We start from the raw sequence: 243,793 nt of genomic DNA on the forward strand, positions 1-243,793 counted from the left end.
TCTGAGACAGCCCCTCTTACTTGTGGTGTTCCTCAGGGGTCTGTTTTGGGCCCTATCCTGTTCTCATTGTATATGCTGCCCCTGGGATCTATTTTCCAGAAATATGGCATCTCATTTCATTGTTATGCTGATGATGTGCAAATTTATATGCCGTTCAGCTTAAAGAGGAATGGATCCCTGCAGTCCTTCTTCAACTGTTTGAGAGATGTAAAGTTATGGCTGAGCCTAAATTTTCTGCACCTTAATGAGGAAAAGACTGAGGTCATTGTATTTGGACAGCCCCAACAGTTCGATGGGAGCACTCTCAGCCCTCTCGCAGTAAATGTTCACTCCTCTGTAAAGAGCCTTGGAGTTCATTTTGACAGAGCCTTCAAATTTGGGAAACAAATCTCTTCTGTGGTTCAGTCCAGCTTCTTCGAGCTGAGACTCATAGCGAAGGTGAAGGCATATCTCCCTCCTAAGGACCTAGAGAGAGTTGTACATGCCTTTATTATGGCTAGGCTTGATTATTGTAATTCTTTGTATGTGGGCTTAAGGCTGATTTATACTTCTGCGTCGAATCGACGGCGTAGCCTACGCCGTAGGTCCGCATAGCTCCCGTACCTACGCAGAGGCCTACGCACGTAGCTGACGTGCACCTCCTCCAAAATGTAACTACGCGTAGAGCCGACGCGGACCGCAAGCTCTGTGATTGGTCCGCTCGACGGCTTTGTCTTTCCCGCATTCACACTTCCGGGATCCCGGACATCGGCCACACATCGGCCGTGTATTTCATCTCCTCCTCTCTATTCTTCATGTAATCATGTCTGTATGATAAACAGCAACATGTATCAGCTGTAGATTAACAGAACACGCTCTGAATCGATGAGGAAAAGTAAACAGAGATCGTAGCAGGACCGGAAGCAGGCGACCGGCTATCAGAGAGACCACACTGCCCTCAGGCGTTTCGGAGGAGAATTGCTGCGCGACACGGACACATCGACACACAAGTATGTGGGGCTCATGTCCGCGTCAGCCCCTGCTGCGTAGGGGCGACGCAGAAGTATAAATCAGCCTTTAGACATGGTGTCTATTCAGCGCCTGCAGCTTGTACAAAATGCGGCAGCTCTCCCCCTGACTGGCAGGAAAAAGAGGGAGCACATCACACCTGTGCTGCGTGCTCTCCACTGGCTCCCAGTCCGTCACAGGATTGATTTTAAAGTTGCACTTTTAACGTACAAGGCCCTAAATGGATTGGCTCCATCCTACTTGGCTGATCTTCTCCATGCTCACAACCCAACCCGAGCGCTGAGGTCAACAAACCAGCTGCTCCTGGATGTGCCTAAAAGTCGCCTTAAAACCCGGGGAGACCGAGCCTTTGCAGCAGCAGCCCCCAAGCTCTGGAATGGCTTGCCACTCCAATTAAGATCGGCCCCAACTGTTGAATGTTTTAAATCTTTGTTGAAGACACATCTCTTCTCTTTGGCCTTCTCCTCGTGAAGAGGACATTAATATCCTGTTATGTTGTTGTTTATTGTTGTCTTCATGTACTTTTTACTTCTTACCTTGCAAAGTACTTTGGCCAACACTGGTTGTTTTTAAATGTGCTGTATAAATAAAGTTGACTTGACTTGACTTGACTTGACTTGGTATAACCCTGATACCGATATCTGATCGACTACATTAATTATTTAAAGAGTGAAGATGTTTTGGCAAAAATCAAAGACTAAAATGTTTTGAGTTTTCGTCAACTAAAACTAGACTGAAACTATAAAGGGCTGAAAAGATTAAAATGTGTCTAAAACTAACAGGCATTTTCGTCTAAAGACTAAGACTAACTGTAAAATAGCGCTAAAAATAACACTGCTTCATGTTGGGTCTTAGTTAATAATAGAACATAGAGTACGGTCTAGACCTGCTCTGTTTGGAAAGAGTCTGAGGATAATATTTGTTGGGATTTGGTGCTATATGCATCTAAAAATGCACAAGGAAATTTGAAAGGAGGTCAGAAAGTCTGAGAAAGAAAACAAGAAGAGGAAAACTTGTTCTCCATAATGATGGACAGACCGGTCTCTTCTGTTTGAAGTCAGAGCAGCTTCCTGTCTGGCCCTCTGTGAAGGGTTAAACACAGCTCAGTGTTCAGGTCTGTGTTGCTGCCATGTCTCTATAGGAGGTCCAAGACGAGACCTGCTGCACAGAGACAGAGGGCATGTTCTCCGTCACTCACTCTCTCACTCTGAAAAACACAACCTGAGTTTGTAATTACAAGCCGGGAGAACAAACGGCTTCTCACGCACACACACACACACACATAAAGACCTTTTAAAGGACTTTGTCTCAGCGGCTTCTTTCAGACCGGCAGACAAGTTCAAGATGTCTAACACAGCTCCCTCCCCCGCTCGGCTCAGTGGAGGAAACAACAAACAATGCGGTTGCTATGGGTGCATCAGGGTACCCCGAGACGGCATGACAGCAGCAGTTTAGCAGGCCAAGTTACAGACAGCTCACTGAGGAGGTTTACAGGCAGGGTTACTCCTCCTTTTCCAAACAAACACACGGATACTGCAATCCTTTCAGAGCCGTCATCCAGGAAACAACACAGACCGAAGCTCTGCATCTCAGCTCCTCCAGTGATCATCAAACTAATGAAACTCTCTCAGAAGGGTGAGACGGAGCTCCAGGCGAAGTCCTGACATGCCTTAAGATCCTCGCTGAAATCCTGCCTCACCACACTTCGGAGATTTTCTTTGTCAGACGAAATATTAAAACATACGAAGGCTTCATTTTTAAAAAGGAAATCTCATTTCAAGAGGATGAAACTTCTCAAACCAGCCGGAAAGTCTAATCCAAAGCTCATCAGCAGCAGTGTGCTCAGTAATGCAGAGATAGTGCTAATTTAATAAGCTCTTAAAAGTCCTCTCATCCCTGTCAGGAGCTCAGGGAAGGAGTCTCGTCTTTATAAACAGCAGTATACCCCGAATACATCCACAGAAAACCTACAGCAGAAGAACGATGCAGCTTAGGCATGCCAAAGTTGATGACTTTTGAGGACATTTATTGTCTTAAGTCCCAGAACACACAGCTACAGTAGATCTAGTATCTACACCTGGACCTGAAACACCTTAAATACAGCAGTTATCAGCAAGTACCAAAGTTCATGCTCTGTCCAACATCAGGGTTTAAAGGTCGCCTCACTTTGATGTCTGGACTCTCAGCAGGCATGAGTTGTAATTAAAGTTCAACTTGCAAGCAGCACTGGATCTATTAGCTGGTGAGCAATCTCTGATCCTGTCTGACAAGGATGCAACCTCTGTGGGCGATTTATTTATTTATTTGCACAAATATAGGATTGCATAAAGTCTGATTATAGAAAGAAATGAGAAGGTTGTGTCAGGAGACGTCAAGAACCAAACCAAATCAACAATAGACACACAAATATCTGCACTAATCAATCAATCAGATAACTTATGATGTATTGAAATTGCAGGGTCAACTTTTTCCAGACTTCCACCTTGCAGCACTTTATTGTGGAAGGTCAGACAAGTGACATGAGGAGATATCCAAGAGCTGTGTTTTCATGCAGATGTCTGTTTAAAGACATTAATTAAAGCTAAACTGTCTTTAAATAGCTAACAGCACATCTAATGATTGCATTTAGCCAACATGTTCTGCCTCTTTTGCTCTCTTTACAAACCGTCCTTCAAACAAGCAAAGACAAACAAAATGCTGGTGGATGATAATACTCGTACCACAAACATAATCTAGACCGGGGCACCGTTGTCCTAGTGGTCCAAGCATGCGCCCATAATACAGAAGCTATAGTCCTCGTTGCAGGGGTCGCAGGCTCGATTTCCAGCCTCGACCATTTACTGCATGTCTTCCCCCACTGTCTACTCCCCACATTACCTGTCTCTCTTCAGCTGTCCTGCCCATTAAAGGCAAAAATGCCCAAAAATATAACTTTAAAAAAACAAAAACGACAACATGAATGAAAAAATATACATAAATAAACAAAATGCAGCAGAAACAGTGATAATATTAACACACAAGTGATCAGTTAATGGACAGAATATAACTGGATATCACTATCGGAGCTGGTTTGCTAATTGAAGTCATTTCTTAAGGTAAAATCTGCTGATAAAATGGAAGAATTTGCAGATTTTCTTTGATTTTGTGGGTTTGGATAGATCTTTTGACTCTCTGACTGATGGTGGAACCAAAACAAGTGATTGTAAGATCCTGCCTCTGCCTCTAAAAGCTTGTTATGGCTTATTCTAAAACATTTTCTACATTTTAACGTCTTAAAAACCATGAAACTTAGAGATAAATGGATAGTTCAGTTGCCACTTTTGCTGTTAATGTGTTTGCTATGTTCCACCAGGTTGCAATGTGCCGTTTGTTTTGATTTGCACTACTGCCTTTGGGAAATGTTGCCTTAGGGACGATGAAGTATGACAAGTCTAATCTAAGTTATGATTGGTTTGTAAACTGGGTGATGGATGAACTTTTGTGAAACAGTAAGATCAGAAATATCTGCAAAAACTGTTAAAACTCTGACGTGATTTTGATTAAATGAGTAAAAAAATTCTCAGTCAGTCTAATCAGAAGATGAAATCTCTCATCTTGGTTTGTCAGGTTCATGAAAGAGTGACGTGTGTTTGTGACTCACCAGTCTCTCCATCTCCTGCTCTCTGAGCCGCTCCTCTCTCTGCCGTCGGTGATACTCCAGCAGCTCGTCCTCGTTGTCACTGATCTCGCTGATGCTGTTCTTCCTCTCCCTCATCCCTGGGTGAGGTCTCCCTGAAGACATCTTCCTGTGGCTCCTGGGGCTGGACACGGGGGACGAACCGGGCAAGGACCCCAGACTGTAAGCAGGCGACAAGGAATTCCCAAAGCTTGCCTTTCGGCCTCCTGAACCCCCGCCATCCATCATCATGGAGGTCGGCGACGGGCTGCGGGCTCTGATCCCCCTGCTGCACGTCGGCTCCTCAGATGTAGATCCAGACTTGCGGCGAAGCCTTGGACTCTCTGGGACAAACCTACCCAAACTTGAGGGGCTATCAGGAGTCCTCAAGGTGGGTATGGTCCCTGGGAGAGCCCCTGGAAGTACCGGGACCCCCCTCCGAGCCAGAGAGGGGCTAAGAGGGGGCAGCTCTCTCATACTGCTGCACCCTCCACCGCTGCCATTCAGCTCCAGGTTCCTCCTCGCCATGCGGGGACTCTCGGGGGGCTGCAGCGAACGTGCATGCTGCTGGAGGGGTGATCCTTGGATGATGTGGACGATGGGGTCCAGGGGGGGCTGGAAGGCTCTGGTGGGTTGGGACAGCTGCCTGGAGGGGCTGGAGGAGAGCGAGCAGTCAGCTAGACTGGCCTGCTCTCTGAAGGGACTGGCAGGTCTCTCTTGGAGCACAGTGGTGGTTTTGGTCCTGGGACTGGAGGGGGACGGGGACGGACAGGAAGGGAATTTGGGAGTGAGTCTGGGGCTACTTGGCACGACATGTCTACTACTGAGAGATTCACAGGAGGACATGAAAGAGGTCTGTCGGGGGCTCTCAAACCCGTCTTGGCTCAGACCTCGGCGGCTCGGCTTGGGGCTCTGAGGAGCCTCTGCTAGGACCTTCCTCTGCAGTCGGGGGCTTTCCTGAACCTTCTGGCTCAGCCCACCGCCACTGAAGTTGGGCAGTATGGTCCGTGGCTGTGGGACGGGTGGAGGCTGGGCGGTGAAGTTGTAGCTAGAGGAGCGTACAGGCACTGGCGGCAGAGACGAACTCTGGTCCTGGGGTCCTCCACTGGGAGAGGGGCTGGTGAAGCTCCCGCTGCTGGCCGCTGAGGGGGAGGACAGGGGGGAGAAGGGAGGGGAGTTATTCTCATAGCTGGACCCCACAGACATGGCCCCTGGGCTGGTGGGAGGGGAGAGAAGAAACCGGCCCCCTCCGTTGACCATCGGGGACAGGGGGGAGCCGGTGATGGGTCCTCCGGGAGGCTTCTTGCCCTCTGAGGAGGACGGCTGAGGGTCGTCCATGACTAGAGAGTCCATGATGTCCTGCAGGTCCTTCTCGATGGAGCTGACGATCGCACTGTGCTCAGACTGGACTCTGTCTCCAGGAGCTGGGGGAGACTGGGCTGGACCGGCCTGGTGATTCCCATTGACCAAGCTCTCTGTGTCTGAGGACAGAAACACAACCGTCATCAGGCTTTGAATCATAAAACATTTCAGCTTAACGATAATTATCAGCTAATACGTGAACATAACACACTCTTCTACTAAACGTGTGACATGTTGAAAGGCCTGCTGTGTGGTTTCTGCAGGATTTGACTCAAGGCAGAGATGTTTTCACAAGTCTGTAGAGTACGATGTGTGGGCCAGGACCTCTCAGCCGCACAGCAGCGTTAATTTGACAGCTGAGTTTGACACATTCTGCTCTTCACAATAATTAAGCTCCCTGTGTTGGGAAGCTGCAGTAAAGTGTGTAGCACCTTCGAAGAAATCTTTCAGCCCTTACTCATCTATAAATGCAATGTAGTCATAATTTTGAGTGTTTATGTCTTTAATTACCAAGAGGTTTCACCACATTTCAGCAGCTCAAGTTAATAGCTGTCATAATGCTGTAAAGCTCTACTACCTGGATGTAAACGAGCACAGGTGATAAATGTCATCTCGTAGTGTGGCGTGGTTTGTCAGTATGTTGATCTAGTAAATGGAGATAATGTTGTATGCAGGCTTTGTCTGGTTAAAGCTGGGGTTGGTATTCAGATTTAGATCCACTTTTTGTTATACTGGTTAAAATGATCTTTATGTCCTGATGGTAATCAATACATAATGTGTTCTTAAAAAAGCTGCTATCTACAGCCGGAGTAAACCTGAGAAAACACCAACCAATCCCTGCCATCAGGAGCCAAATGATGAAACCAATCAAATCCCGACCTGCCGTTCCGTTCCATTCATGCGAGCGGGGGCGTCGTTTTGGAGGAGGGGGGGAGGGGGTTAGACGGAGTCCTGAGGAATTCATGCTAGTTTTCCGTGAATACCAACCCTAGCTATAACCTGACATGTAACAACTCCACCAGAGCAATGAGGAACCAGCACAGGCATGAGGACGCTAACCCACAAGGAGGTGCTAGCTCTGCTAACCTTAGTCACACTCTGCAAAATACGTTGACACTATTTACCTGCAGACTCTGATCCTGTGTTTATTATGTTGAATAACTGATGCTAAGTTTTGACTATTTTCTGGTGTTTTCTTACCTTTAGACTCGTCGTTAAATGTAAATTTGAAGTTATCTTTAACCATCCATGAGTTGTTTTGCAACAGCCCTCGTAAAATATTATGCACTTTCAAATTTGTGTTTGTTTTCCTAAGACTGTGTCATTACTTAGCTGTGTGTCTTTGTTTCCCTTCCTCTTTAGAGGTAAATTGAGAAAATTATAGTGTCTACACAAACAGCCTTGCAGTTACAGTGAGTGTTAAGCTTCTGCAGAAAGTAAACAGTGTGTTACTCAACTGTTTGCTTCTTGTTTCCTCTTTTATAAACAATAAACTTCTTATGAAAATATCTTAAAAGAGAGGAGTAATGCAACAAACGTGTAACCTTAGATGTAGGAAATGTTGTTTTCATGACAGCAGATATTATTCTCATCACAGGAAACATCTGAGGAAGTCCGCCGGAACAAAATGTTGAGCCTCCAGGGAATTTCACACATTCCCTTTATCTTCAACCGTCCATTCATGCTGTTTTATGCAATCATCAACTCCTCATTCTCCATCCCAGCAAAGAAGCGTTTTAAGAAAGGGAAGCACGAGAGCAAGGCGAGGAAAGGAAAGGAGGAAGGACGCAGGCGAGGAGATGAACAGAGAGGCAGACAGGCCTGTGCTTTGGATAGGGATCAGGAGAAAATGTGCCTACATAACCCAATTACTGCGTGGCCCGAAAGCAACGGAGGACACAGGCCTGGTAATCTAATCCTGACCGTCTCTCTCTCTAATGTCAGCAGCATAGTAGATTATTACAACCGAAAACACCGGGCCACGTGGGAGAGTCACCGGCATGGCCTGGAGGCAGGGATCAGAGCACAGATCAGGTGTTATTAATACCAAATTAAATCTGTTTAGAACATCGGTGAGTTAAGTGTTTGACTGGTCTGAGAGGCAGTTTGATAGCTCTCGTGCATATGATGCAGCCCTGATCACAGACTCAATGCAGAGACTATAATCTGGTTATTTTGACATCCTTTTTATTCAGGATGAGCAACCTGAAGGGAGACTGAAAACAGTTCGGTTAACGGCAGCGTTTAAGGACTGATGCATGGAAAAGAAAATGTCACAGACTCTGACACTGATGAGGCAGAAAAACTCAATCAGGTGCTGCAAAGATCCGGCCCTCTTCGCCTTGATTATGGCAAAAAGGAGATAAGGTTCACATGAGAAATGTGAGCTAAGCTAGCTCATTTTAAGGGCTATTCAGAGGCTCCAGTTGGCTTTTACTCCGTTGCTTCAATTGATTTTGTTTCAGTTTGAATGGAAACAAGGAGCAGCCATCACTGCAAACACAGAGAGGTAATTTAAGACCACACAGGAATGGCACTGTCATGTCCAACAGTGATGTAACAACATTAGGGGTCATAAAAAATGACTGTGGGATGATGTCAGAGATGTCCCAATAGCAAAACTGCACTGAAATACAGAAGCTGCACAAATAATGCATTAGCTTGTTTAACAGAGATGGGAGCAGCTTCCTGCCTGCTCCCCCTGGAAAGACTCTGCCTTCATGACAGCCTGACCACAATTCAATCTTGGAGCATGCATGCAAGTCTGCAGGCTGTCACAATAATGCATGCAATCCATGCAGCAGCACCTGGAAGTCAATGTCACATCGTGTCTCTCTCTCTCTCTCTCTCACACACACACACACACACACACACACACACACACACACACCGGCTTCATTCTTATGTGCAGTGTCCAAATCGAGGGGGGTGGGGTGACAGAAATAAAAGCTACCGTTTGCTAGGAGAAAGCCCAATGCAATGATGTCATGGGATACAGACCATCCCCTAGCCTCGGGTGCACGGTGCCAAACTTCATAAAGAAATCTGGCAATTTAGTGTTGGCTGAGCTGTGGATTAATATGCGTGACTTCTTCAAAAATGCTTCAAACACATTAAAACATGTTCGGACCTCTATAATACGGCATCACTTCAAGCATCAATAAGCCCTTGTTTCTTGAGCATATGCTTCATCCATCTGTCATTGCTTCAGTATCTCCTCCTCTCAGAGCCTCTCAGAGCAGGCAGTGACATGGAGCCCTCGGCTGAAAAATGTATGATTCCAAATTATCCATTAATTATTTATTGATCACACCACAGCCGATTAATAAAGTGGGTTCCAATTAAAAGCATTAGGTGTTTAATAATTCCCAGCAGTGACTACATCTGCATAAAAAAAGGAAGTACTGTTTAAACCCACAGTTCTTTAATGGAGTTTGGCGCCTGACCGGTTCGATCAGCGTCTCCTGCCCAAAGCAGCACGGTTACTCACATGAAGGAATAAAACTGCGACCTCGTCAGTTTCACCTGCTATGTGACCCACACTGGGACCCTCATCCTCCGGACACCGGCTACAGACCGGGTGTGACGGAGCCCTGCCGTGCCAGCCTCCACAACACACCGAGGGATGTAAGAAGATTCAGCCGGGGGTTGGGGTGCGAGGAGGCACCGCTGCTGCTTAAAGCACCACTGCTGTCAAGTCACTCCAATGTTACACTTCATTTCCGGTTACGACTTTCAAAATAAAACACATATAGTTCAAGTCATCACTTTAGAGCACCAGTAAGTCAATATGTATCAGTCATACATTTTACCCAAGCAGCAACCTCCGGTCTCAAAATATGAAGCCCATGTGGAAGTGTTATAGACTGCAATTCATCGAGAATCCACTAGAGGCTGGTGGCAGAAACACCGGAAACCACATACACACCCATTCAAAGCAGACGATCTTTACAGGACTTAATAAACATGTTTACAGCCTGGTTCAAAAAAGGGCTTGGGTCTTCGTAGCTAATTTCTCTATCAGCACACACTGTACAGGGTGAATTTCTTTTCTGACGCGATGGTTCAGAAGATATCAAGATTACAAGTTTTTTCCCAAATAAGGACATGACTGACTTGACTTCCTCACGGGGACACGTAGCTGTTGGCTAAGAGGCTCAAACCCCGCCTCTTTACGTCACACTATGCCTGGTTGAGTTCCGCATTTCCAATATAGCTGCCACCGTCGTTTGGCTTCAAAACAGCACTCAGGAACAGGTGGGTGACATCATGGATACTACGTACATATCTTATACAGTCTATGATTTTACCCTGAGAAATACGGTGGCCCTGAAGTGCAAATCACAACAGCAAATCAGAAAACACAACGGCAAATCAGAAAATAGTCCCACATTAACCAAACCGGAAGACGTAGTTACCCTCGGAGGATTTGCCGTTGTGATTTGCACTTCAGGGCCACCGTAGACAAATAACAAAAAGGCAAATGATATATCTTAACTTCTATATTTTGCTGTGTCAGCTTTCAATTATTCAAAATCCACACACACAAAACATGCTTTTATTTTGAAGGTTACCCCAAGCAATCTCCTGCTTCCTGGCCAACTTGACACAGTTCCGGGGTGATGAGAACTACTCTGAGATTTACAGCATTGTTTAAGGGAGTCACACCAGTGGATTTTATGGCCTGTCATTGTTATTGACTCGTTGATGCAGAATCTGTGACTTTTAGAAGAGACTGGGGAGAGAAAGAGTAATAAATCTGCCTTCTAGCATGTCGTTTTAATCTGACATCTTTGTTTTGGGGTTGATTTGATCATCAGGCCATTATTAAAATATATGCAGAGTACTGTAATGTAGATTTTTATAATTATGATCAAGATATAAACAAATTCATTTTAATAGGCTGGGATTTTGATGCTGACAGTAGCCTTTGCAGACAAACCATGCCGACTGAAACTGGATCTAAATGTTGCAAGAGGCCTAATCAAGCCTTGCATTTCTAAACTCATTATTGCACACTTAGAAAACAATTCCAGATCCTTTGGTAGCAATATTGCAATGCAAATGTATTTTGCAAATCACTTGTGATTATTGTGGGATGGTGGTATTAAAGTTTGTCTGGAGCTCCGCTGGTTGGAGATCTCATTACTCTGATATTGAAGGGGAAGAGTTCTTCCTCAGGGATGGAAAAGTGGTTTGTTTCCTTGTTAAGACATGGAAATAAGTGGAAAGAAAGAGACTCTTTAAAATGACTCAAAGATTCTCTGTTTGTTCTAAACTGTCCAGTCTGATTTCACTGATGGAGACTTGTTTTTGTGGCATCATAATAAAAACATTTGAACATCAGAGACTCAACATGTGGTGGTGCCACGCTGCAACCACAATAACTCACAACTGCACCCCAAACATTCAGCCCTGCATTCAGCTCTGCTTTTTACAGACTGTCAAGCAGCCAGAGACAGATAGAGCAGCCAAATCACAGGCAGATAAAGGCCTTTCACCGAGCACAGAGGAGGACGGTGGGTCGGTGGGTGCAGGACGGGACCCGGGAGGGGAAACCCGTGGAGGGAGGGAGGGTGCAGAGGTGGCAGACAGCAGAATGGAACTGGAGCTTTTATAAATAGTCTCTGAAAAAGATACTGTAACTCCAGCCAGCGGCCGCTTTCAGTTAGCAGCTCGGAGCCACAAAGCCGTCTGCTGGCCAAGCAGAGACGGAAAGGAAGCGTCCAATCAGCAAAGAGGAGGGAGCTGACAGACGGCCGGTGAAGACAGCTGGTCAGTGGACCGTCACTGACCCGGTGAAGAACGTCAGAACTGAACAACAGACAGGTGAACATGACCGGCATCTCAAAGATACAGCAGTTTTCTGAATAATCTATGGACTATTTTCACAACTATTAAACTCATCACAGCTCATCACCATGTCCCAGAGCTTCTTTTTTTATAACCAACATTTAAAACCCCAAAACTTTTAGTTTACAGAACAACAAAAGCAGCAAAATTGTCACATTTATGAAGCTGAAACTGATAATTTTAGACATTTTTGTCTGAAAAATCATAAAAACATAAAAATATTTGCAGATTAAATTTGATTATCTCTGTAGTTTGCATAGTAAACTTTCACAGAATTCAGAATCAGAACATAAATTATCTCTTTAACCCAGGGGGAAATTCAGTTATTACAGAATGCTCTTATACTTTCCTTCCTTCCTATAATTCCTTGCACAACTCTCCTTTTAACACTCCCAAAGCCTTACTGTACATATTTAACACATTAATCCTTTATAGTGTCAATGTTTATTCTATGAATTTAGGTTTCCCTGCATTAAAAGAAATGCTGATCCCTCCTGTTGCCTCTTTTTAATTCAGTTTTTATGTTGCAGTTGTGTCCAAAACACCAGGACAAACCCCATCTATCTGCAATCCTGATTCACGCCAAAATTTTAAACAGGTCGAGGTCAGATCAGCTGGGTTTGCTCTTCATGATAGCTTTGCACCTAGAGTACATAAATACATAACAAGTGTTATTTAAAGTGTTCTGACTGATATGCCAGATATGCAGCGATTATCCTGGGAGTGGTATAATGAGGTTTCATTTGAATTCAACCCAGGAATGCATAATTGAGGAAAATAGTACGTTTCTAAACAACGGAAAGCTTTCATTACTGCATCAGGAAGTGCACAGCAGCCAGCGAGCCTGTGTGCTGCTAAACTTATCCCACAGCAGCCGGCAGGCAGGCAGCATCCACAGAGAGAGGAGGGAAATAACAAGATGCTATGACACATTCATGGTCGCACAGCCAGCCAAGAAGAGGTACACTTACAGTAGTGTGGTTACCAGGAGCAGAACACACACATTTGTATACAACACACACGTACGCAAGCAGTTGAAAACTTTGCCTGGAGACGCGGAGGAATGAGATGCTCATAAAACATGCATGGTGTGAACTGCAGCACCGGGTCCCAGCTGGGCTCCATTCAGGCTGCAGGGTTCAACGGGTGCTGCATTTTAAAGGCTGCTGCTGCTGACAACAAGGGGCTGTTATTGAGCTGTAAACAGGAGCACAGGGACTGTATGCTCCTACTTTATGAGGCTACCAGGAAATATAACCATGTTGGCAGGGGCGTGTCCAGAGGGGTGGTCTGAGGTGGTATACCCCCCTCCCTGAAATCTTATTGGGGTGGTGATTGGCTGCACCCAAAAATATGTATTTGTCATAATTATTACAGGTGGGATTCAAGTAGACTGTATAAGAGGAACAACATGACAGATCCCCAAAGAGGAGCCAGACTGCTTGGAGCTCCCCCTACTGTCTGGTTACAGTATGGGACATAAAGCCTGCCTCCTCCATGTTAACAGATGGGACATGGGTCAAACTATCAAATCAAAACATGCATCAAATAAGCTTTTCTCACACATAATACTTTGTTTTTATGTTGATTTATGTCTGAATGTCTATTTCACAAGAAGTTTAGTGTTCATTAGCTATGTGTTGCGAATGGGATAAATAGGAGTATAATGATTGACAGCTCTGTTGACCAATGAGGCTCCTGCAGCACTGTGTGCTCCGGATTAGCGGAGGAACGGTGAGAGGAAAGGAACAAACACTAACACAAGAGTCATTGAACTTTCCATTACTGTGAGAGTCTGCTTCAAACCCACACAAGTACAGACTCTGACTCCAGCTCAAGATTTCAGCGCCCAATATTTTGCTTTCACTTTCATACAGTGGGATAGATGCGTTGGCCATCTTTATAAACAGGTTGCAACAGGCTGCTAGTTGCTGTTTTGGTGATTCATTGGAGCATTTTGTCTGTTGTGGGTTCTCTAAAATGTGAGTTTGCAAAAATATCTTCTTAAATCCTTCAAGAATAAAGCACAAGCCTATTTGTTATCACTTTGTTGTGTTATTATTTAGTTAAAAACAACTCTGTGATGCAGAGATGTAAGCCAAATGCTATGTGGGCATGTGCATATAGATTCATGACCACCCAGGATAAGTCAGTGATGCAGGAGGGTCATTCCTGCAGAAAAGTCTGGACACTTCCCTGCATTCTGGTGCCTTATAGTTCTTTTCTCATGAAAAATAACTTTAGTCAAAGCAGGAAAGTCATGAAAACTAACAGAGAGCATTCTTTTAGAGGGTTTCCAGCATTTACAGCTATCACAGGAATATATTGACTTAGAAGCAAGAATAAAACATCCAAAAAGAAGTCCATATTTAACTAAATCTGACTAGAAAATAATTTGATTAAAGCTATACATTGGCGCAGTATTGTTTATCACCACTTTAATATACTGGTTTAGTCACTGGGTCTCTGCTACAGCCCTCCACCCTTGCTCAGCAATAAAAAAGCAAGAATGCTGAAGATTTACTGCTGTGCAAACATCCACCTGTAAAACACACGGCCCTGCTGCTCCACCTCACCACCCGTCTGCTCCGCTTCGCAACAATCCAGCTCATTCATCCACACAGGCCCAGCTGTAACTGGAACTACAGGAGGGAAATACTGTTTGGAGTTTTATTATTCATGGGACAAAAGGTCAGTGTGCTTTTATTCACACGGCAGCCAGGTGTGTGGAAAAAACCCTGACATGATGTTTGAGGTTTCACTGCAGAGGCTGGAAACACAGTCACGACACTGAATGCATCACCGTACAGTACCTGCACATAATTTGTAGTCCCCGGTGGAGACTCGTCCTCCTTGGGGCATCATGCTCTTCATCCTGAGTGCTTCTTCAGGGTGGTTGAAGCGGAAGAAGGCTGACTGGCCAAAACACAGCATGCAGCCTGGAAGGAAAACACAAACAATGGGAATGTTAATTTAGTTTGAGAGAATGCAGAGGAACTTTGAATGGGGGACAGCATGCAGGAAGAAAGCAAGTTTGTGGAAGTCACTGAAAGTCAGTCGTTAAGATGATCTTTAAACTAAAAGATATTTGGCCCTACTATCAATAACAATACAGTAAAACACAAAAGTAGCTTGATCCCGATGGTGATCTTCTAAGATCGTACCATACATCCAGTTTCAACAATAGACTATAAATAATGGACGTAGTATCCATGACATCAGCCATCTGTTTCTGAAGCGATGTTTTGAGGCCAATCGTCAGTGTGAGCCATATCGCTGCTGTCGAGTAATTGTGACGTAAAGAGGCGGGCTTTGAGCCTCCTCACCAACAGCAACAGTGTTCCCGCCTGTCAATCAAGTCAGCTGTGCCTCTCATTGGAAGTCTTGTAATCTCAATATCTTTGAAATTGCCGCGTTATGAAAAAATTCACCCCCCGTACAGCGTGTGCCGATCAAGAAATGAGCTATCCAGACTACACTGGTCTTCTGAACCAGACTGTAAACATGTTTATTTCTGCTGTAAAGATTGGCTCCTTTGAATTGGTGTGTATGTGGGTCCCAGTAATTCCGGATCTTTGATGAACTGCAGTTTTTAGCCCTTCTGCAATGGCCTCATATTTTTAGACCGGAGGTTGCTGCTTGGTTTCAACTGGGACCGTCATGTTTTTGAGCTCCATGTCCCAAAAAATATTTACAAAAAAATAAAACTTGCCTGGTTTTGAACAATCCTCATCCAGATTGTAACCAATTCCATTAACAAAACAGTGCACAATGCATGCATATGTCAATTAATGTAATTGACAAGGTTGCTTCCATTTGTTGCTTTAAGCTAAATAAAAACATCCGTATTTGGAGATTTGAAAATATGGTCATCCCAGTTTGGAAACAACTACAACCAATTGTAATTTTACACATCTAAAGATATTACTACAGTGCAATCATGCTAATAAAACAACATCTTCTTTACATACTCCAGTTTATGTGTCCTTTAAAATAACAAAGTGTGAATCAGGGAGTTGTTTAGCGTCTGTTTCAAAGAGCTAGCTGGCTTCTTGGTTTTCGTATTATTATTACTGGAGTGGCATCAAATTATTCAGCTTAAAGAAAGAGGGTTCAATTTTGACATAAATTCCCCAAAATTTCAAATGATTCCCTCATAATGACAGATGAAACCATTGTCTGAAATAATATTAGTCTGTATAACATCCACGGAGGCAGAGGAGCATCATAACAACTAACAGAGATAATTAAGATGAAGAGCAGTGTCACAATGAGTCTGACAGCGTGTCAGCGTCAGGGCTGAGAGCAGTGCAAAGTCATAAACACACACATCGAGGCTGTGCTGAGTCAGACTACTCTGTGTTCACTTTATCATCACAACAGTCACAGAAACACAAAGCATGAGGGCACCGAGGCTCAGATCAACGAGGAAACGTGATGAAAGACGACACGAAGAGTGCAGCTAATAACACAGACAGCGTGGATTAAAGATGTTTTAGTTTCACAAAATAAGATATTCATGATTTTCACAGAAGCTCACATTTGCATTTCAAGATCAAGATGAAGAGATTTCTTACTGGAAAGCAGGAAGCTTCATCTGATGTGTGATGATTAAAGTTTAATCAGTGAAATGCCCCAACATCAAAAAAGTCTGTGTTCTCTTGCTACATGAAATCCCACAGGTTTACACAGACGAACTATCAGATCAGCCTCACCCTGACATCCTGCGTCTACAGGAAACACATCCAATTAAGGAGATAAGATGCTCCAAAATGATGTTTTGGTAAGTATTTAATCTGCACAGTAAACAAAGTGATGACAGACTTAATCTTCAGTTCGTCTGATGTTAGTTGAGAGGGGTAAACGTAGCTCCAACGGAGGCAGTGACTCAGGGAAGATATTCAGCTGCATGCTAACCTCAGTTAAATCATTCTGTACTCAAAGACAGAACGATGATCACTTTCTCATTTGTTGTCTACAAGATTGTGTTTTCATTTCTGCTGTTATAGTAAAGTTAAATAATAAAAGAGTGAAATAAAGGAAGAGACAAATTTAGGTGCTAAAAGCTAGAAAATATAAAACGTGATGAAAAAAAAGACAGGATGTTTTTGTTTGTTTTAAAAAGGGATGTGTGCAATTTAACATTTTCACTAATCGCAGAAATACTAGTCCTTTAAGTATAAAATATTTTCATTATTATAGGCCTGACATATTGGTGATATATTGAGTCCTAGCTGTAGCCCAGTCACCTGCCACTTTAAAGCTCTACTACCTGGATGTAAACAATCATAGGTGACTGATGTTGTCTTGCAGCATGGCGTGGTTTGTCAGTATGTTGATCTAGTAAATGGAGCTAAAGTTGTATGCAGGCTAGTTAAACTGACATATAACCACTCCACCAGAGCAACGAGGAACCAGCACAGGCATGAGGACGCTAACCTGCAAGGAGGCCTGAAGGCGGGTGGTGCTAGCTCTGCTAACCTTAGCCACACGCACTAAGAAATGAGTCGCTTTGGAACATCTCTGATTTTAAAACTGGACAGGATAAGGAGCACTGAGTATGATAATCAGGAACTGCAAAAAGAAGGTTAATCTATTACAATTTATAAAGAATGAAAATACTGATGTCAAAAGAAGCACTTAATAGAATCCAGTTCAAAATTCTCACACTTACTTACAGATCCCTACAAGGTTCCCACCTCGTCCAATCAGGTCGAACATGTTACACCTTTTAACTGTTCTACAAACACACCTCAGCACTCACGGTGACAGAGCTTTCCAGGCTGCAGCCCCTAGGCTCTGGAACGCTTTGCAGATATCCCTGCGCTCTGCAGAATCTGAAGATGTTTTTTAAGTCTTTATTAAAAAAACACTTTTAGTTGATTTTCACAGAACTTTTAATGCTTTTAAGGATCATGTAACCACTGTAATTTTGATGCTGCCTATTGGTTTTATCTTTCTTAACTGTATGTCTTGTCTTGTAAAGGGCTGTGTGATTTTTGTCTGTGAAAAGCACTATATAAAAAAAAGTGTATTTACTGACTTACTGCAGTAACGTCACACTTCACTCATAACAAAAACTAGATGATAGAAACAAAACCCACATGGAGTTATCACCACACTCTGCTCAGCTAAGATTGGATGATGTCAATGCTTCTAAAAACTCAAATCTTACCAAGTGATTAAGTCTCATTTGTAGTCAAACCATCTTTTAAACATCATATAAGCTGCCTTGACCTGACAGGTTCAAATATAGATCATGTTTCTGGACAAAATCTTCTTGATAAGTTCCTTAAACTATCTTCTTTCAACAAACTTTTGGCAGAAAGTTTTACTCGATAAAATTAACCAAATCTTTATGTTTCATCTGTAATAACAATCCTCTCTGCACAGCCAGCCATGCAATACTGACAAAGGATGCTGCAAAATTTTCACCCTGGATATGTGCAGAGTGAAATCACTTCACACATTAAAGCCGTTGGTTTAGTACAGTTTGGGAAATATGCATATTCAAAATTTAGGGAGGCATGTCTTACTCCCCGTACTCCCACCACTGGGGCTGAAAGTAAGTTCTCAGTCCTTTAAAACATTTCAAATAAAGTACTCTATACTTCATCCTGTCCACTTTATTAAATGACATTATGATAGACTAAAGTGGCCTATATGTGCTAGTTAGTAGTTGAACAGAGAAGGCATGGTGCTTCAGAGGCACACTTTCTGACATACTTTACAACTAACAACAGTAAAAACAACATAGTCAACATGTTTGAAGGTTTCATCTACCTGTTGTCTTAACTGAAAACCAGGAATAAGGAATAGAAATAGTCCGCCTCAGAGCTCCAGTAATTAGTCCTGAGGTGGCCGTGTTGATCCTCACTGATCCCGCCTGTATTCTCTTACATGATACCCCTCAGACCCAACAAACACACTCCGTCTCCATGGTGCTATCAGTCAAATCCACTCATCATCCTGGTTTGAAATGTCAAAGCACGTAATGCTCATTACTGATTCAGCCTCTTTACGAGCCACGAGCCTGATAACGGATAACGGATCTCCTGTTTATTACTTTCTCAATATGGAACCATTGTTCTGCTGCGGTTACGAGGAGCAGGTCTTCCGGCCTGAGCGGAGATAAGATCGTCAGTCCGTCATCAGCTGAGAGCACTATGACTGAGGTATATATGGAAACTTCTCGGTTACACAACAGGCCGTGATTGTGAGCATCACAGCCAGCCATGCTTTTATTTTTGAGATACAGTGACAGCTCGGGAGGAAACCTTCTGATTTGATCTGGAGCTGCAGGCAAGGACACAACGGAGGGGGGGAAATAGAAATAAGAGTGTGACAAGATGGTTAAAGGCCGACAATAAACCAGCATACACTCCTTTCAAGGTCTTCTATTAAACTCTAACAAAACCTTTATGAAGTGCATCCAGCTAATCTTCAAACCTGTAGCCTAGGTGATATTTATTCAAGACATTTTTGACTGGTGAACACTGGTTTGTCAGAGTTTGGCCCAAAATATACTTACTGCAGCATCTGCCAAAGAGGAGCAGCACGTCCTTTAATTGCTGAGTCATAAAATGTTTACTCCTCGTAGAGTTTTCTTTTTTTAAAGTTATATTTTTGGGCTTTTACACCTTTATTTTATAGAGGAGAGGACAGTGGATCATGTAGGAAACTGAAAGGGAGTAATGCAATGACATGCGGGAAGGAGGCCGCAGGCTAGATTCGAACCCCGGCCACCCGCTACATGGGCTCGCAACTTAAACATTAGGTGCACACCTGACCCTCGTGGAGGGTTCTTAATTGGAAAATGAGCTACAGACATCAAGATCAACTTTTGTATCTTGCTTTATGGTTATTTCTGCGGAACAGTTGGGTATTTTGAATATGAGACTCTATTGATACCGCCTCACTTTTGGGGCCGGCCTCTAGTGGCCATTTGGGTAACTGCAGTTTTCTCACAATTTTGCATTGGTTTCATTATTCATCTTTAAGAACCCAAGGCCTTTGTACAAGCTCAATGATGACAAGGTGTATTTGACTGACTCAAGGTTCTCAACTCTTGGGGTGCTTATCTCCTAGTGGTCTAAGCGTGCACCACATAAAGAGGCTATAGTCCTCGTTGCAGAGGTCGCTGGTTCGACTCCCAGACTCAACCATATCCTGCACGTCTTCCCCCATCCTCTACACGCCACATTTCCTGTCTCTCTTCAGCTGTCCTGTCAATAAAGGCAAAAATTCTAAAAAAATATATAACTTTGAAGTTCTTGACTGTTTTCCACCAAATAAGGACATCTTTACTTTTTTGTTCAGTGTAATTCTGAACATATCTGTATTGATTTAACAGTAATAGTAGTAGTATCAGTCACTCGTTGCTGCACTAGGGAGGAGAAATAAAGAGTAAGCAAACATAGTGACCACATGAGCATATAAGCAAAAAACAAAGAGCTTTTAAGATCAATTGATGTGCCACTCAGACATGAATACAGGTCTCAGTATGTCCAAACATACAAGCATATACCTTTATGAAAACTGATATAGAAGATGTAGTCCCTCCACAAGTTTACAAATGTCCCTTCCCTGTTGGTCTGTAGTTTCAGGAAGTATGAGCGTGCTTTATGGCTTGATGCAAACTTATATGTCTTACGTGTTTTTAAATAGTCTGTTTATGTTTGTTTTAACCTCCTGATAAACGCACAGAGTTCACATTAATGTGAAAAGTGCTGCACACATAAAACTGAATTTGAAAGTGTGCACACATTAGAGGTTTTGCACTTCATCAGCCTGTAAGTTTTGCTGACTGGAGGAGCGGTGGTGCTAAATAACACTTTAATTGATACTTTAAATGTGTACAATAAATGCCACATGCCTACATAAGTGGTCCAATAGTGGCACTGAGCTTATTTGCGTTAGTATTTCTGTTTCAGCGTCAGTATCTCCGTGTGGATTTAGGAGGCCAGTTTTTCAAATTTCCGTCAGCGTTCCCCTCTGTGGTCACGACACCATCATCCTCAACATAACTTTGGTTGTTTTTTTCCACAGTTGAAATAGTTCCTGTAGATATCTGGAACCATCTGTCTGGTCATGAAAGGGGAAAACAAAAAGATGCTGAATTGGATATTTGAAAGCATTCATTAGGATGTTAATACGGCGGTCTGCAGAGCCACGTCAGCTCGGCCTCTATGTCTTCAGCAGTCATCCGACTCCCTCACCTAGCTCCTGTTTCCTCTGGTTCCTGCCAGCAGCGCTCCCTCCCTCCCTCCGATTCCCTGACTCATAACGCGCAGACTTGCACCAACATGATCTCCCCGACGGAGATCAATTCAGTCACTTCCAATGAGAACGCCGCTTTAAAGAACATAGCTGGAAGCGTCGTGTATCTGTCATGACGAGCTCCTCTCTCACTCGGAGATCTGGGGGGATTTTTGGCGGCTCTGTGGCACACGGTGTCATTTTTACTCAGCAGTTCTGTCACACAGAAACGTCTCTCTTTGGAGGGAACGCGGTGATGACTCAGGATTTTAACTTAGACTGAGAAAACTGTGGAATAATGAGTCATTACACAGAGATTAGGCTGTTATTTGTGACAAAATGAGATTATTTACGCTGATGTGGAGTTGTCTGACACTAACAAGCTTGGGTTAGATTATAGACATGCTGCACATTATGATTTCTAACAACTCTGACTTCATTTAAGTGTCAGTGTGTGAAGGAGTGTTTCCCACAGGCGGAGAGCGTCTCTGTAGTGTGTTGCTCTTCTCTGAACACCTTCCACGCACTGAGTATAATGTGAGTAAATCACAGCCAGCACACACAGTATTGTTCTACATAGTGTTGCCGTGTGTGTGTGTGTGTGTGTGTGTGTGTGTGTGTGTTTGGACATGTAGGCCTTAGCGGTGCAGAGGCTGCTGCAGGCTGATGGATGAGGGAAGACATTCCTCCTCCTCCTCCTCTTCCTCCTCCTCACTCTGCTCTCTCAGCACAAACTGCTGCTGGCAGCTGACGCTCACTCTGCCTGAGACCCCCGCGGCCCCTCGAGAGAGCCCGACCCTTACACCTCAGCAGCCTGAGGGCCCCGAGTGTGTGCGGTTAATGTCGGGAGGAGCACATGATGAGTCGGCAAACAGGGAACACACACATACTGTACACACACACACACACACACACACACACACACACACGCGAACACATGATCATTCAGAGACAGTGAGAAATGTGAGCTGGTGTACTCTGTGGTTCTGTTTACTTTGTTGGAAAGTTGTGGAAGAAAATATTTAGCTGTATAGAGTTGTAAAAAATGTTCTTACTTTTGAAACATATTTTTTTTAAAGTTTAAAATGTTTATGCAAAGTTTTTTATTTGGGACTTTTCTGATGGAGTTAAAGTTTCAGTGGGTAACTTTATTTAGTTCTGATTTTGGCGCCCCCTCTGGATAAAGCAGTAAGTGCGGTTACATGAAAACTTAAGTTGAGCTTCAGTCAAAGTTTGATTAGGCAATCTAATCAGACTGCTCTCCTCGTCCCGGTGAGAATCGATTTATAAGCAAAGTAAGTCCGCCTCTGCTATGGCAGGTGGCGATATTCTACTTTTCAGCTAGCTACTAGTGGAACTTCTCCTCGGTTGACCAAATACGTCACATGCCAAAACAAGTTAGCAAGAGGCTAACTGGTTGTATCTCGAACGCTGAAAACATGGATGACTTTACAGCTCTGAAACTTTCGGTAGCTTCGTCTTGTTTACTTTCCTTCTTCTTCATCTGCTGTTGAAGTTTTGTTTACTACCCAGCTTCCTTCTACAAATGTATACTGTTTGACTTCCAGGCGTGCAAACTGTGGAGCATGCACAGAAAGCCTTGACCTGTTTGAGGTAAATACATGCTAGAGAAAGTCCATCCCTAACAGCATCATGGAAGTATGTTAGTCCCACTTCAAGAAATTTGATTTAGTGCGATTTCAGTCGAACTAACATGTTTACATAAATCTTAAAGTCCCGTTTTAGTGGGCCTAATGTAATAATTCTATTTCTTTAACATCATGTAAACACCATGAGTCTTGTCTCTTTGCTGGTCTTGTCCTGTGCAGTACTATCCCTCTTTCCAGACCCAACTTGGTCTCAGCAGATGTGTGACTAACATGAGTCTGGTTCTGCTCGAGGTTTCTGCCTGTTAAAGGAAGTTTTTCCACCCCGCTGTAACTTGCTATATACTGCAAGGTGCAATGCTCATGGTGGATTGGTGTTGGGTCTCTGTTCATAATTTGACATAGCGTGGTCTAGACCTGCTCTGTTTGTAAAAGCGTCTTGAGATGTTTGTTGTGATTTGGGGCTATATAAATTAAGATTGATTGATGATTGATACACGTACAAGCAGTGTTTTATAATAAGTCATTCTAGAAAGTCTGTTTCTGCAGAATGCTATCATACACCTTCTCTGACACCGACCCCAAACTCAGTACCATCTACTCACTGTGACAGTATTTCCATTTATATTCCATAATAGGTTATTTTCGCAATTCATTTGAGCTCTATGATTCATGTTTGTTCTTATTCTAAAGCTCAATAAGTTCTTGCTTAAAGTTGTTTCTGACTTTATCCAGATCCCACTGCCATGCTCAAACTCTCCTTCTATTTAACCTAGAAAATTAAACGCTTGACATTTGTGAGTGCTTACCCTTTAACTGAAACTACACAATAACTCATATGTGACATTTTCCAGAAAACAAGCAGTAAATACAGAGAACGTGACCTTTGAAAGAAGGTTTTTTTTACAGTATAAATCTAATCTACAGTTGGATCACTGAGCAAAGCTGAAGCCATTATCATCAATAACCGCGCTGTAGCTGAACACATCCGTCTGATTTAATCTCTCAGTGAGGCGCTGTCGTTAAAGTCCATTACTGGTAGTCTCTTGATGCCAATTAGTGCTCATCAATTCAGCTACTACAACCACACGCAGCTACTTATCATGATGGATCCTCCGGCAGCGCGGAGACACACTTCAGGGAGCGTCTGACGATACATCTCCACAAAATAAGTGTAGATTTATGGTTCAGGGGGACGTGGAGGATTTATCCAAGTGTGATATGGAGATGCTCTAAACAAGCCATGCATCATGTTCAGTGAGGAGGAGGAGAGGAGGGTTATAAATCTGTTTCTTTTTCCTTATAGAGCACACTGAAGTGATGCAAGGGAATAACTGCAGCGCTGCATCGTGCACTTACAGGAATGAAATGTAATTTAATGCACACACTTGGTGGAGAGTCAATAAGGTGGATGTTGAGAAGAGGTCTGAAGATGAAGCACCCAGGATACACACAAGATAAGTTAGAGTCTCCTTTAAGCACTGAAGAACAGAGTGAAAATAAATCTTTGCAACTACAAGAAAACCTAGATCAACAAACAGCTCTCTTTGTTTTTTGGGGGTGTATTACAAAAGACTGTAAATGCTTGGCTGATGTAGTTTTGATTGACATCCTGGCTCCACCCACAGATCTAACACATTATTATAAATCAGTATAATGCAGGCCTAAACAGTGCGTTTATGTCATATGAGTTTGAATCAGAGGAGAAACTCGAAGCCCTGCATCTGAACGCTTGCCTTTCCATTATATATTTAGCGGCAACACCTGCTAACATGTTGTTCTACTGATTCACTTTGCAGGGTACCTAGCAAAACTAGACTGGGACTATAGATTTGCCACCTGTACTGGAAAATGAATCATTAATGGCCTTCTGTTGAAAATGCACAACCATGTTTGACAATCAACACGCCTGAGTGTCGATAACAAATGTTGAACAATTAGGCAATGTAGACGCACAAGAAGCTGCCTGTCCTTGAGTGTCAACTTGAAGCTGGTGCCAAATGCTCATTTTTACAGCAGAATTAGGGCCTGTGTCGACCAGGTGTGTTTTTATCACTGGCAGCATCCAGATACAAAAATCCAAAGTGCTTCTTACCGACACATACTCATGCTAAGTCGTGAAAGTAGAAATTGTGTTAAGTTATGAGCAATAGCTAAACCTATAAAGTGGTCCCTACAAAGAAACGTGTGAGATTAGTTTCTCCTATGATAAGACCTCCACCACTGTTGTCGTTGGTAAAGTTGATACCAGAAGTCCCGCCCCTTCCTTATTTTGATTGGTCATTGATGCAGAAGTGACATGGATAAGTGGATGCCAAGGGGGAAGACAGTGCTGAAAAAGCTGGACTGCATTGGTTTGTGCAGAAAATAAACACTGCTGGTGCAAAATGAATGCCATTAGTGGACACAGGCCCTTAAATAACTGCCTTCAGTCCGTTTTGATTACATGAAGGTGTAGAGTTATGCATAATTAGCCATACTTTACAGCGTGGTTGACTTGACTGACAGGCGGGAGTTGTAGCTACTGGGTGGAAATACTCTGGCGCAACTCCACCACTTCTCCTGTCTCTAAATTATTCAGATGGTAGTTGGAGTCTGCATTTCCAATATGGCGACTCCAATCTTTGCATATACTTGTACCTTATGGTCAAAAATCCCCAACCAGCTTTGCTAATGGTGTGTAAACGGCTAAAAGGCTGCAAGGTAACCATCCTAATGACTCTTCTTTGTACTAGATAATCAAATTGAACCATGTTTATCCAAATCCAATGACAGCAAACTTCACAGAGACTTAGTTGCAGAGTCGATTGTGGGTGAGTTTCCAGTTGCCCTGAGACCGTTAAATAAAGCGCTCTACAGGGAACGGGAAGGACAGGAGCTCGTCAAAGCTTATCTGAACTGTCGGTTTATGGAAACAGCGTCTGCTTTTTATTCTCAAACACCCGTCTCCTCCCTAACAACGGGGGGTTTTCCCACCTTATCTCCAGCCCTGAGCAGATCTGCTGCAGACACAGTGTCTTCATCAGACCGCTGGGCGTGGGCGGTTAATGAGCCAAACTTACCGCGCAGAGAAATTAACCACACCTCGAACCACTGAGTCCTTTATTTAGACTGGAGGGGCTGTGAGCGGAAGATGTTTGGGATGAGTCTCTCTTTCAGGCATGTCTGAGTTCAATGTTGCTCAACAGATTTATGACTGTATCTTCATGACAACAACTAGAGCATGGAAATACTTTACCAATACACAGGCACCAAGCTGAAATCTTTTCAAACTGAAACTTTAAGCTCATAATGCTCTGAAAAATTAAACTTTTTGATTCCAAAATTAGAAAATGATTGCATTTTTTGTTCCTCTAGTTTCTGCTGGAGTTTCTCTTTGTAGGGAAGTAAGAGTAAATAAGAGAAGGCTGGTTAAAACACAGATATAAGAGTAATTTGATTTCAGTTTAACAGTTATTTACTTTCTGCTTGATGAAGGAGCTTAGGAACTTTTCTCGTAAAAGCTGAAGGTTCATCTGCTCGAAAAACTCATTTTGGAGCAATTAAAGAATCATAAAAAGACTGATTATCTTTATCTGTTTGAAGACAGAACACTTTTTGAGAAATGTAGGTGTTAAGAGATACCATGCATTTGAAATAATGATGATAAATCTCAATTTATGTCAGCACCATACTTTGCAAGAAGATGGAGGTGTTTGCTTCTGTGCATGTCTTTGCTCGACAGTACACCACAAGCGCAACCAGTCAGCACCTGTAACAGTAGTATTTTGGTTTCACTTATTAGGTGAAGGTGGAGGCGTGTCGTCCATCTTTATACACACTAAATATGATGAATGAATGCAGTGCCACCAACATACAGTCTAAACAATCCCTAATAACACACCATGTCTCACTCGGTGGTCGATGTGACCTCTTGGTTTCACGTGTGAGACCTTGTCAACAAAGGGTCACGCTCACGACACCACAGGAGCTAATCAGCTGAGGCGTCAGGGAAGGAGAACCGCGGGGTGCTGGAGGTTCAGCTCTCTGGGGATCACTTTCCCCACAGCAGGGAGGGTGGTCTCTTTGACATTTGGAAATAAGGTTTCAAAACTTTCAGCTTCATAGGGGTATTTTGGGGGAGGGAAATGCAGGGAGCAGAGAGTGAGGGAGGACATGCAGGAAAGGGTCGTGAGTAGGAGTCGAACTAGCCACTGTAGCCTCAAAATGTGGGGTGCAAGCTTAAACCACTCCCTCCAGCTTCATGGTTTTAATAAGAGAAAAACATCGACTTTTGGGGAAATGAGGAGCAAATGTTGAAGATATTTTTGAATTTGACTGAAGAGGTTTCTTCAGATTAAGATCTGCATTTGTAAGCTGTTTCTATTCAACGTCTCAGAGCTGGAATTAAGGATTTCGGTCTCTGCGGTTCAGACTGCGTGATGAGAAATAAAGACACGGATCTCCGTCAAAGCTGCATCAAAGGGAAGTTCTTGTGTTTTGAACCGAGGCCATGTTTTTACATATTTTGGAGACAAAAAAAAAGAGGTCCTCATATCTTTAAACGGCTCCAGCATGTAGCCTACAAACAGGCCGTGACCTTTCCTCTAAAGCACCTACACTCAAAGTTCTTCTTCTGTCTCCGTCAGGCCCAGACTGTACTCAAAGTGTCTGACAACATCTCAGAGAGGATCCTGCAGAGACAGACCTTGATGTTAGAGACTAAGCTCACACTTCATAACCAGAAACAGCTTTGCATTGTTGTTCTTAACAAAAGAGTCATTCTTCCTCGCCTAACAGAAGACATGCTGGTCCGTCAGAGCCACAGTTCATCAGTCTGCTCGTGTTATGGCGTGACTTAGGTCTTTTAAATGGTTAGTTCGGATCCAGCTCGAGTTTGTGTTACAAAATAACAGCAAAAACAAACTGATTGTTGACTTCTTGGTTTCTTTGGATAAACAAAACAAGCTGTAAACATTGATTCAACCACTCATTTCACACTGCTAACATTTTGGTATCCAGCTGCTCATTACTCTGAGTGCTCTGATTTGGTTTGCCAAACATTTGGAGGATCATTTGCTTGATAGCTGCTTAATTTGTCACTGGCTTCACAAGTTAGCCACCAACTCTGTCACACCCAAAATTGCAGCCTGAAGTTTAGCCAGTTTCTCCCAAAGGATGATAGAAGAACAATATCGGTTAACGCTTAATTCTTATCTTGAAATGTTGTTCGAGGCGGCAAAACAAGGACATTATGACGTCTGTTTGCAGGAGGATGGATTGCAGGAGACATTCTTATAGTTGGGCACGCTCTAACTTCAATGTAAAACACAAGAGCAGCTGAGGGATCACAACAACAGAGACCATGCAGCTACCTGGGACAAGAATGAACGGTCACTATAATTAAAGAACAGCTTTGGGACCCATAATAGTTCATCTACAGGAATGAAAACCCCACACTCAAACATTTCCACCAGAAGTCCTGATGCTGCAGTTTGTTTGCTTCTCGCTGTTGAAACTTCACGTCTTACACAACATCTCACATCTTGTCTTCATTATTCCACACATCCATCAAAATGGCTTGAAGCTGCAATAAAGATGAAACATTCATTTCTGTCACTTTATGAGAAACTGAGCTATTTCACAATAAAAGAAGTCTGCAACTTTTAATTCAAAGTCTTGTTTCTGTTCCTGTTTAAAAGCAGAAATGTGTTTTTAATCTGAGTCAGCACACGCAGCGCTGAGAGGCAGAAATACTCAAGTCTTTAGAAGTATGAGACTTTTTAATTATTCTACCCCTCTAATAAGTCAAAGCTGCATCACTCTAACCAAAATAGTCCCTCCATGTAAGATCATTTGAATCATTGTATACAGCACTTAAGCTCAGTTTATTCTTCTACATCGACTCCATGCTGTAGGTCAACGTGGCCCTGTGTCAACACAGAAGCCTCCGCATGTAGCCTGACAACGTAGACCACAAGCCCTGTGATTGGTCACTGGGTAGCACCAACGTCTCCTCTCTTTTCTACTTTGCAATAACTGCAGTTTGATCAAATAATGCTCAACATTTATCAGCTCCAACTTCAACATAGTATGCCCAGATAATAAGCTCGGTGTCACCATGCACAAGCAAACAGAGAATGTAACAGGACTAGAAACTGGTGAAAAGACCAGCATAGAAATCCCACTGCCAACGAGTGTTTGGGTGAAGTATTACAGAGTGATGTTGACACTCCAACGCAGAAGTATGTAGCGCTCACGACGGTGTAGACTCAACTCAGACTTATTAAAGGGACCTGATAGGTTTCTAATCTAGTCAATGTGTTAACTCCCACTGGATCCGCTCCGTTGCGTTCCGGCTGCGTCTCTGATCCAGCGGGTCGGAGCCCTCCGGATCTGGCGAAGTCCCGCATCAGTCCGTCAGTGCAGTATCATGAAGTTAGGTTAATAAGAAAGAGATAATGTATAGTGGGCAAATTATCAGAGCGGATTGGGGTCCCAACAAGATGAGTAAAACCCCAACACAATCATGCAACTTTATCATGTTTGTTCGACCCATAAATCACTACAAAGTAGATTATCCTGCACGTCGTCTACAAAGTCACTCGATGTGCAAAAATACAACAAGCTAGCTGTGACAATATCATGCTCATCAATCAAATCAATCAAATCAAGGAGCTGGAACCAGTAAACATTAGACTGATATAGATTACTGACATAATTTTCCTTTGGTCCACTGACCAGCTGATAACTTCACAGCTGGAGTAGATTAAAAATCAACATTAGAGCACTGATACAAACTCATTGGATCAATCATTAACAGATCATTAGTCTTGCTCTGGGTAATATTAGCTCCTCAGCAGACTCACTCTGGCTTAAGATTTCTAAAACACACTCTTTTTCCTCTTTTCCTCCTCCCTCATAAGAACCCTCTGACCCGGGATAAAAACGCCAGGATCCTTCCAAGAAGCAGCGGTTACTCAGGATTACTTTCCTCCGAGGCTGAGCTCAGCGAAAAGCAGCCGCGATGTGTTCAATCAACGGCTCTGCTTCTCCTTCCAACAGGAAAGTATGACACGCTGCCATTTTCAAAATTACAATGAAGTCATCCAGGAGAGGACGGGCAGTGTTAGGACGAAGGATTGGCTCCATGCGGACGATGAGTGGAGGTGTGAGTGTGAGTGTGAGTGTGTGTGTGTGTGGGCTGTGAAACCCCCCTAGTTAATCAGTTAGATTGATCCTCTGTCCGCTGCCAGAGAGAACAATTTCCCCTGAACGCAGCAGGAACGAGCCGTCTAATCACACAGAGTGCACTCTGCAAGAACAGCAGCTTCCATCCTGCAGAGCGGCTCTACTTTAACCTGAAAGAACCAAATCTTAACCAGAACATCCTCCCAAAGAGCTGATTCAAACAACTCATGATCTATCACTCATCAGGTCGAGTTTTAACACTTTAAACAGTGAAGAGGTTTTCATAAGGCATCGTTTAAAGACCGAGGAATCACTAAGGTCGTCATAGTCCTCCCACAAGGACAGAGTAACCCCATCCTCTGATTCAAACTACAGTAAGTGGATTAAAGAGCACACAGTGTGATGCAACAAAGGGATGAGCCAAGGTTAAAATCTATAGATGCTGTTTCTGAGAGTAAGCAAAAATAAAGATGATGAAGAAAACCTTCAAACCTGAAGGTACACCACGAAATACCACACGATTCCTATTTGAAAACTATAAAGAAAGGTATATGTTATTATAACACAGATGTGTTGAATACTTGATTCTGATTGGTTGACACCTCATAGCAGCAGTCTGTTATTTCTTAATAGAACATTTCTGTGAATAACAGACCACTGCTAAGAAATGTGACTCTAATCTTAGACTCTGGTGACCACAATAAGATGAAAAATTTAATTAAAAATAAAAAACAAACAAACAAAAGCACACCATGTTCACCTTTTCATCACTTATTTTTGTTACAGTAAAACATTTATAAATAAACGTAATTTATTTTATTTTGTCGGAATATTTGATCATTTTTTACTTACATTTTTTGATGAAACTTTATTGAACTACTGATGAAACAGCATTTGTGTATTTCAGTTCACACAGAGAGAATAAAACTAACAGAGCTGCACTGAAGGAATACTTTCATTATCAGTCTGTCAATCATTCTTTCTTATAATCAATTACTTTTCAGTCCATGAGGCGCTACAGATTTCTGAGAGTAACCTTCCAAAATCCTAGTGATGTTAAATATTCAAACAGAGTGACATGAACTGGTTATTAATTTATAGAAAACAATAAAATCACATTTTCACCATAAACTAAAAACTTTATGATTCCAGAGACTAAATAAGATTTGCCCTTTTTTCTCATTTTTAATTATATTAAAAACTTTACATTTTACTTTTTAGCTGCTTATATCTTGTAGTTTTAATATACTGCTTTGACTTTGCAAGAAATAAGAATTAATATATATATTTTTTTTTTTAAATCAGACACTCGGTTAAAAGGCAACAACAGTAGATGAAATAAATCATTATTTTCACCCTAAATTGACGTGATACCAAAAAGGTTCAGATGTTTATGGAGCTGCGTTTCGCCACATCATCAATGATCTTAACCTTTAAAGTTAATTGATTATCAATTTGTTGGTAGTTAATTAGCTGTCAATCAACCAATCAATTGATGGATGGTTTCAGCACTACAGATTAACTCTACATCAAACACAGCTCGTACGAAACCTTGTTACTTTTTCCTCTTTTTTTCAGATATAAGAAAACGCTTGACTTATTTTTTTAAATTTATTTACATTACAATATTTGTAATTGAGCAATAACAGGATTCTCTTATTGAAAAATGTAATTTTTTCTTTATCAATGTCAGGAAGAGTCTGTCCTTGTAAAGAAACAGATGATTTAAAGAAAAATGTAACATGTAACGTAATTTTTTAAGTATCTTTAAGGTATCAGTGCTGAAATCTGGAGCCCATCTGGACGTGACTTCCCTTTTTAAATCCATCCAAATAATTCAGCTCAGAGCGTTTAAACTGCAAAGCCTCCTTAAGGCTACTTTTTGAATGAGATTTAATGCATCAAGTTATTTTAACAGATAAGGATTTAGACATTTTTCTAACTCTTAAGAGATTTTTTAACCTTAGCCGTGGAGGTCTGTGACAAACATATGCGACAAAGACGGGAGCTTAAATCAGAAAATAAACATCCATTAAACTCTTTATTTAATACCAAAGGAGAGAAGAATAATCTTAGAGAACAGTGTGAGATCCTCCGGGAGCACTCAGGACAAACAGCGTTAAGGCCAAACGTTCCCTCAGGCCCGTTGTGGCATTAAAAGGAGACGTGGTGAGCAGTTCGCTCAACCTCGTTGAAATCTTCCATCATTTCTCTAATAACATCTCTGTGTTTTTCCCCCAGACCACGTTAAATCTTTCCAGTGTGTCGGCTTAGCCTCGAGTACATTTCCCAGAAGATTAGATCAGACGGAGCAGAGGTGGTCAGAGCGAGAGAGCTTCACATACTTACAGAGTGAGTTCATGCACACGCTCAGAGTTTGGTACGTTTATGATGATGTGATGAAGAAATGCTGTTACAGTCATACAAAGAGACGCACCGATACAGCAGCTGAGTGTCGATATCAGACGATAATCATACTGTTGATGGATATCAGCTTATCTGGAAATACGTACTGTATTATCTCCAACATAAAACAACCCAAATATAAGACAACATCTCTTTTCCATGACTGTAAAGCCTGAAGTCCATCAGATGGATGACTGAAGATGATAACAAATTTCAGAAAGATAACAGATGATGAAGTACTGTATGCTTAAAGTAAAAAAATATTATTATTTGAATGCAATATGTTACATTTGGTGGTATAGCTATGTTCCAGGAGCCCCCTGCCCTTCCATGTGCCTACGTGGAATGTAAAAGCTTGAGGCAGGGAGAGCACACTTCCCTTTTATTTCATTTGCATACATAAAAAGGCAGGGAGAGCATCAGCAAAGCCCCCCCGGGTACAGAACAGAGAGAGCATCAGTGATAATACATATGACACTGATAAAATCAGACACAGCAGAAAGGTGAAGCTGGGGTTGCTTATAGTGGTGCAACGGATCATCGTTGATCCGTGATCCGTACGGATGCCTCTCCACGGTTCGGCACGGACGTGGTCCGCGGATCGGTTGATGAAAAAAGTTGCGCGTGTTCACGTGCTGACTGCATGTTTAATCCACACTCACTCGTCAAGCACAGCAGTAGTCATGGTAAGTGAAGGAGCAGAGGAACTTGAAAACCCTCCTGCAACTTTTAAGTCCCATGTATGGGAGCATTTTAGTTTCCCTGTGAATTACAGTGAATGCTGAAGGTGCTTGAGCCACGTTATGAAATTCCGTCGCACACCCAGTAGACCAGAGGCCGTCAATACGCGGCCCGCGGACCGCATGCAGCCGCCTATTTGTGGTCCCCGAACTGTTATTCCTTCACTCTGTGTTCTGGTCGTGTTTACAGGGACTTGTCTCCATGCCAACGATACGCAGACAGGCTGTTACTGGGTCACTTACTCGGGGAGTCCACAGGATGCGTGTGCGCCGCGTTACGGCTGCGACACGGCTCTGCTCCGTCCCAGGGCTTTCGCCCTGGTCCATAGGATGCGTGTTTGGAGCGGCGCGCACTCCGGAGCAGGAAACTCAAGATCCCTCGAGAACTCCAAAACGCGCGAGAACAACACAGTATAAACTTTTCCTCGTCCATGGTGTCGGATATCTTTTGAGACTGACGTCTGGCCCGATGCCACAGGTTATGACGTAATGTTGAAGAAGTGGTGAAATTTACGATCTTGTGTTTGCACATGGTGTTTATTTTGAAAGTGAGCGGATGTTGCATACGATCCTCGTGCCTGACTTCCGGGATAGTTCGATCAATTCTGTGTCGATTGACGCGTGCTGGGCGCGGGGAGCGGCGAAAATAGACTCCCCGCGTATCTCTGGCAGAGCGGCGCGGCGGAACGCTCCAGAGACGGAGCTGAGACGCGCCGCAGCGCGCCCTGTGGACTCTAGAGCATTGACTTGAATGGGAACCTATTTGCTGCGACGTGCACGGCGCAGCTGTAACGTAACGCGACGCATCCTGTGGATCTTGGGCTTTAGAGTCCACTGCTGCGAGTGCAATTTTTAACTTTCACTTTCGTTTATGGAGCAGTTTGCATGTTGGCACTTTGCCAGCTGTAGGACCCTAGAATGCACGAAAACGGTGTGTTCAGTTTGCATCTCAAAGAAAAGTGGACGGTGAAAATCAGCAAATGAAAGAAGAATGGAGTGAAACTTTTGAAGTTCCTCTGCTCCTTCACCTGCCATGCCATGAAATGCAGTGAATGAGCCAGGACTGGGCCCACAGTAAATTTTGAGTTGATGGTTGTTTTTATTTAATGGACAAAAGTTTAAAAGTGTTTTACAAAATAAATGGAGGACAAAATTATATTTGTCTTTTTATTTTTTATTTTTTGTGCTGATCCGAAAAATGATCCGATCCGTGACTCTTAGCTCATTTTAACTCCCTTTAAATTAAAAATGTAATGTAATTTTTAATATATTTCTAATTTTCCTTTTCTTTTCTGTTTTATCATTTTAATTATGTTCTTTTATGCTTGTCTGAATGTCTCCAATGCTTTTAATGTTTTAATGTAAAGCACATTGAGTTGCCCTCGTGTATGAAATGCACTATACAAATAAAGCTGCCTTGCCTTGCCTCAAAACCGTGATCCGATCCAAACCGTGAGTTTTTTTATCCGTTGCTCCCCTAGTTGCTTATTGACATTCACCAGTTGGAAGCATAGAAGGTAATCGGCCAAGCTCTTAAATAATGTTCTGTAGGCCGAGCTTGACTTCATGGTCTGCCTGAACTAATGCTATGCTAAGTTTCTGGCTTAAAAGAAAACCCAGAGACAACAGACATAAAACCAAAATGGGAAACAACGTCCAGTGGCCACATCCGATTCTTAAATACAGTCTGTGGTTTGAACACAGCCATATAGGATCACAAATGCAAACAACGAAGACTGTGTTTACTTTGTCAGTGAGTGATTAAACCATCATCACATTTACGGTAAGATAGAAACAAATCTGTCAGTGAGTATCTGAGTGAGGGTTCTTTTTCTTCCTCCATACTTTTCATTGAAATTGGAAGAAGTTCTTTTGAACATATTCAAGCTTTGAAGAGGTTTTAAATCTCACATCAAGCTGAGCCGCAACACAAGAGCTTATAATGTTTGCCTGAAGTTATTTACAGCAGCAGAAACAGCATGCTCCAAGTCTGCATGTGGTTTGCTGATCGCCATGAGAGCGCCGAACATACGAGCAGCAGCCGAGGATCACTGCCGCCAAATCCTTAATGTGAGACTTACTGTAACACCCTGAAGCTACGTGTTCATTAAGCTGTGATACACTTCAGTCATCCTGCATGAACACACATCCTCCACCACAACTCATGGAAGCTTTAACTCACCGTGAGTTCACTGAGAGGGAGAAACTTTCTACTCTTCTGCCCGGGAGACAAAAGCATCGCCACTAAACCACCCGCGTGAGTCGTCTCTAAAAGTGCAGACAAAGGGATGCCCAAAACTATGGCAGCAGATCGCTATGGAAACCTGATGGTTTACAGCCCCAGTAGAGGCCAGAAAGTCAAAACCCCTCCAGTTAATCAATGACTGCCTCTCTGCGAGCCGAGCCATCACACGCAGACGCACATACCAGAGGAGGAGGAGGAGGAGGAGGAGGAGGAGGAGGAGGAGGAGGAGGAGGAGGAGGAGGAGGAGGAGGAGGTCAGACCCTGAGATCACATCATGTGAGGAAACCATCTAAACAAATGAAAGGTTGGGGGACATTCTTTGGAAGAAGTGATCATAAGTTCAGACCGACGTGACGTCAGAGAGACGCAGCGATGGAGGATGTGACGGAGGCTGAGGTTTCTCTGAGGCAGCTCGTCCTCTCAGGTGTCGGCTAGCTTTACAAACTTTACAAACTGTCTTCAAGAGATTCTGAGTGAAAAGGAACCGATCTGAACATTTTTTTATTGTTTGTTTTTTGTTTGCAAAGTTTTCTAAAAACGATACAGCTGCGCAATAAAACCAATTTCATTATCTCAAGCACGTTGCAAAAGTCTGAATTTATCATGAAAGATAAGAAAAATACAGTTTGTTTTCTTTTAAGCATCATTAAATGAGCTCAAAGCTTCATCCGACTGCATCAAAATGTCGTGACAGCATGCCGTTACATCCAGGCCTCCATCCAACAGGTAAATGTTCAGATGGTGAGTGAGAGAGCATGGCTTGTAAACACAAAGTCATTCAATGTGCACCTTTATTTTGAAAAATTCAGACTTTCGCAAGGTGTTCAAAATGAAACAACGTTTGTTTAAGTATTTTACAAACTGATATGATTCTGTGTTGATTTTCTGTCCTTAAATTCACAAATACAGCAACACCCGTCACCACAAACTGTGCTGTGAGGTGTGATTTAACAAATCCAACTAAAGAAAGTGCCACGTTACTTTCAACCTGAGTGCTCCTTTAGGAAGGATCACTCTACAACACACTAGAACTGATATTGCAAACATAATCTGCATGGAAAAAATGGGACACATGTTTGAAAGCATGCGACTAAAGACGACAGATACAGATATTTAACTCATCCAGGTCAACTCTTTAGATTTCAGATATCAAACATCATGACAGTAAAGGAGACAGCCTAAAGAAAGATGATTAAAAAGGATGATTAAAGTGAGAGCAGCAGAGGCTAAGAGGTAAGGATGTTTATTTGATGTTGTGAATGCCCCCAGTATGACTCAAGCTTACAAACCCCCTGAGTCCTTCACTCCCTTAGAGGAACTTTTATTTCTGATAAGCTCACACGAGTCATTCCACAGCAGCTTTACTCTGAGTAATGCTTCCTCTGGAAAGGACTCTGAACTTCACAGGTAATAAAAAAAATCTGCAGACTGTCCCTTTAAAGTGCTCACAGCATCTCCTTCCCTCAGACGCAGCGTGCAGCAGGCAGCAGGCCGTCAGCTGCTGACTCCAGTGGACGTTCATCACAGTAACGTGTCAGAGCGCGGTCACTGCTTGTCCGAACAGATGTTCCCTCCCCTCCTCCTCCCTCTTCTCCCCCTCCTCCCTCCCTCTCCTCCTTTTGTCAGAACAACTGAAGCCTCTCTCCTGCTGTTAAACACGCTCTCAGAGGCAGATGGCTGCAGGCCTGAGGAGCGATCAATATTAAAGCAACCTGTAGGATCAGCATGCGGGTTAGACTGATGCTCATTTTTACATGTGACATCAAACAGAGTATTTCCACGCCTGTGCATTAAGGTGTGTTACTTTCCTCCTGCTCTCCTCTTCAGGGGATCAGATGTGTTTCCTACCTGCAGGACATTTAGTCAATCTCTAAGCGGTGTCCAGCAGAGTGAACACAACCCGGGTACATCTGCATTATTTAACCACCGCCTCATTTAGACGTCCTGCCGTGACCTCGGTGCAGTACGAGGATGTTCGGTCAGAGATTGAGTCAACAGCAACACACAGAGCCGGCTGTATGCGCACGCACACACACACACACACACACACACACACACACACACACACACCAGCTGCTGCCAGCCTCCTTCCTCTCTCCCAGAGCAGAGGTTTCCCCCGTCACCCCTCACACGTCTGACCTGTCCCGCTGGGACGCCCCTCACATCCACAGCAGCCCTGAGGAGTGTTTGCAGAGGGCTGCTCACATCCTTTTTTTAACAAAGGGGTCAACTCAATGTGTCAGAGATGACAGGAGAAGAGGAGATGGAGTGGAGGAGAGGAGAACAAAATGACGTGTCAAATAATGTGGTCTGACACAGTAACTGACGTTAAGTGAGTTTTCTATTCCTGTCAACTTCCACTTTTACATTTCCTGAATAAAACGTGAACTTCTACCCTGATTCATTTCCCCTCCAAGTGGAGTTACTCAATACTGATTTGGGAGAAAGTTGGAGGTCTCATGTTTTGGGATTCTTGGGCACTCAATGGTTAAAAACTTCACAGATGCCAAATGGCTTAAAAACCTCAAGAAGAAGAAGAAAGGTAAATCAAGTGTAAGCGTGCAAGTCCAGGCGTGCGTGCAAATAGTGGGTTGGCATCTTGTAATGTTTTTGCAGTTTGTAAGCTTGTAACAGGCTCTTTCTCTCTCTCTATGTTCGAGGTAAAATCACCACCTGTGGCAAGTATAGGAGCTTCTTTAGAGTGATGCACTGTCTGAATCTGTATTTTTGAGACTGTTATTGGTGCACAGCCTCTCCAAGGTGGAATATTTCACTTGTCTTCTTTATATCCAAGTAAAATCTGAGTATCTGGCTCTCATTTCTGACTTGCAGGTGCTTCATCCACCTCTGGTCTCAGAATAAAGAGCTCCTGGCTCTGTGGTGTACTCCTGATGGACTCAGAGGCTTCCGAATATGCATGAGCTCTATTCTATTCCAGTTACCAGCCCTGGTTAGGTCACATTGGCATCCAGGAATAGCAGTGTAACAGTAGACAGACACAGCGGGGGTCTGGTCATGCCGGTCTGCATGGGGGGTATCTGCAGATCTGGCAGACTTGTGTATGTTTGTAGTCTATAAACAGAACTCACATGGAGGCAGGGGAAAAGTAAGGATTGAGTGGCTACCGGAGACAGCAACGTTAGAGCAGGTGTTCATGTTGCGACAGCGGCGCGACGCACCAAACTGCTCGCAAAATTCAAGCAATTAAAGCTTCTTTGAATAAAAACAACAAACCAAGAGATAAACTTTCACTTAAACATCTAAATCGCATCTAGGAGGTGTTGTGATAAATTCGGCGTCAAATATAATCGAATCCAACTTGATTTGTGAACTAAATCTGGACTTTGGTGAAGTGCTAACGAGGCTATCAGCGCGCACAGGGGAGGCTGCAATGCACGTCAAATTCTGCGTAATGGGACAACAAAAGTAGTGTTTATTCAAAACTTGCTGAAGCAATGTTTGGTAAATGTTTGCCGAATTATATATATGCTAACTCTAATTCACACAAAGTCGCAAATAAATATGTTTTACACGTAGATCACGTAAAAGAACGTGCAGTGTTTTGTTTGGAGAACTTTTTAAACTAGGTTTTGTGCAGAAACAGGAAGTGCAAAAAGGAAAGCAACTCAATAATATTGATTATGTAAATAATATCAGCAATAAATAGCAATAATATGATGGCTTAAGTTACTCAATCCGAGAAGATTCCCTTGGGTCCAGTTACTCGGTCCGGAGGAACTTTTGACAGCCTCTACCCTTCAGACTTCATATAATCCACAACCAGCGACTTAAAGTTTGATAATAAGAAATATAAAACAACTTACTTTAACTCCAATGAATGAAACTCCTCTCTCCCTCCTCCGTTGTTTTCATCGCCTCTGCTCCTTTAAATAAAACCACGTGTTTTTCTCCCTTTCTGCGTCTTTTTGAGGCACAACAGGAGCGTTTATGGGTTTTTTGTCCTGACGCGCTTTTGTTATGATAATCCTTAAAAGCCCGTAGACTCTAATATATGCTGCAGATATGTGAGTGTTCACAAAGGGCAGCTTGTCCACTTGTTAGTACACACGGCTTCATCCACCACACTGACGCGTCGCTTGGTATATCCCGGTTCATTCAAACCAGTGCGCGATGAGTTTACAGTCATTGTTGTCCATTGTTGTCTCAGTCCGTGCCACCACCACCACCGACACCAGCACCCCGCTGTGCGCACAGGAAAGACGCTATCTCATACTGCTGGAGGAATACAGCTGGCTCACACAGTCAGAGAGAGAGAGAGAGAGGGAGAGGGAGAGACAGAGAGGGAGAGAGAGTAGGGCTGTCAGAGAGAGAGAGGAGGAGGAGCAGGAGGAAGAAAAAAGGTGGAGAACCTGAGTCAGAGTAGAAGAGAGAGAGAGAGAGAGAAAGGGGACGGGGGGGGGGGGGGGGGGTCTCCATGGAGAAGGGGCACAACCCGGAACTTGTCTGATCAATAATAATTGAGTTACTGATTATGTTTGTATCTGAAATAGACCAAACAGGGTGAGTTGTTAAAGATGAGTGAGCACATCTAAAGGTGTGTCGCTGTCGTTTCCTTTTTTATCACTTCATAAAAGAATAAAGGTGGAGGCGTGAGAATAACTTGAGATATGCACTATAAGCCATATACATGTGAATAATATGGGATAGGCGAGATAAAATAAATCAGTATTAGACTCTGTGTGAGGCATCAGATAAGTTGTTTTCTAATGCTGGATTAAAAATGACCATTTCTTAATTCTTAGTATCGTTTTTATTGACTTGAGCTCTTTAATTTGATGGACTGCTCTTCCCCTGAGCTCCTGTCGGCTGGTTTTATTTGAGTCCATGCAGAATGAAAAGACACACAATTAAGCATCCAATAAGTGTATGTTTCAAGGTACCCTTTGCTCAGTTATTTTGCTGTACAATTGACTGTCTCATTCTTCTCCCCTATAGGTTGTGTTGTTGTGTTATCCCCATACTGGCCGTTTTAAAATAACCTTTAGTTTCTGTATTAAAGCACCCGAACAGTGTATTACTTAGGTTAACCTTTTGCCCGTTTTAAGGGACCCTTCAGTAACTAACTTAAAGAAAACTTTAGAGTGTATTTCAAGGTACCATTTAACATCCATTTAAAGCTGTTTTTTATAAAAGTCCTATGTACCATTGAGTGTCTGTTACATGGTACCTCAAAGCAGCTCATTTAAGAATTCTTTGCAATTAGTTGTAAGGTATCCTTTAATAACTGCTATAGAGGTATTTATTGTCTGTTTCATGTTACCAATGAACATCTGTTTTAAAGGACAACTTAGTAATGGTCCTATAGTACAATTTAGTGTCTGTTTCAAGGTACCTCAAAGCAGCTAATTTGAGTATTTTGTGTTGCTAGTTGTAAGGTACCCTTCGGCAACTATTTCAGAGACAGGTATTGTCTATTTCATGGTGCCCATTAGCGTCTGTTTTAAAGTAGTATTTAATACCAGTCCTTTGCACCATTAAGTGTCTGTTTCGAGGTACCTTTCAGCAACTATTTTGATTATTCTTTGCTTATGTTCTAGAGACATGTATTGTTTGTTTTATTGGACCTCTTAGTGACTGTTTCAAGATACCCATGAGCCTGTAGAACATTTTTATGTACCTTGCAGCTGCTAATTTGGGTGTTTTTTGGGGGTTGTTGTAAGGTACTGTTTGGCATCAGTTATACAGTCTTTTTTCTGTTGTATCATACCTCTAAGTGTCTGTCTTAAGACACCCACAAGCATCTGTTTTTAAGTACCCTTTTGCAAGGTAACCTTTGGCTGCCGTATAGGAGAACCCTATAATAGCTGTTTTAATTTAGCAGTTGAAGTCTGCTTCAAGGTACCCCTCTGTGTCCATTTTAAGGTACCTTTTATTGTTTGCATTTAAGTATCGAATTGTGTTTTACTGCAGCCTCTGTGTCTTTTTAAAGTACCATTCAGTTACATATAGTAATACAGCATCTTTCAGTGACTGTTTTAAGGTACCCTGTAGCAACTCCTTCCACTTATCTCTTAAAACAATAGACAGGTATCTGATAATAGCAGCCTAATTGAGCATATAACAAATGTTTTCTCTTTAAAGTAACCCTTTGGTATCTCAAGATAACCTTTAATCTACGTATCAAGGTACCCTTCATTTTAAGGTAATATTCTGCATTCTGCATTTATTTTTTAGGAGTTTATTGTTTTTCTTTCTCCATGAATAGTCTGTGTGGTTTGGTGTAAGCACAAAGCTCTCTTGGTTAACTTTAGGAAACATCCTGGTGTTGGTGGAAAACTATTAAAGTGGTGTTCCTCACACCAACACTGTCTGCATGCATGAAATCCAAACACTAAATGTTTCTTACAGATCCTTTCAGCAGGCATTACTCCACCCACAGTGTAAATTACTTCAGAAGTTTGGCCAGAAACGGCTCCTCTTAGTGTCTTCCTCAGTTAACTTTGGGATTACCGTCCGTGCCCCCTTTTCCCCTCGTGTTCCCTGTGATAGGCTGAATCAAGCGGACAAACCTTTATCCCTCTGAAACACCGGCTCATCTAGCTTTGAACAGACTGGCTTAGTTCCTACACGCCCTTTTATTGTCCGGATTCCCGTCCACTGGCTCTTCTGATTCTAAATCCATGTGGATTACTTCCAAACGCTTGTTGAGCACTTCTGCACTTTGTGACAATGCTGACTTGTTGCTGCTTGATTTTCCATGAGCTGTAACGCTGACTAGACTCAGTGAAAAGTACAAGCCTCTGGTCTAAGCTTCCCCACTGTGACATGCTTCCTCTGGACCCTACAAAGGTCCACTTCATGCAGAGAGTAATACATTACTCATTCCAGGTACACAACTGCAGGGAGTGGTGAGTGACTGAGCGACTGTAATCGACGGCGTCTGATCCATTTCCTGCCGTAAAATTAGATCTGTATCAGCCAACTAAAGGAAACCACTGCAGCACCTCTCACTGCTCATGACAGTGAACTCTGATTTACCCTCACACTCATTCTCCAACATGAGAGCCTCTGGGGGGGCTAAAGTCAGATCTGTCTGGGGTAGAGGGGGCAGTATAAATAGCTCTGTGTCCCCGCTCAGGTTACCCAGGTTGAAATACCAACAGACAGAAAGACACTGACATGTTCTCCTAAACATGCATGCATCAGGAAGTCACGTAGGATCCTCGCTGCAGAGAGTTTTAAGGACAATCAGCGTAAATAGTCCTTATATTGTGTGTGTGTGTGTGTGTGTGTGTGTGTGTGTGTGTGTGTGTGTGTGTGTGTGTGTGTGTGTGTGTGTGTGTGTGTGTGTGTGTGTGTGTGAGTAATGATGAGTAGCATCTCTGTGTTCCCTCTGAACCTCTGATGTAAGCTCTCGTGAATTTCTGTGACTGAACTGAAACTGCTTCAGGGTTAATTATTTTAATTCCTCCCTGAAAGCAGAGCAGTACAGGGCCAAGATGCAGAAAACTCAATCTCACCCATATGATCATTACATCTTTAAACAACAACATGTAAAAAGTAAACGCGCCAGGAAAGCAAATATGAAGAAAGCCATAAATTTGTGTCACAATTTTGTAGGTTTAGACAAAAGTACTAGGTTCGATTTGAAATAATGAATACATGGTACATTAAGGAGAAATGGAAAAAGGAAGGGAATTTTAATACTGAGGAAGGCTGGACAAGAATATATCAGACACAATGGAAATCAACATGCTCAAACTACAAACTACATTGTGCAACAACATGACATCTGTCACCTGTGGTTGTTTACATCCAGGTAGTAGAGCGTTATAGCATTATGGCAGCCCCAGCTAGTGGAGGGCGGCTGTGTTACAGCTTAGACACAACATATGACCGACCAAAGACTGTATACAGTAAATACTGGACGTAGTATCCGTGACGTCACCTGTCTGTTTCTGAAGCACTGTTTTGAGGCCAATCTTCGGCAGCAGCCATATTGGAAATGTTGAACTCAACATAACTGCTGTGGAGCGATTGTGAGGTAAAGAGGCGGGCTTTGAGCCTCCTAGCCAACAGCTACAATGTTCCCGCCTGTCAATCAATTCAGCTGTGCCTCTCATTGGAAGACTCATAAGCTTAATATCTTCGAAATTGCCACATTATGAATAAATTCACCCCCCGTACAATGTGTGCCGATCAAGAAATGAGCTATCCAGACTACACTCGTCTTTTGAACCAGGCTGTAAACATGTTTATTTCTGCTGTAAAGATCGGCTTCTTTGAATTGGTGTGTATGGTCCGCATTGGCTTCAATTCTCGCAACCGACATATCAGTTCTACCATAACGATGCTACACTGAACTATAAGATGTATGCGACTTAGGCACCAAACAACTGCTTAGTTATGGTTTGAAAGCAGACCATAGATTGGCTAAATAAAAACTAGTGGAGCTCTGCTTTAGCTTAGCTGTGAGAGTCAATGCAGCCACCACTTTCTGCATGTCATCCCCACTTTCTGCCCCAAATATTTCCAACCAGTGAAGGCCAACATGGCTCAAAATCCATCTTTGAAAACGTAGTGAAGTAAGGTTTATGAGTTATATCATCATGCATGACATGCTTGTTATGTGACCTCATGAAAAACCATTAAGTTATGTGGATGTGCTGAAACGTCTCGGTTAGGTTTGGAGAAGTGATCGTGGTTTGGATGTTAAAAGTACTTGTAAGGTTTGCAGATTATGTGACCTCACAAGCAAACAGTAAATCAATAGTAAAATTTGCACAAGTCATCCGTACTTCTGAGGTTTAATGAAATTCAATGACCTCTTTGTGCAGGAACCAGGACCCTTTCAGGAACCTGATCTTATGACTTTCTTCTTTGTGTCCCTGCTGCACAGAGGGGTCTGTGGAGAGCTCTAGTTAACCTTTGCCTATCTGCCCTCAAACCCAGAGGATCATTTTAGTAAAACCCTCCAGTGTTCAATCTGAGGTCCACCCAGGCTGCAGCAGATGGAAAATCAATCCCTCCTTGCCTCCCTCTGGTTCCTTCGATACCTGCATGCTTGAGCTTGGCCAAGCTCACTCTGTTAACTCATTAACACAGAAACCTCGGGCTGCTCCTCAATCGATGGCTATTTAAAAGCACAGGCTGTGCATTTCATCGAACAGACCTGCTGGCTCCTGTGCTGCCTTTTCATTGACCAGAGGGTTGATGCACCGATTTCACAGTGATGGAGGTAACAAGAATGAGCGGAGAGGTAGAATTACAGCTGAGTTAAACAGAAACTACACATCCGTTCATTGGTTTCCTGTAATGTTTGCTGCACAGCAGAGAAAGATCCATACAAAGGAAAGCCAACGTTGCAGGGACAGAACCCAGTGCAGATTTGTAATCTGGTTCCTACCTTGTGACAGGCGGACTGGCTTTGTGACCTGGAGCCCGTCGACTGAGCAGAGGTTCCCACAGGGGTGCAGCGTGATGAGCCCCGATCTGTTCTCTATGAAACAGTGCTGGGGGGCGACCCCGGGACCCTGGATGTTGATGTCCGTGGAACCTTGACCCATTGTGGTGCGGCCTGGAGGGGCAGGAAGAGGGAGATACATCTTTGAAAAGGAGATTAAGTTGATGTTTTGCCTCTCTGTTCAAAGCAGAAATGTGAAGCTGAAACAAACACACTAAACAAATGTTATTCAGGAGAAACTTCATGCTCAGTCAAAGAGGTCTGGACATGCCCCAGGATGACTCAGATGAATGTGTCAACATTTATATCAGCTTTCATTGAGCAACAGCAGCCAGACAGAGAGGGGACATGTTGACGGAGACTTCAGTGAGAAAATAAACCTGTGCCGAGGAACTTATGCCGCTCAGCAGCGATAACAACAGGGGTGGTAATCCTGATCACGGCCTTGAAACATCTAACAGGCACTGGTAACAAACAAACCTGCTTTTAGACACACTGAGTCACACACTGGGCTTAATAGACACAATCTCTGATAGAGGAATCCCCCTGCATACCAGTGTGAGGAGGCAGGAAGGCCAGCAGACAGACAGATAGACAGACAGACAGACAGACAGACAGACAGACAGACAGACAGACAGACAGACAGACAGGCAGAACAAAGGTCACCAGACAGAAACACACCATGAACTGCCTCCAGCTCGGGCACAGACTCAGACAAGGACGACACAGAGATACAGAGGAGATTAAACAGGGTCAGGTCTGCAGGGATGTAATGTGTTCCTCTTGTTAAAGATCATACATTTAATAAAATACATTTCAATAAACTTTAAACTAAGAATTAAAAAGCAGTCAATCAATTAAAACATCTTCACCCGGGGTGTAACGTGTGTGTTTGTGTGTCAGCAGGCGTCTCACCTTCAGAAAGTGGCAGCAAGGTGATGGCTGTACTCAGTCGTCCACTTCCCAGGCTGACCAGGTGGGGCCGCTCTGCCTGGAACTTCAGCCCCTTTCCAGTCTCATATAAATCCAATGGTGTGCTCTGAAAAGAGGTCAAAGGTCAGAAAGAAATTGTAAATTTTGTGGTTCACAGATAAATCCTGTTTATGGTTTGGACGAGAAAAAAATGTGTTTGGATAATTTCCTTGAGTTGTTCTTGTTTGTGTTGGTCGTTGTAATTCCAAATATGACCACAAGGGGCGAAAGTGGCACAACCTACATTCTAAATAACAATAAAAGTCATGTTTTTTTGTTTTTTTTTTAATATTATTTGGCCTTTTTGCCTTTATTTGATAGGACAGTGAAGAGAGACAGGATATGTGGGGAATAGAGAGCGGGGGAAGACAGGAATCGAACCGGCGACCCCTGCGACGAGGACTATAGCCTCTGTATTTGGGGCGCTTAGACCGCTAGGCCACCAGTGCCCCCAGCAGCCATGTTTTTTTAATGTTCAGATTTATTTCTACCAAGCAGCAGCCTCAAGAGTTGATACATGAAGCAAGTGTGGAAGTTACCAAAAACTGCAGTTCCCAAAGTGTCCACTAGAGGCTGGCACCAAAAGCACCAGAAGCCAAATACACACTCATTCAAAAAAGGTGATCTTAACAGTAAATTTAAACATGTTTACAGCCTTGTTCAAAAAATTATTTTGTTCTGAGTAGCTCATTACTTTATCGACACACACGTTACCGGGGTTAATGTTTTTATAACTTGCTAGTCTTGAAGATATAAAGGTTCCAAGTTTGCATAATTAGAGACACGGCTGACTTGACTATGAGTTTCTATATACAGATATTACTGAACTATTTTCCTACATACTTGTTCATGCAAATAACAAAATGCATGGTTCTATTTCTGAGTGCATGAGAGAAAAAACGGTACTCATCTCACATCTCTGCTGAAACCCTCCATAAAGTCAGACTGAATGTGATCTCAGCTCTGAGTGTAAAGAGGTCACATGCTCCGTCTCCATTCACACCACTATGTCTGGACTCTAACGACACACTGTGACACGACCCATACAGCAACCATTTTGTGTTCATTAGCTGCACTAAGTAGTCGTGCATGACACCGCTAATGCTTATATGTAGCTTCACAGGAGGAGTCTGAAGGGAGATGACACACATGTTTATTGATTCACAGCTTCACTAATGCATCAGAGTTCAGAGAGAAGTTTACCCTGCGATTTAAAGCAGAGTCTGAATTACAGAGTTTATAAACAGGATGGATGGTGTGACGGTTCCTGAAAAGTGAAGTCCAAATATTTGGACTTTGCCCTCATCAAACCTGAAGGATCTTTGCCTTTTAAGAGGTCGATCAGCTGATTTTATAAGATGTCAGCACTCGTCTTGGAGGTATTTTAGCTTCCCCTTCACACAGCAGGAGGTAGAGATGTGATGTCCATCTTTATAAGCATTCAGAGGTGAAAACTATGGTTAAAATACTCCTCCACACTCCTAGAGAATCTGTGTTCCTGTGTACTCCACTCCCCCTCTCCCCCTCTCCCCCTCTCCCCCTCTCCCCCTCTCCCCCTCTCCCCCTCTCCCTCTCCCCCTCGTAGCTCTGCCTGAAGCACCACCATGTGCTCTCCTCCGCTCGGCACAAAGGATGGGGAGGTCTCTGCAGCGCTCCACAATTAGGACACACTGAGCTTCTGCAGGGCGTTCTGCAAGATAACACGCTGTAAGCACTTTTCAGCACAGCAATGCCTCAGTACAAAGACAACGCTCCTCTTTAAGTCGTCTTTTGTTCCTGGTGTGCAGGTACGAGGTGCTGAGATGCAGATAAATGTGTTCTGCTTCTTCGTTTTGTTTCACCTCGCAGGGTGTGACACAGGGAACATCATGACTTCTACTGTCGGGTGACATTAAGAGAAGACAAGGCTGCTCTTTTTTTTTTCAGATTTTTATTTTTATTTTATTTTAGCTTTATTTAACCAGGTGAACCAATTCTCATTTGCAATAACGACCTGGGCGAGGAGGCAACACAGGTGGCATGACAATAAATAAAAGACAAAACAAGAAACAGAGAGGACATACATAGAAACCTAGAGACAGAACAATACAATACCAAAAATATGACAGCAGTGAACAACTTAAAAGCAATTTAAAAGCAAGTGCAGTGATGTTGAGTTATGGGGTGTATTAGTTTTTTGAAAGTGGCGAGTGGAATGAGAGAGGTCAGCTTTAGGGATTGTTGAAGGTGATTCCAGTCATTTGCAGTGGAAAACTGGAAGGAGGTGCGACCAAAGGAGGTCCGGGTGACATGATGAGAACATAAATCCATCACATGCATTTTGTTTTTAGTTGAAATATTTGATTTAATTCAAACTGCAGAAAATTACATCTGAAATAAGTCAAATTTCCCTGTTTAGACATCTTAATCCTTCATTTTTCTGCACTTGATCATCAAGAGCACAAACAGGCTTCCTAAGAGATTCATGCAGCTGATATTGTTGATCAATTTAATCCTTCTGTATATGAAATTAAATATAAATCGCAAGTAAATGCATGAATCTGAGAGTCTCACAGGATTGTTTTATTTACCTGTAGACTGAAAAACTCCATCACCCTTAAATGCTTTAACATGAAGCCTCACTGAGTCTCAGTGTAATCTCTCTGCGGTTAAATGAGTTAGTGATTTACTCTCTCAGGACTCTAAACGGTTGGATTGGATCGACAAACACTGATTAACAAATGAGACTAATGTAAAGTTGATTACTTCAGCTTGAATGATCTCTGATTGCTTTGAAGTCACTCAAAGGGATGGATTTGCATTTTAACGCCTGCGTCTTTTTGGCCCTCTTCTGAGCCCGTCCATTTCTTATGAACAACCTGTGTGCGTTCATTGACTCAGCCTCTCGGATGGTTAGCTACCCGTGTGTGACCTAATAGGATTATGTGATTGTGATGGTGCCGTCGGTGGAGTGGGGTCAGGCCTAAGAGGATTGTGGAGACAGAGACCGGCGGGGAAGTTTACTGGGAGTGATGGGAGGGGAGGGGCCAGGGGGGCGGCACTGCAGGATTCAAGCAGCTTCATCTGCTGTGTGCTGCTGCTCCCATGTGGTGCATGCAATGTAATGTAATGTAATGCACAGTTATTAGCCTGCCTGCACGCTGGATCCTGGATCTCTTCCACATCTGTGTTTAATCTGTGTTATTTTTACACAAAATCCTGCACCAACCTGCCTCTATTTTTTATCACACTTGTTTTACATTTTCTGACATGAGCATTTAATTTAGCATCTTTTTCTTACTTAACACAGATTGAAAAATTATCAGTCTGTTTTTGACTACAGGACTAATAAAATGTTGCTTTTAAATGGAAAAATTAAGCCAAAAAATTAGGAGAAATTATGAGAAAGTCTCGCCTTGGTTATTCTTTTAATCTCAAATTTCTCCAAACACTTAAACCTATAATTCCTTGTATTCCCTGGATCTTCTTTCCTGATAAAAATCAGATTCTTATTCTCTTCAAAATGTGCTCACATCACATTTAAAACCTCTATGTTGCTCTTTCCACATTCCTACTCCTGTTTCCTCACTGTAGCTGCAGGATTGTCCTAGTTTCCATATAGGAACCATTAAAGTTTAATCTCTTTGTGATTAAGCCTCCATTTCTTCTTCCTTCCAACTCCCCTACATGCACGAGGAAAAAGCAAACACACACACACACTCACACACTCACAAAGCCCTCCTCTTAAAGCCTGATAGGATTGTGAGAGCCAGCAGGTGGGAATCACAGACGTCCGATCTCTGCCTAATTACTAACTCTGGTGAAGATTCCTGCTTTACAGCATGCTAACATATGCTGTCAGGACGCTCACAGCTGCGAGGCCTGACCTGACCGGCTCAGCCTCGAACCCTGAATCCATCATCTGCAGAGAGTTTCAGAGCCAACCATGTGCCGGAGAGCAGCCGCTGTGGTGACATTTAACTTCAATGAGTTCAGTTATCAGGAGAAGAGAGCTCAGTGTGTGTGAAGAGGTCCTCGGTGGAAACATGCAACAAAACGGACACACAGCGAGGGCGAGATGATGACTCTGTTTTTCTGTGATGGACGCCAAGTTCAGAACAATGAGGCTTCAGACTCTCTCTTCAGCTCAGTGACATTTACACTGAGAGCAGCAGAAACTTTCAGTCCCAAAGATGAATTTTCAAGTTATCAGAGTGCTGCTGAGCTTTTAACTATGCTGTTTAAAGCTCATGTGAGGAGTTTTTCTCTGATCCTGATGTCTTTTAATGACTTACAAAAACAAACAAGGCCATCAAAATGAAGACTGAATATATGTACGCAAATATTTTAACGCCTTTGCAGGGTTGGTGTCAGATAAAGTGAATAACAACACGCTGTAGAATCCCCTTTTTTTTTTTACATTTTCCACAGCAAAGAATCTGAATGAGTGATGTGTTTGATTGTTATAAGAAAGCAGGATCAGCTTTTTGTTAAAAAACACTTCTTACACATGCACAGGACAAAGTATATTAAGAAAAAGGAGCATTAATTTGTCAGCAGGGGGTGCAAAAAAGGATGCAAACTGGATGTCAGTCAAAGGAGCCCTGTTAGAAGACGTGGAGAAGATAGAGGTCATCTCATTTCCACTGTTTAAACAGAGAAAGGATTCATCTTAATTTGACCCATGGACGGTATTAAACATGGACATCACTAATTAGTTTCTGAGTTTTGAAGCCCAATGATGGCGGTCGCCATATTTGAAATGCTGACTCAACCTAACTGTTGGTCGACCTAACATGAAGCAAATCAGCAATCTCTATCAGCACACACTGTACAGGGGTAAAAAAAAATTCTAACGTGAGGTTTCAGAAGATATTAAGATTACAAGTTTATGCCCAAATAAGGACATGACTGACTTGACTGACAGGCGGGAACACATAGCTGTTGGCTAGGAGGCTCAAACTCTGCCTCTTTACATCACTCTATGTTTGGGTGAGTTCAGCATTTCCAATATGGCTCCCACCGATGATTGGCTTCAAAACAGTGCTCAGGAACAGATAGGTGACGTCACAGATACTACATCCATTATTTATACAGTCTTTGGCGTCTGCCTGTCAGTCAAGTCAACCACACTCCTTATTATGCAAAACTAGAGGCAACCTCAAGTGGACACCAGAGGAACTGCAGTTTTTAGCGCTTTTCACATTGGTAGTGATGTTTTGATCAGTCTCCCTTCCAAAGAGAGATTTAAACGCCAAGGGCCCTTCTCATTAAAGACTAGATATCTAAATTGACTATGATAATTAATTTAGTATAGACTATTTGTTGATATGATCACAACACTTTACAAACAGCTTACAGAAACTCCAACTCCAACAGGAACTCCTCTGAGGGTAAGATATAAGAATCCTCGTCCCTGCTGAGAAAGTGTCTTCAGAGCAAGTGTGGTATTTTTGACTCACTCTTTCTTCCCTCTACATCTACTTCCCCAAAACACACACACACACACTCACCTGTAACACCTGGTGTGTTTGCCGTCCAAACTCCGGCATGATGTTCCTGTTCAGGCGGTCCATGTCCACTGAGTTGTCCACAGCTGCCTGAGACACATGAAGATCCTGAGGGAGGAAATGAGAACAGAGTTATCGACCGCAGAGTGAGCAACAACAGTCGTCAGCGGTGACGTCATCTCAGAGTCCACTTCTCATGATCTAATATGGATATGGTCTGTGTCAAAGTGAAGAGCTTTAAGTGTCTCAAACACAGATTTTTACACAATAATTATAAGACAATGTGAAATGCTGAGTATGATTCCTCTTCCACAATCTGCCCACGCTTAAAAGTATTAATGTTTGATTCATGATGTCATCACAAACGCTCTTAAAGCCACCACACGCTTTGATTGAGAAAAACACAGGAGTTATGATTGTGGATAAGCGGATGAAGACGGATGATGTGTCTCAGAAAAAGGTATTTCATGGTTATCTTTGAAGCCAGACTCCATTAACAAAAACAAAGTGCACAGGAGTTACTAGTCTGCCTGCCAAGTCTGGTTACAGCGCCAAAGATACATCCTTGGATGCGCTGCTGGGACACATCATCAGTGATGTTCCATTTCTGCTACCTCCATGGTCAACTTGATGGCTTGCAGAAAGTCTGGTGTTGTTACTGTTTGTAACAAAAATGGTATTATGGATCCAAACTAAGCTTTTAAACCATCAAAACCATAAAACAACACGTTAAGCCAACCAATAGAGGCTGAGGTAGAGCATAAACTCCTGACTTCTCACATGTAAAATTCAGTGGTTTTCCTAATGGACTTTGGTGGAATCTTAAAACGATACTGTTTTTAGCTGTTCCTGGTTATTGGTTTATACTCCAGTAAGGAGGGCTCTGACTCTGTGGAAGTTTCAGTAACTTATAAAGAAGCCTTTTAAAAACATGTAAGAGTTTAAAAAAGCTCATGATTCAAAAACAACTATCATCACAGATATAGTCCTTTTTTAAAACCGAATACAGCTTTTACTTCTCTTTCTTTTTTTTTCTTTTTCTTTTTTGTTTTTTGTTGTTGTTTTTTTTCTCTTGTCTGCATATATATTTCTGGTTTGTGTCATGTTTGTCACAAACTGTCAAATATTAATGCAATTTATTCTTGCAGCGAAAGAAAAGAAAGAAAAACCTTTTTCTTCTGTGCTTGTGACTGTGTGCATGCAACCATCACCATCCCTCTTAGAACTCTGGCCTATCTTTTATTGACAGCTAATATCATGTTCTGTAAAAGAGGGCGTGCACACCTAGGTGGACCAAAAAAAATAAAAAAATAAGAGAAAGTAAAAGAAAGATTACATAAGGATATACAAAGGGACAGGGAGAGAGAAGGAGAGAGAGACCTAAGACACTTAGATGGAGAGGGACCATCTCACCATGACGCCAAAAAAAACACCGTGCGGTGATACTAATGATTAAGCAACAATCATTACTGAAGCTTGGGTCAGAGGGTTGCCGCCGTGCTGTGTTCTATTTGTGTAACAAGACCACCACTGGTGTAGATGAAACCACTTGGGTCAGATCAGCCGAGCGGTTCAGCCCAGCACCCGGGCCGCGAGAGCAGTCAGACCGAAGGATCCAACGCGCTGTGGGAGACCCAGGCCAGGGGACAAGCCAAGGACCCAGACCGGAAGCAAACAGGTACCGCCGGAGCACCCAGGGCGACCCCCAGGTCACCCAGCAGGAGGAAAGGGGGGCGAGGGGGGAGAGATCCCGCAGCCCCCCCAAGGAACACCCCTACAACACCGCCCCCACAGCCCCCCAAGACAGAGCCAAAGGAGCCACCAGGGCCAAGGGGGCCAAGGGGGCCCAGCAGCCACGAGACCCCATGGAGAGTAAAACTGTTGTTGTGTCATTTTGAATCACAAAATATATGTTGAGTGATTCATATTCATAGAGTAGCATAAATAAAATAACTTATCAGAGCAGGAGTAGACCAACAACTTCCTCCAGCCTGTGTTCCACTTAGTAAAGTCACCATCCTTTGAATCTAGTTTGGAGTCTTTGGACAAAGCATCGTAAAACGTGTTTCTACAAACTTACTAATCACCAAAGTAAGTAAAGCTACGCAGGGAACTATTTCTTTCTCCTGTTTTTTTTTTTTTTGAAAGATCTGTTTACTTGAATTTTTACACTTTACATACGGAAAATCAACTTAGACAATTTAGGCAAGTGATGTTTTTCTAGTAAAAGAAACAAAAATAAGTAGATAGATAAGTAAATAAATGAGTTAATGAAAAAAAACAATAATAATAAATCTTAATTCTAATTCTTTAAAATAGAAAGTACATAAATAGAGAAAAGAAAAAGAAAATAATAATAATGAAAATACAATAAAATAAATAGGTTTATGTAAAAAAATATGAAATGTAAAAATAACAATAACAACAAAAACAAACAAAGTGAAAAATAAAAATAATTAACATCATGTATGATAATCTACATGAAGGGAAGCTTTTCTTGTTCTATAGTGAAACATTTGATAAAGGGTGAGAGCGTGAGTCTGAAGTCTGAAATGGACTCTTTCCATAATAATCAAAAAAGTGACATCATTATCTGGATTTCCCCTCCCCACCTACACAGTAATCTGTGTGTGTGTGTGTGTGTGTGTGTGTGTGTGTGTGTGTGTGTGTGTGTGTGTGTGTGTGTGTGTGTGTGTGTGTGTGTGTGTGTGATTTGATTCATGCCGTCATCACTTACAGTAAATTTCCACAGAAACAGAGGTTCTCTGGAGAGGTAAGATATTTCTCTGACCAGGAACAGCAGAATTTTTAGTCGGTTTGTAGTTTTAAAAATGTTGTTCTGGAAATGTGATGATTGTCTAAAGAACCAAATGTAAACAAAAACAAAAACAGCTGATCGAGGCTGAGGTAGAGCAGCATCTCCCGTGTTCTGTGCACTAAAATCTGTTATTTTCAATCTAGTCTGGAGGCTGGTTTTGGTTTAGTTGAGAGCTTATGAGTCTGTCTCTGTGGGGAGCATTTACAGAACATTTTATGAGCTCATATAAAAACAATTGATTAAAGTGTAACAGCTTTAAAGTCACTTTTTTTTTCAGTATCTTTAAGGAAAAGGAATCATGTTCAGTGGGATTCCCCTTCCCCGGTCATCTTACACACCAGTGTGTAAAGGTGTGATTCATGCTGACAGCACAAAAACACACAACAGATGGTCGACAGTGTTTAGCAACACACTCTGAGGAACTAACACACACACACACACACTCTCTCACACACACACACACACACAGGCTCATTCAAATATCTTGGGAGCTGACGCATTCGCTGGAAATCAGCCACCTTGGCTTCACTGCTGTCTCTCAGTCAATGAAAACATGACATTCCTCCCGTCTTACTCAGTTACTTTTCGGTATTTCCATGGAGTCAGCACCGACCAACAGCTATAAATATATTCCACGTCTGTACTGGTGCAAGTGTTCATGGCGGTGGAGGTGGGAAAACAGTCTCACAGTCATTAAACCAGACGTGAGAAACTTGTGGTTGTGAGGAAAACAGCAGGAAAGGTTCGCAAACACATCATTACAGCAATCACAGAGAATCAGAGCGCACCCGGAGACATTTACACGCTTAAAGTGTCTTTCAGCAGGGATAGAAAATAAGGTTGGGATGTGCTCTGCCTTCAGGAGAACAAAACTCTGCTGAGATATCATCATATTTGCTCCTCTGACAGAGTCGGCCTGGAGGAAGCCTCAAACTGTAAATCACAAAACAGCCTGAAAATAAAAACAAATGTTGGGAAGAATGCTGAAGCACAATTAGAAGCTCGTTCAGAGGCATGAAATCAGACAACTGCACGCTTTCTACTCCTCAGAGTGAATCTAACAGACTCTGTATGCTCACACGTCTCTAAATATCAAAGTTACCTTTCTCCAGTTGTCCAGATGATGCACAGCATCCATGGTTGAGATAAATCTGAGCCGCTCACTCTCTCCTATCAGTCTGAAATATCAGGACACCTCTAACACTGATTCTCTGATCGCTGCCTCTCTCCATGAAACACGGATCGTCTCTTTGTCCTGGTCTCGTCCTTTTGTCCAGAGTCACCGGTGCAGACTCCTCAACAAACGAGCACTCAGGATCTGGACCTGTTGCTGCTTGCTCCACTAAACTAAGACCTACATTCCTGCCTGGCAGGCTGCCCCAAAATCCCAGATAACAGAGGGAGACATGTGCATGTGTGCGTGTGTGTGTGTGTGGTTCAGTGTGTGTGTGTGTAAGCTGTGATCAAAAGAGAGAAGGAGTAAAGGAGGAAGAGTGATGACAGAGGGGATTTGTTAACATAAAGGTCAGAAGTAACGCGGTGGACATGTTGAAGAAGGAGCTTTAAGCCTGCATTACGTGTTCACCACAAAACCTGAATGACAAAAATCAACCATCAATAAAAGATGAAGAGTACACACGCTGCAAACACACTGCAAATCTCCACAAGTTATGTCTCCTGTGAGGAGTTTTAAGCTGATTATAAAACAGACTGGAAAGAGTAATGATGCCTCTTCATGACCTTTAACAGCAAATGAAACCATCAGCACATTTCTATACAGTATTTTAAATGCCTGAAGTAGGTGTGAGCAGACGTCAAATACAACAACCTGCAGAAGCAACCTTATTCTGAATCTTTACATGGCAGAGATACTTTATGACAGCAGGATGAGATGTCTGTCAGAAAGCTCTTCTTGTGCATGCAGAGAAACTGATCAGCTTATTTCAGCTGCACATTTGTCCACAGAGGGCGCCAAAATCGACACAAACAGAAGGTTCCTTGTTGCAGGTTTGATGGCAATTCAGATTCAAAAACAAATGCAATAAAGGAAATGTGCCTGAAATATAAAAAAAAATTCTCTACAAATGCATCAACACTGCAAGTTAAAAATCCACACCCAGAATACAACTACAACAGAAGAACACAGCTGAAAAACATGATCACAATAATAAGTTAAGTTTCTTGAAATAAGAATAATGTCACAAAACCACCACCGCGCTGAAAATACTGTGGGAAAGGGACCTGGGGACCACATTTAAAGATGACGAGTGGGATACAATTATTGGGATTACCAAACAGGTGTCTAGAGACATCAGAATAAGATTAATACAATTTAAAATCTTTCATAGATTCTATTGGTACCCCAGCAAGTTATTCAGACTGGGGTTAAAAGAAACATCAGATTGTTGGAGATGTAACGGGGTGGTGGGTGACTTAGTTCATGCAGTGTGGTCATGCTCGAAGGTACATGAGTATATAACGGAAATTGCAGGGGTAGATTACGTGTTTTGTCCTGGTGTTTACATACTCGGAAACCCTCAAAATACTGTCCATATAGTAAAACCACTTGCAAGCTGGATCCAAACGAGTATCATGATTGGTAAACAGATGATAATGAGAAAATGGAAAGCGGTAGAAGGGCCATCATTTTGGAACTGGGCAGGGTGGCGGCTTTTGAGAGAATATCCTACAGTCTAATAAATGAGGTAGGAAAATATAATGATAAATGGGGAAAGTTTCTGCGGTTTCACTCACCACAGGGGAACCTTCTGGGCACCAGCTGATTGTTTTTTTTGAATGCCAGACTATATAATGTGTACATTGTACAACAAGTTGTTTGTATTTGTAAAAATATTAAGACATTTACTTTGCGGTGTGGTTGTTGGGGCTCTGAACTGAATGCAGGAGGTGTGGCGATGGTGCGTTGAAAGGAAGCAGTGTGGACACTGTTGGACGAACATTGATTAAATATCTATTTGTGAAGTATGGGTAGAGGGCATGTGACAGTGGTACATTGGACATCTTGTTAACTTGTCCAAAATGTCTTGTTAATACTGGTATTTTGTCATACTCATTATTTGTGCATTACTTTATTATTGTTATTTTTTCTTTATTGTCTGATACAGTATTTTTATTCTCTGTTTGTTGTTTTGTCTATTAGTCTGTTTGTTTGTTTTTTATTATTTTTCATGCCAGTCAAAGTCACACATTTTATCGTGATTTTTTATTTTATTTTTTCACTCTTTGGTTCAGCACTATTTTGTCCTGTATGTCATTGATATGTGTTGTTAAAAATTCAAAATCCAATAAACTTGAGTCATAAGAAATAAGAATAATGTCATACTTTAAGAAACTAATCAAGTTAAGCAATCCATGTCTTATTTTTGTCTCATGATGTCTTGAAATGCGTCATTTTTCTAGAGTTGTCAGATGAGTGTGGTTATATTAAGTTTAATAAGATATCTTAACTAGAAATAAGATATAAAATACTTGATTAGTTTTGAGTTTTCATAGTGTAAACACGTCACAAGTGCAATGTGTTAGCACCGTTCTGGGAAGATGTATTTTGGCATCACTTTTGTATGACAGGAAGAGATGGAGACATGTTTTATTTACCAGCACCTGATATTTTCAGTAGAATAAGTTTGGTTCTCTGACAATAACTTGAAAAAACTATTCCTCTCTATATGAAATGCCTCTTTTTAAATGTGAAAGGACAGGGAAACTTTCTTTGTAGCCTGATGGTGTAATTACACAGAGTGGCCACTTGGGGAAATTAATTCTGGCATGGCACGTTTCTTCTTTCGAGGTCCTGGTTCATTCCCACAACATCAAAGCTCATGTTCTCCGTCTGTCGGAGCACAGCAGCAGATTTTTCTCTCAGAACCACAAACTCTCATCTGACACACAAAGAGCTCTCAATCTCTCCATTCCTCCCTCTCCCTCTCTCTCTCCCTCTCTCATGCCAGGGCAGAAAGGCTGGCATTGTTTCCTGCAGAGCGGGCATGCATCTCTCCTCACACATGAGGGAGTCTATTTTTTTTTTGATGGGGTTATGAAAGGAGGGAGGGAGGCTCCCAATTCAGCTGGAATGCAGAAATGTGGAGATCCTGCCAGCTAGACGGAGCATAAAATGTGGATGAGAGGAGGAAAAAGAAGGATAGAGGGAGGAGACGGAGGTGAAATGAAGAGCAGCTGCAGACAGGTTGGTTTTTAAAGGTGTTCATGTCAAAAAAGGAACTTAAAGATGCAAGAATATCCAAACTAAAGCAAATTATATTACCTGTGCTCACCCTGAACCCAAGATATAAAGTGACCGACTTGTCCTCCGAATTTGAACAGTAGTTATACTAGGGATGTAAAAATGACCTGATAGTAAAGAATCAAGCCGGGTTTATACTTCTGCATGGACTCTACACAGTACGTCTACAAAGCCCTGTACCTACGCTTAAGACTACGCACATAGCCTGAAATGCACCCCCTCAAAAACATAACTACACACCAAATGATGCGATAGCTTCGTAACTCCAGGATTGTCGTACATTATATCTCCTCCTGCATCTTCTCTCTTTCCTTCTCTGCAAAAATGTCAGTACGATCAACTGCTGCTCAACATTCATCAGCTCCAACTTCACCACAATATGCTCAGATATACACTCAGAGTCTGCATAGTTTTCTATGCACAAGCAAAGAATATAGCGGGCTTAGAAACTGGCAATAGTTGGGCATAGAAGTTGCATTGCCAACTAGAGGTTGGGGGGAGTGCTGCAAGGCAACAACGGCACTCAAGTGTGGAGGTCAGGTGTGCAGGGGATATCAAGAAGAGGGAGATTTTTACGTGTTTTTTCTTGGCCAAAAGTTGAAGAACACAGTCAAAAGTTATTTCCATATCTGTAGAAAAAAGTCCAAAAGTTAAAAAATGGGCGCAGATTTGACCTAATGGTTAAATCCTGTGCCAATGTAGCAGGCATCCCAGTTTCGATTCTAGCCTGTGGCCCGTTTCCTGCATGTCATTCCCCCACTCTCTCTCCTAGTTTCCAGCTCTATCCTCTCATAGCTATCCTGAGAAGATGAACCTTTTCTAATTTCTCTTGTCTCTCTTCCGTCAGGTGTTTTTATATCACTTGTCTGGAAGCCTTTAGAGGTCTTTATAAACACCTGTACGCACAAAGTTCCCGAAGACAGAAGAGTCAAGCTCTGCAGCTGCAAACGTCTGAGTCCTGAGTGACATGTCAACCGGTCGAGACGCTGTGTTTGAGCCTCATGAAGAAAAAGTCCTGAAGTCTGGAAACAGTTATGAAGACGTAAAACAAATAAACGGAGGGGGAGGGGAAGGAGGCATTGAGGTTCTTCAGGTGTGTCACAAAGCTCCTTGCAAACACACCTGGCTGCTTTATGGAGGTGCACCGGACAAGAGTCTGAGTGCAGATAATGTTAGAGTACACAACAGGACAAGCAAAGACAGGGGGGCGTGAAGCATCAAATAAAGGTCTGATTTCCTTCCGGTGAAAAACGCTGAAACAAAAGATCCAGCCTGAAGTCTAGACTCATAAATGTGACTCTATGTTGACTTAAAGAAGGAATAGTGGAGGTCTCACTGCTGATTTAAAGACGTCTCTGCTCTATTTTTGCTCCTTTAAGTCGTCATAAGCAAACAAAAACTTCCCAAGCCAGTATTTTATTCCTGGAGTGAGAGAGACTCTTGGTTTGACAGCTGAGAGCGGATGAAGGAAGAAGAGGACAGAGAGGAGATATCAGGGTGATGGAGGAGGAACGTTAGGACACACTGAGGGCTGAGGAGGAGCTGATACTCTCCGTCTTGGTTCTATCTCGTCGGGCCAGCTGCCCACTCTCAGCTCTGCCCCGTCTCCTGAGGTCAGATAATAAAGCCTGATGGATAATCCTCCGTCTTTTTTCTGTCCGCCCCTCCACATTTCTGCGTCCATCACTCTCTCTCTCTTTTTATAAGTCCTTCTCTGCTTTATCCTTTCTTCATGCCCTCCATCACTCTCTATCTCTCTGATGTTGGTGTTTTTTTTTAACACATATTAAAGGCGCAGTGAGAAGTTTTCATGTTGTGTTGATTCTGGTGTTTTTACAGAGCGAAGACTACATTTCCCATGAGCACCTTCACCCTCTGTGGTAAAGATGTGTCTCCACACAGATCTTTTTGATCCTACTTTTCTTTGTTCAAACAAGTTGTTTTTTTAACGTAACAATGATTAAACTTATAGAAGGTGAGCAGAAGTACCGGTTTAACATTACCCGTCACAGCCCGGGTGTCATGATGTGAGTCCAGTGTCCCAATAAATGTCTTAATAACATATATCTGCACACGGTTTAACTCTTAAGTCCTCAAAGAGTAGTGAAGCATAAACATTAAATGTGTTTGTAGCCATTTAGCTTTTTTAGCCTGCAAAGTCCTGGTTGTAGAGTTTCTCCATCTGAAACTTCAACAGAAAACGTACGTCTGTTTAATAATCCTGCTCCAGTATCAGTCATGAGGACAAAACATCATGTCAAAAGACAAAAGAAGAGTGTTGTCACTGCTAATCTCTTATTTACTTTCTTGTAGGTCTTGAAGAGGCATCAGTGTTAAAGTGAGACAGTTTCAAAGTCAGTTAAAAACTGACAGGGAAAACAACATCAGGATGCAGATTTGTAAAAAGAAAACAACCTTTAAAATATTTGATCATTTTTGATGCATTCCAGGAAGTTAGGAAATCTTGACCCTGATTGGCAGTTCATATAGAGCATTTTATTAGCTGCACTTGGATGCAGAAATGTGTTTATAGAGATAAAGTAATCATCTTCAGGTTACCATGATAAGAGCCAGGATCCGCTAATTGGTTCCTCCTGTTTTTGCTCTCCATACAGACTGTTTTTCCTGCAGATGCCAAAGCCTGCTGATATGTGCTCGGTCAGTACTACTCCGCCTGCAAACAGAAACTAGAACACTTCTCAGACTGAAATCCAGACCTCCACCTTCAGAGTCTACATTTTTAGAGATTAGAATTCTGCGAACTGTACCTTTAAGTGTTGAGTTACTCTGAGCTGGTGATAAAATCTCTGCAAAAACTTTGACTGTCTCTTTAAGATAAGACCAAAGCCTTCAAACAACTCATATGCTTTAACATAAAGAGATTTTTCTGCAAGAGTAGCTAGCTTTTCAAAATAAAAGCCTGTATCGTTCTGATGTAAGATATTTCAATGGACTCAGATTTCACTTTTTGAAATGTTTTGGTGACCGTCACGAGAATCACGGTTTCTGTTTTTAATTTGTTTTCTCTCAAAGCAAAATGACACATTCTGCTTTTAGATAAAAACCACAAAAATGCAGAACATTCCTGCTGTAGGAGGAAGGAGGAAGGGTGGATTCACTATACTCTCTTTTTCAAGCTGTATACATAGATCTACAAACCCTGAAAGGTAAACAGTGGAAAAGTTGCTGTTGATGGTGCAACAAGGCCGCTCTGTTCCAGCTGTTAGCGTCTCAGAGATAAGTGCCAAAGTGAGGCGATGTACACAACGTCTTAATAACAACGACAAGATGGTTAAACATCATGAAGAACCACGACATAAATAACACCAGTCTGCAGACGGGACACACATTAAGCTCAAAGCTGAGAGGGGATTCATGGCAGAAAGGCTCACACACAACACTTGTGTATGAAACCACAGTGTGACAACACCCAGCACACACACTTCATCCAGCCTCAGACATTCAGGGGGCTGAAACCGGCTCCACCCAAAGTGCTCCATGTGGTCGTTTGTTAGACGTGCTGTCAAAGAAAAATGTCTCTTTAAATGATAAAAAAACATGTCTGCATGGAGAAGCAGACAGACAGAAAGAAAGATAGAGAACTGCACAGGTCTGTCACCATGGTTTCTCATAAATACGACTGGATCCTGGGACGGTGGTTTGAACGCACACCTCATGGACGGAGACCATAGTCCTGGATGCAGGTGGTCCAGGTTAAAATCAGATAGGCTATTTCACATATCCATGTCACAAGATATATTTCACATCTGAGTAACACCACACAGACAGTGTTTGGAAGGGCAGAACCTTTCAAAATAAAAGTCTTTGAGTGATTGGACTAAGGTTCTGTCTGTCAAGTTCACAACAGGTCAATTGGAGCAACTAAACATACAACTTATTCAGCATTTAAGGCCTTAATGTGCACATTTTATAATTCTACTGATAGATTAAACAGTTGCATCCATGCAATCTCTTCACGGGCCGCCATTGTTTGCAGTTTTGCAGTCGCTTCTTGCTAATGCATCGACTAAGCCTGCAGCTATCGCCTCTTTATCCTGAATTTACGCTGATTGGTCCGCTCATTCTCTGACCGGGGAACACGCAAATCAGCTTGAAGCTTTGCAAGATGAATCCGCCTGACATAGAGTCTGGCCAATCCAGCTGCTTTGCAAGGTTACTATCCACATCTACTATCCCCTAGATGATGCTTCAAAAAGCAAACCCCTAAAAACCTCAATGGTACCCAAATTTAAAGAATGCTAGTCGTCCTACCCAGAAAATCATATACCATAAAGAAGATTTCAGATTCAGATTATGTAGCCTCAACTTTCTGTGCTTTTTGCATTTTATGAAGCTTTCATGGGAATAAAGGAGAGCCTGTGTTCAGTGTGTTGACTGTGTGGAAAGATCCATCCATCTCCATCTCCTCCTGTGACACAACAGTACAGCTTAAACGCCCTGTTTGATAAGGCACTGAACAGGCATGCAAACAAAGTCCTCTATTTACTTCTAACTTCTATACTATATGTTTCAGACTGCGACAGTGCTCTTTATTCCAGTGGTGGCGTCCAAACTTAAACATAGCATTTACAAGTGTCGGGGGCCGTGTCTGAATACTTCTGGTTGGTGGCATTTTGGCATCTCATCCTAAAGAAACAACTTCTACAAAAACAGCAGCATCAGCTTTCTCCTCAAATAACAGACCAGAAAGGAATAATTGATCTGATTCTAGACTGACTTGTTATTTGTGATGTGATTCCCTCCAAACAACATTTGTCTTCAGGCAGTACGTGTCAACTGAGCCTCAAAGTAAAACAACAAATAAGAGGTTTTGTCGCAGCAGGAGGAAGTGTGTGACAGATAGAGGAAGACGAAGACACACACAGTCTCATCCAGAAGTCGAGTGTCACTAAATGTAGATTTCCTGCACAGCCAGCCGAGCCAGGGAACATTTCCTGTTAGTGACAGAGGCCAAGGTCAGGGCAAGACTCTGCCGTGAGACCAGACACCGACACCACTGATGTTATTTTCATATCTGCTGACAGTTTTGGGGACTTTTTGAGGGGTTGATTTCAAAGGCATTAATCTGGTGCTGTGGAGAGAATTATGGATCCATGTCCCACCTCCCTGTCTGGTGACATTAAGTGGGGTCATTGTACTTTAGGCTAGCTAACATAAAGTAAAAATAAACACTGTTGACAATATTAAAGTATCAGACTTATAAAATGATCAAATACTTCTCTTTTAAATGACATGACATTAAACGGTGAGCCCTCTCTCTGTTTTTTAAAGTGAACTTTAGACTTTTCTTTACAATCTGGCTTTTAAATTGGAGTCATTTTCTTTTAGCCCTGGACTGCATTATTACCATTATTAGCATTTTTTAAGCATAATTGTATATATATATATATATATATATTTATTTATTTATTTATATAATAATATAGTTTATTTTATTAAATCTTATTTTATGTTATTTTATTTGTATTTTATTTCTCTAATTTTATTTTGTTCATTTGATTTTAATGAGTTTATTTTTTAGTATTTATCTGATTTTATTTTATGGATTTTATTGTAATGTGTTTATTTTAATTTTCTAATTAGTGTATTTTTCTGATACTTATCTGATTTTATTTTATTGATTTTATTTTAATGTGTCTATTTTAATTTTCTAATTAGTGTATTTTTCTGATACTTATCTGATTTGATTTTATTGATTTTATTTGTATTTTTTATTAATTTCCTCTATCTTGTTTGAGCCTTAGAGCATTTACCTATTGCTGTTGTTTTCTGTCTCTGTTGTTGTTTTTATGAAGCACTTTGGGCTGCATTCTTGAATGTATGAAAGGGGCTTTATATATAAAAATGAGTTGAGTTGAGAAATGTTAAAATAAATCTGATGTTGTTTCGCTAAAGCCTGCATCTATGATCTGCTAAAATCCAAAATATGTGGTGACATCAGGCTCGTAATCATGTTTAATTCTGCTGTAAACATATTAATAGGGGACCTCACAGGTATTCTTTGGCTTTTATAGACAGCCTCAAGTGGACACTGGAGGAACTGCATTTTATTGCACTTCCACATTGGCTTCACTTTTAAACACCAGAGGTTGCTGCTTGGTCGTCCTTCATTTCATACAGTTAGTGTGCTCTGAGGTCTCAAGAAAAGCAGAGTCTGGAAATGCTTCCTGGCAGCTTTCAGCTGAGCGTACAAATATTGTGTGTTGGAAATGATTTATTCTCTGTTTTCTAAATAGCTTTTTGAAGCACTCTGTCGAAGCAGTTTGTCGTGATCGGGTTCCAATCAATGAATTTGTGTGCTGTCATCAAAACTGCCAAACAGAGAAATGCTCTGAATTAAATTCCCATTATGAAGCCAGAATTCAAACCAAAGAGAGGTCGTTCAAATTAATATGTTCGACGATGAATAATGTTTTGTTCTGAATGATTGAGACTCTGCAGTGTTGCATGTTTCCACATGAGACTCTAAGCCATCCTCCACTCATTAAAATGCTAATCTATGCACAGTGAGATCCCAGAGTATTCCTCGCAGCCTCATAGCATGAGTAAACACAGATTTATTACTCTGGCATGAAACACCGAGCACTGGAGAGACGCCATTATCAGCCGGCAGCTAAACGCGCCATCTGCCCCGTCTGTGTGTCCTGTACTGACGCAGAGCCGCTTGAATACACACATGCAGAACTATACACACACAAACACACTGTAAACACTGTGCTGGAAGGAGATGAGAGGTTACAGAAACGCTGGTGGATCCCACGACCAGATGGGAGAATAGGTGCTGAAAGTGAATCTCACTTTCCGCATGCTTACATCTAATATAAACATGTAGGCTCTCAAAGTTAACAACACGAGAGGAGAACCTGGCTGTTTCATGTTGTAGTGTTTGTGATCAGAGCTGTGAGATGGAGATGAAGTGTGGAACTGCAGCTCAGTCCTTCAGGGGATCAGAGAGTCTGTCATTATCAGATTATTGTCTCTGGAAATTATACCTCAGAGACTCTGAGAAAGAGTGCTTGTTGTTAGAGTCCAAACCACTGTTATCCAACACGCTGCATGGTAACTTTGACTAACACTGAGCCGGAGCCACGGGCAGAGATGACTCAGTGTTTATCTGGACGGCTTCTTACACGAGAGTGTGAGTGGAAAGAGTTGTAAAATGTTGTTTTTTTTACTTCTTGAAAGGGAAAACTGCTCGTTACAGTAAAAACATGATTCACAGTCGGCCTGCTGCAGAGTCAGGTTGCAGGATTACTTCAACATTTCCACTTGCACTGTCTTCAAGCTGAGCTGCAAAAGGTTGGACTGTTTGACTCATGCATCAACTCCAAACACACCTCATATCAGACGTTCTGCAGTGTCACCAGCCTTTCATACAACATTCATATTGTGTCACCGTGACTCAAGGTAGCAGTGGATTCAAACGGCCTGAACACTGAATAAAAACATATTTTTTAATCCTGGAGAGGTTCAGTATTCTTAGATAGCTAGGCATGCATTCTTTAAATCCAAATATGCTCTCCATCTACTAAGAGAAATGTAAGCCCCAGTCCAAGACTAACAATGATGGTGAGTGTGCTGCTGTGCCAACGCTTGCTCAGCGCCAGGAACTAATAATAAAGTGATAAGAGTGAAGGTGATGAGAAACAGGACCGGTTTAGTGCAGGCACAATCAGGAGAGAGGTAATCACTGCATGAATACTTTTCCTTTGCTGGTTATAAACCTGATTCAGCTGAAATCAAGTAGAATACAGCAGAGAGAGTAAATCTGAGAGGCTGCGTTCACCTTGTGTGGTGTTCCTGAACAGGGAAAGCATTATGAGTGTGGGTGACTGGCAGCATGGTATTCCAGTGGGATTCCTTTGCTCACTGGTTCCGTTGACTTTTGGCTCAGTGTTTCCAAAGACGTGGAGCTGGACAGGCATTCCAGCCCGGCAGAGACAAAGAGGCTCTTTCAACAGCAGTAATCCTCTGCAGGGGGAGCGGGAGCACTGCTGCAGTTACTGGACTACAGGACCCACATTTAGGTTCACTCGGTGCATGACAGCAACACATCAGAGGGGACAGGACAGTGTGTGTGTGTGTGTGTGTGTGTGTGTGTGTGTGTGTGTGTGTGTGTGTGTGTGTGTGTGTGTGTGTGTGTGTGTGTTCTCTGACTATGCCAACATGTGGGGCCAACATTATGGGTGATGCAAGTGTGATGTAGGATGTTCAGGTTCTCAGTTTACATCCACATCCTCATGGGAAAGAAGAAGTTGGGAGACAGGTCTAACTCCATCACATCGGAGGAAACTCCGTGGACCTGAACCTGTCATGAAGTTTTGTGCTCTGATTTGGAGGCACACTGTGATGTGTGATATTCCATGAACTTGACTAAAATAGGAGCTACAGTAGGCATGGTATGATACGATGGAATAAGATACGATACGATGTATTACATTACAATACTGCACGTTACAGTGTGTTACGTTACGTAATGATATGATTTGTTACAATATGATACAATGTAATTTATTAAGATTAAAATAAGTTAGTTAAGTTGCGATGTAATTAGAAACGATATGATACGATACCATAAAATTGTATACTTTATATGATATGATGGAAAAGGAATGAAATGTTGCGTTACATTATCTTACGTTACGTTACATTACTATACGTTACATAATCTTACGTTACCCTACATTACGTTACATTATATTACATTACCCCACAGTACGTTACGTTACATTATCTTACATTACCCTACAGTACGTTACGTTACATTATCTTGTTACCCTACATTACGTTACATTACATTATCTTACGTTACCCTACATTAGGTTACATAACGTTATCTTACGTTACCCTACAGTACGTTACGTTACATTATCTTACATTACCCTACAGTACGTTAGGTTACATTATCTTAGGTTACATTATCTTACGTTACCCTACAGTACGTTACGTTACCCTACAGTACGTTAGGTTACCCTACAGTACGTTAGGTTACATTATCTTACGTTACATTATCTTACATTACCCTACATTACGTTACATAACATTATCTTACGTTACCCTACAGTACGTTACGTTACATTATCTTACATTACCCTACAGTACGTTAGGTTACATTATCTTAGGTTACATTATCTTACGTTACCCTACAGTACCTTACGTTACCCTACAGTACGTTACGTTACCCTACAGTACGTTAGGTTACATTATCTTACGTTACATTATCTTACATTACCCTACATTACGTTACATAACATTATCTTACGTTACCCTACAGTACGTTACGTTACATTATCTTACATTACCCTACAATACGTTAGGTTACATTATCTTACATTACATTATCTTACGTTACCCTACAGTACTTTACGTTACATTATCTTACATTACCCTACAGTACGTTACGTTACATTATCTTACATTACCCTACAATACGTTAGGTTACATTATCTTACGTTACATTATCTTACATTACCCTACATTACGTTACATAACATTATCTTACGTTACCCTACAGTACGTTACGTTACATTATCTTACATTACCCTACAGTACGTTAGGTTACATTATCTTAGGTTACATTATCTTACGTTACCCTACAGTACCTTACGTTACCCTACAGTACGTTACGTTACCCTACAGTACGTTAGGTTACATTATCTTACGTTACATTATCTTACATTACCCTACATTACGTTACATAACATTATCTTACGTTACCCTACAGTACGTTACGTTACATTATCTTACATTACATTATCTTACGTTACCCTACAGTACTTTACGTTACATTATCTTACATTACCCTACAGTACGTTACGTTACATTATCTTACATTACCCTACAATACGTTAGGTTACATTATCTTACGTTACATTATCTTATGTTACCCTACAGTACGTTACGTTACATTATCTTACTTTACCCAACATTACATTACATTACATTATCTTACGTTACCCTACATTGAGTTGTTATATTATCTTACGTTACCCTACAGTACGTTACGTTACATTATCTTATGTTATCCTACAGTACGTTATGTTACATTATCATACGTTACCCTACATTAAGTTGTTATATTATCTTACGTTACCCTACAGTACGTTACGTTACATTATCTTACGTTACCCTACAGTATGTTAGGTTACATTATCTTACGTTACCCTACAGTACGTTACGTTACATTATCTTACGTTACCCTACAGTACGTTACGTTACATTATCTTACGTTACCCTACAGTATGTTACGTTACATTATCTTACGTTACCCTACATTATGTTACGCTACATTATCTCATGTGATACACTGCAGTACGTTAAGTTATATGTTACAATATGATACAGTATTATACGATAAGATACGATGTGATACACTACAGTACCACGTGATGAGTTCCGAAACCATATGTTACGGTACGATTCAAAAAGATGCTCTATGATATGATGTGATGCAATATGAAATGACACACATTGTAATACAATACAATATGATACAATATGAAAAGATACGATATGACACGAAAGCAAAAAAAATTACTCAACTCAACGCAACTTTGGCATATTATATAAGGTCATATCGTTCACTTTCCATAAAGACGTTTGACCAAATCTTTGTCTAGAAATGACTGAGCGGTACAGCTTTAAGGAGATAGTCATCCATATGTTGTATATGTTGTAATCTAGGAAACTGTTTTTGTAAGATGTTATTATTTTTGAAAGTATTTCTGGAAAGAAACATTCATTAAATTCCTTCCAATGGTAAAATACACCTGTGTTTATTTCCCATAATCAACTTCAGCTATGAGTGAAGATAAGTGATACAGCTAAGTCATAAGCTGCATTTATTTAATAATAATGAAAATAGAGTCCTACATTAAGAAGCTTATTTCTGTGTACATTTAACCAGCAGACAGAACCAGCTCAAATCTTGAAGGACAGTTTCCCATACAGGCCACCATCATCGTATCTGTCATCAAAACAAACATGACGGCGTGTTTCTCTCCTGAAGGAGGAGCTTTAACCACGACTCACAGAACCTGCCATTGAAACACTCAAACACGGCATCACTCACCCTGCTCTCTCTCTTCCTATTCAAAAACAGTCTTCATAATCCACATAGAGTCCATATTTCAGTACTTTAAAATCCACTCAGCTCATGAAAGAGTCGTAGCTCTTGGTGTTAAACTTTGTGAGAGTGAAGGGAGTTACAGGGAGGAAGGGAAACTGAGGGGGAGGAGGGGAGGCAGCGTGGGATATCCCTTTGAGTCATGGAAACTGATCCAAGGAGCAGACATGTTCACAGACAGCCAAACTGGCCTCTGAGTGTCTCTGTATTGTCCTGTCGTTCAGCCTCTTTACACTCGGAGGACATTCAGCCTCTGGAAACACTTACAGCGCTTCCTCACGGGTCGGTCAGTGGAAAACATGCACAGCATCTCTAATGAATGCACACATTGTCTGTTCTCACCACTGTAGAATATAATGCTCACTTCATTTTCCTCGAAACTCTCCTTAAATAAATATCATCAAGTTTGTTGTTTGCCTCTGCACTGAACAACATCAGCACAAGAGGAATCTTTAAATCTCATGGAAGAGTGGACACCGCTATTGGAGATTGCCTGTCTACTCTATAACATGATGTTCATTTTGTCATCTATGGTCGCATTCATAATAAAACAGAGGACGCTTTAGGGTGTGACCCTCTGTAATTGAGTCACCACATGGCAGCCTGTCAAACATGACAGAGACATAAGATTGAAGATCCACCCTGTTGTCCAAATATGGTCACTTCTGGTTCCTATAAGAATCTAGATTTTATCAGGCGATGTGTTCTTGTGTTTGTGTGGCAAATATTTTGAGTCCAAGTTGGATTAACCAATCAGGTGTCAGCCGGCTTTGGAGTATGCAGTGAGTATGGAGAGCAAAAGCAGGAGGAACACAGCTCACCAATGATTGTATCGATAGATACCTGCAAGAATTGGTTCCTGATCTTAAATTTCAACTTCAGAGACAAATCTCTTTGACACTGTGTTGCAAAGCTAATCAGCGTTCTGATTTCCTGACTTTCTTGAATGCATCAGGAAAGATCAATTGGACCTCCAGTATACAAACATTTTTTTAAAAAGTTGTTTTCATCTCATTTTGAGAACAGAAAAAGCTTGACTTTTTCTTCATTCCCACAAATCTGCATCATGATGTTTTCTTGACTTAAAGGTGCATTCTGCAAAATCATGATGAAATCATTTTCATTTGTCCTTTATAAGCTGCAGTAAGTCACAGTGAAACCTCTGTGTAACATATTATTCAAAGCAAATCTGAGACTCACTTGAAACAGATGAACCTGCAATCCTCTCTGGGATGTGATGAATCTTAACGTATCACTTTTTAGTTGCTGATTGGACTTTAAACAATACAGACAACAGATTTTCTCTTTTCAAGACTCACATATCGATAATTTATAAGCTGTATCCTGCTTTATTTTGGTATTTGTAACATCTATTATAGAATAACTGAAGTCTCTGTTCAGTTAGCGACACACCCTTTACATCAGAGTGCTCACAGCTACCCCATCCAGACAGAGACAGAGTGTGTGTGTTTGTGTCTAAATAGGCCAGGTAAAATGGGAGGCAGCAGCCAAAGCACCATGAGATCATCCTCTATCAGACTGCTACCCGTGCCAAATCCTTTGTTACCGCTCTAACTCCCCAGGGAAACCACTGTTTGCTGTGTTCTTGTTTTCTCCTTTGCTGCTGTGTCTCACTACATAAGCATGGAGATTGAAACCATGCACCATGAAATGTGCACTTCTGCGTTTCCCTACTCGACATAAAGCATTGGACATTCGATGGTGTAGTCTAATAAACCAATAAGGTTTTACGCGCTGTCTCTGAGAATGTGAGCACTCTGAGAGGAGTGATTATTATGTCTTTTGTTTCAGGATGACCTTGAGGCAAGCTGCAGAAAAAAAGACAATGAGAGGAGGAAATGATGGAGGGAGAGAGAAAGGGAGAGAAATCTGCAGAGGTCATATCCCAGTCTGCATGTGTGTGTGAGTGTGTGTGAGGTGTACATGCTGCAGCTGTTGGAGAGGCAGCAGACTGTACAGCTGTTTGTGTGAATAACAAAGAAGGAGAGCTTTAATCTGACCTACAGTAACCTCTGATGGTGTGATGTGCAGTTCATTCTTTTTCTAAAACAACAAACATTTAAGGATTTTTAATCTACAGCAGAAAAATATGTTGTACGTCATAAATTGGGTGTAATTATTGTAGTTATGTCCTCTTAATGCGACACTACTTTCACCTTATTAAAGCGACTGATTGCAACCTTTCAACTCCTGAAAACAAGGCTCACCAGAGGAGGAAAAATATGCTTCAATATTAGCCATACAAACATACTTCAGAGACTATTTATCAGATTAAGTTGTGTGGGTTTTATTCACATGTTTTTAAGTGTTCTGGCACAGCAGACATGAGGATGCGGTTGTCAGATACACTCCACTCTGGTAGCATTTATGGTTACAGTTTAATAATTCATGAATTCAGTGACCTCTTCTTCTTTCTGTCCTGTCCATAACAAAGCTGTGTCACTTAGCACCCCCTACGAGCCTGGAGCATTTATCTCTTGCAGGGTGTTCCTGTACATTTGCTTTGGACTTTTGCATGTGTTTCTGCATCTTCTGCACTTCTTCACCACTGTAATTATCAGCCTATCAGACCAAATATTCCTCATTCTGCAGCTCTGTGCACTGTGACTTTCACGTTCACTGAATATACTTGCTGAGAGTCACTTAAAAAGTAGTTCACACCCCACCAGGCTTAAACAGGGCGCTCCGTCTCGTCTCAAAGAACTCCATCACAATGAATATTTACCATCCAGACCCTGAGACTCTCTGATGCAAATAACATGTTTAATAATTCTCCTTCTCCAAATTTAAAACCAAGCATCTTCAGAATTTGCATATTCCTCTTTTTGCTAACTCTAATTATTTCCCACGGGCTCGGGGGTGTGTCCAGACTGTTTTGAACTGAGGTGGTCCATTTAGGTCATCACTTCATGCCAAACACAAATAAACAACATTTATCCATTCTTCCTCATCTCCACTAATCATATCTACTTCAAAGTAACACAACAGGAATCCTTCAAGCTTAAAAATGTGCTATTCAGAATTTAACATAAGCCCCGCCTCTTACAGGGCAAACCATAGCCAATCATAGTTTAGGATTTTGGGGCAGCACCAAGGATGGAGAATCAGATTGGGATACACCACAACAGGGGTCTCACAGTAAACATCCTGGTGCACTTTAATACATTTGATAAATAATAATAAATACTCCTCTGCTCTCTCCAGGAAAAAATGTAGCTGAGCAGAAGTGGGGCATCCCGAGGAGGCTTTCAGACCCAATAGGGGCAGAGAATGAGGCTGGATGGGTGTGTGGTGTTAGGGTGTTTGGGTGGAGTGTACTGTACTGCAGGGTGCACAGTGGAGGGGTTAGATAGAGTGCCTCTGTGCTGGCCTGATTACCCTCCCAACAGAATGAACCCACATAACAAAGGATTTATTATCAGAAGCTGGAGAGTCGCTGCAGTCTGGGAACTCTGCGCGGACATTTTCAGTGCCAGGTGACCCAAAAATGTGCCCCAGCTCCGCTTCGGTCGGGAGGTTCAAACAACAACAACAACAACAACAACAACAACAAACCCTCTATGAGCCTCTCTCTCTTTAGCTCTGGGGAGCAGTGAGGGTTTCATGAGGATATAAAGATGGCAGCCAGAGACCTTTACACGAGAGTCCAAATCAGGAACATGACGAACACAAAAACCCAACAGACCCCAACAAGCAATAAATTAGCATTTTTTAGCAACAAGCTAAGTGCATTTTCAAGTTGAACGATCCTGAATCTCAGTTTTAATTTCATCCACGCAAATAAAAAGACCAGACCAAAAACAGGAAGTAAAAGTATCAAAAAAGCCTCTTCACCAATGACAGAGCAAGAACTGATGACAGATTCTGCAGTCCACAAAGATCGTAAGTAGTACAGCAGTTCATGTTCAGCAAGTTAAAGAAATTTGCACCAATGTACAGCTGAAGGTTTGACTGTGAAAAACATTAGCAGCTTGCTAACTCATAATGCTAACCAAGGGAACATCCTACTGTAATCAAGGTAAGCTAGTTTATCGTAATATTGAAATTGGCTTATCATTGGATTAATTTGTGTTGTGTTATTTCATATTGTCATGTCGTGTCATGTCGTATCATGTCGTGTCGTGTCATGTCGTATCATGTCGTGTCGTGTCGTGTCATGTCGTATCATGTCGTGTCATGTTGTTTCATGTCATGTCGTATCATGTTGCGTCATGTCGTATCATGTCGTGTCATGTTGTTTCATGTCATGTTGTATCATGTTGCGTCATGTCGTCTCATGTCGTGTCATGTTGTTTCATGTCATGTCGTATCATGTTGCGTCATGTCGTATCATGTCATGTCATGTTGTTTCATGTCATGTTGTATCATGTTGTGTCATGTCGTATCATGTCGTGTCATGTTGTTTTATGTCATGTCGTATCATGTTGCGTCATGTCGTATCATGTTGTGTCGTGTCGTATCATGTCGTGTCATGTTGTTTTATGTCATGTCGTATCATGTGTCATGTCGTATCATGTCGTGTCATGTATCATGTCGTGTCACGTTGTTTCATGCCATGTTGTATCATGTTGCGTCATGTCGTATCATGTCGTGTCATGTTGTTTCATGTCATGTCGTATCATGTCGTGTCATGTCGTATCATGTCGTGTCATGTTGTTTCATGTCATGTCGTATCATGTCGTATCATGTTGTTTCATGTCATGTCGTATCATGTTGCGTCATGTCGTATCATGTCGTGTCATGTTGCGTCATGTACTGTTGTATCATGTTGCGTCATGTCGTATCATGTCGTGTCATGTTGCGTCATGTCGTATCATGTCGTATCATGTCGTATCATGTCGTGTCATGTTGTTTCGTATCATGTCGTATCATGTTGCGTCATGTCGTATCATGTCGTGTCATGTTGCGTCATGTACTGTTGTATCATGTTGCGTCATGTCGTATCATGTCGTGTCATGTTGCGTCATTTCGTATCATGTCGTGTCATGTTGTTTCATGTCATGTCGTATCATGTCGCGTCATGTCGTATAACGTAACAGCTAGTTGTTTTTTGTTTTTTTCGTTTTGTAAATAGCGACTCTGCAAGACACTGAACCAATGAAAAATCTCAATGTCTTAGACCACAATGAGATGTGAGAAACTTTAATGGTATTTTAAAGTGTATTCATGCTGGTGTTCTAGAAGATGAGAGGTAACCTGTACTTCATTAGAACCACCTTCTTCCTGGTGTACTTACTCTGGTCACCATCAAACAGAACAATAAACATGGTTTGAAACAAGCAGCTACACGACAACACAGTCAGCCACGATAGAGCTCATGCTGCAGATACACCGAGGACACACTCAACTTTGAGATACAGAAACTTAAACAAGATCCCAAACTGAACTTACATCCTCTGCTGAGTGATTGGGCGTGTAAAAGTGCCAAAACTTACAACTTCCTGCCCATACAATACCCACACTGGGTAAAAGAAATGGCAAGAAAACTAAAATCATGCAAAGTTTAGAATTCAGGTTTCTTCTGCAACCTCTCCCAGAACACCTCTCACTTTCATCCCAAAGATATCTCAGATATAAATCATCAGTCGTGCAGATGTCTCTCTTAAAATCAATCTTGTGACAGTTTTTGAAGTTCAAAGTTGCCTCTGGTAAACTAAGAGGCAGATATAAAATGAAGAACAAAATGCAGTGGGTTAAATGTCCTCATAACAATGAAGTTGTGATTAATTGCGCAGCTCTGGTGAATAAAATCATGCAGAACAAAGGATGCAAAGTGTGGCATGAAGGTGAGTCTGTATCTGCGTTTAAATCCACTACAATAAAAAGGGAAGAAGAAGAAGAACACAACCTCTGCATACTCAAAGCAACCAGCCTGCTAATGATGAAGCTTTGATTTACCTGACGTAGTGATGGGTGTGTGTGTGTTTGATGGGTGGGATGCTCCAGTTACACACCACAGGACTGAACACACACACACACACGCTGCTGCTTCTGCTGGTGTAGTAGATCAAAAATCCCAAACACAAGAAAAGGTAAAAACTGTGAATCCAAACAGGAAGCTCCTTTCTTTGTGTCCTCTCTCATATATCCTCAGAGTCTCCTCCTGTACACGCACACACAAAAACACACACTCACTCACACACACTGTTGGTCTCTGGCTGTCATAGCACACACTGGGATAAAGCCATGTGGCTGCTGACACACACTGTCTGGCTGCTGCTGCTGCTGCTGCTGGTCTCCTCCCTCTCCCTCTTTCTCTCTCTCTGACACACACACACACACACACACTTCTTGAGCACTCTCTCTCCCCTCCTCTCTCTTTCTCTCTCCCTTTCTCTCTCTCACTGCCAGCTCTCTCCTGTCCGGTCAGCCTCGCCCCGACACTCGGACACAAGGCGCTCATTCTTCAGCAGAAAGAAATGCAGTGTTGTTCATGAAAAGCTGCAGAAATGTTCACCTTTCAGGGGACTGGAAGGTGAACAAGGAGGGGAAAGAGAGAGGGATTACTTTCACTCTCACACTGGATCTACTGTTACTCTGCTGCGTGTTCACCTCTCTACACCCAGCATGTTCTACTCTTATAAACAGGGTTGAATTCTCTCCTCTGTATCATGAGCGCTGCCTCTTTTCAGCCTGTTTGTTACCTGGTTGTGTTTGATACTTGATTCTGATTGGTCAACACCCCACAACGACAGTGTTTTACTTCTCTACAGTAAAGTGTTGCCTAATCCAACCTGATCCCACATGTCAAATCAGATCAATCTGCAGAAAGGAGTCCAGCACATTTCACCTCTGCCTGTTGACACTGTGGCAAAATCACAGATATCCATGAGCATTCTGAATTAGTGAACAAAGATGTTTTCAAGATTACTTTGAGGGCACAAACTTTAGATTTGTGGTTAATGGTTGACAAGTTACAAGCAAAGAAATTAAATAAAGGAGAGGAAAAAAGTGGAGCTGAATGAGACGTCGACCACGTTGACTGACGCAAAGTGACACGAAACAGAACATGTTATGGGCTTTAACAGTGTAAACACACTGGTTAAGAGTCAGGAAGTTGTCCGACTTTGACTTTGCTGATGTTTTTGACTGAACCCGAATGAAAAAGTGAAGTTTAGTGTGATGTAAAACAGTAAAGGAGGCTGATTTGGGTCTTTTACTTGAATGAAAATGTTCAGTTTGATTGTAATTCGATCTACAGATAAGCTGATAAGAATTACATATGGAAGAGCAACCAACTATGGAATCTGAGTGATCATTTTCTGCTGCATAAGTCATTTTATTTAATCAATATTTGGTGTTTAAGAGGTGATATTATACTTTATGCGGGCAAAGTTTTAAATTGTGACATTGTAAATTTGTATTGGATTAATCCCAGAATGAGAAGCTGCTCTAAACAGCTGGTCCAAAAGGTCACATGAGAACTGAACAAGAGGGACGAGATTTCCTCGAACATGACATCATCAATTGGTGAATCTCCTTAAAAGAGAGTCATAATATTGTTGCTGGGGATTTCTTTCTGGGTCATATTTAGGGTCCTAAACAGTTGGCTGTATTTGATAATTTGTCATTTTAAATAGAGAAACAATGTTTAACTCAATGATGATAACTTTGTAGCATGGCAACAGTGGGGGAGGCTTCTAGAGTGCTGGGTTCCAGAGAGCTTTAAAGGTGAAGTGTGTAGGAACAGGAATGTTAGCATCATTTCATGGTCCGATATTAGAATGAACCCGTCCATACTTAACCCTTTGCGTCACTATTGTTTAATAAGGTGAATATAGACACGTTTTAACATAACTATATAAATATCAAATTCCACTTCCATTAAATCTGTTCTGCTAAATGCTGCTAACTTCCACAGGATGCACGTTTAAAGTGCCTTAAAGAGACAGTAGCTGAAATGGGGCTTTCAAAGACATGGATCTGCAGAGGTCGGCACAATCCACCAAAAATGTAACTCCATTAACCGATAATCCGTCAATTGACACCGGCGTTAACTTCAATGAAAGGTGTTTCTTTAATTTTGTTCAAAATTAACAGAAGTTAACATTAACGCTAAAACCAGCCACAAAGAAGACGACATTTTGGACACTTCTTTGTCAGGTAAACAAATGGAGCGTGGAGAGAAGTTTTCTGTCAGAAGAAGAATATAAAGCCTGACAATGAGCATTATGCCCCCTCTTTAAGTCCCTTATTTACTTAGGAGAGGTAAAAAGCATTGGTGGATTTGAACCCCTTCAGAACCCGCTCACCCTGTCAGAGTCCAACAACCCGCTCACTATACATCACCTGTTACATAGAGAACACAGAGGCAGAGAGGTTCGAGTGAAGTCATTCTCTCTGAGCTGGCAGCAGAGAGTCACAGGGACAAAACAGCTTCTGTGTAAACTTTGGAGTCAGCAGGACCAAACAGCAGCGTGTGTGCGTGAGAGGCTTGAGCAATTAGTTCACATTTCACACTTTGGCTTCCACACACGCCACATTGTTCTGTTCTGGGGAGCTCAGCCTTTTACACAGCGCCCCCTACAGGTGTGGAGCACGTCTGTTGTAAAGCCTGGATTTGCAGCATTTTGTTGATGCATGTTACTCTTTGATTTGAGTGTTTTTGACTTTGCTTCATTTCTATCATGTTTATGGTTCAGTGTTTAGCTGCATGCTGTTTCCTGTGAAGCTTTGTTTGTTTTTGTTAATTGCATGTTTTGAGTTTACATATTTTCTTGAGGTTGCAGTTCACTTCCCTAAGTAGATTTTTTTGGAGGGGTTGTCTTCCATTGTCAGATTCCTCCTCTTTTTTAATTCTTGAGTTTGGTTGAATGCTGTGCAGCTACTGTAACTGATGCAGATAAAAATGTGGACTCAAGTCACATTTAAATCAGCAGTTTTCCACTTCATGACTTGTTTTTGAGTTGAATAAACTTGTTTTCTGAAAGCAGACACATGTTAGTCATTTGCTTGAAAACATTTCATCAGTAGGAAGAAACCTCTCAGAGTGAAGGAGGGGAATGTGAAAAATGTTCCCCTGGTGTCTGCAGGACTGTGTGCAGCTGTGGGGAGCAGAGACTCTGCAGACGGTCATCAGGCCTCAGTGTGTGTGTGGTGGTTCCTCTCTGACCTAACGTGTTATTTGGATCTGCTGTGATATAACCAAGCTCTGCTGAAACCACTACGTGTTTATGTGTGCATGCATCTTGATCTAGAAAAGCTTCATGTTGAATCACTCTGCACATGCCTCGGATTCCTGGAGCGGTGGGTGGATTTATCCGGGTTTATATGAAGTACACCCGTCTGTCAGCTGAGATCACACAGCTGGGCTGCTGCAGACAAAAACCTCACATTAAACTGACCGAGGAGCAGCCGAGCTAACCTGTTGGTTAAATATGGAGGTTCATTCTGCAGCTGGAGAGAAATCTCTGCAGAGGAGTCAGAGAATAAAACTGCTGTCACACAGGAGTGTGGGCTGAGAGGAGTGTTAATCACCTGAGAGATTTCTGGATTTTAACACTCCTTCTTTTTCTTATTCTCAAGTTTGGAAACAACCTGGAACACCCCCCGGGATGATCACCTACACACAATTCAAACTGATCACCAAAACAACACCACCGCTCTCTGCTTGTCACAAAATGTAGACCAAGTGTTAAAATCTCAAATGTGAGTTTCAGTTCTTCTTCAAAGCAGCGTGGTGTTACCTTGGTTAATTATTGTTCAGTGAAGCTGACACATGCAGTCCTGAAAACCTGTTAAGATTTTCAGGAGCTCTGCCCACAACATTTCCAAAGTTGCTCATTCACACACGTCCCTCACAGCGTGAAGTCTGCCTGGTCAGATAAGAAGGGGGTGAACCTCAGGAGGCAGGACATGAAAAGCCACAGTGTAAGTTTACAACTTAATGGAGGACAAGACCCACACTTTACCCGACATCTTCATGGATCCTGACTAGAGACTGATCCTCCTTCTTCAGCCTCTGATGATTTTATTCGTCCTGCTACTGTCTTTCTTTTGCTCCCCTGAATTAATCATCATAAACCTCGCCCATTTGCTTGCAGTGAATTCTCCTAAATATTTCCTGCTGCACATCAGCTCACCCTGACTTCTTGCACAAACTTTTCAATAAGGAAAAATTGTTTGAATGTTTGAAGTGGGGTTTAAAATGTCAGCTGTTTTGTTTCACACATGCAGCTCATCTGGAAAATTTCAGTACATTTTGAGGAGTTTTCTGCATGTCTGAATTCAGCTTCAGAGACAAATTGTTAATAAAGCGGGGGATGGTTTGAGGCATAGCTACCTGTGATAGACAAATCCTGTCAACTAGATGAAGTTTAACGATGTATATTTACTGTGCTGTCCAGATACGGTTACTTCTGATCCAAAAAAAATCAAAGATAGCACGAAAAAAGGCAAAAATAAGAGACTTCAAAGTCCAGAAATCAACGGGTGGCATCTTTAATACATCAATTAAGAAATAGGAAACGTAATGGAAAAGGCTAAACCTGCTATTTTTGTCAGTGGCCAGCAGGGGGCGTTAAGAAGGTAGCTTGAAGACAACCAGAGGAGAAAATGGGCCTTTCTAAAATGTGACTGTCTTTCACCTCAGCCGACATTTCCCTCCCTTGTTTCTGTCCTCAATCCTTACTTTGAAGTCCTCTCCAGTAAAATATGTTTGTTTTATTCTGTAAACCATAATACCTTTAAGAGTATGTTGATAAATTATAGACTTCAGAGCTTGGCATTACCAAGACAAGGCTTGCAACAAATATGGTCGAATACGCTCACGTCTGGCCCTAAAAACAGGAGACGACAACCACGACGACCAGACGAAGCTTCATACCTGAGGGTTTATAAACCCATTGCTGACCTCAGGGTATTCTAAGTCCAATTCTTTCCTCCTAGTGAATGTTTATGAATGGATGCAGTAAAGAAAGAGACAGAAGAACAGCACGTAAGACTTTTAAATTCTCTTCTATATTTCTCTTTCAGTATCCGTCTGAACAAAAAGATGCTTACGCACATGACATTGCAGTTGCTGTTGCAGTGAGCATGCACCCGTCATACAGGAACAGTCACAGCATGTGTGGGAGCCCCCAGGTAAACACAAACCACAAAGGGTTAAAGGTAAATTTCTCTTTTATGTGAACACACACACAAACACACCCTCACACTTAGCATAAAGAGACGTCTGACACAGTAAAAGCTCTCGCTCCTTTCATCTTTAATGAAAAGCATATTTGGTGTTCGCTCCCCTCCTCCCCTGCACCGCACCAGCACCCACGCAGCCATTCAAATCCTCACGCCTTTATAGAAACATACAGCACAGTGCTGCAGGGCTGAGCGGAGGGAAGCGCTCATTATGAACATCAAAGGCCTCGATGGGCGCCGACTTGATCCTCTGAGATGATTGGACCATCTCAGTCAGGGAACAAAAAGCCTGGACGTCTGTGCGCGGGATGGGGATTGAATGAGAGAGCGATGGAGAGTGTGAATGTAAAGATTTGAAGGAAATGGGTCATCATTTTTTGGGTGGTGGATCACACTCCCACATGTGGCCCTGCAGCCTGGGGCCATGTTCTGTTGTGGGCCCACAATGCACCAGCAGAGAAATGTTTTATTGAACAACACTATCACTGAGTGATGGAGCATCCTCACAAAGACCTCCATGTCAGTCTTCATGTCATGCTCCGTCTTTCAGCGCTGAAGTGTTGTTCCTGTTTTCCACAAAGGCCTGAAGTGTTGTTCTATAGACGGATGTCTGCGAGTGCTGCTGTTCTCAGGGATTACTGAGTTTGGCTGCAGGCATCTTCTCTTCATGTGGACACAGAGAACAGGGGAACAGCAGGGCAACAGTGCCATCTAGTGCTGGTTATGTGAGCTGCTTCAGGAGGGATATTAATGGGTGGGGAGAAAACATTTCCCTCTACAGTATAGCACAGGTGTTTAGGTGTCTGATTGATAAGAACATATGTTTTATAAATTCTGTTTTAAACAAAGGCAAACAGGGACTTGATTTCCTGCTAATATTTAAAGTTTTTCTGTCAGCCTCTTTCTTAAGAAACACAAAGTCACCTGTAGGGAGATGATCATGCCAATTATTACAGGTGATATCTGAGAACTAGTTGCTTGCACTTCTGTCAAACTTCACAGGTGAATTGGAAGCAGGGTTTCACTGATTAAACCAGGAACACAACAAAACTCCAGAGCTCAACTATAAGAAGTTATCTAAACCACCTTCTCACATCACCTCTTGACAATTTCCTCAAAATTTCAGGACCTGTCCAACATTTTCCAGAGTTTCCTTTCACACGTCAAACACAATTTCCCAGTTTCCCTACAAGGTTGAGGTTTGGGAGTCAGGACATGGTGTAAAAAGTCAAAATCAAGCGTCAACCTCCGGCCGCAAGAATTGAAGCCAATATAACATGGCAATTTCTAAGATATTAAGATTACGAGTTTTCCTTTACGAGGGGCACTATGAGAGGCACAGCTGACTTGATTGACAGGCGGGAACACTAGCTGTTGGCGAGGAGGCTCAAAGCCTGCCTCTTTACTTCACACTCGCTCGACAGCAGTTATGTTGAGTTCAATATTTCCAATATCGCTGCTGCCGCCAATAGGCCTCAAAACAGCACTCAGGAACAGATGGGTGACGTCATGGATACTACATCCATTATTTATACAGTCTATGGTCCCAATGCAATGTTTACAACCTATGTTAGAAGTTTTTGTCTTTACATGTAGCTGGATGAAGTCCAGGATGATGATGGTGAGCAGAAAAGTGCATGAAGCAGACTCAGAGGAGTGCGTGAAGATCTCATAATCATATAATGTCAATTTCCTCGCTCTTCGATCGCTCAGAGTGAATTTTCCTTCTCAACTTCTTGCTGAAATTTTACAAGGCAGCTGGCTGTAAAAAGTTTAGATCATTTCTGGACATTTTGAGGAGTATGGAGCAGGGCATGTGTGAAAGGAGCTTGTGCTTATTGTAGGAAACTATAGCAACAAGCTGACATCAGAGTAAAGTTTACACTGACAACACTGACACATTTAGACCTGGTGTCACTCTGTGGTTCATTAGTTGATACCGACCTCTGACAGAGAGGGAGGAAGCGTGGATTAATCTTTTTTATAACCTGAACCAGTAAGTTTTAAAGAAAGGCTGCAGAGTGAAGAGTGACAGAGAATGTAACAGAGTGGTGTAAAGCTCTGATCTGAGGTCAGCTGACCTGCTGATGTTTGAACTGAGGCGCACACATTCCTCACAGACAGAATCCATCCAACATCCTGTGTGTGAGATAGATAGATAGATAGATAGATAGATAGATAGATAGATAGATAGATAGATAGATAGATAGATAGATAGATAGATAGATAGATAGATAGATTCCTCTTCTTCTTCTTCTTCTTCTTCTTCTTCTCTTGTTTTGTGTCAGTCTGCTCGGGAAAAGTGTCACCTCTCAGAGGACCAGCTGGCACTAACAGGTGAGAGTGTAAACAACATAAAACAACACACTCCTCTCAGTCTCTCGTTCCCTGGGTGCAGCTACATGAACGGTACTAAACAGCCTTCAGCTACTCTCGCACCTCCCTGCTGTGACGCCTGCAGACACTCTGACCTCCTGCAGTCTCCAAACTAAACAGACAGCATGAAAGAGACACAGCAGCAAACAGAGTCAAAGAAAATAAAAACAAATTTAGGGTCATTTTTCAAAGGAGAAGCTTTTGATGTGACAGTTTTATAACTGTGTGTGAAGGTTTTCAAATATTTTAACTTTTACTTTTAGTCCTGAAAATCTCTGTGGCTTTTATTTTGAAAGGCTCAGTGTTCAAAGATGTGAAAAGTCATAAATAATACAAACATTTGTCATACGTTGTTTTAATTTAGGAATATATCGATATATCTGTGATAGGCTGATATCGACCAATCAAAATGCTGCTCAGGCTCTGATGTACCGGGTTAGACTTTGAAGGTGTCTCTTCTCTCCTTCATTATCAACATCAGTAAAAATGTACAGTGAAAATGACTGCTTCATGCTCCTTAGCTCCTCCCCTCCTGTTCCTGTGTGTAATTATCAGCTGGGTGTCGTCTCACAGGCTGAACAGTGTCTGCCTTTGAACTGCAGACAGGGCTGCCAAAGAACCGTCAACAGATGTCAAATGCAGCTTCTTCAGTCTCACAAAGGGACTTTTTAATCTAAAGCAACAGTGCACAAAGCTTCTTTATGACAATGTTTGATGATATCTGTTCTCAGATCTATCCAAGGTTCAAATATCACTAACTTTATTAGTTTAAATAATTTCAACATATCAAATTGTTCCTATTTTGTGCCTGTTTTGTTACTGATTTACTTTGTTTTAATACTTTATCATTTAATAATTTTACAATATTTAGATTGTTTTATTCTGTATCTCGGGTTAATGCTATAGCACTTTGAGAAACTCACGCTATACTATTAAAGGTTACTGTTTTTTAAAGTTGTAGCTTACTTTGTCTCCTAAGTATTATGAATATGAACGCTTTTTAATTCCATTTAAATCTGATTTGAAACATTAATCCATTAAATATTTCATGGAGTTGATATCTTTTATAAATTTACTTTAAAATAAATGTTTTATGTTGTTATTTTCAATTAATTGAATATTGGTACTGATTTATTCTTGTATGACCATCATGTTATCTCCTTATGTAGTTTTTAGTCATTTTTAATCGTACAGTGTCATTTGTTCTCTAATGTGTTTTCTTTTCTTTTCTTTTGTTTTCTCTTCTCTTTTTTGTTTAATCTGGCAAGGGACTACTGATGGAAACTAGCCTTTTGGCTAACTATGGCTTATTTACAGAAATGTTAATTAACATGCATGGTCCTTGTAATTGAAAAATAATAAGAATATAAGTATGAGTTTCATTGTAATTTTTACACAGCTGTGTTTAATACTCGCTTCTGATTGGTCGGTACTCCACAGCAACAGTCTGTTATTTCTCAATAGTACACCGTTGTTAGGGATGCGGCTCTGATCAAAGACTATAACTGTAATCATATCAATCCGCTGTTATCAGACCGCATCATTTTACTGTGGTTATGTATGGTAAGAGGAAAAGAGAAGTTGAAGACACAAAACTGTAAGCTAGGACAGAGACATTTACAATACTGAAGCTGGCACTAGAAGCTAACACTTACACCGTGTGGTGTTCAGGGACTCATAAATAGAGAAGTAAATATCACAGACTGACAGAGAGGAGGCAGATAAACTCAGTGAGGTGTTCGCTGACTCACGCTGTCCTGTTCACCTTGTTTTACTTCAGGTCAGTGGAAATATTCAGCTCAACGTGAGTAATAACAACTTCCTGTATGTTAGCTTCATTTAGGAAGGTTAACCATTACTATGTATACAGCACAAAGCAAAGCAAGAGTGTAACGGTCATTAATGAGTCATGGCGGTCCAGATTAACAACCGTTATCTAGCAATATAACGTCAAAAACAAGCTTTTCCCCTTAATTCATGTGTTTTTGTATTTCTGTGAGATATATATTATGTTAATGTGAAAGCTAGTCAGAGACAGGAGCTGTGAACTCTCTGTGACACTTCAGATTAAAGGTGCAAGATGCATTTTCCGTCACGTCAGTTATTGCTTACATCTTTTTTACACTAATTTCAACTTTAAACATATTTAGGAGTAAATTAAACTTACTTTCTCTATTAGAACATGAAGAGGAACTATTTTGGACCTCTTCTTCATGTTATAATGGTTATAAAATGTGGTATGTTGGTTCAGTTCACACAATAACGCATATTTAACCAGTAAAAACAGCATTTCCTACCTTGAATCGCACTTTCTTGAGCATCATCCTTCCTCCAGGTAAGCAGACAGGAACACGAATGAGATATCCTCAAACTTTTTTAACTCCACGCTCCATTCAGGGGAAAAACCAGGGCCCCCAACAAAACTCCAGTGAGTCGCTCCCGAGGCTCCTAATCCAGTCAAAACATCCGAGCTGAGTCAGTGTGCGCTCTGCAGTGTGAGGTCTGTGTGTTTAGCCAGAGACAACAGTGTGTGCGCCCTGCTCGCCCTGCTCGCCCCTCTCCCTCTGCCTCCTCTGAGACCCTCACAAAGCTGAGCAGCCTGCTCATTCATCCAGAAAGCAGACACACCCTCTTTTTACGACTAGAGGGCTGCTATTAACACTCTATTCTCCTCAGACTAAAACAACCCCGACAGCCCAAATATGGCTGCTGGTAAGCTCTCTTGAACTCACCCCCTCTGACCTTTAAAAGCCCCTTTAACCCCCCTCCCTCACTGTCTTCTCCTCCCAGCGTTCACCCATCTGTTCTGACGGGTCGCACCATCGTGGCTCAGCATCTGACCCCTCTTCTCCTGTCCCACAGTTAAAACAAGGCATCAATTATCCTCCAACAAGTCCAAAACTTTTAGTTCAAATCATTAAAATGTCTAACTGATAATCTAAGTCTGACACAGGAAGTCAAATGTCTTTAATATAAAGATATGCAACAGACAAAAGGACTGTCCTGCTTTGAAGAAGAGTTGGTTTGACCTTTGACCCCACGCTGCAGCAAAACAAACTAAGCGTCAACCTCCATTATTTGAAAATGAGGTCAATGCAGAGTGCAAAAAAAAGCTGCAGTTCCTTGAGTGTCCACTAGAGGCTTGTTCCAAAAGCCCTGTAGCTCTTATTGAAACGCCTATTTACAACAAAACGACTAAAACAGCTTTCAATATCTCAATTCTCTGTTTGAAGGATTGTACAAAGTCTCCTTTTATTATAAATCATTAGTTTTGATAATAACAAGGTCAGAGTAATCCATTAAATAGGCATAATTAGGGGCGGGGCTTAGTACCTCACTGTCATGTTTCTTTATTGGTTTTTAAATCTCTTAATGGTCTTGCTCCTTCATATTTATCAGGTTTGTTTTTATCATGTGAGCCAGTGAGAGCCCTCAGGTCTTCAGGTAGTGGACTTTTAACTGTACCAAAAGCTAGAACTAAGACCCACAGTGAGGCAGCCTTTTATCATGACGGCGCACGCCTGTGGAACACCCTACCTGAAGATCTGAGGGCTGAACAGTGTCAACATTTTTAAAAACAAACTCAAGACCAACCTTTTTAGTCTTGCTTTTAACTGAGTTTTATTCCTTTAACAGTTTATTTATTTATTTATTTATTATCTAGTTCAAGTTTGAGTCACTTTCTATTTTTTAAGCATAGCATCTTATTTTCTTTTAATAGTTTTATATTTAAGTGACTTATTATTTTAGGAATGTATTTTATTTTGGTGAATTTCCTGTGTTGAGTTTTAACATCTTATGTTTCCTCAAGTGTTTCCTCATTAAGATATCATGAGAGCGTTTCCTGAGTTCGTTCAGAAACTTATTTTTCTTATTTATCTATTTATTATTTATTATTATTATTGTTGCATATATTGTGTTCTTAATCTTCAGATTGTGGGTGGGTTTGGGGCTGGGGTTGGGATTAGGATGGGTTGATTGATTATTTAAATGACAGGTAGGCGCACTGTAACCAGTTCAACAACCAGCAGACTCACCTCCAACACTTTGCTGGTTTATAGATGAGTCCAAAGTTAGTGTGAGTCAGTGTTTCCAATATGGGGACCACTAATATTTGGCTTCATAACGCACCTCCAAAAACCAATGGGTGACGCACAAAAACTGGTCTCGATCTGACTCTCGAGGACAAGATTTTTTCAGATTCATGAGGGTACCAGATCTCCAAGGACTCCTGAATTGTATAGCTAGCCCTGAATACCAGTGACATCATTTAAAAGGTGAGTCAGGTATCATCCAAATTTCAAACTCATAATTTAACATTCCAATGCTGTAATTATGGTCCTGATCAGGGCTCTAAATTAACTTTTTTGATCAACAGCCAATGTAGCTGGTAAGTTTCTGAAGTTACCAGCCAATCAGAATTGCCACTAGCAAAAAAAATTTCCATGCAAAAAAGATTATTAGAGCCACTGAATTCATTTGATAATTTTACAAACTAAAGCTTTAAATGAATCATATGCTGAAGTTGGGAATGTATATCCAATTAAAATGATTACAATAAAATGAACCTAAAGTACATACAAAAATTATCCAACATTTCATCACTCATTAACCCTTACATACTATTCAGGGTCTAATTTGACCCATTTTTTGTACATAAAAAGAAAAAAAACATTAAAACTTTTCTTTTTAGCTAGAAATGTGACAATGTATCTTAATGTGACCCTGAATATACCAAAATGGAAATATTTTACAACTTTCTGCATGGTTTAGTGCAGATAATGCAAAAAATGATGTATTACATTATGTATAGAAACTAATTATGAGGGGGATACTTTGAAATGCTTGAATATGAACAGTATGTAAAGGCTAAACATCATCAGAGCTCTCTGAACTATCCTTGGACTCTGACTCAGAGCCCCCATCTAAATCAGTTCCATTGTTCTATCAGAAAAAACACGTCTGGATGAAATCACTGCAGCAGTCAACAATGTGGGTTTGAAATCTGAACTCCAGATGAAGTTTAAACATTCGTTTTAAAAATCCTTCGATTAAAAACAAACTTATTGATCCGTGATATGAAACTTTTAGAGGCCTTAATAAATCCTTTAACATTCAGGAGGGAAATGTCAGACCTAAAGATCACTATAAAAAAAAAAACGTGGCCACTCTCAAAACTAGCTATGCTGGAGACCCCAGCCTGGAACTGTAAGGGGGGAGCGGCAGCACGTACCAGGTCTATGTCAGGGCGCAGGGGGCACCGATGAACCTGCGCCTGTATGTGATGCAGATGATGGAAAATATTAAATATCGTAGACTGCACACTGATTAACCTACCAATTGTTTTCAATTGTTTTCAATTTGCGTCCCGCAAAATAGATGGTAAAGTGCCTCATTTATCACCGGCCAAGCTGGCTAGTGAGTTAACATAACCTGACCATCCTGGAACAATACTGCCAGAACTGGGCCTTGGAGGTCAATTTTAAGAAGACACAAATAATGATCTTTCAAAAAAAGCCCAGATGTCTTGAAAATAAATCTATTTTTACTCTGAATAACACTCAAATTAAACACACAAAGAATTATACTTACCTTGGTCTGAACATATCTGCATCAGGAAATTTTAACATGGCAATAAATGCACTTCCAATTAGAATCTGGAAAAAAATATTTGATAGTGTAATTGTACCTATAGCTCTGTATGGAAGTGAGATCTGGGGGCCCCTCAGTAGACTGGAGCATGGCTCATGGGACAAACACCCAATAGAAGCTCTCCATACTGAATTCTGTAGAAGAATCCTAAATGTTCAAAGAAAAACTCCAAATAACGCCTGCCGAGCAGAACTGGGACGTTTCCCATTACTGTTAAACATTCAGAAACGGGCAATCAAATTTTGGACCCATCTAAATTTAAGCCCAAAAGACTCACTTCAATATAAAGCACTAAAAACCCAAGAGCTGAACCCTGAAAACTGTCCCCTTAGTCAGCTGGTGAGGAAGCTAATCAGCAGACTCCAATCAGCACTGATCCAAAACACAACCAAATTAAACTCATCATGAAGCGATCCAAAGATCTGTATTTAGATCACTGGAGAAACCAAACAAAGACCCAAAGTAGAATGAATTGTTATTTGACCCTAAACTGTGATTCTAAATGATCTGAATATCTGTACAGTGTCAGAGATACAAAACAAAGACGTATCCTGACCAAATACAGACTGAGTGACCACCAGCTGGCTATAGAGACAGGGAGACACAGGCAGACATGGCTGCCCAGAGAGGAGCGTCTGTGTGCTCACTGCTCTACAGGGGACATAGAGACAGAGATGCACTTCCTCCTCCACTGCAGCAAGTTCTCTTCTCTAAGATATTCCCACTACAGGGACATTACTAAAATGGTACCAAACTTCCCAACATTAACCCCAGAAGAGAAACTGTCAGTTCTCCTGGGGGAAGGGTCAGCAGCTCCTCTGGCTGCTAAATATGTGTCTGCCTGTCACAGCCTGAGGGACGCACCATCCCATGGTGTTTGATTTTGGGTGGAGGTTTTGTGAGCGTGCCGCATCGGGTGAGGACATTGAGATATGCTGTATAGGTGACACCATCGTTCATTAATGCATATAAAATATGTAATATATGGTTGATATGTATGTGATGAATATAATATGTAATGAATATGGTGTGTGATTAATGTATATATGGTGAGTGTAGTGTGTTGTGAATATATATAATGTATTGTATGAATTTATGTGCTTTGGCAATAATATCTCATTGTTCATGCCAATAAAGCAAATTTGAATTGAATTGAATTGAGTTATTTTTAATACCCGCCAAAATGAATTTTCACCCACATTTGGCGGGTTGGCGGGTGTTAATTTAGAGCCCTGGTCCTGATCACTTTTTAATCACTCCTGTTAGTATGATGTTGTAAGCATTGATTAAACCCTTACAGTGCACAGCTGTAAGGTCAGTTTCAGTGAGGTTTTCATGAGAATTAATGGATAATTTAATTAACTTATTAACTTCATTTCACTTTAATGTTATAAAGGTATATAAAACAGTCTTATAGTTGCATGTTTAGGTTGTGTCTTTGCTACTAGTGACGAGCTGTTAGAGAGCTGGAGTGAAGCGGTCGCAGAGCCAAAGTCCTGGGAGTGACTGAGTAAACATTAAAGGTCACATGTGAGTCATACATGTTGGAGACTCCTCTGTGACTCACCGCGCCATGTTTAGTCTTCATGCTTCTGACCCTCAGAGTTGATACAGGTGAGCAGAGAGGCTGAGAGCAGAGAGGGTTTAGTCATTAGGGTCATGACAGCAAATGTTTAATTAGTCAAATAGTATTCTATAAAGTTTCCTAAACATAAATACAAATAACAGTGTGTTGAAGTAGTCTTAAATGTAGTTTGAAATAATGTTAACAAAGTGGGAAACCTTTTTTGAAAATGTTTAATCTTGACTAGAATAATCTGGATTTGGGTATCCTTTTATTTTCAAGCATGATCAGGTGATATATCTTATTTTTGTCCTGATCTTTCAAAGAATAAATATTAAAGCAACCGGATTCGGACACGCACTTTTAAAGAAAACCAAATCTGGATCAGCGTTGCTCTAATGAGACGGCTACATATTTTGTCCCCAGGGGGTTCCACAATCCACACAAGTTGAAATATTATTACAGCATCTCAAGTCAGACATTAACTGCTATTTGGTCAATCATTCATAGGGATAAAATTATTTTTCCTGTAAGTCTATTGTTTATTTATCTACTCTGTCATTGTAGCCTTTCAGGAAGTCACGATCAAAATATTTATAAAATGTCTGAAGTATGAATGTCATCGCAAAAATGTTCCTTTTCCTGGAATCCAGCCAGAGTAAAGGGTACAGTCCAGCCCTCTGCTGGGAACAGACTAACCCTGATTTATTGGATCAAAGTTAACCTTATCCAATTCAAATGTTTGGGACACAAACTGGAGGGTTCATCCAGATAAATCCAGGATTGGATCAAGCACACAAAAGAAAAAACAAATAAACAAAATTGTACTTTCTTTGTATTTAAATGTCTTCCTTTTAACATAGTACTTCACTGTCATATTTGATGTATTGCTATTTATGTTCTTGTTCTGTTTTCAAATATTTTAAGCACTTTGAATCACCTTATGTATTTTATAGTCATCCCTATTCTTTATTTTAAAAACCTGGATGAAACAGATTTTAATTTAAACTGGAGAAAAGGGGGGTAGGACCAAGCAGCAACCTCCGGTCTAAAAATATGAGTCCAATGTGGAAGTGCTAAAAACTGCAGTTCATCAAGGATCCACCTGAGGCTGGCTGCAGAAACACCAGAAACCAGATACACACCAATTCAAAGAAGCCGATCTTTACAGCAGAAATAAACATGTTTACAGCCTGGTACAAATACGAGTGTAGTCTGGACAGCTCATTTCTCCATCGGCACACACTGTAAGGGGGAGGATTTTTTTCATAACGGGGCAAATTTCGAAGATATTCAGATTACGAGTCTTCCAATGAGAGGTACAGCTGACTTGATTGACAGGCGGGAACACTGTAGCTGTTGGCTAGGAGGCGCAAAGCCCGCCTCCTTACCTCACACTCGCTTAACAGCAGCGATATGGCTGCCGCCGACGATTGGCCTCAAAACAGAGCTTCAGAAACAGATGGGTGACGTCACGGATACTACGTCCATTATTTATAGTCTATGGGTATGACTAGATAACTTCAACCTAAACCTTTCTGGAACATAGATTGGTTATAAAATAAATATTCACAGAGAGATTATGTGTTTTTTAAAAGCTATGTGCTTTGCTTGGATTTGGAATGAACTACACAAAATGTAAACTGGTGCTTTTAAAAAATAAGAACGAGCCACTCTTACATTTTCAATAATACATTTTATTCCATTAAAGATTCTTCTTTTCTAATTGTACACTGGAATGTTAAGATTCCCCTTCAGTAATTTAGTTAAAAATGCTCAAATCTAGTCATTTTCAACCCGGCGTCCACACAACCATTGCTAAATTGAAATTTGGGGAAAACAAATGAAAAAAAAAAAAAAACAAGGACATGAAAGACGAATGTTATATGTCGATAAAGTGGATGTTCTGTGAGAATGTAAGTAAAGGATGACTGTGTGGATGAACAGCAGAGTTTTACTGCGTGATCCCAACTCTGTCTGTGTCTGTCTGTGTCTGTGTCTGTGTGCGTGTGTGTGTGTGTGTGTGAGGCGAACACACTTCCTACCACCCCAGATCTGAGAGGCGTCCGGTGGGACGTCAGATTAGGGGGCTTGGATGTTGTTTCTGGGCTGCGTTCAAAGTATTTGTGCTCCGTGAGATCTGAGAGCTGATCTTCTGATTTAAATGGACCAGAGAAAAACATGGCGTCTCTTTTGTACAAAGTGAGGAGTGGCTGCAATGGTGTTACAGAAAAAAAAAAGATAAATCCAACAGATGTAAAAGATGTTCGAGATGGTGTGTAACTTCGCCACAGTCCTGCTCTTTACTGTCAAAACTTCAATTCCAGATTAGTGGTAAACATGAAACAAATTATACAGCAAACAGTAAAAAATATTAAAATAAAAAGGACAGGTGTTGCTGATGATAACCGCAGACAGAACAGACGTCATACCAAGCACAGAGCCAGATTTCATTCAGAGATACTTCTCAGAAAAGAGAGAGAAAAATAAGATATCAATAATCAAATCACGACGGATTACAATGATTGACACGGCTACAACTCTGCAGTTATTATGGATCAGAAACTCTGAAATCAAAGAAAGAAAGCAAGAACCCCAGTTAAAGATTTATCAATGAAACATTGAGTGTGAAGAAGAAAAGGTTGTGGAGGAAGCTAAACTACCAGCGCTCATTATCTCTAGCGGAGGCTGACAGTGTGGCCTCAGGTCTTACTGGTGAAGACGACCCCCCGCAGTCATCCTCTACTTAGTCTGAAGTCCTCTTTACAGTTCTGCTCAGCCAACACAACAGCATCAGTGTGGGTTTTCTCTGTTTGTGTGTGTGTTTGTTGGTTTTTCCTGTTCAATTAACTCTATATATAGATGATCCTCTCTCATACAAACATATAAATACACCACCGCTGCTCTGCTCCACCACAGGAAGAGGCGTAGTCCTGTCGATGTACACAGTCTTTGAAATAGTATACAGGGTGGGCAGGCAAGAAAATCTTCAATCTTTCTCTGTAGCATAGATTTGGACTTTTTTTTCCCGTTGGTGATTTTTTTTTGTTGATTTTGTGTTTTTTTTCTGAATATTTTTTACAGGATTTCATATTTGTCGACAACAAAGGAGGTTTCTGAAGAGAATCTAACGGGTCCATCGCCGTCTACGTGAGTCACTTTGGTAACCTGGAAGAAAAGAAAGAAGAGGGGATTACCAGCCTGAAGTTTTATTGTACAAATATTATACACAATCAGCTGCTTTACTTTAATCTAACTTTAAGGGCTGCACAATTTATGCAATTGCTCTCCCTGCAGTAACAGCTACGACCACATGGGGGCGATAGAGGGTCGCCAATAACAGCGTTCAGATACAACCCCTGCCGACCAAGGCAGTTTCAGGGCTGATTCGGAGCCAGCACTCAATTGAGAACCGTATTTTCGTGTTTAGACTGCAAGTGAACCACAGTTCCAGAGCGGCTCCAACTCTTTGCTAGTCTAGAAACTAGAACCAGAACCGTGAACTGCTTACATCAGGGGCGAGGAGCGTGGTTTGCGTTGGTCGTAAAGGGGTAGTAGAGAACTGTATTTTAAATCCTACTTTGATGCAGATATTCTAACATTGACTCCAGTCACCCACCTGGATGTCGCAGTAGTTGCGTTTGGACACAAAGGACACATTGATGGGGAAGAAGTCATTGGGCTGCCCGGCGACGCTGAACTCCAGGCTGCCGGTCTTGTTGTTGGCATCGATGACGGGTAGGCACCACTCCAGGACGTTTCGCCTGCTGTCATGTTTGTATTCTCCGTCCAGATCGCCGATCACGGGAGCTCCCACACCGGACCTGCAGAGGGGAACCACGACATGTTCAGACCACAGAATCTGAGAGAGACGGTCACCCAGTGTAATCCGAGTCCTGTAAATCTGTCTGTTGTGTACTTACGGTACAGGGATGCTGATCACCACATCGTTGAGTTCGAGGCTCTCCTCCTGCAGCTCATATTCAATGTTCACATCACAGCCGGTTCCGCTCTCTGAAGGCCAGCAGTTTACTGTGGCAGGAAGAAGACAGCCATGTTCATCACACAGGTCATGGTAGCTTCTAATACTTACTAATTAATAGTCTGATATAAAGAAGTGCAGCATCCCATCCTGCGCAGAGTTTCAGGACTTACTGGTTAGAGGTATGAGGGCCTCGTCTGTGGTCTGTAGTCTCCATTTCAGCACACCAACATCGTTGTTGAGTGGGAAGGACTTCTCTGGGTTCTTCAGGCCAATCACTGATTCGGATGTGAACAACTTCTTGTCCACGTTGGGATGTGTCTAAAAACGAAACGGACACATGACTTGTTACTCCTTTACAGACAGTTTGGATCCTTAAACATGAAGCTGTGCTGTCACATGGCGTAGGAATGATTAATGCGTGATGGACGTACTTGCAGCTGAAGTCCTTTGTTGTCATTATTGTTGAGTATAAGGCGGATGCGTCCGTTTTTGTCCTCTGTGACCCGGAGCGTCACCAGACCCAGCACCTCCATGTTCTGTAGGCCGCCGTCACGGCCGCTGGTCAGCGAGATCTTCTCCTCCACACGCAAATGCACACTAGAGGGAAAACAAACACAAAGGAATCAGCAATCAGCAACAACGATGACACAGACAAGTAGCCAGCTAACACTAGCGGCAAGTCTGCTGCAGGTTTCCAGTGTTTTCTGCTTTGTTCTGTTCACTGATGAGCACATCTGGTTTTGTCCACTTAAAACATCAACTTGTTACCATAACGGATGATTTGTTTGTACCTCTCCACATTGACTGGTGGTGGTAGAACTTTAGAAACATCTGAGCCTCTCTTTCCTGTAGACGGCATGATGGTTTCACCCTCGGACTTGAGTTTGTCGACAAAGTTGTCCACCTCCTTCCCTTTAGCTCCTAGTTTCAGGGCCTTGCTGGGTCCACTTGGTCTGAGGGGAAACAAAAACACATTCATGAAAAGAAGAACATCAACATCTGAACACTTTCCATCAAAACTACAACTTATGAATGTTCCTCGTCATTTTGCAGGAGCTGTACCTGACTGCAGTCGGTGTGATCTTGGGTTTCTCAGGCTCGACGATGGTGTCTGTGATGATGGACCCTGAGGAGACGCTGGTCATGCCAGCACTGCCAAATCCACCAAAGGCTGGCACCTTCTTTCCAGAGCGCTCAGCGTCCCTCCTAGCCTGCTGCAGCTCCTTGGCCTTCCTCCTCATCTCTGCCTTGGCCTCTCTTTCCTGAGTCTGTGGATCAACAACATCAAGGTCATTTAGCGGCACACATCACTGAAACTAATGCAATCAAAGGCGCTGAGGAGAATTGTCAAAACTTGACTTTGTTAGCCGTGAAGCATTTAGAGAACTGAAAGGTCCTAGTGGGATCTCACCTCTCTGACAGCACGGAAAACCTTCTCCTCGTGAGAGTCCATCTCTGTGAAGGTTCGGATCTGAGCCAGGTTCACGTTCTCTCTGTAGCCGAGCGCCACGATCTCATCGAAGGCAAAGATCAGGTCGAAACAGTGCTCTGAGATCTCGCTCTCCTCCAGCACACGGCAGTATTCTGGGATCTGGAACAACAGGAGAAATAAAACGTCAAAGACCGTCAGAGACAATATTTTATTGAGTGAGACTAGTGATTTATAAAAGTGAGTGAAAACGGTGGGTCATGTTTAAAGTTTGACTCCTCACAACTCTTCAGATCATGATGCGAGTGAACCAGAAATACAAACACAACCAACCCAGTCAGATCTTGTAGTAACTAATCATCTTTGATCAGATTCACATTTCATCTAGATGCTTACAGATTTAAATATCGAAACATTAAGCAATCAGATTTGATAACAGAACCTGAGATTTAAAGCTTAGTGTATATAATCTATCTGTAGTTATTACATCTTTTTCTCCTATTAGATGATTACTGAACTCCTTTTGTTGGTATGTAAGGTTTCCTGTTCGACTGAATCAAATACTGAAAAATGTAAACAAATTAAATCATGACGGTTAGAAAAAGCAAACAAGAGCCAAATGATTTGAGCAGCAGCGACTCTAATCAGGTAATAAAGACAAGAAGGCAAAGCTGAATGATTTGGTTGGCCGGCAGATTAACCTGAAACAGGTGTGCTCTCTGTTACAGAATGTGGCCACACATCTTGCATCATACCAGCACACTTTTTTCCTACATAACTATAGAGATCATTAAGTCTCTCTGCAAATGACATTCAACCAGGGCCGATGCTGATACTCAGTTTTGAAGCTTATATAAGACTTAATAGTATGCTAATATTATCGTGCATCCCTATTAGAGTCATAATAATACAGTAGTTGAATAATTCATATTCCTTTGATTCAAAGCTTCATATAAGTCATTTAAAAAGTGGGACCCAGGGTTGAGTTCGTCTCTGAGTCAGACTCTTTTTTCTTGTCTTTAGTTTGAAGATCAGGAAAAGAAAAGAAAAATGACTGAAAATTACTTAAAAATGAAACAGACTTCAATAGTTCTGTTTATTTTCAGTCTAAAATCAATGCAACGTTGAGGGTTAACATTTCAGCTTCAACACAGGCAAGCTGTTAAAGCACGCTGGGTTGCTGGAGGCTGTTACGGTGCATGTTAAAGTGAGTGAAAAGGGATATTGAGAGCCTGGTGGCTCTGTACGTGATGAATGTGTGGAAAGGCAGACACCAGTTACAGTCATCTACACTGATTCATAATAACTGTAGCTTCAGACAGGGAAATAACTAAAGTAATTATAATCATCCACTGTGCCTCTGCCACAGTGCAGACAGAGCTGTATCTTTAAGCACAGACAGAAACAGAGTCTCTGTGTGTCCTCACCACGCGGGAGAAGAGTCTGAGCGTCTCCAGGTCCTCCAGGATGTTGCTGTTCTTGGTGGTGATGAGAACCATGTAGAGCTTCTCCAGCGGCTGGTACACGTAGCGGACGCTGTCTGTTTCCACAAAGGTGTGCTGCTTGCCCGTGTTCATCAGTTTGGGGAACGCAGCCAGGAGACCCTCGATGCGTGTCCGGGTCATTTCCACAAACTGCCGGGATACGATGGCCTTGCCGGCCTTGGTGCACACCGCCGCTGCCAACAGCACCTGTGAGAACAAGATGGAGGGTTCAGTCACTCGATGGTCAGAGTTTTCAAGTCAGGAGTTAATTCTCCCAACTTAGGTGTGATTCCTTGGAAATAACATCGCACCATATTTATACCAGGTCACTTTACTTGAGCAGCAACTAACAGTTATTAACAGTTTATCATTTGAAACTCGTGGACAATCAAGTCAGCGTTTACTTCGGCTGGTCACGTGTCTGCCTGGTTATGTCAAACAAATTCTCTGACTTCCTGGTTTTCGTTCCACCGTACAGACGCCTTTGTGATTGTTCCAGCTGTCATTATAAGATACGAGTCTGTTATAGGGCTAAAGGAACTCTCTAAGGAAAGCAAGTCTAACAAAGTTAAACAACAGAGGATAAACTGTCTTATGACTAAATGTTTTAGCTTGAGGCGACTGACTTTGTTAACTTTTGGTGAACGAGCCGACAAGTAGAACGTTTATTACAATAAAAGCTGCAACAATTGGCGTGTATGTCCAGTTCAACAACAGTACAAAGCCAATCAGGAGACATTAAGTCATGCTAGCTATATGTTCATTAGGAATGTGACAGAAAAAAGACAAAATAATTACATAATGAGTTTTACATCAATGCTCGCTGGGACATGTTAAATGGAATAAAGATTAGACTTATTTTAGTTTAAGGAAGAAATAAAACAGTGTGCAGCTCGACTCTCTTTCCTCTTGTGCAACTAGTATCTAGGCAGACACATGTATCAGATCGGGACTCTGTATCTGCAAATATTCAATATTGAAAAAGTACTGCAAGGTTCAGTGGTTTAGTTTAAGTCGAACCAAAGCTCAGACTAAGCGGCACAAAGGTTTAAAGATGCCATCAAATAGTTAACACAATTACGGAGAGGAACACCTGACACCTGGAGCAGGCTGGAGAGGTCTAGTGTATCTGTAAGATGAGATCCTGGTTTAATTCTCTTACTGTATTACCGTCTACAACCAGTGCAGTGTTTTAATAATGCCAGGTTATCTGTTTGCTTACTACCATTCAGTTTTCATAAATATGGTAGAGTTTAAGAGATTAAAATACTTAAAAATATAAAAACTGAATGATTTATGTTGTTCATGAATCATCATCTGGATTCCCTTGTTAGAAAGTTGGCTTGACAGCAAAGTCTTACAAGTCTCAATGTATGACCTCCTGTATAACAGTTGAGGAAACAACATGTGTTCGTGATAGTATTTTGATTATAACTGATGCTACGATTCAAAGAAAACTTCACTGGATATCAGAGTTTAGATGTTCATCAATTTTACTTACAAGGCAGCATAAATGAAGGATGATTAATTGAAGTTAGGATTTTATATTTTAAAATGCTTTAAAATATATAGATTATTGATTCAAATGTCTCCTCCTCGGCTGCCTATCAAATCAAAAGCTCCTTAAGCTAACAGCCACGGCTCCAAAGAGCAGTCAGGAAGTTTTGGCTTCTCTTTTTTTATGGGAGATGGTATGTCATATCTTCAACATACTGTGCAGCAGTAGTTCAAAGTAGATTATGAGAAACAACAGAGACGATCAGGAGGAAGAGAAGTCAAATCAGAGGGTACTTCAGGTGTGTCTGCGCTACAACGCTCAGGCTAAGAGGAATAATGTCACTCCTCCTTGTCCTTCATAAAGTAAGAGATCCTTGACTCCGCCTCCAAAACACACAGACTATCAATACATTCACATCTTGTTGGGCCACATATATGTCCTATAAGCATTATGGGTAATGAGGGCTTCAGGATTGGACATAAGAAAAGTCGTTCCATAACTCTATTATTCCTCCAAGGGACATCACCTTTGCTGCATGCAGCATGTGGAGGGGATATAAGAGAGGGACATCACAGCTGTGGAGTACTATAACAATGAAGATGTGTCTTTAGAAGGTAAACCATCATCAGGTGAAGGACCTGGTTTTAAGTCTGAGTTTGATGGAAGATGTGGAGATAAGACCGAGTGGAGCGTTTTCTAAGGACAGCACTTGGTGGATTTGTCACTTTTTACTGCAGGTACGACGTTACTCTGGTGGGGAAGCGGCTGTGTTTCATAACCAGTGCATTGCGCCAGGTGAGACCAGACGCCACAAAAACTGCCCCACAGAAGCTTGGGTGATCAAACCAAGCAGCTAACTCCGGTCTTAAAATATGAAGCCTATGCAGAAGTGTTAAAAACTGCAGTTCATTGAGCGTCTGCTTCAGGCTGGCTGCAGAAACACCAGAAACCACAGCTCATTTTTTATAACTGCATTTTCAAAGATATTAAACTTACGAGTTGACTTGATTGACAGGCGGGAACACTGTAGCTGTTAGCGAAAAGGCTAAAGGACCGCCTTTTGACCTCACACTAGCACGGACAAAGTTAGGTTGAGTTCAGAATTTCCAATATGCCACCCACTGACGATCGACTTCAAAACTGAGCTCAGGATCAGGTGGGTGACGCCACAGAGACTACGTCCATTTTTGAGAGTCCATGGATCAAATGTGACTTTGGAAATTAAGCTAACACCGAGGGCGTCCATCCCGGCGCGTGTTCTGACACGCAGCTACAACGACGAGGAAAATAATCTGTGTAAATAATTCCACAAGCTGATCTTCTTTTTCAGTACATTTGTGTTTAAATTCCCTGCCGTGTTTGTGAGCCGTAAAAGACCGCAACACCCAGTTGGTTTGCTCCTCTCGTTGGTTATTTCCGATATTCTGTTGGAGATTGTCCCATCTTGAATCGGAACTATTCGACATGTTCGATATTTACAATTCAAGATCCCACCCCTGATAATCAGGGATGGGATATAAGGCCCTAAATGTGGCTTAAAATCATCTCGTGTGTGGCAAGCCTTAACCTCTCTGTCTGAGACGAGCGTCATCAAATGCACATGTGTATAGACACTTGAAGCTTAAATGTGAAATTTGAAATATATGCTGGATGTTCAGAATCAGAATCAGAATCAGCTTTATTCCCCAAGTATGCTTGAACACATAAGGAATTTGACTTTAGTAAACTGTGCTCTCTTTGTACAAGGCATAAGAATAAGAATACGAACTACAATAAAAAATAAAATAAAAACATAATAACAATAAACTTAGCTATAAATACAAAGAAACAACAAATAGGCTTGACTAATATGTACAGGCTAAAATAATATGATAAAGTGCAGTGGTGAGTAGCAGAGGTAGTTTTACATTATAAAAATAGTAGTTAAATAATACAATAAATAGAAATATGGAATTCTGCTTGGAGAATTGTTGCATTGTGTATCTACATGTATATTTACAGAGTATGTTGCAGACGTCTTTCATTTAGATGGGGGAAAATTTTCCTTTGAAAATACTGTACATGAAGATTTATTATCTTTAAGTTTTTGATTGTTTGTTTGGTTTTATTTCTTTTCTTCTCTTAATATTTTTTATTGATTTATTTTCATTTTCTTGTTATTATTAAAGGATTTTATAGTCGTATTGTTATATGACATTGTTGATTACAAGTTTTCAATACAACTGTCGAATTATGTCAAAAAGCTCAAATAAAAAAGGAAAACATTTGAACACAATTCCATGATATACAGATGCATAAAAATACACCAAAATACACCAAAAATGTCCTCCAGATGAAACAGTACTTTAAATATTTGTGTTGCTTTTTAACTGTACATTAACGTTTTCAATTTATCTTCCATTAAATCAAACTGGAAAAATATTTTTACTAGATTATTGTTTAAGATTATTCAGAAATTCCTAAAATGTGTTGCTTGTGAAAAGTGGTTGAACATGTATGCTGATGTGTAAGCCTCATTTTGGGCCAAGACGGAGCCTGAGAACTGGACCTGTGCTGTATTCTTTAAAGGTTAAAGTCAAACAAAAAGAAACCCTCAAATCAATCAATAACAATCGCGGTTTAATCGATATATCGATTCTTCTCGTGATAGTAATTTTGGTCACATTCGTCCAGCCCAGGTACAAACAGAACACCCAGGTACAGAGTGTAAATGATACTGACTGAACCTGCTTTAACGTGTACATTAGATTTCATATAGCCAGATGGACTCTGTGTTCCTCTCCGGTGTTTGCATTAAGATGGTGAAATAATAATTCCACGTTGACAAAGCTAAAGTTAGAAATGAAAGACGCCGACGGATCCGAGCTTGATCCGAACAAACAACACCTGTGGTTCACCCTGACAGTCCAGAACACCTGCTGCAGAGTTAATAATGCACCATAGTGTGAATAAACATGTCTGAAAGTGTAAGAATGTAAAGGAATAAAGTGTTTCTGAGGAGGGAGGATCTGACAGCAGGTGATGTTAGCTCGGATCAGTGACAGGAGCTAATGCTAACGCTGGAAGTTAACGTCAGCAGTGTCTGCACATTCATTAACCGCATTCTCACCTGTAATTAAAACATGTAGCATACAAATACGATTCATTTATATCTTTATCTTATCAATTCAACACCATGTTAACATTGTCAGAGCAGATAACAGCGTTATTTTCTGATTTCTCTTTTGGAGATTCTCGGCAGCTAGCACTTAGCCTAGCTTGTTCCATGTTAGCCAGTGTTATGATAACTGCTAGGCCCGACTGAAGCCGCAGAAATGATTTAACTTCAGACCATCACTCACCATTTTGGTCTCTTCCTATTTCTCGATGATGTTCTGTGTGTCGTTTCTTCTCGCCCTGTTGGTGTCTGTTCCCTCTGAAGCGGCTCGGTGGGAATATTCACCTCACTACAGGCTGTGTGATTGTTAGCTAGTTAGCGTCAGTATGGCAGCAGAGCAGAGCCACGTCTCCACCGGAAGTGCCGCGCTGGATCCGCCCACCGTGGAAACCAGTGACGTGGGCTGATCCAAAATGGCGGCCTGGTTGTTTAACTACAAGTTACTACTGTATTTCACGGACATCAGCTTCTTTGTTCCCCTGCAACAACCAGTTCTGTATTCACAAGTGTTTGAATAGTTAAAATATTAAACACTGGAACATTAAAGCTTAATATAGTTCACTTAACAGCCACGATAGAGTTTTGCAGACTCTTTGCACAGATGCTCAACACGTGTTGTCACTTTAATCATCTTATAGCAAATGTTTTTTTAAATCATACACCTGGTTTCACTAACATTTGAGGCTTTTTTTAACGTTAAAAATCAGAATACGTTTCTGAATGACAACCTCAGAAAATGAGTTTTGCAAGAACTATTTTTGGCCACCAGATGCCAGTATTTAAACTACCTCGGTTTTTTTTTTTGATTGATTGTTTGTTACAATGTCATTTAGCAGACGCTTTTATCCAAAGCGACGTACATACGAGAACAAGAACAACACAAGCAAAGATCTAGACAAGAGGAAACAAGATCAGTAAGAGTAACAAAGTGCTTCAAGTCAATTTGGGTGCAGGTACTGCCAAGCAGTGTAAAGGCAATGCACAAAAATAAGTAAGGAATTATTATTTTTTTTTTTCAAAATAAGGAACATCTACAATGAAGCAACCAAACAATTTAAGACCTTCCATTATCATCATCAGCGATTAACATCACCACAATGATGACCAAAGTACCAAGTGCTGGGTCACTCAAGAGCTGAACACAGATTCCCAGAGTAGAGCAGGACAGTGTGAGTCAACTGTAGCTGGAAGACATGATCTGCCACTGGGGACAACAATGGAGAACAGTCTAGCTAAGTGCATAGTGCTCCTTAAAGAGCTGGGTCTTTAGCTGTCTTTTGAAAGTAGAGAGGGACTCTGCAGATCGAATGGAGTTGGCCAATTCATTCCACCATTTAGGGACAACAGAAGAGAAGAGTCCAGCTAGTGATTTTGAGGCCTTGTGTGCTGGAAGCACTAGGCGCTTTTCAGAGGCTGAGCGTAGCGGGCGAGAAGGGCAGTAGACCTGGATGAGGGGTTACAGGTAAACTGGAGCGGTTTTGGTGACTGCTTTGTAAGTCATGATTAGAGTTTTGTATCTGATGCGAGCTGCAACTGGAAGCCAGTGTAGCGAAATGAGCAGGGGAGTGACATGAGCTGTCTTAGGCTGGTTGAAGACCAGACGTGCTGCTGCGTTCTGGATCATTTGCAGAGGTTTAACTGTGAATGCAGGGAGGCCTGCCAGTAGAGAGTTGCAGTAGTCAATGCGTGACATTACAAGAGCCTGAACCAGGAGCTGTGTTGCGTGTTCTGTCAGGTAGGGTCTGATCCTCTTGATGTTATAGAGGGAAAACGGCAGGACCGAGCAATCGAGGCAACATGAACCTTGAAGGTTAGCTGGTCATCCATCATGACACCCAGATTTCAGGCAGATTTAGTGGGCATGAGGTTTTGAGATCCAAACTGGATATTGATCTGTGGGTCCATAGTGGGACTGGCTGGAGTGATGATAAGCTCAGTCTTGGACAGGTTGAGCTGTAGGTGACGTTCCCTCATCCATTTAGAAATATCAGCAAGGCAGGATGAGATCTGAGCTGAGACAGTTGTGTCGTCATGTGGAAAAGACTGTGTATCATCTGCATAGCAGTGATAGGAAAAGCCATGGGAGCGGATCACTGCACCAAGTGATGTGGTGTAAATTGAGAACAGGAGGGGACCAAGCACTGACCCTTGAGGTACCCCTGTTGATAAGCCATGCATATTGGACACTTCTCCTCTCCATGATACTCTAAAAGATCTCCCTGTGAGGTAGGACTTAAACCACTGGAGGGCAGACCCTGAGATACCAAGTGAGGAGAGTGTAGAGAGGAAGATCTGGTGGTTTACTGTGTCAAAAGCAGCAGACAGATCCAGCAGCAAGAGAACTGAGGACTGACCCGCTGCTTTAGCCACACGCAACGTCCTGTAGTTTGTTCGTGTATTCATACTTTTCAATTAACAAACAGGCATTGAGCTGTCAAACATTTTATCAATCACTCAAAGACTTATATTCAATTGACAAAAAGGATCAAACAACCAAACTAATCAAGTGAAACACAAAAGTATATAACAACTTAAAATAACTCAAAACAAAATCAAAGTTAAATAAATAAATTAAATTCAAAGTACATTTGAATCATGGGGCTTCAATCAAACTAAAATTATTTTGTATATGCATCAAAATTACAAGTAACTTTAAATTAAATGACATCAAGTTTGAGGAAGCAAACTGTGCAAATGGAATGGTAATTTGGGGATTCAGATTACACAGAAAAAGGACAAACCTGTGATATTATTTTACCACATGGCTCCTGGTCATTTTCTTTATAAGCTTTGTTTATTAAAACATGTGTTTCATTCAAACAGCTTTCTTTTTCCGAAAGTCTTTTCAGGGGGGCCCTTTTCGCACAGTTTTTACAATAAGTGCCTCAAGTTTGATTTTAAGTCTGTCCACATCTTTTTGTGACTGTGGAATTTTCTCAACATTAAGAAGCAACTAAAATAAAAACAATAAAAGAAAGTATTAATATTAATACTGTCATCAACCTTTAAATGAGATATATACAAAGACATTTCTGAAACTGAGCAATTGTCCTGTAGTTTTTCTTTTATAATGTTTAATATCAACAACATATTTTAGAGTACATATACTGATAAAACAAAAGACTGATTGAGTCCACAAAAATCACAAAAATATTTCATTTAAACTTAAAATCTTTCTGTTTTTTGTGCAGGGAGCATTATAAGTAACAAAAACTTAACAGCAAACAGAAATGTAAGCCTGTTAATTTAACATAATGCAAAGCCCACAAAAATTCTTCCTGAGGGCAAATGTATAGATCATATTCAATCTCAAATGCATTTATCTGTGCATCTCTGCTTTGTGACATCAACCTCTCCAACTAAGACACTACATTTAAACTGATAAAAATACTGAAACATTAATGGCTGAGTCTCGAAGAACAGTTTATAGAATAACATTTATTTTAAATGTTTATGGAAAGTAATCCAGATGTTGTCAAATCAGTAAAAGTGAACTTTTATTGTTGTTACCAGGAGACTGCCTGCTCTCTACCCGAGTGAGGAAGCTCACAGACGGAACAAGGAAACGACCTCCAGTCGGTTAAGTGACGTCACGAGTTCAGCCTTCATTCATAGTGGAGCCAGTTTGAGGAGTTCTGTGATTGTTTTCTACTTTCACGTGTTTTTAATGGCGCCTGTGTTTCGGGAACCCCTCTGTTAACTCGTGTATCATCCACAGACTGAACCGGAGCAGCGACATGTCTGCGGGAGCGAGTTCTCAGGTAAGTTTGATAAGTACTGACCCGGTGGTTTAGAAGCATGCATGAAGCACCTTCAAAATCTCGCTCCTTATGAAAGGCAGTATTTCCGCATTCTCAGTCATTTAGAGCGCGACGATTGGTCAATGTCCGTGTCTGTCAAAAAACTCTGCTCTTCCATTGGATTAGTGGAAAGATGTGGAGCTGCTGTCAAACGTGCACTACAGAGGCAGAAAAAGCGAGTAAACTGGTTAAAACTCACTCTGGAACTGTTTTTTAACACGTAGATGACTTTGTATATTAATAAATGTATTCATCTAGCTTGATAAATCTCGAGTCAACATTGTGTAGGCAAAAACGTTACACAGAAATCATGCTAAAAATATTTTATGCATGTTCCCTGTTACTTTACAACCCTAATTACTTCCAGTAATATATCGAAACGTACCTAATCTCGTAAAGACAACATTTGGCTAATTAATGAAGCAGATTTTTAAAGTAATTTCCTTGATATATCTTTAATATTAGTTAAAGGTAGCGAGCTTCATCGCTTAGTCCCGCCCACACTGAATCGGTCGTTATGTAGCCGTTGGTTTGTCTTCACTTAACGGTGAAGCACTTTTCTTCGAAACAAATCTTCACAAAGATATGAAAGTTTATCAGATTAAATGTTGTTTTCTACAACTTCTGTCTTTCCGAGAGGAAGAGAAACTACTTACAACTGTTAAACCACAATGAGTGAAGCAAATTAACATTAAATAGTCCCTCAAATATTAAAATACGACATGCAACACAGTGAGCAACATAGAGGAAGGGAAAAAGTAAGAAGACACTAGTTATTGTGAATTGTTTTATTCTATCTTATTTTTCTATTCATTTTCTGGTATTTTTCAGATTTTTTCTTGTATTGATTTTATTATAATTATTTTATTTTATTGTTATTTTCTGATACTTCTCTGTTATTCTATTCATTTTATCGTCAATCATTTTATTTCTAAGAATCATATATCATATCCCTTTCTTTTCAATTTTTACCTATTGCTGTGGTTTTCAGTCTCTAAAACAACAGCAATTATGTCTCTCATAAATAAAAATGAGTTGTTATTTGTTTTTCTAGATGAAATACTCCTTCAAAAAGCAAACAGTTGCTCTAAATTCTCATTTCAGTTCATTGTGGGGTGGGAGATTTTGCGTATTTCATCATCACAATATGTCATTTTTCAATATTTATTGTTTTTTATCATTTATACTATTTTATTTGGCTGATTACCACTTACCCCCTCCGACAAGGCATGTAAATGTATAACAACCATAAAGCACTTGAGGTAGTCGAAAACTACTGATTTTAGTAAGTATAAGTAAGTCAGCTCTGATTTATGTGGTCCTGTTCACCAAGAAAGACAATCCAATGTGTTCCCAAATCAATAATTGGAGTAAGATATTGATTCCTCAATTAAATATACATGTAATGTGTGGGATCATGTACGGTGAGCAGGTTGTTCTAGCAAGCAACAAGGACAGGGTGAGCATAACCCTAACACCAACAACCTGCTCAATATACAATCAAAATGCTTTAGAGATTATTTTTACTGATGCAGGTTTCTGTCTCAGTTTAAAGCAGACGGCGTGTTAGAATTACAAAACTCTTCAATCCTCTGTATCAACCACACTGTGACTACACCTCAAACTCAGGATCTTAGCCGCCCCTCCCTGCCTCTAATAACGGACTCCATGAATCGGCGCTCTTATCTTTTGAACCAGAGATATCTTGGGGTGGAGGTCCTGGAGGAGGAGGAGGGGGTAGTGTAATCCAGTAAAAAAGACTACTGTTCAGTATCTTGAGTCTACATGACCTCAGCTCAGCTCCTCACTAAGGAGACACAGCAGGCAGACAGAGGACACAATAGCCAGCACAGTGCAAACGCTCAGTGCAGACTCTCAGGATTATGGAGGAAGGACCTTACAAGTACATCAGGGTGAGGCGAGCAGAGAGAACGCCTCAGCACGTTTATAAAGCAGTTATAGAGGAGGTTATTTCTGTTCTTCAAACCTTCAAGTGTTTTAATACAACGTTAAATCGTCTGGTTTCTCTTTTCCTCGCAGGACGGGAATGGAAAAGTCAGTCGGGTCATCCGGATCGGGACCCGTCAGAGCCAGGTACAGAGCTGCTTTACTTCAAATCATGATCCTGAATATTACTCTGCTTTAAAGAAGTGACTGTCTTCATCTTCAATGTGACAGATTAGAGTTCAGCTTGAATAAATGTGAGCGTGAGAGCCTCAGTGTGTAGATTAAACATGAGTCAGAGCTGAAACGGTTCATTGATTGAAAGATGCTCCTCCATGCTGCTTCAGATTCAGCAGAGTGAGACGTCTGAGGCTCCTCCAACAGAGGAAACAAAGCTCTGACTCTGTGTTTCAGTCTGATTTCGAAGCTCTCTGACTCTGTGCTGTTTCATTCATTCTCTAAACCATCAACACGATCCAGCTAAAGTCCAGCTCTTCTGTTTCCTTCTGTTCCAGCTGGCTCGCATCCAGACCGACAGCGTGGCCGCCATGCTGAAAGAGCTGTACAGTGACCTCCACCTGGAGATAGGTGAGAGTCCCAGCAGCCTTTGTTCTCTGATCAGCTGTTTCCCTGGAGTTTAAAACTGTTTATGAATTATTTTAACGCCTGTGAGATAAAGTTTAAGATGTGTTCAGGCTCCTCCTGGTGTTAGGATTTATTTTAAAGGAAGAACAATGTTCATGTAGAAACCACATCAGAGGTCTGAACGGTCTCCACACTCACCTCTGTCTCTCTTTCAGTCGGCATGACAACAACCGGAGACAAAATCTTGGACACGGCGTTATCGAAGGTAAGCACCGCCATCTTTAAAAACACACGTGAAACCTGGAGCAACTTTCAAAGAGACGCTTTCTAACAAAACCTCCTCAGCTCTAAAGCTCACGTTCTTCAGAGTCCTGGTGCTCACCATCGTTCACGGATCAGTGTTTGAGTTCAGCTCAGTGTTTGTTTGTTTGTTTGTTTCAGATTGGAGAGAAGAGTCTGTTCACCAAAGAGCTGGAGACCGCTCTGGAGAGGAACGAGTGAGTGTAAACATGTGTGTGTGACAGCACACAGCTTCAGCACACTGTGAGCCTTTAAACCTGAACCACAGTCTCCACTCAGACTTCAGCAGGCCGCACGAAACAAACCACACGTTAGAGGAGGAGTCAGAGGAAGCACACGCTTACTTCTTTCTGCTCCTCGTGTTGGACTCCTCCTCTGATCCAGATCCTCAGTCACACTTCTCTTTAGATCCTGAACCTCTCCGCCCGGCGTGAAGAGCTGAGTGAAATTTAAACAGCCGTCTCAACCTTTGTGCTCGTGTGTCCTTCAGGGTCGACCTGGTCGTTCACTCTCTCAAAGACCTTCCCACCACTCTGCCTCCAGGATTCACCATCGGGGCCGTGCTGAAGTGAGTCTCACACGTGAAGCGTTCACTCTGAGTCCAACCTTTCATCCCTTTGTTCTTCGTTCTGCTCGTGTCTGTAGTTTTCATGGAGAAGCTTTTTGTGGTCGTTCTTTGAGCAGCTGTAACCACTCAGTGTTGTTTGCTTCCTGCTGCTGTAGGAGAGAAAACCCCCATGATGCAGTGGTGCTTCACCCCAAACATAAAGGGAAGAGTCTGGAGACTCTGCCAGAGAACAGGTTCAGTCAAACAGACCCTTCAGCCCGTGTGTTTGTCCTCCTCTCATGTCCTCACTGTGGATAACATCTCTTCATTCTGTGTTTGTGCAGCGTGATCGGCACCAGCTCGCTGCGCCGCGCCGCTCAGCTGAAGAAGAGATTCTCTCACCTGGACTTCAAAGATATCGTATCCTTTCAGAGACTCTCAGTGTCGGTCAGAGCCCGATGAAAGCAGGAAGTGATCCAGATCTGACTGCAGGACAAACTGTTCATTTCCAGGTTCAAGAAGCTTCAGAGGAGAGCGCTCCCTCTGAGTGAAGATCTGTCTCTGTGTTGTTTTCCTGAGCGTTTGTTTCTCAGCGCGGGAACCTGAACACACGTCTGAAGAAGCTGGACGAGAAGGACGACTTCGCCGCCATCATCCTGGCTGCTGCCGGCCTCAAGAGGATGGGCTGGGAGAGCCGGATCAGCCAGGTACAAAGAGTTGTTGATGATCTGAAGTGGTCCCTGTGAAGTCTGAGGGTGACATTTCTCATCTGACGGTCTGATCTTCTCCTCTGCTAGATCCTGACGCCTGAAGACTGCATGTATGCTGTGGGACAGGTACGGACCGGGGGCCGGAGTAAACCTGACTGACACATCGCAGTGAGCTCCAACCCAGAGTTCAACCATGTGTGTGTGTGTTGTTTTAATCTGTGTGTGTGTGTGTTGTCAGGGAGCTCTTGCAGTGGAGGTCCGGGCCAGAGATGCTGACATCCTGGAGATGGTGTCTGTGCTCCACGACCCTGACACAGTGCTGCACTGCATCGCAGAGAGAGCCTTCCTAAGGAAACTGGTACACAAACACACACACATACACACACACACACACACACGCACACACACACACACACACACACACACACACACACTGACTCACACAGTGTGTGAGCGTGCAGCTGACTGTGTGTTGAATCAAACTGTGTCTGTAGGAGGGCGGCTGCAGCGTTCCGGTGGCTGTTCACACTCAGGTGAAGGACTCTCAGGTGAGAACGCTCCACAAACACCAGACTCTGTGAAGTCAACGTTTCCCCGCCAAAATAAAACACCTCCATGAATTGAACAACATAACAGACGCAGTAAAGTCCTGAATGTACTCGCTGCCTGAGCTCTGAGTGTGTGATTCTCCTCAGCTCTACCTGACGGGGGCCGTGTACAGTCTGGACGGATCAGACAGTCTGAAGGAGACCATGCAGACGAGCATCGCTGCTGGTGAGAAGGTAACAGCTGAGAGCTCAGAGTGGAGATGGGATGGAGCGTGTTGAAGGTGTTAAGTCTTGTAACTTACTGGATGGTGTGTGTGACAGAGTCCGGAGGCGGCGAACAAGCAGCTTGATCGAGTGGGAGTCACAGCCACGAAGATCTCGGGTGAAGCCCAGAACCGGGCTGAGCAGCTGGGGGTCGACCTGGCCGACTTACTGCTGAGCCAAGGAGCCAAGGAGATCCTGACGGTGGCCAGGCAGCTCAACGACGCCAGATAATCCTGACAGGGTGAGGGGCGGGGCTCTTGGAGGAGGGGCGGGGCCTCCACAGCCTCGTGTGGAGTCCATGTTTGAATTTATTTTATGTTTCATGTTTGAAGTTCAGAGAGAGAGAAACGCTGACTCCTTGGTGAGATCAATGATGGAGGATTTCAGGCCCTGCTTGGACCAAAGTTGAGCTCAGTGAGTTTCGTCTGAAACATCTGAGTCCGTCGCTCTCCTGGTTCTGGTTCCTGTTCTTACACTCAGAACCTCAGAGAAACTTCTCCTGAGCCTTGAAGCCTCACTGGGATAATCAGGGAGAAACACCACGCTGCCTTCAAACATGCTCACGGCTGTTAAAGCATCATCACTGACAGATATCCTCACTGTTTCATCTCTTTGTTGTTTTTATATCAGCTCAGTATTTACAGAGGACGCTGTTAAAACTCTGCGTCCTGAAATATGTTCCTCCTTTCTCCGGACTCACTCAACACCTGTTTCCTCTGACGTCCCGCTGAGGCTGGGAGATTAATAATCCAACTACATGAACATAACAGTTTGTAAAGGATCAAGATAAGTGCTCATATCAAATTATAAAACAGAGAGTCATTAATCATAAACGACTTCTACCTCCTCACCTGCAGTACCTCCTCAGCCCACCAGGGGGCCTCAGTTGAGTGTTTCAGCTGTTTCTCTCGTTTCTCTGACTTTGAACCTGATTAAAGGTCAGCGTGGACTTGTTAACGTCGATGTGTCTGTGAAGTTCTGCTGAAGAACCGCTGCTTTCTACAAACAATCCAACCAGTGAGCTGATTAATCAGAACTATAACAGATATTTATTAATAACACGATGAATCAGAGTTATCATGAGATACAGTTCAGTCTCGTGTCTGATCTCATCGCCTGTATCTTCTAACTGGAGATCTGGACCTCATACTGGGTTACTTCTCTTCGTTGAGACTTTTCTGTTGAACAGATGTCTCATAAGAAGTGGGCGGAGCCAAACAGACATTTGTAACCCTGTGTGTCACTTTGATCATCACCATCATGTTTTTATTTTGACCTTTTAGAGCAGAAGGTTGAGCAGGAGAGGAGCTAAACTATCAGCTGACACAAGCACTACAGTGATCATCAAAGTCCATCTGAAACACGCGGTAACTTTAATTCATCAGACGCTCTTAAAATGCTCTCCCTGCTTTAAAGTCTGTTATTCTAAATCATCTGTTTACATCTTGTGTTGTTAAAGAAGAGTTTAATGTGAACGTGTTAGAGAAATGTTCACTGAGGTGAAAACTCCAGTAAGAAGTTTGGACTTCTGTTTTTAAACACTGACGTCGCCCCCTGCTGGCTGAAAGAAAGAACAACACATCCTCTTCTTAAATACAGTCAGGGTTTCTAAATGATGAGCTAAGCTATCATAATCTTAATAAATTAAAGATGTTAAATTCATAGTTCATCGGCACATATCTAACTTTATATCAGTTCTAAAAGCAGAAATAATAAAGATGGAGGTTTCTATGTGCTGTAACAAAGACATGCTGTACTCTACATCTGAAACCTGAAGTGTTTCTAAAAGATCCTCAAACATGTCGCCTTCAATGTTTCATAAATGTGTCTTCTCAGGAAACCAGGTGTCGGCCTTGAAGAGATGAAAACCTGTGTTTTTATCTTCATTCTGCTTCACTGTACGCTCCCTGTGATCACATGTTGTATTTCTGCTCTGTCTGAATCATTTAAACCTCTCACACTAGAGGTTAGATAACATCGGCCATGTTTGTTTTAAAGCTTTAATGTTTGTTTGAATGGACACACAATGTGACTTGTTTTTTTTTTTCATGATCAATAAACCTGTGGAGTCATGTCCAGTGTTAGTGTCTGATTTCATCCCTCAGGTCTTCAGAGGTAATATCTGTTTGGGTATATAAACCATAAAATATCGGTTGATAGCAACATGTTAGAGGAGTTTTCCAACCACAAGCAGTTAATAATCTCAACATTCAGAGAGCTAAACCAACAATAATCACCAAAGTTATAAGAATCAAAACCTCTAAGGACCAGAGCTCAATGTATCGTCATTATTTCTTGTTTAAGTGGAAAGTTCACTGTGGATACACTCAGAACCAAAAGAAGAATGCAGACTTTTATTGGGTTTCTTTGTCTCCACAGAGTTTGAACCTTTGCTGATGAAAAATAACTCTGCACACCTTCAGATGTTATTGCTATGTAGAAAAATCTTTTATTGAATGTTTCATCAGAACAAACACAGACTGTGAATGATAACTCATCACAGATCACATGGTGACGTTTCCTCCTTTTCCTCCTGAGGCCGGCATTCATCAAAGTATTTCTCTTTGTCAAACTTCAGACACAACGACAGAGGAGAAATGAAAAACTATAATAAATGTATAAGAAGCCTGCTCACACGTCATCTTAAATAAATCATGAAGGTGACTTAAAGTGAGCTGCTGCACATGTTTGGTGATGTGTTCAATAAATAAAGATATAAGAACATCATGGCTTCTTGTTTGAATCGCTCTCTTCTTCTTCTGTTTCACTCTTTAAATTAATCAAACATTTTATTTTTTAACATAAAAATAAAATGCTTTAGTATTTGGATTCACCTTTGGGGGTGTCTGTTTTGGGACAAGGGGTGTGTCCAGACTTTTTTGACTGGGTCACTGACCTCAGCAGGGGTGGCTTTAGGGGAAGTGAGCAAACACCCATGAGTGAAAGCATTTATTGAGCTTTTCTGTCTCCACAAAAACACATAACACCACGATGATGGACTCTTCTCATATTCAGTCTCATATTCACCACAGCAGCTCAATGTCACACGTCTCAAAACTGCAAACGTTCACTTCTGAAATGCAGTCAACACCTGAGATAAAGAGCATAAATAAATTCTTGCATGCGATTAAAAGTTAAAATCTTTTCTTTACATTTTGCATGAAATATTTGAAAAAAAAAAAAAAAAAAAGCAGCCGGAAGACATTTCTGAAAATATGAGTATTTACAGCTACTCTGAACCTCTGGACTACACGTAACAACACACAATCACAAACTCCTGTGTGATTGTCTTTAGTGCAGGTTGTGCTGTTGAAGTCGCTGCTGCTGCTTCATTTGACAGACACGACATCAACGTCAGGGACAGCTGGACTGGATGTGCTACATAAGGTGCCAAACTAGAGAGAAAGTGGTGTGTTTGGAGTATCTGGGGAGTCCCTGATGGAGACATGAAGTGAGCTGAGTCTGAGTTCTCCTTCAGGCTGGACAGAGGATGACCTGTTTTAAAAAGAAAAATCTACATGACTTGTTTTAATCCTGGCGATGAGAGGCCGTGGAGTTCCTGCTGAGCGCAGAGTAAACTCTTTTATTACAGACAGAGCTCTCCACTGCCCTGGCCTTTAGAGCGGTAATTGAAGTTAATAATTAAATAAAAACTACAGAAACCCATGTGGGACCATCGTCAACATTGACTGAATATGTTAACCCTTTACCCTGTAAAAGGAGAAGACATTTCATAGATTTAAGCTGCATTCTATCTAATGACCAGCAGGGGGAGTCATTGGCTCAGATTTATTCAAACCAGATGAGATATAGTCAAATTTGTGTCTCAGTAAACACTTTCCTTATTGATCCATGGACTCTATCCGTAGTTTCACGTCTTCTTTAAAGCTCCTGTGAGGAGCTGTTTATGAAACAGACTGAAAATGATGCAGATAACTCTTTATAATTTGCAAACAAGACCCCAGATGGATTATTTTAGTGAAGTTATTTTAATGTCTGAACCCTCTGCAGTGGGGCTGCTGTCAGACCATGTGACCCTGAAGAAAAGTCATAAAAATTCACAGTGAATTAAACATTTGACTGTCAGAAAGAGCAGATATTTTTGTTGCATATGTAAAGAGCATAACAACAAAGAGGTGGGACATAACACTTTGATCACAGGGGGCGCCAAAAATCAACACAAAGCTAAAGTTCCTCACAGGAGCTTTAACTGAGCATGATGAGTTTGAGTATTATGGTGCCATCGAAAGTCAGATTGACTGCTAAGCAGAGTTGGCTTTGAGGTGTGGTTTCTAACACAGGGTCAGGAGATCTGGATCTTTAATACACCGTCTGATTTTAACTCTAACAAAAATCAGTTTCTAAAACTACCACCTAATGTTTCTGTTGATGATCTAAAACAGCCCGTTTCAACAAGTCAATGTAGACTTCTGCAAGGGACACAAACACGAAGTAACACAGCTGATATGTTCTGGATTTGAACTGTTTGGCTTCATGAACTTGAATCTACCCGACTTTCAAGCAGAAAATAAAACCGGATAGATGGAGCTGAAGATCTTCAATGTTCTCTTTCTTTTTTTGCTTTAAACGTCATTACATCAGCATCACATGACACTGCAGCTCTGCACACTTCATGTTATACATTCAGATCCTTCTCACTACTCGTGTACACTGCACACGTTAAAAAACATGCTGATCTCACTAAATGTTCTGAGACTGGGATGATCCAGCTTTGAGAACAGCTGACGATAAAACTGTGACGAGAGTATTTGCTAAACGGACAGCTCCCCCCGGCTGGTTCTCAGCTCCTCGTCTTCAGGCAGGAAACGTCTCTGCAGCTGCACTCAGAGAGGATCCAGGATTTCAGTGGACACTAGTCTGGAACTTTCTCTGTGAGACTACAGTATGATGAGGCCGGCGGAGCAGGCAGGTGTCATTCCTGCAGAAGCGTCTCTCTCCAGTCAAAGCTGTGGTTTGGTCCATGTGTGAGGGGGAGGATGGGAGGGTCCACTAACTGCCACACCCCCGTGTCCCCCTGCTCTTCTGATGAGCAGAAGCCCAGGTACGGGATCTGAGGACCACAAAGAGGAAAAGACATTAAGTGAGGAGACAGAGCAGCACTGAATGAAGCCCGACTGCAGTTCTTTGGGTGTCCACTAGGGGCTGACTCCAAAAGATAAACCATCCCATTTGGCTCCATATTAAAAACCTAACTTTGCTGTAGTTGAGTGAAAGTGATTTCTCTGGAGAGAGGCAGCCAGACTGGAGTAATGATGGCCTGATAGTAACTGTGTGACGGACAAAAGGGAAACTAAACTCTGATGGACCGGATTAAAAAAGGATTTACAGTAAACAGACCTTTCGGACTACTTGGATGAAGTCCTTGACGCTCGGTGGGCTGCGGCCCTGCAGCTGGCGCGTGCAGGCCTCCAAGGAGGACGCGTGGGCTACAATCAGTACGTTGTTTCCTGCGCAGAGAGTGGAAAAGCAGGCAGGATGCAACTTCAGCACAGAGCAAACACATGATTGAGTAAAACAAAGTACAAGTTCACCCACACACACTCGAGAGCCTCCTCCAGATGCTCCGGGAGCTCTGCAGAGAGGTTCTTACCAGTGTTTTTGCAGTCTGACAGGATGTCTTTGGTCACTTGGTAGCTCCGGCTCATGTAGGTCTCAAAGGGTTCGGACACAGTGAGCTTGCTGACAGGGATCAGAGGTCTGCATGGACACACACACCAAACAGAACTTTTAGAAACTGTTGAGTTCATGGAGTTTGTTTCTGCTTGGGGACTTTGAGTGAAGGCAGGTTTTAGAGTGCTCTGAGGTTTGAGGGCGTGAACGTCAGTGAAAGAGCCTCGAACATGCAATGATGGGAAACAAAAAGTATGTTCCGGTTTTCAATATGACAGACGAAGGAGGAAGTCCTTCAGGTAGAGACACGACACACCACAGACACGAGCGGGCCGGCTGACAATGTTTCTGTTGGATGCTTTAAAAAATGAATAATATCATACTACATTTAGCAGAGGACACCTGGATTTATTTGACTATAGATCGATTTAATCAATTAATCCATCAATCAAGCTTTATTTATCTAGCACCATTTATACAAATCAAATGCAACCCAAAGTGCCTTACAGCGATTGAAAACAAGAAGGAAGCAGAAATCAAATAATGGCAACACATGACACAAAAATAGATTTAAAATAGAGACTAATGCGTCAAATTAATATTAATAATACAAATACTTAAAATGAATAAATTTAAAAGGGTAAGGATAAGAGTTGAAAATAAATTTAAGGCTAAAAATATCAATAAACTGAGTAGATAAATTAAAATAAAGAAATAAATAAATGAATAAATACAAATAAGATAAATACTTAAAATTAATCAAATAATAAAGCAAAATTACAATCAATATAAAAGTTTAAAGTAAGTAATACAATTGTTAAACCCTACATAAAAGCCAGACTGAATAAATATGTTTTTAATTTAAGTTTAAAAGTCTCAATATCTCTAGTTCCTCTCAGATCCTCCAGCAGGCTGTTCCATAGTTTAGGAGCGTTGTTGCTGAAAGCAGCGTCACCAAATGTTTTAGTTCTCCTCTGAGGAACAGCTAAAAGAGAGGAGCCGGAGGATCTGAGAGGCTGATATGTAGTCTGGTGTGAGGCCATGCAGCACCTTAAAAATAATTTAAAAATCACTTCAAACCAGGCAGCCAATGTAAAGACTTTATAGCACAAGGTGTGTTTTTACAGACCTGTATGTTGTGTCCACGCTAAAGTGCGCCCCAGCCAGGTCAGAGGGAGGAATCCACGCAGGCAGCGAGTTCCCAGAAACCCACTTGGTCCATTCAAAAAGCCCCGGCTCCACTCGCACCTTCATCTTCCCTTCCTGCTGCAGGCCTGTTTCCACAAAGTTCACAGTTTACAAACTCCTCTGAAAACTGTGATCAACAGATAATTGATGGAGGATATTTATATGTTCATACCCTTCAGGATGTTCTGTGCAGTCTGAACACACCGCAGGGAGGGAGAGCAGTACACAAAGTCTATCACTGTGTTGCTCTCTAACAGGGCCTCACCTTGAAAAGCACATAATCATGAAACACACATTTTATATATATTATAAGGTAAAAACAGCGCTCAGATCTAAACTGGTGACATACCTACTAGTCGCGCCTGTGTGGATCCAAACACAGTGATCGGAGCGTCCATGTCATAATCTCTCTGTCCGCCCCAGAGCGGCAAACTGGGAAGCATGTTCAGATTGGAACGGACATATCTACCTGCACGACAACAAGATGAACACATGCATGAAAAGTGCTTTCTGATTAAAATAGGGCACTGAAATTTAAAGAGTCACCAAAGTAGAATTTTGAACACAGTAGAGTAAAACATTATAAGAATATTGATACGTCTTTCAAGGTCCACATGCGCCTGAAAGTCTGGATCTTCAAAAGAGAAGTGTTCTGCTTTTCTTTTGTAGTCAGAGTAGTACTGACCAATCAAATAACAGCAGGCTTCAGCGTGTGCAAAAAAAAACAGCTCATATGGACAGCAAAAGCAGGCAGAACAGAACCAAATGGAATCTTGGTTTGCTTCAGGACAGACCTGACCAAGCCTGAGTTATTGATTTTCACCAATTTGCATCATGATGTTATTCTAGTAAACTTGAGACTCATTAATTGGAGGTACATCAGACGGACATTTATTTCCTTTTGGGGTTCGAACTCGTATCTTTTTCATCACGCAGCATCAAAGAATGTTATAAATATTGTTGCTTTTAACATCTAAACAGTTCACCTCTCACCTTTACTGTCGGAGCAGAGCGTGAGCCAGTGTTTGCCAAAGACCACGTCCATCCTCTCCCCGTGCCTGCACACAAACAGCGTCCTCTTTGGCTGCCGCGAGTGACTCCCACTGATCCGCAGAACCTGCTGGTGATGAGAAGTTTTCACTAAAGTGTGTTTGGCCTCGTTACAAAAACTCTTCACATCTCTTTTACAAACAGAGGTACCTGCATAGGATGACAGATGAGACTGAGGGTGGGTGTGTCTCCAGGACTCGTGTTGTCAGTGCGTCGGCTGTCCAGCAGTCCGTCAAACATCCCTCTGTCCTTGCTCGTCCTTTCACTGGGCCCACAGCTGAAGAACGAGTGGGAGCTGTGGAGAGCGAGGGAGGAAGTACCACATCATTACAGTTCTGTCTTTTCATTTCAAGAAAGTGTGATTCATTTAGTATTAATGGGGAGAGAAATGAGGGGTGACCTGATGAGACATGCACCACATCATGACTGGACTGGGAGTCAATCATACGACCAGTGCAATGAGGACTGCAGCCTCCATACATGGGGCACCTAACCCACTGACATAGCACTCCAGGGACCTGGTTTTCTTAGGATTTACATCCAATTAAGAGATCTTAAAGGCCCTATGAGGAGTTTTTAAGTGGTTGAGAAACAGACTGAAACTGATACTGATGCCTCTTTATGACTCTCAAAAGCAAACAAGACCATCCACAACAACACTGATAGCTTCTCTGTTGTCATTTTTAATGCCTTAAACCACTCTGAGGGGGTAGGTGTCAGATCAGATGATTGACATCTCGCTTTAGAAACACCCTGTTATGTCTATTTTCATGGCAAATAATCACACCGTGTGATACATTTGTATGTTCAACACAACAGGACGAGGTTATTGTCTGAAGATACAAATTTTGCATGTACAGGATAAGAGATAAGAGGTATCATGTTGTCCACAAGGTGGCGCCAGAATCGATACAAACCAAAAGTTCCTCACAGCAGCTTTAAGTTTGCCTAAAGAATTTCTATTAAAAACGAATTAATGCAACAACTTTCTGCACCCTCCTGACAGAAGCAGTGTTAGTTTTTACTGAGATAAGATTTCCTATGATCCTCATTAAACCTTATTTTGACAGTGACTGAAGCAGAGAGCACAAGATCTGTTTCTTTTTGTGCTGTCGAAGCGTCACATGACAAGTCAGACACCTCCTTTGATGTGAGCGTGCTCAGAGCCTGAAGCAGGAAGTCAAAGTTAACAGAGACGTTGATAAGAGCTTCATGATACCTGTCGTCTCAAACTGGGACTCAAAGTTTTGTCAGTTTAGCCAACCTACAACCTTTAAATTATATCACAGGTTTGTGCTTTTAACTTCTTTGGGTATGTGACGCCCCCTCTTACACCTCTGTGATGTGCTCTCAGCTCACCCGTGGAAGACCCAGGTCTCAGACTCATCGGCCAGGCTGACGTAGTTCTCGGGCAGCAGGCCGGACAGCCCCGAAGCCAGAGAGGTCCCGTACACCCAGCCCTCACTGGTGCTGCCCTGATCCACCGGAGACACAAAGACAAAATCACCTGGAACCAGCTCCAGCTCGTCCTCGTTCTGAGGGAGGTAGGGGTACATCGCACGCAGGGTCTGCGGAGACACGACGAGCAGAGGCAGAGTTACTGACAAGAGCGTCCCGGAGTGTTATGTATCATCTGCTGGGAATTTCGGCGTGTCTTTAATAAAACAGGAGCCTCTTACACAAACTCCCTTATTTTGAATATTTCACAACAAATCTGAGACAACAGCTTAAACAAACACAGATGTCAGTTGAATCGTGGCTACCTCATGGTTTGCAAATCGAATGTCCCGGGAGAAAAGCACCGCCAGCCAATCACAGCCCAGCTTCACCTCGATGCCTTTGGCCAGCTTCTCCAGAGATGGGAGGTGATTGGTGGGGAAGTTGTAGGCCAGAGTTACATGGAGCTGCTTCTTGTGAGGCTCTACGTGGACTTCTAGAGGGGAAGAGGAGACCTTGTTGATGATTTGTGACGTTCAGTGTATCATACTCACCAAATAATGAAAACGTAAGTTCCAAGAAAAAGACAGTTGGACGTTTGGAGTTTGACCCATGTCCCATCTGTTAATATGGAGGAGGTATGGTTCAAAACCTGTGCAGCAGCCAGTCAGTTTTAGGAGCTCAGAATGTTTTTGCTTCACTTTTGAGGAGCTGTGAGTCATTCATCTGTTATACAGTCTAAGGTCAACACACTTAAACCCGTCTCTGTACCATGAAACAGAAATGTGACGGAGCATCAGTGCTAACAGCACGGCTCTAATCTGATTTGGCTCTCGGCGGCATGAAATAGTGTTTGGCAGACGCTCTGTGTTTAAAAAAAGGCTGCAGGGACAGATTGAGTGAGTGCTTTAATAACCAAACATGACCTCCATCCTGATCTGTCATTTACTGCCGCTGCCATGAAAGACGAGCCGGTCATCAATCGTTACACGCTCAGTAAAACGACGAGCCGCCGCCCACCTGCCTTCCGGGCTGCTTCTGCGGCGAAGTCAGCCGCAAACTGCTTCAGCACGTCGGCCACCTGCTCCTCCACGAACAGGCCGATGAAGTTGGAGGACGTGTAGAGCTCGAGAGGTAGAGGGCTTGGGAATCGACCCCGCCACTGCTGGACGCTGGCCTTGAGCGCCTCGCATAAGGCTTCTGCTTTGTGGTCTGCACACTGAGAGGGAAGAGGAGAGAGAAAGTAGAGATAGAGAGGATAGTCCTGCAGCTTTAAGAATTTGTATATGTCAGGGTTTTAGAGGCAGTAATCCAAATGTTTTATCTGATAATAACAGATATTTGATTTAGTATTTTATTGAGACAAATTCCTCATTTCAATTAAACGAAAGGGGACAGGGCGTTCGCAGTGAGGGGTCCAACACTCTGGGACAATCTGCCCGAGGAGATCAGGTCTGCTGAGTCAGTGAGCTCTTTTAAATCCTTCCTGGATTTTATCTGAATTTTATTTTATTTTATTTTATTTTATTTTAACCGTCTTAAGAAATATATATATATATTTATATTTTTTTAGGGCATTTTGCCTTTATTGTACAGGACAGCTGAAGAGAGATAGGAAATGTGGGGAGTAGTGGACGGGGGAAGACATGCAGGAATCGAACCAGCGACCCCTGGGACGAGGACTGTAGCCTCTGTATGTGGGGCGCTTAAACCGCTAGGCCACCAACGCCCCTTAAGAAATATATTTTAAAATAATTTTAATCCTTTAGAGTTCTTTAAGGGGAATTTATTGTTTTTTAAAATATGTTTTATTTCGCAATTTTAAAGAAGGGCCAGTTGATTTATACGACTGAAAAAGGAAAGTGATTTTAGAATTGAGATATTTGGATATATATTTTCATACACAGAAATTCTCACTAGATGTTTTAACGGCATCCTATTATCAGTCACTCCATCTTATCAATTGATTTGAAGGTTGATGTTTTTTTTGTTTCTTTTACTTAGAAAATGTCATGTTTTTAAGATGTATAGAAAAGTGTTATAATGACAAGATATCTCAATAAAAAGAGAATTAGAAAAAAAAAAAAGAAATAAAATAAGTTTTATTATCTTGACTAGTGTGTTTTCATTAACTGCCTGTTTTACTTTGCTGCCCATGTGTTTGTAACTTGTTTTTTTTCAAAAGTGCTCTACAAATAATAATAATATATATTTTTTTCCTTAACACTACAACGTCCAAATCGACCACATCAGGGTAGAGATTCTGCAATTTCTTGACACTGTGTCATTTAATTTAGTTCACATGTGATCTCTGATTCACCGTAGATTGAGTAGTGTTTGTGTATAGTGATCATAGACTGTAAAAAATATGGACGTAGGATCCGTGACGTCACCCATCTGTTTCTGAAGAGCTGTTTTGAGACCAATCGGCTGCGGCAGCCATATTGCTTCTGTCGAGCCAGTGTGACGTAAAGAGGCGGGCTTTGAGCCTCCTAACCAACAGCTGCAGTGTTCCTGCAGGCAGCTGTGTCTCTCATTGGAAGACAGTGAGAGGACATCAAGAAATTAGCTATTCAGACTACACTCATCTTTTGTACCAGACTGTAAACATGTTTATTAATGCTGCAAAGATCGTCTTTTCCCCATTCATTTGTATGTGACTTCCGGTACTTCCGGAGCCAGCCTCAAGTGGATCCTCGATGAACTGCAGCTTTTAACACTTCTGCATTGACTCATATTTTTAGACCGGAGTTTGCCGCTTGATAGTGATGAATAATCTGAATGTGAGTGTCACAATGTGAGATCTAGCAGTTTAACTCACCATGAAGAACTGACAGAGGGTGATGTGAGGGAAGATGTTGTGAGCTTTGTTTTTGCCACATGTGACTCGACTCTGTTGCCAGAAGTGAGAGAGCTGGTTCTGAAGAGGTCCGCTGGGTCGCAGGTAGAGGACAAACTCTCTGGGCAGGGGGTCGTCCAGGAACGGGTCATCCACGTGGGAGAACAGCCTGAGGAGAGGAGAACCAGGAGGTGAGGAGAGTCTAAACATGCTGCCTTAAATCAGTCTGAGGCTCAACCGCAGAGAGAAGAGGACGGCTGCTTCTGATAGATGAGGTGATAAAAGATAGAAAGGACGTCTTTTTGCTCACTTCACATATTAATTCTACCTCTTATCTCCAGCAGGGTGCAGTGTAACACTCATTTTCCCTTACTGACTTTTCTAAGGATGTTTCATTTACACATTTGTTGTACTCACCAGTCACATGCTGCCTGCACACTCCGACCTCCTGTTGACACCAGAGCTTTCAGTCTGAAAGAGAGCAGAAGAAGAAATCATCACTGCGAGATGTCCTTCATTACACTTCCAGAGTGATTCATGAATGTGAGCAGCTCCTATGAATACACAAGTGCAGTGAGTCAAAATGCTGCGGAGTGAATTCTGTGTGTGCAGCAGAGCAGAGGAGCACACTGAAGTGGCTTTCTGTACATCAGTTTGCATCCTCGGGAGATTTCTGTCAATAAAAGAAGAAGTGTTCAGCTTCCGCACCTTCACGGAAAGTCTGAACCAGCTGGAGTCAGGGAGAGAGAAAGAAGGTGGAAAAGTTTGAAAGTTGTTGACTGAACAGAAGTGCCTCAGGAGCCGAGGACAAACTGTGTTGTGGAAAGAGAAATCTGGTGAATTATTCAGCGTTTTTTTTCCTGGCTGAAGTGAATATCTTCAGAGAAATTCAGCAGCTCACAATGTCAAATATAAATGCTGTTTTCTGCTCACGGCAGAACGAACACTGACAGTCTGTGCTCACGCTAGAGGAAAAGTCTTTGTGTTATTGTCTAAATCTTAAACAGAGTAATATATCAGCACTGATTGTAACCATGTTTAGGGCTACCGCAGTAAAGTAGGTAATAATACACTCAGTATCACTAACTTGTGTCCTCTAAACTTGGTCAACTCCTTTAAGTAGCAGCTAGTCACCAACTTTAACTCCACTCATCTTTATTTATATATCACCTTTCATACACTCAAGCATGCAGCCCAAAGTGCTGCACCAAAGAACAGAGAGACAGAAAACAGCAGCAACAGGTAAAAAGATAGAAGACTAAAACAAGAGAGAGGAGTGTAAAATGTAATACTTAAAAATAAAATTAAAAAAAAATAAAAAATCAGTAAAATAAAATAATATAAACACCAGAAAATTAAACAAATTAACATAAAATAGAATTAATAAGATAAATCAGATAACTACCAGAAAATAAAATAACATCAAATAAAATCAATTAAATAAAATCAGATGAATACCAGAAAATATAATACAATAACATGGAATCAAATAAAAAATAAAATGATGCTAACAACCGGCTTCCCCAAATACAGGCCTGGGGTCAAATAGAGGCCCGGTCCTCAATTATATGCTCCGTCTTTTTTAGCAGCATTAAGAGTTCAAAGGAAAATAAAGACTGAATTCAGTTTTTAAAAGAGGCTTAAATAGAGACCATTACTCACTTATTTTGACAATCTTCCAGCCCAAGAAGTGTCCTTAAATTAAGCTCACTTCGGCCCGTTTGCCGGCCAATTGGCCCAACATGAACCTAGTCCAAGCATGCTGTCAACCAAGGCGTGAGCAATCAACTCCCACTGCTCTTGGTGGTAGTTTAAGTCATACATAGCAACTCTTTTTATTTGCACAACTACTCTGCACAAAAAAATTCTATTTGCATGTTTTTTTGGTTTCTTTTTTTAAATTTATACCTAAGTTATCTTAGTTTATTTTGATTGTATTTTATATTATTATTATGATTGTTATTTTAAACCTGTTGGTCTTTACTGGTTGTCACTGTGGATATTACGTATATATATGTATGTTTCTACTTGTCTGTCTCACTGTACAACAGGTTTGCGGGAGGTAGAGGGAGAGGGGGAGGGAGGGATGTTCCTCTTCATGTATGTTTAAGAAAAACAAAAACCATTGTATGAAACTGCACTGTGATTTCTACCTGCTTTTAAAAAATATATATATATATATATATGAAAAAAAAAAAGAGGCTTAAATAAAAAATGAGTGTCTGGTCCTTGTAAACATACAAAGCGCAAGGGTACAGGTTAGTTTTTAAGATAAGAGATGAGATAAGATGAGAGGAGATGAAATGAGATGAGATAACTCTTTCTCAATCCAGAGAGGGTAGTTTCAGTATTTGCAGGAACCTACAACATGGAAAGCAGGAAGGTAAACACAATAAAATAAGATCGATTTAACAAATGTATGATCATCTTCTTTTTTTTTTTTTTACTATTTTATTTATTTATTTTAATTTATATAGAAATGTTTTTTCATTTTTTCTTATTTTCGTTTTCTTTATTATTATAATAATTTAATTTATTTTCTTTCTTCATTATATAGATGGTAAGTAATGTAGAAATTGTGTGTCAAGCTGTGAAAAATTAAAATAAACAGTTTAAAAAAAGAGGTATGAAGAGGTTTACTAAAGAGTAAAAAGAACAGGACAGTTTGGACATTATGCAGAAAGTTAAAGTGACAGTTATCTGATAAAGTGATACGATATAATCTGATGATTTAATCTGTGATAATCTGAAGATCAACTTTAATATGAGGTGTAATGTGAAGTATTGATCGTTTCATGTGAAAGGTCACAGTGAATCAGTGAGTGACTCAAAATTAGTGTCTCAATCAGGAACTGAGAAAAACAACATTGAGTAACACGCTGCATGGCTCACAGAGTGTGGGGGCAGAACAATGCAGATCACAAGTCAGAGGAAGCATCAGTTCCCCAGAGCGCGCTCACAGCGGCGTGTAGGAGGACGTTTACACAGACTCCTTTCAGCCCAAGGAATCCAGTGACTCCTCTTTACCTCCACCCGAGACTCAGTTACTCTGGAAATAGTTACTCATCTATTTCAAGCGTCCGCAGTGCAGAGCCTCACAGAGCCGGGGATGTTACCTCAAGAGAGAGTAGCACATTAGGAAACATGCGGGGCGATTCAACGAAGAGATGAAAAATGTACGCTTTTTAAACAGCAGAGGGCGCTGTCTCTGTTCCGCGTCTCTGGATCTTCGTCATTTTGTCTCTTACGCCCAAGCGGCAACCTCCGGTCTCAAACGATGAAGCTCCTGCGGAAGTGTTATAAACTGCAATATGTCAAGAATCCTCTTGAGGCTGGCTGCAGAAACACCGGAATCCATATAGACATGAATGGGAAAAAGACGATCTTTGCAGCATTAATAAACATGTTTACAGCCTGGTTAAAAAAACAGCTTGGCTCTAAGAAGCTGATCTCTCTATCGGCACACACTGTACGGGGGGTGAATTTTTTTCTATCGCGACGGTTCAGAAGATATTAAGATTACAAGTTTTGCCTAAATAAGGACATGACTGACGTGACTCCCGGTCGGGAACACATAGCTGTTGGCTAGGAGGCTCAAACTCCGCCCCTTTACGTCACACTCTGCCTGGTTGAGTTCCACATTTCCAATATGGCTGCCGCCGTCGATTGGCTTCCAAACAGCTCAGAAGATATTAAGATTACAAGTTTTGCCTAAATAAGGACATGACTGACGTGACTCCCGGTCGGGAACACATAGCTGTTGGCTAGGAGGCTCAAACTCCGCCCCTTTACGTCACACTCTGCCTGGTTGAGTTCCACATTTCCAATATGGCTGCCGCCGTCGATTGGCTTCCAAACAGCTCTCAGGAACAGATGGGTGACATCACGGATACTACGTCCATATTTTATACAGTCTGTGCTTACGCCTGAAACGAAACAGAGGCATACATATGTGGCAGCAGGTGGAGACTTCGCAGCTCATGATGCCAGTGTTTCAACACACGATACGATACGAAGAAAGAAAAACAAGAACGACACCATCGTCATTTTTTCAGCTTTTTAAGCCAATGAGAGAGAATTTTACTAAACCACTCCCAACAATAACAACAACATTAATGCATCTGTACGAGAACAATCAGGCCCTGAAAGTCTCTCTTTTCTTTCTTCTTCCTTATTCTGTTATTTAGTCTTTTTATTTGTCCTGATTTAAAAGTTCTCTTAACATCACAGAGAACACGTCCTCAGTGAGAGTTTAAATAAAGGTTGAATGAATGCCTGAATGAGTTTGGGATGATTAAAGCACCAGCAGAGATAAAAGGAATCAGAAGCAGAGATTTATCCGCTCTCCGTTCCCGTCCTTACCTCAGCATCACCTGGAGGCTCGGCTGATAAGCAGCGGATCAGATAATTCATATCGCAGCCACAGAATCTAATTAGTCACTCGAAGATAAGAGCTCGTTCATGCTGATGTGGATTTAATCTCTGGAGACGGGAAGCTTCTTCAGCAGGCCCTGAGCTGTGGTTCCTGTGGGATGGGCAGGTGGAGGAGAAGTAGTCTACGTACTGAACGCTCCCTGACGATGAGTTCTGATAAGATTATTACAGGTTTCTTAAAGAAGCTGCTTTTATGTTTGTGTTTCTTTAACTCTGAGGTTCAACTAACTTACAGACGTTCTCTGTTTGAGTCTCAGCAGCAGAACTGAGGAAAACAAGACCGTCATTGAGGACGCACCGTTCTCAGGAGGACTGGTCTGAGTGTACAAGCAACTACAAAAACAACATCCAATAAGAAACATCAATAATATACAACAATAACAACATCAAAAACCCCACCTCGCTCTCTCTTCATCTCCCTCTATCCCTCTCTCCAACACGGTCTCAGCAGATGTGTGTCTAACATGAGTCTGGTCCTGCTGGAGGTTTCTGCCTGTTAAAGGAAGTTTGTCCTTGCCACTGTAACTTGCTAAATGCTGCAAAGTGCTCTGCTCATGGTGGATTAAGATGAGATCAGACTGAGTCCTGTCTGTAAGATGGGACTGGATCTGATCCTGTCTTGATGTTGGGTCTTTGTTAATAATAGAACATAGGGTACGGTCTAGACCTGAGGGGTATACTACTCTGGACATGAGCTTCACTACTGAAACTAGGTTTTATGGGATCAAGACTTGATGACCGGGCTTCTGATTGAAGGACTGTTCTAGTTTAGTTTTCTATGATCCTGCCCCTCACACTCCTCGCTGAAATGAACACACACTGAGGATTATACTTATTATTATCATATCACTGAGGCAAACAATCACTGACCAGGAAATCAAAGAGCTGAGGGGTTAAATAAAGTATATAAAGTAATAAAGTATTTTGATGGGCTCTATGAAATATGATCGTTTACATCACTTCAGCAGAGCGAGGTGTGTTATATAAAACCGAACACACACTGGAAGCTCAAAGTAAAACTGAATACACAAAATACAAATGATATCAATCGGAAAAACTAAACGCCCACACTGTTTCTGTGGGACTTCACCACAGTGAGCTCAGCAAGCAGCAGCTCTGACCGCAGAGCTGTGTGTGTATGTGTGTGTGTGTGTGTGTGTGTGAGAGAGAGATAATCAGACAGGCAGCTATTTAAGTGAGGGCCTTTGACAACACACACACACACACACACAAGATGCTAACCAACACCTGGTTATAATTAATGATGATCTAATATCTGTGTGAATCTCATGGGGCTTTCATGACCTTGTGGAGATGTCAGAAAGAAGAAGTGAGTGTACCTGTGATGCTTCAGATGCTCGACAATAACTTCATGAAACTCTCATTTTATTACACTTTGCATAAAAGATGAAATACAGATAGTTGATCTAAAGCTGGTAACAGATCTGGGAACGCCTCAGAGTCAAGTATTAAGAAACCAGAGACATCTGATCATGAAACCTGATGTTGCTGTGTGTAAAGGTGCATTTCGACCAAGAGTTCCAGGGTCTTTTAGCCCCCGGAACTACTTTCCCCTGGACTAAAAGGTTCCTGTGCCCCCATTGTTTTCTGCGTTTCGACCGCGGGTTGAAGTCCCGGGTAGATTGTGTAAATCAGGCCAGTGATGTATGGAGAAAGAGAAAGTAAATGCACTACACCACCAGACCAGTAGAGGGCAGTAACACAAAGACGAATGCCATTTTTCACAGATGACCCCATAGAAGCAGACGGACAGGCAGGTATCATTATGAGCGACACAACAGTTAGCCTGTTAGCATGAATAGACTCAGCTGGCGCTGTTTTAGATGGTGTTATATTTCATCACAGATGGATTCACTGAATCAACACGTGAGAGGAGATAAGTGCGAGTAGCAAAGACGTTTCAACACGGCTTTAAAATCCCTTTGAAGTCAAAAAGCCGTGGCAGAGATCGGCCGGTGTTTTGGTTTAAACAGCGACCCTGTTAACTGGAGACTCTCAGCCGGATGCATCCCTCATAAACGTCTTTAGACGATCATTAAATATCTGATGAGGATATTTTGAAATCTTAATAAAAACTAAACTAGTTTGCATTCCCAGGAACTCCCTCTGTGTTTCAACAGCTGTGTCAACTCCACAAACACTGAAACGTTCAGCTGAAGGTCTCCAGTTTACAGGGTCACTTTTAAAACCATAACACCGGGTAAGCCGCTTTTGTGGAATAAAAACATTGCTGTTAATCTACCAATCAGAAACGTTCAGCATTGCAGGCCCTGCACCCCGAAAGTCCCGGGACCTTTGAAAAGTACTACCCCCCTAGCAGGGGCTTTTTAGATGGCAGATTAACTACCCCTGAACTAAATTCAGACCCTGGTTCCTCCGGTCGAAACTCAAGTAGTTCCGGGGTAAAGTTCCTGCGGTCGAAAAACACCTTAACTCTCAGGTCTTTCACTGGAGCGCAGTCTGGAGTGTTAACACAGACTGTCAGCTGTCTCACATGCACAACACTTCTGCAGGTTTGTGTGTGTGTGTGTGTGTGGGAATATGAAGAAACATGCCCCTCTTATTTCTTTGCTCTATGTCAGGCGGTGCCGTCTCTGTGTTCACGTACTTAAAGCCTGTTTGGGGATCCCTGCAGAGAGCAGAATCTATCCAGGCTGTGTGGTATAAAAATCAACCTAACAGAAACTACATCAAAATTAGAATTGTTGAAAGGGTGAGGTGTGTTCATACCATCATGTATCCTGTGTGTATTTCTACAGTGTAAAGCCACTTGACGAGGTGTTTAAGTCAGTGGTTATTTCCAAAGATTCAAACATCGTGTTTTTCTGAAAGAGGAAGTTCAAACTGAATTGATGAATAATTTTAAATATTTGGACTTTAGTTTGACTCTCAGTGAGGATGTTACGCTGAAGTTTCCCTCTTTCGAAACAGAATTGTTAATGATGTTTGTAATTCTTGTTCTCTGTGGAAAATCTTGACCTACCTACAGCGTGTTTTTAAAACTCTGTTCCAAAAGAAAGACAAGAAAATCAAACTGGGAATGTAAGTTTACCTTTTTCTTTTTGGACTTCTTCCAGAGGGGGGCTGGATGGGTTGGCACAGGCCAACAATGACACCTGACTGACTACCTGAGGTGCCACCAAAGTGTCCCAAACTATGATTGACTATTTGCCTTGTTGCTGGCATCAAATTTAAAATGAGCGTACATTTTTCATAAAACAAAATTTTGATATGTTATCTTAACAACATTTTCAATTAAGATAAGATAAGATAAGATAAGATAAGATAAGATAAGATAAGATAAGATAAAATAAGATAAGATAAGATAAGATATTACTTTATTGATCCCCGGGGGGGGGGGGGGGGAATTCAGTTGTTACAGCAACCCAGACATAAGTACAATCAAGAAAGAAGTTTCAATAAGTACAAAATAAGTAAAAAAAAATAAAAAAATAAAAAATAAAATGAAGTTAAATAAAATAGATAAATAAATTTGGAATACAATTTAGATATATACAATATTACAAATGGAATTTAAATTAAATAGAAGTAATTACAGGCAGTATTAAAAAAAAAAGATTCAGTAGTGACAGTTTGACATGGTGTGATTATGGTTGGTAATGACAAATTAAGCAATGAATAAAAATAATATTTGTATGTACTATGACCATGAGTTGTAGCTAGAATGATAATGTAATATAACATAATATAACATAATAATAATATAATAATATAATATGGCAAGATAATTATATAATACAGTATATTATGCATTATAATGCCAGCAGCAGTCAAGAGAGAGAGTTTGGGATGAGATGATGGAGTGTGACAGACAGAGGGGTCAGTGGTCAGCATGGTGCAGTCTGTGGCCTCCATTACTGTTCAACAGTCTGATGGCGGTGGGCACAAAGGAGCGCCTGAAGTGTTCAGTCTTGCACCGTGGTGGAATGATGCGCTGACTCTTAATTAAAGGCTTTGAATTATTTTCAAACCATCAAGCTATTAAAATTTTAAACTTGATTGCAGCCTGGGTTGAATTTGGACTGTGCTGATATTTATCTTTCCTTTCGAATGTTGCACATTTTCTTGAGTTGGTTTTCTTTTCACACATGGGTTTCATCAGACAGGAGAGGAGGAGAAGATTCAGTCCTAAATAATATATTTACTGTCAAGGTTTCTTTCTCCAGGCTTTGACAATCATGTGTTTTCACAGTCTGACGGTGTGCAGCCTTCGGTTTTTAAAGTACTTTAAATGACGACTTTGGATGAACAGCTTCAATTCGAACATTTAAAGTTTGTATTTTTGAAGAAAAGGAAAAATAAAGTATGGGTAGAGGGCATGTGACAGTGGTACATTGGACATCTTGTTAACTCTTCCAAAATGTCTTGTTAATACTGGTATTTTGTCATTCTCATTATTTGTGCATTATTTTATTATTGTTATTTTTTCTTTATTGTCTGATAAAGTATTTTTCTTCTCTGTTTGTTGTTTTGTCTATTTGTCTGTTTGGTTTTTATTATTTTTCATGCCAGTCAAAGTCACACATTTTATCGTGATTTTTATATTTTTTTCACTCTTCGGCTCGGCACTATTTTGTCCTGTATGTTGTTGATATGTGTTGTTAAAAATTCAAAATCCAATAAACTTGAGTCATAAAGAAAAGGAAAAATAACATATTTTATAAAGTGAACAAGTATTAGTTCAACTAGGTATGATTAATGAATGGAGATAAATGATATCCATGTTTGTGAACGCGTACTTCATACCTTCATACCCCTGCATGAGTCAGAACGAGTCTGTGCACGCCCCGGCTTGTTCCTGACTTTAAAGATTCAGAAAACCTGATAAAACATTTCTATTTGGATTCCCCGTGTTAGACCCACGTTTCCTGTTCCCTCTCAGGGTTTCCAAAGCTGTGGGCTGTTGTTGTTTCATAAGGTGAACCCTGAGATGATTCAAATCTGTCGGTAAGAGATGAGTAGGGACTCAAAGCAGTTCTGAAAAGCGGTCTGAATTATGAAAGAAATACAACCTTGAGTCATTTCTGACGTCTTATGATTAAAGAAGTGATCAGTCGGTCTGCTGGGAACCGAGCGGCTCTACAACTCACCTCTGCTTCAGTCCTGAACGGTGAAAACTAAGATAGACGGACGATACTGAAGCTCTGACATTAATGAAGAGAAACCAATGCACAAGAGAAAGACATTCAAAGTATAAGTGGAAAAAATGTAATCAACAAATTTTAGGATTAACAGTCTTTAACGTGGACTTTGACGCATCAGGCTGCGACATGAACTGTCACAAATATCAACCTTGAAGCCAAAATACATGAGTCTAAATAAGTACTCATAAAACTACAACAAACAGCCTCATTAAAGTTACACATCAGACCTGAAAATACTTCATATCAGAGCTGTTTGATGGGGCAAGCTTATTTTAGACCTCACAGGCTTCTGCAGACATTTTGAGCGCCAGGCAATTAAAAGGGCAACAAAATCGCCCATCCATCCTTTAATCTTCCACTCATCTGCAGCTGCATCAGGCTAAGCATGCTGCCCCAAACATCCCTCTCTCCAGCAACACTTGTCTCAGATAACCAAATCACCTCAACTGACAGCCACTCTTAGTGGCTTGTATCTGTGCTCTCACTCTTTCAGTCACCACCCAGAGCTCAAGACCTCAGGTGAGGGTTTGAGAATGGACTGACGTGTGAATCGAAAGCTTTGCCTTCAGGCTCAGCTTCCTCTTCACCACAACGATCTGGTACAACGCAAACATCGCTGTCGATGCTGCGCCCACACATCTGTAAATCTCACGATCCATTTTACCCTCGCTCCGCATCATGATTTAGAACGTTAAGTGAGGTCAAATGTTTTCATAATGCATTTTTAAAACCGGAAGCTGACCAAAGTGCTGCACAATTCAGAAAAGTCTCAGTCACACAGGAAGCTGCACTCTGCCCACACGACAGTCTCAACAGTCGTATACGCATGCCAGACCAGCAGGGGGCGATAATTTGTACTCGGCATGAAGAACACTGAGTGCATGAGTACTGAGAGTCTTCTTGAAGCTGGAGGGACTGTAAGCAAAGCAGTATGTCTTAAGTGAGTTCTGTTAAGTGAGTATGAAGAGGTGATTTAAGAACTATTGAGTTTAATGATGATGAAGTAAAGTTAGGTCTCCCTTTGAACATGCAATTTACAGAGCGAAAAACAACATACTGTATCTCGGCACATACACACTTGCAAGCTGACATTATGATGACTGCGTTTTCTGAGTATGGAAATAAATTGTCAGTGACCTAAAACTCAGTTTACGCCTTAGACTGTATAAATAATGGACGTAGTATCCGTGACATCACCCATCTGTTTCTGAAACGCTGTTTTGAAGGCAATAATTGGTGGCAGCCATGTTGGAAATTTGAACTCAACATAACTTCACTGTCAAGGTAAAGAGGCGGGCTTTGAGCCTCCTAGCCAACAGCTTCAGTGTCCCACCCGTGTCAGCCAAGTCAGCTGTGCCTCTAATAATGCAAAACTTGTAATCTAAATATCTTCAGAATTGCAGCGTTCTGAAAAAATTCACCCCCCATACAGTGTGTGCCGATCGAGAAATGATCTATCCAGACTACACTCGTTTTTTGTACCAGGCTGTAAACATGTTTATTTCTGCTGTAAAGATCAGCTTTTTTAAATTCATGTGTATGTAGTTTCTGGTACTTCTGGTGCCAGCCTCAAGTGGACACTTGATGAAGTGCAGTTTCTGACACTTCCACATTAGCTTCAATTCTTGTGGCCAAAGGTTGCAGCTTGGTTTGCACGTGAATAAGAAGTCAAAACCAAGCGGCAACCTCCGGTCTCAAACGATGAAGCCAATGCGGAAGTGCTATAAACTGCAATACATCGAAAATCCTCTTGAGGCTGGCTGCAGAAACACCGGAAACCACATAGACATGAATGGAAAAAAGACGATCTTTGCAGCATTAATAAACATGTTTACAGCCTGGTTAAAAAAATGGCATGGCCCTACAAAGCTAATCTCTCTATCAGCACACACTGTACAGGGGGGTGAATTTTTTTCTAACGCAACGGTTCAGAAGATATAAAGATTACGAGTTTTGCCCAAATAAGGACATGACTGACGTGACTCCCGGTCGGGAACACACAGCCATTGGCTAAGAGGCTCACAATACGTCACGCTCAAACCCCGCCCCTTTATGTCACACAATGCCTGGTTGAGTTCCGCATTTCCAATATGGCTGCTGCCGTCGATTTGCTTCAAAACAGCTCTCAGGAACAGATGGGTGACATCACGGATACTACGTCCATATTTTATACAGTCTATGGTCAAAACGCAGAGAAAAGGGAGGTTTTCAGAAATATCCACATACATGTGGACGAGGTCTGAATTGTTGTCAATGTATATGAAGCTATGTTATTTAAAGATGTGATGCTGTCTCACCCGTGCACATCTCACATGTTTGTGGTCGTACTTTCACACCATTTGAATAAAGTCAGAAGAAGCTCATCTATCAGCTACTCTCTGATTATTTGGAGCTGATAGAGTAAAAGTATTTTGTCATTTTTTGGATTCTGGAGGAAAATGCTGCAAACATTGCAAATTGATTTTTACTGATTTATCCGACAACCTACTGTCTGAATAATTCAACACATCACAGATTTTTTAATTCAGGCCAAACATCAGTGCATCTGTCAGGCTCTGATGGTCGCCCCTCCACGTGATGATCCTCAGGATAAATCGACGGCTGCACAGCTGTTACAGCTCCACAAACCAACGTCACTCAGAGGCTTTCAATCAAAGGGCTTTGTATAAAAAGAAAACAAAATTTTCCTTGTTAGTAATAAAAGAGAGAAAGAAGCTCAAACAGAACATGCTGTTTAGTGTTTGGAGCTGCACCAGTTTAGCTCTCTACGCTGTATCCCTCTGACCCGACCTTTAAGACATCACAACAACACTTCTCCTCCAGCCCAGCATCATTTTCTAAAGATAAGAAACATTTTGTCACCTAGTTAACTCTCACACAGTCTGCTATCTTTAAAGCTTTTATTGTGAGAAAACCACCGGCCCACTGTCGCCCACAGAGATGTGAAAGCAAGTTTTCCAACCGTAGAGATTCTCTGTGAGCAGCTCGACTCACGGAGACAGGAAGAGAAACAGACAAGGCAGCAGCAACACGCCCACGCAACACAACGCGGCTCAGACCTGAGCAACTCGAGGCAAACTTTCTCTCTGTGAAATAAGTTCTTCACAGCCTGCTGGCCCGAGCACAATCTGTGATCATAACAAAGTTAATGTGTGGAGGAACACACCAAACAATCTCATGACTGACCTTCAAGATTCAAGCCAGAGAAACAGCTCAGAGTGAGGAGAGTGTGTTCTGATTTATCGCTTTCGAGTAAGAAAATAATCTGTATTAAACCCACATGAGGTTAAAGAAGGTCTCTGACTCTGAAAACAAAATATAAGTATGATAATGATGCATGTTTGCAGAGCAGAGGTTTGCAGAGTTAGAGTTTAAACTGCAGTTTGAACGTGGACTCAGAGTAAGGCCGACAAATCCAGATCCCCTACAGTCTGTTATATCTGTACTGTGTTTGAGTCCTCCTGATTTATTCCCTTTAATCAATTTATGTTATTTATTTAATACCAAATTATAACAACAGTGATCTCAGGACACTTTAAAAAGACAGCAGGTCATGATCTCCAAAAACATGTCCTTTAGCAAACAGCTGGAGCAGAGTCAACTAAGGCAGACCTGTGATCTGTGTCTGCAGGTGGAGGTGTTATTCTTTATCTTTAATGAGAATAAAACTTGAAGTCGTGCATGATGTTTATTTAATGTTCTTTTTCTGTGTTTTTGTGTGCAGTTATTTTTCTGATTGTGAAGCAGCTCACAGACTCTGTCATTTAAATAAAGTTTAAAGGTGTTGTTGATATTGTCATATAATATTAATCACAAATACATGTGCATTATATCTATATATTAATGCAGTGTATTTTCGATGTGCTAGAAACATTTATATATATCACAAAAACATTATCTACAGTGTAATGCAAGATACATTTCTGGCTGCACATTTCAGATCATTATGTTGAAATATGCAATTTTTCCTACACCATGTATTTTACATTATGAATGGGACAGTTTAGATTTTTAACGTGCATTAACTCTTTTAATTGTGCAATAATTCAGTGACATATATATTATTTGGGTTGTAAATTGCATCATCTACAGTGATTACATTTTTGTACTTTGCAATATTGATTATCTACCATCCAAATTCAAAAATGTTCAAATGTTCAAATGTAATATAATTTTTTTGCTGTGCAGAATAAATTTCATACTGTGCATTAATAATTATTACTGTATAATAAACTCTTTGTTTAACTGCTTAGTGAACATTTCTGTAAATTTGCACTTTAAATGATGTCATTTTTGATATTAATTATATGATTAAACTGACAAAATCAACAGCACAATATCTACATTATTTCACTGTCACTTATTAATTATGTACAACACAAATATGTACAACACATCACTTTTCAATATAGATTGACTGTGTAATATGTATTTTTTACAGTGAAGTAAACTCTCTGTACTGTAAAATGTACTGAACATTATTTCCTGAGCAGCAGGCAGTGTTTAACTGGAATCATTATTTATTGTTTGATTGTTGTGAACTGAAGATGAGGCATTTCTTGTTTTTGCTGACATTGTTAAACGTCAATAAAGACTCTTTATTTTTGTAAAATGTTAACCTTCAGTCTCATACTAATTTATACAAAATGAAACTTTTGAAACCGGTAAAACATGTTTAACTAGAAGTGAAGAACTTTTAAAGAAATACGAGCGTCTGCAGATTAGACGGTCTAAAGACTGTTTCAACGTCCTCCTTCATGAAACCTGAGGTGCAGCATTGAAACCATTTCTACCAATCTTAGAAACCACAGAGAGAAACCAGCACCATGAATAAAAACTGAACATCAAACTGTCATGATGTTCTCTCAAGGATCTGGATCTTAGAACAAACCATCACGCTGTACTTCAGTTTATATGCATGAAAACTTGATCTTTAAACTGCACAGAGAGTTTACAAAGAACAGAAAAGTCACTTCCTGTTTTCAGAGTTTTGGACATGACAATAAAGATTTGAATCTGTTCAGAGAGAGCGCTCCGGACTTCTTCTTGTTTTCTGTTTGTTCAGTTTGTTTGAAGTTAAAGAAGCATACGCAGGTTTTTGTTGTTTTAAATAATGAAGGGGACAAATGTGACGCAGGAATGTGTGTCTGTGTTTAATGTTTGTTTTCTTCTTGTGTAACTTTCACTGAGACGTCAAATGTTTGACTTTGAGACAGAGCTCAAGCTTTAGTCATCACCTTTCCTGCAGGTACATTTATCTTCATTTATATAACTTCTATGAAGTTATGACCGAGGGCGCAGATTAAAACACTACTCTCTGCTCTGCTGCATGTAGGCTTCTGTTAAAGGACTTGCAGGTGAAAATAAGGACAACGAATCAACACCGAACATCACAACAACTACAACAAAGACAAAGACAAGAAATAAAGAAGAGACGCACGTCGCCCTCAGCTCCTCCACATACATCGAGCCGCCCACACATTAAACATCATTTAGTTTGATGTTGCAGATGTTTGTTTATCTGTCAGAGTAAGAGCAGCCCTGCAGGAAACCTCTACCAGTGTCATTAACAGAAATGTAACTGTGGCATTAAATCCACGGAGAGGAGGTTCAACTTAATCAAACTGCTGTTTGTTTCTGCTGCAGAGCTCCAGCTGGTTTTCTCCTCACTCCTCATGAGCTGAGGTGTTATAGACATTTGTTATTCAAATAGGCTGAATGATTCATGCCCCGCTCCACGGCATCGATCATTTCATCAGATAACAGACGTCTTGAATCCATTATGCAGCAGGGCTTCGTTACCATCATGGAGGTCCATGACTCACAGTGTAAAGGGGAAATACAGTCTTTCCTGTCAACACAACAAAAACCTGAGTTTACCTTTACTCGTGATACCTGCCCACAGATTCACTCAACACAACAACTGAGACACCAACGTGTTCCAAAGTCTCAGGAAAAAAAGTGTGTCCTCTGTTTCTGAGCGTCAGAGATAGCATGAGGGCGTAAGACTTTAAAGTTTCAGATCACTCTGTGCACACTTCTGTAACTTTGACTCTGTTTATTAAGGCCGAGACTCACAGGGGGACTCATGATGTGATGGCGGACGATAACGACTAACTCACCATAAGACAATCAGAAATTGATGCATCAGGATATCTGACCAGCCGAAGAATAATTAAACTCACACAGCCATCCAATGGACCTCCCCATGTAAAGGACACACACACACACACACACACACACACACACACACATACAAACACTCACACACACACACACACACACACACACACACACACACACACACACACACACACACACACACACACAGAAACAGAAACACCACCCACACACGGGAAGCCATGCTCAGCTGCAGTTCTGTCACTGTGGGAAATCCCATGGCTCTGTGTCCTCTGACTGCATGCATCCTCACACTTCCTGTTTACAAACACACACACACACACACACACACACACACACACACACACACACACACACACAGCAGAGAGATAAACTTATAAACTTGGCGTGTTCTCGTGTTCGAGGCAGGAGTCTGTTTCCCTTTCTGAGCAGCAGAGGTAAATATCTAATAACGTCCGACTGAACTCTTAGCCCTCAAAGATTAAAGACGTTTCTGTCTCGTGTTATTTTACAGCTCGGTTCGTCACCGTTTAAAATAATCCTTTCTACATTTTCTAGTCACCATGTTTTAATCCAGGGGTGTCAAACTCATTTCAGTTCAGGGGCCACATACAGACCAAGTTGACCTCAAGTGGGCCGGACCAGTAAAATTAGAACATAATAACCAATAGAGAAGGAAAACTCAAAATGTTACAATGTACAAGGACATTTTGAAAATGTTCACATTACATGATCCATCTTTTTACAAAAACAGCCATGATGAGTCTCATAGTGGGGCAGAATGTGATATTCTTTAAGCCCTGAAACCTGCTGCAAACACACCAAACACACAGGTTACCCATTCATCTGACACACAGAGTAATGTTTACTGCAAAATAACAGATTTATTATAATAATAATGAGGAAGGTAAAGTTGACTATTTTGGACCCCTCAGCTCCAGCATGAACAGATTGCTTGCTGGACAGTGTTGTATGCAGGGGTGTAGTTGTAGTGCTAGTAGTGACGGAGCGCACCTATGACGTACGCACATGTATGGTGAGCATGTGCACGATATGTGGCTCTTTTTTTCCAAAAAAGGTATATCTCAGCTCCTGCTGTTACAACTTTACATAAACAAAAACTCAAGTGTTGATTGGATTTTGAGGTGCTCTAAAAAAGTCTATGAATTTCCACCGGATTATGCAAACTGCAAATATTCTCCCAGAGTGACGTTCAGGTGCGCTCCATCAGCACTATGATTGCATGTGACCCCCAGAGGACAAATCTGAAATAGTAGTTACTCTTATTGGAAAATGGCAGTTAATGTCTCCTCTGTCATTTTTTCACTTTGGGAAGTCGTCCGCGGGCCAGATTTGAACCTCTGAAGGGCCGGTTTTGGCCCACGGGCCGTATGTTTGACACCCCTGTTTTAATCTATTCAAATTACTTTCTTAATGTTTGAAGTAATTTCCATACAAACTTTCTAAAGCTGGAATAACTTTTTAAAGCTCGTGAGAGGAACTTCCAGTTTGTCTTGTTTTTGGCGCCCCCTGTGGACAAAGTTGGTACCTCATATCTCTTTGCTGATTTTGTCCTGTACATGTGTAACCCTTGTTTTTTAATAACACCCAAAAGAGTTGATAAAAGCAGCCTTTATTTAGTCTTACACGAGTATCCGATCAGAGCTGGACGTTGAGCAAAGAAAGGATTGGGATCGGCTCCAGTTTTTAAAGACTTTCATCTTTAAAGCAGAAAGCTGGAGAGAGAGAACAACTTCCCTCAGATCAGGCGGAGAAACAACGACACTCTACAGGGAATACGATTAAACAGCTTTCATCCAGTCATCCAACTCTTCCTGGACGGAGAACCGTCCTGCTGCTACCAGTGACCACGTTAGCACCAGACGCTTACTTTCTAAATATGAATCAGGGAATGATTAATCATCTGTGGAGGTCACGACGACGCTTTGAGCGAGATGTATGCTTTGAGGATAACAAAGACGATGAAGAGGAAGAAGAGAGTGGCTGTTGTGGGCAAAATAATTTCTACTAATAGATGTTTATGATGTAAAAACTTGACAAATGGAGGATCACATTTATCATGCATCACAGGAGCCACTGTCCCTTCACCAAAAGGAGGGGTGAGTAAGGGAAGGTTTCTGTAATGGCCAGGTTCAAATTCTAAAGATATATGAAAGACTGAGTCAGCACATCTTATACTGAGTAGAGTTCTTGAAAATAGTTATGCTGATCTTTTAAAGTATTGTGAATTATGACTAAACCTCTTTCAGGTTTGGAGGGAGCAGGCGTGTGTTCATAAAGATAAACTAGTCGGCATAATCAAGGTGATGTGATCAGATAAAGTAACCGTCACAGGACTTTTAAGGGACTTCAGCATGTCTTGTTTACAGGATGACCACTGAAAGGACATCATGTGATATATGCTCGACCACAGACTATATAAATAATGGACATAGTATCCATGACGTCACCCATCTGTCTCTGAAGCACTGTTTTGAGGCCAATCGTCAGCAGCAGCCATATTGGAAATGTTGAACTCAACATAACTTCTGTCAAGCAAGTGTGATGTAAAGAGGCGGGCTTTGAGGTTCCTCGCCAACAGCTACAGTGTTCCCGTCTGTCAATCAAGTCAGCTGTGCCTCTCCTAATGGTAAACTCGTAATCTTAATATCTTCTAATATGCTGCGTTATGAAAAAATTCGCCCCCCGTACAGTGTGTGCCGATCGAGAAATGACCTATCCAGACTACACTCATCTTTTGTACCAGCAGACACTCGAGAACTGCGGTTTTTAACACTCCCACATTGGCTTTAATTCTTGCGGCCAGAGTTTGCCGCTTGCGCTCAACTCAACATAAAAGCTCATCAGAGATCAACCGGTGTTTCAGTTTAAAGAGCGACCCTGTTAACTGGCAACTTTCAGTCACATGCTCCCCTCACAATCGTCTTTAGATGATCATTAAATATCTGATGAGGATATTTTGACATTTGAATAAAAGCTAAACTAGGATGCACTCCTGAGGACTCGACCAGCACTGACACGTTCAGCTGAAGGTCTCCAGTTTACAGGGTCACTTTTAAAACCATAACAGCTAACAGAGACGCATTCACACCATCAGGCTCAGAGAAGACCAATGTTCAGGAGTTATTAAACCAAGTGAATCACAGGTGTGTGAGATGTTATTGTGGACGGAGGGTGAAATTAAAAAACAGTGCGGTTTCTCGACCAATCAGAAACATTCCTGAACCTTTGGAAAGTACTAGTTCCAGAGCAGGGGCTTTTCAGGTGGAGATTGACTATCCAGGAACTAAATTTAGACGCAGGTTCTTGCTGTCGAAATGGCATAGTTCTTCAAGAAGTCACAAGTTCCTGGGGAAAGTTCCTGCAGTCAAAAAGCACCTAAAGAAGACTGATTTTAAGGTTTCATTTTGTCCGGTGAGCTCTGTTTGAATAAATCACAGAGCTCTTTCATCGACTACAGCGTGTCGGGACAGAGACAGAGCGCTGTCTCCACCCTGCAGGTTTGACCCATCTGTTAACATGGAGGAGGCAGGCTTTCTGACATATACTACAGACAGACAGTACGGCAAGCTCCAAGTGTTTTGGCTTCACTTTTGGGGAGCTGTTGGTCGTCCGTCATTTTATACAGTCCACAACATTACCTCAGCTTGTTTGCAGGCTCTCTTCCTGTTTTAGATTAACGTGTTGAAAAAACTCTGACCTGAGAAGCTTCAGATAAAAAGAGTTTCTTCAACACTCTTCAGCAGATAAAGTAGAGTGATATATTATTTAGATATCCGGGTGTTGAAATCAATGAAGGAAAGAGAGAACGTGGTCAGAGACATGAAGTGGTCTGAAAGGCGTTCTCAGTTCTACATCTGTTCTCTCAGCTGTGAAAAAAGCGGCTTCAGAGCGTCAGCGAGCAGCAGCCTGATGGCGGTGTGTGTGTGTGTGTGTGTGTGTGTGTGTGCAGCGTGATGGAGGTTGTGGTGAACAGGACGTCACTCCAGGCTGCTCTGTGGCTGAGTTGGCAGAGGTGTGTGTTTGTTCTCTCAGACCTTGTTTCTAAACTGAGCCAGCATTGTGATGTGCGGCGGATGGGGATACAAACTTCCTTCTTCACAATAATAGAACTGATAATCTTTTTCCTGTGTTACTGTACATTGTTCCAGGGAGGCACAGAGATACACTTCACTGCAGCTCAAACTGAAGATGTGGACAAATCCCTGTTTGAGTTTGTAGTTTAAGCTGCAGTCAGCTTAAATTTTGAGCCAACTTGTGTGGCTTTAAACACGCTGGTTTCCTCTGCTTGGTATCGCCGTGTTGACCTGGATGTTTGCACTCAAACTAAAAGCATTTCTGTGCATTTCTGCATGAATGAGTGTGTTAAACATGCAGAGAAGCAGCCAACACGCTTCACACGAACACAAGGGGGCTAAATATCCTCCTCCAGAGCATCAAATGAAGGATTAGACCGTCACACAGAAGTGGTCTACAAACCTGCTGTGGTCATTCAGTGCTCTTAAACGGTTTGACTTCAGACCGCAGCAGAACACTCCGCTGTGCTTCAACTTTGTTGTGGAGAGATGTAGCTTTTGTGGACGCTCCTGCATGAAGCGACTTCATCAATACAAAAAGAAACACGACTGAACATTTGATTCTGAAAAACAGCGAACGCCTCCACTGACCTAAATGTAGTTTAACATCTAACACAGCGATCTGAAGCACCGCAGACTCCCTGCTGCATGTTTCACACATCAAACCGCTCTGACGGATTAAGTTTACATTATATGAATATTATATCACTATACGAGAGTCAACCATTAGACACTGCTCTCAATAAGAGGAGCCCTGAACATCGTTGCTCTCATGTCTTGTGGAAGCATGAACTCTAACATGATGAATGTGCTCAGTGAAACACATTAAGGTCACAGCCAAACACGACTCAGCTTACTAATCTGAACCACACTCTTATTCTTTTACAAGTTAGAACTCAATATGAGCGTTTACTCTACCTGATCCCAAATCTGCTCAACCTGCAGAAACGAGTATATTTCATCTCTGCCTGTTGACATTGTGGCAAAAACAGTAGTTTTTGTTAGCATGCTAAATCGGTCAATGACATGAAGGATGATTTTAAAATTACTTTTATTTGGAGAACTCAAAAGTTAAGATTCAGGCTTAGTATCTGACTAGTCAGTGGCAAAGTAGAGAAGAGAGGAGGAGGGAAAACAGAGGAGGAATAGCAAGGGACGTTGAGCTGAACGAAGGAGACGTTGACCGAATGGAAGAAAAGACACGAAGAAAACAACAAAGTAATGACTTTTCCTTTTTCTAACTTTACCATCAGTTCAAAGTGATTAATGTCAGATAAGCAGGCTAACTTCCTGATTGAGGCTCTCTGTGGAGAAAGAAAAACTTCATATTTCTTGGCTTATGTCGTCCACATAGTTTTTCCTGCAAAGTATTTTTCTAGGATTCAAACCAAGCGGCATCCTCCGGTCTCAAAATATGAAGCCCATGTGGAAGTGTTATAAACTGCAATACATCGAAAATCCGCTTGAGGCTGGCTGCAGAAACATCAAGAAACCACATACACACCCATTCATAGAAGACGATCTTTACAGCAGAAATAAACATGGTTCAAAAAACGACTTCGGTCTACGTCGCTAATCTCTCTATCGGCACCAAGCGGCAACCTCCAGTCTCAAACGATGAAGCCCATGCGGAAGTGTTATAAACTGCAATACATCGAGAATCCGTTTGAGGCTGGCTGCAGAAACACCAGAAACCACATAGACATGAATGGGAAAAAGAAGATCTTTGCAGCATTAATAAACATGTTTACAGCCTGGTTCAAAAAACGTCTTGGCTCTATGAAGCTAATCTCTCTATCAGCACACACTGTACGGGGGGTGAACTTTTTTTCTAACATGACGGTTCAGAAGATATTAAGATTACGAGTTTTGCCCAAATAAGGACATAACTGACGTGACTCCCGGTCGGGAACACATAGCTGTTGGCTAGGAGGCTCACACTACGTCACACTCTGCCTGGTTGAGGTTCGCATTTCCAATATGGCTGCCGCCGTCGATTTGCTTCAAAACAGCTCTCAGGAACAGATGGGTGACGTCACGGATACTACGTCCATATTTTATACAGTCTATGATCGGCACATACCGTATGAGGGTGAATGCGTTTCTAGAGCCAGTTCAGAAGATATTAAGATTACGAGTTTTTGCCCAAATAAGGACATTACTGACTTGATTGACAGGCAGGAACACATAGCTGTTGGCTAGGAGGCTCAAACCCCGCCTCTTTACGTCACACTCTTTTGGATGAGATCAGCATTTCCAATATGGCTGCCACCGACGATCGGCTTCAAAACAGCGCTCAGGAACAGATGGGGGAACGTCACGGATACTACGTCCATTATTCATACAGTCTATGATTCAAACCGACCAGAGAAAACGTGCTAGACTTAAATGCAAAGAGAGCAACAAGCAGCCTGTTGCAACACAGCTGTCAAAGCACATAGCCAATCACATTTCAAGAGGGGCCATGCCACCTCAGGTCAGCCCTTTGATCAGCCCCTGAAAGAATATTAAAACTTATTAAGGAGCCACGGGTCTCTGCTTTCTGCTTCCACCAAACGCTCCATGACAGCAGAATCCACATCCAATAAGACCTGTAATTAAATGTCTCATCAAGTCTGTTTTCCCCTCCAATCACTTCAATCCGGCCGGATTACTGGAGCGCAGCGTGAGGAGGAACGGAGCGCGAAGACGGTCCAAGATGGAGGAGCTTCCTGTCGTGTCTCAGTGAAGTGAATGTGAGGGCAGACGGCAGGAGCCCGAGGACACCGGCTGCTGGAGCCGCTCCAGTCACTCCACTGGCAAAGGTACAACAGGCACAGATGGCTCAGGCATCAGTGAACACACACACGCACACGCACACGCACACACACACACACACACACACACACACACACACACACACACACACACACACACACACACACACACACACACACACACACAAAGCCTCAAACAGGAGATGACACAAAGACACACAAGTGTACAAACAGCCCTGAAGAAGCACCAAACAAATCTGTGCACAGCCAACTGAAATATGTGAATGAACACACACACTCTCACACTCACACACACACGCACAAATACTCATACACACGCGCACACACACGCGCACCGACTCCACGTCAAATTGGGCATGAGATTAAATGCCACATCAAATCTACTTTAGTTTCTGATCCTTCAGCTCTGTAGTGCCCTCATTTACACAACCAAAACAAAAACAGAGACTGTGCTCACACATCAGTAGTGTGTGTGTGTGTGTGTGTGTGTGTGTGTGTGTGTGTGTGTGTGTGTGTGTGTGTGTGTGTGTGTGTGTGTGTGTGTGTGTGTGTGTGTTTGTAAGAGAGTTAAAAAATAACAGAAGAAAGATGGGACAAGGACAGATTCCCCCTCCTCTAAGCGGAGTGAGCAGAGATATAAAAGCAGAGCACAGCAGTGTTATCTCGCCCTCGCAGTGCAGACGCAGCTCTCTGCCCGCTGCCTTTCTGCACGCTTCATGGATTTAAGCTTCACGGGAAAACTTGAGAAAGATTTTTAAAATGTTCTCCGGAGCAGGAGCAGCGAGGCCGAGTCTGAAGAGCAGCTGCAGAGAAATGTAGCAGAAAACATCATCACGTTCTTCCTCAGACAACAAGCGAGAAACTACTCCATAAATGTTTCATATGTTTCACCTCATCCTTGAAATCCTTCTTCTTCTGACTCCCTGACTGACGGCATGTTAGAAAAAGGAGAAGAGTGTGTTGGGAGCAGCGCTAAGGTTCCACAGAGAAAAATAAAGAATGTGTTCACGTCAAGTAAAACATCACTTATCTTGCATCATTCCTGAGGTGTGCAAAGTGAAGAAGCTTTATCTCCTTTAAATGACATCACAAAACTCAAAGGTGAATAGCTGCAGCTCACTTTTGGAGCCAGCTTCAAGTGGCCACTAAAGGTACTGCAGTTTTGGCCCTTCAACATGCCCACCTCTCAGTTAAACCAACCACGCCCAGTATGCATAGGTCTCAGACCAAATACAATCACAACAGATGAGGTATAAAAGAAGAAAATTAACTACCTGAACATTTTTTAAAACAACAAAACGAGACATGAAGACCAGAGCCAGTTTTTGTACCAGGCTGTAAATAAGGACATTTGTATTTTGTTGAGATCTTCAAGTGGACACATGAGGAACTGCAGTTTTTTGGACTCTACATTGGATTCATTTTTCATCAAAAGCTCCTGCTTCTTCTTCCTTGGTTTTGAGTATATGAATAGATCTCTAGCATTCAATAAATTACTCTTTCTAATCGTGTAAAGAAGTCACAAGCTTCCCACAGCTAATGACGGGCTGTGTTTGATCCAAACATCGCCTCAGGAGGGTCTGCAGAGGGGGGCCAGAGGACAACTGTCAGTCCCAGAGGCCTTCAGACTAAACCTGCTGCTGACTCAGCAACTGTGGTCGGACTCAGACAGCTGCCCTGAGAGCTGCTTACTGCAGCAGATATCCTCCATTTATTAAAGACCTGAGTGCGAGCAGAGAGCATGTGCTAACTTTATGAGGACACCCTCAGCTGGTTCAAGTGTCTCTTTAACCCGCACTGAAAACACGGTGCAGCTAAACAGCTTGTGTTGAGTTTCTCTCTTCCATTTGTGTATTTCCAACCTTGTTTTTAATTTGTAAACTAAACACTTAAGTTTGCCATCTTGGTTTTTGGAACCAGAAGTGACCATATTTGGATTTTTGGATGGATACGTACTGTTTTTATCCTGGTTGACAGGAGGGCATTTTAGCCCCTTATTAATCACAGGTAGCCACACCTAGAGTCCCTGCTTCATCCTTTAATCTGGGAGCATTAAATCAACATCATGATGTTCTGTACATGTAGGGTCGTTCTCCCTTCTTCTTTTCAATTAGACTTTTTTCAACCAGTGGTGTCCAAGCGGCAACCTCTGGCTGCAAGAACTGAAGCCAATGCGGAAGTGTTAAAAACTGCAGTTCATCAAGTGTCCACTTGAGGCTGGGTGAATTTTTTCATTACGCAGCAATTTCGAAGCTATTTAGATTACGAGTTTTCCACTACTAGAGGCACAGCTGACTTGATTGACAGGCGGGAACACTGTAGCTGTAAGCTAGGAGCATCAAAGCCCGCCTCTTTACGTCGCCCGACAGAAGTTATGTTGAGTTCAATAAATCCGATATGGCTCCCGCCAACGATTGGCTTCAAAACAACTCTTCAGAAGCAGATGGGTGACGTCACGGATACTACATCTATTATTTATACTGTCTATGGTGGTGTCGCCCTCTGCTGGCCAACAGACAGAACGCAGGTTTAGGATACTTTCACACAGCAATAAAAGGACTTAAAGCTACTAAATATAAATGCTTGGGCAGTTTTAGCTTCAGGAAATTACTTGAAGACATTTTTTTAATGCAGTTTGCCTGCTTAGGTTGAAAAAAAACAGCGTAATTAAATTGCTTGTTCCAGTTGAAGCATTTTTATAAGTTGGTGCATCAGTTTTAATCAAATCAGTTCTCGGCTCTGGACATTCAGCAAACTCCTGATCTGGAACTATTCTAAACTAAATTTAAAGAGGCGTCATCTCCAGTTTAATAAGACTCTAAAATATCACGTTATACCTGAAGCTCCAGTGAGAAACTTTCAGGGGGTGTTGGTTGTGGCGCCCCCTGTGGACAAACTGGTACTTCTTGTATCTGTGCTGATTTCCTCCTGCACGTCTTATCTTGAAATCTCACCCTGCTCTCTTTTGTCACTCCCTCTCTGTGAATATTTGCAGTGATGTTAAAAAAATGTCTGTTTCTGCAGTGTACTGTTTTCACTTGGTCTGACGCCTTCCCCGCAGCAGCAGCAGCAGCAGCAGAAACAGCGGCGGCTCCAGACATCCAAAATAAGCCGTCAGTGTTTATGCTGATGGTCTCTGATGGTTTGCTTTTGTAGGTCATAAACAGTAATCAGTTCTAATTACAGTCTGTTTCATAACCATGTGGAAACTTGTTACAGGAGCATGAATATTAATCTGTGTGTGACTTAAGAACAGTATCACCCTCATCGCTCTGACCTCGCTGCTCATCTCTGCTGCTGCTCACGTCTCTCCATCTGCGCCTGAAGCCAGGAGCTGATATTGACAGCCTGCCGCTTCCAGGAGTGAGGAATAATGAATGAGTGTGAGATCCTCGCTGACAGAGAGCGTCATTAAACCTGAGGGTCACTTTAAACCTCGGGGATATGGAGCCAGCGTGAGGCTTTTACATTCAAAGTATCAGCAGCAGCTCTCCTTACACAAAGTGTTTGTTTGGAGCTGATTTGTAATGCAGAGCTGCAGCGTGCAGGGCACTCGGGCTACCTTGAGTTTCATACATTCATAAGGAGAGATATCTGAGCTGAGACAATGGCTTCATAATCTGATCGTGGCGTCTGTTTGCCTGCTTCCGGACAGAGCTTAATGTTAACCGTGATATGATCACCGAGCTGCAGCAGAGGAGCGTCAGTGAATGATGGCAGCTACAGTCAGACAGTGATGCACCTCTCCTGTTTCAGGAAGGAGACTGTTAGACATTTATCTGACCTTGTTAGAGGCTCTATGCTGAGGCAGATGTATAATGATGACACATCTAATCTAATAATATATGTATCAGTTTGATTTTTACAACTGTCTTTAGGATTTTCTTATTGCTCTCTTCAGTCCACCTCTGTTTTTATGAGCAGTCTTTTCACAGAATGTCTCTTTAGTCTGAGCCTTAGCATGCTTACTTGTTTTAATTCACATTAAACTTCTGCAGGAGTATTTATGTTGACATTTCTGTCTTCACTCAGCTCTCCTTCCTCTCAGAGCTTTGCAGTCGACTCACCTTTAAACATAAACAAGACAAATGTCTCATCTTTGTTGCTATAATCACTCCCGCTCGTGGCTTCAGTTATTTTATATCCCTCTTGTTAACCCCGGTGATTGTTGGCTCCTGCTGCCCATCTGTCTTCATGTTATGGGTGTGGGGGCCATGTGGTAGGGCAGGTAGTCTCAGTGTCACTTCCTGGCGCTTACATGAACAGAGCCTGGATCTGTTGAACGTGGCGATGCTGATGGGGTAGTAACAACCGACCCGAGGTGTTGCAGGCCTTCCTCAAACCATCTACCTTCATGCTTGGGCATTTGAAGGTCTTTTGGTTGGTTATTTAACTTATCAGTAGAGCATAGTTGTAGAGTGAGAGCGTAGTTGTTATTTCTTTGGAGCACACGTATGTTGCATTTAGACGAAAAGGCGTTCAAGAACTGAGAGATGCTCTCACATCTGTGCCCGCTAACTGTCATTATTTCCCCACTCTAAAGACCAGCCTGAGACCACACTAACCTTTTTACCATAGTGTCAACAGGCAGAGGGGAGGGGGGAAATTTGAAGTCTAAGGCTCCACATTAAATCATGAGCTGATGAGCTGATAAATCATGTAGTTTTAAGATGACATGCAAAATCTTTAAAACTACAAGACTGCTTTATGTTAACACAACCCAATGGGTTTAGATAGGAATCCCATCTGCAATACCTCTCCAGAGCAGTAGGGGGCAGTAACGTGCGACGGGCCCTATTCATCAGCCAAGGTAGCGTGCTTCTGGCAAAGAAGAGCCATTATGGGGAGTTCAGAGAGACCACCTGTGACTGACTGCAAGTGGGGCGCTGGTGGCCTAGCGGTCTAAGCGCCCGGCGTATCGAGGCTATAGTCCTCGTCGCAGAGGTTGCCGACTCAACTCCCGACCATTTGCTGCTTGTCTTCCCCCACTCTCTACTCCCCACGTTTCCTGTCTCTCTTCAGCTGCCCTGTCAATGAAGGCAAAAAAGCCCAAAAATATAACTTACAAAAACAAATAAAAAAGCTATCTGTTATCATAATATACAAGATATTGTGACCAAAGACAATGAAGTCAGATCCTACCTTAGTAAATATGTTGAAACAACCTTTATAAATTAAGTTGGACCCAAACATTGTCAAATAAGTAATGATAACGTCAATACTTTGTGTTCACTCAACATATTTACAATTAGTTGGTTCAACAAAATTTTGTCTAGCTAAATGAAAGAATTTTAATAAGCTGGAACTTGTTTCCATGATTTTATTTGGTTCACCCAACACATTATTTCTTTGAGTGTAGTAAGAGAAAAAGGAAGTCACAGCAGAGGAGCAAAACAGCTGCAGTTCCTCAAGTGTCCACATGAGGCTGGCTCCAAGAACCAAAGAAGCCCCATAGCTCTTAACTATGCAACTTGAGGCCCACTTTGGCTCCACCTCTTCGCCAGTTTCAAGCTAAGTCAGAAGTCAGTTGGAGTCAGAATTTCAAATATGGCGGCCTCTTTGGAGACCAATGGGAAAACATGTTTATACGCTCTACACTGCTCAGCACGGTGACATTTTACCTGTTGGATGGAGGTCGGGAGAATAATGGACATGCTTTCACACCATTTTCATGCAGTCAGAAGAAGCTAAAGCTAACAGCTACCCTCAGATTTAAAAAAAACAAAAAACCACTCTCTGTGTTTATTTTGGATCCATGAGGGGGATTTAGCAAACAGGGTACTGTGCAGGAACTGAAGCTAATATGCACTCTGTAATATTAGTTTAACACACTTCATAATATTGAACAACATAAAAGCACACAGCATATATTCCTCATATCACCACAGTCCCAGAGATGAAGCAGTTTGTAAAGTCAGAGTGAAAGACCAATGAGCTGATATTCATCTGCATTTCAAAGATACTTGCTGATAAAAAACAAGGGAATGACTCAATAATTCATGAGAGTTACCAACTGCACCACACTTCAGGGTTCCCATAGCTGCCATGCTCTGTACTGTATGCAGCTCTCACTGATGTAGCAGACTTAAACCCACAAACTGTATGTAGGCATTTTCCTTTCCTCCTTCAAATCAGCAAATATGCAAACCCTCGAGCTGAGCCACACAAAAGTACGCTTCCTATGCAGACAGCTGTTGTGAAACGGGAGAGAAAACACTTCATCAGCAATGAGAACGTGAAGTGCAAATGTGGCACTGGAAATGCAAATACATCGGCTGTGGATCTGATTCACCGTTTTTGACTCCAACAAGAAGATTCACAAGTTGAAATTTTGGAAGAGCAGCAATCATAGAAACACTTTATCTACACAGGAAGTGAGTGGGCGTCCAGATGAAAGAGCTCACGTCTTACTTCATAAACTGACTGAACACACAGCTGTCGACCTGAAATAACACCGCAGATATCACACAGGTTACAAGTCTGTCAACAAAAAGTTCAAGTGAGAGAAAAGTGCAGAGACACTCAGTTTAATTTGAGCCGCTCAGAAAGCGCTCTCAGGCGTGCTTTGTTAAGTTATGAAACATTTCCGGGATAACTCTTGTGAGGGAAGGGAAGAGCTGACGGAGAATCAAACACTCAGAGCCAAACTAAATTATGAAGAAGAAGAAACTTTTTCTCTGCAGATACAGATCCCATCACTTTAATAAGACAGCTGTGGGTACAAAGACAGCAGGCTGCACACGCTGGAAAGCTTCCTCTGCTCAGTCGGATCCTTGTTCTCGTTTGTTTCACTGCTGATGGCGCCGAGTTAAAAAAAGAAGACAAACCAAACTCATCCCTTCGTCGCTTCATAGTCAGGCTGCAACAAACATCTATCCTAATACTTGACTAGTCTTTGATTATTGAACAATCAATTGACCAATCATATGATAATAAATTGAGCAATTTCCTCATGGCCCTAGTTCCACTATCCACTTTTAAATCTAACATGACTCTTTTAGACTCAAAACAAGCCTTTAAAAATCTCAATTCATGTCCTGGCTTTGAAGATAACTTGTGTTAGTGTTAGATTTATTCAACACGGCTAAACACAGACCACAGAGTCTGCAGGTGAACTATGCCAAAGTGGTTTACAGAGTGTGGCTAAGGCCAGCAGATCTATCACCACCAGCCTTCAGTCTTTTACATGCCTGTCCTCATTGTTCTGGTGGAGTGGTTATATATCAGTTTAACCAGACACAGCCTACATACAACTTAATCTCCATTTACTAAATCAACATACTGACAAACCACGCCACACTACGAGACGACATCTATCACCTGAACTTGTTTACATCCAGGTAGTAGAGCTTTAGAGCATTGTGACAGCAGCCATTAACTGCAGATACAGTCCAAGCCACCACAGAGATGAAGTACTCTAGGGGAAAGGTTTTAAGGTGAGGGACTGAAAGTGTGGCTCTATATTTGGACTGTTGGTTTAAAGTCACAGTTGATGTCTAAAAGAGAGAGGCGTCTCTTCAAACGCTTGCACGTTACCAACATGCACACATGATAAGTGGGGTTTGCTTTACAGAGGGTGAAATGATCCCAGACTCAAGAAGCTTTAAAACACACTGGAGCTGCATCAGCCGTCATTGTTTTTTGTCCTCCTGTCCTTTCCTGATCGATTTGCATCGGTTTTAACAACGTCAAAGAATCTTTGCATCTTTACTCCTAAACACAGCGGTCAGGCTTCACTATCCTTAACACTATCTCTATCTATGTGTACTCGTCTGTTCTCTTCATCAAGGACTACAATTTAAATACATCTTAGATGCATGAGGGGACATAAAAACACTGAACTGTAGAGGGAAATAGTGAGGTCCATTGTTCCCTGTGAGAAATACAGATCATGTTATTTGAACAGAGATAGCGGCGCCTTCCTTTTTTCACTTTGTGATGTCTCATGATGACTAATTTATTGTCTCACAGAGCAGAAACCTCTTTTTACCTTCATTTGATACTAAGTGGTCTCTCAAGTCGATCCGTCTCTGCACGCAGAGATGTTTAAGCAGCTCAGGCAGGGTTTCTAGTAAACACCAGCATGACTGTGCGTTTTATGGCTAATTGATCACTTCTCTGAGAGCAGGCTGAAGGCAGCGGACTGTCATTTACTGAGTCCAAGAGATGCACCCTGTGACTTACAGGAATCTGTCTCTCCCCTGAGGGAAGAATAATGTGCACAATCGATACTGTTTCAGAGTGATTTAACCTCAGGTGGATGGACAGAAGCTCTGCAGCTATTACTCATCCTTTTCTCTCAATAGTGATCATTAAAATCTATCTCTCAGTTTAGTTCAGTGTGTTTGTTTCATGGAAGAAGATGAAGGAGATATGAAGGCATGTGGGGGCACACTGAAGGAAATTATGTGTTATATTTGTACCTTTAAGTTCCCCCACTGTACCACTCAACAAGGGTACATATTAGTGCCCTCACAGTGTGGAACTTACGGTGACTTTTACATTCCCCTGGGGGACAACAATAGACAAAGGTTGAAAACAATGGACCTAAATGCTCTGGGGACTGAAATGTAACCTTGGAAAGGAGGCAGATTTGATTTTTAGAAGTGTGACAAACTGTTCGTACCCAATGATGGCAAACGTTTTGCATAAAACATGTAATTCAGAGCAGAGTGAAAATTAATGTGTCAACTACAGACTGTAAAAATGATAGATGGTGTGTCTACATTCACATCCTACAAGAGTGAAGCCAAAATAGAGCAGACATGCCAGTGCAGAGATCCTGTCCCTTTAACCCAGGTGTGTAAAGTGTTGGTCAGGAACCCCTGGGGGGTCGTCAGATGTCTTCCTTAAAGGTTTTTTTTTTTTTAAGATATCTAAAAATAGTACACTTTACCCATTATAGTAAAAAAATATCAACAAAACTAGTAGCTTTTTTAGAAATATAACCTTGAAAATAGATGAGATGAATGTAATGAGTTTTCTGATTATCAAAAGAATCAGTAGCTGCAGGTTAATTCATAACGATGCAGGAAACACAGACACATGCTCACATAGGTAGGCTACTTTTCTGCAGACCAGCTAAATGAAGCCACATTAAATCACTACGAGGGACAGTTGGGGTCGCGAGTCTTTGCAGGCACCTATATTTTGGGGGTCACGGGCAGCAGTTTGGGAACCCCTGCTTTAACCCTACCAACCAATCACAGGTCAAAAACAGCTGTCAATCATGATGCCCCGCCCCCTTTTTTAAGCATCAAATAATGAATGTAAATGAATCTGATCAGAAAATGAAAACAAAACTGTTCAATATAAAATATACTCCATAGAGAGTAATAGTTTATAATTTACACTACCCAGATGTAAATATTGGTGTTAACGTATGAAAAAAGCCGACTTTGAGTTGAAAAGAATAAAATAGGAAGAAGCAGGGGATATTGTCGTACCATGATATGAAGTGGTTCATTATTTAAAGCTGCAGGGTGTCTGCTCTCTTTTAGGATTGTGAAGATACCAGAATTTTAAACTTTGATTCAGTGCTAGTAAAATATGAATGAATACAAATCTTCTTTTGATTTCACTTCAACAAAAAAAAGAAGACATCCAGAACTTGGAGAAGTCTTGTTTCTAATGTTCCCTTTACAAACGCTGGCACTAAAAAATCACCGAAACTAAATCAACTCATTTAAAATCTGTAAACAGAAACAAAGGCTCCATTAGACGTGAGAGGTGTGTGTGATCGGATCTCTGCACAGTGCATGGTAGTAGCAGGGATGTGAAGCTCACAGTAAGTACTCTTCAGGTCAAGACTAAATAAAAATGAGGGGAGCAGCAGGTGACTTTGCTGTCTCTCTCATCTGCAGCAGACAGTGATGAACCTCGTGCATCTTTATGAGACACAAAGGAACTCGACAAACGTTGGCATTTGCGGACGAGTGCATGGGAGCTGTTTGTGGAGCGGCTGTGTGGAGTGGCAGGTGTGACTGAGGGCAGAGCAGAGAGACACACAGGGGGCAGCTGCTTATTTAAAACCTCCAGCTCCTCTCTGCATGTTTGTTTAAGTTCCTCAGAGCCTCTCTGCTGTGAAACAATCAGATAATGATGTTTTATTCCTCTGTTTCATCTCTTTGTTTTCATCCGCTGCACTCGCTCTCTTTATTTCATCTTCATCACTTCATCACTGCTCTTTCTTTTGCTCTTGAAGTTTTGGGTTGAAAATCTGACAGAAGATTTATATAGTTTGTATTACAAAGTGTTAAAGTTTTGATGATCGTTCCCTCTTTTGTGAGAACGCTGATATCCCCCGGATGAAAATAATGGCGTGACACGAAACAGCAGATAAATGTAATCTCCTTCCACAGAAATGATCCTTTTACAGCATAACCAGCTCACCTCAGCTTGGATTGGAATTTTACTGGGTCAATCTCTGGAGATAGAAACGAGATGCAGAAAGACAGACAGAGAAAGGGAGCTAATAAGCTCAGGAGTCAAGGCCAAGCAGTTGCAGGCTGATATAAAAGAGGCTGTGGCCTCCCAGAGGGAGTGTGCTCCAGGCCAAACCCCGGCCTGCCTGGGGCCCGATCATCATCTGCTGTGTGTCCATTCAGCAAACCACAGCACACTTCCTCTGACACAAACACGCTGGATAACTCTAACGCACACAAACACTCTTGACGTGTGACATCTGTCTGGGTGAAAGGGGCGGAAACTCTTCCGAGGTTAAGAGAATGAGCTGAAGGAAAGGAAGAGAACATCCAGACATCAAATCACTAAGACCAAAAAAAGATGTAAACACTTTCTCTGATATAAAACTGATTCTTTTTCTCTGTTCTGATTGGCCCGTGTAAGCAAGGGGAGAAAATCCTCTTTTTATCTCTGCAGTTCACCTCAAACATTTTTAAAAGTGAGAAATACTCTGCTCTTATTTTTTATTTTGCTAAACACTGATTCAAAAGTGCAAAAAACTAAAAGTGTCTGAGAGTTAAACCCTTCATTAGAAATGACACAAAAGAGAAGACAGACGTGTGCACATCGAGTGCAGTTAACATCAGGCCTGCACAATGTGATTAATTATCTAATGTGAGCATCACAACGTGAAGTGCAATACAAGTACAAATCTTTAAGAGTGTGTATCGGCTTGTCACAGTTTCTATCTGCTTCTTCTATTTTACACGATCCTTGTGTTTGCAACATGTCCCTCTTATAACCAAGTTTTTGGGGTCAAAGGTTAAATCACCAGATAAAACTGACCTCATTCATCAGGTAAAGTATGTGCACTATCACAGACATACCTATAAGCTTTTAAGCTGGCTGTTATAGCATCAGTGTATTTACAGGAGGGCGTTTTAATATCATTATCGTCATGATTATTATTGTTCTTTACTTTCCTGGAATCCTGTCCCACTCATCCATTTCTGTTTAATGATGAAGCATTCTGCAGAAATCCAAAACTAGAGTGCAGAATGATACCGACGGTAACTGATAACTTTAAAACATAAACTAACTCCTCTCTCTCTGATCACCTGCAGCAGAGCATGTGTCAGGGGCTGCATCATTTAATTCACTGAATGTGGAGACAGATCAAATTAAAGAAAGATGTAAAAAGGGTCAGAGTTAAATTGTGCGACCTGTCCAGGTATCGTCTTCACATTGGAAACACTACATTGATGAAAAGGCATAAAATGTCATAACTGCATCAGACTCTGCTCCTCCTGCCATCTTGGATCTCTTGCAGAGATTGCACTGTGACTTCTGTAGAGTCTTTTTTTATGTAGAGAGAAAACGGGAAATTCAGAGGCAGGCCGCCCTGAGAAGTCCATGTGTGAAAAGGTCTACAGACTGATTCACAGACTGATTCACAGACTGACTCACAAACTGAGACTCGGAGGTCAGCTCTGACACCACAGACCTCCAGCCCATGAACAACTGTGCCGGCACAGCTCGCTCTCTTCAGCACGTTATTGCAGCAACTTCTCCTTCCTGTCTACCTCTCTGTGATCAGTCACACATGCACATTTTAAAAGAGAACACACAGAGCAATGGGCAAACATCAGAAGTTAACCGTCGTATTGCAGCGTTCACCACTGACTGTGAGTTAAAGCAGCTTCAAGACGGGAGCTTTTACAGAGTTCAGGGGTGTTGTGTTTACGCTGAGCGCCTGGATGTGAACTCAATGATCCAGTTAAGTCAAAGACAGTCCTTTCATTCACTGAGAGCAGAGGACACAGGGTGAACCATATGACAACGCCCCTCCACACACACACACACACACACACACACACACACACACACACACACACACACACACACACACACACACACACACACACACACACACACACACACACACAGTCATGACTTCATGACTCCTGTTTATGAAAAGTCGGTGAATGACAGCTCCTCGAGAATCTGACTCAAACACTAGCCCAGCTGTTATCCTGAGTTATTCTAACACAGCTTAATACTGTTAACCTCCAGTGACGGCTGGAAATTAAACTAAGGATGTTCCATAGCGACTTATCCTGGTCCTTTAAGTGAATATTTAAACCCTGAATAACTGACTCTTATGAAGGTAAGAAAACACCCAGAAAACATATTTATTGGGGCCCTGGATCGACTCCCGACCACGACCATTTGCTGCATGTCTTCCCCCACTCTCTACTCCCCTCATTTCTGGTCTCTCTTCAGCTGTCCTATCAAATAAAGGCAAAAAAAGCCCCAAATATAACTCTAAAAAAGAAAGAAAAGAAAACATATATATATCACAGGATCACAGAGCCTAGTTCACGGTGTGGCTAACCCCAGCAGAGCTAGAACCATCAGTTCATCAGTATAGAATCATAGCCCATTAATTCATGCTTGATAGATAGCGTACTCTAAATTGTGAATTTGATCGATGATCTTCCTTTTGAGACTTAAAATGTCATGTTTAGGATATTAACTTGGTGTATTACTTTTAGGAGTTCCTTTTTTTTTGCAATGGAATTTATAATCTGCGTAATATTTCAGTGTTATAAGAACAGTAGACATGACTAGTGCACACAGATATTATAGCCTATCCATCATCCATTCATTCATTCATGCCATTTTCCACCCTGAATAAGTCAGTACTCCAGTTGGGCCACCCAAGTCAAAAAGTCCGGACACGCACATGGACATTTATAATCTGGGGTTCCCAAGCTTTTCAGACCCCCAAAATATAGTTGCCGAAGACTTGCAACCCCCACTGTCCCTCAAAGTGATTTAATATGGCTTCATTTGTTCAGAAAATGACCCTACCTATATGAGCATGTGTCTGTGTTTCCTGTGCCGTTATGAATTAACCTGCTGCTACTGATGCTTTTGATAATTAACTGTTCACTAACTCTAAACTTAGGAGTCATCTGGTAACAAGAAAGGCAGAAAACTCTATTTTTGTTGATATTTTTTACTCTAATGGGTCAAATTTAGTAATTTTAGAAAAAAAAAAAACATTTTGGAAGACATCTCACGACCCCACAGTTGTGTCTCGTGACCCCCCAGGGGATCCCGACCCACACTTTGGGAACCCCTGATTTATAATCTGGTTTAATGTAACCTTCACTTGCCTTAAACACAGAATGAATTCATTATATCATTGATCTTCATTTTACAGGGTTTTAATATCACAAGTCAAAGCTTGTAGCACGCGGAGAGGCTTCACTGACGGAGCAGCTCGGTAATAAAAGCATTATTATCTCCTTATGTGACTTTCACACTTTAAGTGATTCATTTGATTCTCATTCACTCTTCTCTCCGATTATCCGGTCTCCACGTGAACGCGCCGGGATGCTGCGTTCGACCTGACCGTCAAAGACCAGGTCCCTGTCCGATCCCTGTTCGACCCCCAGACAGAAAACTGACCCCTTAGTCCCCTCACACACAAACACACACATACACAGAGCCACACACACACGGTTCAGGTCGGACTACTCACGCTCTGGGTCTGGGGAAGCCCATAGATAACAGCACGTCCAGGTTGGAGGATCCGGTCTTCACTGAGCCCGGCCGGTTCTGCCGGAGCCTCCGAGGAAGGATTTTACTGTAGAGGTCCTCTTTAGCAGCCATGGTCCACTCACACACCGGCTACAGTCGACCACCAAATCTCCAGCCGGGTCCGCATGAATGGAGAGGGACCAGAGAGGGACCGGGACCTGCGCGAGGCTGAGCCGAGAGCAGCGCTGTGCGGCCGGGCAGAGTTCTGCTGCTGCTCCGCCCACCCGAGGAACCAGCAAATTAGATGTGCTCACTGAGGGTGTACAGTACAGAGACCATAGACTGACAGAGACCAGGATCCAGAGCACAGGATAATAGAGCAGAGTTAGAGGGGGTGGGGACAGGGTCACTGGATTATGAAAGCAGGACCTGGAGACATTTCATATTTCCTAACAGAGGTTAGCTCTGCCCATTTCAGTTCCCCAGTGTAATAAATTAAAATCAGCTCCAAGTGTAAAAATATATTTATGTGATGATTTCTTTCCTGCTGCGTCACTCAGACTCTGTGACACTCTCTGTTCCACGTCTCAGTCCTCCTCATGTGTTCTGATCTTTAAGGTGTTTTCCTCATGAGCCATCCTCTATTTGTAAATGTCATGACCTCTAGTTCTAACATCTCGTTTTGTTCTCTTTTAACCAGAATTCTTCTTCATAGCAACGGTCTACCACCAAGAGATAGCAGACTGTTGCTATGGAGTACTGACCAATCAACATAGAGCAGGGGTTTCCAAAGTGTGGGTCAGGACCACTTGGGGGGTCGCGAAACACTAATGGGGGGTGTGAGATGTCTTCCGGAATGTTTATGTTTTGTGAAGTTATCTAAAAAAGGAACATTTTACACATGATAGTAAAAAATATCCACAGAATAGTAACTGAAATAAAACCTTGAAAATAGAAAATGTAATGAGTTTTCTGCCTTTCTGTGTTTCCAGATGACTCCTAAGTTTAGGGTTAGTGAACAGTTAATTATCAAAAGCATCAGTAGCCGCAGGTTAATTCATAACAGCACAGGAAACACAGACACATGCTCATATAGGTAGGTTAATGTTCTGTAGACCAGCTAAATGAAGCCTCATTAAATCACTTTGAGGGACAGTGGGGGTCACAAGACTTTGGCACCTTTATTTTGGGGGTCGCGGGCTGAAAAGTTTGGGAACCCCTGATATAGAGTATGTAACCCAGGTTCTCACACACTATCATCTTGTTTGTTTTTTATGTGAGCGCTAGCTGTAGCATGATCAAACATTAAGCTCAATCTGGGAATATTCAACAAAATATAGTTCACAATTCAAGTAACATTACTTATCTAACAAATAATGTATATCTGCTCTAAATAACACAGAATGGAAATGTTTCAGAGTAAGGTTAATATAAATGCTATCATGCAACATAAATATTCAGTCAATACTGTCATTATAACAAAAAAGGTTTTCTTATATGTTTTTTTATTAAATTATTTCTACAAAAGTTTCTAAAAAGATTTAAAATGTGTGTTTAAATAAAAAAATACATGAATCATACAAAACAATTAGTATATATAAATTATACAATAATTGTTAAAAATGTAATTTTGTATTATTATGAAATGTAAATTGCACAGTTTTGGTACGTTACACCTCACAAGATTATAAACGTCCTGAATCTTGAACAAACAATTGAATTGTGTGGACTCATTATACAACACAGGAAGGTTAACATCTATATAAACTACACAATTACTTGTTAAAAATGTTTTAAGATTGTTATAAATGATAAATTATAAAATCTTGATACGTATTCACAGGACTAAAATGTCCTTAATCTTTTATAATCTGCAGCAGATCACTGAAATGTATAGACCCTTGTGTTTTAGACTTCACATTATTTGGCTAAATCATGTTTTAACTTTCATTCCTGCAGCAAACCTGATAGTTTTTATGCCTCCTTCATGATTTCACATCACTCTTCACTTTGAGGTCCTCTGTAGTTTTAACTTCTGTGATGACCCTGAGAGTCTTTGTGGATCGTCCTCGTGTCCTCGAGTAGCCTGACCGGGTCCTGCAGAGATGTGAAGTCAGTGTTGGCCGCTGACCGTGCTGGCAGATGGGATGTACGGCGTGATGACACAGAACACACAACCTGCCTCCTGGAAAGCTTGCCTCATCTCCACCTAGTGGACAAAACACAGACTGCATCAGACAGCAGGGCATTAAGCACATCTTTAGAATTTAAAAAACTCAAAATTACTTTTATAAGACACATTTTGACATCAAAATAATGCAAACATAAGTATTCATGAAAATCCAAGAGCAAAGAGGAGTTTACTAACATTTCTTTCAGTATTTTAAATCAAGACTTTAAATAAAAACCTTCTTTTTAAGTCCTTTAAATACTCCCATACTTGATGCTTCATGATACACGCCCCTGATCATTTCTATTACCTAGACCGGTGCCTCTTAACCGATGAAGGTCTGGAGATCATTTTGGCTACATCTGATGTTACTCTTGGAGGTTGTGACTCAAAAGGATTGATAAGCACTGACTTTCACAGAATAGATTGTTTGAATTGAGTAAAAAGATGCTGATGTTGATGTTGATGCAGGTCTTGAGGTATTAAAACATCTTGTGCCGTCTTACCAATCTGTCATTATCCAGACACAGACCCACCACGGCTCCTCCGCTGCCCGGTAACTTCACCGCTGAGCCAAACTTCAAGAAGCAAAACAGAGGAACACACACAGGGTTCACTCCAAGCATCTTAACCTGTACTCATGCTTCCCTCGCTGGTGTCTTAATATCAACATAAGGACTTATGATTCACCGACAGATGGAGACTGGAGAGAGTAAATAAAACCTGCTCTGCTGTTAGCAGGTCGTGGACACTTTTAGCACCTACCTGCCTCGCCAGCTGAGCCATCTTCAGGTTCCCAGGACCCAGACAGTCATCACTGTACACGGACCTGTGAGACATGTCAGTGCTTCAGCTGTGGCAGTAACTAGTTTATAAGTGCCTCATATAAAAATGAAATGTTTACCTCCTCAGCTCAAAGTTCTGATCCATCAGCTGTGCCAGGCGGCTCCAGTCTTTGTCCCGTAGAGCCGTCCTGAGGGGACGACATTTTCAGTCATTGTCTAAGTTATTCCTCAACGTTTTACGACTTCTTAATCACCACAAAGACGAAACTCTGAATGATTTCATCAGAAAAATGCAGATAATAAACCCTGCACAGGGCTCTTTAACCACAGACCTCATGATAGAAGTGGACCTAGAAACCAAGAGGTCACACACTAATTAACTAAAAACATTACATCTCATTAGCTCTAGTTTATTTCATCCACTGCTATATTTTGCATTAATTTTGGACTAGCTGTTGTTTTTTAGAACCTTAACTGACCTGGCTTGATCTGTGAGATCAGCAAAAGTCTTCATTGCTTCAACCACCAGAGGCTCTCCTGTGGAGAGACGGAGAAACATCAGTGAAGATCAACAAACCACCAATATAATATTAATTAAAGCTCCTGTGAGGAGTTTTCAAACTTCAATCAAACAGAATGAATTTAATACCAAACATTTAACCGTTAAAAGACAACAGGATGAGAGGTTCTTTATTAAAACTACTTAAACATGAACAGGACAAAATCTGGAGGGATTCAAAGTGCTGCTTTGTCCACAAGAGGGTGCCAAAATCAAGACAAACTGAGAGTTCCTCACAAGGAAGGATCTCAATAACAAGCCTAACAAAACTAAGACTCATCTTCATCATTCTGCAAACATCAGATCAGGACCTCTCAGGTTTCTGGAGACATTCCAGTCGACCTGAGGAATCACATGAGATCCAGTGTAATGTTTGAAGTGAAGACGTACCGTTGAGCCAGCGCTGTCTGATGTTGCTGTGGATGCGTCCGGAGTCGCTGGGGTCGCTCAGGTAAGCCAACCAGAAGGCCGGGAGCTCGCTCATGTCCATTAAAACATAGTCTCCTGAAAGACAAACAGACGCTTTAACAGACTGGTTTCTGTCATCATCTGCTCAGAAGACTAAGAGACACCGAGACTAAGATACCGTATCCCTGCTCCTCCATCAGTTTCTTGCTGAAATCCATGTAGACTAATCCTTCATAGACCTGCAGACAGAGGGACAGACAGGTCCAGTTACAGAGGCTGTTCAATCAATGAGAAGTGTCAGGTGGTGCAGACTCTGGTCCTCGACTCTGTTACCTGAACGACTCTGTCCTGCAGGCCAGCAGTGATGAAAAGCTCATCCGTCTCCACGTTCAGGATGAAGTTAGCTCGGATCGGCTTTGGGAGATCCTGGAGGAAATTTAAAAACATGAACAGGATCAGACGGGGCAGGTTAGTCTGAATTCTTACCTTCATTTACTGTAGTTGGTTTAAATAGAAGGATCTAAAAGCCTCCAGGCAAACAGCTACAAGCATCCTCCTGTCAGTCAAATAAACCACGCCCCCAATCATGCAAATTATTAGTAGCTTCAATTTATCAAAACAGAGAAGTTATAAATTAACCCACCCCATGATATCTTGAACAAGAATGTAAACATGTTTAACTCTCCTATAAATGTTTTTTTTATATAGGACCTGATGAGCTTTCCTTGTTTTTTGGTGCCAGCCTCAAGTGGACACTTGAGTAACTGCAGTTTGTGCACTTAAACACAGGAGATTCCAGCTTGATTGCACTTCACTGACTCTGGAGTGCTGTCTGTTATTTTATAATGATAAAGTTTCTACGACTGACTGGAGTTTGAGGTTTAAAAAACAGAAAACAGACAAACATCTTCAGCTCTCACATTGTCCGTGATGTTGTAGAACTTCATCAGACACTTCAGGGTGGCTGAGACGATGGCGCTGTGGAGAAAAGATGGTTGTAAACACTATAATTTTCTGCTGACAGAACAAATACAAATGTAGTTATACAGACAAGAAATCCTAAAGCTTGTACCTGCTTCCAGCGAGGCCCTGCATGAAAACAGAGACAGAATACGTCATCATTAAAGCGTCTGACGGTGTGATTTTAATATTTATGAGGGAAGAGTGTTTGAGAGGATCCTCACCACTTGACGAGGGATGTTGGTGTCGTACTTCAGCGTGAAGTTCTGCTTCGTCAGAGCAATACTGCGAACAGACACACATTTTCTATCTGTAGCATTATGAGTTACATTTTTTGTCGATATATAATTAATGTAATGAAAAGTTTTGTCTACATGAGACCAAAAAATCTACTCAAGCTGACTCTGAACTTTCATATTTTGACTATTTGACCAGTTTCTTCTCTCACCCTTGTTTGGAGCAGAACTGGTAGAACTTCTTGCAGGTGGCCTGCAGCAGACGTAGACCTCCCAGGTACCTGCATTGGATCATGAAAAGAACTTTAATTAATAGTATGTATAAAAAGATGGACCTCATGACACCTCCAAAAAGTGAAGCCAGAACAGTTGGAGCTCCCCCTGCTGACTGAATGTGGTATAGGTCATATAGCCAGCCTCCTCCATGTAAACAGATAGGACTTGAGTCAAACTTTAAAATCCAAATACATGCCAAAGAAATGTTTTTCAGTTATGATTTCTGTCTGTGAAGTTAGTTAGCATGCTGATATTTGTCCCAGTGTTTGTTTTTCAGACATTTTATGACCTTTAATTGTTTTTAAAGACCCTCAAGAGCCCTCATAGATATCACAGCTTCTTTCTCTAAATGAGCAACATGTCCGCTCTGTCTCAGGTTATTCTTTGCTTCACTTTTGTAAAACAGAAGGAGCTGGAGACATCGTCCCTCTTTACACACAGTTAGTGGTACACACCCTTCCTTCCTGCTGATGCAGAACAGATCCTGCAAGCTTCCAAACTCTGTGGGGTCGTTGAGAGGATGAGGGACCAGAACCTGCAGAGTCAGAGAAACAGTCACATGACTCTTTACCGTAAATTCAGGGCTTAAGTTGCTTCATCTCATCAGTGTGTTACCAGAGTCTGGCTCTCCACCAGAGTGACCTCAGCCCAAAAGTTGGAGATGGACATGGCGATGGTTTTCCCGTTGAAGCCATCGGAGGGATTTCCCATCAGTCCCACCCTGTGAGTCATCACACGTTGGGAAATCAGAGCTCAGACTCCACTCACAGTCAGAGTTTTTATTCTGAGTTATGAAGGAGGGAGAGGTCAGTCTGCGGTTTCTTACCGAGCGTATGATCGGCATGTGATCGGTTTGGCGGGGTTGTCCTGCTGCTTGGTGGAGTAGTGGGTGAGCCACTTTGTGTAGTCTGACAGACCCTGGTTATGTGGAGGAGAGGAGTGTTATCAGAGTGAACGAAATCAAAGATGACCAAGGAGTCCTTAAATCCAGATCCACTCTGTGGATGTACTGCTGACTTCTCTAGCCAGCAGGGGGCGACTCCAACGGTGACTAAGAGACATCTGACTGTATAAAACCAGAGGAGGAAATTAACCTACTTCACACTTGATTTAAAGCTGCAATAAACTTTTTCCTGATGACTTTGTGGTGTGAAACTCTACTTTTAAGTTTCCTCTCATATGATGGAGCAGAGTCTGCATTCATACGTTCATAATTATCCCTATTTCTACAGAGCTCCTCTGGTGTCAGCTAAAAACATATATATTATAACCACAGCTCTCTAGCTTGCAACTTTTGGAAGGGTTTTGTAATTGATTTATAAATCTGGGGGAATGGATTATAACCTGTGCACGCTGATTTGTAAACCCAGAGTACAAATCTTGACACAACCCTTTTTTTTGTTAGGCTCTGTTTATGTCAGATTAATCTGAAAAAAGAATCCCTCAACCTGGTAATTCAGATAAAAAATAGGACCAATAACTAGGGGAGTTTAGTGCAAACTTTGGTGTGTGATTTCCTGAGTTAAAGTAAAATGATGTCACATACGGATGACGGATGAAATGATCAGCAACATCTGCATATCACCATATTAAAGCTCCCTAACACCAAAATCTCAGAGGATCAATTTCACACTAAAGGAGCTGGACTCATCAGAGATCAACGTGATAACAGAGAGTTTGAGGTGATCATGTTTCAGGTGATTTGGGCGCCAAGTTATAAAGAGGAGATGGAACGATACCTGACGTTCTTTATGTCCATTCTTATCTTATTTTACTTCACATGATGAGTCCGGTAATGTCAGGACTGCAGAGATAAATCAATGTAGTCTCTTTTAAAGGTATGTTATGAATGATCTGTATTCATTTTGATGTAAAATAAGCAAACTAAGTGTAGGATTTATTGTGCCAGTGTTCAGTCCTCCTCTCTCTATTTGTAAATCAAAGTTTTTAAAGGAAGTTTAGGACACAAACCACTTGTCCGATGAGCTGGAAGCCGGTGGGAAGCTTCATCCCGAACACGTCCAGCTGTTTCTCATTAATGAGCCACTCCTGCAGAGACAAGAGTCATAAAGGTGAGCGGTTATCTATTTAATAAACACTAATGATATGAGAGTAAACAGGTGTAGAGCTTAGTCATCACAGCTCAGCAATCACAACATAAGAAGAATAAACACAAAGGGTTGAAAGTGAACCACTGTGAGAAGCTTTAACTGCGTCTAACACACATATTCATGAAGCACTGACAAACCCAGAGCTGTCCGAAGGTCCTGTCCCTGGCTCGAGGCTGCAGGTTGAGGAAGTCAGACAGGTAGGACAGTGTGTTGCTCCTGATGCAGTAAAACACCACGCTGGCCAGCCGGGACGCCGTCAGCCCATCCTGAGGTTTCTCCACGAAGCGGGTAATCCTGACCCAGAAGGAGACTCAAGATTACAAACAACAGAGCAAAGTGTACAAAAGTGTCACAGCTGCTCTGTGAGTTAGAGGATTAGCTGCTTCACTTACCTGTGGGTCTCAGGGCAGACCTCCACGATGCCTCTGGAGCTGCTTTTCTCACTCTCCTCCAGCTCGTAGTAAATGATCAGCTCTCCAGGCTGAAAACAACACGAGTGTGTGTAAGCATTTATCTTCTGTGTGCAACGAGCATTTCTTGTATTTTGCTGTGAAGTGACTTAAAGGGCGATTCAGCGCATTTACATTTAATGCTGTTTCATCTTCAGCCTTGAATACACCGGACTCCATTACTAAAAGCAGCCGTTTTAGCTCTCTGAACATGAGCGTGTCTGTTCACTTCAACCTGTGTGTTACTGTTTGCTGAACTCACACTGTGTTGGATCTGTTTTAACCTTTGAAAACACCACACTTGAGCTTTAACTCAGACAAATCCACCAGACCAGCAAGCGTTCTGCAAGCTAAGTCACTGTTTTCATTGAGCAGTCTGGAGTACTGCGAGGTGAGTTCTTGTTTCTCTGAGTAAGCTGGCTCAAGAAAGTCTAACTTCCCAGAGACATCAAGTATCATGAAGCTGGTTATCATCTTAGCCTGCTAACTCAGACTCGTAAATCTCACCTGAGATCTGAAGAACCGGATCACCTGAGCAATGTCGAAGTTCTGGTCTGCACACAGCATGTCTCCTGCGATCTGATACACACACGGAAAAGAACCTCACTGAATACAACAACGTGAAAATACAAACAGTCGACTCTGTTCATCTTAAAGTGCAACTTGCAGGTTGAAGACACAGTGAAGTGTTTCACATTAAATGTTTAAAGTTGTTTTCTAAAACATATAAAAACAATGATTAACTTCCTCAGCAGCTGTTTTCAGACAGAGTTAAGTGTTAACTGCACTTTGAAAGGAGGAGTCGTGTAACTGCACTTACCACCATAATGTCGTCCTGAAGCCTTCGGCTGCGTATGGCCAGCTGCAGGTCGGCCACGGCCCCGAGTCGGTCCTCCAAAGTAGTGCTGCCATCATTCACCACGTTCTCCACGGGGAAGTCGTTCGCTGTGGCCCAGCGCTCAAAGTACTTATACCTGTTCAGTGTCACAGAAAGGGAGACTGTTACAAGACCACTGGGGCCACCATTGACTGAGACCTGTGACAGTGAGAACTCACTTGTCTGCGTTTGTGACCAGATACACCTCTGTGAACAGCTGCCGCCTGGAGGAGAAACAGGAAGCTGACTTAGTGAGGGGACGTTTTAGAGCCAGAGAGGATGAAACACAGCAGAGGGTCATATCTGCATCTCTGACCTGAAGATAAACTAAGTTTTACTCACATGTTGACAGTCTCCCACCAAAAGTCCAGGATCTTCTTTCCTCCAATGCCAGGAAGTAAAGCCTTTGGTACCCCGGCCAGGTGGCTGTATAATCCTGTGTCATCATTCTGAGTGTGACGAGATTAAACAAACAGGATTAATATATAGATAAAGAGCTTTATAGTACCCTGAACTGTCAAAGCAAGCAGATTTATTAAATGTGTCATGGCTGTAGGTAGGGATGCACCGATCTGGTCCTGGTATCGTTTATCGGCTAGATCGGACTCAAAAAGCTAGATCGGATATCGGTGACAAGGGGCCGATATATAGTGCCGATCCATATGGCAGATCTATTCGTCTCAGTTCTATGAGTTCTTCTTCTTCTACACACGAAGAAGTTTATGTCAGCTGTAGCCGACTGTAAAGAAGGAAGAAACCTTCTATTAATGGATTCAAAGTGTGAAAAAACAGCCAGGTTATTGGATTTAATTGTTCCGGATCCTTGAAATTAAGGGATTCCAGCCTCTGGTTTAGCACTTGGATACCCAGGTACAGTTAACCATCAAGTCAGAAAAGCCTGAAGTTGCCAAAACATGTTTCTATCCTCACATTAAGGAATAGAGATTGTTAAATCAATACCAGGATCGGATCGGCTAGTATCAGTATCGGCAGATATCAAAGCCCAGGTATTGATATCGGTATTGGGACCTAAAAAGTACGATCGGTGCATCCCTAGCTGTAGGTAGAGAGCAAGCGTGCCGGACACGGCCCTGGTGGTGAGGCTTTCAGCAGTGTGACTGTCCCCTGGTGGCTGGCTGCAGTATAGGTCAAAAAATCCATCTCCTCCATTCATTTGAATGGGGGAGCAGTCAAACTTTAAAAAATAAATACACGTCGTACTGTTTTTCACATCCGTATGCTGTGGTGATATGTAGTTAGTATTTGACTGTTTCGTGTCCAAGGCCTCTTTTTTCTGAATAGTTTCTTTTTCGTTAGTTATTAGAGTTTAAAAAACAGGGTTTTACTTCCGGGTTTCCTTTGATTCACAGCCGCCTTAGAGGGAAACTTCAAAGGACACACAGCGTCTTGTGATGCTACGCTGTAGGGTGGAGCTTATTACAGTGGCTTCACAGGCTCTGGCTGCACAATGGCGGCGCCCAGGAGCGGGATTTTTTGGCTTCAGAACTGTACAACGGGAAGAGGCGGAGCAATGCTGTCCATTTTTATTTACAGTCTATGGTAGAGGGAGACACTGCCCGTGACAGTCAGTGAGTTAACCAGACCTCTACCTCCTCTTCCAGTCTCACCAGACCCACAGCAGACTCCGGCCTCTTTATTCACCTGTTGGCATCACTTCCTGTTTATTCCTTCACCTGAGCACACAGCAGCAAAGACGGAGCATGCAACAACAAACTGGTTCTTTGCTGCAGATGTCAACAATTATGTACAATTTATACTGAGGGTGGGAATTGCAGGATAACTTAGAATGTGATTTAATGTGATACCATATCATACTGTACGATATAATCTATATTATATCACCCATAACATCCAAACAGAGAAGGAAGTAGCGGTGCAGTGAGTCAAATTAGAAGTCTGATCTGTTTAATGCGCCATAATATTTATAAATTCAGAACAAGGACAGGAAACAAGACAAGATTAATATTTTTGATTCTATATGAGTTAGAAAAGCAAACATTAAAGAATGACACTTCTGAAAAGGTTTTATTTTTAAAGCTTAAAAAACGGGTCGGGTTAAACCGGAAGTCACTCAGAGGAGCTTTAAGAGGGTCCATAAACAGCTGATTATTAATATGTCTTTCTTTAAAAACAGCTGTTTGAGTGTTTGCCGAATTCTTCAGAAGACTCTCGCGATGGTTCATCTGTCCCTGTTTGAGGTCTAACAGTTAAACACTTCAGCTAAATGAGGTTAAAGTAGAAAACTGACACATCTTAAAGGCAGATTGGTGCCTGACTGCACTCCACAACAAACATGAACTTTGATCAGCCTCTGGTCCTCCTCCTCTCCGCTGCAGGTTTAAAGCCTCTCACCTTGATCTGAGTCTCTAACACGGTCCCGTGTCCAGCCACAAGGAGTATGCAGATCATCGTTACACCTCAGGGTCCTGAAGTCTCTTTATATCTTCTCAAACTGAGCAGGAGGAGAGGAAAACACTCAGCGGAGAGGAGCTCAAATCTCACAGCGTCAAATAAGCACTTCCGCTGAGGCTTTTCAAAATAAAACATACTTTAGCCTAAATACCAAGCGGCAACCTGCGGTCTAAAAATATGAGTCAATGCGAAAGTGTTAAAAGCTGCAGTTCATAGAGGATCCGCTTGAGGCTGGCTCCGGAAGTACTGGAAGTCACATACACATGAATGGGGAAAAGACGATCTTTGCAGCATTAATAAACATGTTTACAGCCTGGTACAAAAGATGAGTGTAGTCTGAATAGCTAATTTCTCGATGTCCTCTCACTGTGAGGGGGATGAATTTTTTTTCTAATTCGGCAATTTCGAAGTTATTGAGATTACTAGTCTTCCAATGAGAGACACAGCTGCCTGCAGGAACACTGCAGCTGTTGGCTAGGAGGCTCAAAGCCCACCTCTTTACGTCACACTGGCTCGACAGAAGCAATATGGCTGCTTGTGCAGATTGGCTTCAAAACAGCGTTCAGAAACAGATGGGTGACGTCACGGATACTACGTCCATATTTTTTACAGTCTATGCTAAATACAGAAGCCAATTTTTTAAAACACCTTTTGTTACACAGAAAATGAAGAGCTAGATGTATTTTGTATTTCTTACCACTAAAGATAGGAATTCATACCTGCATAATACACATTTGTTAAACTTAAAGGAGGATAACATGGTTATTTTTATGAACAAAACAAAATCTTTAGATGAAAATGTGTGGGTCTGTGCATAACAACAGAACAGAGGCGTGCACAGACGGTTGACTGGGGTGGCCCATAAGCTATCCATCATTAATATATCTTCAGCTTTGTTGAAGTCATCAGGATCTTTTCTCTACAGGAAATCATGAGAGGCCTGGGATGTGTGTTATTATAGAAAACGACCTTGTTTACATTAAAAACAGGTGATTCTTTCACTCCAATAAAGAGCAATGCAAATGATTCCATGCACCAAATAACTGTCCCTGACGACACTTCATAATAATAATTAAAATGATAATAAGGGCATTGTGTGTAAAAACAAGAGGTGTCTCTCAAAAGGACTTTTTTATGATTTGGGTTTTACTTTGAAAAGCTTACCAGAAGTGTTATCTTACTTTACTGCTGAGGAGAAACGAGTCCACAGAACCGGAACTCTAACCAAGATCAATTTGATCAGGCCGCAGGGAACAATCAAACTTGCTTTAACATGTTTCTGCACTTTTAAACAATATATAATAAAAGTTTAAGGTATCGCGTCACAGTTTGTGGTTAAAATATATAAAAGAAGGAAAGCGCTGGACAGCGCCCGTGGTTCGATCCCTGGGCGGGATAGGGAGCAGCGAACTCTAGGTGAGTTGTTGATCGAAGTAACCACTGAGCTAAACCAGCGTGATATTGAAGCGGAGAAACTGGGTTTATAAAGAGGACTGGGTTTACATTCAGACCCAGAATCACCTGTGAGCTCACAGAAGGACAGAAAGAAGAGAGAGAGTATGTGTTATAGTGTTTTACAGGTTCTGATGCTGCTCTTGCAGCTGTATTAGCACGGATACACACCTTTAACTTACCTGCTGCCAACATGACTGTGCAAGTGATGCCATTCATTAAATAACTGTCCTGTTAACATGTTCAAATGAAGCTGTTGTTTCGTGCAGCATGTAAGGTGTTCAGAGTGGCAGCATATACATCTAACAAGTAAGACTTATAAAGGACTCGAGGATGAGTGAGAGGGAAAACGCTGGACAGCGCCCGTGGTTCGATCCCTGGGTGGGATGGAGAGCAGAATCCTACAGGAGGATTATTGTTCGAAGTAACCACTGAGCTAAACCAGCGCAAGAGCAGGGAGGAGGAACTGGGGTTATAAAGAGGACTGGGTTTCTAAAGAGGACTTGATTCACAAAGAGAACTGGGTTTATAAACTGGACTTGGTTTACATTCAAACCCAGAAGCACTTGTGAGCGCACAGAGGGACAGACAGAGAGAGAGAGGAAGAGGTGGAGAGATCAAATCGGGAGAATCATGCATAAACTTAATGTATTTTGATCAGTAAAATGATGTGCTATAAGCTACAGGAATTATGAACCAATTTATTGTAGAATCATTTTTTCATATGAGGGGATGTGAGGCACAAGAGGGAGATACCTGATGTCCTTTAACTTACCCGCTGCAAACATGACTTTTGACAAGTTTTTCACAAATTCATCAGAGGCTCAAATAAAGATCTGTTCAAGTGATGCATGTAATAAATAACTGTCCTGTTAACATGTTAAACTGAAGCTGTTGCGTCATGCAGTCTGCAAGATGCTCAGCAGACTGGCAGCATATACATCTAAGGAGTTAGACTCTTAAAGGACTCGGGGATAAGTGAGAGGGAAAACGCTGGACAGCGCCCGTGGTTCGATCCCTGGGTGGGATGGAGAGCAGCGAATCCTGCAGGAGGATTGATGTTCGAAGTAACCACTGAGCTAAACCAGCGCGAGAGCAGAGAGGAGGAACTGGGTTTATAAAGAAGACTGGGTTTCTAAAGAGGACTGGGTTAACATTCAGACCCAGAAACACTTGTGAACACACAGAGGGACAGAAGCAGAGAGAATGTGTGTTATACAGGTTACTAAGGCAGCTGTTGCAGCTGTGTGAGCGCAGAGACAGACACACTCCTTCAATTTACCTGCTGCCAACACGACTCTGTGCAAGAGATGACATTCATTAAATAACTGTCCTGTTAACATGTTAAACTGAAGCTGTTGCGTCATGCAGTCTGCAAGATGCTCAGCAGACTGGCAGCATATAGATCTAAGGAGTTTGACTCTTAAAGGACTCGGGGATGAGTGAGAGAGAAAACGCTGGACAGCGCCCGTGGTTCGATCCCTGGGTGGGATGGAGAGCAGCGTATCCTGCAGGAGGATTGATGTTCGAAGTAACCACCGAGCTAAACCAGCGCAAGAGCAGAGAGGAGGAACTGCGTTTATAAAGAGGACTGGGTTTCTAAAGAGGACTGGGTTTACATTCAGACCCAGAAACACTTGTGAGCACACAGAGGGACAGAAGGAGAGAGAATGTGTGTTATACAGGTTGCTGCTGTTGCATCTGTTTGAGCAAAAGGACAGAGACAGAAGAGGGAGAAACCTGATGTCTTTATCTCATATGATGCCAACATGACAAAAGATACGTTTTTCAACATAAGTTCATCAGATGCTCAAATAAAGATATGTGCGAGTAATGCCATTCATGAAATAACTGCACTTTTAAATAAGATATTAATTCAAGTTAAAGGTCACACCGTTTGGAGATGAAAAGAGGGTTCACGCTGGACAGCGCCCGTGGTTCGATCCCTTGGTGGGATAGAGAACAGCGAACTCTGAAAGAGTTGATGATCGAAGTAACCACTGAGCTAAACCAGCGCGAGAGCAGAGAGGAGAAACTGAGTTTATAAAGAGGACTGGGTTTATAAACAGGACTGGGTTTATAAAGAGGACTGGGATTATAAACAGGACTGGGTTTATAAAGAGGACTGGGTTTATAAACAGGACTTGGTTTACTTTCAGAACCAGGAACAATTGTGAGCACACAGAAGAACAGAAAGAGAGAGAATGTGTGTTATACAGGTTTCTGAGGCTGCTCTTGCAGCTGTGTGAGCAAAAGCAGAAACACACCTTTAACTTACCTGCTGCCAACATTACTGATTACAAGTTTTTGTTCATCAGATGCTCAAATAAAGATCTGTGCAAGTGATACCATTTATTAAATAACTGTCCTGTTAACTCCAGAAAAGGGGAAAAAAAAGAGCAGGCTTTTACTTTGAAAAGCTCAGTTTATCACTATTTGTCTGTCTTCTTTTATCTACATGTCCAGCATACAGGATGGACTTATGCACAGACGGACCTTCACAAGAGCGCTGAGATGAAGCTGTCCTGCAGGTGTCATGCAGTCAGTCTGAGATGCACAACAGAGTGGCTGCATATAAAACTCTTTAATAGTTCTGACAGAGGTTCAAACTAAAGGACATGTGCTCTGTGAAATGCTCAGGCAGTTACAGCAGCAGACTGAAGCACAGCACACATAGATGTTTTTTATGAGTCCAGCCTTTGACAGGACAAACAGCCAATCAGAGTTTAGGATCTGTGTGGCACAATCGCCCATGCCTCATCGTGTAGAGACAGGTTACTCTTCTTCTCATAACTAACACACCTGCTCATGACAGACTTCAAATCTCGCGTTGTTCTGTTCAGAGACTTCTCCTCTGTGGAGATTTTAAGACTCAGTTCAGGATCAGAGAGGAAAACACTGGACAGTGCCCGTGGTTCGATCCCTAGACGGGTTGGAGCGCATTAATCCCTCCATGAGGTGCCAATTTTCAGAGTAACCGCTGAGCTAAACCAATGCAGCTGTGCTGATCAGAAACAGAGTTTATGAAGTCTGCTGCTGTCTGCCCTGCAGCTCTGCAGCTGTGCGTCTCTTAGTGATGTTGCTGAGGAGGAACCAGTCTACGGAACCGTAACTGATCCAGATCAGTTTGGATCAGTGGTAACAGTGATTCTGCACTTTTAAAGGGGATATAATAGGAGGTATCGTGGCACAGCTTGGGATAATAAAGAAGTGAAAACGCTGGACAGCGCCCGTGGTTCGATCCCTGGGTGGGATGGAGAGCAGCGTATCCTGCAAAGAGGAATGTTGTTCGAAGTAACCACTGAGCTAAACCAACGCGAGAGCAGGGAGGAGGAACTCGGTTTATAAAGAGGACTGGGTTTACATTCAGACCCAGAATCACTTGTGACCACACAGAGGGACAGAAAAAGAGAGAGAATATGTGTTACACAGGTTCTGAGGCTGCTCTTGCAGCTGTATGAGCACAGATACACACCTTTAACTTACCTGCTGCTAACACGACTCTGTGCAAGCGATGCCATTCATTAAATAACTGTCCTGTTAACATGTTCAAATAAAGCTGTTGTGTCGTGCAGTATGTAAGATGTTCAGAGTGTCAGCATATACATCTAACAAGTAAGACTCATAAAGGACTCGAGGATGAGAGAGAGGGAAAACGCTGGACAGCGCCCGTGGTTCGATCCCTGGGTGGGATGGAGAGCAGCGAATCCTGCAGGAGGATTGATGTTCGAAGTAACCACTGAGCTAAACCAGCGCGAGAGCACCGAGGAGAAACTGGGTTTCTAAAGAGGACTGCGTTTCTAAAGAGGACTGGGTTTACATTCAGACCCAGAAACACTTGTGAGCACACAGAGGGACAGAAGCAGAGAGAATGTGTGTTATACAGGTTGCTGCTGTTGCAGCTGTTTGAGCAAAAGGACAGAGACAGAAGAGGGAGAAACCTGATGTCTTTATCTCATATGATGCCAACATGACAAAAGATACGTTTTTCAACATAAGTTCATCAGATGCTCAAATAAAGATATGTGCTAGTAATGCCATTCATGAAATAACTGCACTTTTAAATAAGATATTAATTCAAGTTAAAGGTCGCACCGTTTGGAGATGATAAGAGGGTTCACGCTGGACAGCGCCCGTGGTTCGATCCCTTGGTGGGATGGAGAACAGCGAACTCTGAGAGAGTTGATGATCGAAGTAACCACTGAGCTAAACCAGCGCGAGAGCAGAGAGGAGAAACTGAGTTTATAAAGAGGACTGGGTTTATAAACAGGACTGGGTTTATAAAGAGGACTGGGTTTACATTCAGACCCAGAAACACTTGTGAACACACAGAGGGACAGAAGGAGAGAGAATGTGTGTTATACAGGTTACTAAGGCAGCTGTTGCAGCTGTGTGAGCGCAGAGACAGACACACTCCTTCAATTTACCTGCTGCCAACACGACTCTGTGCAAGAGATGACATTCATTAAATAACTGTCCTGTTAACATGCGCACTGAAATGAAGACTTTCTGTCATGCAGTCTGTAACAGATTGGCAGCATATACATCTAAGAGGTTTGACTCTTAAAGGACTCGGGGATGGGAGATAGGGAAAACGCTGGACAGCGCCCGTGGTTCGATCCCTGGGTGGGATGGAGAGCAGCGAATCCTACAGGAGGATTGATGTTCGAAGTAACCACTGAGCTAAACCAGCGCGAGAGTAGAGAGGAGGAACTGCGTTTATAAAGAGGACTGGGTTTATACTTAGACCCATAACACTTGTGAGCACAGAGAGAGGAGGATAGATCAAATCAGGAGATATCATGCGTGACCTTTTGACCATTAACACGATGTGCTATGAGCTGTGTGAATGATGAATCCATTTACTGTAGCATACTGTTTTCATATGTGTGGATGTGTGTTATAGGACTACATAAAGGTTTCTGCTCTTGCAGATTTGTGAGTATATACAGGAGCTTGAATGTATGTTAACTAAGTAGCCATATTTCTGCAAAATCATTGAAAAATCCTATATTTAAATGCCAAACAACTCATTCATTGTTATTGGAGGGCTTGAAAATGATTACTTAGCATTAAAACTCAACTCATCTTTATTTATACAGCAATAGGTAAAATAATAAAGTAAAAGATGTTAATAAAAAATATTTAAAAAACAAAATAAATAAAATGATATCAGATAAATACCAGAAAAATAATAAAATGAAATAAAACAGCAATAGATAAAATAATACAGACTAACATAAGAATGAAAGAAAATAAATCCAATAAGATCAGATAAATATCAGAAGATAATGATGTTAAAATAATGGTATCAAGAGATAAACCAATTTTTTTATTGATATATTAATGCATTTGTTGTTTTCATATTTAAACTTAAATAAGGACTAGTTTTTGACAATAAGCAGCATCAAAAATAGAAACGACAAAGAAGTGTTCACCATCATGCCTTTTGTTGTTGGCTCTGTGCTCCCTGAACAGTTTAAAGAGCTCCTGTAACTGCAGGGTGGCCGGGTATGTGTCTGCTCACAAAAGAATAACATTTACCGTCTATGTCCTCACTGTCTAATTTAACAACTGTCATTGAAGTATCAAGCAGCTGAACCTCCTCTACAGAATACAAGCTGTAGCTGATTTTATTATCAGTCCTACCTCTGACAAGATAGATTCAAGTCTGATGAGTAAATAATCCCCAACAAGTGTTCCTCTGAAGACCTGAGGGATGAAATCAGACACAAACACTGGACATAACTCTTCAGGTTTATTGATAATCTCTTTTTTACATCAGTGGTTTAATTTCTTCTTCATGTTCTCACAAAGAAACAAAACAAAGTCACATTTTGTGTCCATTCAAACAAACATTAAAGCTTTAAAACAAACATGGCCGACGTTATCTAACCTCTAGTGTGAGAGGTTTAAATGATTCAGACAGAGCAGAAATACAACATGTGATCACAGGGAGCGTACAGTGAAGCAGAATGAAGATAAAAACACAGGTTTTCATCTCTTCAAGGCCGACACCTGGTTTACTGAGAGGACACATTTATGAAACATTGAAGGCGACATGTTTGAGGATCTTTTAGAAACACTTCAGGTTTCAGACGTAGAGTACAGCATGTCTTTGTTACAGCACATAGAAACTTTCATCTTTATTATTTCTGCTTTTAGAACTGATATAAAGTTAGATATGTGCCGATGAACTATGAATTCAACATCTTTAATTTATTAAGATTATGATAGCTTAGCTCATCATTTAGAAACCCTGACTGTATTTAATAAGAGGATGTGTTGTTCTTTCTTTCAGCCAGCAGGGGGCGACGTCAGTGTTTAAAAAAACAGAAGTCCAAACTTCTTACTCGGGTTTTCACCTCAGTGAACATTTCTCTAACACGTTCACATCTCTCGTTTAAACTCTTCTTTAACAACACAAGATGTAAACAGATGATTTAGAATAACAGACTTTAAAGCAGGGAGAGCATTTTAAGAGCGTCTGATGAATTAAAGTTACCGCGTGTTTCAGATGGACTTTGATGATCACTGTAGTGCTTGTGTCAGCTGATAGTTTAGCTCCTCTCCTGCTCAACCTTCTGCTCTAAAAGGTCAAAATAAAAACATGATGGTGATGATCAAAGTGACACACAGGGTTACAAATGTCCGTTTGGCTCCGCCCACTTTTTATGAACAGTATATGAGACCTCTGTGAATCAGAAAAGTCTAATACCGAAGAGAAGTAACCCAGTATGAGGTCCAGATCTCCTGTTAGAGGATACAGGCGATGAGATCAGACACGAGACTGAACTGTATCTCATGATAACTCTGATTCATCGTGTTATTAATAAATATCTGTTATAGTTCTGATTAATTCAGCTCTGGTTGGATTGTTTGTAGAAAGCAGCGGTTCTTCAGCAGAACTTCACATCTCTGACATCGACTCAACTGAGGCCCCCTGGTGGGGGGTACTGCAGGTGAGGAGGTAGAAGTCGTTTATGATTAATGACTCTCTGTTTTATAATTTGATATGAGCACTTATCTTGATCCTTTACAAACTGTTATGTTCATGTAGTTGGATTATTAATCTCCCAGCCTCAGCGGGACGTCAGAGGAAACAGGTGTTGAGTGAGTCCGGAGAAAGGAGGAACATATTTCAGGACGCAGAGTTTTAACAGCGTCCTCTGTAAATACTGAGCTGATATAAAAACAACAAAGAGATGAAACAGTGAGGATATCTGTCAGTGATGATGCTTTAACAGCCGTGAGCATGTTTGAAGGCAGCGTGGTGTTTCTCTCTGATGATCCCAGTGAGGCTCAGGAGAACGTTCTCTGAGGTTCTGAGTTGAAGAAGAGGAACCAGAACCAGGAGAGCGACAGACTTAAGGCCAAATTCCACCAGATCCGTCTCTGATCCGTCACGGCACCGGATCTGATAGGTTCCTTTTGTAGTCAATCTGTTAACCCCCACAGGATCCGCACCGTTGCATTCCGGCCGCATCTCTGATCCGGCAGGTCGGAACTCAACAGATCAGATACGCAAGACTTCTAAACATGCCGGATGCCGGAGCACGAGGCATCAATTCAGCACAGAAGCAGAAGGAGCGGGACAGGAAGTCAGGCACCAAAACAAAATCAAAACATCCCGTTAAATTTCAGAATAAAACACTGTGTTAATTGTAGATCATTTTTAACTTAAATAAAACAACAAAATGTCATTTTGAGTGGAGCCAGGCCTGGAGTCAACAGGTCAGAGGTTTTCAGAGGACCAGAAAGACAACATGGATGAGGAGAGGAGGAGGAGAATCCTTGATTCAGGGATTGCCGCCGTAAAAACCTCGGTCACATGACTCCAGATGTCCGGCAGTCCAGCTCCGTGATGCATCACGGAGCTGGACTGCAGCAGATTGGAGACGGACTGGACACGGATCTGGTGGAAGTCCCTTGTAAGACGATTCAGCAGAAACTCACTGAGCTCAACTTTGGTCCAAGCAGGGCCTGAAATCCTCGATCATTGATCTCACCAAGGAGTCAGCGTTTCTCTCTCTCTGAACTTCAAACATGAAACATAAAATAAATTCAAACATGGACTCCACACGAGGCTGTGGAAGCCCCGCCCCTCCTCCCAGATCCGCCCCCCTCCTCACAGAGTCAGGATTATCTGGCGTCGTTGAGCTGCCTGGCCACCGTCAGGATCTCCTTGGCTCCTTTGCTCAGCAGTAAGTCGGCCAGGTCGACCCCCAGCCGCTCAGCCCGGTCCTGGGCTTCACCCGAGATCTTCGTGGCCGTGACTCCCACTCGATCGAGCCTCTCGTCCACCCCCTCCGGACTCTGTCACACACACCATCCAGTTTAAGTTTACAAGCGTGAACACCTTCAACACGCTCCATCCCGTCTCCACTCTGAGCTCTCAGCTGTTACCTTCTCACCAGCAGCGATGCTCGTCTGCATGGTCTCCTTCAGACTGTCTGATCCGTCCAGACTGTACACGGCCCCCGTCAGGTAGAGCTGAGGAGAATCACACACTCTGAGCTCAGGCAGCGAGTACATTCAGGACTTTACTGCGTCTGTTATGTTGTTCAATTCATGGAGGTGTTTTATTTTGACGGGGAAACGTTGACTTCACAGAGTCTGGTGTTTGTGGAGCGTTCTCACCTGAGAGTCCTTCACCTGAGTGTGAACAGCCACCGGAACGCTGCAGCCGCCCTCCTACAGACACAGTTTGATTCAACACACAGTCAGCTGCACGCTCACACACTGTGTGAGTCAGTGTGTGTGTGCGTGTGTGAGTGTGTGTGTGTGTGTGTGTGTGTGTGTGTGTGTGTGTGTGTGTGTGTGTGTGTGTGTGTGTGTGTGTGTGTGTGTGTGTGTGTATGTTTGTGTACCAGTTTCCTTAGGAAGGCTCTCTCTGTGATGCAGCGCAGCACTGTGTCAGGGTCGTGGAGGACGGACACCATCTCCAGGATGTCAGCATCTCTGGCCCGGACCTCCACCGCAAGAGCTCCCTGACAACACACACACACACAGATTAAAACAACACACACACACATGGTTGAACTCTGGGTTGGAGCTCACTGCGATGTGTCAGTCAGGTTTACTCCAGCCCCCGGTCCGTACCTGTCCCACAGCGTACATGCAGTCTTCAGGCGTCAGGATCTAGCAGAGGAGAAGATCAGACCGTCAGATGAGAAATGTCACCCTCAGACTTCACAGGGACCACTTCAGATCATCAACAACTCTTTGTACCTGGCTGATCCGGCTCTCCCAGCCCATCCTCTTGAGGCCGGCAGCAGCCAGGATGATGGCGGCGAAGTCGTCCTTCTCGTCCAGCTTCTTCAGACGTGTGTTCAGGTTCCCGCGCTGAGAAACAAACGCTCAGGAAAACAACACAGAGACAGATCTTCACTCAGAGGGAGCGCTCTCCTCTGAAGCTTCTTGAACCTGGAAATGAACAGTTTGTCCTGCAGTCAGATCTGGATCACTTCCTGCTTTCATCGGCTCTGACCGACACTGAGAGTCTCTGAAAGGATACGATATCTTTGAAGTCCAGGTGAGAGAATCTCTTCTTCAGCTGAGCGGCGCGGCGCAGCGAGCTGGTGCCGATCACGCTGCACAAACACAGAATGAAGAGATGTTATCCACAGTGAGGACATGAGAGGAGGACAAACACACGGGCTGAAGGGTCTGTTTGACTGAACCTGTTCTCTGGCAGAGTCTCCAGACTCTTCCCTTTGTGTTTGGGGTGAAGCACCACTGCATCATGGGGGTTTTCTCTCCTACAGCAGCAGGAAGCAAACAACACTGAGTGGTTACAGCTGCTCAAAGAACGACCACTAAAAGCTTCTCCATGAAAACTACAGACACGACCAGAAAGAAGAACAAAGGGATGAAAGGTTGGACTCAGAGTGAACGCTTCACGTGTGAGACTCACTTCAGCACGGCCCCGATGGTGAATCCTGGAGGCAGAGTGGTGGGAAGGTCTTTGAGAGAGTGAACGACCAGGTCGACCCTGAAGGACACACGAGCACAAAGGTTGAGACGGCTGTTTAAATTTCACTCAGCTCTTCACGCCGGGCGGAGAGGTTCAGGATCTAAGGAGAAGTGTGACTGAGGATCTGGATCAGAGGAGGAGTCCAACACGAGGAGCAGAAAGAAGTAAGCGTGTGCTTCCTCTGACTCCTCCTCTAACGTGTGGTTTGTTTCGTGCGGCCTGCTGAAGTCTGAGTGGAGACTGTGGTTCAGGTTTAAAGGCTCACAGTGTGCTGAAGCTGTGTGCTGTCACACACACATGTTTACACTCACTCGTTCCTCTCCAGAGCGGTCTCCAGCTCTTTGGTGAACAGACTCTTCTCTCCAATCTGAAACAAACAAACAAACAAACACTGAGCTGAACTCAAACACTGATCCGTGAACGATGGTGAGCATGAGGACTCTGAAGAACGTGAGCTTTAGAGCTGAGGAGGTTTTGTTAGAAAGCGTCTCTTTGAAAGTTGCTCCAGGTTTCACGTGTGTTTTTAAAGATGGCGGTGCTCACCTTCGATAACGCCGTGTCCAGGATTTTGTCTCCGGTTGTTGTCATGCCGACTGAAAGAGAGACAGAGGTGAGTGTGGAGACCGTTCAGACCTCTGATGTGGTTTCTACATGAACATTGTTCTTCCTTTAAAATAAATCCTAACACCAGGAGGAGCCTGAACACATCTTAAACTTTATCTCACAGGCGTTAAAATAATTCATAAACAGTTTTAAACTCCAGGGAAACAGCTGATCAGAGAACAAAGGCTGCTGGGACTCTCACCTATCTCCAGGTGGAGGTCACTGTACAGCTCTTTCAGCATGGCGGCCACGCTGTCGGTCTGGATGCGAGCCAGCTGGAACAGAAGGAAACAGAAGAGCTGGACTTTAGCTGGATCGTGTTGATGGTTTAGAGAATGAATGAAACAGCACAGAGTCAGAGAGCTTCAAATCAGACTGAAACACAGAGTCAGAGCTTTGTTTCCTCTGTTGGAGGAGCCTCAGACGTCTCACTCTGCTGAATCTGAAGCAGCATGGAGGAGCATCTTTCAATCAATTAACCGTTTCAGCTCTGACTCATGTTTAATCCACACACTGAGGCTCTCACGCTCACATTTATTCAAGCTGAACTCTAATCCGTCACATTAAAGATGAAGACAGTCACTTCTTTAAAGCAGAGTAATATTCAGGATCATGATTTGAAGTAAAGCAGCTCTGTACCTGGCTCTGACGGGTCCCGATCCGGATGACCCGACTGACTTTTCCATTCCCGTCCTGCGAGGAAAAGAGAAACCAGACGATTTAACGTTGTATTAAAACACTTGAAGGTTTGAAGAACAGAAATAACCTCCTCTATAACTGCTTTATAAACGTGCTGAGGCGTTCTCTCTGCTCGCCTCACCCTGATGTACTTGTAAGGTCCTTCCTCCATAATCCTGAGAGTCTGCACTGAGCGCGTGCACTGTGCTGGCTATTGTGTCCTCTGTCTGCCTGCTGTGTCTCCTTAGTGAGGAGCTGAGCTGAGGTCATGTAGACTCAAGATACTGAACAGTAGTCTTTTTTACTGGATTACACTACCCCTCCTCCTCCTCCAGGACCTCCACCCCAAGATATCTCTGGTTCAAAAGATAAGAGCGCCGATTCATGGAGTCCGTTATTAGAGGCAGGGAGGGGCGGCTAAGATCCTGAGTTTGAGGTGTGGTCACAGAGGATTGTCATTGTTTTTGCTTTAATAACCATTACTGTTTTCATTGTTTCAGCGATCGCTCGTATGTATTTTATTGTCAAATTCTCACCCTTGAACAAACTTAATTTATGAATTGCATGTTTTATTCTTGTTTTTTTATCCACAGCAACCCCGACCCTTCTTTAATGATGTATTTGCAACTGCCTGATTTCATTATTTCATTTTACTATATAAATGATGATCAAAACGGAAGCCGTAAAAGGACATGATTAAATACATTTCAATTTCTTTGTTTTCTCGAGATCTCGTCTTGTTTTTGTTGTTATAATGGGATAATGTATCTTGTTTCATCCAGAAAACAAAACTAATTTGTGTGTTTTTGATCTTCAACCTGTCAGATAAATGTCTTGTAACAAAATGTATTTTTTCTATACTCGGGCAAAATTTTCTGAACAATGTTTGTGAAGAAAAAATAAATTCGAATAAAGAGCACTGAAAGCAGGCCTTTCCTATTACTTGAAGTTACTTGGTTAACTCTTTTATGTTTAGTACAGAAGCCCTAAAAGGACATGATTGAATACATTTTATTTACTCAGTTTTCTGCTTTTAACTTTCTCGTTATTTTTGGAAAAATAAGACCAGAAAACTGAGATAATACAATTATTTTAACCATGTCCTTTAAGGGCTTACGTAATTCAACCGACTTCTGATATAATTTTATTTTAAATATATTTTGAATCACAGGTTAACTCATGATGAGATCATGATGATAAACATCATCATACAAGAATTTTTTGACAACTGATAAACAATCACAAGATTGATGGATGGTGGATATTGAGGATGATGGAGGCAATTTTAAGGATAAGGAGGCTATTTTCACTAATTATTGGTCACTGTGATACATAGACAACATTCTAATGTTGAGTTTTTCTACTTCTCGTTTTTCACGCCAATGTCAAAACTACGGAAGCCTTTAAAGGACATGATTAAATACATTTTATTTTCTCTGTTTTCTTGAGATAATGAGAAATGTAATCATGTCCCTTTAGGGCTTCCATACTAGAAAACATTTTATTTTCTCGGTTTCCAGTTGTTTCTGGATATCTCGACTTATTTTGCTCATTATCTCAAGAAATGTGCTTGTTGAAGGAAGCCCTAAAAGGACATGATTGAATACGTTCTATTTTCTCAGTTTTCTGGTCGGATCTTCCCGAATTAACGAGAAAAATAAGACAAGAAAACTAAGAAAATAAAATGTGATAAACATGTCCTTTTAGGGTTTCCATACTATCATAAAAGGAGCACATGGATACATATGATAACCAAGTAACTTCAAGTAATAGGAAAGGCCTGTTTTCAGTTTCTTTAATTCTTTTTTTTTCACAAACATTGGCCACAGCTACATGATGTTTTTCAATTCCGAATTAATAATTCGTGTTTACATGGAAATAGTAATTCCGAATTGAGGTTTACATAGAAAACACGTTTAACCATCTTTATTCAATTCCGCTTAAGTTCTGAGGGTTGAGGGGAAGGGTTCTGATTGGACAGGGGCGAGCGTGACGTATTTACCTTTAACGGAAGAAAACAGACTCAAGTTCCTGCTTCTTTTATTTTCGGTTACAACATGGAAGACCACACAACAAGTGCAATTTTCGCTTTGATTTTGATTATAGTTTTAAATAAGCAGCTCGACACAAACGTACTGCTTCACTTTCGTCAGCTGAGAAGAAGAAGAGAGATAGAGGACCGGAGAAGGGAGGCGGAAGACCGGACTGTGGCGAATCAAAGCCGGTTAGTGCAACAGCTGCTCTACCTCAGCCTGGAATCATAGACTGTAAAAAATATGGACGTAGGATCCATGACGTCACCCATCTGTTTCTGAAGAGCTGTTTTGAAACCAATCGGCTGCGGCAGCCATATTGCTTCTGTCGAGCCAGTGTGACGTAAAGAGGCGGGCTTTGAGCCTCCTAGCCAACAGCTGCAGTGTTCCTGCAGGCAGCTGTGCCTCTCATTGGAAGACTAGTAATCTCAATATCTTCTAAATTACCGAATTAGAAAAAAATTCACCCCCCTCACAGTGAGAGGACATCGAGAAATTAGCTATTCAGACTACACTCATCTTTTGTACCAGACTGTAAACATGTTTATTAATGCTGCAAAGATCGTCTTTTCCCCATTCATGTGTATGTGACTTCCGGTACTTCCGGAGCCAGCTTCAAGCGGATCCTCGATGAACTGCAGCTTCTAACACTTCCGCATTGGACTCAAATTTTTAGACCGGAGGTTGCCGCTTGCCTGGAATATGTGCCCACCAGCGCGGAATATGTGCGTCATCGCGACAGGACAAGAGAACGAGCATGCGCAGAATGACCAGATTTAATTTAAAGCGGAATGAACTTACTTCGGATTTAAGTTTAATTCGGAATGATCATTTTCATTCGGAATGATCATTTTCATTCGGAATTAGGTGTTTACATGGTCATTTTTAATCTTTTTAAAGATGATTTAATTTTAATTCTGATTTAAAGAGGAATTAAAAGTCTGATGTGAACGTAGCCATTATTTACAAAATTGAGCCTCATTAATAATAAAAAAAAACCATTTTGTTATAAGACATTTATCTTACGGGTTGAAGATAAAAAAACACAAAAATGAGCTTTTTTCTCTGGATAAAACAAGATAAATGATCCCATTATCAATAAGCTTTGTTTTCTCGAGATAATGACAAAATTAACTAGTTGTCGTGAAAACTGAGAAAAATTTCCTTTTAGGGCTTCCTTACAAAACTTAAAAATCAACCTTTTTAGCGTTAGTTTCTTTCCTTCAGGTAATAAATAAGACTTAAACAGATGTCAGGAGTTCATACTCTTCCACTGGGCATAATATAAACTGTAGAAAACAGCTCTTACTCTGCGAAATAACACTTTATCTGATGAACTTTCATATCTTTGTGTTCGTTTGTTTCGAAGAAAACGTTTTAACCGTTAAAATGAAGACCAACGGATGTTCGGATGTGGGCGGGACTAAGGAGTGATGCGCGGTAAGTAAAAGTTGACATAAATCATTAGAAAAGGAGAGATTTACACAAAGTGTGTTGTCGATTTCTTGGCTTAATGTCGTTAAAAGTTTAAAATGAAGCAGCAAAGAGATGTGGTGTGTTTGAAGATGTTTCTGGCATATAATTTGGGTTGTAAACTCAGTAACAGGGAACATGTAAACAAGACTGGTAATGTGTGATTTCGGCGTAGTCTTCACATTTATGACTCTAGATGTCAAGAGTAAGATACATTAGCTTATTAATATACCTATATGTTTTCAAAGTGAGCTTCCTCAATCTGTTAACCTGCATTTTCTAGCTCATTAGTGTACGTTTGACAGAAGCAGCTTCATATCTTTCCAATCATCCAATGAGAGAGCAGATATTTCTGACAGACGCACGGTTTAACCAATCATCAGCTCCAAAACATGAAGAATGCGGAAGTAGCGCTCTCCCTTCACATCGAGCTCTGAAGGAGCTTCATACATGCTGCTAAAACACCGGGTCAGTTTTAGTCAAACTTACCGGAGAACTAGCTTCCTCAGACATGTCGCTGCTCCGGTTCAGTCTGTGGATAAAACAAGAATCAACAGCGAGTTTTTCGCAACACAGGCTCCATTAAAAACACGATAAAGTAGAAAAGAATGACAGATCTCCTGAAACTAGCTCCACTACGAATCAATGAAGGATGAACCCGTGACGTCAACTGACCGACTGGAGGTCGTTTCCGGGTTCCTTCTGTGAGCCTACTCTTCCGGGTAGAGAGCAGAGAGTTTCCCTTGGCCCAGAACCTTAAAATCACAGGGAAACATCTTGATGGGTTATGTCAGTGCGGGACGCCCGAATGTACTCTTCTCTTGTATAAGGTATGGGCATGAAAGGCGGATTCTGTACAGAGAATTGTCGGACCTGGAGGTGTCTCCCTTTTCCTGTAGAACCATATTTGCCGCTGGTGCGCAGTCTCCGCTAGTTTGTCGGGCGGTGCAACGGTTCTTAAAATCAACTGGCTGTATGACAGACTGTAAGTAGGTGCTATACCTAGCCTGTGGAGGGCAGCATTACACTCCCCAGTGTACAGCCTGCCGGAATCCCATTAGAAGAAGAAGAACGTTTCCTGGTGGAAGTGAAATAAGGACACAGATCTGAGTGTTTTTCTCTGGAAATGTTGATGCATAATCTACCAGGTGGCAGTCAAGGTAAGAGATTCAGCGAAATACAAGACAAAGTACACAGCTTCTTTACTTAAGTTAAAGTATAGATACTCCATGTCAAATATTACTCCAATACAAGTGAAAGTTGCTCTGTTTGATTATTACTTGATTTAAAGTACTGAAGGAATTGATTTAAAAACACTGAAGTATTCAAAGTACCTTCTAAAAGATCTTTTTATTTTTACAAAGCATACATGGAGTCATGCATACATAGGAGTACATTCTGTTAAATTATATTTAATTAGAAACCGTTATTTAAAATCTCTTAAAACTATACCATGGAATAAAAACAGAAACTATGTTACTCCAAGCATTACGTAGCTCAACACGCTTTCTCAGGTTGGACCGTGACTTTCTGTACATCTGTATGTAATACAGTTACTCAAAAAATGTACTGAACTCAAGTACATTTACTTGGTTTCTGTCCACCACTATATTTATCCTTCTAAAGAATTACTCTGTGCACACTTTAAATTGGAAGACAATGTATGCCCCCTATGTGAAAATTAATTTGAGTGGATGTGACCATGTTTCCTTCTCATGCCAAACTGTGAAAACCTTCTGGACTGATATCCACGAATGGTTAAAAGTAAAAATTAAATCCATCTCAATTTTCCTTTTCAATAAATGACATAACTTTCTATTTGCTGTTAAAAAACAAAAGTGATGAAATCTGCTCAAACATAATCCTGTGCCTCTCAAAATTCTTTATTCATAAAAACAGGAGGACGAAATCTCCCCTTAAATTTGTTGTTTTTCTAAATGAATTCCAAATATACCTAAAATCACCGAAATAATGAAAGGACCAAGAGCACCTAAAATATACTATTCCCTAAAAGAATTCCTCACTGAATTGTAAAATCATTCCCTCTCCTTGTCAACTTATTTTATTATTTATTTTCTATGTATGTATAATTGTATCATTTACCTTAAATTAACAACTGAAGCTGTATTGTTTATGTATCTTTAATGATTCTTTATGCATGATGCTCCATCTGAATGTACCCATTGTTTAAAGTAAAAAAAAAAAAAAAAAAAAAAAAAGTCTATGAGCCTCCTTTTCCTGGTAGAGGACAGGAAGTGAAATAATGACACATATGAGTGTTTTTCTCTGGAAGTGTTGATGCTTAACCCAAGAGGTGGCAGTCAAGGTAAGAGCTGCAGCTAAATACAAGTGTCACATCTGACTTTTAGGCCCCATGCTGGCATTCATACAAACATGTTATTTGATCAGTTTTTCCTTGATAGGATTATGTGCCTCAATAGCTCAGAATATGTTGTCAATGTTGTTTATGTTGTTATTAGTTTTAAGTGACTCTTATAATCAAATATGTCTCATTAGTCTTGTGAAATGTCATGTATTTACTCTCAGCCCTCTATCCACATTCAAAAGCTCCTGTGACTACAATAACTCCAGACCATACAGAGGTAAGTTCAGCCTTTTTGTGTCTCTGTGTCACTATGTCTCTGTGTCAAGGTTAAATGATGTAAATAAAATGTTTAAGCTTAAGGCTTCAGCTAACTTTAAGAAGGTGTTGCTTAAGAAAAGAGGTTCAGACTGTCTCTGGAAAGGAGAAGCAAGTAACTGATATCCAAAATGAAACTTGGAAGTAAAACTCAAACAAAAGGAAAAGTGAATAAATAAAGCTGACAAACTTGAAGTGCTGCAGAAATGAGGACATCTAGTGACAAAAGGCTGGAACTGCCACCTTTGATTCTCTGGTATAATGCTCACTTGTGAAATTTACAACACTTAGATATTTATAGCTTACCCTTCTCAGTCTGTTATATCAATCAATCAATCTTTATTTGTATATCGCCAAATCACAACACACGTTCTCCTCAGACTCTTTCCAAACAGAGCAGGTCTAGAGCGTACTCTATGTTCTATTATTAACAAAGATGGGACTGGATCTTATCCTGTCTTGATGTCGGGTCTTACAGTCTCTAACAGTCCTTCCTCTGTCTCTCAAGATTTTTGGACAAAAACAACGACCTGCTCTTCAGGAACTTTAAAGGAGGTGAGTGAAATGAGCGGATAAAGAATGCCCTTGAGGGATTAGCTCACTCGTGTGTGATGTTTTTAAAGTTGCACAGTGTTGGTCTGACCCAGAGGTTAAAAACGTAATGGACCGTGACAAATTGAGACTGCTGCAATACGCTGGAGAGGTCAACTACAATGTCAATTGTAGTGTTTGCGTGTTGATTTGTGTGTGTGTGGTGCTGGAAAGCAGGGGTTCCCAAACTTTTCTGCTCGCAACCCCCAAAATATAGGTGCCAAAGACTTGTGACCCCCACTGTCCCTCAAAGTGATTAAATGGGGCTTCATTTAGCTGGTCAGCAGAAAATCACCCTACCTATATGAGCATGTGTCTGTGTTTCCTGTGCCGTTATGAATTAACCTACTGCTACTGATGCTTTTGATAATTAACTGTTCACTAACCCTAAACTTAGGAGTCATCTGGCAACAAAGAAAGGCAGAAAACTCATTACATTTTCTATTCAAGGTTTTATTTCAAGTTTAGGTACAATTTTTGTCGATATTATTTACTATAATTGGTAAAATGTACTATTTTTAGATAATCTAAAAAAAAAAAAACATTCTGGAAGACATCTCACGACCCCCCAGGGGGTCTCGTCCTGCACTTTGGGAACCCCTGCTGTAAAATCCTCAGATATTGTGATCTCATACATAATACGACCCAACACTGTTTACGATGTACGTTAAGTTAGATAAGTACACAGAGTAGATCAGATGTAACTGGCCACATATAAAATGTAAATGTTTGAAGTGTTTGCTGTATGTTCTTGTTGATTGTTGCTGTTCTGTTTTGTTCTGTTTTTGGTTTTTAACTGTGTAAAGCGCTTTGAACTGCTCTTACATGACTGCTGCTTTCTAAATAAACTTGCCTTGCCTTGCCTTGTGTGTTGTTGTGAATTTGATGTGGAGGTCAGGGATGCAAAACAAATTTACAGAACTTCTACATAAAAACATCTGTAAACATGAGCAACAAGGTAACAACAACGAGTCTGGTCCTGCTGGAGGTTTCTGCATGTTAAAGGAAGTTTAACATCCAATAAGAAACATCAATAAAATAAAACAACAACCAATCTACAATAATAACAACTAACAACAGCAAAAACCCCAACAACTACTACTATCCATCGCACCCCTTTCATCTCTCTCTCTCTCTCTTTGTCTCCCCCTATCCCTCTCTCCAACACAGTCTCAGCAGATGTGTGTCTAACATGAGTCTGGTCCTGCTGGAGGTTTCTGCCTGTTAAAGGAAGTTTGTCCTTGCCACTGTAACTTCCTAAATGCTGCAAAGTGCTCTGCTCATGGTGGATTAAGATGAGATCAGACTGAGTCCTGTCTGTAAGAGGGGACTGGATCTTATCCTGTCTTGATGCTCGGTCTTTAAGTGGAGTCAAACAAAATCTGCTCGCACTGGGGTTGTAAATTTAATCCACTTATTCCAAATTTGTCCTTTTGGATCCTCAGAGAGTCAATCTTTCCATTTTAAACATTTCAAAAATGATTCCTAACCTTCCACTGTAGTGTAATATTATTATTATTATTATTATTATTATTATAGAAGAAAATACATGAAAATAACAATAAATACATAGAATAAAATGTAAATAAATTAAAACAGGAGTGTAATGACATGAAGAGCATTCAATTCTTATTCCCACACAGAATAAAGAGCAAAAAGCTTCAGGAGACTCAACATTATGGTAATTGTGAAAAGGGAACAGTGAGAGTAAAATCTATAAATGGAGCCCTGGTAGTGATGAATTTCTGACGGGACTTACTTCTGTTGTATCAGTGTTTTTCAAGAGGAACTAATTACAACATTTCTTTGATCCAGCTTATAAATTATGGGGGTTTGTCTGATTTCCAGTTGTGACAATATTTGAACACCTATCCGAGGGCGTTTTCAGCTCCCAGAGGTTTTCTTTTCAAACAGGTACAGAACTGTTTACATGGGTAAAGTGCAGAGTTGCAAAACTGAATAAGTGTAACTCTGATTCGCTTTTATATAACGTGATTTATGAAAATATTTGACTACAACCCACACCTCTTGGCATTGTCTCAAAGTGAATAAGTAGAGGGCGACAGTGCTTGAAATTTGGTAATATCCTATAAAAACATAAAAGTGATAAAGATGAAATTAAAAGTGCAACATATGAACATGTGTACATTACCATTATGTAGCTCAAAAGAAAAGTAATTCAAGCTTCTAATGTTAAACATCTCTGATGCAGTGGCATTAACAGATGCATTAAGTTCCTTTTGCTGAGATCAGATAAAAACAGATGAATCGGTAATAAATGAATATATGATGTTGGAGATCGTTCTCAGAAAATTAAACACATGTTTTGAAAGTTTGAACGCAAAACAGAAGGACAGAGTGTAGAATCTATCATAACTAAGGCTACACAGGAAACATTCGTTTTAGTCTTTTTTATCTTTGGGTTCTGTATAACAGTGTCCTAATATCATCTGATATTTTATAAGCAGAAGGTTTTAACCTCAAAATATTCCTTTTTTACATTTTAGTTGACTCCTAACTCATTATTTACCTTAATATTAAAAATCATTGACATATGAAGGAAAAATACATCAAATAGAGGACTCACATGATGTGTTTGTGTGGGTGGGTTTGTGTGTGGGTGTGTTTGTAGGTGTGTCTGGGTGGATTCCTGTTTTGGGTCCTGTTTAACCGATGTCCCATCTGAGGCTCATTGCAGTCAGTCATGGATCCTCCAGCGATTCGGGTGTGGACGTGGGCGCATCTTTGGGCCTTCTTGAGCTGGGTGTGCGTCGCTCAAGCAGAGCCAGGACCGTAAGTTCAACTACAACAGAGGAGTTATGCATGTGTGTGTTTTTTATTAATCTGCATTAGAGATGTCGAGTCTAATGGTAAGAAAACAGAACTGAGCACAATTTATTAAACGCAGCGAGACACGGCATCACAGAGTCTGCAGGTAGGCAATGTCAAATTGGTTTGCTGAGTGTGTCTAACACTTGAGAGCTAGCACCACCAGCAGGTTAACGTCCTCATGCCTGTGCTGGTTCCTCATTGCTCTGGTAGAGTGGTCGTATGTCAGTTTAACCAGACACAGCCTACATACAACTTTATCTCCATTTACTACATCAACATACTGACAAACCACGCCGCGCTACGAGACGACACCTATCACCTGTGCTTCATCATCTTAGAATAATGTCTGCGTTACAGCTTAGACTGACTGACATTTCAGGTCTACAATAATGAAAGTTTCAACAGTTAGTTTAGCCAACTAGTAAAATTGGTGTTGACTATCAAGCATGACAATGTTTAATTGCAGAGTGAACTAAATGTGCACATTCCTAGTTTGTGTTTCCTTGTTGATCAGGTCTCTTTTTGCTGCCTGGTCCTGAGATGTGTTTCTTTCTGTGCAGGCATTATATGGTGGCCATCCCTGCAGTTCTTGAAGCTGGAGCTGAAACCCTTTTCTGTGCCAGTCTCCTGGAGCACAACGAGACTCTGGCCATGACCGTCACTCTGATGTCCCAAAAGGAGAATATGACCCTGATGGAGGATGAATCCAGTCAGGACTTTCACACCTGCTTTAACTTCACGGTCAGCTTTGAGTCACTTTGCTTAACAACTTTTTAAGAATATACTGAAAACACAAAACAGCCTTCTATCTATCTTTAACTTAATACAAAGGACCTGAGATGTAACAGGTTGGTTTTTGAACAGGCTTTTTGAAGCCCAGCAATGGTTGTCACCATATTGGAAATGCTGACTAAACTTTACTTTGGATCGACCTAGACAGGGGCAAAGAGGTGGAGCTGAGGCGGGTCATAAACCTCCTGGCGTCCACTAATCAGTCAACTCACCACGCCTTTGATTATGCAAATGTATTCAGAACTTATCACCTTGATATTATTAAACGGATGAACTATGAAACCAAAATATACATATACATTTTTCTACCACACTTTGGCATTTTAACATGGGGCCTAATAGGGATTCTTGGCTTCTGTAGCCGGCCTCTAGTGGACACTTCAGGAACTGTAACTTCTGTATTTCCTGCATTCATTTTACACCAGAGGTTTCCGCTTGTTTTCACTCAGCGTTAGCTTCACCCACAAGACGAGTAATGAGGGCAGAGGGTTCAGAGAGCTAGCAGTGATTTACGTTATCAGTGACAGGTGCTGAACGTTAGTGAATTAAGCTAGCAGTGATACTTTTCTCTAAACAGCAGAGGGCGCTGTCTGCCTTTGACCAGTCTTGTTCCAGGTCATTATGTCTCTTTTAATGTTTACATACAGACGATACCTTGGCGGCCATGTTAGCGTTTTTCAATGGATGATCTCTCTTTTTCTCTTCTCTGTATCTGAAAATCAAGACAAGCTTTCCAACAAGTATAATTTGAAAACTTATCAGTAAATACGTGTAGTTTACTGAAACCTTCATCATCATGAGTTTCTTCTCCTGATAAAAAGTGAACGTCTGTCTTTGACACAGGTCCCGTACAGGTGGTATGAAGTGGCAAAGCTGGAGGTGAAGGTCAAAGGACAGACGTTTTCCTCCAAAGAAGTCATAAAAGTCCTGATCAGAGCCTACCAACCAATGACGTTCATCCAAACAGATAAACTGATCTACCTTCCTGGACAAACAGGTAACCCTGATTAGTTTATCTGTGATGTTAAGGTCAACGTCACAGCTCCAGCTGACTAACTTAACCAACAAAACAAGCTCCAACTTCCAGCGTGGGGCCCCATCTTCCCTAGACGATTAACATTAACATTAACATTAGGATAAACAAATAATGAAATTTATAATAAAAAATGGGATATTCACCTGCTCCCTCTGCTGTACGTTAGCTGGGAAGTATTCATCTTCTCTTTGTCTCTCTCAGTGAATTTCAGAGTCGTCTCAATCGACAACAAGTTCAGACCTGTCAGCCGGCTGGTGAGTGCTGAAACATTTTCTACCTTCTGTCCTCTAATGCAGATTTTAATGCATTTAACACCCTGTTGTTAATGTTGTGTGTAACTTTGACGATTCCTGAAGATCAAACTTGGCCGTTGCAGCTGTTGCATGATTCAGCCAAAGATCTACTAAGTGAAATCAATGTTATAAAATCCATATCAATTTACTTATCTCCTCAAGTAAATGTCTCCAGTCACTTTTATCAATCAGCTCAACTAGCTTTTATCCTTCCTCGGAGGCGGCCGCCTAGTGAGAGGCCGTGCAATATGCAGCGATTTGAAGACGAAGAGAGTAATTGTGTGCAAAATAATTTGTACTGGCAGAAGTTTTTGATTTTGTTTGTTAGTGCATCACTGGAGCCTTTTGTCCTCAAAGGCCACCGTCGCTCCACCAGCAGGAGGGGTGAGCAAGGGAGCGTTTCAGTGTAGAGACTGACCGTTAAGTATTCCCATTCCTGCACACTGCAGGCTTTGATAATGATAGATTTTACACACAACATGTGGAGTCAGTTATGTAATAAACAAACAAGTATGCTCTCTGATCAATGAGTTCCTGGTAAAACTCAGGGTCAGTAAAAACAAGCAGGACCCTGCTGGGTAAACCCACTCATGCTGTTTAAACATTTAGGTGATACTGTTATAAGCAAAGATAAGTTACCACCACTGAGCTTAAAGGAGGAATGAGAAATATTCTGTTAGAACATCTTTGTACTCTAAATGTGTGTTTTGTTATTCTGAACATCATAAATAAGCTTCTCATTTTGTTTTATTGCAACAAAAGATGGATGCGTTGTTTTTTTTAACTGAAGGCATTACTGCAAATACCAATCAGCACCAAATTTGTAAAATCAGCTTATTTTCAGTCCCTTCTTTGGTCCTGAGTTGTTGTTTTTATCCGGTGAGGTCAACAGAGGTCACTGTCTCCGGAATCGGTTATGAGACAAAGTTCAGTATCTTAAACCCCCCATAGTCGGAGCCTGCAGGTGGACACTGGGGGGGTGTTGGGGCTGAAAGTTTGAATTAAGGGCAGCTGTAGCATTGACAAAGCCGAGACAGAGACTGGAGATGTTGCAGCTTGAATAGACCACCTGATGGTCAGGTGATAGTGAGATAACACAAACAAAATGTTCTTTTTGACACATTTCTTTCTCTCTTTCTGTCTTTGCAGTACACCACGATCCACGTTCAGGTAAGACAATTTTCACACATCGTTTTTTGTTAAGCACGGAAGCTAATCTATCAACCGCTGCAGATGTGTTCGATTTTACCCCATCATATAGTTCATTCAAAGAAACCCCATGGAGCCTCTTTATTACTAAACAAGGGATCATTGTTATCCTGTTTGCACAAGGTACTTATCTTTCTAGATCCAGCAATTATCTTGTGGGAACAAGCTTTTATCTTGAGCGCACAAGATAATTAACCTCCGAAAAGTTATCAAGTAATAATCGTCTTGCGAGAACAGGATATAATCTTCAGCTCACAAAATAATTGTCATGTGGGAACAAGATATTTACCTGAGCCCATAAGATAATTATCTTGCGAGAACAAGCTTTTATCTTGACAAACAAAATCATTCTGCAGAAAACAAGATATTATCTAGTTGGAACAAGTTGATATCCTGAGCGCACAAGATAATTATCTTTTGGATTAAGATATTATGAAGTAGATCTAGGTCATTATCTTGAGCACACAAGATAACTATCCCCAGAGAAGTTACCACGTGATAATTGTCTTGCAAAAACAAGATATTATCTTCAGCACACAAATCAATTTTCATGTGGGCACAAGATGATTATCTTTTGGATCAGGTTTTTATCTAGTAGGTGCAGGTCATTGCCTTAGAGAAGTGAGCCTATGAACAAGCTATTATCTTGAGTGCACAAAATCCATTTATGGGAGCAAGATATTATCTTTTGGGAACAAGTTATAATCCTGTACGCACAAGATACTTATCTTTATGAACAAGTTTTTATGTTGTGTAAATAAAGACAGTTTACTAATTGTCCTCACTGGGACAGGTATGTTGTTAGTATTTATGTGTGTAACATGAGCGCCCTCTGCTGGAGCCCTGCAGACGTGAGGGATGCGCCCCAAGATGTCTCGAAAATACATAGTTAGATTTTTTGAGTTGAGTTGCTGTTTATCTGTTTATCTTATAAATAAAAATATCAATATTTTGTGTAAGAGATGCAATAAGTGAATCTTACAAATCAGGTTGACGATGTCATGCTGGATCAGTATTTAGTTCCACCCCTGCGTAAGGTCATGCTGTTTCACAACAATGAAATGTCTTGAGGGATAAAAAAGGACAGTAAGTCGTTTAGTTCGTACTTCATCCCACCTTTATTCTTTTACATTCCCCAGGACCCGAAACGCAACATGATTGGACAATGGCTGAATGAAACATCTGATGGTAGAATATTGCAGCTGTATCACTCTCTGAACTCTGAGGCCAGTGAAGGAATGTACCGTGTCATCGTGATGATTGGAGTAGAGAGAATTGAGCGCACCTTTAAGGTGGAGAAATACGGTAAGTCGTGGTTTTATTTATCTCAAAGTGTTTAAAATGAAACCGCTGTACTCATTTTCAGATTTGATTTGATTTTTTGCAGTTTTGCCTAAATTTGACATAAAGATCGAATCATCTGATGAAGTTAGTATTGGGCAGGAAGAAATCAGAGCTGAAGTGTGCGCAAAGTAAGTCAAGTCTCATCCACTCTTAAAAACTGTTATCGTTTAATGAGAACCAGACACTTTTGTTTTATATCTACCTCCATGTTTTCAGGTATACGTATGGACAGCCTGTGCTTGGGAATATCATATCCAAGCTGTGCCGACCATTTTCTCAGTATTATCGGAGCAGTGATACCAAGGAGACGACAGCTCCATGTTTTGTAGAGACAAAGAAGGTACAGTTTCCATAGTGACAGCCTCATCTCTCCGCTGAAACAACTGTTCCAAAAATCTTTAATTGAATCTTTTTTTCTAGGCAGACAAATTGGGCTGTGCCACTTTACTCTACAAGATGTCCGATTTCAGAGTGCTTGATCGATATGATTTTCAACAATCCCTCACACTCAGTGTCAAAGTGGAGGAGGAGGGAACAGGCAGGTTTATCATAATTTACTAGAAAGTGGAAAAAAAAAAGTGCTTATAAATAGAAATATTTGTGACATGAGTACCTTTATGTGCAGGAACAACACATGAACAAGAGAAGAGCATCAAGATTTCAGATGTTATTGCAAAGCTGAGCTTTATTGACACACCAAAGCTCTACAAGCAGGGGTCAGAGGTCATGGGAAAAGTAAGTGTGTGTTGTTCCCACTTCAACAGTCTCAACAGCTTTCTTCATCTTACACAGTAAAATGTTTTATAACTGTAAAAACAACAGAAAGAACTAATGAACCGGCTTCATTAGCTCAGAAACTAAAGGATGATCTTTGTGTGATTTTGGTCCACTGGCCTGCTCTGCTTCCAACAGGTCAAAGCCGTTCATTACAACAACACACCCATTCCTGACATGTCCCTGTACCTGTTCGAGGGTTTTAGGAGGCAACTACGTGAGATCCACTATCTTACAACTGACAGCGAAGGTGTGGCAGCTTTCACATACAACCCGGGTGATGCTGATGAAGACATCGATCTTCTTGTAAGTATGAAGTAGAGCTAAATCATCTTTAAGCCCATCTTCACATCACAACACTTCTGTGAAGAAAGCTGAAACCTGAAATGATGCAACCCACAAAGCTTGTAATATTAAAGGAATGTGCTGACTCGGTCTCAGCAGATGTGTGTCTAACATGAGTCTGGTCCTGCGGGAGGTTTCTGCCTGTTAAAGGAAGTTTGTCCTTGCCACTGTAACTTGCTAAATGCTGCAAAGTGCTCTGCTCATGGTGGATTAACATGAGATCAGACTGAGTCCTGTCTGTAAGATGGGACTGGATCTTATCCTGTCCTACCTTATCCTTATCCTACCTAACTGCCTGACCTCCAAAGCTACCTGAACCACCAAAGGCTGACTCATGATGTTTTTCTTTCCTCTGCATTGCAGGTGAAGGACAAACAGGATAGTTTAATAAGTCCCAATTCTCTACAAGCTGGATACGTAAAGTCCAGTGTTCACAAGTTGACTCTGAGCCAAGACTCCTCTACAGACAGTAAAACAGTCTGCTCTGTTGAAGTGCAGAAAAAAGATCAACCAATTCCCTGTGACACAGAAGAAGACATTTCCATCAAGTACACCGTATTCGCAGAGAAGCAGGGCTCTGCAAATGTGATTTATGTGGTGAGTGGTGCATGAAAACAACCTTTACTGCAGATTGTATTGTTTGACCGACGTACACGTTTTGTTACATTTTGTTCCTGTAATCCAGCCTTCTGTTGGCACCAGAATAATCCTGATTTTTAGATCATATTTTTTCCCAGTCTCACACACTAGTTTTGAGCAACACAAGCTGGAGACTTCTTCAGGAACAAACCAAAGCTTGATATTATCTGATTTTATCCATTTTCTTTTGAAACAACCAAATTTCAGCTTTAATCTAACCAGTTCATTCTGATAAACCGGGAACCCTGACTCTAAACTTGACCCCTGAAGAGTGTTGTTAAAATTGGTCCGTTTTAGGACCTATTTTATTTTCCATTTATGTCAATCTGTGTGATAACTTTTCAAATGCCTGGTATCACTTGTATGCGGATGACACCATTATTTACTGTTGTTCATCATCAATTACTCAGGCTTTTGAGTTTTTATAGTCGGCCTTTAAAGGTGACATATCATGCAAAATTGACTTTTTAATGGCTCTCTACCTGAAATATGTTTCCCTGGCATGTCTACAAACCCCCCGAGAATGAAAAAAATCCATTCTGCCCCTGTTTTGATTTCTACACCTTTCTGTAAATGTGTGTGAAACGAGCCGTTTCAGACTTCAGTGTTTTTGTTACGTAACAACAATATCCGGTCTGTCACGGAGTCAGAGCTCGTGGCTTGTTCAGCCCATAGACTGTATAAAATAATACTGAATCCCTCCTCCGTTTTTCATTACCTGCACAAATGTGTGCTAACAAGGAGCTTAGGAGGGAGGCATGCTAGTTGTAGGCTGTCTTAATAAACACAGAGGTCGGTTTTACTCCCCACGTCTGCAGATTTGAAGATCTAGTGGATGATTTTTATTTATCATGGATAAGTGCTAGCGCTAGTTAGCATAGCTACATAGCTACATGTCGTAGCTGTGTACCAAGACACACGTCGACATACTGACAAATAAAACAACAAGAAACACTAAATCTGTGACCAATCCTTCAGAAAGGTCCTGCTGCCTTTCTGGCAGAGGTCGGTTTTACTCCACACGTCTGCAGATTTGAAGATCTAGTGGATGATTTTTATTTATCATGGATAAGTGCTAGCGCTAGTTAGCATAGCCACATAGCTACATGTTCGTAGCTGTGTACCAAGACACACGTCAACATACTGATAAATAAAACAACAAGAAACACTAAATCTTTGACCAATCCTTCAGAAAGGTCCTGCTACAGGCGCCTCTCCGTCAGGATCAGATTCTGGATCAGATTCAGAGGGTTGAAGTAACGTGATCTCTGAGCAGCTGTGTATATTCAGCCAACATGTAAACATTAGATCAACGTGCTGGACAGCCGAGGCACATCCACTTTCTGAGGGGGCGTGGTCAGAGAGAAAACAGAATGTTCTGAGGAGGACTGTAGAAGAGGGTTTTTCAGGCATGCCAAAATCTGATTTCAAAGTGTTTTTTTGAGCATAAACTTTAAAGACATGTTTTGGGGACCTCTTAGACCAATATATATTGATGAAAAAAGCGTGATATGTCACCTTTAATGTTGTTCAGTCTTGTCTGCTGAAACTAAAACTGCTCTTGAATGCAGATAAAACCAAACTCATGCTTTTCTCTAACTCAAGTGAGTCCCCAGAAAACTTTCCCTTGGTTGTAACTTCCCAAGGGAAACCTATAGAACTTGTTACTAAGTATAAATACTTGGGTTTTATTTTCGATCAGGAGCTTTCGTTTAAAACTCATATAGCCAGCCTGGTCTCCAAACTTAAGGTGAAACTGGGTTTCTTCATCAGAAACAGACCCTGTTTCTCCCCCAGAGAGAGGAAACTTCTTGTATCTGCAACTTTTCCGCCTCTGATAGATTACAGTGATGTGTTGTATTTGGGAGCCTCGGCTACATGTTCGCAGGCCTTAAATAGTGTGTATCACTGTGCTTTGAGGTTCGTCACAGGTTGCACACGCCTCACTCATCACTGCAAACTTTATGTCAAAGCTGACTGGCCATCCCTGAGTGTAAGAAAGCATACACATTGGCTACGTCTAATTTCTAAATGTCTTCTTGGCTTGGTCCCAATGTATTTGTGTGTATATCTACAAAGATCAAAAAGCTTCTATGCCTTGCCCTCCTGTGACATCTTACAAATGTGTGTTCCCCGTGTTCGGACAGAGTTCGGTAAGAGAGCATTTAGTTTTGCTGCTCCTAATGCTTGGAATAAACTCCAGAAGGACTTGAAATTGTCTGATTTTATTTCAATTGAAGCCTTTGGCTCCTTCTTAAAAGAAAGACAGACCCCAGAACAGTGCCTGTGTTTTTAAAAAAATACGGTTTTGTGATCACGAATTCCACTAATTAGTTGCACTTTTAAAGTATTGGCTGGTTATTACACACAGTCTGTATATATGCTCCATACTATTGAATTGTACTATTTATTTTGATGTGTGCTGCTGACCTCTTGGCCAGGTCACCCTTGTACTAGAGGTCTTGATCTTGATGGGTTCTCATCTGGTTAAATAAAGGTTAAAAAAAAGAAAACGATGCTTAAATGTTGCATTACTCATTCTTTGTGCCACTTCTCTCAAACCCAAAGGTCTTATCCAGAGGAGCTATCGTCAAGCAAGGATTCAACAAGATCGAAGTGCCAGATGAAACAGGTGGATAAGGAGTGATGTCTTGAGATCATTTGTTAAACTACACATCCTCTGTTCTCGATGGAGGCATGTGAACGATGCTCATCAAAGCTGGTTCTCTGTTTCAGTGATCAAGGGCCAGATGTCCTTTAAGCTGAGAGTGTCTCCAGAGATAGCCCCAGTCATCCAGGTGGTGGTGTACGCTGTCCTCCCCAGTGGGAGGGTGATCGCCCACAGTGCTGAGTTCCCCACGGAGAAATGCTTCGGCAACAAGGTCAGTGCAGCCATGACTATAACCATACCTTGATATATCTCCAGCCTGCTGTGTGGTTTCAAATCACGTTGTAGTCACGCCCTAAAGTACATCCTGCTTTATCATCTCTTTTGCTCTAAATCAATTCAAAATGACGTCTCTGCTATTGCAGTCTTGACACAATAACTATTATATTGAAGATGATTTTATGCCTTTGGGAATTATTTCTTATCGGGCATTCCTGTGTGGCCATTGATTAGCAATGACTTCCATCCATGACTGGTTTTTCTGTGCGCTGAAGCAACCACAACTTGAGATCGTGTGTCTGGATCTGAAACAATCCAAAAAATCACCCCGAAAGATACGTCTACAAAATGATCTCCATAATTTCTTCGTCCATTACATTCCCACCTTCTTGTGCCCATTCATCTGCTTCTGTTGAGTCTCAGTTTCACTGTAAATAGTACGTTAGAGCATCGTGATGCAGATTTGTAAGGAATACACTACCAGTCAAAAGTTTGGAAACACCTTCTCTTTGAAGGGTTTGTATTTATTTTAATGATTGTAAACACTGTAGATTAATACTGAAGACATCTAAACTATGAAAGAACATATATGGAATTATTTAATGAACAAAAAAGTGTTAAACAAACCAGAATATGTTTTATATTTTAGATTCTGTAAAGTAGCCCCCTTTTTCCTTCAGGACAGCTTTGCACACTCTTGGTATTCTCTCAGTCTGCTTCATGAAGTGGTCTCCTGGAATGGTTTCTAATGAACATGAGCCTTGTCAAGAGTTCATTTGTAGAATGACTTGCCTTCTTAATGTGTTTGAGACCATCAGTTGTGTTGTTCAGAGGTAGTTTGCTTTATATTTTTTGCACTGTCTACTTTGTTACTGTGACACTTGAATTTCCCCGTTGTGAGGCAAGTAAAGGACTCTCTTATCTTATCTTATAGCCCTATTTGACTACTGTTGTAATCCAGATTATGGCAAAACCAGATTATTTCTTTTTTTTTTATGTCTTTAGTATTAATCTACAATGTTGAAAATAATTAAAATAAATAAAAACCATTGAATGAGAAGGTGTGTCCAAACTTTTGACTGGTAGTGTATACATTCAAGCTTTGTCAGGTCCGTCATCGCAAGGAAATCCAAACACTGATTTTCTTTTGTAACAGCATTGAGAAAATCTCATACCTAGAAGCAGAAATTGAGTTGGAGTAGAGTTAAGAGTTGCTGTTGGCTGCAGGTTTATGCAGATGTCTGGATTGCATCAAGGCAGACTGTGTTCTTTCTCTCCACACAGACTCTTTACCCGTGTTTTTGGTCTACATAAATCTATCTAGCACCTACAGATGCAGCTTTTCTTTTATGCCTAACCGGAAATACAGACTGAAATGCTTTCCTTGAGCTCCTGCTGTATTGATCATGAACACTTGCAGCTAATGTGACAAACTTGAGGTGTAAAAGACATTTTTTCTGTTTGTTAGGTGTCTCTGGAGTTTTCTCTGTCCGCAGTTGTCCCCGGAGAGGAAAACACCCTGAAGGTGACGGCCCAGCCTGACTCTCTGTGTGGTCTGAGCATTGTCGACCAGAGTGTCCTCATCAAGGAGCCGGGGAAAACTCTGAATGCAGAAAAGGTAAAGGCTGGAATCAGCCACGAGTGGATAGTAGATTGCTGGTTTTCTTGATGGTTTTACCCAGTTGTGAAGCATGCTGTTGCTTGTTGATCTGAGAATAATTCTGCAGCACAGTATTAAGATATCATGCATGTCAGTATTATACCTATACACCAAGCGGCAAACTCCGGTCTCAAAATATGAAGCCCATGCAGAAGTTTTTTCAACTGCAGTTCATCGAGCGTCCACATGAGGCTGGCTGCAGAAACACCGGAAACCACATACACACCCATTCAAAGAAGATGATCTTTACAGCAGACATAAACATGTTTACAGCCTGGTACAAAAAACATCTTCGGTCTGAAGAGCTAATTTCTCTATCGGCATACACTTTTATAACGTGACGATTCAGAAGATATTAAGATTACGAGTTTTGGCAATTTAAGGACATGACTGACAGACGAGCTTCCTGTAGCTGTTAGCGAAAAGGCTTAAGGCCCGCCTCTTCACCTCGCACTAGCTCGCCAGCAGTTAGGTTGAGTTTAGCATTTCCAATATGGCTCCCACCGACGATTGGCGTCACGAATACTACGTCCATTATTTATACAGTCTATGCTATACACAGACGCCAAGAATCAGTCCTTTATTTTAAGGTGTCAAAATAAAATGTATTTTATTTTATTATAAACTAACTTATTAAAAACTCTGGTCTTATGCCAATCTCCAAAAAACCCATCAGGTATCGTCTGACGAGGAGGCACACTTCAGGAACAGTAACTGACTTTTCAACCGTAGCAGTGTAGCCAGAGGTTAGCCATTAAGAACTAATAGCTGAGACCTCCTGTTACAAATGAACTTAATCATTTTGGTTTCACCAAAAGCCCAGTGAGTCTCAGTTTCACTGTAAATAGTAAGTAGCACAGAGGCGTCTGTATGAACCCGAAAAAGAAACTGTTGTCTGGTGAATTACTTGCAGTTAAATGGGTCTAAGGTTTGCTGTAATAATCGCACCCTGATGCTAATTTGTAAAAGTTAAAATGTATCGTTTGCAATCTTTTTTGAATGGAGGTCGGAGCAATCATTTCTATTGACTCTACGGAGTTGGTAAATCTAAACTCTGATTGGCTTTTACGACAGCGTCAGGCAGATTTTTTTCATCTAAGTGACATTTTTGAACTATAATGGATTGCTAGCTCTACTTGCATGCAGATATCCTTTTAGAGAGATAAATAACCTCACCTTTAACTTTACCTTTCTTTTCAGATATTCAACTTGTTGCCTGTCACAAAAACAACTTCTATTCCTCACGCAGCTGAAGATCAACAGGAATGCTTGGATGTGAGACATAAGAAGTATGCCATCATGTCTGGTGATGACAACATGAAAGATGCTTACGATGTTTTAAAGGTATGGACTTCACTTTAACTGACTGAAAAAAGAAGAATTTTAAAGTACTGTATATATTCTGTTTTGTGATACCCACATGTTGTCAAATGATCTAGGATGTCGGATTGAAGATGGCAACGAACTTGAATATCAGAACTCCCACATGTATACTATATGGAGGGAGGAAATACACACAATACAAACACCGGCATGAAGGTGACTTTCTTTTTTTTATTGCTGTTTTTCTGCTGATTATCCACAATCATTAAAATATCACATTATTGATACTTCTGCTAGAATATTTCGGGTTTTCTGCATTTACTGATGATCTACTGGAATCGGACTCATTTGAGGATTCTGAAATGGATTTTCTGGCAACTTTGCCAGAAGAGACAGTCCGCACTTTCTTCCCAGAGACCTGGCTGTGGGACCTGGTAGAAACTGGGTGAGCTCCTGTGTACAAATGGTTTTGATGGATAAGAAATGTGGAAAAATGTGTGACATGTAGCTTCCCCACGGCACACAGGGGGGGCATTGAAATATTAATACTGACTCGGCTAACCCGATGTCTCGAACTTAAAAAGGATTTGTTCGAATGATTCTTGGCATTGAAGATGTTTGTTACACTCAGGGAAATAAGTTTGTCCTTTTTTAGACTTTTCTTGTATGGAGATTGTATTCATTGCCTTAATATTAATCTCTGATTACATTTCTATATAAAAACGAAGATCATATACACAGGTCCTGGTTTTAGTATAGTAAGGGTTCTGGTTTCCTTATAGTTCATATGGAGAGCAAAAGCAGACAGAGTAATCTGCCAAAATGACTGCCAGGCTCTCATCCGCAGACAACAACTGATTTATTTCTATAAACAGATATCTGTGTGCAAGTGAAGCTAACAATCAGTTATAGTTCAAAACTTTCAACTTCTTGAAATCTTCTCTTTAAACAAGCATTTTTAAAAATGTGTTTTCATCTTTTCCTGAAGACAGACCTGACAAAGCTTACATTTTTTCCTGCTCTGCACCATTATGCTTTTATTTAGGCAAACTCAACACTTGTTAATTGTGAGTAAATCACAAGAAAATCAGAAGTAAGCCAAAGTGAAATCTATATTAAACTTACTATTCACAGTGAAACTGAGACCTGCCAAAAACAGATGCACGAGCACCACTCCTAGGAATGTGATGAAGAAAGAAATAATGCTCAGCATTGCCATCCAGGATTGATTAAAAAGTGGACAGCCCCCCTACATTGACAATCTATTTACTGTGAAGCTGAGACTCACCAGCAAAGATGCACAGGCACAACCCTTAGCAATGTAATGAACCAATATAGGATCAGCTTTATTTTGCAGATATATCTGGTATATTTTCACTTCTCAAGTTGCTAACTGGACCATAAAAAATGTGGCATACAGAAAGTGAAGTCTTAGCTTGACGGTTGTCTCCAACCACTTCCCAAAATGTTGGCCATTGTATCCAGACACATATATCGGCATTATCCAATGGGTTATAAGTTTACCTTTATTATAAATATATGTATATATATATATATATAAATATATACACACATATGTCTTTTCTTATCGTCTTGAATACTCTCTAAACTTTTCTTTGTTTTTTTTGCTAATCAGAGCGTCTGGAACAAAAGTCGTCCCCCTCACCGTCCCTGACACCATCACCACCTGGGAGACGGAGGCTTTCTGTTTGTCCCCTCAAGGTTTCGTCTTGGCTCCCCGAGAGAAGCTCACCGTCTTCCAGCCCTTCTTCCTGGAGCTCAGCCTGCCGTACTCCATCATCCGAGGGGAGAACTTTGAGCTAAAGGCAACTGTCTTCAACTACCTGTCCAGCTGCATCATGGTAATTAATGTTTTCCCCTCAAAGGTAACGCTAGCAGACTAAAGTGACAATAAAAATAAAGCTAAAATGGCGATGTTTAGCAGATAAATATTTTTTTAGCATGCTGTTTAAAACAATTAAAACAAAACAGGACTAGTAAACCTTTATTCCATTCTAAGGGTCATGAGGAGGCATCAGTATTCATTTGATTTAAGCTTTTACTGGACAAAATAAAATTTAGCATGCTTTTCAAATGTAACTTCTGTATATTCAGCCTGACATGAACGACTGTCCTTTTTTCTTAACCATTGAAACTAACAGATGATTGTAATTCTTCTTCTGTTCAGATCAAAATCAAAAGATGCACCTTTTTTTTAAAAATTTTGCTTCATGAAGCAAGCTGGAGATTTTACATCTGGTTTCCAAACATCTCAGATTGGAAACAATGTTGTGATCCCCGCAGGTCACTGCCACCCCAGACGCCTCCTTGGATTTCACACTCACCCCAAACCCTGAAGACGAGTACACAACCTGTCTGTGTGGCAATGAACGCAAGACCTTCAGATGGATCCTGACCCCTTCAACCGTAGGTGAGAATCCTGCATTCATCCACACCATGTGGTTGAAGGTTGAGTTAGCCCACAGCTCTTCTTCGTGTTGATGAAGTCAGTGAGCTTCAACACGGTGAGAGAGCTGGTTTGATACTTTTGAAACAGAGACGAGGTTGGATTAATTCAGTCTAAAAATGTACAGGTGTTTTAATGACACAAGTTCATGCTGTGTTTGTTCATATTGTTTTTTTAGGGGATGTGACGGTGTCTGTGTCTGCTGAAGCCGTGACCTCCCATGTCTCATGTGACAACAAGATGGTGGGCGTGCCAGAGAGAGGTCGTAAAGACACGGTTATAAGAAATCTCAAAGTAAAGGTAAATATGATACAGAGTGGAAACCAAGCAGCAGCCTTCATTATTGAAAAATGAGTCCAATGAGGGGCTGAATACAAAAGTGAAGAATACTCATTTGATCCCATGTCAAAGTGCTCACACATGTTTAAAGTCCGGCACATTTGTTTATTTTAAAATCTGCATGTTGGATTCTTTTTTGTAAATAACACATTCATTTTGATACTTAGGGCTAAGAGTGGTGCTTAACTTGCATAATTAGGTGCCTGGCTGATTTGTTAGACAGCTGGGTGCACTGCAGCTGTTTGCCCGGCAGCCAAAGGCCCGTCCCCCTCTCCACTTCTCTGCTGTTTTTTAGTCCTAAGCCTTAAGTTAACTCAGGTCAGTTTTTCCAACTTGGCGACCACAATCATTACACTTCATACTGCCTCTTTAGAAACAGATGGATGACTTTGCTGAGACTACGTCCACGTTTCTACTGTTCATGATTAATGAATATGTTGTTTTCTTTCCCCTCAGGCTGAAGGGATCGAGAAGACCGTGACCTCTAGCTGGCTTCTCTGTCCTCAAGGTAAGTTTCCTAAATGCTTAAGTTTACCACAGGTGACTCATATCCCTGAGTTCCTCTCCCTCAGTTGTTTGTTCTCTGTTCACAGACGAGACTTTGGCAGTGGAAACAGAAATTCTTCTCCCTGCTGATGTGATTGAGGGATCTAGCCGTGCTCTTGTTTCAGTCCTGGGTAAACTTATACGCACTCTTACACTGACAGGAGAGACTTTGCTTTTATAGAGCATCAGTATAAGGACACATGTCATGTTCCTTCAAGAAATATAGTTTGGCTTTTCAGTGTTACACTGAAAGAGGGAGAAAAACTGAGGTTATCGAGGAGAAACTAAAGCTCCCTCACCCTGTTTGGTTCTGTGAACACTAAATAAATGAAATCACAGGTGAGTTTAGTTCCCTGCGTAATCTGACTGGTCTGTGATTTCGTGCAGGTGACATCCTGGGCCGAGCTCTGAACAACCTGGGCGGGCTGCTGCGGATGCCGTACGGGTGTGGCGAGCAGAACATGGCGCTCCTGGCCCCCAACATCTACATCCTCCAATACTTGAGAGACACAAACCAGCTGACGCCAGCCACCAGAGAGAAGGGCGCCAACTTTCTGGCCAGTGGTGAGTCTCTGTTAATGTAACGATGAGCCTAAATAGAGCTGATTTTTATCCCTTTAATGCATGAAATATTAAAAAACTGAGTGTTTTTTACTTTAATGACACACAAAGTGACTTTTTTAATATTTCTGAGGAAGTTCAAGAAGGGTCCAATGGATCGGATATCATGCAGCACTTGTGTCCAATTTTGGGGAACTTAAAATTCATCACAGTTTGGAAAGTTTAACAGTTATATTGCTCCCTAGTTTTTATTGCTAGAAAAGAAGGATTTGTAAGATACTCCTGAGCTGCTTGGACCGTCTGTCAACCGTCTAGATTTTTCTGGTGCGCTTGCAAAGACTGGCCAGGCGGGTCAGTGTAAGAGGTGACATCTACTGAAGAGGCTCATGTGTGACCACACCATATAAATCCATGCATTTAGTGCTGCTGAGACCACTGTGCACGATGAAGTGACTATCAGAGGATCAGTGTTGATACTCATCTGGTTGCTCTCCTGAAACATGTTTCTACTGTTCTGCAGGTTCCCAGAGACAGCTGAACTACAAACACTCCGACGGGGCTTACAGCGCATTTGGAACAGGCTTAGGACACACCTGGTGAGAATATTATTAATATATCCTCTGCAGTCCTCAGGGTTTTTTAAAGATGATCAGGTATACCTTCAATACCTTCAGAGTGATGGCCCTGTCACACCTTGACGATTTAGCCAGCGTATGCCGTCGTATAGAAAAATTGGCGAGTACGCTGGCGTACGTTGCATAAGTTATAGGTAAGTTTAGTATAAGGTAAGAGCACGTTGAAGCCCGCTGGTATACGGTGTAGTACGGAGAGTATGCAGCATCCGGCATATGCGTGCCATAAGTTGTAGGTAAGTTCTGTGATGATTGAAACCATAGACTGTATAAAATGTTGACGTAGTATCCTTGACGTCACCCATCTGTTCCTGAACTCTGTTTTGAATCCAATCGACGGAGGCAGCTATATTGGAAATTCGGAACTCAACCAGGCATAATGTGACGTAAAGGGGCGGAGTTTGAGCCTCCTAGCCAACAGCAACAGTGGGGCAAAAAAGTATTTAGTCAGCCACTGATTTTGCAAGTTCTCCCACTTAGAAAGATGAGAGAGGTCTGTAATTTTCATCAGAGGTACAGTTCAACTATGAGAGACAAAATGAGAAAAAAAAAATCCAGGAAATCACATTGTAGGATTTTTAAAGAATTTATTTGTAAATTATGGTGGAAAATAAGTATTTGGTCACCCACAAACAAGCAAGATTTCTGACTCTCACAGACCTGTAACTTCTTCTTTAAGAAGCTCTTCTGTCCTCCACTCGTTACCTGTATTAATGGCTCCTGTTTGAACTGGTTATCTGTATAAAGACACCTGTCCACAGCCTCAAACAGTCAGACTCCAAACTCAACCATGGCCAAGACCAAAGAGCTGTCCAAGGACACCAGGAAGAAAATTGTGGACCTGCACCAGGCTGGGAAGAGTGAATCTACAATAGGCAAGCAGGTTGGTGTGAATAAATCAACTGTGGGAGCAATTGTAAGAAAATGGAAGACATACAAGACCATTGATAATCTCCCTCGATCTGGGGCCCCACGCAAGATCTCATCCCGTGGGGTCAAAATGATCATGAGAACGGTGAGCAAAAATCCTAGAACTACACGGAGGGACCTGATGAATGACCTGCAGAGAGCTGGGACCAAAGTAACAAAGGCTACCATCAGTAACACACTACGCCGAGAGGGACTCAAATCCTGCAGCGCCAGGCGTGTCCCCCTGCTTAAGCCAGTACATGTCCAGGCCCGTCTGAAGTTTGCCAGAGAGCATATGGATGATCCAGAAGAGGATTGGGAGAATATCATGTGGTCAGATAAAACCAAAATAGAACTTTTTGGTAAAAACTCAACTTTTCGTGTTTGGAGGAAGAAGAATGCTGAGCTGCATCCCAAGAACACCATACCTACTGTGAAGCATGGGGGTGGAAACCTCATGCTTTGGGGCTGTTTTTCTGCAAAGGGGACAGAACGACTGATCCGTGTTAAGGGAAGAATGAACGGGGCCATGCATCGTGAGATTTTAAGTGAGAGCATTGAAGATGGAACGTGGCTGGGTCTTCCAGCATGACAATGATCCCAAACACACCGCTCGGGCAACAAAGGAGTGGCTCCGTAAAAAGCATTTCAAGGTCCTAGCCAGTCTCCAGACCTCAACCCCATAGAAAATTTGTAGAGGGAGTTGAAAGTCCATGTTGCCCAGCGACAGCCCAAAAACATCACTGCTCTAGAGGAGATCTGCATGGAGGAATGGACCAAAATACCAGCTACAGTGTGTGCAAACCTGGTGAAGACTTACAGGAAACATTTGACCTCTGTCATTGCCAACAAAGGTTATGTTACAAAGTATTGAGTTGAACTTTTGTTATTGACCAAATACTTATTTTCCACCATAATTTACAAATAAATTCTTTAAAAATCCTACAATGTGATTTCCTGGATTTTTTTTCTCATTTTCTCTCTCATAGTTGAAGTGTACCCCTGATGAAAATTACAGACCTCTCTCATCTTTCTAAGTGGGAGAACTTGCAAAATCAGTGGCTGACTAAATACTTTTTGCCCCACTGTATGTGTTCCCAACCAGGAGTCAAGTCAGTCATGTCCTTATTTGGGCAAAAACTCATAATCTTAATATCATCTGAACCGTTGCGTTAGAAAAAATTCACCCCCCCGTACAGTGTGTGCGGATAGAGAGATTAGCTACGAAGAGCCACGTCGTTTGGGTTCTCAATGAATTTCAGTTTATAACACTTCTGCATGGGCTTCATAGTTTGAGACCGGAAGGTTGCCGCTTGGTTGACACACGTTCGTAGAGCTGTGTGTCTGCGTGTGTGTGAGTGTGAGTGTGAGAAGCCTTGGAGAAATCACTCAGTGTCAAACAGCAGAGCCTCTGAAACAGAAGCTGAAGCCAGTATGTCAGAGTCTGGTGGTGTTCAATGATAAACTGCTGTTGTTGAATTCAGTGAAGTTCAAAATGTGACGTTTTTGAAAGCACTGCAGTCAATAAGTGTAACTTGTTGTAAAGAGCAGAGGCTGTGTTCCTGCTGGTTTCACTCCTCTGACACTCTCCACGGCTCATCATGTTCTTACAAAGAGAGACTGCAGAATTTTTAATAACACACACCTTTTTTAATCACCAATGAAGAGCATCTCATTTCAAAATGTATACATCGTCATTAATGAGCGGCAGCCTTTTATACACTTTGTCGGCGTTATTACGCTGCTGTGCGCTTTGAAAAAGTGGACTATAGTTGGGCACAAGTTATGAATATGATATGTATACGCCCAAAACTGAAAAAAACATCAGCGTATGTCAGCGTTTTAGAGGCATTTTGATACGTCGGGAAAACGCTGGCTAAATTGTAAAGGTGTGACAGGGCCATGCTAAAATGTGAACAAAGAGGAATGAAAAACAATCCAGACTAGACTGAAGGAGTTAAAAATGGATAAGGTTTCTGTTAGTCACCTCCACAAAATGTGTCCATGGTGTCACGTTTGGTAGCAAACAAAGGAGGGAAGACCTGAGTGCAGACTATTAGGATTTATTAACGAAAGATCGCAAAGTTCAAACAAAAACATACTCATAAACAAAATACAAAACAGGAAACACAAGAATCACGGGAAAAAAAGTCCACACAAAAACACAAGGGAACCACAAGAAGGAGAATCATGAGGGACACTGGAAGCAGGAAAACACAGGGAACACAAGAGACTACTTAATGAACTGACACAGAAGGGAGGGCACATAGAGACTCAATACACAAAGGGTAATCAAAAACTAGTGTGACAAGAGACATAGTTGAAACTACTCAGGGTGGATCACACAATCACAGAGGAGGGGAAATTCAGGAAGTTAACTAGACTTGACACACAATAAAATAAAAGAGGAAACACAGCAAGAACGCAAAGGTAAAGAATGACAACTAAAGAACAACACTGGGAAAACTAAAACAAGTTAAACTAACTTATATCAGAAAAGCTAGAGAAACAATCTAAACACACCATTTTCTCCATATCATATAGACCTGAATACAGCCATGTAAATATAATGACTTGTGATCAATGCACGGGTTAGCTTGGAGCATAAAGTATGTTTTTCTCGCTGTCATAAATATCTCACTTATCAAACTCTACAGGCTGTCGGCCTTTGTGATGAGATCTTTCCATCAGGCACGACAATTTGTCTTCATTGACCCAAGCGTGACTGATGGAGTTGTGACATGGCTGAAATCTAAACAACAGAGCAATGGCAGCTATACTCAGCAGGGAAAACTCTTCCACAACGAGATGAAGGTAAGCAGAAAGAAATGAGCAATGGGGACCCAGAGGAGGGCTGTGCCGGGCTCTGATTACGGGAGCATTAAAATTTGTACCAAATGAAATCTGCGTGCTGAAATCCAAACAGTGAAATGAGCTCTTGAATCTTGTTGGTACAGTGGTGATGATTTCTGCTCCTCCCAACAGGGCGGTGTTTCTGATGAGGTGACTATCACTGCGTACGTCACAGCTGCCTTCCTGGAGATGAATCCGACTGTTACCGTGAGTAGACTCCTTCCTGTTACACTGAAAACTGCCCAATCAGCTGAAACCCCAACTCCAAAAAGTTAGGACAGTTTGTAAAATGTTACTAAAAAACTCTGTAGTGGAAATCACTGCATTAAAAGCAGACATGACTCTGTAGAGGAGTCACTGCATTAATAACAGACATGACTCTGTAGTGGAAGTCACTGTATTAAAAACAGACATGACTCTGTAGTGGAAGTCACTGTATTAAAAACAGACATGACTCTGTAGTGGAAGTCACTGCATTAAAAACAGACATGACTCTGTAGTGGAAGTCACTGTATTAAAAACAGACATGACTCTGTAGGGGAAGTCACTGCATTAAAAACAGACATGACTCTGTAGGGGAAGTCACTGCATTAAAAACAGACATGACTCTGTAGTGGAAGTCACTGCATTAAAAACAGACATGACTCTGTAGTGGAAGTCACTGTATTAAAAACAGACATGACTCTGTAGTGGAAGTCACTGCATTAAAAACAGACATGACTCTGTAGGGGAAGTCACTGCATTAAAAACAGACATGACTCTGTAGTGGAAGTCACTGCATTAAAAACAGACATGACTCTGTAGTGGAAGTCACTGTATTAAAAACAGACATGACTCTGTAGGGGAAGTCACTGCATTAAAAACAGACATGACTCTGTAGGGGAAGTCACTGCATTAAAAACAGACATGACTCTGTAGTGGAAGTCACTGCATTAAAAACAGACATGACTCTGTAGTGGAAGTCACTGTATTAAAAACAGACATGACTCTGTAGTGGAAGTCACTGTATTAAAAACAGACATGACTCTGTAGTGGAAGTCACTGCATTAAAAACAGACATGACTCTGTAGGGGAAGTCACTGCATTAAAAACAGACATGACTCTGTAGTGGAAGTCACTGCATTAAAAACAGACATGACTCTGTAGTGGAAGTCACTGCATTAAAAACAGACATGACTCTGTAGTGGAAGTCACTGTATTAAAAACAGACATGACTCTGTAGTGGAAGTCACTGCATTAAAAACAGACATGACTCTGTAGGGGAAGTCACTGCATTAAAAACAGACATGACTCTGTAGTGGAAGTCACTGCATTAAAAACAGACATGACTCTGTAGTGGAAGTCACTGCATTAAAAACAGCCGATTCAGTTTAGCGGTAACTTAACCTCTGTTTCATCCACACACGCTTTCCCGTTGTTTATTTTATCACTCATTGAAGTCATTTATCTCATTATAAAATTCCATTGTTATTGTATAAGAGGATGAACACTGTCCAACTGTTTTAGGATTTGGTCTCTAAGAGCCTCTCTTACCTGAAGCAGACCCACAGTGACCTCAGCAACACATACGCCACAGCTCTGCAGGCGTACGTCTTCTCTCTGGCCAGAGACATGGAGACCCGCGCCTTACTTTTGACTCACCTAAACAACGTGGCATTAAAACAAGGTGTGTCACCGTCCTGAAAGAAATCCTCCAGCCCCAAGTATTGTAAACTCACCTCCCACGTTCTGTGTTTTATGTCATGTGTCTGTTTTCAGGAGATTTCATCCACTGGTCTCAGACAGGGACGGACTCCTCCAGCTCTTTGTGTGTGGAGATCAGCTCTTATGTGCTGCTGTCCGTACTCAGTGTCTCTCCTTCTGCTGAAGAACTGGGATTCGCCAGCAGCATTGTCAGATGGCTGACCACCCAGCAGAACTACTACGGAGGCTTCTCCTCCACACAGGTACCGATGGAACTGATGGGCCTGAAACTGCTTGTACTGAAACCCTGTGTATAAAACCTGCTGTTAGAAAACAAGATATCTATATTTTCTTCAGCTTAAAACAATCTCCTGTATTTTTCCTCTCCGGTCCATGTTTTGTAGGACACAGTGGTGGCTCTTCAGGCTCTGGCTCTCTACTCCACTCATGTGTTCAGTCCAGAAGGTTCAAGCGCTGTGACGGTCCAGTCTCCCAGCAGTCAGCTGGATTTCACAGTGAGCCAGGAGAACAAGCTGCTCTACCAGGAGCAGCTGCTGAAGGACGTGACAGGAAGGTACAAAGTGGAAGTAACGGGATCGATGTGTGCATCAGTGCAGGTCAGTCTTGGCTGAAACTCTTCTTGTTTCTCTTTACTGTGAATGAAATTAAACAAACACTATAATAAAAAAATACAGCCTGTAGTCACACAGAGCTTAAAGGGCCATACACCCAATTTAAGGGTTTGCTTTGGTATGCTGGCTGAAATCTAAACATTGATTTTCATGAAATGAACGAGTGTTTTGTTTCATTCTTCTCCAGATTTCTCATCACTTCAACACCCCGCCTCCGACCGTGGACAACACCCTCAGTGTAGAGGTTGACACAAAGGCTAACTGCAGCGTCTCACCCAACAAATTCTCCATGACTCTGGACATAAAGTGCCTGTAAGTATTCATCAGCTACCAGCTGAGTGGAAAACAAAGCTGCAGTTCCTTGAGTGTCCACTAGAGGCTGATTTCAAATAGTGCCATCTCACAACAAATGTTATCCTCACACTCTTTCCAAACAGAGCAGGTCTAGACCGTACTCTATGTTCTATTATTAACAAAGACCCAACATCCAGACAGGATCAGATCCAGTCCCATCTTACAGACAGGACTCAGTCTGATCTCATCTTAATCCACCATGAGCAGAGCACTTTGCAGCATTTAGCAAGTTACAGTGACAAGGACAAACTTCCTTTAACAGGCAGAAACCTCCAGCAGGACCAGACTCATGTTAGACACACAAAAATCAAGTTTTTATTGTCGTGTCACAGATACAATGGGGAGAGGAATTTTTCCAACATGGCGATCCTGGATGTCAAAATGCTCTCTGGATTTGTCCCACACCCGGAGTCTCTGAAGAAGGTGAGCTTTGTTATCACACTTCCAACCTAAATGTTTAATTCAGATTCATTGATCAGATCTGGTTTTTGTTTGGTTGTTCACATTACTCTTGGCAGTCACTGGAATAAGCGTGGTTTACGGTTTCATGTTGAAATTGAGCACAAGCCAGGGAATCTCTGAGCAGATGATAGTGAGCAGGAGGATGAGAGTCAACGTTTAAAGGACGGCTTTTTCCATGAGAGAGAGAGTCCTGCTCTCGTCTGTGCCGCAAATGCAGAATTGTAATGAGTCCGGCTCAAGCGGCAACCTCCGGTCTAAACATATGAGTCAATGCGGAAGTGTTAAAAGCTGCAGTTCATCGAGGATCCGCTTGAGGCTGGCTCCGGAAGTACCGGAAGTCACACACACATGAGTGGGAAAAAGCCGATCTTTGCAGCATTAATAAACATGTTTACAGCCTGGTTCAAAAGATGAGTGTAGTCTGGATAGCTCATTTCTCGATGTGCTCTCACTGTGAGGGGGGTGAATTTTTTTATAATGTGGCAATTTCGAAGATATTGAGATTACTAGTCTTCCAATGAGAGACACAGCTGCCTGTGGGAACACTGCAGCTGTTGGCTAGGAGGCTCAAAGCCCGCCTCTTTACGTCACACTGGCTCGACAGAAGCAATATGGCTGCCGCTGCCGATTGGCTTCACAACAACAGATGGGTGACGTCATGGATACTACGACCATATTTTATACAGTCTATGGTTTGGCTCAAGTGAAAAGATGGGACCTGTATCAGATTTAGAGACAAGAATGTTTCTATTACTGGGCTGTGAAATTGCGTTGCTTCTCATTCTAGTCTTTCTTTTTGAACCAGCCCAACTGCCCTGACTGGGTGGGAATGGAGCTAAACTCCAACAAAAACATGTCTATTCCTGCGCTGTTAGGATCTTCGCTTCCTCTCCCTCCGTTCAATTCCATTAAATATCCAGTGGTTAAACACTCTCTCAGAATATGGGCCCAATTCAGGAAATTCTTTAGGCTTGATAGATTTTCTCTTCTAAGCCCTGTTAAAACAAACCACCTTTTTGAACCTTCTATGCATGACTCTGTTTTTCGTGAATGGCACAGGAAGGGTATTATACACTTTAAAGATCTGTTTGTGGACAACAACTTAGCATCGTTTGAGCAGTTAAGCAAAAAGTTTAATCTACCAAAGTCGGACTTCTTTAGATATTTACAAGCAAGACAGTTTCTCATCTCAAAGTTTTCCCATATCCCATTGTCAGCAGAAACCACCATTGTTGATTCGGTTCTGTCCCTGAACCCAACTCGGAAAAGACTAATTTCAGTGCTGTATAGCATGGTGGCAGACCTAAAGCAGGACACTACAGACATTCTTAAAAGATCATGGGAGGAAGACTTGGGCCTGTCTTTATCTGAAGACACTTGGGGCTCTATACTTAAGCGTGTCAACACAACTTCTCTCTGTGCTCGCCATTGCTTAATCCAGTTTAAAGTGGTACACAGAGCTCATATCTCTAAAGCTAAACTGTCTCGTTTCTATCCCGACATCGACCCGTACTGTGACAAATGCAAGAATGCAGAAGCATCACTGGTTCATGTACTGGCAATGCCCAAGTCTTAATAAATACTGGACAGAGGTATTTCACACTATATCCAAGATAATCAACGTTGAATTGAAACCCAATCATCTTGTTGCTGTGTTTGGGGTCACTGGAGGAGTGGTACAGTTATCGGCACAAAAACAGCGGACTCTGGCCTTTGTTTCCCTCCTGGCCAGGTGTGCCGTGCTGCTCAGATGGAGAGATGCTACCCCGCCCACGCATGCACAATGGTTGGCAGATATTATGGCTTGCTTAAAGCTTGAGAAAATAAGATTCTCACTCCAACATTCAAATGCACAGTTTATTGAAATTTGGGGACCCTTTCTGGACTCTGTATACAAACCTTTAAAACCATGATTCAGATGCAGCTTCATCATCTCTCTCTTTCTGATGTAGAATTAGGTCTTTAATGGGACTGGGAAAAGTATTTCAAGATACCACTGGCAGTGACAGGGTAGGGATTGTTTTATAATGGTTGTTGTTGTTGTTTCTGTTTGTTTATTGTTTTGTTTTTGTTTTTGTTTTTTTTTGTTTACCTTTGTATTTTCTCTAACCTAAAAAGCAAAAAAGTAACACAAGCTGTTGTTGTCCATGCCTCATTTACTTACCATGTGCAGTTACTGGTTCGTTCCCTTTGCATATGTCTCTCACTTTTCCCATGTAGACGTTACTGCTAACTGCATTTGGTGTTTATTTATAACATCCTCTAATATCATTGGCTGATCAACACTGCACTTAATGTACACCCTGTTTGTGTCTCAATAAAAAGATTTTGATGAAAGAGACAAGAATGAAGATGGCCCATACAGCGGAGAATTATGGCGAAATCACGGTTCAGATTTTAAAATGAAGTCCTAATATTATGAGAACGGAGTCATAAGAGAAAAAAGTCATAAAGTTGCAAAAATAAAGTTTAAAATTCTAATAATGTTTTATTTTATGAGAAAGAAGTGTTGTGATTACAGACGAATGAGGAACATGACTCATAACATAAAAACACATCATTGGAAGCTTATCCTAAAACATCTCTTCACAACACACTCCAGGTTTCATGTTTTCGGTTAACCAGCAGGCTGCTCACCTGAGGCTAACCATCGAATTCAATCCTAACTTTCCTACTCATGAATGTATGAATTAACTCGTATTATCCCAACAGCATCCTCTTAAATTAATGACTTAATTCTGGTAAATGTAAGAGTTTATTCACGTAAAATTATGACCTCATCCCTGTATATTTACAACTTTCTTTATTCTGCTAACTTTACAGCTTTGTTCTTGTAAATTACAAATGTATATTACAACTTTATTCTCATAAGGTGAAGACTTCTCAAATATCAAAACTTTATTCTTGTACATTTAATTTTTCCCGCAATATTTTCACTTTCTTCTCGTAAATTTACGACTTCATCCTTCAGATCAGATCCCCTGTGATTGGTGCTCACACCGTCATAACATCTCTGATCTGAGTCACGTATGAAAAAATAGATCGAGGTCACCTTTCCCTGCAGAGTTCCGTCGTCTTGATGTTGTGATGGTGTCGGTGTTAATCAGCTGATCTTTTTATACTTGCAGCTCAAGAATGAAAAATTTGTGGAGCGTGTTGAACAAAAAGGAGACCACGTTCTGGTGTACATCAAAGAGGTGAGAGGAATCACTGAATGAAATATGACTGTCTCACCTTAGCGCCTCCGACCACTGTACACAAGTGAAGCCAAAATACTTTCAGCAACAGGGAATCAGTCAAACTTACTTGACAGAATTATGTTATATTCATTTCTACCTTATTTTTATTTTTTATCTTGTAACTTTAACTCATTTTCTCATACTTTTAACTGTTAACTACATAATTAAGACCTTTATTCTTAAAATTATGACATTCTATCCCTTGACTATCTCTTGACTGCAACTTTTAATCTCATTATTTAGATTTTTTTGCCTCATAAATTAGGATTACTATCTGATCATTTCATTTTTTTACCTCTTAATTTACGCGTTTAATCTTATAATTAGAAGTTTTTAGTGTCATTATTTAAACTTTTTGTATCAATTTAATTTATTAATCTCATAATTAAAATTTTAATCTCAGAATTTAAACTTTAAACCTTTTAATTTAAAGTTTTAAATCTCATAAATTAAAGTTTCTATCTCATAAATTAAAGTTTCTATCTCATGATTAAATTTTTTTTATCTCAGAATTAAAAATTTTAATCTCATGATTTAAATTTTTTATCTCAATTTAAAATGTTAATCTCATAAATCAAACTTTTTTCTCAAAATTTTAATTTTTAATCTCATAAATAATTTTTTTTATCTCACAAATTAAACTTGTAATCTCATAATTTAATGTTTTTAATGTCATAATTTAAAGTTTTTAATCTCATTATTTAAACTTTTTATATCAATTTAATTTTTTTATCTCATAATTAAAAAAAATTAATCTCATAATTTAAATTTTTAAATCTCATAAATTAAAGTTTCTATATCATGATTTAATTTTTTTATCTGATAATTTAAACTTTTATTCTGATCATTCAAACTTTTAATCTTATTATTTACATTTTTTATCTCATACATCAAACTTTTATCTCAAAATTGTAATTATTAATCTCATAATTCAATGTGTTTAATCTCATGATTCAATGTGTTTAATCTCATAATTCAATGTGTTTAATCTCATAATTCAATGTGTTTAATCTCATAATTCAATGTGTTTAATCTCATAATTCAATGTGTTTAATCTCATAATTCAATGTGTTTAATCTCATAATTCAGTGTGTTTAATCTCATAATTCAATGTGTTTAATCTCATAATTCAAACATTTTATCACATAAATAAATCTCACAGTTACGACTCATCATCTCATCAGCTGATCATTTAGATTTTTTATTGTACATTACAGACTTACCATCTTATGTTTTACTTTGACTTTTTAACTCATCATCTGTTTTTTACTTGGGATAAAAACAAACAATTTAATAAGAATTATATTCAGGAGTTCAATTTTTTTCACGTCTATGCTAAGTCTGATTTGATTAGTAGGAGGATTGGTCTGTGTTATCTTTCTTTCATTGTAGTTTATTTTTGGGGCTTTTCATGCTTTTAATCAGGAAACAGGATGGGAGGAATCTGTGAAAAGAAGAGAGGAATGATCTGTGGCAAAATGCTGATGGTTGGAGTTGAACGGAACTCCTCCTGCTGAGTTAAACCAGCATCCTGTCGTCCATCTTTTTACATCTTCTTTCCTTTCTTACAGTTATCAAAGGACGAACCCATCTCCTACTCGTTAGAGCTCACACGGAAGTTCCCAGTAAAGTACCTTAAAGCAGCTGTGATCAAACTCTATGACTACTACCAGCCAAGTAAATCAGATACTTTGTCAACACTTAGACACGTCATAAAGACAAGTTATTTTTCAGACATGGACACAAATGATGACCCTTGTTTAAAGCCTGTCTCCTTCTTTCTCAGGTGATTTGGATCATGCACAATACATCTACCCGTGTCTTGTAACGATCTTTAATAACCGACAGAATGGAAGGAAAATGGAAGAAGACTGTGACTCTTTGCTGTAAATAATTCAGTTTTCTTGTTTCTTCTGCAGCGTGAACTTTGCAGCGTGTCCGTCTGTGATTTCTCTATGATTGATGTTGAAGTTTACTCAAAGTTTCTCTGAACATGCAGAAACAGACAACATCCCTTGCAGCTTTGTACGTCTGATAGATGAACCAGTTCTCAACGAAGAATCAAATAAAGAAACCTGGACACCTAAAAACTGCTCTTGTGTTTATTGATCGCTCCCTCAGTTTTTGGATCTTTGTGTTCATTGTCTTGCTGGAAGTTTTGAAGATCAGTTTTATAAGTGGAGAAGTGTTGAAAAAGAGCTCTGTTGGATTTAGTAATGAAGCGAAGTTACAAAACCAGAAACACTCTTAGATTTGGGGATTAAAAGATGATATATTAAGCGTAAGAAAACCTGTCTCTGAAGGGAGAGACAAGTTTTCTCGTTTAGGCTGCAGGAGAAGGAGTGGGAGGAAGAACTCCTGAGCCGGATCACTTCACGACATGCAAAGTATTAAAAGATATTAAAAACAACTTGTGACGCCCTGTTCTGCAGTTGATGCGTGCTTTATCTTGCTCCTCAGACGATTAAGCTGAGCTCCCGTTGTGTCCTCTCTTCTGCACTTTAAAGAAATGAGAAGTTGAGGTCGTAAAAAGGCTGAGTCCATATTTGGCGGACTGCGAGCTGCTCCTCGTATTGACGGGTACACGTGGAAAACTGCTCACTGCGCTCGCACTGAAACATACAGCCGCTGATATCTGATATTTATGCTCCTTTCAATTTCAAACACAGGCTTGTTATTTAAGCTTTAATGCATTTAAATCTAATTATTGTTTATTGATGAAAAAACAGAAAGAGTTTCATTGATTTCACAGAAAACTGTAAACATGGCGTGTTTTAAAAATCACAGTAAAAACCCTGGTGGCTGAAACAAGATGATTGAGCTTCAGGCGTTAAAAATTCCAGGGAAAGCGTTATATTTTCTATATTTATCACACAGACATTAACCGGCTTAAAGAGTTAAAAAAGAGGTAAATTAACTTTATTTTTTAAGTTTAATTTTTGGGATTAACTGCAAACACTAAATTAGCTGTGTGATCACTTTCCGGATGATGCTGCTTTCAAATTCATCAGGTTTGTACAGCTTCTTGCAATTCTTTTGCAAAAGCACAATAAATACTTATACAAGCAATATTTAAGAGAAGTGTACACAAGAGTTAGGAATTTGCTTGAAGCCACCAGATTTGGACTTTAAAGACCCAACTCACCGATCCTTAATCTGTCATCTTGTGACCCTTTCAGAGGGTCAGAGGTTTTGTGGATCAATTAGGCAATCGCCCGGTTAAACATTAATGCCCTCTAACCCTTACATCAACCGTGTTTACATTCAACAACAACAGGTTCTTTAATTTCACTGTAAAGGTGGCCATGTGCAGTCACTGTATCTCCACTCATTCATGTAACGTCACACAGAGCAGTGACCCGGCTGATTAAAGGCCTCTGATTTCAGACTGATGTGCACACATCATTGTTTGTTTTTGTCACATGATCATTAACCTGAAACCAGCTGCTCTTTGGGGGCTAATGCATGTCACCTAGTTCCATATATTAGGCAGTGTCCTGTACATCTTCCTCTTTGTCGTCACGTTAACACTTCCCATCAAACGTGAATACTGCCAGACTGACCCAAAACTCTTCCAAGCCCTCTCCTCCCTCCGCCCACGATGTTTACATTTTACATGTTTGACTTTGTCGCTCTCAAAAGCACGACTCTTGTCCCTGCAATTTACAATTTTTATCAGGCAGATGTGTGGGTGTTTCACTTTGGTGACCCACCAAGCCCACACAGGCTTGTTTACCCTGAAGCATCCCACACAGTTTAAAGGGCACTCATGTAAGTCACAAAAATTCATCTGTTAGAGATAGGTGAGTTTTTACGTCGTAAAGAGGAGGATCATTTTTGTATTTTTGTAGATCTTAAAGTCCGGCGTGCACTTCTATATACATGGACAGAATTAAGAGAGCTCAGGTGATAATGTGAGATAGAGATCATTTACAATGAACACCTGTCATTATCCTGCTTATTAACAAAATTTAAGTCACTCAAAACTTAAAAATATCACTTTCTCAAAATAAATAGTTTCATGTTTGTAACTTTATTGCAACAGTTAACTCTAACTGTCTTCAAATTAATCTTCTGAGCTTTACAAGTTTCTCTTGAACTGAATACCCCCCCCCAGCACTTGGTTGAAGTTTCCTACCCTCTGATGAAGATCTACTGATATTTTATTTTCCATTCAAGTGTCTCTAAACACGTTGTGACTTTTATAAGTGAATTAATGTTTCATTCAGTTTTGTTGACTTGTCTATATAGACATTTATTGGATAAGATGGCTTCTAATTAAAAAACAAGTGTGGCATCCTCTAGTCTTGAGAATGAAGACAATGCAGAAGTGCTAAAATCTGCAGTACCTCAGTGTTCACTTGAGGCTAGCTGCAAAAGCCCTCGAAGCCACATACACACCCATTCAAAAAAGCTGATCTTCACAGCTAAGTTAAACATGTTTACAGCCTGGTTCAAAAAATGTTTTTGGTCTAGTCTGTCTGCACCAAGCGGCAAACTCCGGTCTCAAACGATGAAGCCAATGCGGAAGTGCTATAAACTGCAGTACATCGAGAATCCGCTTGAGGCTGGCTGCAGAAACACCGGAAACCACATAGATATGAATGGGAAAAAGACGATATTTGCAGCATTAATAAACATGTTTACAGCCTGGTTCAAAAAACGGCTTGGCCCCATGAAGCTAATCTCTCTAATGGCACACACTGTACGGGGAGTGAATTTTTTTCTAACGTGACGGTTCAGAAGATATTAGGATTACGAGTTTTGCCCAAATAAGGACATGACTGACGTGACTCCCGGTCGGGAACACACAGCCATTGGCTAAGAGGCTCACACTACTTCACGCTCTGCCTGGTTGAGTTCCGCATTACCAATATGGCTGCCGCCGTCGATTTGCTTCAAAACAGCTCTCAGGAACAGATGGGTGACGTCACGGATACTACGTTCATATTTTATACAGTCTATGGTCTGCACACACTGTATGTTGTTTATGAGTCATTAGTTTGCAGTAAGATCACGAGTTTTGCATAATTAGATGCACAGCCGACTTAACTGACAAGCGGGCACACTGTAGCCGTTAGCAAAGAGGCTAAAAGCCGCCTCAACCCCTCGTCTTTCTATCTTGCTAGCTCAACTGAAAGTTGAGTCAGAATTTCCAATATGGCCACCGCCGTTGAAACACTTCAAAACGCTTCGTAAACCATGGGTGACATTGCAAACTTCGTCCATGTGTCATTCATCCATCTTTTGACCTAAGAGCCAGCATAGAGAGTTTGGAAATCAAAACGATGCTCATTAACTGTTTAATTACTGGACACAGCAACCGTGACATCACCCAACGGTTGTGAACATCCATTTTGTAGCCACAAGTTAGCATTTTCTTGCTCATGTTGGTTTTTTGGGGCCAGAGATGACCATATTTGGATGAGAGGGTGGTGATGGAGAAGAGCCAGCAGTTACCCAACGCCAGGTTATGTTTGTGCCGATGACTAATTCATTTGTGAGCAAACAAGCAAGATAACCTTTGTGGTTTTACGGGTAGGAAGCCATCTTTGTGTTGCAGTAGCTGTTTATTGATTAGGTCACAGCAGAGCTTCTGCAACTCAGCAGACTTCCCGCTCACTTGCTTGCCCACGTCAGGTGTGCACAAACAGAGTATCTTGTCCAACCAAGTCAGTTAGCTCGGACACAGATATCGGCTAAGAGTAGGGCTACAGTCAACAGTAATGGAGGCAAAGCTGATTCACCAGCTGATCTACCGGCCAGCTCTCACCTGTGGTCCTGAGCTTTGGGTAGGGACCATGAAATCCCTGATACAAGCGGCTGAGATGAGGGTCCTCCAAAGAGGGAAGCTCACAGTAGAGCCGCGACTCCTCTGCATCAGAAAAATCCAGTTGAGGTAGTTTGTGCTCCTGATTAGGATGTCTAAGACGCACCACCTTTTGAGGTTTGCTAAGCCAGCTGCCGCCACAACCTGGCCCCAAATGAGCTTCAAAGTGGATGCACATGAAATAATGAACATTTTCACACCAGAAAATGATCAACAGACTTCTGGGGGGGACTGAAAGTGCAACAAAAATTTTAATGTAATGAAGACTTTAACTTTATGATTTTGACCTAGATTTGGAGGTGGGCCGGTTTGCAGTACAGTGTGCGGGGAACATGGGGAGCGATCATGGCCTGATCAGCTGCTCCTCACTCGTCAGATGGATTGGCATGTCCCAAAATTAGGGTTGGTCTTCCACTCACTGAGGACTTTGTCTTTACGGTAAATGATTGACTTAAAGGCTACCCAGAATGGATGAGTGGGTTTGTGTGATATGGGTAAAAGGTGTATTGATTTGTGGCCGAGATTATTTAACACAGGCCGTCTCTGTGGCTGATCACAGTCAGCCATGGGTCGTCCTGGGGTTCAGATGTGGACATGGACACTGTTTGTCTGCTTGAGTTGGATGTGCGTGGATCAAGCCGTGGCAGGGCCGTAAGTTCACTTGTGATATTTCAAAACGAGCATCAACCATACTCATATGAAACATGTGAAGCTTAAACTACTCCTGAATGTTTCGTAGCTTCAGTTTCTGTCTGAATATTTAGTGTGTATTTGTACGTGTGTAGGCAGTACATGGTAGCCATTCCTGCGGTCATCGAAGCCGGAGCTGAAGCGCCTTTCTGTGCAACTCTTCTGAAGCCCAACGAGACTCTGGCCATGACCGTCACTTTAAGGTCCAAAGAGCAAAACATGACTCTATTGGAGAAGACGTCCAATAAGGAGTTTCACACCTGCATTACGTTTCAGGTCAGCTGATTCACTTTACGTGTTTTCTTATAATTAATCTTACAGATAGACGGATGAGTCTACAACTTGATACTAATGGGTTTCATGTTGCATGTATCTTTCTCTCACAGGCTCCTTTGGTGCAGGATCAGGTACGGCAGTTGGAGGTGGAAGTTCGGGGACAAACATTTTACTCAAAAGAAGTCCGAAAAGTCATGTTCAAAACCTACCAACCAAGCACATTCGTCCAAACAGATAAACCAATCTACCTTCCAGGACAAACAGGTAACCCTGATTAGCTTATCTGTGATGATGTTAATGGTATTCGAGATATGGGCTGTGTTTCTGTCACGTGTTTTCAATAATCAACTACTTTGGAGGTTTGTTTTGCGAAAGAGCTGATTTTGGTTGATTGAAGCTCCTGTGAGGAGATTTTAACTGGTTGTGAAACAGATACTGATGCCTCTGTATGACCTACAAAAGCAAACAAGACCATCAGCAACAGAATTGAAAATGTGTGCATTGTCATTTTTAATGCCTGAAGCTGATGTGAGGGGCTCGGTGTCAGATCAGAGGACGGATAGCAGGCTGGGGGAACAGCAAATATTTAAAACAAACGACACATTTTGAATTTCAAAAGACAGCAGGATGAGACATATACCCCTAAAAGTTAATTTCGTTGTCACTGCGCTTTAAAAAAAAAACTATCTAATGGGTGAACTTTAAAAGGTGCAATAACTTCTTCGTATATTTCTCAGTGAACTTCAGAGTCATCTCCCTGGACAGCAAGTTGAGACCCGCCAATCCCTTGGTGAGTATTTAAACACAGTCTCCTTTGATTCGACCTCTTGGTTATTGGAAACGTTCTGGGTCTAATTCAATGTGTTGTGACAGCAAGGTCGTTGGTAAGTTGACTGTCCAGGAAACAACTAAGCCGCGCTGGGATAATCCAGTATTTGATTTCTGAAATTAATATTTATGTATCTTTAAGACCTGCAAAAGCAAACAAGACTATCAACATGAAGATTGGCTATTTTCGTGAAGCTATTGTTAATGTCTAGAGAGTTTTAAGTTAATAAACACAAAGTATGAACAGAAATAAATCAGCAAAGACAAAAGATGAACCACTTTGTCCACAGGGAGCGCCAAAATCAACACAAATGAAAAGTCCCTTTTAAAAAATGTAAAATCAGGACTCATAAAGAAACTGATAATTATGATGTATAACCAAAATGTCCTTTAACACATCTCTTGTATTCTTTTTTCAACAGTACAATATCATTGAAATTGAGGTAAGACAACACACACCATTTATTTTCTTGTGCAAATTCAAAGTTCATAACAAAAAGTGCAAAGTTATTCCAAACATGTGGCCGAGCATTTAGAGAGAGAACAGTTTCACATTAATGTCACACTTTTGTAATAAACACAGGATCCTGTGAGTAACAGAGTCGCACAGTGGTCGATGCAAAGCTCCGATGGCAAAATACTGCAGCTTTCTTACTCATTGAACTCTGAGGCCCGTGAAGGAACCTACAACGTCATCGTGCAGATCGGTGAACAAAAACTGCATCACCATTTTAAGGTGGAGAAATACGGTAAGCTACTGTCAGTCTTACTATATATATTTTTTAATGTGTTTGTAAAGAAGCAACAGAACTAACATATAATATTTTGTCTGCAGTTCTGCCAAGATTTGAAGTGAAAGTAGAGACCTCTGACACAGTTAGCATCGGGCAGGAGGACATCAAAGTTAAAATATGTGCAAAGTAAGTCAAACTCTTACTCCTTACTTCTTAGTTCTGCTAATTCTTCAATGATTCCTGTGGATTTTCTGTGTTGTAAAAGTAGATGTGTACAGGTTTACTAGGATATAAGTACCTTCACTGCTCTGCTGAGAGGGGAAGCGCTCATTGACCGGTGTTCTGGTTTAAAGCGTGACCGTGTTAATTTGGGACTTTCAGCCAAACGTGTTAGAGGTTGTCTTGGTTAAATCTGTTGAAGCCAAGCGGTAACCTCCGGTCTCAAAATATGAACCCATGCGGAAGTGTTATAAACTGCAGTTCATCGAGCGTCCACTTGAGGCTGGCTGCAGAAACACCGGAAACCACATACACACCCATTCAAAGAAGACGATCTTTACAGCAGAAATAAACATGTTTACAGCCTGGTTCAAAAGACGACTTGGGTCTACGTCGCTAATTTCTCTATCGGCACACACTGTACGGGGGGTGAATTTTTTTCTAACACGACAGATCAGAAGATATTAAGAGTTTTGCCCAAATAAGGACATGACTGACATGACTGACTTGACTGACAGGCGGGAACACATAGCTGTTGGCTCAGAAGCTCAAACCCTGCCTCTTTACCTCACTAAGTTTGGTTGAGTTTAGCATTTCCAATATGGCTACCACGACAATTCGCTTCAAAAAAGCGCTCAGGAACAGATGGGTGACATCACAGATACTACGTCCATTAATTATACAGCCTATGATTTAACACATAAAATAATTCACCCCAAGTGTAATCAATTTACTAAATGCTCTTTAGATTTTTTATTTCTTCACAGACTTTTTACTCTTTTAATTAAATGGGCCATTTTAACTGATCTCTTTATTGTTTTATTGACTGTATCTATCAGTCTGCTTAGTTTCAGTATATTTTTTTTAATGTACTGTTCTTAATTTCTTTTTTTTTGTGTGTGTCCACTCTTGAATTGAACTGAGTAGTTACAGTTTAGTGTGGAAACTGACCTGTTCAATCCCTCTATCTCGTTAGGTATACATACGGGCAGCCTGTGCCGGGGGATGTTAAAATTGAGATGCTTCGACCTTTGAGTCGCTATTTCATCAGGACTTTTGAAGCAACCCCTGATAATCCAAACGGCACCCCTGAGATAGTTGCCCCGTCCTTCACAGAGATACAACAGGTACAGCTGCTTCACAGGTTTCATCAAACCCAACAGATTGATTTTTCTCTGAAACATGTGTTTTGTGAAAAATGTACCTGAACTCATTTCATTGAACTTTCCAGGCGGATAAGACAGGCTGTGCAAATTTTGTCATCGAGTTGTCCACGTTCACAAAAATCGACCAGAAGGTGCTGCGAGACTCTCTGCAGCTGAAGGCCAGTGTGGAGGAGGAGGGAACAGGCAAGTCTTCACCTTATATCTGTAGAATATAACTGGCGGCTGTGCAGATCAGAAACCAAACAGGGTGAGCGAGCCATCGTCTCACCCTGACTGCTCATAACACTCTTTAATTACCCAGGTACCAAGAAGAGACATAATCAAGTCGACTCAAAAACATTGATGTAAAGATGCAGATTGATGAGGTTGTCTTTGTCGTTGAGAATCAGAATGAAGTATTTAGCACAGCTGGGTAATAATAATATCATTTATTCAATCTGCCATGGTTCACACAGGTTTCTAACACAGTGTCTTCTCATGCAGGTATTTCACACCAAAACCAGAAGAGGTTGGAGATCGATTATGTTATTGGAAAGTTTATCTTTGAGGACACACCCAAGGTTTACAATGAGGGATCCAACGTGGAGGGAAAAGTAAGTGTGAAGGCTCCGCACTTCATCCTCACTGTCTTTGCACGTTGGTACCCTATGGTTGGTACTCAGTCTTAAATCTATGTGCTGTTCACAGATCAAAGCAGTTCGCCACGATGAAACACCCATCCCTAACATGCCGGTGCACCTGTTCGAGGGCGAGAGGTGGTCGGCACGTCTGCTGCAGAATCTCACAACTAACAGCGAGGGCATCGCGGCTTTCTCGATTAGCACAGCCGGGTTTAAAAATGACATCCAGCTCACGGTGAGTACAGAGACTCCACTTACTGACACTTAGGCTGTTTTATTTCTTTCTTCTTGTGTTTAGACTTAATTACCATGTATTTGTTAATTTGGGTTTATTCCCTCTGAGAACATGGTGCTGTTTCTTAGTCAGTGAAGTCCATCTTTTCACCCATCAATGCAAAACAAATGGTCAAGTCCTAACAATTACTAACATGCAGCCAGCTTTTATTGACCTTAAAAAGTTTCTGATCCCCTTTCAACGTGTCTTCTTTTTCCTAAGAGCTTGATTCTAGCCCAGCAGGTCAGTCTAATCTTCTAAATTGTTACTCCCCAATCTAGGCAACTAGCAAACCTGAGCTTAGGTATGACGGGCATCGGACTCCGTACCATCAAAGAGGAGAGCACACAGTGTCGCAGATCCAAACTTTAACTCAAGATACGAAAACGATCAGCTCCCTGGAGGTGCAGAAGAAGGATATAACGCTCGCCTGCGGCACAGAGGAAGACTTCCACATTAAGGTTTTCATAGTCGGGGAAGCTCAGGGCACTGCGGATGTGATGTATCTGGTGAGTGAATAGTCCGACAAACTAAGTAAGAGAGGCAGTTTGTAATCTGCTGTTGAAGAGAACAAGGTGCATTTCGATTTGTGTCTTTTAAACTCTGTAGGTCTTATCCAGAGGAGCCATCGTGACGCAGGGATCTCAACAGATTGAAGTCCAAGATAAACCAGGTAGGAAAAGGCTGAATATAATCACAAATTCAGGAATGAATTTCTAACCATGTGGGCTCAGTATGAACGTGTTTGTCTTACCTCCCAGGTTTAATATTATTTTGTTTAAATGAGGGAGGCAGGGTTTATATCTGATGTATTCAGTTCCCAGTTGGCCCAGAGGTTTTTCACTCTGCAAACATCAACTGAACTTTGGTTTGAAGCCACTGCAGTCCTTGTACCGTGCACTACAGGGTCTCATGCACGTTAGAGTAAGAAACTAAAATGCCAGTTCTGATCTAAAATTCAAAATGTTGTCATTTAAGTCCTGTAAACTTTGATGACTTGATGCTCTACTACCTGGATGGAAACAAATGCAGATGACGGATGGCATCTTGAAGTGTGGGGTGGTTTGCATTTCTGTTTTTTTATTGTTTATTTGGGGGTTTAATGCCTGTGTTGAGAGGATAGGCTCACGTTATATTGCAGGACGTAGGGGGAGGTAGCCACATGGGGCAAACGGCCACAGGTTGGAATCAAACCTGGGCCCTTCAAGGACTAAACCCTCGCGTTGACGGAGTGTGATGCCTGCACGGCGGACTGAAGGCTGGTGGAGGGCGTGTTTGAATTTCCATTTAAACTACTTCAAAATTACTCGTGTCAGAACATCCCTATTAGTTTGAATTTATTGTGGGTAAGCTTGGATTTAAAGCTCCAGAAAAACTAAGACGCCACTACAAGTTGTTCCTGAAATCAGTGTCTCTATATACATGAGAGAAACTCTTTCCCAGTGACTTGAGTGACCCAAACTGGGACACTGACTCATCCAAGGATGGCATGAATGAGTGCACACACAAATTAATTTTCCTCTCCAGTAATCACCAACTGATCATCCTAGATTATTAATACTGGTTCTCTGTTTCAGTGACCGAGGGCAAGATATCCTTCTTGTATAAAGTGTCTCCAGAGATAGCCCCGGACATCCAGGTGGTGGCTTACGCCATCCTCCCCAGTGAGACGGTGATCGCCCACAGTGCTGAATTCACTACAGAGAAATGCTTCAGTCACAAGGTCAGTTTGTAGGCGAATGTAGGTGAATGTAGGGGATATAGAAGTTGAAGTGCAATACACAGTTGAGTCACATTAAAAACTGAATTTATCTTTGTGTTAGGTGTCTCTGGAGTTTTCTCCGTCCTCAGCTGTCCCAGGTGAGGAAAACACCCTGCAGGTGACCGCCAATCCTGACTCTCTGTGTGGTCTGAGCGCTGTGGACCAGAGCGTCCTCATCAAGGAGCCGGGGAAAACTCTGGACGCAGAAAAGGTAAAAGCTGCAATCCATCAAGTGCCTTCTAATCCTCTTTTAGGAACAAGCAACATAGGTAGCCAGAGTCTGCTGGAAGAGTTGGTGATATTGGCAGCTTGAGCCCCAAATGTATACATGATAGAATCTGTTATTATATCTGTTAATCCATTTTTGATCTGCTCAGATTTGCCGCTCTCTGGAACACTCATTAATTATTAAACATACTGCATGACACAGGTTTAAGATGAAGTGGTGTTCAGGTTCAAGTAGGAAAAAACAGAACTAAACCTGTTCTTCTATAAGGGAAGGAAAGTACAGGGCTTTTGGGAACAGCCTCAAGTGGACACTTAAGGAGCTGCAGTTTTTTGCAGTTTCACATTGGTTTAATTTTTTCAACACTGAAGGTTCTTTTTGGTTGAAGCTCGTCTCCCACGTGTTTGAGAGGTGGTTCTGGTATTAAAATACTGCTATTGAAGGGACATCACTTCTTCATCCTAACTCAAAACCGCTGCTCTCTTAAAGTGACTGAAAGCCTGAACTACTCTGGAGACTCTTATCAACGAGACAGGCTGATGTTTCTCCTGACCGAAACTCATTTTAGCTGTCTCACATTTCTAACCGTTCCCTCCTTTCCAGATTTTCAATCTGTTGCCTGTCAGAAAATCAACTTATATTCCATACGCAGCTGAAGATGCTCAAGACTGCGTTCAAGTCAGATCAAAAAGGTCTATTCTTCGATACCCCATACGCCGCGCCACAGACGACGCTTTTAACGTTTTCCAGGTAATTTATTACACATTGTTTCCAATGTTCAAGTTTTGTTGTTGTGTTTAAAAACATTTAAGTGAACTCCTTTTGTGTTGTTTATCCAGGATGTAGGGCTGAAGATGGTAACCAATTTGTTTATTCGAACGCCTTCGTGCCTCACGTACAGAGGAGAGGAATACCACAGAAACTATGGTGGTGAGCTTTTCTCAAATTAATCATGACAATACTTTCTAACATTAACTTCCCCATGACGAGGGATTGTTTTCCTTCCCTCTGAATACTTGCAGTTTACAATTTGCAGTAATACTCTCCTCCTCTGAGTGAAAAACATCCAAACCGGTGACGCCATTTTTAGTCTCTCTTCAGCGCGTTGCCGCTGTTCTTGTTCTTCCATGCATACCACGCAGCCACACACACTCACTGAATGACAAGGCTTGTTAATTAGGAAATAAAAGCTACTTTTCTTGGTTGTTTTTGCCACTAAAAATGTTTTATCAGATAATAAAAATGTACAGACTGGTACACGTCATGCATCCATATTTCTTGGTGTTGTTTCCGGTTTTCTTTTGCAAAATTTGAGGAAGAGTCTCCTCATGTTCTCATAAAATATGTTTGGGTATCTTTAAAGGTTATCCTGGAGTTTATTATGACTCAGTTCCTACAATGGCCAGAATGGGCGTAGGTGGTTCTGGCGGGGGATCTGGAGGCATGAGTATGGAGTCCGCAATTGTAGAGACAGTCCGCAGTTTTTTCCCTGAGACTTGGATATGGGACCTGATGGAAGTTGGGTAAGATCTATCCCACAACAGCAAACCTCATCAAAAATCTTCTACCTTTTTTACATGACTGTATGATCATTATTCCAGATATTACATCTACTTCAGTATTTTTTCACTAACTGTTGAATTTTCCAGCTCTGTAAACTGGTTCAGTTGTTGACTCAGGCCTGTGTTTTTCTGTGTTTCTTCTGATTCAGAGCGTCTGGAACCAAAGACATGCCCCTTACCGTCCCTGACACCATCACCACCTGGGAGACGGAGGCTTTCTGTTTGTCCACTCAAGGTTTCGGCTTGGCTCCTCGTAAAGAGCTCACCGTCTTCCAGCCCTTCTTCCTGGAGCTCAGCCTGCCGTACTCCATCATCCGAGGGGAGAACTTTGAGCTGAAGGCAACTGTCTTCAACTACCTGTCCAGCTGCATCATGGTGAGTGTACACTCCATGATGAACTTCTGATACCTTTATTTCCAGCTAAAAAGCGTGCAGCGTCTTTAAACTGGTGCGATCAATTTATCAGTTTAAAGGGCAGAGAGGTATTTTATGGAGTCATGGTATTTTACCAAGAAGATGGCGAATCAAGGAGTCGGTCTAGTTCTACCTTTTCTCCCTCATTAGGTTGTAATCAAGAGTTTAAAGATAATGGAGGCACACTATGAAGTAAATAAACCTTGTGGAGTTCTGGTTTGATTAGAGAGACTCCTCAGTTTTAAGACAAGTGACCTGCAGAGTTGGGCAGCATGACACCCGCGGATTTGTTCACGGCCACAAGGTTCATACCTCACAGGTATCAAAGCCACTGTACTGGTAGCTAGCAGGATGGCGAAGACAAACCTAGACTGAGCTACACAGGTGCGCAAATTGTTTCAAGTCAAAACCTGATCAGTGTTATTTTAAAAAGCCTTCTTTAATATTTTCTACATGGATTCCAGGTTTGCATTTTGAATATCATATAATAGTACTTGTGTCTTTTGAACAGGTCACTGTGACTCCAACTCCCTCCTTGGATTACACCCTCACCCCTCTCTCTGGTGACCAGTACACATCCTGTTTGTGTGGCAACGAGCGCAAGACCCTCAGCTGGATCATGGCCCCCGCAGCCTTAGGTGAGGCTCAGGTTTTTATCCCCACCATTGATAAACTGAAAACCAACAATGTGACTTAAAGATTTACACTGTGTTTGTTTGTTTATCTTCTTATAGGGGATGTAAACGTGACTATGACCGCTGAGGCTGTGACTTCTGACGTTTCCTGCAACAATGAGATCGTGAAGGTCCCAGAGAGAGGTCGTATCGACAAGGTCACAAAATCTCTCATAGTGAAGGTTGGTACCTTTAAATTAGTATTTATGTTTGTAGATGGATGACATGACAGCTCCCTAAAAGTGATGCTGATCCCTCTACCTATTCTTTTTCCGGTGGGCAGGGCTTAGCTGGAGGCAAAATAGTCCTCTACGCTTGTTTGCCAGCGTTAGCTAGCAAGTCGTACTTGGCTTGTTTTTGACAATAACATAAGGGCGTTCAAGTCCTTAGGGACCTGAATATTTGTGGTTGATTACTATGGCAATTGCACAAATGACAACAAATAATCAGTTTGTTTTGTTTTGCTAACAGAGCTAACATTAGCAAATACTCTAAAAAAAAAGGCAACATTAATGGGAAATCAAATAATCTTCTTATGCCTCCCCAATTTCTGAATAGAGGATAAACCTTAAGGTACTTAACGTCATCCACTAACATGATCACACTGCACTTTATCATATTATTTTAGCCTGTACATATTAGTCATGCCTATTTGTTGTTCTTTTGTATTTATAGCTGATGTTATTGTTATTATTTTTATTTGTAGGTCTTATTCTTATGCCCTATACAAAGAGAGCACAGTTTACTAAAGTCAAATTCCTTGTGTGTTCAAGCATACCTGGCCAATAAAGCTGATTCTGATTCTGATTCTGATTCTGATTCTGATGAAAAGACAGCATTTTAAGACCGATATATCGTCTATCGCCCTCAGGCTGAAGGAACTGAGGTGACAAAGACCCACAACTGGCTGCTCTGTCCTAAAGGTCAGTGTGGTTCATGCAAAAGATGCCATCAACATCCCAATCTTATCGTCTCAATGTGGATTTAACATCTTTGTTTTAGTCCCGAGCTCTGCTTTAATCCCTCTCTGTGATTCGTTCTCTGTTTACAGATGAGGCTTTGACGGAGGAAATAAACATACAGCTTCCTGCTAACGTGATTGATGGATCTGCTCGCGCTTTTGTTTCAGTCCTGGGTAAACTGACGGTTCCTAATAGCCCCTCTTGTCAACTTGGAATGTAACTGATGTAACTAACTACCTCAGTGAGAATCAGCACAAAAAAGGGCCAAGTTAATTCATTGAGATGTAATGTGAATATTGATTCCCTCTCTAAACAGCAGAGGGCGCCATGTTCCCTTGACTTCTCTTGTAGCTCAATAGCGGTGTAAAGAAGTGTGAGCAGCAGGTGCAGATTCAGCAGCTGAGGATGCTCCACCAGTGTTTCCCACACACAGTCTAAATGAGATATCGTTCCTGTGCAGGTGACATCCTGGGCCGAGCTCTGAAGAACCTGGACGGGCTGCTGCAGATGCCGTACGGATGTGGCGAACAGAACATGGCGCTCCTGGCCCCCAACATCTACATCCTCCAATACCTGAAAAACACCCAGCAACTGACCCCCAAAATCATGGAAAAGTCGGCTAACTTCCTGACCAGTGGTGTGTGTCTCTCTCCACCATTCAAGATTAACCTGCAACTGTTTTTATTTGAGCTCCTCCCTCACTGTACCTCACTTTGGTGCCTTTTTAACAAATTTTTATTTTCAGTTTTTACATGAGAAGAATAAACAAGCATCAAAACTTCAACCAAATTATGACGATAACATCTATTCTTGTTCCACAGGCTACCAGAGACAGCTGAACTACAAACATGCTGGAGGTGCTTACAGCACGTTTGGAACGGGATCGGGGAACACCTGGTGAGAACATGTCTGAGTCATATCCACACATTAATCCATCATGCATCACAATCAACCTTTCTTTCTTTGTCTGAATTTGCAGACAGGATATGCTCATTCGCTTGCATGCATTGTACCAGCTTTGTATTTTGTGCTGACTGTCCTGATACCCGGGATGTGACTACTTATGTAATCCCTGGTTAAATAAGTTCAGAGGGGCAGTTCAGTGATCCCTCAGGTCGGTACAGTCCACAGTAGAACACATTCTGATGTTGGTTTGAAGCAGACACAGTTATAGAAAGTTCAATGACTCTTGTGTTAGTGTTCGTTACTCCTCTACTCCGGCACAGAGCGCCACAGGAGCCTCATTTGTCAACATGCCTGTCAATCATGCTGCCTTTTAAAGCATCAAATCACAAATTATATCTAATGGCGGGTACACACTACAGGATTAGATTTTCAGTCCTGATCTCCCCTTTACGATCAAAGCCAGCAAAGGCCCGATTGTTGAATGTTTGCAAACAACATCGTGGGTGTGGGGTGTGTTCAGAGTGATTTTGTCCGGTCAGAGCTTTTCAGAAGGCCTCAGAAGGAGAGATCGTAAATAATGAACATGTTTAATACTTGCGACTAGAAATCCTGTAGTGTGTGACGCTCCGAGAGGAGCTGAGCATGCACAGTGTGTAATGTCACGTGTACCTGAGCAAAAGCCAATCAAGACGCGAGCTGACTCAGCTGACTGACGGAAGAGGAAGTAAAAACAAACAAAAACCTGATATAAACTATCTTACCCTAACCCATGATCATTTTCTTTTTTGTGTGTGTTTTCGGAAAGTAAGAGGCCGAAAACAATCATCATTGCTTCTTCCTGTTCCTGTTGTTAGTGTGGTGTGCTCCGTAGTGCACCCTACACACTATAAGATCAGAAGAGAGAGATCTTGTGCGATCATCAAGTTGTTATCATCAAGTGTGTGGTCTCGAAATGTGTGAAGGTTTCAAGAATCCTGTAATGTGTATCAGCCATAAGCTTCTCAGAAAAAGTAACACAGAGACATAAATCAGCGTGATAAAAACTAACGATAATGATAGAAACTGTGTTTGAGAGAAATATATTTGATGTGTATTGTGATTTGAAAGTTTGACCCATGTCCCATCTGTTGACATGGAGGAGGCGGCAAATGTACATGAATAACTTGCTGAGTTCACCAGTACCCAAAGATGCAATCTTGTAAGAGGGGAGGGGTTCCCTTCAAACGCCACTCGTGAAGACAGTCATGCTATTTAGGGCAGTGCTAAGTGACAGACAAAGGTTTTGAGTCTTTCCCGCTCACTCACTTTCCTCCAGAGGAGCTCCTGTTTATCCTGTTCCCATACAAAGCAGGAAGTGTCATAGAGTTTGGGGAAACTACACACAGATACAATCAAGTTGTCCTGTATTTTCCAGATGAATTAACCTCCGCTGGTCCGACCAGAACTTGTGTCTACACACGTTTGGTGTGATCGAAGCGTGTTATGTTATGATTTGTTTGTTGTCCTCAGGCTGACAGCCTTCGTGGTGAGATCCCTGGCCAAAGCACAGTCCTTCGTCTTCATTGACCCAGTAAAGATTCAAGAGTCAAAGACCTGGCTGGAGAGCAGGCAGCGGGAACAAGGCTGTTTTGAAAAGTCGGGAAAACTCTTCAACAACAGAATGAAGGTGAGCAGAAACAGCACACATAGAAAAACAAGGACTGAGTTAGTGGTATGTCAGTCACAAACAAGTCAGCTCTTTGAATCAAATCCTTAAAGGGTCTGTTTTTATGATTTTATGATTCTTACCTCGTGATTATGAGATAAGGGGACCGTTTTTTAAGATGAATGCAATGTGACACAGTATTAATGTAAATGCATCATCATCTCCTGTTTCATCCATGTCCACATGTACAGGGAATTGTAGTCTGGATAGAGGTCAAATGATGTTACATATCTGTCTCTCTGCAGGGCGGTGTGTCCGATGAAGTGACCCTCACTGCGTACATCATCGCTGGCTTCCTGGAGATGAACACATCTGTTGATGTGAGTAAACTCTTGAAAGTGTGTTTTTTTCATTCTGAATTGATTTGTGTCTCTGCAGGATGTCTGGTAATAACAAAACAAGACATCCTTTGATTTCCTGCAGATCCTTAAAAAGTCTTAGAGTATGTCTTCAAAAGTCAAAACTGACTTGTGAGAGGTCCTAGATCTTAGAGATGGGATATGTCTCAGATATGTCTGAACACACGTTCAAAATCTGACAAAAACTACATTTACAGCAGCTTTTCAGATGATTCCGATGATTAAATCATGTCTTTGGACTGATTGTAGAATCCTGTGGTGAGCAACGGCCTGTCCTGCCTCAAGGCGTCCTTGGGTGACCTCAGCAACACCTACGCCACAGCACTGATGGCGTACGTCTTCACCCTGGCTGGAGACATGGAGACCCGAGGCCAGCTCCTGAGGCACCTTGACACAGTAGCAATACGCTCAGGTGGGTCATCAGCTTAAAGCTCCTCTGAGGAGATATCTGATGAGTGAAACATCAGAGCGTTCAAATAAAGCAGGGAGAGATTTCAGAGTTAGAAAACACCACTTTCAAGTGTACTGGACAAAATGAGCAATGCCTGCTTTGTCCACAGGGGGAGCCAAAATTTTGTAGCTCACTTTGTGCATGCCTTTCTGTTTGTGTCTGATTTCAGGAGGTTACCTCCACTGGTCTCAGTCAGCGACAGACACCTCCTACTCTCTGTGTGTGGAGATCAGCTCTTATGTGCTGCTGTCCGTACTCAGTGTCTCTCCTTCTGCTGAAGAACTGGGATACGCCACCGGCATCGTCAGATGGTTGACCACCCAGCAGAACTATTACGGAGGCTTCTCCTCCACACAGGTACCACTCAAACAAGAGTTACTGTTGATCAGTCAATAAACAATCAATAAATCACCATAAAATAATACTGATCCCATGTCATGTTGTCTCTGTTTGCATGTTTTAGGACACAGTGGTGGCTCTGCAGGCTCTGGCTCTCTACTCCACTCGTGTGTTCAGTCCAGAAGGTTCAAGCACAGTGGCGGTCCAGTCTCCCAGCGGTCAGCTGATGTTTGACGTGAACCAGGACAACAAGCTGCTCTACCAGGAGGAGCTGCTGAAGGATGGAACAGGAAAGTACAGCCTGGAGGTGAAGGGAACTTCCTGTGCTTCCATTCAGGTCAGTGAACATGTTGAGGCTCTTTTTCCAGGGGTGTATCCAGAGGTCAACAGGGCATGTGATCTTTGGATGTTTAACATGTAAAACACTCACAAGTACAAATGATGCTCTGACGTTTAACATGTGATTTGTTTAAATGAAACATTGTAAAGCTTTCCACGATTAGAGTCTCAGGGGGTCCAGGTTTGGCTGCTGTCTAAATCACAGCAGAGGAAGTTCTGATGTTGTTGTCGTTGACCTGTTTTCCAGATTTCTCTTCACTACAACATCCCAACTCCTACTGATGGCACCAAGCTCAGGGTGGAGGTCCAACCTGAAGCCCTTTGTGGAGGCACTTCTAACAGACGCAAGCTTACTCTGAAGACCAAGACCCTGTGAGTTTAAATTAGGAGGGCTGGTTCAACTCTGGCCCCCCACTCTCATCTTTCAGATGTATTGATCTGGACTAAGTCTTGTACAAAGGCACTTGTAATAACAGTGATGGTGTTCAGGAGAAGGTCCAGCTAGTGATTTGGTCTTGTAAGTGACTCATTTTATTGTCATGCCGAAGATACTACGGTGAGGAGCCGACTACGAACATGGTGATCCTGGACCTCAAAATGCTCTCTGGATTTATCCCGAACCCTGAGTCTCTGAAGAAGGTGAGCTTTTTTTTAACAGTAACTTTAAACCTGAGCGTTCTCTGATGTCATGATGAAGGTGATGATGACTCAGCTGACTGTGCTCTTCTCACAGCTCAAAGGCGCCCTGCTGGTGGATCGTGTTGAACAGAACAAAGACCATGTTTTGGTGTATCTTAATGAGGTGAGAGGAATCACGGGGAGGAACAAAGACGGAGCTAAGATGTGCAGATACGTTACTGATTACCGTCTGTTTGTCTTCCACCAGTTGCCGAAGGACATAGCCATCAATCACGAGTTAGAGCTCATCCAGGAGATCCAAGTGCAGAACCTGAAGCCAGCTGTGGTCAACATCTACGACTACTACCAGCCAAGTAAACCACACATTCAGACCTTACACACTTTTTGTTTCATATAAGATCCTAAAATTCAAACTGGTGTCTCTAATGCACCTGGATACAAACCATCCCATATCATCAGTAATGAATGAGATGTTCTGTTACCAATGCTGCAGAGAAGAGCAGCTTTTCAGGAGGATTCATAAAAAACTCCTAACAGCAGAATATAAAGTCTGTTAATATTACTTTGACGTTACTATAATTATTATAATCAAAATAAAACGTGAATATTAAAGTAAAATATGCTGAGGCTGAAGAGATAGCGGGAGTGAATGAAGCGCAGTTCTTGGTGTTGTTAGCAGCCGCGACCCATTCTCAGTGAATCTGAGTGTGCATGTGCAACACAACAACTACACAACAACTACACAACAACTACACAACAACTACACAACAACTACACACAGAATACTTCAGTGTTTGATTTGTTCAGTTTCTCTTCTTCTTCTCCTCCTGATTGTTCTTCCTCTTCCTCCCAGATGACAAGGCTGAGACTCAGTACACCTACCCCTGTGTTGCAGGTAAGTCTGAGAGTGGATCACTTGCTTAATTGTAGCATTTTCTTGACATGATTTGTGTTCCTTGTTGTTATTTTCTGATGGAAATGTCTCAACTCAAAAGAAGAATTCAAAGTGGTGTCAGAAGTCCTTTCTTTTTTTTGCAACTTTTGGGTTTTTAAAGTTCTCATGGCACATTTTGTAGTTGCTCCTCTTAAGAGCCCACTATCTTTTAATAAATTAATGATCATTCCTATGTAATAAATTAATTATAAAACCTTGTCATAAAGTGACTCATTCACATGTTCTGTTCATTTACAGGTTGAACACCTGTGTTGTCTTGATGGTCCCAGGAAGATCCTAAATAAAGCTCCATTTTTTTCAAAGTCATCAGTGAATTGTTTCTTTTTTATGCCTCCATGTGTTTATTTATTATACCTTCAGTAAGTATATTCTCTGACCTCTTTAAGGGCTGCACAAAGATCTGCTGCTGAATAAATACTCTCATCAGTAACTTCAGATCTAAGCTGAAAAAGAACAAAAACCAGTTTATGAAAAGATTACTATCAAATTATAAACAATGTTACATTCTGCTGTTCAAACAGTAAAATACTTTGTGAAATTAACATTTTATTTTAACTTCAATACATATTAAAACTGATACTATTAGTTTGTTTCTCTGTAGATTTAATATTATTCAACAAGCAAAGGAACTTTAACATGTCAGCAAGAAGCCCTGTAACTTTGACAAGTATAACTTAAAGCTGGGGTTGGTAGTCTCAGAAAACTAGCATGAATTTGAATGTAGCATTTCCTCATGACTCCGTCTAACTCCTCCCCTCCTCCCCTCCTCCCCTCCTCCCTCCTCCCCTCCTCCCTCCTCCCCTCCTCCCCTCCTCCCCGCCTCCTTCAGAGCTCCTCCAAAATGACGCTCCCCCGCTCACATGCACGAGCGCCGCTGACTTTTGACCATATGATCGTGACTGATTCAAAACCGGTCCTCACCAAAACATTATCATAGTGAAAGTAAAAAATAAACAAACATGGCTGCTGTTAGTACTCACAACTGTCATGCTAGCATCATTCAGTTGTACCGGTGACACGATATCAGGAGAAAAGTTATAACACATATATAATACTGTAACAGCTCTACTGTTTGTTAAACGTGTTCAGTGAAGATGTTCTTAATTCCTACAGTGTTGACGGTTAGTGAAGGCATCAGGAGAGGTGTAGCGTGCGAGTGGGAGAGAGGGGAGACAACAGGGGGAAGTTTTTCATTTATTCAAACATTGATTGTTCCTTTGTTGGTTGGCTGATCACGGCTGACAGTGACCGGTTATTAAAACTAAACGTGTTTACCAATCGGCTCGTCATCCTTACAGCGTCAGGACGGATGCTACAATACATTTTCTGTAGGACTTACTAAATGTCATTAATTCTTTTGCTTGTCAGAGCCCCATGGTGAGAGCTTTTTAGACTCTGATCCGGACTACAGTCCTGAGAAAAGTACCTCATCGGGTCAGAGGAGACAGGCCAGAGGTCGAGCGAGAGGGGCAGTCAATAGAGTCAGAGGAAGCAGCGGCAAGGGACGGGGACTCGGAGTGCACGCCGGGGAAATGTACGAGCAGGAGGCGGGCAGAACGGCAGGACAGGATTTGATTGGTTTACAATTTTGGGACCCAAAAAAGGTGATATGTTGGTGTTTTCCAGGTTTACTCCGGCTGTAGATAGCAGCTCTTTTCCCTCTTTTTTAGGAACACATTATGTATTGATTACCATCAGGACATAAAGATCATTTTAACCAGTATAACAAAAAGTGGATCTAAATCTGATTACCAACCCCAGCTTTAAACTGAGGAACAGTCATGTTTTTTGGTTTTGGCGCCCCCTCATGGACAAAGCAGTTCATCTTATCTCATTGCAGATTTTGTCTTTTACATGTGGGAGAAGTATGTTTAAAAATCTGTCCCTCATAAAGAACATTTGCTTTGGAAAAGTCCTCTTATTCTGAAAACCTCTTTTATTGTCCTTTTAATGATTTTATTTACTTATCCATTTTTACTTATTTATTTATTTTTATTTATTTTTATTTATCCTTGAAAAACCTCTCAACGATTTACTGGTCTATTGTCACACCACTTCATTCTGTTTAGTTGATGTGTATTCCTTTTAACCTCTTGCATTTTGTTTGCATTGTTAAAGTTCCTCCTCCCTGTCGTTCGAAATCTTTGCTGTTAGTCGAAACATGCTTTGTTTGTCAAAGCACTTTGTAAACATTTGT

The 243,793-nt window shown here is 41.6% G+C and overlaps 8 protein-coding genes across 16 annotated transcripts in view; 3 read left to right on the forward strand and 5 right to left on the reverse strand.

Moving 5' to 3' along the window:
* The window catches only part of phldb1b (pleckstrin homology-like domain, family B, member 1b), an 80,278-nt gene extending 24,907 nt beyond the window's left edge, over positions 1-55,371 (reverse strand). Inside the window, exons 1-6 of the mRNA XM_034701555.1 lie at positions 55,110-55,371; positions 51,193-51,297; positions 45,644-45,767; positions 44,672-44,842; positions 14,692-14,817; positions 4,649-6,144 (exon numbers count right to left, since the gene is read on the reverse strand). Of these exons, the coding sequence (XP_034557446.1) occupies positions 4,649-6,144; positions 14,692-14,817; positions 44,672-44,842; positions 45,644-45,767; positions 51,193-51,297; positions 55,110-55,145 (2,058 nt within the window). The 5' untranslated portion in view covers positions 55,146-55,371. The remainder of the gene's footprint in view (positions 1-4,648; positions 6,145-14,691; positions 14,818-44,671; positions 44,843-45,643; positions 45,768-51,192; positions 51,298-55,109) is intronic.
* Positions 55,372-91,841: 36,470 nt separating this feature from the next.
* arcn1b (archain 1b) lies at positions 91,842-102,216 on the reverse strand. Its single transcript, XM_034701235.1, has 10 exons — positions 101,898-102,216; positions 97,002-97,265; positions 95,557-95,736; positions 95,208-95,413; positions 94,937-95,098; positions 94,577-94,742; positions 94,316-94,463; positions 94,084-94,192; positions 93,780-93,984; positions 91,842-93,328 (listed from the first exon to the last, which is right to left on the reverse strand). The coding sequence occupies exons 1-10, from the start codon at positions 101,898-101,900 to the stop codon at positions 93,239-93,241; spliced, it is 1,533 nt and encodes a 510-aa protein (XP_034557126.1). The 5' UTR covers positions 101,901-102,216; the 3' UTR covers positions 91,842-93,238.
* Positions 102,217-107,298: 5,082 nt separating this feature from the next.
* Positions 107,299-112,485, forward strand: LOC117825405 (porphobilinogen deaminase-like). The gene is given in 15 exon segments (XM_034701239.1): positions 107,299-107,385; positions 107,388-107,426; positions 107,554-107,607; positions 107,973-108,045; positions 108,258-108,307; positions 108,484-108,539; positions 108,833-108,910; positions 109,066-109,143; positions 109,234-109,309; positions 109,483-109,596; positions 109,687-109,725; positions 109,838-109,957; positions 110,094-110,147; positions 110,295-110,381; positions 110,469-112,485. Coding segments are annotated over 15 exon segments (1,179 nt in total). The 3' UTR covers positions 110,643-112,485.
* A 350-nt stretch (positions 112,486-112,835) lies between these two features.
* Positions 112,836-159,582, reverse strand: ubash3bb (ubiquitin associated and SH3 domain containing Bb). 3 transcript variants are annotated; one of them, XM_034701233.1, is made up of 14 exons: positions 159,146-159,582; positions 122,974-123,027; positions 122,539-122,725; positions 120,738-120,936; positions 120,044-120,210; positions 119,640-119,848; positions 118,431-118,575; positions 118,224-118,350; positions 117,580-117,699; positions 117,403-117,495; positions 117,172-117,316; positions 116,023-116,129; positions 115,770-115,879; positions 112,836-115,482 (listed from the first exon to the last, which is right to left on the reverse strand). In XM_034701233.1, exons 1-14 carry the CDS (start codon positions 159,274-159,276, stop codon positions 115,345-115,347), a joined length of 1,932 nt encoding a protein of 643 aa, XP_034557124.1. In that variant the 5' UTR covers positions 159,277-159,582; the 3' UTR covers positions 112,836-115,344. The 3 variants fall into 3 exon arrangements, with proteins under 3 accessions (XP_034557124.1, XP_034557122.1, XP_034557123.1); XM_034701231.1 differs by having other exon boundaries at positions 120,044-120,213; positions 159,146-159,579; XM_034701232.1 differs by having other exon boundaries at positions 118,224-118,347; positions 120,044-120,213; positions 159,146-159,578.
* A 1,094-nt stretch (positions 159,583-160,676) lies between these two features.
* On the reverse strand, positions 160,677-170,543 carry gkup (glucuronokinase with putative uridyl pyrophosphorylase). Its single transcript, XM_034701234.1, has 23 exons — positions 170,349-170,543; positions 168,318-168,424; positions 168,155-168,199; positions 167,919-168,072; positions 167,606-167,677; positions 167,042-167,130; positions 166,787-166,943; positions 166,510-166,587; positions 165,365-165,456; positions 165,154-165,259; positions 164,994-165,073; positions 164,475-164,543; positions 164,251-164,311; positions 164,139-164,155; positions 163,987-164,044; positions 163,400-163,492; positions 163,245-163,305; positions 163,049-163,162; positions 162,579-162,636; positions 162,219-162,287; positions 162,080-162,143; positions 161,821-161,892; positions 160,677-161,353 (listed from the first exon to the last, which is right to left on the reverse strand). Exons 1-23 carry the CDS (start codon positions 170,403-170,405, stop codon positions 161,258-161,260), a joined length of 1,869 nt encoding a protein of 622 aa, XP_034557125.1. The 5' UTR covers positions 170,406-170,543; the 3' UTR covers positions 160,677-161,257.
* A 9,062-nt stretch (positions 170,544-179,605) lies between these two features.
* On the reverse strand, positions 179,606-183,402 carry LOC117825404 (porphobilinogen deaminase-like). The gene is given in 16 exon segments (XM_034701238.1): positions 179,606-179,898; positions 179,993-180,176; positions 180,267-180,353; positions 180,501-180,554; positions 180,731-180,850; positions 180,963-181,001; positions 181,092-181,205; positions 181,378-181,453; positions 181,544-181,621; positions 181,777-181,854; positions 182,148-182,203; positions 182,380-182,429; positions 182,642-182,714; positions 183,079-183,132; positions 183,260-183,298; positions 183,301-183,402. Coding segments are annotated over 15 exon segments (1,179 nt in total). The 5' UTR covers positions 183,388-183,402; the 3' UTR covers positions 179,606-179,898; positions 179,993-180,002.
* A 3,139-nt stretch (positions 183,403-186,541) lies between these two features.
* LOC117825393 (alpha-2-macroglobulin-like) lies at positions 186,542-221,756 on the forward strand. 7 transcript variants are annotated; one of them, XM_034701222.1, is made up of 39 exons: positions 186,548-186,590; positions 187,454-187,783; positions 189,192-189,226; positions 189,773-189,819; positions 192,488-192,648; positions 193,248-193,428; positions 194,323-194,476; positions 194,717-194,769; positions 195,958-195,978; positions 197,157-197,322; positions 197,405-197,489; positions 197,578-197,701; positions 197,782-197,899; positions 197,987-198,096; positions 198,274-198,441; positions 198,844-199,077; positions 201,688-201,751; positions 201,856-202,001; positions 203,475-203,624; positions 204,867-205,010; positions 205,106-205,205; positions 205,287-205,434; positions 206,626-206,851; positions 207,294-207,420; positions 207,635-207,756; positions 208,252-208,303; positions 208,389-208,472; positions 208,729-208,905; positions 209,423-209,498; positions 213,101-213,257; positions 213,429-213,503; positions 214,803-214,962; positions 215,055-215,242; positions 215,384-215,596; positions 215,799-215,923; positions 216,298-216,388; positions 219,556-219,624; positions 221,238-221,343; positions 221,453-221,756. In XM_034701222.1, the coding sequence occupies exons 5-39, from the start codon at positions 192,560-192,562 to the stop codon at positions 221,554-221,556; spliced, it is 4,407 nt and encodes a 1,468-aa protein (XP_034557113.1). In that variant the 5' UTR covers positions 186,548-186,590; positions 187,454-187,783; positions 189,192-189,226; positions 189,773-189,819; positions 192,488-192,559; the 3' UTR covers positions 221,557-221,756. The 7 variants fall into 7 exon arrangements, with proteins under 7 accessions (XP_034557117.1, XP_034557113.1, XP_034557114.1 ...); XM_034701223.1 differs by lacking the exon at positions 186,548-186,590 and having other exon boundaries at positions 186,614-187,783; positions 189,171-189,226; XM_034701221.1 differs by lacking the exon at positions 186,548-186,590 and having other exon boundaries at positions 186,614-187,783.
* Positions 221,757-225,863: 4,107 nt separating this feature from the next.
* On the forward strand, positions 225,864-241,902 carry LOC117825396 (alpha-2-macroglobulin-like protein 1). The gene is made up of 36 exons (XM_034701228.1): positions 225,864-226,147; positions 226,282-226,462; positions 226,573-226,726; positions 227,200-227,252; positions 227,713-227,733; positions 227,874-228,039; positions 228,126-228,210; positions 229,220-229,370; positions 229,475-229,592; positions 229,893-230,002; positions 230,097-230,264; positions 230,585-230,812; positions 230,913-230,976; positions 231,881-232,026; positions 232,127-232,276; positions 232,895-233,041; positions 233,131-233,221; positions 233,655-233,814; positions 234,003-234,228; positions 234,779-234,905; positions 235,002-235,123; positions 235,813-235,864; positions 235,993-236,076; positions 236,364-236,540; positions 236,725-236,800; positions 238,319-238,475; positions 238,760-238,834; positions 239,123-239,285; positions 239,494-239,681; positions 239,788-240,000; positions 240,250-240,374; positions 240,551-240,641; positions 240,736-240,804; positions 240,889-240,994; positions 241,495-241,536; positions 241,834-241,902. Exons 1-36 carry the CDS (start codon positions 226,062-226,064, stop codon positions 241,836-241,838), a joined length of 4,377 nt encoding a protein of 1,458 aa, XP_034557119.1. The 5' UTR covers positions 225,864-226,061; the 3' UTR covers positions 241,839-241,902.
* The last annotated feature ends 1,891 nt before the right edge of the window (positions 241,903-243,793 follow it).

This window comes from Notolabrus celidotus, chromosome 14 (assembly GCF_009762535.1).
Source record: "Notolabrus celidotus isolate fNotCel1 chromosome 14, fNotCel1.pri, whole genome shotgun sequence".
In the NCBI taxonomy this organism is placed as follows: Eukaryota; Metazoa; Chordata; class Actinopteri; order Labriformes; family Labridae; genus Notolabrus; species Notolabrus celidotus.

Coding starts and splice junctions, on each gene's coding strand:
- ubash3bb (XM_034701231.1), bottom strand. CDS start 159,276: ATGGCTGCTAAAGAGGACCTCTACAGTAAAATCCTTCCTCGGAGGCTC. Junction 120,937..122,538: donor CCCTCTGTCAGTTCTTCATG/GTGAGTTAAACT, acceptor CTTCCCTCTCAG/TGTGCAGACCACAAAGCAGA. Junction 116,130..117,171: donor AGCGTGGACACAACATACAG/GTCTGTAAAAAC, acceptor GTGTCCATGCAG/ACCTCTGATCCCTGTCAGCA.
- LOC117825393 (XM_034701218.1), top strand. CDS start 188,998: ATGCTGGCATTCATACAAACATGTTATTTGATCAGTTTTTCCTTGATA. Junction 205,206..205,286: donor ATACAAACACCGGCATGAAG/GTGACTTTCTTT, acceptor TACTTCTGCTAG/AATATTTCGGGTTTTCTGCA. Junction 214,963..215,054: donor CAACGTGGCATTAAAACAAG/GTGTGTCACCGT, acceptor GTCTGTTTTCAG/GAGATTTCATCCACTGGTCT.
- arcn1b (XM_034701235.1), bottom strand. Junction 95,414..95,556: donor TTTTCCGTGCTGTCAGAGAG/GTGAGATCCCAC, acceptor GTTGATCCACAG/ACTCAGGAAAGAGAGGCCAA. Junction 93,329..93,779: donor GCAACTACTGCGACATCCAG/GTGGGTGACTGG, acceptor CTTTTCTTCCAG/GTTACCAAAGTGACTCACGT.
- LOC117825396 (XM_034701228.1), top strand. CDS start 226,062: ATGGGTCGTCCTGGGGTTCAGATGTGGACATGGACACTGTTTGTCTGC. Junction 229,371..229,474: donor CCTTCACAGAGATACAACAG/GTACAGCTGCTT, acceptor TGAACTTTCCAG/GCGGATAAGACAGGCTGTGC. Junction 235,865..235,992: donor CTGGCTGCTCTGTCCTAAAG/GTCAGTGTGGTT, acceptor CTCTGTTTACAG/ATGAGGCTTTGACGGAGGAA.
- gkup (XM_034701234.1), bottom strand. CDS start 170,405: ATGATCTGCATACTCCTTGTGGCTGGACACGGGACCGTGTTAGAGACT. Junction 168,425..170,348: donor TGTTAGAGACTCAGATCAAG/GTGAGAGGCTTT, acceptor CGTCACACTCAG/AATGATGACACAGGATTATA. Junction 168,200..168,317: donor TGGTGGGAGACTGTCAACAT/GTGAGTAAAACT, acceptor TTTCTCCTCCAG/GCGGCAGCTGTTCACAGAGG.